Below are 288358 nucleotides of genomic sequence, written 5' to 3'. Positions count from 1 at the left end.
GAGTCACTTGCCAAAAGTCCGATTTTTGATGAAATTGTGACCCCGGGGCTTAGGGATTTTTTCAAAAAAATATTTTTCTGCCGGTTAAGTTGTCGAGGGCTGATTTCTTGTCCTGTGATAAAAAGCCTTCTGTTTCGACCGCCAAACCTTTCAGGGGAGCATTTGCAACCGTTTGGCACCATTTCTGAGTCACTTGACAAAAGTCCGATTTTTGAAGAAATTGTGACCCCGGGGCTTAGGGATTTTTTCAAAAAAATATTTTTCTGCCGGTTAAGTTGTCGAGGGCTGATTTCTTGTCCTGTGATAAAAAGCCTTCTGTTTCGACCGTCAAACCTTTCAGGGGAGCATTTGCAACCGTTTGGCAGCATTTCTGAGTGAAATCCCAAAAGTCTGATTTTTGATGAAATTGTGACCCCGGGGCTTAGGGATTTTTTCAAAAAAATATTTTTCTGCCGGTTAAGTTGTCGAGGGCTGATTTCTTGTCCTGTGATAAAAAGGCTTCTGTTTCGACTGCCAAACCTTTCCGGGGAGTATTTGCAACCGTTTGGCACCATTTTTGAGTGAATTCCCGAAAGTCAGATTTTTGATGAAATTGTGACCCGGGGGCTTAGGGATTTTTTCAAAAAAATATTTTTCTGCCGGTTAAGTTGTCGAGGGCTGATTTCTTTTCCTGTGATAAAAAGGCTTCTGTTTCGACTGCCAAACCTTTCAGGGGAGCATTTGCTACCGTTTGGCACCATTTTTGAATCAGTTGCCGAAAGTCAGAGTTTTGATGAAATTGTTACCCCGGGGCTTAGGGATTTTTTCAAAAAAATATTTTTCTGCCGGTTAAGTTGTCGAGGGCTGATTTCTTGTCCTGTGATAAAAAGCCTTCTGTTTCGACCGCCAAACCTTTCAGGGGAGCATTTGCAACCGTTTGGCACCATTTCTGAGTGAATTCCCAAAAGTCAGATTTTTGATGAAATTGTGACCCCGGGGCTTAGGGATTTTTTCAAAAAAATATTTTTCTGCCGGTTAAGTTGTCGAGGGCTGATTTCTTTTCCTGTGATAAAAAGGATTCTGTTTCGACTGCCAAACCTTTCAGGGGAGCATTTGCAACCGTTTGGCACCATTTTTGAGTGAATTCCCGAAAGTCAGATTTTTGATGAAATTGTGACCCTGGGGCTTAGGGATTTTTTCAAAAAAATATTTTTCTGCCGGTTAAGTTGTCGAGGGCTGATTTCTTTTCCTGTGATAAAAAGGCTTCTGTTTCGACTGCCAAACCTTTCAGGGGAGCATTTGCAACCGTTTGGCACCATTTTTGAGTGAATTCCCAAAAGTCTGATTTTTGATGAAATTGTGACCCCGGGGCTTAGGGATTTTTTCAAAAAAATATTTTTCTGCTGGTTAAGTTGTCGAGGGCTGATTTCTTTTCCTGTGATAAAAAGCCTTCTCTTTCGACCGCCAAACCTTTCAGGGGAGCATTTGCTACCGTTTGGCACCATTTTTGAATCAGTTGCCGAAAGTCAGAGTTTTGATGAAATTGTGACCCCAGGGGTTAGGGATTTTTTCAAAAAAATATTTTTCTGCCGGTTAAGTTGTCGAGGGCTGATTTCTTGTCCTGTGATAAAAAGCCTTCTGTTTCGACCGCCAAACCTTTCAGGGGAGCATTTGCAACCATTTGGCACCATTTCTGAGTCACTTGACAAAAGTCCGATTTTTGAAGAAATTGTGACCCCGGGGCTTAGGGATTTTTTCAAAAAAATATTTTTCTGCCGGTTAAGTTGTCGAGGGCTGATTTCTTGTCCTGTGATAAAAAGGCTTCTGTTTCAACTGCCAAACCTTTCAGGGGAGCATTTGCAACCGTTTGGCACCATTTTCGAGTGAATTCCCAATAGTCCGATTTTTGATGAAATTGTGACCCCGGGGCTTAGGGATTTTTTCAAAAAAATATTTTTCTGCCGGTTAAGTTGTCGAGGGCTGATTTCTTGTCCTGTGATAAAAAGCCTTCTGTTTCGATTGCCAAACCTTTCAGGGGAGCATTTGCAACCGTTTGGCACCATTTTTGAATCAGTTGCCGAAAGTCAGAGTTTTGATGAAATTGTGACCCCGGGGCTTAGGGATTTTTTCAAAAAAATATTTTTCTGCCGGTTAAGTTGTCGAGGGCTGATTTCTTGTCCTGTGATAAAAAGCCTTCTGTTTCGACCACCAAACCTTTCAGGGGAGCATTTGCAACCGTTTGGCACCATTTTCGAGTGAATTCCCAATAGTCCGATTTTTGATGAAATTGTGACCCCGGGGCTTAGGGATTTTTTCAAAAAAATATTTTTCTGCCGGTTAAGTTGTCGAGGGCTGATTTCTTTTCCTGTGATAAAAAGGCTTCTGTTTCGACTGCCAAACCTTTCAGGGGAGCATTTGCAACCGTTTGGCACGATTTTTGAGTGAATTCCCAAAAGTCAGATTTTTGATGAAATTGTGACCCCGGGGCTTAGGGATTTTTTCAAAAAAATATTTTTCTGCCGGTTAAGTTGTCAAGGGCTGATTTCTTTTCCTGTGATAAAAAGGCTTCTGTTTCGACTGCCAAACCTTTCAGGGGAGCATTTGCAACCGCTTGGCACCATTTTTGAGTGAATTCCCAAAAAGTCAGATTTTTGATGAAATTGTGACCCCGGGGCTTAGGGATTTTTTCAAAAAAATATTTTCTGCCTGTTAAGTTGTCGAGGGCTGATTTCTTATCCTGTGATAAAAAGCCTTCTGTTTCGACCGCCAAACCTTTCAGGGGAGCATTTGCTACCGTTTGGCACCATTTTTGAATCAGTTGCCGAAAGTCAGAGTTTTGATGAAATTGTGACCCCGGGGCTTAGGGATTTTTTCAAAAAAATATTTTTCTGCTGGTTAAGTTGTCGAGGGCTGATTTCTTGTCCTGTGATAAAAAGCCTTCTGTTTCGACCACCAAACCTTTCAAGGGAGCATTTGCAACCGTTTGGCACCATTTCTGAGTCACTTGACAAAAGTCCGATTTTTGAAGAAATTGTGACCCCGGGGCTTAGGGATTTTTTCAAAAAAATATTTTTCTGCCGGTTAAGTTGTCGAGGGCTGATTTCTTTTCCTGTGATAAAAAGCCTTCTCTTTCGACAACCAAACCTTTCAGAGGAGCATTTGCAACCGTTTGGCACCATTTCTGAGTCACTTGCCAAAAGTCCGATTTTTGATGAAATTGTGACCCCGGGGCTTAGGGATTTTTTCAAAAAAATATTTTTCTGCCGGTTAAGTTGTCGAGGGCTGATTTCTTGTCCTGTGATAAAAAGCCTTCTGTTTCGACCGCCAAACCTTTCAGGGGAGCATTTGCAACCGTTTGGCACCATTTCTGAGTCACTTGACAAAAGTCCGATTTTTGAAGAAATTGTGACCCCGGGGCTTAGGGATTTTTTCAAAAAAATATTTTTCTGCCGGTTAAGTTGTCGAGGGCTGATTTCTTGTCCTGTGATAAAAAGCCTTCTGTTTCGACCGTCAAACCTTTCAGGGGAGCATTTGCAACCGTTTGGCAGCATTTCTGAGTGAAATCCCAAAAGTCTGATTTTTGATGAAATTGTGACCCCGGGGCTTAGGGATTTTTTCAAAAAAATATTTTTCTGCCGGTTAAGTTGTCGAGGGCTGATTTCTTTTCCTGTGATAAAAAGGCTTCTGTTTCGACTGCCAAACCTTTCAGGGGAGCATTTGCAACCGTTTGGCACCATTTTTGAGTGAATTCCCGAAAGTCAGATTTTTGATGAAATTGTGACCCTGGGGCTTAGGGATTTTTTCAAAAAAAATATTTTTCTGCTGGTTAAGTTGTCGAGGGCTGATTTCTTTTCCTGTGATAAAAAGCCTTCTCTTTCGACCGCCAAACCTTTCAGGGGAGCATTTGCTACCGTTTGGCACCATTTTTGAATCAGTTGACAAAAGTCCGATTTTTGAAGAAATTGTGACCCCGGGGCTTAGGGATTTTTTCAAAAAAATATTTTTCTGCCGGTTAAGTTGTCGAGGGCTGATTTCTTGTCCTGTGATAAAAAGGCTTCTGTTTCAACTGCCAAACCTTTCAGGGGAGCATTTGCAACCGTTTGGCACCATTTTCGAGTGAATTCCCAATAGTCCGATTTTTGATGAAATTGTGACCCCGGGGCTTAGGGATTTTTTCAAAAAAATATTTTTCTGCCGGTTAAGTTGTCGAGGGCTGATTTCTTGTCCTGTGATAAAAAGCCTTCTGTTTCGATTGCCAAACCTTTCAGGGGAGCATTTGCAACCGTTTGGCACCATTTTTGAATCAGTTGCCGAAAGTCAGAGTTTTGATGAAATTGTGACCCCGGGGCTTAGGGATTTTTTCAAAAAAATATTTTTCTGCCGGTTAAGTTGTCGAGGGCTGATTTCTTGTCCTGTGATAAAAAGCCTTCTGTTTCGACCACCAAACCTTTCAGGGGAGCATTTGCAACCGTTTGGCACCATTTCTGAGTCACTTGACAAAAGTCCGATTTTTGAAGAAATTGTGACCCCGGGGCTTAGGGATGTTTTCCAAAAAATATTTTTCTGCCGGTTAAGTTGTCGAGGGCTGATTTCTTTTCCTGTGATAAAAAGCCTTCTCTTTCGACAACCAAACCTTTCAGAGGAGCATTTGCAACCGTTTGGCACCATTTCTGAGTCACTTGCCAAAAGTCCGATTTTTGATGAAATTGTGACCCCGGGGCTTAGGGATTTTTTCAAAAAAATATTTTCTGCCTGTTAAGTTGTCGAGGGCTGATTTCTTATCCTGTGATAAAAAGCCTTCTCTTTCGACTGCCAAACCTTTCAGGGGAGCATTTGCTACCGTTTGGCACCATTTTTGAATTAGTTGCCGAAAGTCAGAGTTTTGATGAAATTGTGACCCCGGGGCTTAGGGATTTTTTCAAAAAAATATTTTTCTGCCGGTTAAGTTGTCGAGGGCTGATTTCTTTTCCTGTGATAAAAACCCTTCTCTTTCGACAACCAAACCTTTCAGAGGAGCATTTGCAACCGTTTGGCGCCATTTCTGAGTAACTTGCCAAAAGTCCGATTTTTGATGAAATTGTGACCCCGGGGCTTAGGGATTTTTTCAAAGAAATATTTTTCTGCCGGTTAAGTTGTCAAGGGCTGATTTCTTTTCCTGTGATAAAAAGGCTTCTGTTTCGACTGCCAAACCTTTCAGGGGAGCATTTGCAACCGTTTGGCACGATTTTTGAGTGAATTCCCAAAAGTCAGATTTTTGATGAAATTGTGACCCCGGGGCTTAGGGATTTTTTCAAAAAAATATTTTTCTGCCGGTTAAGTTGTCAAGGGCTGATTTCTTTTCCTGTGATAAAAAGGCTTCTGTTTCGACTGCCAAACCTTTCAGGGGAGCATTTGCAACCGTTTGGCACCATTTTTGAGTGAATTCCCAAAAAGTCAGATTTTTGATGAAATTGTGACCCCGGGGTTTAGGGATTTTTTCAAAAAAATATTTTTCTGCCGGTTAAGTTGTCGAGGGCTGATTTCTTGTCCTGTGATAAAAAGCCTTCTGTTTCGACCGCCAAACCTTTCAGGGGAGCATTTGCAACCGTTTTGCACCATTTTTGAGTGAATTCCCAAAAGTCAGATTTTTGATGAAATTGTGACCCCGGGGCTTAGGGATTTTTTCAAAAAAATATTTTTCTGCCGGTTAAGTTGTCGAGGGCTGATTTCTTTTCCTGTGATAAAAAGCCTTCTCTTTCGACAACCAAACCTTTCAGAGGAGCATTTGCAACCGTTTGGCACCATTTCTGAGTCACTTGCCAAAAGTCCGATTTTTGATGAAATTGTGACCCCGGGGCTTAGGGATTTTTTCAAAAAAATATTTTTCTGCCGGTTAAGTTGTCGAGGGCTGATTTCTTGTCCTGTGATAAAAAGCCTTCTGTTTCGATTGCCAAACCTTTCAGGGGAGCATTTGCAAGCGTTTGGCACCCTTTTTGAATCAATTTCCGAAAGTCAGATTTTTGACGAAATTGTGACCCCGGGGCTTAGGGATTTTTTCAAAAAAATATTTTTCTGCCGGTTAAGTTGTCGAGGGCTGATTTCTTTTCCTGTGATAAAAAGCCTTCTGTTTCGACCGCCAAACCTTTCAGGGGAGCATTTGCAACTGTTTCGCACCATTTTTGAGTGAATTCCCAAAAGTCAGATTTTTGATGAAATTGTGACCCCGGGGCTTAGGGATTTTTTCAAAAAAATATTTTTCTGCCGGTTAAGTTGTCGAGGGCTGATTTCTTGTCCTGTGATAAAAAGGCTTCTGTTTCGACTGCCAAACCTTTCAGGGGAGCATTTGCAACCGTTTGGCACCATTTTTGAGTGAATTCCCAAAAGTCAGATTTTTGATGAAATTGTGACCCCGGGCCGGCTTAGGGATTTTTTCAAACAAATATTTTTCTGCCGGTTAAGTTGTCGAGGGCTGATTTCTTTTCCTGTGATAAAAAGCCTTCTCTTTCGACCGCCAAACCTTTCAGGGGAGCATTTGCTACCGTTTGGCACCATTTTTGAATCAGCTGCCGAAAGTCAGATTTTTGATGAAATTGTGACCCCGGGGCTTAGGGATTTTTTCAAAAAAATATTTTTCTGCCGGTTAAGTTGTCGAGGGCTGATTTCTTTTCCTGTGATAAAAAGGCTTCTGTTTCGACTGCCAAACCTTTCAGGGGAGCATTTGCAACCGTTTGGCACCATTTTTGAGTGAATTCCCAAAAGTCCGATTTTTGATGAAATTGTGACCCCGGGGCTTAGGGATTTTTTCAAAAAAATATTTTCTGCCTGTTAAGTTGTCGAGGGCTGATTTCTTATCCTGTGATAAAAAGCCTTCTCTTTCGACTGCCAAACCTTTCAGGGGAGCATTTGCTACCGTTTGGCACCATTTTTGAATCAGTTGCCGAAAGTCAGAGTTTTGATGAAATTGTGACCCCGGGGCTTAGGGATTTTTTCAAAAAAATATTTTTCTGCCGGTTAAGTTGTCGAGGGCTGATTTCTTTTCCTGTGATAAAAACCCTTCTCTTTCGACAACCAAACCTTTCAGAGGAGCATTTGCAACCGTTTGGCGCCATTTCTGAGTAACTTGCCAAAAGTCCGATTTTTGATGAAATTGTGACCCCGGGGCTTAGGGATTTTTTCAAAGAAATATTTTTCTGCCGGTTAAGTTGTCAAGGGCTGATTTCTTTTCCTGTGATAAAAAGGCTTCTGTTTCGACTGCCAAACCTTTCAGGGGAGCATTTGCAACCGTTTGGCACGATTTTTGAGTGAATTCCCAAAAGTCAGATTTTTGATGAAATTGTGACCCCGGGGCTTAGGGATTTTTTCAAAAAAATATTTTTCTGCCGGTTAAGTTGTCAAGGGCTGATTTCTTTTCCTGTGATAAAAAGGCTTCTGTTTCGACTGCCAAACCTTTCAGGGGAGCATTTGCAACCGTTTGGCACCATTTTTGAGTGAATTCCCAAAAAGTCAGATTTTTGATGAAATTGTGACCCCGGGGTTTAGGGATTTTTTCAAAAAAATATTTTTCTGCCGGTTAAGTTGTCGAGGGCTGATTTCTTGTCCTGTGATAAAAAGCCTTCTGTTTCGACCGCCAAACCTTTCAGGGGAGCATTTGCAACCGTTTTGCACCATTTTTGAGTGAATTCCCAAAAGTAAGATTTTTGATGAAATTGTGACCCCGGGGCTTAGGGATTTTTTCAAAAAAATATTTTTCTGCCGGTTAAGTTGTCGAGAGCTGATTTCTTGTCCTGTGATAAAAAGCCTTCTGTTTCGACCGCCAAACCTTTCAGGGGAGCATTTGCAACCGTTTGGCACCATTTCTGAGTCACTTGCCAAAAGTCAGATTTTTGATGAAATTGTGACCCCGGGGCTTAGGGATTTTTTCAAAAAAAGATTTTTCTGCCGGTTAAGTTGTCGAGGGCTGATTTCTTCTCCTGTGATAAAAAGCCTTCTGTTTCGATTGCCAAACCTTTCAGGGGAGCATTTGCAACCGTTTGGCGCCATTTCTGAGTAACTTGCCAAAAGTCCGATTTTTGATGAAATTGTGACCCCGGGGCTTAGGGATTTTTTCAAAGAAATATTTTTCTGCCGGTTAAGTTGTCAAGGGCTGATTTCTTTTCCTGTGATAAAAAGGCTTCTGTTTCGACTGCCAAACCTTTCAGGGGAGCATTTGCAACCGTTTGGCACGATTTTTGAGTGAATTCCCAAAAGTCAGATTTTTGATGAAATTGTGACCCCGGGGCTTAGGGATTTTTTCAAAAAAATATTTTTCTGCCGGTTAAGTTGTCAAGGGCTGATTTCTTTTCCTGTGATAAAAAGGCTTCTGTTTCGACTGCCAAACCTTTCAGGGGAGCATTTGCAACCGTTTGGCACCATTTTTGAGTGAATTCCCAAAAAGTCAGATTTTTTATGAAATTGTGACCCCGGGGCTTAGGGATTTTTTCAAAAAAATATTTTCTGCCTGTTAAGTTGTCGAGGGCTGATTTCTTATCCTGTGATAAAAAGCCTTCTCTTTCGACCGCCAAACCTTTCAGGGGAGCATTTGCTACCGTTTGGCACCATTTTTGAATCAGTTGCCGAAAGTCAGAGTTTTGATGAAATTGTGACCCCGGGGCTTAGGGATTTTTTCAAAAAAATATTTTTCTGCTGGTTAAGTTGTCGAGGGCTGATTTCTTGTCCTGTGATAAAAAGCCTTCTGTTTCGACCACCAAACCTTTCAAGGGAGCATTTGCAACCGTTTGGCACCATTTCTGAGTCACTTGACAAAAGTCCGATTTTTGAAGAAATTGTGACCCCGGGGCTTAGGGATTTTTTCAAAAAAATATTTTTCTGCCGGTTAAGTTGTCGAGGGCTGATTTCTTGTCCTGTGATAAAAAGCCTTCTGTTTCGATTGCCAAACCTTTCAGGGGAGCATTTGCAACCGTTTGGCACCCTTTTTGAATCAATTTCCGAAAGTCAGATTTTTGACGAAATTGTGACCCCGGGGCTTAGGGATTTTTTCAAAAAAATATTTTTCTGCCGGTTAAGTTGTCGAGGGCTGATTTCTTTTCCTGTGATAAAAAGCCTTCTGTTTCGACCGCCAAACCTTTCAGGGGAGCATTTGCAACTGTTTCGCACCATTTTTGAGTGAATTCCCAAAAGTCAGATTTTTGATGAAATTGTGACCCCGGGGCTTAGGGATTTTTTCAAAAAAATATTTTTCTGCCGGTTAAGTTGTCGAGGGCTGATTTCTTGTCCTGTGATAAAAAGGCTTCTGTTTCGACTGCCAAACCTTTCAGGGGAGCATTTGCAACCGTTTGGCACCATTTTTGAGTGAATTCCCAAAAGTCAGATTTTTGATGAAATTGTGACCCCGGGCCGGCTTAGGGATTTTTTCAAACAAATATTTTTCTGCCGGTTAAGTTGTCGAGGGCTGATTTCTTTTCCTGTGATAAAAAGCCTTCTCTTTCGACCGCCAAACCTTTCAGGGGAGCATTTGCTACCGTTTGGCACCATTTTTGAATCAGCTGCCGAAAATCAGATTTTTGATGAAATTGTGACCCCGGGCCGGCATAGGGATTTTTTCAAAAAAATATTTTTCTGCCGGTTAAGTTGTCGAGGGCTGATTTCTTGTCCTGTGATAAAAAGGCTTCTGTTTCGACTGCCAAACCTTTCAGGGGAGCATTTGCAACCGTTTGGCACCATTTCTGAGTGAATTCCGAAAAGTCAGATTTTTGATGAAATTGTGACCCCGGGGCTTAGGGATTTTTTCAAAAAAATATTTTTCTGCCGGTTAAGTTGTCGAGGGCTCATTTCTTTTCCTGTGATAAAAAGGCTTCTGTTTCGACTGCCAAACCTTTCAGGGGAGCATTTGCAACCGTTTGGCACCATTTTTGAGTGAATTCCCAAAAGTCAGATTTTTGATGAAATTGTGACCCCGGGGCTTAGGGATTTTTTCAAAAAAATATTTTTCTGCCGGTTAAGTTGTCGAGGGCTGATTTCTTTTCCTGTGATAAAAAGGCTTCTGTTTCGACTGCCAAACCTTTCAGGGGAGCATTTGCAACCGTTTGGCACCATTTTTGAGTGAATTCCCGAAAGTCAGATTTGTGATGAAATTGTGACCCCGGGGCTTAGGGATTTTTTCAAAAAAATATTTTCTGCCTGTTAAGTTGTCGAGGGCTGATTTCTTATCCTGTGATAAAAAGCCTTCTCTTTCGACCGCCAAACCTTTCAGGGGAGCATTTGCTACCGTTTGGCACCATTTTTGAATCAGTTGCCAAAAGTCAGAGTTTTGATGAAATTGTGACCCCGGGGCTTAGGGATTTTTTCAAAAAAATATTTTTCTGCCGGTTAAGTTGTCGAGGGCTGATTTCTTTTCCTGTGATAAAAAGCCTTCTCTTTCGACAACCAAACCTTTCAGAGGAGCATTTGCAACCGTTTGGCGCCATTTCTGAGTCACTAGAAAAAAGTCCGATTTTTGATGAAATTGTGACCCCGGGGCTTAGGGATTTTTTCAAAGAAATATTTTTCTGCCGGTTAAGTTGTCGAGGCCTGATTTCTTTTCCTGTGATAAAAAGCCTTCTGTTTCGATTGCCAAACCTTTCAGGGGAGCATTTACAACCGTTTGGCACCATTTTTGAGTGAATTCCCAAAAGTCCGATTTTTGATGAAATTGTGACCCCGGGGCTTAGGGATATTTTCAAAAAAATATTTTCTGCCTGTTAAGTTGTCGAGGGCTGATTTCTTATCCTGTGATGAAAAGCCTTCTCTTTCGACCGCCAAACCTTTCAGGGGAGCATTTGCTACCGTTTGGCACCATTTTTGAATCAGTTGCCGAAAGTCAGAGTTTTGATGAAATTGTGACCCCGGGGCTTAGTGATTTTTTCAAAAAAATATTTTTCTGCCGGTTAAGTTGTCAAGGGCTGATTTCTTGTCCTGTGATAAAATGGCTTCTGTTTCGACCGCCAAACCTTTCAGGGGAGCATTTGCAACCGTTTGGCACCATTTCTAAGTCACTTGACAAAAGTCCGATTTTTGAAGAAATTGTGACCCCGGGGCTTAGGGATTTTTTCAAAAAAATATTTTTCTGCCGGTTAAGTTGTCGAGGGCTGATTTCTTGTCCTGTGATAAAAAGCCTTCTGTTTCGACCGCCAAACCTTTCAGGGGAGCATTTGCAACCGTTTGGCACCATTTTTGAGTGAATTCCCAAAAGTCCGATTTTTGATGAAATTGTGACCCCGGGGCTTAGGGATTTTTTCAAAAAAATATTTTTCTGCCGGTTAAGTTGTCGAGGGCTGATTTCTTTTCCTGTGATAAAAAGCCTTCTCTTTCGACAACCAAACCTTTCAGAGGAGCATTTGCAACCGTTTGGCGCCATTTCTGAGTCACTAGAAAAAAGTCCGATTTTTGATGAAATTGTGACCCCGGGGCTTAGGGATTTTTTCAAAGAAATATTTTTCTGCCGGTTAAGTTGTCGAGGCCTGATTTCTTTTCCTGTGATAAAAAGCCTTCTGTTTCGATTGCCAAACCTTTCAGGGGAGCATTTACAACCGTTTGGCACCATTTTTGAGTGAATTCCCAAAAGTCCGATTTTTGATGAAATTGTGACCCCGGGGCTTAGGGATTTTTTCAAAAAAATATTTTTCTGCCGGTTAAGTTGTCAAGGGCTGATTTCTTTTCCTGTGATAAAAAGCCTTCTTTTTCGACCGCCAAACCTTTCAGAGGAGCATTTGCAACCGTTTGGCACCATGTTTGAATCAATTGCCGAAAGTCAGATTTTGGATGAAATTGTGACCCCGGGGCTTAGGGATTTTTTCAAAAAAAATATTTTTCTGCCGGTTAAGTTCTTGAGGGCTGATTTCTTTTCCTGTGATAAAAAGCCTTCTTTTTCGACTGCCAAACCTTTCAGGGGAGCATTTGCAACCGTTTGGCACCATTTTTGAGTGAATTCCCAAAAGTCCGATTTTTCATGAAATTGTGACCCCGGGTCTTAGGGATTTTTTCAAAAAAATATTTTTCTGCCGGTTAAGTTGTCGAGGGCTGATTTCTTGTCCTGTGATAAAAAAGCCTTCTGTTTCGACCGCAAAACCTTTCAGGGGAGCATTTGCAACCGTTTGGCACCATTTCTGAGTCACTTGCCAAAAGTCAGATTTGTGATGAAATTTTGACCCCGGGGCTTAGGGATTTTTTCAAAAAAAATATTTTTCTGCCGGTTAAGTTGTCGAGGGCTGATTTCTTGTCCTGTGATAAAAAAGCCTTCTGTTTCGACCGCCAAACCTTTCAGGGGAGCATTTGCAACCGTTTGGCACCATTTTTGAGTGAATTCCCAAAAGTCAGATTTTTGATGAACTTGTGACCCCGGGGCTTAGGGATTTTTTCAAAAAAATATTTTTCTGCCGGTTAAGTTGTCGAGGGCTGATTACTTTTCCTGTGATAAAAAGCTTTCTCTTTCGACTACCAAACCTTTCAGGGGATCATTTGCAACCGTTTGGCACCCTTTTTGAGTCAATTTCCGAAAGTCAGATTTTTGAAGAAATTGTGACCCCAGGGCTTAGGGATTTTTTCAAAAAAATATTTTTCTGCCGGTTAAGTTGTCAAGGGCTGATTTCTTTTCCTGTGATAAAAAGCCTTCTTTTTCGACCGCCAAACCTTTCAGAGGAGCATTTGCAACCGTTTGGCACCATGTTTGAATCAATTGCCGAAAGTCAGATTTTTGAAGAAATTGTGACCACGGGGCTTAGAGATTTTTTCAAAAAAAAAAATTTTCTGCCGGTTAAGTTCTTGAGGGCTGATTTCTTTTCCTGTGATAAAAAGCCTTCTTTTTCGACTGCCAAACCTTTCAGGGGAGCATTTGCAACCGTTTGGCACCATTTTTGAGTGAATTCCCAAAAGTCCGATTTTTGATGAAATTGTGACCCCGGGTCTTAGGGATTTTTTCAAAAAAATATTTTTCTGCCGGTTAAGTTGTCGAGGGCTGATTTCTTGTCCTGTGATAAAAAAGCCTTCTGTTTCGACCGCAAAACCTTTCAGGGGAGCATTTGCAACCGTTTGGCACCATTTCTGAGTCACTTGCCAAAAGTCAGATTTGTGATGAAATTTTGACCCCGGGGCTTAGGGATTTTTTCAAAAAAAATATTTTTCTGCCGGTTAAGTTGTCGAGGGCTGATTTCTTGTCCTGTGATAAAAAAGCCTTCTGTTTCGACCGCCAAACCTTTCAGGGGAGCATTTGCAACCGTTTGGCACCATTTTTGAGTGAATTCCCAAAAGTCAGATTTTTGATGAACTTGTGACCCCGGGGCTTAGGGATTTTTTCAAAAAAATATTTTTCTGCCGGTTAAGTTGTCGAGGGCTGATTACTTTTCCTGTGATAAAAAGCTTTCTCTTTCGACTACCAAACCTTTCAGGGGATCATTTGCAACCGTTTGGCACCCTTTTTGAGTCAATTTCCGAAAGTCAGATTTTTGAAGAAATTGTGACCCCAGGGCTTAGGGATTTTTTCAAAAAAATATTTTTCTGCTGGTTAAGTTGTCGAGGGCTGATTTCTTGTACTGTGATAAAAAGCCTTCTGTTTCAACCGCCAAAACTTTCAGGGGAGCATTTGCAAGCGTTTGGCACATTTTTGAGTGAATTCCCAAAAGTCAGATTTTTGAAGAAATTGTGACCCCGGGGCTTAGGGATTTTTTCAAAAAAATATTTTTCTGCCGGTTAAGTTGTCGAGGGCTGATTACTTTTCCTGTGATAAAAAGCTTTCTCTTTCGACTACCAAACCTTTCAGAGGAGCATTTGCCACCGTTTGGCACCATTTTTGAATCAATTGCCGAAAGTCAGATTTTTGAAGAAATTGTGACCCCGGGGCTTAGGGATTTTTTCAAAAAAATATTTTTCTGCCGGTTAAGTTGTCGAGGGCTCATTTCTTTTCCAATGATAAAAAGGCTTCTCTTTCGACCACCAAACCTTTCGGGGGAGCATTTGCAACCGTTTGGCACCATTTCTGAGTCACCTGCCAAAAGTCAGATTTTTGATGAAATTGTGACCCCGGGGCTTAGGGATTTTTTTAAAAAAATATTTTTCTGCCGGTTAAGTTGTCGAGGGCTGATTTCTTGTCCTGTGATAAAAAGCCTTCTGTTTTGACCGCCAAACCTTTCAGGGGAGCATTTGCAACCGTTTGGCACCATTTTTGAATCAATTGCCGAAAGTCAGATTTTTGAAGAAATTGTGACCCCGGGGCTTAAGGATTTTTTCAAAAAAATATTTTTCTGCCGGTTAAGTTGTCGAGGGCTGATTTCTTGTCCTGTGATAAAAAGCCTTCTGTTTCGACCGCCAAACCTTTCAGGGGGGTATTTGCAACCGTTTGGCACCATTTTTGAGTGAATTCCCAAAAGTCAGATTTTTGATGAATTTGTGACCCCGGGGCTTTGGGATTTTTTCAAAAAAATATTTTTCTGCCGGTTAAGTTGTCGAGGGCTCATTTCTTTTCCAATGATAAAAAGGCTTCTCTTTCGACCACCAAACCTTTCGGGGGAGCATTTGCAACCGTTTGGCACCATTTCTGAGTCACCTGCCAAAAGTCAGATTTTTGATGAAATTGTGACCCCGGGGCTTAGGGATTTTTTTAAAAAAATATTTTTCTGCCGGTTAAGTTGTCGAGGGCTGATTTCTTGTCCTGTGATAAAAAGCCTTCTGTTTTGACCGCCAAACCTTTCAGGGGAGCATTTGCAACCGTTTGGCACCATTTTTGAATCAATTGCCGAAAGTCAGATTTTTGAAGAAATTGTGACCCCGGGGCTTAGGGATTTTTTCAAAAAAATATTTTTCTGCCGGTTAAGTTGTTGAGGGCTGATTTCTTTTCCTGTGATGAAAAGCCTTTGTTTCGACCGCCAAACCTTTCAGGGGATCATTTGCAACCGTTTGGCACCCTTTTTGAGTCAATTTCCGAAAGTCAGATTTTTGAAGAAATTGTGACCCCGGGGCTTAGGGATTTTTTCAAAAAAATATTTTTTCTGCCGGTTAAGTTGTCGAGGGCTGATTTCTTTTCCTGTGATAAAAAGGCTTCTGTTTCGACTGCCAAACGCTTCAGGGGAGCATTTGCAACCGTTTGGCACCATTTTTGAATCAGTTGCCGAAAGTCAGAGTTTTGATGAAATTGTGACCCCGGGGCTTAGGGATTTTTTCAAAAAAATATTTTTCTGCTGGATAAGTTGTCGAGGGCTGATTTCTTGTACTGTGATAAAAAGCCTCTGTTTCAACCGCCAAAACTTTCAGGGGAGCATTTGCAACCGTTTGGCACATTTTTGAGTGAATTCCCAAAAGTCAGATTTTTGAAGAAATTGTGACCCCGGGGCTTAGGGATTTTTTCAAAAAAATATTTTTCTTCCGGTTAAGTTGTCGAGGGCTGATTACTTTTCCTGTGATAAAAAGCTTTCTCTTTCGACTACCAAACCTTTCAGAGGAGCATTTGCAACCGTTTGGCACCATTTTTGAATCAATTGCCGAAAGTCAGATTTTTGAAGAAATTGTGACCCCGGGGCTTAGGGATTTTTTCAAAAAAATATTTTTCTGCCGGTTAAGTTGTCGAGGGCTCATTTCTTTTCCAATGATAAAAAGGCTTCTGTTTCGACCGCCAAACCTTTCAGGGGAGCATTTGCAACCGTTTGGCACCCTTTTTGAATCAATTTCCGAAAGTCAGATTTTTGACGAGATTGTGACCCCGGGGCTTAGGGATTGTTTCAAAAAAATATTTTTCTGCCGGTTAAGTTGTCGAGGGCTGATTTCTTGTCCTGTGATAAGAAGCCTTCTCTTTCGACCACCAAACCTTTCGGGGGAGCATTTGCAACCGTTTGGCACCATTTCTGAGTCACCTGCCAAAAGTCAGATTTTTGATGAAATTGTGACCCCGGGATTTTTTTTAAAAAATATTTTTCTGCCGGTTAAGTTGTCGAGGGCTGATTTCTTGTCCTGTGATAAAAAGCCTTCTGTTTCGACCGCCAAACCTTTCAGGGGAGCATTTGCAACCGTTTGGCACCATTTTTGAATCAATTGCCGAAAGTCAGATTTTCGAAGAAATTGTGACCCCGGGGCTTAGGGATTTTTTCAAAAAAATATTTTTCTGCTGGTTAAGTTGTCAAGGGCTCATTTCTTTTCCAATGATAAAAAGGCTTCTCTTTCGACCACCAAACCTTTCGGGGGAGCATTTGCAACCGTTTGGCACCATTTCTGAGTCACCTGCCAAAAGTCAGATTTTTGATGAAATTGTGACCCCGGGGCTTAGGGATTTTTTTAAAAAAATATTTTTCTGCCGGTTAAGTTGTCGAGGGCTGATTTCTTGTCCTGTTATAAAAAGCCTTCTGTTTTGACCGCCAAACCTTTCAGGGGAGCATTTGCAACCGTTTGGCACCATTTTTAAATCAATTGCCGAAAGTCAGATTTTTGAAGAAATTGTGACCCCGGGGCTCAGGGATTTTTTCAAAAAAATATTTTTCTACCGGTTAAGTTGTCGAGGGCTGATTTCTTGTCCTGTGATAAAAAGCCTTCTGTTTCGACCGCCAAACCTTTCAGGGGAGCATTTGCAACCGTTTGGCACCCTTTTTGAGTCAATTTCCGAAAGTCAGATTTTTGAAGAAATTGTGACCCCGGGGCTTAGGGATTTTTTCAAAAAAATATTTTTTCTGCCGGTTAAGTTGTCGAGGGCTGATTTCTTTTCCTGTAATAAAAAGGCTTCTGTTTCGACTGCCAAACGCTTCAGGGGAGCATTTGCAACCGTTTGGCACCATTTTTGAATCAGTTGCCGAAAGTCAGATTTTTGAAGAAATTGTGACCCCGGGGCTTAGGGATTTTTTCAAAAAAATATTTTTCTGCCGGTTAAGTTGTCGAGGGCTCATTTCTTTTCCAATGATAAAAAGGCTTCTCTTTCGACCACCAAACCTTTCGGGGGAGCATTTGCAACCGTTTGGCACCATTTCTGAGTCACCTGCCAAAAGTCAGATTTTTGATGAAATTGTGACCCCGGGGCTTAGGGATTTTTTTAAAAAAATATTTTTCTGCCGGTTAAGTTGTCGAGGGCTGATTTCTTGTCCTGTGATAAAAAGCCTTCTGTTTTGACCGCCAAACCTTTCAGGGGAGCATTTGCAACCGTTTGGCACCATTTTTGAATCAATTGCCGAAAGTCAGATTTTTGATGAAATTGTGACCCCGGGGCATAGGGATTTTTTCAAAAAAATATTTTTTTGCCGGTTAAGTTGTCGAGGGCTGATTTTTTTGAATGTGATAAGAAGCCTTCTCTTTCGACTGCCAAACCTTTCAGGGGAGCATTTGCAACCGTTTGGCACCATTTCTGAGTCACTTGCCAAAAGTCAGATTTTTGATGAAATTGTGAGCCCGGGGCTTAGGGATTTTTTCAAAAAAATATTTTTCTGCCGGTTAAGTTGTCGAAGGCTGATTTCTTTTCCTGTGATAAAAAGGCTTCTGTTTCGACCGCCAAACCTTTAAGTGGAGCATTTGCAACCGTTTGGCACCATTTCTGAGTCACTTGCCAAAAGTCAGATTTGTGATGAAATTTTGACCGCAGGGCTTAGGGATTTTTTCAAAAAAAATATTTTTCTGCCGGTTAAGTTGTCGAGGGCTGATTTCTTTTCCTGTGATAAAAAGCCTTCTGTTTCGACCGCCAAACCTTTCAGGGGAGTATTTGCAAGCGTTTGGCACCATTTTTGAATCAGTTGCCGAAAGTCAGATTTTTGATGAAATTGTGACCCCGGGGCTTAGGGATTTTTTCAAAAAAATATTTTTTTGCCGGTTAAGTTGTCGAGGGCTGATTTTTTTGAATGTGATAAGAAGCCTTCTCTTTCGACTGCCAAACCTTTCAGGGGAGCATTTGCAACCGTTTGGCACCATTTCTGAGTCACCTGCCAAAAATCAGAGTTTTGATGAAATCGTGACCCCGGGGCTTAGGGATTTTCCCCAAAAAATATTTTTCTGCCGGTTAAGTTGTCGAGGGCTGATTTCTTTACTGTGATAAAAAGCCTTCTGTTTCATCCGCCAAAACTTTCAGGGGAGCATTTGCAACCGTTTGGCACATTTTTGAGTGAATTCCCAAAAGTCAGATTTTTGAAGAAATTGTGACCTCGGGTCTTAGGGATTTTTTCAAAAAAATATTTTTTTGCCGGTTAAGTTGTCGAGGGCTGATTATTTTCAATGTGATAAGAAGCCTTCTCTTTCGACTGCCAAACGCTTCAGGGGAGCATTTGCAACCGTTTGGCACCATTTTTGAATCAGTTGCCGAAAGTCAGATTTTTGAAGAAATTGTGACCCCGGGGCTTAGGGATTTTTTCAAAAAAATATTTTTCTGCCGGTTAATTTGTCGAGGGCTCATTTCTTTTCCAATGATAAAAAGGCTTCTCTTTCGACCACGAAACCTTTCGTGGGAGCATTTGCAACCGTTTGGCACCATTTCTGAGTCACCTGCCAAAAGTCAGATTTTTGATGAAATTGTGACCCCGGGGCTTAGGGATTTTTTTAAAAAAATATTTTTCTGCCGGTCAAGTTGTCGAGGGCTGATTTCTTTTCCAATGATAAAAAGGCTTCTGTTTCGACCGCCAAACCTTTCAGGGGAGCATTTGCAACCGTTTGGCACCATTTTTGAGTGAATTGCCGAAATTCAGATTTTCGAAGAAATTGTGACCCCGGGGTTTAGGGATTTTTTCAAAAAAATATTTTTCTGCCGGTTAAGTTGTCGAGGGCTGATTTCTTTTCCTGTGATAAAAAGGCTTCTGTTTCGACTGCCAAACGCTTCAGGGGAGCATTTGCAACCGTTTGGCACCATTTTTGAATCAGTTGCCGAAAGTCAGAGTTTTGATGAAATTGTGACCCCGGGGCTTAGGGATTTTTTGCAAAAAAAATTTTCTGCCGGTTAAGTTGTCGAGGGCTGATTTCTTTTCCTGTGATAAAAAGCCTTCTCTTTCGACCACCAAACCTCTCAGAGGAGCATTTGCAACCGTTTGGCACCATTTCTGAGTCACTTGCCAAAAGTCTGATTTTTGAAGAAATTGTGACCCAGGGGCTTAGGGATTTTTTCCAAAAAATATTTTTCTGCCGGTTAAGTTGTCGAAGGCTGATTTCTTTACCTGTGATAAAAAGCCATCTCTTTCGACCACCAAACCTTTCAGGGGAGCATTTGCGACCGTTTGGCACCCTTTTTGAGTGAATTGCCGAAATTCAGATTTTTGAAGAAATTGTGACCCCGGGGCTTAGGGATTTTTTCAAAAAAAATTTTTTCTGCCGGTTAAGTTGTCGAGGGCTGATTTCTTGTCCTGTGATAAAAAGCCTTCTGTTTCGACCGCCAAACCTTTCAGAGGAGCATTTGCAACCCTTTGGCACCATTTTTGAATCAATTGCCGAAAGTCAGATTTTTGAAGAAATTGTGACCCCGGGGCTTAGGGATTTTTTCAAAAAAATATTTTTCTGCCGGTTAAGTTGTCGAGGGTTGATTTCTTTTCCTATGATAAAATGGCTTCTGTTTCGACCGCCAAACATTTCAGGGGAGCATTTGCAACCGTTTGGCACCATTTCTGAGTCACTTGCCAAAAATCTGATTTTTGAAGAAATTGTGACCCCGGGGCTTAGGGATTTTTTCAAAAAAATATTTTTCTGCCGGTTAAGTTGTCGGGGGCTGATTTCTTATCCTGTGATAAAAAGCCTTCTGTTTCGACCGCCAAACCTTTCAGGGGAGCATTTGCAACCGTTTGGAACCCTTTTTGAGTGAATTCCCAAAAGTCAGATTTTTGATGAACTTGTGACCCCGGGGCTTAGGGATTTTTTCAAAAAAATATTTTTCTGCCGGTTAAGTTGTCGAGGGCTGATTTCTTATCCTGTGATAAAAAGCCTTCTCTTTCGACCGCCAAACGTTTCAGGGGAGCATTTGCAACCGTTTGGCACCATTTCTGAGTCACCTGCCAAAAGTCAGATTTTTGATGAAATTGTGACCCCGGGGCTTAGGGATTTATTCAAAAACATATTTTTCTGCCGGTTAAGTTGTCGAGGGCTGATTTCTTGCCCTGTGATAAAAAGCCTTCTGTTTCGACCGCCAAACCTTTCAGGGGAGCATTTGCAACCGTTTGGCACCATTTCTGAGTCACTTGCCAAAAGTCCGATTTCTGATGAAATTGTGAACCCGGGGCTTAGGGATTTTTTCAAAAAAATATTTTTCTGCCGGTTAAGTTGTCGAGGGCTGATTTCTTTTCCTGTGATAAAAAGCCTTCTGTTTCGACCGCCAAACCTTTCAGAGGAGCATTTGCAACCCTTTGGCACCATTTTTGAATCAATTGCCGAAAGTCAGATTTTTGAAGAAATTGTGACCCCGGGGCTTAGGGATTTTTTCAAAAAAATATTTTTCTGCCGGTTAAGTTGTCGAGGGCTGATTTCTTGTCCTGTGATAAAAAGCCTTCTGTTTCGACCGCCAAACCTTTCAGGGGAGCATTTGCAACCGTTTGGCAACATTTTGGAGTGAATTCCCAAAAGTCAGATTTTTGAAGAAATTGTGACCCCGGGGCTTAGGGATTTTTTCAAAAAAATATTTTTCTGCCGGTTAAGTTGTCGAGGGTTGATTTCTTTTCCTATGATAAAAAGCCTTCTCTTTCGACCGCCAAACATTTCAGGGGAGCATTTGCAACCGTTTGGCACCATTTCTGAGTCACTTGCCAAAAATCTGATTTTTGAAGAAATTGTGACCCCGGGGCTTAGGGATTTTTTCAAAAAAATATTTTTCTGCCGGTTAAGTTGTCGGGGGCTGATTTCTTATCCTGTGATAAAAAGCCTTCTGTTTCGACCGCCAAACCTTTCAGGGGAGCATTTGCAACCGTTTGGCACCCTTTTTGAGTGAATTCCCAAAAGTCAGATTTTTGATGAACTTGTGACCCCGGGGCTTAGGGATTTTTTCAAAAAAATATTTTTCTGCCGGTTAAGTTGTCGAGGGCTGATTTCTTATCCTGTGATAAAAAGCCTTCTCTTTCGACCGCCAAACGTTTCAGGGGAGCATTTGCAACCGTTTGGCACCATTTCTGAGTCACCTGCCAAAAGTCAGATTTTTGATGAAATTGTGACCCCGGGGCTTAGGGATTTATTCAAAAACATATTTTTCTGCCGGTTAAGTTGTCGAGGGCTGATTTCTTGCCCTGTGATAAAAAGCCTTCTGTTTCGACCGCCAAACCTTTCAGGGGAGCATTTGCAACCGTTTGGCACCATTTCTGAGTCACTTGCCAAAAGTCCGATTTCTGATGAAATTGTGAACCCGGGGCTTAGGGATTTTTTCCAAAAAATATTTTTCTGCCGGTTAAGTTGTCAAGGGCTGATTTCTTGTCCTGTGATAAAAAGCCTTCTCTTTCGACCACCAATCCTTTCAGAGGAGCATTTGCAACCGTTTGGCACCATTTTTGAATCAATTGCCGAAAGTCAGATTTTTGAAGAAATTGTGACCCCGGGGCTTACGGATTTTTTCAAAAAAATATTTTTCTGCCGGTTAATTTGTCGAGGGCTCATTTCTTTTCCAATGATAAAAAGGCTTCTCTTTCGACCACCAAACCTTTCGGGGGAGCATTTGCAACCCTTTGGCATCATTTCTGAGTCACCTGCCAAAAGTCAGATTTTTGATGAAATTGTGACCCCGGGGCTTAGGGATTTTTTTAAAAAAATATTTTTCTGCCGGTTAAGTTGTCGAGGGCTGATATCTTTTCCTGTGATAAAAAGCCTTCTCTTTCGACCGCCAAACCTTTCAGAGGAGCATTTGCAACCCTTTGGCACCATTTTTGAATCAGTTGCCGAAAGTCAGAGTTTTGATGAAATTGTGACCCCGGGGCTTAGGGATTTTTTCAAAAAAATATTTTTCTGCCGGTTAAGTTGTCGAGGGCTGATTTCTTGTACTGTGATAAAAAGCCTTTGTTTCGACCGCCAAAACTTTCAGGGGAGCATTTGCAACCGTTTGGCACATTTTTCAGTGAATTCCCAAAAGTCAGATTTTTGAAGAAATTGTGACCCCGGGGCTTAGGGATTTTTTCAAAAAAATATTTTTCTTCCGGTTAAGTTGTCGAGGCCTGATTACTTTTCCTGTGTTAAAAAGGCTTCTGTTTCGACTGCCAAACGCTTCAGGGGAGCATTTGCAACCGTTTGGCACCATTTTTGAATCAGTTGCCGAAAGTCAGAGTTTTGATGAAATTGTGACCCCGGGGCTTAGGGATTTTTTCAAAAAAATATTTTTCTGCCGGTTAAGTTGTCGAGGGCTCATTTCTTTTCCAATGATAAAAAGGCTTCTCTTTCGACCACCAAACCTTTCGGGGGAGCATTTGCAACCGTTTGGCACCATTTCTGAGTCACCTGCCAAAAGTCAGATTTTTGATGAAATTGTGACCCCGGGGCTTAGGGATTTTTTTAAAAAAATATTTTTCTGCCGGTTAAGTTGTCGAGGGCTGATTTCTTGTCCTGTGATAAAAAGCCTTCTGTTTTGACCGCCAAACCTTTCAGGGGAGCATTTGCAACCGTTTGGCACCATTTTTGAATCAATTGCCGAAAGTCAGATTTTTGATGAAATTGTGACCCCGGGGCTTAGGGATTTTTTCAAAAAAATATTTTTCTGCCGGTTAAGTTGTCGAAGGCTGATTTCTTTTCCTGTGATAAAAAGGCTTCTGTTTCGACCGCCAAACCTTTCAGAGGAGCATTTGCAACCGTTTGGCACCATTTTTGAATCAATTGCCGAAAGTCAGATTTTTGAAGAAATTGTGACCCCGGGGCTTAGGGATTTTTTCAAAAAAATATTTTTCTGCCGGTTAAGTTGTCGAGGGCTGATTTCTTTTCCTGTGATAAAAAGGCTTCTCTTTCGACAACCAAACCCTTCAGGGGAGCATTTGCAACCGTTTGGCACCATTTTTGAATCAGTTGCCGAAAGTCAGATTTTTGATGAAATTGTGACCCCGGGGCTTAGGGATTTTTTGAAAAAAAATATTTTTTTGCCGGTTAAGTTGTCGAGGGCTGATTTTTTTGAATGTGATAAGAAGCCTTCTCTTTCGACTGCCAAACCTTTCAGGGGAGCATTTGCAACCGTTTGGCACCATTTCTGAGTCACCTGCCAAAAGTCAGATTTTTGATGAAATTGTGACCCCGGGGCTTAGGGATTTTTTTAAAAAAATATTTTTCTGCCGGTTAAGTTGTCGAGGGCTGATTTCTTGTCCTGTGATAAAAAGCCTTCTGTTTCGACCGCCCAACCTTTCAGGGGAGCATTTGCAACCGTTTGGCACCATTTTTGAATCAATAGCCGAAAATCAGATTTTTGAAGAAATTGTGACCCCGGGGCTTAGGGATTTTTTCAAAAAAATATTTTTCTGCCGGTTAAGTTGTCGAGGGCTGATTTCTTTTCCTGTGATAAAAAGGCTTCTGTTTTGACTGCCAAACCCTTCAGGGAAGCATTTGCAACCGTTTGGCACCATTTTTGAATCAGTTGCCGAAAGTCAGAGTTTTGATGAAATTGTGACCCCCGGGGCTTAGGGATTTTTTCCAAAAAATATTTTTCTGCCGGTTAAGTTGTCAAGGGCTGATTTCTTGTCCTGTGATAAAAAGCCTTCTCTTTTGACGACCAAACCTTTCAGGGGAGCATTTGCAACCATTTGGCACCATTTTTGAATAAGTTGCCGAAAGTCAATTTTTTGAAGAAATTGTGACCCCGGGGCTTAGGGATATTTTCAAAAAAATATTTTTCTGCCGGTTAAGTTGTCGAGGGCTGATTTATTGTCCTGTGATAAAAAGCCTTCTGTTTTGACCGCCAAACCTTTCAGGGGAGCATTTGCAACCGTTTGGCATCATTTCTGTGTCACTTGCCAAAAGTCAGATTTTTGATGAAATTGTGACCCCGGGGCTTAGGGATTTTTTCAAAATAATATTTTTCTGCCGGTTAAGTTGTCGAGGGCTGATTTCTTTTCCTGTGATAAAAAGCCTTCTCTTTCGACCGCCAAACCTTTCAGGGGAGCATTTGCAACCGTTTGGCATCATTTTTGAGTGAATTCCCAAAAGTCAGATTTTTGATGAACTTGTGACCCCGGGGCTTAGGGATTTTTTCAAAAAAATATTTTTCTGCCGGTTAAGTTGTCGAGGGCTGATTTCTTTTCCTGTGATAAAAAGGCTTCTGTTTTGACTGCCAAACCCTTCAGGGAAGCATTTGCAACCGTTTGGCACCATTTTTGAATCAGTTGCCGAAAGTCAGAGTTTTGATGAAATTGTGACCCCCGGGGCTTAGGGATTTTTTCCAAAAAATATTTTTCTGCCGGTTAAGTTGTCAAGGGCTGATTTCTTGTCCTGTGATAAAAAGCCTTCTCTTTTGACGACCAAACCTTTCAGGGGAGCATTTGCAACCATTTGGCACCATTTTTGAATCAGTTGCCGAAAGTCAATTTTTTGAAGAAATTGTGACCCCGGGGCTTAGGGATATTTTCAAAAAAATATTTTTCTGCCGGTTAAGTTGTCGAGGGCTGATTTATTGTCCTGTGATAAAAAGCCTTCTGTTTCGACCGCCAAACCTTTCAGGGGAGCATTTGCAACCGTTTGGCACCATTTTTGAGTGAATTGCCGAAATTCAGATTTTTGAAGAAATTGTTACCCCGGGGGCTTAGGGATTTTTTCAAAATAAGATTTTTCTGCCGGTTAAGTTGTCGAGGGCTGATTTCTTTCAACGTGATAAGAAGCCTTCTCTTTCGACTGCCAAACCTTTCAGGGGAGCATTTACAACCGTTTGGCACCATTTCTGAGTCACTTGCCAAAAGTCAGATTTTTGATGAAATTGTGACCCCGGGGCTTAGGGATTTTTTCAAAAAAATATTTTTCTGCCGGTTAAGTTGTCGAGGGCTGATTTCTTTTGCTGTGATAAAAAGCCTTCTCTTTCGACCACCAAACCTTTCAGAGGAGCATTTGCAACCGTTTGGCACCATTTTTGAATCAATTGCCGAAAGTCAGATTTTTGAAGAAATTGTGACCCCGGGGCTTAGGGATTTTTTCAAAAAAATATTTTTCTGCCGGTTAAGTTGTCGAGGGCTGATTTCTTATCCTGTGATAAAAAGCCTTCTGTTTCGACCGCCAAACAATTCCGGGGAGCATTTGCAACCGTTTGGCAACATTTTTGAGTGAATTCCCAAAAGTCAGATTTTTGATGAAATTGTGACCCCGGGGCTTAGGGATTTTTTCAAAAAAATATTTTTCTGCCGGTTGAGTTGTTGAGGGCTGATTTCTTTTCCTGTGATAAAAAGGCTTCTGTTTCGACTGCCAAACCCTTCAGGGGAGCATTTGCAACCGTTTGGCACCATTTTTGAATCAGTTGCCGAAAGTCAGAGTTTTGATGAAATTGTGACCCCGGGGCTTAGGGATTTTTTCAAAAAAATATTTTTCTGCCGGTTAAGTTTTCGAGGGCTGATTTCTTGTACTGTGATAAAAAGCCTTCTGTTTCAACCGCCAAACCTTTCAGGGGATCATTTGCAACCGTTTGGCACCATTTTTGAGTGAATTCCCAAAAGTCAGATTTTTGAAGAAATTGTGACCCCGGGGCTTAGGGATTTTTTCAAAAAAATATTTTTCTGCCGGTTAAGTTGTCGAGGGTTGATTTCTTTTCCAATGATAAAATGGCTTCTGTTTCGACCGCCAAACATTTCAGGGGAGCATTTGCAACCGTTTGGCACCATTTTTGAGTGAATTGCCGAAATTCAGATTTTTGAAGAAATTGTTACCCCGGGGGCTTAGGGATTTTTTCAAAATAAGATTTTTCTGCCGGTTAAGTTGTCGAGGGCTGATTTCTTTCAACGTGATAAGAAGCCTTCTCTTTCGACTGCCAAACCTTTCAGGGGAGCATTTACAACCGTTTGGCACCATTTCTGAGTCACTTGCCAAAAGTCAGATTTTTGATGAAATTGTGACCCCGGGGCTTAGGGATTTTTTCAAAAAAATATTTTTCTGCCGGTTAAGTTGTCGAGGGCTGATTTCTTTTGCTGTAATAAAAAGCCTTCTCTTTCGACCACCAAACCTTTCAGAGTAGCATTTGCAACCGTTTGGCACCATTTTTGAATCAATTGCCGAAAGTCAGATTTTTGAAGAAATTGTGACCCCGGGGCTTAGGGATTTTTTCAAAAAAATACTTTTCTGCCGGTTAAGTTGTCGAGGGCTGATTTCTTATCCTGTGATAAAAAGCCTTCTGTTTCGACCGCCAAACCTTTCAGGGGAGCATTTGCAACCGTTTGGCACCCTTTTTGAGTGAATTCCCAAATGTCAGATTTTTTATGAACTTGTGACCCCGGGGCTTAGGGATTTTTTCAAAAAAATATTTTTCTGCCGGTTAAGTTGTCGAGGGCTGATTTCTTATCCTGTGATAAAAAGCCTTCTCTTTCGACCGCCAAACGTTTCAGGGGAGCATTTGCAACCGTTTGGCACCTGAGTCACCTGCCAAAAGTCAGATTTTTGATGAAATTGTGACCCCGGGGCTTAGGGATTTATTCAAAAACATATTTTTCTGCCGGTTAAGTTGTCGAGGGCTGATTTCTTGCCCTGTGATAAAAAGCCTTCTGTTTCGACCGCCAAACCTTTCAGGGGAGCATTTGCAACCGTTTGGCACCATTTCTGAGTCACTTGCCAAAAGTCCGATTTTTGATGAAATTGTGAACCCGGGGCTTAGGGATTTTTTCAAAAAAATATTTTTCTGCCGGTTAAGTTGTCGAGGATTGATTTCTTTTCCTATGATAAAATGGCTTCTGTTTCGACCGCCAAACATTTCAGGGGAGCATTTGCAACCGTTTGGCACCATTTTTGAGTGAATTGCCGAAAGTCAGAGTTTTGATGAAATTGTTACCCCGGGGGCTTAGGGATTTTTTCAAAAAAAATTTTTCTGCCGGTTAAGTTGTCGAGGGCTGATTTCTTTCAACGTGATAAGAAGCCTTCTGTTTCGACTGCCAAACCTTTCAGGGGAGCATTTGCAACCGTTTGGCACCATTTCTGAGTCACTTGCCAAAAGTCAGATTTTTGATGAAATTGTGACCCCGGGGGCTTAGGGATTTTTTCAAAAAAATATTTTTCTGCCGGTTAAGTTGTCGAGGGCTGATTTCTTTTGCTGTGATAAAAAGCCTTCTCTTTCGACCACCAAACCTTTCAGAGGAGCATTTGCAACCGTTTGGCACCATTTTTGAATCAATTGCCGAAAGTCAGATTTTTGAAGAAATTGTGACCCCGGGGCTTAGGGATTTTTTCAAAAAAATATTTTTCTGCCGGTTAAGTTGTCGAGGGCTGATTTCTTGTCCTGTGATAAAAAGCCTTCTGTTTCGACCGCCAAAGCTTTCAGGGGAGCATTTGCAACCGTTTGGCAACATTTTTGAGTGAATTCCCAAAAGTCAGATTTTTGATGAAATTGTGACCCCGGGGCTTAGGGATTTTTTCAAAAAAATATTTTTCTGCCGGTTAAGTTGTTGAGGGCTGATTTCTTTTCCTGTGATAAAAAGGCTTCTGTTTCGACTGCCAAACCCTTCAGGGGAGCATTTGCAACCGTTTGGCACCATTTTTGAATCAGTTGCCGAAAGTGAGAGTTTTGATGAAATTGTGACCCCGGGGCTTAGGGATTTTTTCAAAAAAATATTTTTCTGCCGGTTAAGTTGTCGAGGGCTGATTTCTTGTACTGTGATAAAAAGCCTTCTGTTTCAACCGCCAAACCTTTCAGGGGATCATTTGCAACCGTTTGGCACCATTTTTGAGTGAATTCCCAAAAGTCAGATTTTTGAGGAAATTGTGACCCCGGGGCTTTGGGATTTTTTCAAAAAAAATTTTTTCTGCCGGTTAAGTTGTCGAGGACTGATTTCTTTTCCTGTGATAAAAAGCCTTCTCTTTCGACCGCCAAATCTTTCATAGGAGCATTTGCAACCGTTTGGCACCATTTTTGAATCAATTGCCGAAAGTCAGATTTTTGAAGAAATTGTGACCCCGGGGCTTAGGGATTTTTTCCAAAAAATATTTTTCTGCCGGTTAAGTTGTCAAGGGCTGATTTCTTGTCCTGTGATAAAAAGCCTTCTGTTTCGACCGCCAAACCTTTCAGGGGAGCATTTGCAACCGTTTGGCAACATTTTTGAGTGAATTCCCAAAAGTCAGATTTTTGATGAAATTGTGACCCCGGGGCTTAGGGATTTTTTCAAAAAAATATTTTTCTGCCGGTTAAGTTGTTGAGGGCTGATTTCTTTTCCTGTGATAAAAAGGCTTCTGTTTCGACTGCCAAACCCTTCAGGGGAGCATTTGCAACCGTTTGGCACCATTTTTGAATCAGTTGCCGAAAGTCAGAGTTTTGATGAAATTGTGACCCCGGGGCTTAGGGATTTTTTCAAAAAAATATTTTTCTGCCGGTTAAGTTGTCGAGGGCTGATTTCTTGTACTGTGATAAAAAGCCTTCTGTTTCAACCGCCAAACCTTTCAGGGGATCATTTGCAACCGTTTGGCACCATTTTTGAGTGAATTCCCAAAAGTCAGATTTTTGAAGAAATTGTGACCCCGGGGCTTAGGGATTTTTTCAAAAAAATATTTTTCTGCCGGTTAAGTTGTCGAGGGCTGATTTCTTTTCCAATGATAAAATGGCTTCTGTTTCGACCGCCAAACATTTCAGGGGAGCATTTGCAACCGTTTGGCACCATTTTTGAGTGAATTGCCGAAATTCAGATTTTTGAAGAAATTGTTACCCCGGGCGGGGGCTTAGGGATTTTTTCAAAATAAGATTTTTCTGCCGGTTAAGTTGTCGAGGGCTGATTTCTTTCAACGTGATAAGAAGCCTTCTCTTTCGACTGCCAAACCTTTCAGGGGAGCATTTACAACCGTTTGGCACCATTTCTGAGTCACTTGCCAAAAGTCAGATTTTTGATGAAATTGTGACCCCGGGGCTTAGGGATTTTTTCAAAAAAATATTTTTCTGCCGGTTAAGTTGTCGAGGGCTGATTTCTTTTGCTGTGATAAAAAGCCTTCTCTTTCGACCACCAAACCTTTCAGAGGAGCATTTGCAACCGTTTGGCACCATTTTTGAATCAATTGCCGAAAGTCAGATTTTTGAAGAAATTGTGACCCTGGGGCTTAGGGATTTTTTCAAAAAAATATTTTTCTGCCGGTTAAGTTGTCGAGGGCTGATTTCTTATCCTGTGATAAAAAGCCTTCTGTTTCGACCGCCAAACCTTTCAGGGGAGCATTTGCAACCGTTTGGCACCCTTTTTGAGTGAATTCCCAAAAGTCAGATTTTTGATGAACTTGTGACCCCGGGGCTTACGGATTTTTTCAAAAAAATATTTTTCTGCCGGTTAAGTTGTCGAGGGCTGATTTCTTATCCTGTGATAAAAAGCCTTCTCTTTCGACCGCCAAACGTTTCAGGGGAGCATTTGCAACCGTTTGGCACCTGAGTCACCTGCCAAAAGTCAGATTTTTGATGAAATTGTGACCCCGGGGCTTAGGGATTTATTCAAAAACATATTTTTCTGCCGGTTAAGTTGTCGAGGGCTGATTTCTTGCCCTGTGATAAAAAGCCTTCTGTTTCGACCGCCAAACCTTTCAGGGGAGCATTTGCAACCGTTTGGCACCATTTCTGAGTCACTTGCCAAAAGTCCGATTTTTGATATAATTGTGAACCCGGGGCTTAGGGATTTTTTCTAAAAAATATTTTTCTGCCGGTTAAGTTGTCAAGGGCTGATTTCTTTTCCTGTGATAAAAAGGCTTCTGTTTCAACCGCCAAACCTTTCAGGGGATCATTTGCAACCGTTTGGCACCATTTTTGAGTGAATTCCCAAAAGTCAGATTTTTGAGGAAATTGTGACCCCGGGGCTTAGGGATTTTTTCAAAAAAATTTTTTTCTGCCGGTTAAGTTGTCGAGGACTGATTTCTTTTCCTGTGATAAAAAGCCTTCTCTTTCGACCGCCAAATCTTTCATAGGAGCATTTGCAACCGTTTGGCACCATTTTTGAATCAGTTGCCGAAAGTCAGAGTTTTGATGAAATTGTGACCCCGGGGCTTAGGGATTTTGTCAAAAAAATATTTTTCTGCCGGTTAAGTTGTCGAGGGCTGATTTCTTGTACTGTGATAAAAAGCCTTCTGTTTCAACCGCCAAACCTTTCAGGGGATCATTTGCAACCGTTTGGCACCATTTTTGAGTGAATTCCCAAAAGTCAGATTTTTGAAGAAATTGTGACCCCGGGGCTTAGGGATTTTTTCAAAAAAATATTTTTCTGCCGGTTAAGTTGTCGAGGGCTGATTTCTTTTCCAATGATAAAATGGCTTCTGTTTCGACCGCCAAACATTTCAGGGGAGCATTTGCAACCGTTTGGCACCATTTTTGAGTGAATTGCCGAAATTCAGATTTTTGAAGAAATTGTTACCCCGGGCGGGGGCTTAGGGATTTTTTCAAAATAAGATTTTTCTGCCGGTTAAGTTGTCGAGGGCTGATTTCTTTCAACGTGATAAGAAGCCTTCTCTTTCGACTGCCAAACCTTTCAGGGGAGCATTTACAACCGTTTGGCACCATTTCTGAGTCACTTGCCAAAAGTCAGATTTTTGATGAAATTGTGACCCCGGGGCTTAGGGATTTTTTCAAAAAAATATTTTTCTGCCGGTTAAGTTGTCGAGGGCTGATTTCTTTTGCTGTGATAAAAAGCCTTCTCTTTCGACCACCAAACCTTTCAGAGGAGCATTTGCAACCGTTTGGCACCATTTTTGAATCAATTGCCGAAAGTCAGATTTTTAAAGAAATTGTGACCCCGGGGCTTAGGGATTTTTTCAAAAAAATATTTTTCTGCCGGTTAAGTTGTCGAGGGCTGATTTCTTATCCTGTGATAAAAAGCCTTCTGTTTCGACCGCCAAACCTTTCAGGGGAGCATTTGCAACCGTTTGGCACCCTTTTTGAGTGAATTCCCAAAAGTCAGATTTTTGATGAACTTGTGACCCCGGGGCTTACGGATTTTTTCAAAAAAATATTTTTCTGCCGGTTAAGTTGTTGAGGGCTGATTTCTTATCCTGTGATAAAAAGCCTTCTCTTTCGACCGCCAAACGTTTCAGGGGAGCATTTGCAACCGTTTGGCACCTGAGTCACCTGCCAAAAGTCAGATTTTTGATGAAATTGTGACCCCGGGGCTTAGGGATTTATTCAAAAACATATTTTTCTGCCGGTTAAGTTGTCGAGGGCTGATTTCTTGCCCTGTGATAAAAAGCCTTCTGTTTCGACCGCCAAACCTTTCAGGGGAGCATTTGCAACCGTTTGGCACCATTTCTGAGTCACTTGCCAAAAGTCCGATTTTTGATATAATTGTGAACCCGGGGCTTAGGGATTTTTTCTAAAAAATATTTTTCTGCCGGTTAAGTTGTCGAGGGCTGATTTCTTGTACTGTGATAAAAAGCCTTCTGTTTCAACCGCCAAACCTTTCAGGGGATCATTTGCAACCGTTTGGCACCATTTTTGAGTGAATTCCCAAAAGTCAGATTTTTGAGGAAATTGTGACCCCGGGGCTTAGGGATTTTTTCAAAAAAAAATTTTTCTGCCGGTTAAGTTGTCGAGGACTGATTTCTTTTCCTGTGATAAAAAGCCTTCTCTTTCGACCGCCAAATCTTTCATAGGAGCATTTGCAACCGTTTGGCACCATTTTTGAATCAATTGCCGAAAGTCAGATTTTTGAAGAAATTGTGACCCCGGGGCTTAGGGATTTTTTCCAAAAAATATTTTTCTGCCGGTTAAGTTGTCAAGGGCTGATTTCTTGTCCTGTGATAAAAAGCCTTCTGTTTCGACCGCCAAACCTTTCAGGGGAGCATTTGCAACCGTTTGGCAACATTTTTGAGTGAATTCCCAAAAGTCAGATTTTTGATGAAATTGTGACCCCGGGGGCTTAGGGATTTTTTCAAAAAAATTTTTTTCTGCCGGTTAAGTTGTCGAGGGCTGATTTCTTTTGCTGTGATAAAAAGCCTTCTCTTTCGACCACCAAACCTTTCAGAGGAGCATTTGCAACCGTTTGGCACCATTTTTGAATCAATTGCCGAAAGTCAGATTTTTGATGAAATTGTGACCCCGGGGCTTAGGGATTTTTTCAAAAAAATATTTTTTTGCCGGTTAAGTTGTCGAGGGCTGATTTTTTTGAATGTGATAAGAAGCCTTCTCTTTCGACTGCCAAACCTTTCAGGGGAGCATTTGCAACCGTTTGGCACCATTTCTGAGTCACCTGCAAAAAGTCAGATTTTTGATGAAATTGTGACCCCGGGGCTTAGGGATTTTTTTAAAAAAATATTTTTCTGCCGGTTAAGTTGTCGAGGGCTGATTTCTTGTCCTGTGATAAAAAGCCTTCTGTTTCGACCGCCCAACCTTTCAGGGGAGCATTTGCAAACGTTTGGCACCATTTTGGAATCAATTGCCGAAAATCAGATTTTTGAAGAAATTGTGACCCCGGGGCTTAGGGATTTTTTCAAAAAAATATTTTTCTGCCGGTTAAGTTGTCGAGGGCTGATTTCTTTTCCTGTGATAAAAAGGCTTCTGTTTTGACTGCCAAACCCTTCAGGGAAGCATTTGCAACCGTTTGGCACCATTTTTGAATCAGTTGCCGAAAGTCAGAGTTTTGATGAAATTGTGACCCCCGGGGCTTAGGGATTTTTTCCAAAAAATATTTTTCTGCCGGTTAAGTTGTCAAGGGCTGATTTCTTGTCCTGTGATAAAAAGCCTTCTCTTTTGACGACCAAACCTTTCAGGGGAGCATTTGCAACCATTTGGCACCATTTTTGAATCAGTTGCCGAAAGTCAATTTTTTGAAGAAATTGTGACCCCGGGGCTTAGGGATATTTTCAAAAAAATATTTTTCTGCCGGTTAAGTTGTCGAGGGCTGATTTATTGTCCTGTGATAAAAAGCCTTCTGTTTTGACCGCCAAACCTTTCAGGGGAGCATTTGCAACCGTTTGGCACCATTTTTGAGTGAATTGCCGAAATTCAGATTTTTGAAGAAATTGTTACCCCGGGGGCTTAGGGATTTTTTCAAAATAAGATTTTTCTGCCGGTTAAGTTGTCGAGGGCTGATTTCTTTCAACGTGATAAGAAGCCTTCTCTTTCGACTGCCAAACCTTTCAGGGGAGCATTTACAACCGTTTGGCACCATTTCTGAGTCACTTGCCAAAAGTCAGATTTTTGATGAAATTGTGACCCCGGGGCTTAGGGATTTTTTCAAAAAAATATTTTTCTGCCGGTTAAGTTGTCGAGGGCTGATTTCTTTTGCTGTGATAAAAAGCCTTCTCTTTCGACCTCCAAACCTTTCAGAGGAGCATTTGCAACCGTTTGGCACCATTTTTGAATCAATTGCCGAAAGTCAGATTTTTGAAGAAATTGTGACCCCGGGGCTTAGGGATTTTTTCAAAAAAATATTTTTCTGCCGGTTAAGTTGTCGAGGGCTGATTTCTTATCCTGTGATAAAAAGCCTTCTGTTTCGACCGCCAAACCTTTCAGGGGAGCATTTGCAACCGTTTGGCAACATTTTTGAGTGAATTCCCAAAAGTCAGATTTTTGATGAAATTGTGACCCCGGGGCTTAGGGATTTTTTCAAAAAAATATTTTTCTGCCGGTTGAGTTGTTGAGGGCTGATTTCTTTTCCTGTGATAAAAAGGCTTCTGTTTCGACTGCCAAACCCTTCAGGGGAGCATTTGCAACCGTTTGGCACCATTTTTGAATCAGTTGCCGAAAGTCAGAGTTTTGATGAAATTGTGACCCCGGGGCTTAGGGATTTTTTCAAAAAAATATTTTTCTGCCGGTTAAGTTTTCGAGGGCTGATTTCTTGTACTGTGATAAAAAGCCTTCTGTTTCAACCGCCAAACCTTTCAGGGGATCATTTGCAACCGTTTGGCACCATTTTTGAGTGAATTCCCAAAAGTCAGATTTTTGAAGAAATTGTGACCCCGGGGCTTAGGGATTTTTTCAAAAAAATATTTTTCTGCCGGTTAAGTTGTCGAGGGTTGATTTCTTTTCCAATGATAAAATGGCTTCTGTTTCGACCGCCAAACATTTCAGGGGAGCATTTGCAACCGTTTGGCACCATTTTTGAGTGAATTGCCGAAATTCAGATTTTTGAAGAAATTGTTACCCCGGGGGCTTAGGGATTTTTTCAAAATAAGATTTTTCTGCCGGTTAAGTTGTCGAGGGCTGATTTCTTTCAACGTGATAAGAAGCCTTCTCTTTCGACTGCCAAACCTTTCAGGGGAGCATTTACAACCGTTTGGCACCATTTCTGAGTCACTTGCCAAAAGTCAGATTTTTGATGAAATTGTGACCCCGGGGCTTAGGGATTTTTTCAAAAAAATATTTTTCTGCCGGTTAAGTTGTCGAGGGCTGATTTCTTTTGCTGTGATAAAAAGGCTTCTGTTTCGACTGCCAAACCCGTCAGGGGAGCATTTGCAACCGTTTGGCACCATTTTTGAATCAGTTGCCGAAAGTCAGAGTTTTGATGAAATTGTGACCCCGGGGCTTAGGGATTTTTTCAAAAAAATATTTTTCTGCCGGTTAAGTTGTCGAGGGCTGATTTCTTGTACTGTGATAAAAAGCCTTCTCTTTCGACCGCCAAACGTTTCAGGGGAGCATTTGCAACCGTTTGGCACCTGAGTCACCTGCCAAAAGTCAGATTTTTGATGAAATTGTGACCCCGGGGCTTAGGGATTTATTCAAAAACATATTTTTCTGCCGGTTAAGTTGTCGAGGGCTGATTTCTTGCCCTGTGATAAAAAGCCTTCTGTTTCGACCGCCAAACCTTTCAGGGGAGCATTTGCAACCGTTTGGCACCATTTCTGAGTCACTTGCCAAAAGTCCGATTTTTGATGAAATTGTGAACCCGGGGCTTAGGGATTTTTTCTAAAAAATATTTTTCTGCCGGTTAAGTTGTCGAGGGCTGATTTCTTTTCCTGTGATAAAAAGGCTTCTGTTTCGACTGCCAAACCCTTCAGGGGAGCATTTGCAACCGTTTGGCACCATTTTTGAATCAGTTGCCGAAAGTCAGAGTTTTGATGAAATTGTGACCCCGGGGCTTAGGGATTTTTTCAAAAAAATATTTTTCTGCCGGTTAAGTTGTCGAGGGCTGATTTCTTGTACTGTGATAAAAAGCCTTCTGTTTCAACCGCCAAACCTTTCAGGGGATCATTTGCAACCGTTTGGCACCATTTTTGAGTGAATTCCCAAAAGTCAGATTTTTGAAGAAATTGTGACCCCGGGGCTTAGGGATTTTTTCAAAAAAATATTTTTCTGCCGGTTAAGTTGTCGAGGGTTGATTTCTTTTCCTATGATAAAATGGCTTCTGTTTCGACCGCCAAACATTTCAGGGGAGCATTTGCAACCGTTTGGCACCATTTTTGAGTGAATTGCCGAAATTCAGATTTTTGAAGAAATTGTTACCCCGGGGGCTTAGGGATTTTTTCAAAAAAAATTTTTCTGCCGGTTAAGTTGTCGAGGGCTGATTTCTTTCAACGTGATAAGAAGCCTTCTGTTTCGACTGCCAAACCTTTCAGGGGAGCATTTGCAACCGTTTGGCACCATTTCTGAGTCACTTGCCAAAAATCAGATTTTTGATGAAATTGTGACCCCGGGGGCTTAGGGATTTTTTCAAAAAAATATTTTTCTGCCGGTTAAGTTGTCGAGGGCTGATTTCTTTTCCTATGATAAAAAGGCTTCTGTTTCGACCGCCAAACATTTCAGGGGAGCATTTGCAACCGTTTGGCAGCATTTTTGAGTGAATTGCCGAAATTCAGATTTTTGAAGAAAATGTGACCCCGGGGCTTAGGGATTTTTTCAAAAAAATTTTTTTCTGCCGGCTAAGTTGTCGAGGGCTGATTTCTTTTCCTGTGATAAAAAGCCTTCTCTTTCGACCGCCAAATCTTTCATAGGAGCATTTGCAACCGTTTGGCACCATTTTTGAATCAATTGCCGAAAGTCAGATTTTTGAAGAAATTGTGACCCCGGGGCTTAGGGATTTTTTCCAAAAAATATTTTTCTGCCGGTTAAGTTGTCGAGCGCTGATTTCTTATCCTGTGATAAAAAGGCTTCTGTTTCGACTGCCAAACCCTTCAGGGGAGCATTTGCAACCGTTTGGCACCATTTTTGAATCAGTTGCCGAAAGAGTTTTGAAGAATTTGTGACCCCGGGGCTTAGGGATTTTTTCAAAAAAATATTTTTCTGCCGGTTAAGTTGTCGAGGGCTGATTTCTTTTCCTGTGATAAAAAGGCTTCTGTTTCGACCGCCAAACCTTTCAGGGGATCATTTGCAACCGTTTGGCACCATTTTTGAGTGAATTCCCAAAAGTCAGATTTTTGAAGAAATTGTGACCCCGGGGCTTAGGGATTTTTTCAAAAAAATATTTTTCTGCCGGTTAAGTTGTCGAGGGCTGATTTCTTTTCCTATGATAAAATGGCTTCTGTTTTGACCGCCAAACCTTTCAGGGGAGCATTTGCAACCGTTTGGCACCATTTTTGAGTGAATTGCCGAAATTCAGATTTTTGAAGAAATTGTTACCCCGGGGGCTTAGGGATTTTTTCAAAATAAGATTTTTCTGCCGGTTAAGTTGTCGAGGGCTGATTTCTTTCAACGTGATAAGAAGCCTTCTCTTTCGACTGCCAAACCTTTCAGGGGAGCATTTACAACCGTTTGGCACCATTTCTGAGTCACTTGCCAAAAGTCAGATTTTTGATGAAATTGTGACCCCGGGGCTTAGGGATTTTTTCAAAAAAATATTTTTCTGCCGGTTAAGTTGTCGAGGGCTGATTTCTTATCCTGTGATAAAAAGCCTTCTCTTTCGACCGCCAAACCTTTCAGGGGAGCATTTGCAACCGTTTGGCAACATTTTTGAGTGAATTCCCAAAAGTCAGATTTTTGATGAAATTGTGACCCCGGGGCTTAGGGATTTTTTCAAAAAAATATTTTTCTGCCGGTTGAGTTGTTGAGGGCTGATTTCTTTTCCTGTGATAAAAAGGCTTCTGTTTCGACTGCCAAACCCTTCAGGGGAGCATTTGCAACCGTTTGGCACCATTTTTGAATCAGTTGCCGAAAGTCAGAGTTTTGATGAAATTGTGACCCCGGGGCTTAGGGATTTTTTCAAAAAAATATTTTTCTGCCGGTTAAGTTTTCGAGGGCTGATTTCTTGTACTGTGATAAAAAGCCTTCTGTTTCAACCGCCAAACCTTTCAGGGGATCATTTGCAACCGTTTGGCACCATTTTTGAGTGAATTCCCAAAAGTCAGATTTTTGAAGAAATTGTGACCCCGGGGCTTAGGGATTTTTTCAAAACAATATTTTTCTGCCGGTTAAGTTGTCGAGGGTTGATTTCTTTTCCAATGATAAAATGGCTTCTGTTTCGACCGCCAAACATTTCAGGGGAGCATTTGCAACCGTTTGGCACCATTTTTGAGTGAATTGCCGAAATTCAGATTTTTGAAGAAATTGTTACCCCGGGGGCTTAGGGATTTTTTCAAAATAAGATTTTTCTGCCGGTTAAGTTGTCGAGGGCTGATTTCTTTCAACGTGATAAGAAGCCTTCTCTTTCGACTGCCAAACCTTTCAGGGGAGCATTTACAACCGTTTGGCACCATTTCTGAGTCACTTGCCAAAAGTCAGATTTTTGATGAAATTGTGACCCCGGGGCTTAGGGATTTTTTCAAAAAAATATTTTTCTGCCGGTTAAGTTGTCGAGGGCTGATTTCTTTTGCTGTAATAAAAAGCCTTCTCTTTCGACCACCAAACCTTTCAGAGTAGCATTTGCAACCGTTTGGCACCATTTTTGAATCAATTGCCGAAAGTCAGATTTTTGAAGAAATTGTGACCCCGGGGCTTAGGGATTTTTTCAAAAAAATACTTTTCTGCCGGTTAAGTTGTCGAGGGCTGATTTCTTATCCTGTGATAAAAAGCCTTCTGTTTCGACCGCCAAACCTTTCAGGGGAGCATTTGCAACCGTTTGGCACCCTTTTTGAGTGAATTCCCAAATGTCAGATTTTTTATGAACTTGTGACCCCGGGGCTTAGGGATTTTTTCAAAAAAATATTTTTCTGCCGGTTAAGTTGTCGAGGGCTGATTTCTTATCCTGTGATAAAAAGCCTTCTCTTTCGACCGCCAAACGTTTCAGGGGAGCATTTGCAACCGTTTGGCACCTGAGTCACCTGCCAAAAGTCAGATTTTTGATGAAATTGTGACCCCGGGGCTTAGGGATTTATTCAAAAACATATTTTTCTGCCGGTTAAGTTGTCGAGGGCTGATTTCTTTTCCTGTGATAAAAAGCCTTCTCTTTCGACCGCCAAACCTTTCAGGGGAGCATTTGCAACCGTTTGGCACCATTTCTGAGTCACTTGCCAAAAGTCCGATTTTTGATGAAATTGTGAACCCGGGGCTTAGGGAATTTTTCTAAAAAATATTTTTCTGCCGGTTAAGTTGTCGAGGGCTGATTTCTTTTCCTGTGATAAAAAGGCTTCTGTTTCGACTGCCAAACCCTTCAGGGGAGCATTTGCAACCGTTTGGCACCATTTTTGAATCAGTTGCCGAAAGTCAGAGTTTTGATGAAATTGTGACCCCGGGGCTTAGGGATTTTTTCAAAAAAATATTTTTCTGCCGGTTAAGTTGTCGAGGGCTGATTTCTTGTACTGTGATAAAAAGCCTTCTGTTTCAACCGCCAAACCTTTCAGGGGATCATTTGCAACCGTTTGGCACCATTTTTGAGTGAATTCCCAAAAGTCAGATTTTTGAAGAAATTGTGACCCCGGGGCTTAGGGATTTTTTCAAAAAAATATTTTTCTGCCGGTTAAGTTGTCGAGGGTTGATTTCTTTTCCTATGATAAAATGGCTTCTGTTTCGACCGCCAAACATTTCAGGGGAGCATTTGCAACCGTTTGGCACCATTTTTGAGTGAATTGCCGAAATTCAGATTTTTGAAGAAATTGTTACCCCGGGGGCTTAGGGATTTTTTCAAAAAAATTTTTTCTGCCGGTTAAGTTGTCGAGGGCTGATTTCTTTCAACGTGATAAGAAGCCTTCTGTTTCGACTGCCAAACCTTTCAGGGGAGCATTTGCAACCGTTTGGCACCATTTCTGAGTCACTTGCCAAAAGTCAGATTTTTGATGAAATTGTGACCCCGGGGGCTTAGGGATTTTTTCAAAAAAATATTTTTCTGCCGGTTAAGTTGTCGAGGGCTGATTTCTTTTCCTATGATAAAAAGGCTTCTGTTTCGACCGCCAAACATTTCAGGGGAGCATTTGCAACCGTTTGGCAGCATTTTTGAGTGAATTGCCGAAATTCAGATTTTTGAAGAAAATGTGACCCCGGGGCTTAGGGATTTTTTCAAAAAAAAATTTTTCTGCCGGCTAAGTTGTCGAGGGCTGATTTCTTTTCCTGTGATAAAAAGCCTTCTCTTTCGACCGCCAAATCTTTCATAGGAGCATTTGCAACCGTTTGGCACCATTTTTGAATCAATTGCCGAAAGTCAGATTTTTGAAGAAATTGTGACCCCGGGGCTTAGGGATTTTTTCCAAAAAATATTTTTCTGCCGGTTAAGTTGTCGAGCGCTGATTTCTTATCCTGTGATAAAAAGGCTTCTGTTTCGACTGCCAAACCCTTCAGGGGAGCATTTGCAACCGTTTGGCACCATTTTTGAATCAGTTGCCGAAAGAGTTTTGAAGAATTTGTGACCCCGGGGCTTAGGGATTTTTTCAAAAAAATATTTTTCTGCCGGTTAAGTTGTCGAGGGCTGATTTCTTTTCCTGTGATAAAAAGGCTTCTGTTTCGACCGCCAAACCTTTCAGGGGATCATTTGCAACCGTTTGGCACCATTTTTGAGTGAATTCCCAAAAGTCAGATTTTTGAAGAAATTGTGACCCCGGGGCTTAGGGATTTTTTCAAAAAAATATTTTTCTGCCGGTTAAGTTGTCGAGGGTTGATTTCTTTTCCTATGATAAAATGGCTTCTGTTTCGACCGCCAAACATTTCAGGGGAGCATTTGCAACCGTTTGGCACCATTTTTGAGTGAATTGCCGAAATTCAGATTTTTGAAGAAATTGTTACCCCGGGGGCTTAGGGATTTTTTCAAAAAAAATTTTTCTGCCGGTTAAGTTGTCGAGGGCTGATTTCTTTCAACGTGATAAGAAGCCTTCTGTTTCGACTGCCAAACCTTTCAGGGGAGCATTTGCAACCGTTTGGCACCATTTCTGAGTCACTTGCCAAAAGTCAGATTTTTGATGAAATTGTGACCCCGGGGGCTTAGGGATTTTTTCAAAAAAATATTTTTCTGCCGGTTAAGTTGTCGAGGGCTGATTTCTTTTCCTATGATAAAAAGGCTTCTGTTTCGACCGCCAAACATTTCAGGGGAGCATTTGCAACCGTTTGGCAGCATTTTTGAGTGAATTGCCGAAATTCAGATTTTTGAAGAAAATGTGACCCCGGGGCTTAGGGATTTTTTCAAAAAAATTTTTTTCTGCCGGCTAAGTTGTCGAGGGCTGATTTCTTTTCCTGTGATAAAAAGCCTTCTCTTTCGACCGCCAAATCTTTCATAGGAGCATTTGCAACCGTTTGGCACCATTTTTGAATCAATTGCCGAAAGTCAGATTTTTGAAGAAATTGTGACCCCGGGGCTTAGGGATTTTTTCCAAAAAATATTTTTCTGCCGGTTAAGTTGTCGAGCGCTGATTTCTTATCCTGTGATAAAAAGGCTTCTGTTTCGACTGCCAAACCCTTCAGGGGAGCATTTGCAACCGTTTGGCACCATTTTTGAATCAGTTGCCGAAAGAGTTTTGAAGAATTTGTGACCCCGGGGCTTAGGGATTTTTTCAAAAAAATATTTTTCTGCCGGTTAAGTTGTCGAGGGCTGATTTCTTTTCCTGTGATAAAAAGGCTTCTGTTTCGACCGCCAAACATTTCAGGGGAGCATTTGCAACCGTTTGCACCATTTTGGAGTGAATTGCCGAAATTCAGATTTTTGAAGAAATTTTGACCCTGGGGCTTAGGGATTTTTAAAATTTTTTTTTTTCTGCCGGTTAAGTTGTCAAGGGCTGATTTTTTTCAATGTGACAAGAAGCCTTCTCTTTCGACTGCCAAACCTTTCAGGGGAGCATTTGCAACCGTTTGGCACCATTTCTGAGTCACTTGCCAAAAGTCAGATTTTTGATGAAATTGTGACCCCGGGGCTTAGGGATTTTTTCAAAAAAATATTTTTCTGCCGGTTAAGTTGTCGAGGGCTGATTTCTTTTCCTGTAATAAAAGGCTTCGGTTTTGACTGCCAAACCCTTCAGGGGAGCATTTGCAACCGTTTGGCACCATTTTTGAATCAGTTGCCGAAAGTCAGAGTTTTGATGAAATTGTGACCCCGGGGCTTAGGGATATTTTCAAAAAAATATTTTTCTGCCGGTTAAGTTGTCGAGGGCTGATTTCTTTTCCTGTGATAAAAAGCCTTCTGTTTCGACTGCCAAACCTTTCAGGGGAGCATTTGCAACCGTTTGGCACCATTTTTGAATCAGTTGCCGAAAGTCAGATTTTTGATGAAATTGTGACCCCGAGGCTTAGGGATTTTATCAAAAAAGTATTTTTCTGCCGGTTAAGTTGTCGAGGGCTGATTTCTTTTCCTGTGATAAAAAGGCTTCTGTTTCGACCCCCAAACCTTTCAGGGGAGCATTTGCAACCGTTTGGCACCATTTTTGAGCGAATTGCCGAAATTCAGATTTTTGAAGAAAATGTGACCCCGGGGCTTAGGGATTTTTTCAAAAAAATTTTTTTCTGCCGGCTAAGTTGTCGAGGGCTGATTTCTTTTCCTGTGATAAAAAGCCTTCTCTTTCGACCGCCAAATCTTTCATAGGAGCATTTGCAACCGTTTGGCACCATTTTTGAATCAATTGCCGAAAGTCAGATTTTTGAAGAAATTGTGACCCCGGGGCTTAGGGATTTTTTCCAAAAAATATTTTTCTGCCGGTTAAGTTGTCGAGCGCTGATTTCTTATCCTGTGATAAAAAGGCTTCTGTTTCGACTGCCAAACCCTTCAGGGGAGCATTTGCAACCGTTTGGCACCATTTTTGAATCAGTTGCCGAAAGAGTTTTGAAGAATTTGTGACCCCGGGGCTTAGGGATTTTTTCAAAAAAATATTTTTCTGCCGGTTAAGTTGTCGAGGGCTGATTTCTTTTCCTGTGATAAAAAGGCTTCTGTTTCGACCGCCAAACATTTCAGGGGAGCATTTGCAACCGTTTGCACCATTTTGGAGTGAATTGCCGAAATTCAGATTTTTGAAGAAATTTTGACCCTGGGGCTTAGGGATTTTTAAAATTTTTTTTTTTCTGCCGGTTAAGTTGTCAAGGGCTGATTTTTTTCAATGTGACAAGAAGCCTTCTCTTTCGACTGCCAAACCTTTCAGGGGAGCATTTGCAACCGTTTGGCACCATTTCTGAGTCACTTGCCAAAAGTCAGATTTTTGATGAAATTGTGACCCCGGGGCTTAGGGATTTTTTCAAAAAAATATTTTTCTGCCGGTTAAGTTGTCGAGGGCTGATTTCTTTTCCTGTAATAAAAGGCTTCGGTTTTGACTGCCAAACCCTTCAGGGGAGCATTTGCAACCGTTTGGCACCATTTTTGAATCAGTTGCCGAAAGTCAGAGTTTTGATGAAATTGTGACCCCGGGGCTTAGGGATATTTTCAAAAAAATATTTTTCTGCCGGTTAAGTTGTCGAGGGCTGATTTCTTTTCCTGTGATAAAAAGCCTTCTGTTTCGACTGCCAAACCTTTCAGGGGAGCATTTGCAACCGTTTGGCACCATTTTTGAATCAGTTGCCGAAAGTCAGATTTTTGATGAAATTGTGACCCCGAGGCTTAGGGATTTTATCAAAAAAGTATTTTTCTGCCGGTTAAGTTGTCGAGGGCTGATTTCTTTTCCTGTGATAAAAAGGCTTCTGTTTCGACCCCCAAACCTTTCAGGGGAGCATTTGCAACCGTTTGGCACCATTTTTGAGCGAATTGCCGAAATTCAGATTTTTGAAGAAATTGTGACCCCGGGGCTTAGGGATTTTTTCAAAAAAGATTTTTTCTGCCGGTTAAGTTGTCGAGGACTGATTTCTTTTCCTGTGATAAAAAGCCTTCTCTTTCGACCGCCAAATCTTTCATAGGAGCATTTGCAACCGTTTGGCACCATTTTTGAATCAATTGCCGAAAGTCAGATTTTTGAAGAAATTGTGACCCCGGGGCTTAGGGATTTTTTCCAAAAAATATTTTTCTGCCGGTTAAGTTGTCAAGGGCTGATTTCTTGTCCTGTGATAAAAAGCCTTCTGTTTCGACCGCCAAACCTTTCAGGGGAGCATTTGCAACCGTTTGGCAACATTTTTGAGTGAATTCCCAAAAGTCAGATTTTTGATGAAATTGTGACCCCGGGGCTTAGGGATTTTTTCAAAAAAATATTTTTCTGCCGGTTAAGTTGTTGAGGGCTGATTTCTTTTCCCGTGATAAAAAGGCTTCTGTTTCGACTGCCAAACCCTTCAGGGGAGCATTTGCAACCGTTTGGCACCATTTTTGAATCAGTTGCCGAAAGTCAGAGTTTTGATGAAATTGTGACCCCGGGGCTTAGGGATTTTTTCAAAAAAATATTTTTCTGCCGGTTAAGTTGTCGAGGGCTGATTTCTTTTCCTGTGATAAAAAGGCTTCTGTTTCGACCGCCACACATTTCAGGGGAGCATTTGCAACCGTTTGGCACCATTTTTGAGTGAATTGCCGAAAGTCAGATTTTTGAAGAAATTGTGACTTCTGGGCTTAGGGATTTTTTCAAAAAAATATTTTTCTGCCGGTTAAGTTGTCGAGGGCTGATTTCTTTTCCTATGATAAAAAGGCTTCTGTTTCAACCGCCAAACATTTCAGGGGAGCATTTGCAACCGTTTGGCACCATTTTTGAGTGAATTGCCGAAATTCAGATTTTTGAAGAAAATGTGACCCCGGGGCTTAGGGATTTTTTCAAAAAAAAATTTTTCTGCCGGCTAAGTTGTCGAGGGCTGATTTCTTTTCCTGTGATAAAAAGCCTTCTCTTTCGACCACCAAATCTTTCATAGGAGCATTTGCAACCGTTTGGCACCATTTTTGAATCAATTGCCGAAAGTCAGATTTTTGAAGAAATTGTGACCCCGGGGCTTAGGGATTTTTTCCAAAAAATATTTTTCTGCCGGTTAAGTTGTCGAGCGCTGATTTCTTATCCTGTGATAAAAAGGCTTCTGTTTCGACTGCCAAACCCTTCAGGGGAGCATTTGCAACCGTTTGGCACCATTTTTGAATCAGTTGCCGAAAGAGTTTTGAAGAATTTGTGACCCCGGGGCTTAGGGATTTTTTCAAAAAAATATTTTTCTGCCGGTTAAGTTGTCGAGGGCTGATTTCTTTTCCTGTGATAAAAAGGCTTCTGTTTCGACCGCCAAACATTTCAGGGGAGCATTTGCAACCGTTTGCACCATTTTGGAGTGAATTGCCGAAATTCAGATTTTTGAAGAAATTTTGACCCTGGGGCTTAGGGATTTTTAAAATTTTTTTTTTTCTGCCGGTTAAGTTGTCAAGGGCTGATTTTTTTCAATGTGACAAGAAGCCTTCTCTTTCGACTGCCAAACCTTTCAGGGGAGCATTTGCAACCGTTTGGCACCATTTCTGAGTCACTTGCCAAAAGTCAGATTTTTGATGAAATTGTGACCCCGGGGCTTAGGGATTTTTTCAAAAAAATATTTTTCTGCCGGTTAAGTTGTCGAGGGCTGATTTCTTTTCCTGTGATAAAAAGGCTTCTGTTTCGACTGCCAAACCTTTCAGCGGAGCATTTGCAACCGTTTGGCACCATTTTTGAGCGAATTGCCGAAATTCAGATTTTTGAAGAAATTGTGACCCCGGGACTTAGGGATATTTTCAAAAAAATATTTTTCTGCCGGTTAAGTTGTCGAGGGCTGAATTCTCTTCCTGTGATAAAAAGGCTTCTGTTTCGACTGCCAAACCCTTCAGGGGAGCATTTGCAACCGTTTGGCACCATTTTTGAATCAGTTGCCGAAAGTCAGATTTTTGAAGAAATTGTGACCCCGGGGCTTAGGGATATTTTCAAAAAAATATTTTTCTGCCGGTTAAGTTGTCGAGGGCTGATTTATTGTCCTGTGATAAAAAGCCTTCTGTTTCGACCGCCAAACCTTTCAGGGGAGCATTTGCAACCGTTTGGCATCATTTCTGTGTCACTTGCCAAAAGTCAGATTTTTGATGAAATTGTGATCCCGGGGCTTAGGGATTTTTTCAAAAAAATATTTTTCTGCCGGTTAAGTTGTCGAGTGCGGATTTCTTTTCCTGTGATGAAAAGCTTTCTGTTTCGACCGCCAAACCTTTCAGGGGAGCATTTGCAACCGTTTGGCATCATTTTTGAGTGAATCCCCAAAAGTCAGATTTTTGATGAAATTGTGACCCAGGGCTTAGGGATTTTTTCAAAAAAATATTTTTCTGCCGGTTAAGTTGCCGAGGGCTGATTTCTTGTCCTGTGATAAAAAGCCTTCTGTTTGAACCGCCAAACCTTTCAGGGGAGCATGTGCAACCGTTTGGCACCATTTTTGAGTGAATTGCCGAAAGTCAGATTTTTGAAGAGATTGTGCCCCCGGGGCTTAGGGATTTTTTCAAAAAAATATTTTTCTGCCGGTTAAGTTGTCGAGTGCGGATTTCTTTTCCTGTGATGAAAAGCCTTCTGTTTCGACCGCCAAACCTTTCAGGGGACCATTTGCAACCGTTTGGCACCATTTTTGAGTCAATTGCAGAAAGTCAGAGTTTTGATGAAATTGTGCCCCCGGGCTTAGGGATTTTTTCAAAAAAATATTTTTATGCCGTTTAAGTTGTCGAGGGCTGATTTCTTGTCCTGTGATAAAAAGCCTTCTCTTTCGACCGTCAAACCTTTCAGAAGAGCATTTGCAACCGTTTGGCACCATTTTTGAGTCAATTTCCGAAAGTCGGAGTTTTGATTAAATTGTGACCCCGGGGCTTAGGGATTTTTTCAAAAAAATATTTTTCGGCTGGTTAAGTTGTCGAGGGCTGATTTCTTGTCCTGTGATAAAAAGCCTTCTGTTTCGACCGCCAAACCTTTCAGGGGAGCATTTGCAACCGTTTGGCACCATTTTTGAGTCAATTGCCGAAAGTCAGATTTTTGATGAAATTGTGACCCCGGGGCTTAGGGATTTTTTCAAATAAATATTTTTCTCCCGGTTAAGTTGTCGAGGGCTGATTTCTTGTCCTGTGATAAAAAGCCTTCTGTTTCGACCGCCAAAACTTTCAGGGTAGCATTTGCAACCGTTTGGCACCATTTTTGAGTGAATTGCCAAAAGTCAGATTTTTGATGAAATTGTGACCCTGGGGTTTAGGGATTTTTTTCAAAAAAATATTTTTCTGCCGGTTAAGTTGTTGAGGGCTGATTTCTTGTCCTGTGATAAAAAGCCTTATGTTTCGACCGCCAAACCTTTCAGGGTAGCATTTGCATCCGTTTGGCACCATTTCGTTTGCAGTAACCTTCCCCTGACAAGGAAGGCGTTTAAAATACAAACGTTTGAGTCTAGGGACAGCGGCAAGAGCTGGGGACCCAGTATGGAACCCAGTCTTGTCTCACCTGTGCTGTGAAAGAGACAATGGACTGAGCGAGATCTTGGTTGGAGGAGCCAGTTCTTGAAATAAAAGTGGTCTGGCTAAAGCCTAAATTGTGTCTGAACTGGCAAAGCAAAGTGGCAGTGTCTGGGATATTTTTTTTGCTGACCTGAGTACTATGGATGGTCAAATCTGTCACATTTGGTTTCTTTCTGTTTCTCCTGTTTCCAGTCTCCATACATACATTAGCTCATGAATTCTTCTTTTTAAAAAGTCCTTATTGGGGGGAAAAATTAAGCCTCAAAAGTCTAGGTTAAATTTATCCACGTATACACCATTTCCATGCAAAAGAAACAATTTTGCAAGCCGTATTCACTAATATTGTGCATTATAATTATATTATAATATTTACATTATAATATTGTGTTATCATGAATATATGCCTTTTAATGCAAATTTGTACCTAATGTGTGCATTGTACACATCATGTGAGTGGAGGACTTTATTGCAAAATGGGGAGAAATGCCAATTTTGAAGGACAACCGTGTTCCAGTTCACATAGTGTTTCAGGAAGTGTGGTTTAGGTAGAAATGCCTTTAAATGTGAACTGAACTGAACTTCTTCCCTGGGGTAAATCTGTCTGTTCATTTAAGATGTATAAGTTCAAACAAACAAACAAAATTCGGGAGCATGGGGGGCTGACCTTGGCTCTTATTTTTGTGGCAATTATTGGGCGGCGGGGGGGGGGAGCAAGACAAACACACACACAATGTCCAAAACTTTCCCCCTCTGGTTGCCTAGCAACTGTAGCCCTTGCTTCACCCACTGATTTGAAAATTACTGTTCTTTCCTCCCTTTTCTCCTACTACCAGCTTTGTATGTACCGTATTTTTCCGTGTATAAGACTAGGTTTCCCTCCTAAAAAAGAATGTCAAAAATTTGGGGGCATCTTATACACCTCCCCCCATTTTCTTAAATCGGAGTCTTATACGTTGGGGCATCTTATAGACAGAAAAATACGGTATTTGCACATTACCGTCGTACCTTGATTTGAGGCCTGGATCCGTTTCAGAGCCCCGGCCACTAGCCAGAAAGGATGCAGGGCAAAGCGCCGTGTTTGCGCACGCGCGAAGCATGCTTTAGCGCTTCTGCACATGCGCGAGCGGCAAACCCAGAAGTAACTCATTCCGGTACTTCTGGGTTTGCTGTGGACATTTGCCGGAATCGACGCTAGACAAGGCGGATGTTTGCGGAGGTATTACTGTACTGTATAAGCAGTGCTGAAGGAAACTTATCTGTGGAAGCTGAGACTTCAGTTGCCAACTAGAAGCCCAGCTCTTCAGGCTAAAGTGTGGCTGCACATGGAAAAGTCAAGCAAGTGATGCTGGAGGTGCCGTTTAAGATTCGGTAAAAGGATGGCTGTCCCTGAATCAACTCCTGAGCTCTGCTCTTGTGGAGTCTGCTGTCTGAGCTATGGACAGGGCTCTCCACTCAAGCCATGCCTTGCCTCTGTTCTGCTGAACAAGTCACTCAAAACAGAACAGGGACAACACTCTTCACAGCACCTGAGGGCTGGCCAGCCACTCTAGCAAGCAACAACCTTCTGCCTCTCTGCACTGGGCACCTTATTCTGCCTAATAGTCAGCATCCTTGGCAGTAGTTGTATTGGCACCACACCCATCCCTTGTGCCCTTGACAGGGAGATGTTTGCTGGTCCTGGCTTCTCCACTGGGGAGAGCCTCCTGTGCAACTAGACAGAAGTGAGTTTAGAATTCCTGCTCCGTGATTGCAGTCATGGGATTGTTGTCTATCACATGACGGTGTATGTTTTGACTCCACAGAGTGGGAAGTGACGGAGATGGGATGTTTGTGTTACTGTGTTCCATGAGGTGGGACTATTGTCCTTTGTTCTTTCTCTCTGCTGTCTGATGCTAGAGAGAGAGAGCCATGTTGCAGTGCTCCGTGTATGTTTATATGTAAATAAAGCAGATTAGCCAAAATGCTGAGTTCTCTTACGCAAACTGCGAAGACTGTGTGTGCCGATGTCTGTTGGCATCTGTCGCTGTGATGTTTGGGCAGAAGAAAGCTTTTGAAGCTCCTGAACGATTGACCAGGAGGGAGGGAAGATGCCAGTCGGGCATGTGTCTCTGCCAGGGTCCTACTCGAGAGTAGGACGAGCTCCTGAGTGGGGTGGGGACAAAAGGAATAAATAGGAAATGGGAAAAGTGAAGAAGATTGGGAAATTGCTTCCCTGGGAATCCAGTACATGCTATTGACTTTTGTTTTGTCAGCCTGGCAGGTGACTAGCTTCTAGCTAGTGTGTTTCTGAAATGGAGTTCTTCGCATTAGGAATATATTTCCCATTAGGCGCTCCACGGGCAGATCTATCATTCATTTATCAGTGATAGGGCCTCTGAGTGCAGTGTCTTGGAAACATTTTGTTTGAAATACGTATCTTTTCCCCCTTCCCCTCTCAGCCAGGCTGTTTAATTTAGTGAACAAAGCTGTCACAGAGAAAGGGAGAGAACCAGGGAGAGAGGAATCTGCCATTTCCCCAGCACACCCCAGGCAATGGCTCTGTGTGCAGCTAAACAAATAAATAAATAAAATATGCCCATGGTGTGCGGCTGCAAAGAATTATACAAGAAGCCTGTTATCAGGGTATCATTTTTTTTAGTGCCCACACAACAAAGTGAGGGACCTCAGACCTGACACACCTGGGGGTGGGGTGGGGTGACAAATGATAGTATAACCCCCCCCCCCCGAAATTATACAAAAGTATTTGAAGCACCTCTGTTTTCTGAGATGATGCTTCCCCTGAGGGATAACACTGCCTTTGAATTACTGTGCGCCTTCGGTCTGCTTGCCTGGAATATTGAAAAGGGTATGTTTGCACCGTCCAAGAGAGTTTCTCGAGCTTATCTGGTTAGCAGCTTGTGCTGTCTCCACCTAATACCGTGATCTGTATCACTTAGTGCTGAAATTAATTGATCATCTACTTATGTATTAAAAGGCATTTCAATCCCACTGTCCTATCAGAATAGGTGTTTGAAGCAGCTAACCGTTCAACAAACAAATTGTTAACAGCCACAAACACTTCAGCACCATATACTGTACCTACAGACAATCTGACTTTCTGAAAGGCAATCAAGAGACTGAGTGTGTTCCACACCTAGGTTGCAACCACCAAAAGGGCCTTTTTTGTGGGTCTAAGTATACTCTGGGCAGCTCCCAGTCGAGTGTTAAAAACAAAACAGCATTAAATATTAAAAACTTCCCTCAACAGGGCTTCAGATGTCTTTTAAAAATAGGATAGCTGCTTATTTCCTTGACATCTGATGGGAGGGTGTTCCACAGGGCAGGCGCCACTACCGAGAAGGCCCTCTGTCTGGTTCCCTGTAACCTCACTTCTCGCAATGAGGGAACCGCCAGAAGGCCCTCGGCGCTGGACCTTAATGTCTGGGCTGAACGATGGGGGTGGAGACTTACAGGTATACAGACCGAGGCCATTTAGGGCTTTAAAGGTCAGCACCAACACTTTGAATTGTGCTCGGAAACATACTGGGAGCCAATGCAGATCTCTCAGGACTGGTGTTATGTGGTCCTGGCAGCCACTCCTAGTCACCAGTCTAGCTGCCCCATTCTGGATTAACTGCAGTTTCTGGGTCACCTTCAAAGGTAGCACCACGTAGAGCGCATTGCAGTAGTCCAAGTGGGAGATAACTAGAGCATGCACCACTCTGGCAAGACAGCCTACGGGCAGGTAGGGTCTCAGCCTGCGTACCAGATGGAGCTGATAAACCCTGGACACAGAATTAACCGGCGCCTCCATGGACAGTTGTGAGTCCAAAATGACTCCCAGGCTGCACACCTGGTCCTTCAGGGGCACAATTACCCCATTCAGGATCAGGGAGTCTCCCACACCCTCCTGTCCCCTGTCCCCCCAAAACAGTACTTCTGTCTTGTTAGGATTCAACCTCAATCTGTTAGCCTTCATCCACTCTCCAACCACCTCCAGGCACTCACACAGGACATTCACTGCCTTCACTGGTTCTGATTTAAAAGATAGAGCTGGCTTTAGGCACAGAGAAAGGCTGTTTCATTTTCCCTGCCCTGATTGTCTTTGCTGTGATTGTGGGCTGTATTTTAGGGGCTCTCCAGATTCCCATTTAATCGCACATTTATAATGATTCGGGCTCACGATGCTGTCAGGGCAGTTATACACAATCCTGATTTCAATACTGCCGGTTCCCGCAAAAGTTCTGGGGCAGTCACACGGCTTCATTTTTAAATCAGTGCATATCCTGTAACTTCCTGCTGAAACGTCCTAACTTTTTTTATTGCCGTATACATTCTGATTTACATTTGCCTCATTTTTATTGCACTACAGGCCAGCAATGATGTGGCCGCCTTGGGGAAGAATCACAGAACAGCCAATAAAAGCAGGATAAAATCCACCACTAATATACTCTTCCTGGCTCAAGAGCATGTTGCACAATGCACCTGCAATAAATTACTAGCTTGGAGAGGCCCTTACTGTTTTATTGTGTTTTAATAGTTACTGCAAACTATCCTAGAGCTTGGTCACGTGATTCTGCGGCAGGCTCTGAAAGAGCAGGTCCCTTGAGTGGCCGGCTGTGTTCCTACACGTGAGCATACTCTCTTGTTCTGTAACACAGCATTCCGTCCAGGTGGTTCATATCTAGGTGTCTAGAAAGTTGAGTAACTTTTTTGGATTTCTCCCCGCAACAGGAATGGAAGGTTCAGGCATAGCCGAAGAGGCAGCACTACAACCTCAAACAGTAAACGTTTTAACTTAAGGATCCTAATTCATCACTGATAGCCAGCCCAGGCTTGTTATTCTGGCCACTGAACGGCCATCTATTTTGTGTCCTGCTGTCATTTATACTACTCAAGTTGATGCTGTGTAGTAGTTCATCAGACGCTTGAAAATATTAATTGCTGTGTCCTCTGGCAAGGACTGCAGTTCAGCTACATGTTCTGCCTGATTATGAAGGAACTGCAGTACTGTTTTAGGTTTTTCCTGTTATATACTTTGGCTTGTTGTGTTTCAGAAGTGAGTTTATTAAACAAGTAAAAAAACATTTTTTCTACATATGCCATTGGCTTATCACCTTTGGTTCCCATTGCTAAGTACTCTTACTATTATGCTTAGGGTCTGCATATTTGGGAAACTGCTGAGGATCTAACCAGGAGTGGCCAACTCCCGAGGGACTGCAATGTACTTTCAGAATTAAAATCCGGCAGTGATCTACCACCCTTTTTAGGGGTTCAGGTCAAAGTTGTTGAGCTTTCATTTAGGGAGGGGAAATGCCTCGTTTTATGCCCATTTTGTTGGGGTTCCACTTTGGGGGGAACTTTTAAGGGGGAAGGGCTGTGGAAGCATTTGGCTTCCACCAAAACAGCACTGTGGAAGCATTTTGCATCACAGCAAAAGCTCCGTCTTCTGTTACAGAGATCAGGAGAAATCCAGGCAGCGAAGACGGGGCAAGGCCGGGTGCTCTTATGCAAAAGCAAAGGGAAATGAGCCCGTGATTGACAGCAATCGGCTGCAACCTTCCGGGGATCGACCAGTCGATCCCAAATGACCTGTTGGACATCCCTGATCTACACTATCAGGGGGCTCACTGCCAAGAGTTCTGTAGATCTCTGCTGCTTCTTCACTGTTGCAACTACTTGCTTACTCGACCTCTGTAGGGTTCCAGCCTCATATAACTCTAGCATGTTTGAATCCTATTAGTGCACGAAGGGGTTAAAACCATAGACTAAGCTGTCCTGCCAGGCTTAGCATATGTCATCACTTCCCACCTTGAGAGGAAGTGGGTCACCAAGGTGTTTCTATCTCTCACTATCCATGTGGATTTCAGTAGGTAAGGAGCTCTGTAAGAGAAGGAAAATGGAGTCTGAAACTAGAGTTTTTCTCTATACCAGTAGTTTAGAAACTTTTACATTTTATAGCTAAGCAACATTTTCACTGTCTGTGCATCTTTCCTGGCTGATGACCTTTGAAGAGTTTTGTAAGTAGACCATTTTACGACAAAGTGTGGTCTGTCTCTATGCTAGGGAAATGGGATAGCTTGGGGGTATTTTGGGACTCGGACGAAAGGCACATTTTAAAGGTTTTACAAGCCTTTATTCCCATGCTTTTCTTTCCTGCATGTTTTGTGATGTTAAATCTGTGCTGGGGTTCTCTCACCAAAGAGTACATGCCCTGAACATGTGTCTTGGCTTCCAGGATTCCAGCGCAACCACCTCTTGGTCTGGACCAGTCAACAGTGGTTGAGGAAAAGACCATGGAGCTGCTGGTGGTAGCAATGCTGAGAAGAGAATGAGAATCAAATGGTGATCATGGCAGTGAAGAGGTAGATTCAACAAGGGAGTGGGGACGAGGGGAGGGGACTTGCCTAAGGACCCTCCAAAATTTGGAGTCTGAGCTACAGAGTTAGAATCACATAGCTATAATTTAATGACTTCCCTGTGAAGAACAATTGATAGTTAAACCACTTTGGGAATGACCGCTCCCCACATTAAATGGAGAGCGCCCTTTGCGTGGTCGCGCGCAGCCCCCTGGACCCTATGTGGCACCATTAGCACAGGCTCAGCTTCGCCTTCTACAGGTGGGATGCCTGGAGGTCTCCGCCTACCTCAGCCAGTTGTCCAATCCCGCCTGGGGAGGCGTTGCCAAGGTGATCAGGTCAGGTAGGTCAGGTCCCCACACAATAGGGGGAGGATCTTACCTGGGAATCATCAGTTGGCTCCAGAGCAGAACAGAATAGGTGTCTCTGATGAACTCTCAGCACCCTTAACAAACTACAACTCCCAGAATTCAGTCGGGACTGTTTAGAGGGGTATCATAGTGCTTTGAATGCATGGAATGGATGTAATGTGTCTTTTATCATCCGGCAGACATGAAATAAATATATTCCTTACTGGAATATTTTCGGAGATTAAAAGAGTAATGACCCCACACCGCTAAGCAGTGCTGAAAATGTTCTCCTCTTTTAAACAGCAAATATGTTGATTGCCATGTTGAAAGACTGCTTAATGATGTCAATTTCCAACTCGGCTACATTAAATTTGCTTCTCCAGCAATCTGTCATGCCTTATGTCCTAGTTATGCTGCAGCTCTGTGTCTCAAGGGGAAAGGATAACCTTTGTGCCATTACCATCTTTACACAGCTGGAACTACCACTCTGTGCCCACCAGGATTCTCAAACAGATGTCCACACGAATGTCAACACTCCACGCGTTAGATCCAAACAAGCAGATGGGTTATTTAATTGCAATGCTGGAAAGCAAAATACAGTGTTTTATTGCCATAGCCAGATTCACTGCACATTAAGTGCCCCCACACCCAATGGAAATGGCCCAGCTTGGTCTGGATAGTTGTAAGAGGTTCAGGGGTTTAGCTAAACATGGGGAGACAGTCTTGGGTGTCCAAAAGACCTTGTATACCTGTCTTCTGATTGCTCATTGCTCTTTGGCCCACCAGATTAGTATTGCCTGCTTCCTGTTCCTCTCTCTTTTCCTCTTTTCTTTGAACCATGTAACTAACCGCACGCACAAGGCTGGAGCTCGCTAGCCCAGACTCTGTGTTTGAAGATCCTTTTTGTATTTTGTACTGAAGTGGCTTTTCCCTGTGTTGTTTCTGCTGCCTGAGTGAGACCTCCGATTAGTTTAAGTAGAGCATTTGTGAAGTTTGTGGTTTTTCAGAGAGAGGCAGAGGCAAGGGGAGCACATTGTAAGCACTTAATTCTGGGACATCTAACAGATCTAACAACCTATATTTTCCCTGCATTGCAAATACTGTGTTTTAACCTTTCCTGGGGGTTGTTTTGGCTAAAGACTGAGTCAAGCCCCACACAGTTTTTCTTTAGTTCAGGCAGTCAGCCGTTTGTTTTTTTCTTTGTAGCTCCCCACACATGTGGGACTTCAGGATTAATTGGTATTCACCGGTTATTTCCCAACAATTTAGCCCCCAGAATAGTTAGTGTAGGAGCCAGGAAGTACCTAGCTCAGACCTTGCCTGAGGCTGCTTACATACACCATACCTTTGAAGGACTTCCCCATAGAATCATAGGGACTGTATTTGGTTAAGGATTTTGGAAACTGTGGCTTGCGCAGGGCGCATATGCTTTAAATGTATGCTGTGTACACAGCCTTAGCTATCCCAGGACCAGCCACACAGCAATCTCTTCCTGCATGCATGAAATTATATAGTCATACAACAGACACACACTCTCTCACACTCCAAACATACAATAAAATTCCTCTAAAGCAGGGTTTCCTAAGCTTGGGTCTCCAGCAGTTTTTGGACTACAACTCCCATCATCCCTAGGTAGTCAGGGATGATGGGAATTGTAGCCCCAAAACAGCTGCAGACCAAAGTTTGGGAAAGCTTGTTCTAAAGAAAGAGGAGTCAGAGGTATGTTTTATCTCTGATCTTTGCACTAAGCATCACAGAACTAAGATAATAGAGCTGCAGAGCTGGAAGGGACCCTGAGGACCATTTAGTCCAACCCCCTGCAATACAGGAATATGTAGGTGTCCCATAAGGGGGTCAAACCTGCAACCTTGGTGTTATCAGCACCATGCTCTAACCAACTGAGAAAGCCCATGCCTCCTTCTTAAAAGGCAGCATTTCTACCCACCCAGCAGTGGGGTGAGATGAAATAATGCCTTTTCCTGTTGAGCTGGCAGAGGGCCTATCTCTGGTCTAAGATCAGAGAGGCCTTTGCTGCCTTTTCCTTTCGAAGAGGGCTTGTCTTTGGTTTTATGCTGCAGTGGTTAAATCAGAAACCAAAGATCCCTTTAACTGTTCTGGGCCTGGCATCATTCAGCAGGTGGGTGTGATTAACTTAAAATGGCCTTGCAGGCCCTGGGGAGGCTAATTAGGCTTATGGGCCACAGGTTCCCAAGCACTGGCAAACCATTTTTATTTTCATCACAAATTCTTTAGATTAACGCTGAGTCTCGAAACCTGCAAGAAACAACTCCTTTATGGTAAGATGGAAGTTAACTGATGTTTCCTTTCATGTAAGAGAGTGGCTTGAGTATATCTCTTAACCTCCTTTATCTTTGAAAATACACAGAATTTCAGCAAATCGTTTCTTTCATTGTACTTACCTCTGCAGGGATCATTAATAATGTACAGCAACGCTTCTCCTCTTTTGAATCTGTGACCTTATTACAATGCTGTGGAAGTTAAAAATTGGGAGAAAACAGTAGTGACCTTCAACGAACTATCTTAAGAGAGAATCAAAATTGGCTGTTGGTATATTCAGGCAGAACATGCCCTCTTTATATACGATTACGTAGGCCTGTTCAGTGGGCTAACACCAAAGGCAAAAGCTACATAATCTGCTTTACAAATAGTTTGAAGATGCCATTTTAGATTCAGCATTATTTTGTCGCTTATCAAGGCTGAAGAATTCTCACTATCTTATCTGCCTTTCCCCCTGTTTTGATGAAAATATTTCCTGGATGCTTACATAGCCCCTGCATACAATTGCATGGTGGTTTACAAACAACCACCACCATCAAGGTATGCTAGACCTCTGGCCCAGGGGACTTACAAATTATAATGGAACAACATCCCATTAAATTCTCTCCCTCCACCCTCATCCCAGACAACAGATTTGTCAGAAAATCTAATAGCAAATTATGTAAATAAAGGTAATTTATCTGCATAATTATATTAGTTGCTATTCCCATTGTGGTAAAAATTCCTGCATAATCACTGATGGGAAAAAAAGATAGCAAATAATTTGTCTTGGGTATGTTGCGGAACAATTGCCTTAGATATTGCTTCCTGCAGTTTCATATGGAGTTAAATGGTGGTAGCTAAACTGAATTTAGCTGGCTATGTAAATTACCCGTCTTCTCCTATGTGTAAAATGCTATGCTGGCCTGGCTGTGAGATACGTGTTGGCTCAGAAGTGGTCAGACAACAAAAAAAAAAGACCTTGTAACATCAGATGACTCTTGTATCCCCAAAATACTGTTGTTACATTAAACTGCTTTAGCGATAGAACTGAATACTGTACTCATAAATATTAATATTTTACCTTTAAATAAATCCCTTAAGAAGGACTTGAACCTGGCTTCCGGCTTACAAAGAATTTAATGGATCATTCGCCATCACGTAATCCTTCATGAGGTCAAATGCTTTTTTGGCACCTATCAGATAGGATTGACATTTGAGGGTTGAGTTATAAAGCCTTGATAATGGAGGCATATAATGGGAAAACTGACAGACCTTTAACTATAGCTGGGTGAATAGCACTGCGGTCTTACAGGGAGAGAGAGAATATCCCCCAACACCCCCCCCCCAGGCCAAACTAGATAATATGGCAGCATATAAAGTAATAAATGGCAAATCACTGAAGCAAAAGTCCATTTTTCCCTAAAATGGAGTGTAACAAATCCTCAGCCTGTGGTCGAAAGACTAAGATTTCCAAAATTTCTGGTGAAAATTGATTGCAGCAGAAGTATGTTTTGGATTGTTAGTACAATGCACTTGGGTTGTCACAGTAAAGTATTACTTGGTTAGCCTGGAAGCTCTGGATGTCTTAGAGAAATGATAAGCTGCTTTCATGGGCCGTCTTTCTATTAGAGCTAAGGTAGCCTTTTTTAAAAAAGGAAAACACCTTCTCAGGTTGAGAAGGCAGAGGATATTGCCTGCTTCTGATTGGATTTTGTGAGCACTGTCAACCCTCACCGAATCCATCGTGATTTATGACTCTTTCAACCCCTGCACAGAGGAGGGCTTAAATCAGGAAGCCATTTGAGAGCCTGTGAGCTAAAGTGAAATAAATATTTGGGGTGGAGGAGAGTGAACGAATCCAGATGATTCCAGAACAGGATGGGCAATATGCGTGTATGTACTTGTAAAAACAACAACAACAACCAAACAACCCACTGTTGTGTTAATTTTGAGACTTGATTCTTGAAGGGATTTATGTTCCTCAGATAACAGAGAAATATGTAGCCACACTGTCATGTGGTAACTTCCACCATTATATATTCATGTGACTTGAAAATCGCTTCGGTGGTTGGTGCTGGTTACAGAGCAATTGCTGTGGCGCATGAGAGAGAGACTAGAAAGTTAAAAGAATGACCATTACTGTTGGAGTATCACTGATAGTGCACTTTCTTTTTTAAAAGAAAGTCCTTTTTTTCTTCTGTGCCCGTCGAGAGCCGGCGTGGTGTGGCCAATGTGGTGTGTGGCGTTACAGTGGCTATGACCAGGGTCAAATAAATATGTTTTACTGGTTATTTAGGCAAATGATACTGTGATGCTTATGGGTCCAGCACTATTACCATTGATGTGGTTTCATGTGGCGATGGTAGCATTACTGTGTGGTGGTTTTCTTCTTTTTCTGGATATATTGCTTGGTTTCTCTCTTTTTATTATTGATCTGCTAGCCGCCTTAAATCTTCTCAGAGAATAAGGAGGGCGTTTTTTTTGTTTTTGTTTTTTAAAAAAACGACAATAAAATTTTTAAAAGGGCCTTCTGGTATAATCAGTGTTTATTTTTATTTATTTATTTTTAAACATTTTTTTATTGAATTTTTCCATATTTCATTTTAATTCAATACACATATTCACAACATCTTATTTGCTCAAAGTGAGCTTTGACTTCCTTCTACCTCTCTTTCTGACATCCCTATAGCCTAGAACATATCTTTCGCATTCCCATAATCACTTCTTTATCTATAATCACCTTAAGAAATCACATTCTTATTTATAAATCAGCATCATTACAAAACATTTCACGTTAATGCTACAAATGTATTTAAATGAGTACAGTTTTCTTTCAAATAATAAATAAATTTGCTCCAGTCCTTTTGATATATTTCTTTGGGCCGATTCCTGATTCTCCCCTCTCCTTCGCCAACTCCACAAATTCTACCATTTTTATTCTCCAGTCTTCCAATGTAGGGAGTTCTTGCTGCTTCCACAAATTGCCTATGTTTTTGAGGATGGGTTATTAATTTATTGGCTTTGGAGTCGCCTATTATACTATACTACAACTACAAATTGACTCGAAATGTTATTAATGCTAACCACCTATATACTGTTCATTTCCTAAAATTGGAAGTACTTCAGCCACTTTGAGCACTGATGTTTTCAACCTGCAAGAAAGAGTGTTTTGTTTTGTTTCTAACTCTCAAGTGAACATCCATAATCTCCCCTTAAAATTAACAACTGGTTTATGAAAATCCCAGACCATCTTCTAGTTCCACAGAAATTATCACTGTAATCAGAAATTCTCTTTAGAATGAAATATCAGAGGAGGAGGGGGCTATTTCTCAGACATGCTAAATCAGATACTGCCTATCTCTCAAGCTGCTTGCCTTTGCCCACCAACTTCTAAATTTCAAAAAACCACATCAGGATTCATTTTTAAAGATCAGGTGAAATGCAATAGTTTGCATCCGTCAGCCTTCAGAGACAATGCGGTGCGCCTAAGGGGGGGGGTCAAACAGCTGTGTTAGCAACACCAGATTGACCTTCTCAAGGTGCAAGTCTGGTCAGTGTGGATGGAGGTCCTGAGCTGCCCAGCTGAAGACTCCCCTCTCAGCCTCACTGAAGTCCAAAGGAAAGCAGAGCAATACGTTTGGCACCAGCTTTTGGCTGCAGGAGTTGCTGGAAGGAGTCAAATCCAACCTTCTTAGAGACTCCACATTTCTTTAGGGTTTACTTTTTAGCTTTAGTCTTTTATTCTCATGAAGATTTCCTGCAAGACAGTGGAGGTTTAGGATCAGAGTTTTCCTTCTTTTTTAAAAAAAATATTTTTTTAAATTAATTTTTAAAAATTGTTAAATTCATATGGCCATCCTGACCCAAGCCAAACTGAAAGAAGTGAAAGGTCCCATTCTGAACCAGAATTTGGGACCAACACGTCTCTGCCTCTGAATGTGGCCTTAACCCCTTTATCCTCCTCGGGTAGGTAAAGGTAAAGGGACCCCTGACCATTAGGTCCAGTCATAGGCGCCGACTCCATGGGGCTTGAGGGGGCCCGAGCCCCCTCAAAAATTCGTTTGGGGGGGCTCTGCCCCCCAATAATCTCCGGCGCCCCTCCAGCAGAGCGCCATCGCCGCCCCTCCCCCAGCCCAAAATGCACAGGGAGGGGCGGGCTGCATGCCTCCTGCCCTCCCTCCCGAGCAAAAGCTCCACCCAATTTCCTTTGGAGCTGATTAATAGGCGCAGCACGCTCTCCCCTATTCGCTCACGAGGAGGCGGCGCCACTTTATTTGCCTATTCATGAGCTTATTTATTATTCATGAGCTTTCCCGGGCCCCCCCAATATTTTTTATAAGTCCGCGTCCCTGGGTCCAGTCGTGATCAACTCTCGCTTTATTGGCCAAGGGAGCCAGCATACAGCTTCCGGGTCATGTGGCCAGCATGACTAAGCCGCTTCTGGCGAACCAGAGCAGTGCACGGAAACGGTGTTTACCTTCCCGCCGGAGCGGTACCTATTGATCTACTTGCACTTTGATGTGCTTTCGAACTGCTAGGTTGGCAGGAGCAGGGACTGAGCAACGGGAGCTCACACTGTTGTGGGGATTCGAACCGCCGACCTTCTGATCAGCAAGTCCTCAGCTCTGTGGTTTAACCCACAGCGCCACCTGCATCCCACTCCTCGGTTATTGTACCTCAAATATATCTTCCTTCTCACCACTTCCTCTGCTTCTGATGCCAGTGGAGGGTGAAGAACTGATAGGGGAGCAGCAATAGCAGGCAGTGCCCTCTGGGACTAGAATTGCTCTCCCTCCCCAGCAAGGCAGCGCCTCTGCCCTTAAGAGACCTCAGGGCTCTTGGGTCTTACGCAGCTGTGTAATGAGAAGAGTAAGCACAGTACCAGCTCATGCAGCTGTTGCTTTGAAGCCCTGATGATTCATTACACATCTGACAATTATTCCACATGATGCTTGAAACTGATATATTATTATTTTGCCTCTCTGCATTGCTACTCTTGTCTCCTGATAGCTTCCTGTTTCATTTCCTGAGTGGGACGTTATCAGTTTAATTTCAGCACCGCTTCATCGAAGGGCCCCTTCATGTCTTTTTGGAGTCACTAGAAAACTGATTACTTCCTGCACTATGAAGGCCGTGTCTGAAGGCCTGAACCGGGTAATGGGGTAAAGTGTTTTTCAGTTTGATCTTCCATTTACCGCATAGGAAATAGCCATGCTGTGGCAGCACTGACACCACAGAGTTAATGTGAGAAGGGATTGTACATTTAAGAAGGCCACTGCTGAAAGCTATTATTGAAGGCCTTTCCAAGATGGCTGTGATGCATGCTGGCCACATAAGCTTTGTGCTTCCTTACTATTCTCTGAAATCTATGCTGTCTCCCTGTGGATTCTTAGTGGTCTGTAACTTGGCTTTGGTTATGTACTATCATAGGGTTGCCAGGACACAATTGACCAATTGACTTGCGGCATTTCGGAAATTCCCCCCGGACATCAGTTACGCCTTTGAAATATGGACGTACCTCCCAACATTTCTCTAATGAAAATAGGGACATCGTAGGATTGTATACTGCTGCAGGAAGCCATATTGACTCATTTCCTTTGTATTGTTCCAGCTGAAAGGAATTTTGGTTAGCAGTACATATACAAGACCTACCTGGATTTTTTTTATTATTTAAAAAAGCTTTGGCTAAAATTGGGAAAATGTTGGTATATGTCAGGAAACTGCCATCGGAGAGTCAGGTGGTGGAAGGGCTCAAGGAGGCTAGGAGACCTTCGGATGCTGAGGAAGGAACCAGTAGGGGGAGAGGGAGAGTTCCTGCAGAAACTGAATCGGAGGAATGGCTCCAAGATGTTTCCAGTGAGAACAGCGGGGAAGGCTCGGGACCTCCGCTGGGGACACCCACTCCGCGGAGGAAACTGTCACACAGAGAATCCAAAAGGAGAGTTTCCGTCAAGGAACTCTTATGTTGGCGTAAATTCCGGAAACGCTCACTGACGGATTCTGCCAGCGATTGAGGTGGCCATGCACCCATGGCTCCTCGGACTGGGAAAGTTTAGGAACTGATGGTAAAGCTTGGAGGACTTAAACGCTTACGCACGAGCAGCCCCCTTTTCCCATTACAGTATACTTTTAAAATAAAATTAGACCTGTATGAGTTTTGGTGGCTTTCCTCTCTTTATTTTCATCTCAACATTTGCATATTTAGGGGCTAAGAAACATAGGAGTTTGGTAACTGTTTCTCAAAATAAATGGTGGTTGATTTAAAACTACTTTCTTGACAGCAGTTTCCATCCTTCTTTGTGTTATCAAACCTTTGGTGCGTGCATAGCACATGATCTGGATTCACTGCCGGTTTGCTCACAGGCTAATTAGATACCATGTAGGAAAAGGGATCACACACACGCGCGCGCGCACACACACACACACACACACATTCTGATATCACATAGGGAATAGGAGAACATTGTGTTAACAAGGCACGGAATAATTATTTCAGTAGGCTGAGCATAGAAGTGTTCAATCAAAACTTGTTCTTTAAAAGAATGAAATTTGATTGAACTATTTAAAAGTGTCCTCGAAAGGGGAAGAGTGGACCCCTGTGGGGGGGAAAACTTGGAAAATGTGTAATTTTTACTCATCCCTACTTAAAACTCTGGAAATATCAGATCTTGTGACCTAAACCTCCATATTTAAGTATTACACCTAAACTGTTTTTAAGTCTTATACTGTTTGAATGGACTTGCTTTAGCACACATTTATTTTAATGTTTTGATGGAATTCTTTTATTGTGTATTTTAGGTATGTATATTTGTATTTCTTTAGAACTGGTTTTATACCTGTACACCACTTTGAATCCACCTTGGCAATTAAGCAGGTAATAGTCATAATATGCTTATTATTGTGCTATTTAAGAAACAATGGGATTGACAAAAAAGCATATATCAGTGATACTGCTCTCTCAGCCACTGCAGGCGCTGTAACCATCCAACAGATTCATTTTACCCCTGATGGCACACTCTTCCATTGTCTCTTGAGACAGACGGATGCCAACAACAAATTATATTAATCTAAGATGTAGTCATATTTAGAAAGTTGTGCACAGTTCTGATCACCCCACCTCAGCAAGGTCATAACAGAGTTGGAGAATGTACTGAAAAGGGCAACTAACAGTTCAATCTTCCACATGATTCCTCAGAAGTAAATCTCCAAGACTAACTCCCAGACAAGTTAGTAGAGGAAGGGTACAATTCTAAATGCACTTACTAGTGGGGAATACACCTGAGCACACCTCTGAGTAAACATGAATGGGACTACACTGTAAAATAATAGAGGGACTGAAGTTGCAGAGAACAACTACCAGACTTTTAGAAGACATCTGAAGGCAGCCCTGTTTAGGGGAGCTTTTAATGTTTGATGCATTACTATATTTTAATATTTTGTTGGAAGCCGCCCAGAGTGGCTGGGGAAGCCCAGCCATCTGGGCAGGGTATAAGTAAATTATTATTATTATTATTATTATTATTATTATTATTATTATTATTATTATAGATGACCCTTGGGGTCCCTTCCAACTCTTAATATTGTGGGATTTTATGATGTTTCATTTATATGCAGGTCACATGTTTGGGATCTTTTATTTTAGAAAAGGAGAATGACTACCTGGTAACTGGGGAGGCAATAGGACTAAAGTTGATCAGATTATAAATGGTATGGAGAGAGAGCATAGACTGAAAATTAGGGCCATCCAATGAAACTGGCCAGCACTCATTTCATAATAAACAAAAGGAAATAGTACCAACATACTTAACTTTCAGAATTCATTGCTACTAGATGTGGCAGTGGCTATTAGTTTGGATACTTTAAAGAAGTTATCACACAAATGGAAGACAGGTCTACCAAATGACTTACTAGGTACTATGACAAGCTAAAAGTCGTCTCTATGATTAAAGGGCAGTGTACCTCTGATTGCTGGGGTTCCACACAAGCCCCACCTGCTACGTCAGGGCACACTTCTGGTCTTCCTAAGGCATCTGGATGGCCATTGTTGGAGATGGAATACTGGACCCATTGTCTGATCCACCATCACAATCTTTGTGGTGCTGGGGGGCCTTCCAGATGCTGTTCAAGCTCCACTAATCTCCAGCCAGCCAAGGCAATGGCCGAGCAGCCAAGCAGTCTAGCAACATATTGGGTGGGACACAGATGCCCCATTCCGACAGCGGAGATTCTTGGGAATGGGTTGGCCGATGCTTGGTGAAATTTCTGGAACGGGATTGCAGTACTTTCCTTTCCTTTAGCCACAGCTACCAACAGTATTTACACAAATGCCGATCTGTAGCACATTCTGTAAGGGGACCTTCCCCACGACAAAATGTGATGCAATCCACTATTTACTTTGACTGATCATTCTTAGAAGAACATAAGGAGCATCTCTCTTCTGAATGTCCTGCCTTAGAAAGGGCACTTTTTTCCTTATGCAAAATGTATCTCTTGGGGTTCATTAGTTTTCCTTATTTTCTTTTATCAAATGATCATATCAAATGTTCCTTTACTGCAGTCACAGCTCTTTTCGACATAAGGAAAGCAGTTCTTTAATATGCAAATTTAAGTTGTATAAACCACAGGCATTCATAAAAAAGAAAAGAAATCAAGATCACACAGTTTTGTTTTCAGACTGTTTTCTTAACTGAGAGATAGCTGGGAGCCTGGTTTCTTTACAAAGGGCACCTTCACTTTCATGTAATCTAATAAACATTGCCAAAACACAACTCAGTTATAGGAATATTACAGTGAAATTGCAGGCAGTGTGATGAACGTTGTATCAGCTTCTTATGGTCCCATGAAAATGGTGTTAGCAGAATTAATAGATCACTGGTTAGCCAGCATTACCCTGCATATTCAGTTCTTAGCTTGCCTCTTAAGAAATCTCTGAATGTGCATCAATTTCATCCCACTTGTTGGAGAGACTTTTTTAGCTAAGATCTTCTAAATTATTTGAGCAATTAGTTCAGCCTTGTAAATAACCACTTGCCTATTTCCATTAGTAAATAAGAACAGTCACCAGCTGAGAAGTCAGGGAAGCTTTTGTTGAACTAAAAGAGAGTGGGTTCTTATTTTTCATGAAGGTTGCCAGTGAGCCGCAGAATTAGCAGTGTCCCTGACATTCAGCATTCTCTGCCTCCCAATGTGAATCTCAGCAATTTTTAATCTTTGATTGCAGTTTCTGGCAAGAATTTAAGACCCCAGATTTCTTCTCCAGTCTGGGTTGTAATCTGAACCAGAGAAGTACTTAATTTGCTTTCCTATCCTTAAACTTCCTCATCCAACATTTGCTTTTTTTCTTCCTTGGCTGCAGCAGGTGAGAGGAAACATGGGCCTGCCATTTAATAGATGCCATATTGACACACAATTTGCCTTTGAGCCACTGCTCACATTATGGGGAAACAGGAAGGAAATCCACAGCCCCTAACTCACCCCATTTATATCCAAACAATTTATTCCATAGCCTCCCCAAAAAGCAGTAGGTGTGGTTCCCCGCCCCACAAAAGGTAAAGGTACCAAGTACTGCTTGCCTTTACCCACTGAAATTCAAGAAATACATGCTTATCCTGTGTCATCCGTATCCTGCATCCTACCTTTTTGTTTGATCCTTACCAAGGTCTCTTTAGTTTTCACTAGGGATAGGAAATAAATTAATATTTGTTTTCATTTGCAAGCGAATCTATCAAACCTCCACTTTCTGAAACAATATGAGAACCGAAACAGCTAGCTTTTGAAAATTTCACTTGTCTGAATTTTGCGATGCAGTTCACCAACCAATGTTTATCAAAATGCATATAGTTGGGGAAAATGTGCATAAAAATGAATACATTAGTAAAAAAAACCCGTCATACAAAAATGTGTTGTATTGGGAGGAAATGGCTTGCAAAAATGTGTACTTTAGTCAAAACTGCATACAAAAATGTGTTTATTTGGAGGAGTTTGCACTAAAGCCCATGATGGATAGCTCAGTCAGCCTCTTAAACTGGGTTTGAGCACCACATTGAGTAAAACATTCCTTCATTGCTGGGGCTTGGACCAAATGACCCCCGTTGTGCCTTCTAATTGCATAGTTCTGTGATTCAGAAATGCTGATGAATTTTCATGAGGATTTTTTCAAACGTATTGCTGCAGAACTGATTTTAATATTGGAAAAATGAGAAAGTGGGAGAACCATAATTGACAGCTTCTTTCATCCCTGGTTTTGACTAAGTATCGCTCCTGGTTGTCACAGCTCCTGAATCCTAACTATTCTCTTAAAGCCTTCTGTGATGCTATTAGTTTCCCAGGTTCCCGGTCTGCCAGAGGTGCAAAAAGGTTTTCTCTGTGCATGCAGAGGTAGCTGATGCCTTTCCCTCCCATTGATGGGGTGGCTCATGGGGGCATGCCCACATCATTTTGTTCTATCTGTTTATCTGCTCGTTTAGATACAGCAGTTATTTTGTGTTAAGCCATATCCATTTTGTGTTATGTCACACAATCCATGACACCTATTTTGTGGCTAGAACCCATAGCACTTTTGCAAGTTTGAGAAAGTGCCTACTAGCCCCCAAAGGACCTGTGTTAGGTTTAGCACCCCCACATTTGCTTGCATACTTTCCTTCCTGCAATTTGAGAAAGGCTGGTGGTTTTTGCTCTGCCAGAGTTCCCTTCATTGGCACAGTATATGCCTAAAAGCATATTGTATCTGCGGATAGATGTTCTGCAGCAGGAACATTTCCTGACAGCTTAGGCCATACCTTCACAGTTGTGTTGGGTGGTGGCCAAATGTGCTTCCCTTAGGTCAAATGTGCTTCCCTTAGACCTAAGTAGAGTGAAAATACCTCTTGCCCCTAATTTTTCCATTCCTTTTCTCCTTGCCACAGGCTGGACTGGAAGCAGCTGGCCAGCAACAGCACCAATTCTCGGGATAAAATTTGCTCAGGGAGCATTGCTGTCCATGCTTCGTTTTCAACATCTGCTGGGGAAGAAGTGGCTGGCGTCTTGTGTTCTGCTGTGTGAAACTGGCCTGCAAACACCTTAGCTGGGGGAGAACAGCTTCCCCAAAGGAGCAAGAGGTAGGATAAAAATCAGGGTGGGTGGGGATAACATGTTTGCACTATTATGGCTGCTAGAGAGAACCCTAAAGTAAATGGAACAGTCTTCGTATCATTCTGACATATTCAATATCTTGACCAATGATATGCTAGATTTCTGTAGCATTCTTTAGAACAATGAGAGAAGCATTGGTGTTAATGGACTATTTAATGAGGTTGCATGAATAAGGGGCCAAGAGTTGATTGCCTAAGACAGGGGTAGTCAATATACTTCCCTCCAGATGAATTTAGATTGTTGTCTGTAGCTGATGGGAGTTCAGAAACATAGAGAATGCAGTAAGCTGGGAATCTAGGGCAGTGTTTTTCAACCTTTTTTGGGCAAAGGCACACTTGTTTCATGAAAAAAATCACGAGGCACACCACCATTAGAAAATGTTTAATTTTTTTCCTTTAATGGCAAACAAAAACGTTGCGGACTGTTCTCTGCTCAGTGGGGATCAATCTGCTGATCCCCGCTGAGCCGGCGGATGACAGCTCCGTCTCCGCACTGTGTGTCAGAGATGTCAGAGCCCCGCTGCTCACTATGGGAAATCGGATGAGAGCGGACCGCCTGTCCGCTCTCATCCGATCCCATCTGATCTGATCCCCATCCAGGACGGATGGAAAATAGGGTGGACACAGTCCGGCGCCCGCCTAGTGGGCGAAAATTTGACATTTTTTAAAAAAAATCTTTTGAATTTTTCAATTTTTCCCACGGCACACCAGGCAACATCTCGCGGCACACTAGTGTGCCACGGAACAGTGGTTGAAAAACACTGTTCTAGGGGACCTAGGAAGTTTTGGGGTTTCCTGGATCATACATTTCGCCACTGTCCTACACCAGCATTTTGTGTGTGCATGTGTCCCAAATGTATGGAGAACCGAGGAGGCATGTCTTCTGTATATATTCAACACTGCATATATTCCTTCTTGCTTTTGGCTTTTCACATACTGCACTATGAACAGCAACTCTCCACAATACAGTAGTATTTATTGATAGAAAATCTCAGTTCAAGTTAGCTTTTGTACATGCTACCAACATGTACAATGAAAAAGTATAGTCTGTTGATTCTCATTACTAGTAGTAGTAGTAGTAGTAGTAGTATTTTGCCATTTAACTTGACAACATTTATTTTAACTTTTGGGCGTTTATACATTGCCAAAATGTACTTTCAATATTAATATAGTTTAAATAATATTTTACTCTTGAAATGTCTACTTTTTAAGCTTAATATTGCTCATGGTAGTGCAGTTTTGTTAGTATTATAATAGCTCAACCATTCCTTTCAGACCATAAACAGCATCTTAATAAAACAATGAGCTTTTTATATAGAGATCTACACAGTTGATTAGGAGTCTAAAATGAAGTCTGTGTTTAAATCAAACATTTTTACAGTACAACAAATACATTTTATACATTTTTGGAATCCCTCTTTCTATGTGGGTTATTACATTGCTGGGGTGGGGGGACACAGCCAAGGGTTTGTGGTAACATTTGAAAAACCAACAGACCAACCAACCGACTGACCCACCTACCCATCTGCAAAGCCCCCTAAATACTGGGGAGGTGTGAAGGATTTACGTATGCCTAGCTGGAAAGTGATTTGTTATGTCACTGGAGTTTCAATATTCAAATATTACTCATAAGTATTTGCTACTGCAGGACAAAAAATGGGCAAGGTGGAGGGAAATCTGAAGCCAATGATAATGCAGCTTTTGGCCTTTGGCAAAAAAAAAAAATCAGTCAGGGAAACCAATAAAAAGTTTAGGGATTATCTAATCTACCTTGTGTAAGCTGTCCTTTTCCTATGTATTTCCAACTTCTTTTAAAACGCTGGAGGGAGAGGAAAATCTACCCCTTTCCCTCAATAACTTGTTTAAATGTCCAGCCTTTTTCAGACTTACACATTTTGTCCAACAGCTACATCTGAACCAGTGGCGTAGCGTGGGTTGTCAGCACCCGGGGCAAGGCAAGTAATTTGCGCCCCCTAACCCGGGGCAATGCAAGTAATTTGCGCCCCCTAACCCGGGGCAAGGCAAGTAATTTGCGCCCCCTAACCTGCCGCCGCTGCCAGCTTCTTCTTGCTGTTGCCTGGGCTGGTCTGGTGTGGTTCTCTCCCGCACTCAGCGCTGCGCTGGGCGGCCGCTGCACTGTCCCTCCCCCAGATAGTCCCTCGCTCTCTCTCCGCACCACACGCCTGGCACCCACCCCCTCCACAGTGGGCAACAACCTGGCGGCTCGGCTCGGATTCGCACAGCCAGCACTGCAGTGAGAGAGAGTGAGTGAGCCAGGTAGGGGTAGAGAGCTGCGAGTGCAAGCGTGCCCCCCCCAGATGTTGCGCCCGGTGCAGCCGGCACCCCCCTGCACCCCCCACGCTACGCCACTGATCTGAACTCTTTGGCTTTCTGCCCTTCCTGCACCAAACAGCTGTTCTCCCATCTCCTATTATTTTAGCATTTTAGTTATAAAAAAATCTTATTACCCACCCCCAGCCCCCAGTATTTTATTTAGGGCAGAGGTTCCCCCCGCCCTACATTACTCTCTATTCTGCCTTTATTGTTTTGACTGCAAGGAATGCTTGAACATCTGTTGCACAACAGAACCACTGCATATTGCAGGATTCTGGAACATGTCCTACACTCCTTTTGTGTGGAGTGCTAGCTCAGCTCTTGGGCTCATGCAGACGGTGAGAGCAAACGTCTTAGAACGTGCCCAACACTCCTCTGATGGTGTTATATGACATAGGAATGTGGGCAATAGGCAGGTATGCCATCTTCCAAACCATTTGCCAATGTTGTCACCTAAAAGTCCACACCCGGCTTCCCAGAACCTTCAGGATACATAAACTGGGACAGTTTGAAAGTGACTTCTCTTTAGGCTACATTTGCCACGCTCTGTCAAGCTTGTATTTATGCTATGCATTATTAGTGATGATGGAACGAGACATGATGGCAGCATGCCCATTTGTTCAAATGCAAGCTTGTCCCAATCAAATCTTAAGGGTGAATGTGGAAGTCTAGAGCAAAAAGGTCCTAAATTTTATCTCATGGACCAGCAACCTGCATTCAGGTCCTCCATGTGAGATTGGAGAAGGTCCTCTTATTGGCTAGGGAAACGTCAGAGGTCCCTTTACACCCAGAGCCCAGAAATTCTGTTCTCTTGCCAACAGAAATAGGAAAAGCAGCTGAAATATATAACTGCTGCTGTTCTCGACAGTGTTTTTTTTAAGTCTTTTGTTTATATTACTTAGCTTTTCATTGTAAACCACTTTACTTAATAAGCGTTAAGATCTAAGCTTGTTTGAACTGGATGCCAAGCATAACAGCTTGCTTGCACTATGCACAAAGCAACAGCTCATTGTGGTACATTACTCCTGAAGGGCTTTGGCATGGGAAGCAGCAAGACAGAGGTGGCTGTTGATTCTGGAACAAGTGGGAATCTCATCTTGTTGCACGCATGGCCACCTCAGGCCCTTAGCATTACTGTTTCACATCTGGACATCAACACACACTCACCATCCAAAGCAAATTTCTTTCCTATGTACAATAGACTCAAGTCAAAATGTGATGCTCAGATCGCTGTATGAAATGTTACCAAAGACACTGCTATGCCGGATGCGAAGTAACATTACGTTTGCTTTCTAAAACTGGATAATTTTTGATAACTTACATGCTTAAGTGCATGTTTAATTTCCACCCAGTTAATAATAAAGAAAATAGGAACAACTTGTATCTAAAATCATGGTGTGTGAGAGATATATATATTTCATATACATATGTCCATTGATCCCTTCCTCCAACTAGATTTCCACATCTCACCCCCCCCCCAAGTTTACTACAAAAGGAGAGAGGGTTGCTTATTGTACATTGGAAAGGCGTGCCTGGAAAAGTTAACTGCAGTGCTAGGATCACTGACAAACCATATCTACATTACAATATATAGCTCTGCATCTGTTTATTTCTGCTCTAATACAGGTAGCCATTCTGAAATATTTTCTTATCTCTGGTGATAAAATATCAGGCAAAGATGAAACGATTATCATTGATTAAGAATACCCAACCAGTCACATGCTTCTTAAACCTGACAACTCAACAGGTAACAAACTCAGGAGGACCCCCTCCTGAAAGTCCTATTACATGACCATCACTTATTAGAAACTCAAAATAATCCTGATTAACTTTATATTGGCCATGTAGCTTCATGTTATTGTACGTTGTAGCAAATAGTAATGTAGTGTGTTCACTTCAACATCAGATTCTTCCAACTTTTTTGTGTTTTTAAATCTGCTTCAAGCAATTTGACTCAACAAGGATAACTGTATTCCAGTACTCTGGCCAAAGGCCATTTTCCTTCTGCGTTCAGCATTGCAGCCAGTACACTGCTGGTATTAAATGTTAAATTGCAGTAGTTGCGGTATAATTCCAAAAAAGGCTGTGCATTGCATCACTATGTAAATGATAATGAGTACCATACAATGTAAGGGGATGTGGGTGGCGCTGTGATCTATACCACTGAGCCTCTTGGGGATGTCAATCAGAAGGTCGGCGGTTCGAATCCCCGTGATGGGGTGAGCTCCCGTTGCTCAGTCCCTGCCCCTGTCAACCTAGCAGTTTGAAAGCACACCAACGTGCAAGTAAATAAATAGGTACCACTCCGGCGGGAAGGTAAACAGCGTTTTTGTGCGCTGCTATGGTTTTGCCAGAAGTGGCTTAGTCATGCTGGCCACATGACTTGGAAAAACTGTCTGTGGAAGCGGACAAATGCCGGCTCCCTTGGCCAGTAAAGCGAGATGAGTGCCGCAACCCCAGAGTCGTTCACGACTGGACTTAATTGTCAGGGGTCCCTTTACCTTTACCTTACCATACAATGCAGAACTGCAATATTTTTATACTTACCAACAATTGTCAAATGATGGAGACCCAGTCCCCCCTCTTCCTCTGCTGCACTATTTCAAACATGTTATTTTTCATTAATTATATTACACCAGATTAAACAATGTACAGAAGTGGTCTGTATTTTCCATGGGTTGTGATGGTGGATAGGATACTGTTTAGATACCAATTTACTGTTTGCTCTCTGAAATGTTATATACCTTTATTTCCTTTTCAGCTATGCATTCTGTCATTTTGGTTGTTGCATTCTGACTTCTTCTGGGGTGGGGAATGAACACGGAACCTCACCTAGCAGATGGCCCAAGAGTGTTAACTCACATTTAGGGCAGTTACATTAATCTTGATGCCTCACAGGAGCGGAATCTGCTCTCTTGATTCAAATGCTTGACAAAGAACTGCTCAGTCATTTTCTCACACTGGAGTTTGTGGATGAATGGCTGAGCTTTCCCTTCTTTCCTTGGGGGAAAAGTAAGCAGCGTACTTGGGGCTGGATAACCACGTGAATCCCCAATGATGGTCAGTCAGCTCTCACTGCAAGGAAGGGGCGATACATACTGGAGTTTCCACTGTAGAGAAAAATTTAATATATACATATATAAATAAAAAAAATAACAGAGGCAATAGCAGATGGAACAGTGTGGCCAGATTATCAGTCCACAGTAGCACAGTCTCAAAACTCTTTGTTTTCTTCTTCTTCTTCTTCTTCAAAAAAGGACAGACCACATGTGGTGGGAAGGGAGCGAGGGAGGACTCTCAGCTTGTAGGGGCAGTGATGCCAGACATTGCTCAGAAATTCCTCACCTCTGGCTATTGGGACCTAAGGATATTGGCTGTCCTTCACACCTAACCTAAAGCAAAGGAGGATCGGGATTTCTCCTCCTCTTGTACAATCCCCCAGTCCCTTACAAGTCCTCAGCAGCACTACTAAAGGGAAACAGCACACAATTTATCTGGATAAATGGGGAAGGAATCCCTTTCTGCTGTACTCTGCTGCTATAGCTGCACTAGAGATGAAAATGTTGACCTCTAGCATACTCTCCCACTCATACTGTTGTATGAGATGTTGGGAACTGCTTCTGTGCTAACCTCCCTTTGTTGGTCCGAAGATTACTTCTGCACTTAGCAAGCCTGAAAGTCTATGTATTTGTGTACGAGATTGCATAAAAGGTCTCGTATCTTGTGGAGAGCCTCCCCCACCCCGAGTTTCGTAGGTAGATGAGAATTCTCTCATGTCTGGCAACATTGCAACAGAACACGCTTTATGCTTCACAAACGTACACGCAGAATATTATGCACACATGGGGGGAACATACATACGCACACAGACATACACACACAAGCAAGAATGTGTATTTAGATGGAGGATTCTTGGAAATAGACATTCTTAGCAAATATGGATGACAGATCAATTGTAATTTATTTTCTTTTTAACACTGTATCATCATAAAGAAAACTGGTATAAATGAAAAAATCTATTTCAAATATCTACATCTAAAATTTTAGGCAGTGAAAAAGCACTTCGTTGACAAGGAGTGTGGAATGATGAATGTTAATTGTCAGAAACTGCTGAATGCCTTTTTTTTTTTTTAGTTGCCACAAACAAATTCACATATCAGAACGAACAATACTGCTAAATATTCCGTTGGTTTTTTTTGTTTTTTGTTTTGTTAAAACGCACTGGGGAAAAGAAAAGGAAGAAAGAAAGGAAGAAAGAAAAAAACAACCCCTCTCCCCCCCCCTGGAAATTCATACATATTTCAAAGTTTTGAAATTGAAGCAATATTTAGAACCATAGATGAAGAAACACTGTGGCATTGGTGTAATATACACAATGCGCTTCTCTCTCTCTCGCTCTCTCTCTCTTTTAAATCTGTAATGTACATCAAATACTTTGCAACAATGCATTAACAAAAGGCAAGAAACATCTTGCTGTACAGAGGAAACCTCAAATGCAACTTGAAGCCTAGATTCACAATGGATGAGGAGAGGAAACAAAAGTGTGAGAAGCTGTCCCCCTTAAGGTTTTGTAAACTATTCGTTTTCTTGTGCTTAACTCTGGTCCTACGTCGGCTGTTGCACCTTCCCCTCTTTCCTTCAGCCACATTCAATATACAGCACTATTTGTTTTACACTCTACATACAAGGGCCAACTGCAAAGCTGCCCCCCCTCCCCACAATATATTTCTATATCTATATATATATAGAGAGAGACGGGATTATATAGATACAGAAATACATATACATTTTCCCCCTTTCTAATGACACTCCCGTGCTTAATGTCCAAATCTTTTAGCCATCTAAAAGCATCTTAAAAGTTTTCCACACTTGGTTATCAGGGCCTTCCTATGGAACAGGCTTTTAACAAACTAAATTTGCAGGAAAAGAATGTCTTGTGGTATGCATGCACATGCACAGTTCCCGGAGCCGTTTTGTTTTTGTTTTTTTTTCCTTGCCCAAATCTCAAACCCAGGAATCCGGAGATGCAGGATAGTGGCTTGTTTCGTAATTGAGTTCACTGTAGGGCCGAGCAGCCGAGTAGAAGTCGACGTAGTTCCCGGTGGACTTAAGTCCCAGATGCATATTGTACTCGCTTGCAGGAGGACGGTGATGTACTTGGTCCTCAAAGAAGGACTCGTCATAGTTTCTTGTTGAATTCTGAAATGGCTGATATGGTTCATAATCTTTTCTAGTGGGCTCCTGTGGAACTGGCTGTGTTGAGACCTATCAACAGAACAATAAGCCTCAGCTTGTTAGGTATTAGTGCTGCGATGGGAATCAAGCTATCATTTAGGGAGGAAGATAAGATGCTTCCACTTTAACGATGCTTATTAGGGCTGGCAGTATGAATGCTCCCACATTTCAGCAGCTGCATTCATAATCTCTTAGGCCCCCACCCCCCCGAATTAATTGCACTGTTTTGCTTGATCTTCCTAAATGGACTACTTTGCACTTGCATTGATTACTGCTCCTAACAGATGTTTTGCTTAAAGAGACGGTTAAAGAGCAAAGGGTCTGCTGCAAGGGTCGCCAAGCTTTTTGGGATTGTGGGAACATTTGCAAACCAGAGAAAGAATGGAAGAAAAAGGCTTCGGAAATGTCTCATGGTACATAGCGTAAAGCTGATTCCCTTTCCCAGGCACTTTTCTGCTGTATCTTCCAAGCTCCAGTTAAAGCAGCATGAGAAATAAACTACCAATAGATAATTTTCAAAGTATTAAATTGGAAGAACACCAGAAGCTCAGCAAGATGACAAGGAGCTAACTTCCTACATTGTGCTTCCTGCCTCACATATTCAGGCAGCAAGCTAATTGAAATTACAATGGTACCTCAGGTTACAAACTTAATTCGTTCCGGAAGTCCGTTCTTAACCCGAAGCGTTTTTAACCCGTGGCCCTGGAAGGAGATTATGTTCGTATCCCGGGGCAAAGTTCGCAAGCTGGGAAACCTACTTCCGGGTTTGTGGAGTTCATAACCCGAAGCGTTCGTAAGCAGGACTGTTTGTAACCCGAGGTACCAATGTATTGAGCTTTTCAGTCCTGAGTACTTACTAAAGAACTCTAGAAGCAGGCACACAGGCACACCGACACACAAACATGATCCCTTCTTTTCAGCAGACACAAAAGACACTTCTTTTTTGCTCTGCTTTTAATGACAACAGATGTATCCCCTGATCTCATGATCCTGCTGATCTATACTGCTGGTATGATTGATGGTATTATCTTGTTTTAATGTATTTTTGTGCAGTTGTAATTTAATTCGTTGCCCTTACGTTTGGGGACTTTAGGAACAAAAAGTGCCATACAAATAAATGTCTAATAATAATAGCTATTATTTTTCCCCAGGCTTCAATTTTGAGAAGCTCTTTTGATCTAAGATGTTTAGCAGAGTGCAGTCCAGAGGTAAGGATACTTTTTGGTGTTTGACTGGGGTAAAATATAGCTCATTCCACACAGAATGCCGGAAAAACAAATTGGATTGAAAATGTGCACTCTGCTGTGTAAGATGCTGCGAGTCGGATGCAGAAGTTCAGGCAGGAGGAATCATTGGACTGACCTCTGTTGAACTGCGGTGTCACCCATATAATGGCCAGAGATTGCACTTCAGCCTAGCCAGACCAAGGGCTCTCTCTATATAATTGTTGCACAAGCCTTGCTCCCTCAGTCTGAGCAACTTCTTGCTCAAGTAGCCAAGTAGATACTGCTTTGTCCTACTGTCTTCTCTGGAACCCGACCCTTGACCCTGATCACACCCTCCCTTTGGCCCTTTAAACCATAGTCTTTTGCTCCTGTTCAGACCTTACATGTTTGGATTATCTCCTGCATAATCTACTACCTTCAAACAAGGTTTGCTCAGCAAGGCATGAGGTACCTCACAAACAACTCATAGCTTGCTCCTGCAACTAGTGGTTTGTTTTCCAGTTGCCCTTCTCGTGTCTCTGCCAAATGTCTGGGGTGAGGTGGCCTAGCAAACCATGGTTAAGCAAGGTTGTTGAATTCAAAGATAATGCCAAACCATGGTAAAACAAACCATGATCTGTAAGCTATGGGGCTCACACTGTGGTTTGTTGGCAACAACAACAACAACAAAAACCACCCCAGCTAGTTTTCAAACAAATCATGGCTAATTGTCATGTGTCACCTAGACCACAGCTCCTCCCATTAGCAAAGCCCAGTGAAACAGCAACAGAAGAGAAGCCATCTTCTTTTCCTATATTTTTGTTACAGAAAATGTCAGAACACCATTAACCAGAAATTCTTCAAGTTTTGGCAGGGCATCCTGACATTTACTAATACATCTCAAGACTAAATTATATTGGCCAGATGTAATCCTTTTTCCTTAGCCTTGAGATGACATTTACTTATTGTTTATGATGGCAGATTGGTAAATTTCCAAAACAAGCATCATAACACAGATATTTGTGACATTTACTGATGCTGCTCAAAAAGAACATGGTCTTCAGCAACTGCTGAGTTTTACACTCATTTCCATATTTGACCAGTAAATGTTGGCATTTCCCAGGGCTAGATTGGTCTCAACCAGGGCCAGGGCCCTTCAGTACTGGCCCCGACTTGGTGGAACGCTCTGTCACAAGAGACTAGGGCCCTGTGGGACTTGACATCTTTCCGCAGGGCCTGCAAGACAGAGCTGTTCTGCCTGGCCTTTGGTTTGGACTCAATCTGACCCTTGTGTTTTTCCCTCCCCTTATGGTTTTGATCTATGGGCTACTTTTAAAATGAGGCTGCATTTTAAATTGCATTTTAACCTGTATTTTAAATCCCCCCCATTATGTTTTTATTGTAATTTTACTGGTGTTAGCTGCCCTGAGCCCGGCTCTGGCCGGGGAGGGCAGGGTATAAATAAAATTTATTATTATTAGATGGGAATAGTTAAGAAATGTGAAGCAGAGAACTGTTCTTCATATATTATGAATCCTATAGAATCCTTGCATGCATATTGTTAATACCCCTCCCCGAAAAGCATTAACAATTGCTATCAGATAGTTTTATACAAACTTTGATCGGAAAAAGTGATTATATATTTCCTTCTTGCAGGAACACTGCTGGAGTGGTAGTGATAGAGACAAAGGTAGGAATAATTGAACTTTGCTTTCCTTATCGTTAAAGACTACTACATTATTATGCCCTCATTCCTGTGCTGGAACTAGTATAATACTGTTTATCGCATTGATTCTATATTATTTTCAAATGGCTTTGATTCTATATTTTTGAATTACACTGTGTGAAAATCATGAGCATTTAGGCCATCACTTTAATTTGAAAAATAAATAAATTTAATTTGAAAAATAAGTAAACCAAGAGTTTGGCAACAGTTTCACAAAAATGCCCTCCCCACAATTCGTATTTTCTTTATGTGTTAGATTCTGTTATGGCTCAAAAACCAATAAATTGCTCTGGCCACATACCTGGTTGTGTTTAATATCTTCAGCAGGTGCACCATAAGAATTTCTGTACAAAGTAGAGATTCCAGTGTTCTGAGCTGAAGATGAGAAGGGGGGAGAAAAGGGAATTGTGTTACGAAACAGAAAGCCAGCTAGTAGCAAGTGAAAAGGGTAATTTGTGGTTTAAACAGGCAAGCATCATAATGCATTTCTTAGCAATCAGTTATGCAGGCACATTGAAAACACTGTACACAGTTCTGGTGATGGCCCCATTTCAGTTTAGGTTATTGCAGGACTGGAGCAGACAGAGAAAAGGCGAATTAAGATGATGAAGGTTTTGGAGCATTTTCCTGTGAAGAAAGGCTAAGCATCTTGGGGCTTATTAGTTTAGGAAAAGGGCACTAAAAGGGGAAATGACAGAGATGTATAAAATAATCAATACGCTATGACAGAAGGGATTTTTCTTCCATTGATACACCAGAGCATGGAGTCACTCAATGCATTTGATTGTCAAGAGCTACAGGCCATCTATATTTGTTCACAGAACAGATAATTATAGCATGTGGCATTCATTACCCCCTAATGGCTCATTATCTCCAGTAGGATTGAAACCCAAGAGTCAGGAACATATCATATCATAGTCTAAACTGCAAATTCACCATTTTGCATGTAAACAAACCACTTGTGGCCATATAGAACTTGGCTTTTAAAATAGCATGTGAATCGCTTATAAACACCAAGGTTGCGATTGTTTAGGAAATCATAAGAAGACAGTAGGAAAGAATGCACTCTTGTAGGCAGCCTCGTTCCAAGTGCTTCAGGGCTTTGTAAGTCAAAACCAAAACCTTGAACATAGTTCAGTAGCTGGCAAGCAGTGCAATTTAAAAGTGTTGCAGCATGCATGTAGTAAAGCACCCCGGTGAGTAGCACAGCTATTGTTGCATTTTGCAGCAGCTGCGGTTTCCAGACCAATGTCAAGGGCAGCACATTACAGTAGCCCAAGCTTGAGGTTACCAGTGTGGCCAGACTATCCCTTTGCTGAATGGGTCCTGGTTGTTCCTTGTGGCAAAGTCAGACAAGTGTGACATTAGCTGCTTGCTAGCTTTCTGAGCTCTTTATCTGGAAGTCATTCTGGGTTCATTCTTCCTCCTCCTTTGCGAGGCCACTTTATGTGGGTGCTTAGAAATTTGGAGTGAGGTGGCATCAAGCAGCTCAATCAAAAAACTCTTTTTTAAAAAAAAAATCGGACACGGGTGTTGTAGTTTTGATTTTTGTAAGGAGGGATTGATAATAGAGATTGCCAAGTGAAGCTGAATAATAATAATGATGTCTGGTGACATGGGAGAGGCTGTATATCTGAACACATAATAGATACAGTATTGGAACCAAATCTTGTTACTGGTGGGGATGAAATGGAAAACTCAGGGTTTTTGCCCCACTCTTTAGTCCAGATTCCTTCAAGGGTCAGATCTGGGAGTAATAGGCTCATTCCAACAGGGAATTCTTGCTGCTGCTTTCTTCCATCATCTCCCTTCCCTGCTAGCACTTAAGCACTTATTCAGAGGCAGGATATGTGTTTGATATCTTTATGCTATTGGAAAACATATATCTGTACCTGCAAAGCAATCTTAAAGAAGACCTGTGTACAATATCTGGCCAGGGGGGAGTTAAAAAAAAGAAAAGGCCCACAAAGCTGCAATTTTGTAGTATGTTTTATTGAACTGTTGTTAAGGTTGGCTGAGCCTGTTTTGTTTTCATGCCTGTTGAGGTTCTTTTTCAAGGTGATGTATACATTTCATACACAAAGAGAATATGTTTTTCTTTCATTTATTCTTCCCTTTCTCTTCAGACGAGGCTTCGTTTGATGTGGTAACGACGTGCCCCAAGCTCAGATGAGATAACCTGAAAAAGCAAATAAGACTTGTGATCTCTGTTGTCAATCAGATAATGCAAACTGTTGCAGATCAATTATTTTTGGCTTTGTTGTCTAAGCTTATCGCTGAATATGACAGGGCAGCAATGAGGATATTGCTTGTGTATATTTGTGCCCAATTAAAACAAGCGAGTGTAGAGGAGGCAGAGAGAAAATTTCAGGCAAAATGGGGGGGGGGGAGGGAGAGAAGGGGTTGGTGGTCAAATATGTATGAAAAAGCACTGGTGTATCAGCCAAGATGAAAAAGCCAGAGTAGATAAAGTGCAATAAACTGTTTTTGCCTTTACTAGAGCTTGCTTAATATGTTTTTAATTGCATGAAATTTATACACTGTTTGAGTGTAAAAAAAAAAGCCCTTAAAGCAGTTTACAAGATGTAAATTTTTACTGATGCCATTAATACTTTCAAACAGAGAAAAAGTTGAGATTAAAATTCACAATGGCATTTCTCGCAGGCAGCAAAAAGAATACAGTGACGGCGCCTGGTTGATCATCTGTAGGTAGGGAGTTTCAAATAAGCTTGAATGTGCTGCAACTCCTATAAAGTATTAATATATTTGTATGGCCTTCCGTGTTACCAAATTAGATCGTGACAAGCAACATGTCCTCCAAAATCAAGTTATCAACTTTAGAGACAAATCACAAATGTCAGCTAAGTTCAACATTAGGCCTGCATCACAGGTTAAGTTTTGGGGGAACATTTTAATGTAAAGTGTGAATGTGCAAGAGTTGCATTATACAGATACTGGAATTGGCCATGAATAAATGTGTGAAGTGACGACCCTGGTCTCAAACTCTGCAATCCAACACCAAAAGCACAATACCTTGTTGGAATGTGGAAGCTGGTCACAAATTCTTGATGGATCGGAATCTAGTGAGGAGCGAAGGATCCCACGCTGGCTACGACATAGCTTTTGTCCATTTTGTTTCATCTTTCGGCTCTGTTAGCTGAAATCCTGGTGAAAACCTGAAGGATTTGGCGATCAGTGGTAGCAAATTGTGTTAGATCCTCAATGTAATAGAATTGCTGTTGAATGAGATGTTTAGAATGGCAGCAGATCCCGATTCCTGGTACCATTCTTGAATCTCAGCAAGGAAAGAGTACCACAGTCTAGAGGTTCTGTAGATTTCAAGTCCAATGCTGTGATGGAGGAATTCTTAGAAAATTAAGAAAGAGCCAGATGGGATCCCTACCACTAGGGTTTGGGATCCTTTCTCACCCCTGGGCTCCACTGTCTAGTTCCTTTTCTGTAATGTAGGGTTTCTCGTATCATCCTATGCTATTTTCCATTCTTTCGTAGGTAGATTTCCATTGGGCTTGCCAACCCAGAATTTATTCTTTTCCCTCTGACTTCCCTTGCAGGCCTCCTCACACTCACTAACAATCCTGTCCCCCCTGCCCTTTGGTCTCTTTCTGCATCTGTGCAGCCTCTCCCGCAAATTCCCTTCGAATTTCCCCCCTGACCCTCCAAGCATCCTGACTTTTTGAAGCTGCAGTAATGCCAGGAGGCAAAGGCATCTTCTTTCCTCCAAGCCCAGTGCTGTGATGGAAGGCCATTTAAAACAGCCTAGTGCGCCTGATATGGCCTGTGGTTTACCACCTCTGGAATTAAATATTACGAATACTTATTATTTACTTTTGTTAATATTTAGACATACAATTTCCCACCTGTTCTCTTGGTAGCTGAGCATCCCTCCATCTCACCATGCTTGTATGTTTCACACCCAGGGGGCAAATGTTGCCCCCTTGGAAATGAAGGGGGAGAGAGCTTACTTCGACAGCCATTTCAAGAAAGTGAAAAGTGAACAGCTCTAAGTTTAAACATGTTCTGTGCACAACCAAAAATATCCAGGGAAGCTGCAACAACACATTTCCACCTCTCTGTTGCCTTCTGCTTAAACTTTTGGTTAATATAGGGATTTGCTACAAATATAAAATTGTGCCTGGAGTGGGGAACGGAAGGTGAGCCGCCACCGTGCAAGGTGTCACAACTGGACAGATGCTTCGGCATGATAGCAGCACAAGCCCAGCAAGTGCTTAGCTTGGCAGATGGGTAGGTGCTGAGAGGGGAGATTGTCACCAAGCTGAGGCCAAGGCAGATTAGTCACAGCTACCTTTAGCCACCTGCAGTTGCATGGTTTTAAATCCTCCCAAATTACAGGACTAGTCAACATGCACAAGGCCTCTTAAGATCTCCTCTTCACAAGTGTCCCTGTTCAGGATTCTGTCAAGTCGGCTGATGCCTCCCTCTTGTGTGTGTATTTGGACAATAATTTTTAGCATGTTGTAAGTTTGTTCTCTGTCTAAGCCCAAATCTGAGTTGGATGGGTGGGGTAACCAGAATGAGTGGACAAGCCTACAGTCTCTCTCCCTTTCAAGTTATTTATTTTGCCAACCATTTCCCACAACTGGCAGAGAGGGCCAAATTGAGGCAGCAGTTCCCAACAGCAGGCTTGGGTGAGATAGTTTTCCTCCAAATCCACTAATGCACTTTATTGCCCCCTGCACAGCCCCCTATGGGCCAGAGAGGAGTGGCAGCTCTTTCAGAAAGCAATACAAACATCCAGGTCTTAAATATCCAGTAGCTAACACCAATGAATAATTAAGCTGATTCCTCAAAGCTTTGGAGGAACGAGATATTTTTCACTGAGGTGTGCCTAAAGAGAGTAGGAAAAAAATTATACTCCTTTAGGATAAAACAGATAAAAAGATATAAATGAAGTCCTGGTGATTAGAGTACTCATCTGATGCGTGGTTATTCAAATTTCTGCTAAGCCATGTGATATTCATGCAAAAGCTATAGCTAGAGATCACGACACGTGCTCATCTAGGGTTACACCACAAAGCCAAAATGTGTAGTGCAAGTCACGTCTCTGCCCTTCTGTTTGGGTGGAGGGAATGTTGTTATAAAACCAGATAAAACCTCTTTTCCCCATGGAAGAAAAAATACAATTAGAATGCAAGCTTCTCTCTTATACGAAGCTTTATCACTGAATTAAACATTATGCTGCAGGAACAGAAATCATAATTTCCTATCTAACCCAGCAATGCTTTATTGCTTGCAGCTACAATACAGACCTGTTTAAATGTACGACACATACAAAATATACGGGCTCAATTTATGGCCACTAGTAATATCACAAGTACAAGGAAATGTCAGCTGGAGCTCAGATCGCAGCATAATGATAAACGATACAAATACACAGCTACATTTGGGAAGGACTCTAAAGAGGCTCCACAAACCTTAAAGCCTGCAAATGTGTTGCATACAGGTATATGCAATACTTTTGCTTCAATTGTTTTTGAATGTATAACATGCGACAACATCTGCCTCACCTGTCATTGCGTCTTTCCTAGAAGTGTGCTCTCCTTTATTTCCATAAGTAGCATTTGTTCCGGTTGACTCGTAGTCTGTTTTTCTTTCTTTTAAAGTGATCATTTCCCGAGGTGAGGCTGGGGCACTTGCTAGCAAACAAAAACAAATTTGGATTTTTAACCTCTCTCATCGCACAAGTACATACAAAACCTACCGCTGGCGTAAATACACAAACAGGCACAAATTCTCAGGAATGATGCTACTTCGACCACTTAACAATAACCTTATATGCATCTACATTAAGGGTAATCCGTTTTGACAGAAAGGTTGGAATCGTTTAGCTCATGTGAAGCAACCAGATGTTATTTGAAAACCTGAAGCATCTGGGCAAAAAAAAGCAGTTAAATTTAACAATTGTCGTTCAAGGAGTCTGGAATTCAATGTATTCAAATACCTATACATAAGATACCAAGAAAAAGGCTATCTAGACATCGTACAGAAGTTAGTCTTATGCTAGTGGTATCTGTTTGGGAATACCCCCCCCCCTTTCTGACCCCTCTGAAAAGGGATCACTAATTACACCAAACGGCACATGGCTGAAACTTGTAAATGTAATAATAAACAGAACTGGACAGAGTACATCTTTCTGCACTGTAAATAGACATAGATTGACTGCTTTACAGGAGACAAACCCCAAGTCAGACCATTTAGCATGGCTGGAGACGTCACAGTTTCCTCTGTTACTGAAATTATGAACTCTCTCAGCAATAAAGTAAAGGTAAACAGTTACTGCTTGCTGTAGGAATAAATACTTTTTAAATTTCTTTATGTTTATCAAGTCATGAAAACAAGTAACATCCCAGTGCAGACTCTCTATTATCCTGTCATACGTAGCCCCAAGCCACCCAAATTTCCCAATCTCCAGCTAAATTTGCAAGCTTGCACAAAGCCAATAGTGTAACACAAAACTAATTAAATTATGAGCTTCCCTCTCTCCCTGTCAATCTGGGTCATTTGCTTCACCCATTTGGAAAAGCAATTGTGTTCTTCAATGTTTTATCCATTTTTTTGACAACGGAGGCTTACTTTAGCCCTATTTGGGGTCCCACCACCTCCATGCAGTGCAAATTGTGTGAGGGACAATAGGAGTGCACATCCAAATCCTGCCCCCATAACATTTCCTCCACGTATCTCTCTCTCTCTCTCTCTCTCTCTCTCTCTCTCTCTCTCTCTCTCTCTCTTTCCCTCCCTCCCTCCCTCCCTCCCTCCCTCCCTCCCTCCCTGAGCTGAGAAGTAAATTTCTGCGTGGGGAGCCTCCTAGACACAAATCCAGCCAACGAATGCATGACAATGGGGCATCTCTGTAGCACACACAATGAAAGCACAGCATTCTCATGCCTTCAGTGGCAGAGCCAGCAACAACCCAGGTATTGTCAGTCCTTAGGCATTCCTCTAAACAGGGTTTGGGATTTCCTTATGCTACTCACGAGCACAACAAACAACAGGGAGGGAGGAAAGCCCACACAACACATCCCTTCTGCACCAAGGGCTCAGAAATCCACCCTTGGGTTCAAAAGAAGCAAGCAAGCAAAACCAGCAGAAAGGATTCCAAGCGCACACTAAGGGGGAAATGATGCTTTCACTTACCTTTGGCATCGCTTAAAAATGTGATGTCGGGAGGAAAAGAGAGGATGCTCCTGGGATTCAAACCCACACTGCAAAATGGCACAGAGCTGCTCCCTAACCTCTCAAGCACAGCAGCAAGCAATCCTCCCACCCCAAACCCAGAGGCATCAAAGGGCACATATTTCTGTCCCCTGCCCCAACACCCAGACACAATGAACACAGGTATTGCAGAAGGAGACAGCTCACATTTTACACACAGGGGCTCCAGGTTAAAATTCAGCACCATATTAGGAAAAGCAGAGAGAGGAGAACACGATGGCTTACCTAAACCAATCAGGAAGGAGCACGACATGGGCCAATAGAATGGCTCCTGCATGAGACCAGCCCTCCCACTGGCAACCCATGTGATCAATCTCCCCTTTTCACCACAGTATGTTGCCTCACGTCTTACCTGGCAAGCTAGCCACTCAACAAGATTAAATCTCCCTCCCCCTCCTCACGCCCTCAAATACAGCCTTATACACCCTAATAGCAGCACCAACCCCACCTTGTGCACCCCCTCGCAGTCTAGAGTACCTGAACAAATACAGAGAGGAGAGGCTGCTGAGCTCCTCCAACTCCCAGCTCACTGCCTTCAGAGACCCATCCTGCAGCTTGCTAAAGGCATACCATTAGGCTGGGGTCAGGGAGGAGACCCATCTGCCACTCACTAGCAATGAAGAAGCAATACGTATGGCAGAGTCAAAGTCTTTATTGAGCAGCAGCGCTTGGACGTCAAGAAGAGATCCTGAAACGGAAGGCAGTGTGTAGGGTTGCCACCCGGCCCCTCCAGCAGGGCTCCTGTGCTTTGAATAGTGGCTTTGCAGAGCAGCTGCAGCCGAGTCTCTTAACGGCACTCGAACCACATCAGGAAAGCCACTTGTTGCACTATTGGCTGTCATGGAACCTGCAAGGGTGAAGGTGCCTCCCTGGAGGAAGCAGGTCAGCAGCCCTACAGGAGAAGGGCTGGGAGCATCTTTCTTCCTGCTGTTGGTCAGACTGGGGCTCCCTTTTGGTTCGTGTGGATCAGGGTGCAACCTGTACCTGTGGGAGAGCAGCCTGCAGAGAGGACACCAAAAGAGAGAGTGAACAATGAGCAAGAGGCAGCAGCTGGAGCAGGCAGTCCCTCTGGCTGCATGCGCAGAGAGGATTTATGCATTCACAGTGAGAGAGAAAGGTCAACGGAGTACAGTGCCTGTGGTTATGCATCAGTAGCCCACCTGACAGAGACGGCAGAGACACTGAATCCACTCACTTTTTCTCCTTTTGGTGTCCAATAAAACTTTGTATGTTTGATGACAGCTCTCTCTGCTCCTTGCACCTGGGCTGTGATCCTGTAAGACAAATGTGCCCGTGAGGGTTTGGCCAACTGTGGGAATGGCTGAACTGCACTTTGGGAACTGCACTTTGAAGAATGAGTTTTCCATTTGCTTTGCTTACCTCTGTGGGGTGCTCTGCCCTGGCAGTCTCAGTTGGACTGAAGTTTTCTGTTGGCTGCTTGTTTCTGAAGTCTCAAAGTGAGGTACCTGTTAAGATTCTAGGTAGACAAGTGTTAGCAACATGCTCAAGTTCCTACATGTGTGTTGTGAGACCAGGCTGTTTCATGCAAAGTGTGCACAGTGCCTTTTTCACAAAGCCCCCCTCCTGTAAGCTTCCAGTGTGCACAATATGTGGAGCCAGGGACCCATAGTCCAATGTTGCGTGCCTTGTCATCCAAATTATGAACTCTCTGTGTGTGATTACTTACTACTTGACTGGGAGCCAAGTTGTACAACATCCTGTGCTTGGTCATGTGTCATGGATGGGGTAATCAGCAATGCAAGAGTGGCTATTTTTAAAAATTCCCTCCTCCCTTTGACAGGAGGGAACGGAGGGAAATTATTTGACCTAGGACTGGGGTGGTGTGGAGTTGTGTCATTAAGAATGTATCTTGCAAGACCAAGCATATTTCCCTGCTTGATAGTCTGGTAGATCATGGGAATGAATTTCAACAAACTATCTGACAAGGTCTCCCAAGATATCCTTGTTGATAAAGTGGTAATATGTGGGCTGGATGAATCTTAGGATGCCGGGGGGGGGGGGAGAGAGAAACCTGGCTAATACATATGAAAAGGATCTAGGCATCTTAGTTGAAAATAAATAAAAATAAAAGCTAATGCATTTTTAGGTTGCATCAATAGAAGCACAGTATTCAGATCATGGAAAGTAAATAGCTAAGCTCTATTCCAGGCATAGGCAAACTCTGCCCTCCAGATGTTTTGGGACTACAACTCCCATTATCCCAAGCTAACAGGTCCAGTGGTCAGGGATGATGGGAGTTGTTGTCCCAAAACATCTGGAGGGCCAAGTTTGCCCAGCCTGCTCTATTCCGTATTCATCAGGTCACATTTGGAGTACTGTGTCCAGTTCTGGGCACCATATTTAAAGAGAGACACTAACAAACTGGGTCATGTGATCTGCAAACAAGGTCCTATGAGGAATGGTTGACTGAGCTTGGCATGTTGAACCTGGAGAAGAGAAGATTAAGGCATGACAGTGACCTTCAAATAGCTGAAGGACTGTCATGCAAAAGACAGAACAAACTTGTTCTCTGTTGTTCCAGAGGGAAAGACTAGGAGCTGCAGGGAAGCAGATTTCAACCAAACATTAGGAGACAATTCCTGATGGCAGCAGCTGCCTGACAGTGGAAGAGACAACCTTTGGAGGTGGTGACCTCTCTTTCCCAGGAGGCAGGACAGCCAGCGGTCAGGCTATTGTTGCATCTTGCACTTCAGATCCTACACTGAGCAGGGAGTTGGCCTCCAAGGATCTATGATAATGAACTGCAACTACAAGCAGGAACAGGGTAGTTGTGACCCACCAAATGTTGCTGGGACTACAACCCCCATAATTCCCGATTGTTCTTCCGATAGTAGTTGGAGTAAAAAATGTCTGGAGGTCCGCAGCTTCTCCATTCATGGTGTAAAGAAAAATTAATTGCAATCCTCATTTCTGCACTAGACTGCCCAGGTGATCATACAACTTTCCTGTTAACCTAATTCACTACACTTGGGTTCATTTTCTTTCTTCTCTGGCCAAAACAGCCATTATATTTTGTTCAAATAAGACCCCATTCCTGCTGACACTGCAATAGGACAGCCGTGGTAGCTCAGTGGCCATTATTCACCTTGATATTGTATTGAAGAAATAATGGATGTGTCTGTATTGCTGTATTATGTCTGAAAACTATGGAACCTAACAGAGGAGCAACATAAGCCGTTATCAGTGGCAAAGTGGTTGGTGCTCCAACACTGGAATGATAGAACAGCAGCTTCAATTGTGCAAAATACTGGCACTGTGTAGAAAGGTGACTTTTCATAGGCGACAACAACATGAAGGAGCATATACTGTATTTAGACACTGAGTGCTTATCCACACATCCCCTTGTCCCGCTGCTTTCCCATCCCGGGGAAAACAGCTCTATAGTGCTCAATCAGAGCAAACAGCAATTCAAGTTGCCATTTGTTCCGATTGATTGCTAAAGAGCAGGTTTTCCCTTGGAAAGGAGTGGGGCAAGGGGAAAACAGCTCAGACTCACACCTAGAAAATACAATCAAGTGGAAGGGTAGCCGAGCCCCTATACTCTGTATATGGATGTATTTGTGCAACATGGTGTCTGAATGGGCTGATGTGGAGACAGAACTCAACAGACCTAATGAAAGCTAATTCTCCAGTCTTACTCTGTTCCCACTCCCTACCCCACTCTTCTATAAAGTCCTATACTTTACAATGTGTTGCTTTTGTTATTTAGCTAAGGAAATTGGTAAAAACGTAGTAAGATTTATTAATTTTTATTAATACAAATTAGTATGTTTTGGGACACGGGTGGCGCTGTGGTCCAAACCACTGAGCCTAGGACTTGCTGATCGGAAGGTTGGCGGTTTAAATCCCCGCAATGGGGTGAGCTCCCATTTCTCGGTCCCAGCTCCTGCCAACCTAGCAGTTGTCAAAGTGCAAGTAGATAAATAGGTAGAGCTCCGATGGGACGGTAAATGGCATTTCTGTGAGCTGCTCTGGTTTCGCCAGAAGCAGCTTAGTCATGTTGGCTAAAAAACTCTGCGGACAAACGTCTGCTCCCTCGGCCAGTAAAGCGAGATGAGCGCTGCAACCCCAGAGTCATTTGCGACTGGACTTAACTGTCAGGGGTCCTTTACCTTTTTTATTAGTATGTTTTAAGAGACTCCATTTATTGCAATGTCAACAAACATGAAACCACTCTCTTACTATTAATTAGTAAGAGGCTATAAATTAGATTGTAGTCAAACAGATAGATCAGCAATAGACTGGTTATTTCATTTCCTGTAATTTCTGACAAGATCTCTTAACTCAAGGGATCTGGAATCGTTTCCACAGTTACTGTACCTTCCACTCATCTCTCTAGCTTTGGAAGGACTTTGGGCAATGCATCTGCTTCTCAAATGTGGAGTTCCAATTGTGTGGTTCTCAGAAACATCCCTTCTCTCCCCTAAGCTATGCCCCAGAAGAAGCTAGTATTTAAATCATGCATTTTTTCACTAAGGAAAAACCAGTATTTTCTTTCTCTTACACTGGAAGCTACTTGACAAACAAACACCCTCTAGAAAGAGAAAGGAACATGAATTAAAAAACCCTTTCTATATTAATAAAAACAATGCTTTACCTTGCACAGTATTTCAGGAAGGACTCCCCTCCCCTTAATTGGCATGGATTATAACAAAATTGTCCTTCCTTTCAACAAGGATGTTTTCCTTAAAAATGTCTCTCTCTCTCCCCCCACATCTACTCCCACCCCCTTAGCAGACTCGAGAGAATAAAATTGCCTGGAATGAGTAAATTGTTGTAACAAATGTTCATCACAATGAAAAACATCCTTAAGTGGCACCAAATCTAACCAGAATGTGGTAGATAAAGGAAGGTCTCTCAAGGTTAGGTCCTTTATTAAAGGATGCTAAGAACATTTTTCTCCATTGATTCCACTAACAAGAAAAAAGCTGCCACATTATTGTGGTGGCCTTGGCAATGTCTCTAGTAATAAAAGCCTTTGTGATTGCGAATGAATTCATGGCAAAGATGTCAGCACCACCATCTACATCATTCTTGTTAAAAGTGAATTATTACTGAGCAGAAGACCTTCTGCTGTAATAATAAAACTGAGTATCTATGAAGTGCATAAGTTCTCTCAACCAAGTGACACTCACAAATAGCCCCAACCAGTTCCATACTACTAACATGTTGCTTTTTAAAATTGTTGTTGTTTAGTCGTTTAGTCGTGTCTGACTCTTTGTGACCCCATGGACCAGAGCACGCCAGGAACTCCTGTCTTCCACTGCCTCCCGCAGTTTGGTCAAACTCATGCTGGTAGCTTTGAGAACACTGTCCAACCATCTCGTCCTCTGTCGTCCCTTTTTTCTTGTGCCCTCCATCTTTCCCAACATCAAGGTCTTTTCCAGGGAGTCTTCTCTTCTTATGAGGTGGCCAGAGTATTGGAGCCTCAGCTTCAGGATCTGTCCCTCCAGTGAGCACTCAGGGCTGATTTCCTTAAGAATGGATAGAATGGTTTGATCTTCTTGCAGTCCATGGGACTCTCAAGAGTCTCCTCCAGCACCATAATTCAAAAGCATCAATTGTTCGGCAATCAGCCTTCTTTATGGTCCAGCTCTCACTTCCATACATCACTACTGGGAAAACCATAGCTTTAACTATACAGACCTTTGTTGGCAAGGTGATGTCTCTGCTTTTTAAGATGTTGTCTAGGTTTGTCATTGCTTTTCTCCCAATAAACAGGCGTATTTTAATTTCGTGACTGCTGTCACCATCTGCAGTGATTATGGAACCCAAGAAAGTAAAATCTCTCACTGCCTCCATTTCTTCCCCTTCTATTTGCCAGGAGGTGATGGGACCAGTGGCCATGATCTTTGGGGGTTTTTTATGTTGAGCTTCAAACCATAAGTTTGCACTCTCCTCTTTCACCCTCATTAAAAGGTTCTTTAATTCCTCCTCACTTTCTGCCATCAATGTTGTGTCATCTGCATATCTGAGATTGTTGATATTTCTTCTGGCAATCTTAATTCTGGCTTGGGATTCATCCAGCCCAGCCTTTCGCATGATGAATTCTGCATATAAGTTAAATAAGCAGGGAGACATTATACAGCCTTGCCGTACTCCTTTCCCAATTTTGAACCAATCAGTTGTTCCATATCCAGTTCTAACTGTAGCTTCTTGTCCCACACAGAGATTTCTCAGGAGACAGATGAGGTGATCAGGCACTCCCATTTCTTTAAGAACTTGCCTTGGCTTGCTGTGGTCGATGCAGTCAAAGGCTTTTGCATAGTCAATGAAACAGAAGTAGATGTTTTTCTGGAACTCTCTAGCTTTCTCCATAATCCAGCGCATGTTTGCAATTTGGTCTCTGGTTCCTCTGCCCCTTCAAAATCCAGCTTGCACTTCTGGGAGTTCTCAGTCCACATACTGCTTAAGCCTGCTTCATAGAATTTTAAGCATAACCTTGCTACTGTGTGAAATGAGTTGGAGCATTCTTTGGCACTGCCCTTCTATGGCAGTATTTTTTAAAATTAAGAGTTGGAAAACATTTGAAACTCATACCCCTTTATACCCTGCTGACTATCTATCTCTATGGGCAACCAGAGAGCTCCTGGGGACACCCAGTATTTATCTTTCTTGTGAAGCTGTGGAGAGATGGTGGCTCTTCATTTCCTCTTATCTATCATCTCTCATCTCTCTCTCTCTCTCTCTCTCTCTCTCTCTCTCTCTCTCTCTTCATCTAGCTACACCCAATTATTGACTTTCTTGTTCTGCTCACAATTAGATCCTATTTGCAAGCAAGTCTTTATTCATGAGTAGGACATCCCTTCTGGAGCAGAGCTTGCTCAAAGTCATGGGAATAATTTCAGGCTCCCCACAGTGGTCATATCCAACTCCTGTGATGAGCTGGGTAGGACACAGGTGAAGCTGCCATGCCCATCATTCATAGTCAAGTAACATGGAAAATTGTAATTATTACTGATAATTACATAGACAGAATTTCTTTAAAAGCATGTTGCTTCCGACGTTATTCTGTAGGGTATGGCTTGATTATCAACAATTTACAGTGGTACCTCGGGTTACATACGCTTCAGGTTACAGACTCTGCTAACCCAGAAATATTACCTCGGAACTTTGCTTCAGGATAAGAACAGAAATCGTGCTCCGGTGGCACAGCGGCAGCAGGAGGCCCCATTAGCTAAAGTGGTCTTCAGGTTAAGAACAGGTTCAGGTTAAGAACAAACCTCCAGAATGAATTAAGTTCTTAACCAGAGGTACCACTGTACAAATATCTCACCAAGTACTAAGTAGAGATTTAAAGCAAAGTTACTAAGGTTGAAGTCAAATTATCTATTGGCTCAACTACCTTCCTGTGTTGAATCAAAGCTTAACTGTTCCAGAAGCTCTGCAAATGCCATCTTGGTAGTCAAGATAACCCCACAATTAATTGGTAGTTGTAACAATGAGCTCATATATGTTTATATTCACTCACTCTGATATATGCTAATTGGCTTGTTTTGATGTTATCCTTATCTTTGGGGGCTTGGGGTGCTGGGCTCTGAGCTCAGAAAGGGGAATTACCTGTAAGACTTGGGTATTTGCCACCAATTCCCTCATCTGCTCAGGGAAGTTTCGGCCGAAGTGACACATGCTGCTTTGTATATATATATATATAGAATGCATGAATGCTTGTTCGGATGCGGGCAAGTCGTGATGACCTATCACTGTTGTGATGTCCATCTGGTGTCTGTGTTACAAGTTTATACCGTTCTTTAAGAAAGCACTAGAACTGGCCGTTCTGGAGTTTTTGAAATCCTTCTTTGGTATCCCTGCATCAAACCACTCTCTCAGGCCCTCATTTTGGCCTGTGGTTCAGAACACACAAACCCCCCAAAAGAAAAGAAAGAAAGAAAACCCTCTTAGTACTAATCCTAAAGACAACTGTGACCCATTTTGTGGTTTATCCTGATTGTTTTGCTGTCAGGAGAGATGGAACATCCACGGAAAGTTAACATACATAGACTGGAAATATCTTCCCTTATGATACGATATATGATATATATACGATATACGATATCTTTATTGTCATTGTCCCATGCAGAACAATGAAATTGAAAAACCACATAAAACATTCAAAAACCCCTAAAAACTCTGAAACCCCATTTTAAAATACACTATACTATAGAGACCCCTTACGCTGCGGTTACAACCAGAATTGCATTTGCGTAGAAACTGTTTCTCAGGTGGCTAGTCCTGGCCTTTATAACCCTAGACCTTCTTCCAGAAGGCAGAAGCTGAAAGAGATCATTTCCGGGGTGTGTACTATCCTGTGCTATCTCTGCCGCTTTCTTATGGCACCTGGCAGCATAGATTTGATCTAAGGTGAGAAGAGTGCACCCAATAATTCTCTCTGCAGTCTTTACAACCCTGGACAGCATTTTTTTCCCCTGGCCGTGCAGCTCCCAAACCACACACACAGACCATAAGTTAATACACTCTCCACAGTGCAATGGTAAAATGCCGTCAACAGGTCCTTTGAAATATTGTTTTTCTGGAGGATTCTCAGAAAATATAACCTCTGCTGTACTCTCTTCATCAGGTCTTTGCTGTTTTCTCCCCAGGTTAGGTCGTCTCTCAACTCCATTCCCAGAAATTGAAACACTGAGACCTGTTCCGCGCACTTCCCCTCAATAATAAGTGGCTGAATATTCAATTTACATTTCCTAAAGTCCACAATGATCTCTTTTGTTTTCTTTACGTTAAGGAGTAAGTTGTTTTTCCTGCACCACTCCCCCAACTGCTCAACTTCCTTCCTATAGGCCACCTCCCCCTCTCCAGCCGTGATTAAACCAACCACGGGGTTACTGGGTTACTTCCCAGCTTATTAATAAATTTGGGCTTACCTGAACGGTTGTTGGGAGACATGCGCACAGGAGAGATGGAGGGCGTACGCGATGAGGAGTACGGCCTTTGCCGATCCCTCTCTATCGTTGAAGATGAGGCTACAAAGTGATACTGTGACCATCCATCCTGCACGGAGATAACATATGGGGGGGGGGATGACAAAATCAGCAAAAAAATATATTCACGTTCAATGTTTGAGAATAAAACTTAAGTAAACCAAGTTAGCAATAAATAGTTTAATATGCTATCTTTTACAGACTGGTCTTGCTCCTCATCAACAGACAGATCTCTCGCACGATCCTTTTTAATATATCCTCTTTTTTTTTTTTTAATGTTCAATTTCATGTATTATTTATCACAAAATTCATATCCTGTCTTTCGTTGCCAAGCGATCCCAAAGCAGGTCGCAATGATTAAAAACACATCATAAAGTCAGTCAAAAACCTTGCACCAGAATGACAATTACCATTCAGTTTGTAAGTGTGAGCGCACTATTATGGGATTACCGACAATGCTCGCCCCTCCTGACCAATGTACACACATGCGGTGGTGGAATGAGTGTGTGTCGTAAGGCCTGCCACTCACACTTAGAATGCTGGAAAATATTACTCAGAGATGGGAAAATGTAATCTATCATTAAAAATAGCTTGGTGATCTTTCTTGGATTTTCAGTATATGAATGAGTATGAACAAGATTTTCTGTGTTTCCTATTTTAACTACTGAGTAGTATCCAGCTATGTCACACGCTCAGAAGAGAAATCAATGGACTTAAATGCCTATTATGTTCATTGATTTCAGTGGGTCTACTCTAGGTATGACTTTATTGGATATCACTTGGGACCTTACCACTTTTTTTGTTCTGCCGCTGCTCCAGTATTTTTGTTGAAGGAATATTTACATTCTAAATTGGAACACCTACATCCAATTATGAATAAAAGGTTATGGGATGAAGCTGTCTGAATTTTTAAATTTTTTAGTGGGAGAGTTAAGTACTTTCTTAAATCTCTGCCAATGATATTAATGAGAGTAACAAGTACTTGATTGGATTGTGCACTTATTTTTCTGTACTCAATGTTGATTTTCCTTTCAAGAATAATGATTGCTAACTTGCAAAATATTCACATATATAAGTAGAGCAAAAGTGAAAATCTGTCTTTTCCCTTCACCAAAGTCAAATAGTGTAAATTGACTAGTATAAGAAATAAAAACAAAACTTTATAAGTGAAATCTAACATCCTTAAGGCTCAAGCAACTCAAACAATCTAATCTATATGTCCTTAGACTGTTGAGGGTTAGATAAGAAATTGCAATAAAAGAAAACGGCTAATAGAAAAGCAATAACTAGTAATGACCATTAGTCCTTAATACTACTGATAAGACAAGATTGTTTAAATCCACACATTCTCTCTCAGGAGCCAGATAATTTGTCTAAAATCAGACAAAAGGTAATGCCAAAAATATTATCTTCAGCCACACAACTACTGATGTTTATTAAGTATTAACTGAGGTAAGAACATTCCATGGCCAGCAGAACTAAATACAATACTTCAAAGTCCTTGAAAAACCGTTATTTCTCTCACTTACCCATATTGAAAGCTAGATTCTACATGGCTTTTCAAATCAAACCTCATTCTTAATCCTTCATCAAATATACACTATAGCTCAGATGAATTTGGCAAGCAATAGATTGTCAACATAGTGGGTGGAATTCAACATCACACTAAGACAATAATTCAATCAGTGTGAGCATTCCTGCTTGCCAGATGGAACAACCACTCCTTTCTTCTCCCCCCACCCCAAATGCTGTTCTGGGTGTTCTCCTGACCCCCCCCCAAGAGTGGATGGGGTGGGGAGCCCCATTGGCTAGCACTGGATTATGCTAGACTGGATTTAGCTGAATCCAGCACTCTTTATTCCAAAGTACTCTATTTGACGTATGTATGGCTCCTCGGCAGGGACAATTTTTTGTAAAATCAGGATAACAAACCCATTTTTATTTTTTATAAATAATATATTAAGCAGAGTTCTTTTGATTTTCAGCCACATTCAGGGGGTTTGATTAAACTGCAAAACTCAAGGGGGAATTGAGAAAGATACCTAATTCAGGGCCCTCTAGGGATCTAGACAGAGAACTTCCCCAACTAAAATCCATTTGTCTAGGATGTTGTCCAAAAAGAAAATGATTCCTTGTTCAAAGAAGGATGTTTAGCAATGTCTTATGGTGGAACACAGCCAGATTAACAAGAAGCTTAGGTGTGAAAAGTCAATGTATATCTGATGACTGCAGCTAAAGAAAATAAAACAAGCCCTAAGATAGCCTATTCTCAAATATAATAGAATGAACATGTCTTGAGCATCAACTTACTCCCCAGAGCTTCACATATCAACCTACAAAACCTAGTGACCATATGTCAGCTGCAGAGATTATTCTCCAACTTAGATATGAAATGGCCCTAAAATTTAGATGCAATTAAACAGAGGAATTGAGCTACAACAGCTGGCATTTATACAACTGTTTTTGATAGACACAGCAATTTTACGTGGCTAGATAAGATATAAAACACTAAGTATCAAGTGCTGGAAGTAATTAATAGATTAAAAATTAAAAGGTGTGCATTCCAGCACTGTTTCAGTGCTGGAAGTAATTAATAGATTAAAAATTAAAAGGTGTGCATTTTTAATTACACGCAGTAATATATACCATCTATTTTAAATTAATAAGGCTACAATCCTCGAACTGCCAAGACAGTACAACTGAACTCGGTATGAGTGTTCTTAAATTAATGGCTTGAGGAATGAAAGCTTAACAGCACTCGAATCACCTGATCACTTTGAAGTCAATGGAAGTCAATGGAGTTTCCCCCCCTATGAATCTAGGCTTGTCCCAAAGGGCTCTTAAAAGCTTAGAGTCAGCTGCAAAGCAGCTCACTTTGTTTAATGCTGATCTCAAAATATCTTTGCTCCAAAGCATACACAGCTCTGTGGAAATGGTTGTGCATGATTAGAGTGAAAAAGGCAGACTTTTTCCACTTTGCTTAGAAGATTTCACACAATATTTTGACCTCTCTTTTTAAATGAATTGTTGGAATCCCAGTGGAATGTGAGTCCTACCTCTGACCATCCCTAGATAATCCAACATCTCAGAAACCAGCCAATACAATCAATGCTATAAGGAGCCTGAACCCCAAATGGGAACTTTACATCATACTTGAGACCCCGGAGGCAGCAAGGGATGGGACAGAGCAACTGCACCTTCTCTTTTAACCATTTGCAACTTTGGTGCTCTGACCCAGACTCCAATGCCATTACAAAATGAACTGGAATTTTTGGAAGAACCAGACACATTCAATACATCTGAGAAGTCTCAGGTTGCATGCACACACTTTGTCTGATGAGAGTATGTAAGACCCCACTGTTGCTTCAACTGCTCTGACAGGCACGAACCCGGAAAAGTTAGTGTCAGCTACCTAGATGCTAGAGGTGTGTTTCTGGTGCATCTTAGAAGCTGCTGTAAATGTGTGCATTCATCAATAAAGAATTAACTATCAGCCATTTGCCTTCCTTGGCTAGGTGTGTGCAGGGCAATGCCTTGCCAGAAAGGTCAGCTATGCAGGGTAAAACAAATAATCTACACAAGTTGACTCTTAATATCATAGGAATTTACTGTAGGAATTAATATGTCTACAGCTGGCTTTGATTCCTTGATTATATTATGTTTCAATCTACTCAATATACGGTTGTACCTTGGTTGCCGAACGGCTCAGTTGCTGAACGCTTTGACTCCCAAACGAATGAAAACCAGAAGTGAGTGTTCCGGTTTTCAAACGTTCTTTAGAACCCGAACGTCTGGCGCAACTTCCAATTGGCTGCAGGACCTTCCTGCAGCCAATCAGAAGCCGCGCCTTGGTTCCCTAATGTTTTGGAAGTTGAACAGACTTCCAGAACGGATTCCGTTCCGACTTCCAAGGTATGTCTGTATTCTGTTTTAGCTATAATTTGGTTTTGCCCCATCACCATAATCTCACGTCATGCAAAACAAGTTACCACATAAGCAACAGAAAGTTCTCTTTGGGCCAGTCTGTAGTTTGATTTCACACCACATGTAAATTTGACTCAGCAAGAAATAAGAAATAAATTTCACATTGCAATGATTCTTCATGGGCATGTCCAGTAAGACCATCACAATATTTTCTAATGTGAGTAATCAAAATATAACATTAGCCTGTCTCGGTTCCAAGAAAACAAGCCCATTTTCCATTTTAAAGGTAAACTGTCAGTAACAAATTCATTAGGCCTACTTCATCAACAATTCCAAAAGCTATTAGTGTTAAATATTTAAACTAATTTTTAGAAGCCAAAAGGGAGTATTTCTAATTTAATGCAGAAATAAATACCACCTGATGTGCTGGCTGCTTTCATTAGTTTGTTTCAGCTCTAGTGCTTCTAATGAAATTTAATTAAATTGATTTGGATACTTAAAAGGTACAGTATATAAGGGTCTCCTGCACAGAAAAAGTAATCTCTCCAGAAGCAAGAGATGTACAAGTGCATTTCTGAACTCAATTTACCTGCCTACATCCTACTCTCGTTGAGCAAAATTAAGACAGAAATACTTGATACATTTAGAAAGACGTCACATTATGGGAGTTATGGCATGGTTGGCTACTTGCAGTTAACAGTTAAGAAATGCATAGGTACTTATTTAATTTTGGTAGCATCTCCTGAAACATTTATTCACAAGTATATTATTGGCTACATCTGTTTAATGACTATCTCACCTCCTCCCCCTAAAGCAATTCTATAGAAAGGTCTAAGAGAAATTGGTGGTGGTTGTTTTGCTAGATCATTATGTGCACCTCTCTGATAAGTAGCCAGAGATGAAGTAGGGAATAGATTTTGAGATGGAAAGATATACATGGAGGAGGAAAAGCTAGACTTTCAGGCTCTTAAGACTTCAGCCACTCCTTCTTTGCTCTCCTTAATGCACACATCTCATACCATGTCATGTTTCCTTGAAATACCACAGGAGGTGTGAGCTGGATTTTAGGTGTAAATGTTAAGAAAGCAGTCCTAATAAATCTAAAACTTGTTGCAGTTCTTAAGTATAGATCATTCAGCTGCTGTTAAAAATAAAAAAAGTAAAGCTGAAAGGAATTGGGCTCATTACTTTTGATTAGAGAACTGTGGGTGTCCACTAATATTCTAACATCCCCATCCTGTTATTTATTCATAGTTTTGCTGAACAGTACCTCAAGGACACTGCAAAAGTGATTACTTATTAATTAAGTTACTTATTGTCACGCCTACAAGTACTAATCTCCAAAATTAGGTCATACCAACATGTATTTTGGTAGACATGCTTAGCATTCAATGATGGTTAATAAATATTGTCAAGACTATTTATTTAAAGAACTGTGGTCTTCAAAATCAGTAGTTCGATCCTTTCACCCTTATAGAAGATGCACTGATTATCTGTTAGAGATATTCTGAAAACCAAAATCCAACCCCCAAATTATTGAATAATCTCTCTGCCTGCTTTTCTTGATGAAAAGTATTTCTTAAGAACTACCTTAGAATGTTTTCCAAGTTGAAGATACACTTCTTCTCCCAGGCTTTTTGCTAGTGCTTGATTCCAACCTATGGTACCATGTTTTAAATCACCACCACCACTTTATTTGTTGCTGATGATATAAATTTATCTCAAAGCAACGTAGAATTTTAAAAAACGCATATAATACCCATTTAAAATGCATCAAAAGATTTAAGAAAACATTATTAAGCAAAAACTAAATGTACAATATCTTCCTTGCTTTGTGGACTTCCTCTCCTGATTTGTACTGTTTCAAATGGGTTAATTTGCTACACCTTTGCATATCACCTTGGGTTGCCACATGAAAGGCATCTTACAGGATTTGTTTTACTTTCAAAATCTGCTGATTAGGTGAGTCATAAGGCAAGAGAAACCCTTTTTCACCTATAAGCTTCTTAAACCTCCAGTTTTAGTTTTAAGGAGAAAGAAATTCAGGGCTACTTTGTAGAAAGTTAAGGCATATGTTGAGCTTCTTTAAAAATAAAAATAAAAATTGCCAAGGCTTACAACCTAGTTTCATGTGTTCTTGAGCAAAGTAATTGCATGAGCAGTGTATTATGACAAAGAGCCATAGAACCAATTTGCCACAGATACACATGAATCCCAGCTGTCAGCTCGGACAGAAAAAACTGAGCCCATCACACTTCTATTGATTGTGCGGAATCAACAATCCAACACAAGTCAATCGCAAAGCCAAGCTCCTTAGGATTTAGATGGCTAAGAATGAGCTTGCAAGGTGTGAAGAGAATGGGTTTTGGTTTGCATGCTTGTGTTTTAGGGACAAGGATGAAAGATGAAGACCACATGATTAGAGACCACCTGGTAGGTCAGTGCAATAATAATCCCTGACCAATGGACATGATGGCTGGAGCCGATGGAGCACAGGAACATCTGGGGTAGACCCATAGGTTCTCCACCTGTAGAGACTGTGGTTATGGGCAAGTCAGCACTGACCAATGCAGCAAGCTGTCAAGAGATTGATAGCTGAGATGGGCTGCAGGGCATATACAGAATTCAGGTCAATATAAGATTAGCCTTTAGCCACCAGCTGTTGAGCACAGTACTGTTCAGGATGCCAAGGGGAGACCAGGGCTTGGTGGAGGGCAGCACCCTGCTCTGAATGCAGTTACTTATGGCAAGTCAATTAAGTGAAAACTTCTAGAGAGCAATACCCAATAATTTATTCCTAATGTGTGTCTACGGAGGTCTCAAAAGCAAGTCAGGCATTGCTTTACCTATCCATAATTAATTATTGATTTCCTGTGTTGTGAATGCAAGGATGACAAGACCTAATCTAATGAATAACAGAGCTGTAAGAACAGGGAGCAGTGTGTGAGACAAAGCATGAAGGACAGAACCTCAGACATAACAGGCCTCATTATTCATATTGTTGATGTTATACAGGGAACTAAATAATAGGCCCTGTAAAAGCACCGCCATCAAATCATGTAGGCATTTTTCAAAATAGTTCATTTCATGCAGGTGGCTTGTAAACCCACTCAGAGCGTTGTGGAACCTTGTGACCTGTTTCGAGTCTTTTCTGGGAGAAAATGTGGCTCGGAGGAGTTTGCAAATTTAGTGTAATTGTGGAATTACGATTAGACATAACATGCAAGGGAATTGCATGGTGCAAACTATGCTGTGATATCTTGTTTATGGGGTTGGCATCCAAAGAAATTATTGGGCATGCCAGAAGTATGACTACAGTCATTACAGCAAATTGCCACAGTTTCAGCAAAGTATACCGTGACTAGAAGCTGTTAGGATGTTATGAAAAAGGGGTTACTTCAGGTTTTGAGGAAGGTATACGAGATTTCAGAGTGAGAGGGTTCACTGCGAATGTCAAAGGCTTTTTCTTGGATATACTGAAGGTTAAATGGCAAAAAAGAGCAGTTTTGTGGGGTTTTTTAAAAAAATATCTTAGATGTACAATGGTGCTTCAGGTTACATACGCTTCAGGTTACAGACTCCGCTAACCCAGAAATAGTGCTTCAGGTTAAGAACTTTGCTTCAGAATGAGAACAGAAATCGTTCTCCGGCGGCACGGCGGCAGCAGGAGGCCCCATTAGCTAAAGTGGTGCTTCAGGTTAAGAACAGTTTCAGGTTAAAAACGGACCTCCGGAACGAATTAAGTACTTAACCCGAGGTACCACTGTAGATGTACCTGAGATATAACCACACCTAGTGACTGCCCCCTTCCTGTTTTCCCTACATGGCACCGCAAAGACGAGAGATTGAAGCAAAGAACATGCAGAAACAGGTCTAACCTAGATAACGCTAGTAGGTGGAGGAAATGCAATGAATAGCTTTAGTCAAGGCAAGAGAAATAAAACAAACAAGCATTGAAAAGTGATACAATTATACCTCACTTCCTCCTGCCAAACCACGTGACCGTACACCATCCCCTGCCATTGACCCACACAATCCAAGTTTGAACTAGAACTATAAAACAAGTGACTCCATCCAAGACTGAATTCAAGTTATAATCATGTGGATCTGGTATTTCTGCGCTTAATCTCATGGGCAACAGACCCAGAGAGGAGGAGGAAAGGCTGTAAGTGAGCTTCTCATGGATACAGGGAACAGCCTCAGTCACCTCAATGATAACCTCAGTGATGGACTGTCCAGGATGTAACATAATGTGTTGACTGAGAACTTCATAAACTTTCCTCTTCAAGATTTAGCACTAATTCTAGATAGGTGTAAATATGAAATTATGGCTAGCCACAGCAACTGAGAGAGATCTTGAGAGAGATTTGAGAGAGGCAGCGTGCTGAGAGCAAATTATACTTCCATCACTTTCTGGTCAGCTTATGGTGGTATGATGCTACGTATTTTTACAGGCTCCAGAGGAATGAAATCTATCCCAAAAAATAACTTTCAGTTATCATGTCCTTAGGTGGTCCTGAGAAAGCCTGTATCACTTTGTTCCCCATTGATAAAATGGGAGTAGAAGGGAAATATCTCATAGAAGGACAAGAAAAAGATTATAATGAACCCTGCACAAGAAAAGCACTGTGTAAGTACAATCTCTATGAGGAGTTTAGAACTATGAACAAGAGAGGAAATATAGACATTAGAGGAATGTAAAGACTGTCTTAATAATAATAAAAAAGTGTTACAGCTAAGTGAACTTGTTCCAGTTCTTTTTCAAGGTTCCAAATGTAAGATTATGCTATGTATGGAAGCTATGAATATTAGGCATAGACTGAGAGCAGCTTATCACATATAGAGATGACCAGGGTTGGAATAAAGATTGACCTTCTGTGAATAGAAGGGCTCTTTTCTTTCTAGGAACTTTGATCTAGCAGAGGCTCCAGCTGGAGGAAGAAGGGTTTTCACAGACTCCAACATCCTCCTGCAACCCCTATGTCATTTTCCACAGAGGAATTGAGGGCACCTTGACCTTTCAAGTGTACACTTGGCATTCTGAGCAAGTAGTGAAAGGATTTCATTTAATGGTATTGCAACTGCCACAGATGCAACTAATAAAATTTAAATTCTGTTCTACGTCAGAGGGAACAAAGCAGGGCTGCCAACCAGTTAGATATGTTTTAGTTGACTAACCAATTAAGTAAATTAAAGCTAGAGGGTGAGTTAATGCAAGTTTAATAAGTGTGCATGTTATCCAATGGCACAGGTGCATCTTTTGAGTATCTAGAGAACAAAGACCCATTTCTGTTAAGTGTAAGATAGCCTTTGTTTATTAATCTGATTATCACTCATTTTTGGAAGGAAAGCCCTTTTTATTATTAATATTGGTACACAAAAAAGAGAGAGCGTGTGTTTTTGTGTAGCCTGCTCAGCTGTGTGCAAGTCCACCTCCCCACAGTTTAATTCAAGGGCACAAGTTTAATCTGTGATTAAAATTTTAGTTGATTCACCTCTGATTCAATGAACTAAAGCAGCAGCCATAAAAACAGGATCACAAAAAAACCAAAACCTTCTGTATCTGTATTCAGGTAACAGCAGCCAGCTCCCCCCTCCCCCAAATTGTGAGCAAGAAAACCAATAAGCCATTATTCCCAGAGCTATTTCTTGAACAAGTGAGTAACTAGATTACACTGAATATGAAAGAACTGAAACTAGCAGCTTATCATTGACTCACTCAGATGGTTCTGGCAGAATTCACGTTCTCCAGCTACATGCACTGGTCACTTTGTTTAATTTCCCTTAAGAGCAGGAAATAACTAGGCATTATGCCTGGCTTTATTGTACCGCGGTAGGGGAATATCAGCAAAGGGAGCTGGAAATGATATCATGACAGCAATGCAACTTCACGTCTCTGAGCTTAAGAGTACGACTTGAATGGCAATACAAGATATCTCCTCTGCCCCTACTGTGGGCACAGCCTTCTGGCAGCTAAGGGGCTCTGGCAGCAGTTCTGCTTTCATACCTGGGGCTGGCTCACAGGTCCATTACATGCAAAACCTTTTACAAGGGTCAGTGCATAAGAGCATATTGAGGATTCGCTGGTGTCATCCACTTTCGTGAGATAAAAAGGGGTGAGCACAAGATAGCCCTCTGCTGATCAGCTTTGGGAAATGGCCACAGCTGAGTAGCAGAGCCCTGGTATCTCCTGGCTTTCCAACTCCTGGGAAAGACTCCTGGCTGAAACCTTGGAGAAGTACTGTGAGTCAGTGGAGGCCATACAAAATTCACCATTTGCCCAGAGGGGGAAGCATTGTGGTGCAAGATGTTATTTGTACTGTGAAACCTTTGGAAAGGTTTGAGCTGGTGGGTTATGAAGGAATCATCGTAATTTGATGGTACTGGCTGAAAAACATTAGAAATCTTCTCCAAAGGCACTGTACTTCTGAATGGACTAGAAAGTTAGAGCAGCCTTGACCTACACAAGCCCTTCAGAAACCTCTGACTCTCTCTCTCTCTTGCCTGGAGCAAGTTTTGAGACTTAGTTAAATAACGAACTTCAAAAGGAAGGTTGTCAGTCAATTACTCAGACTGAGGTGCTGTGCTGTACAGAGAATTGTCTGTCTTTCTTTACAGAAAGATCAAAAGCTACACTACTGTCTGCAAAGATAGGACCTTTTAATAAGTAAAGCTGTGAAAAGCTCCCTGAAATTTGTTGTGGTCCTAAATCTGCATGTAAGCAGGCAGAATAAATGATGTGGCTTTCAGTATAGAAGCCACTGGAGATTATGCAAGTGAATTAGAAAATGTTCACTACATCTGGAGGTTTTTAAATAATACAATTTTTGGTATTTTATTTTTTTTAAGCAGCCTTTTAACACACTCGTAGCTTAGATTTACCTTACTTATTTAAATGTTCATTCTGAAGATAATATGCTATGCTGTGTTAAGATAAGAAAAATAAATAGACATAATTATTAGGCTTGAATTTTCCGGAGTTTGTTTGTGAAAGAGCCTTTGATTAGTGATTTTGCATTCAAAGCAGAAAGAAATGTCTATGCAGATCACCCACTCCTTTATACTGTCAACATTTGTGTGTTGACTCACATTTGGGACAATCCATAAAACCTGTCTCCAGGAAAAGGACTTCAATGAGATCTGTATGCCAGTAGCGTTTTGTGGATTCTACCCATAATCACAATGGGAACCTATTCTGTTTTTAAGGGCACCCATACTAAATTGGTATGTGAAAGCAAGACACAGGGCTAATTCACGACAGTATGAGCACCACTTCCTCATCACCCAGCACCTGATGACTCACAACTTAATGTGTGACCCAACTCCACTGGAAAGCACTTGTGTCACAGTGAGGGTATGAAAATCCTGCTTTGGATGTTTCACCTGTGACGGCTCAATGGCATATGTAAGTAAATGGTGCAATTATTAAGCAATGAAGCTGCCCATAGATAATGCAATTCACATGGTTTTTGATAAGTGACAAGTCTAATTAAATGCCACCCTAGTGTGCTGATCTTTACCATATATATGCAGCTCCTTTCTCAACACTGCCGCAACCTAGTTAGGCAGCAGAACAGTGTTGGGAAGGTAGGTGGGACTCTGTAAGCTTGACTCTGTGGCATAAACAGCCCACTCTAGTTGGGCCCCAAGTTTCCACTCTCGGTGAAACTAGGGCAGTCGGCCTGCAGGTTGGCCACCCACAGTATGGCATAACTTTTTAATTCACCTGGTGCAGGTGAAACCAGATTTAGTCCAATAAATGGCATACAGGAGACACAAAGGGAAGTCTCCAGTTTTGCACTGTAAATCTTTTAAGTTGTGATAAATGTTCAAAAAGTGACAGTATAGTGTATCAGTTTTAAAGATTCTTTTGTAGTGTTGTCATCCAGAATAAAAGATTCAAGGAGGCTGGCAGAAATATCACTTGGAAAGACCAACAAGTAATTGCTTATGCTATGTTTTAACATTCAGATAGAAAATTTTAGAGAGATGATCAGCCTAAATCATAATCTAGTTAAACTGAAGTACTGGGATTTAGGCTAACATGGTCTGAGTGAACTGGATTTTCAGAATGCAGACCTACAGAATATTTCCCTTATGTTATCAACTGTGGAGCATTTTTTTAAAAAGGGATCCCAAACAGTGACAGAGTTGGAGCTTTTGAATTTCAGTGGCACCCTGTGTGATGCCAAAATTCAGGTCCCCTCGCCTCTCACTCAAAGTCACTGTTGTAGTGCTCCCTGCAGCAGTCTCTTGGCTTGGAGTCCAGCGTGGGCGAACCAGTTGCTCTCCCCTAAATCGACCTCTGCAAAAACTGAGGTTATCAATTTCTAGATACACTTTTCAAATGTGCAGTCACACAGAGTTGGTATTTGTGTAGTCACCCACACCTGCTATTCTGAATATATTGGTTTCAATCAGTTTTTTGCATTGCAAGCTTTGTGATATTCTGCCTACTGAGCTGTATGTTTAGAGACAAATCAGGGTCTGTTCTGCTTAATGTTGGTGTCACCGTTGCAAAGGCTGATTTACAAGAACACGATGCTGAAGATGAAACCAGGCTAACTACATACTTCTCCCCTGCCGAGTTATGATACAAGATGATTAAAATTGCTGTATTACAATATAGCTCTAGCAAACAAAGAAAATAATTAACTGTCGTGAAATGACGCTAGAAATATAGGGTTCATAGCTCTAAAAATTTAAAAGGCGTATCAATACACAATGAATGCTCTTTTTACTGAAAAATATATATCTTTGCTGCAGCAGAAAAAGTGTTCATAGTGCACTTATGGCATTGTTCCATTCTGAATACATTATGTACACTGTGATGTAGACTTTACATCTGATAATTTAACACAAAACCACTGAGAGCTGTTCTCATTACAGCCAAATCAATGGAAGCATTCTTTGGTGAGGGCTGAATGTGTCTCATAATGAATAAAATAAATCAGACTTGCAACTTCTATTAAAAACAGAGTACTAATTAGCAGGACTAACTGGAAGCAAGAGAATTTAGTTTTTTGGGGGAGGAAACTCAGTGGTTTTACTTTTCGTTAATATTGTGTGTGTTGTTGTTATTTACTATAAGAAATAGTACCTGCAGCTTTTCTGTAAGATGCTAGGAGAGTCTAACCAGGGACTCTGGGAGCAGAATCTGGCCCCTTATTCTTTGCAGTCCTATGGCAGCTCTCTGGCTGCTAGTTGGATCTTTGCTGCATTGTAAAATGTGTCCCTTCCACCTGCATTGAAGCTAATAGCCAAAGTGGAGTACTGTGTCACATCAGCCAGACCAGAGCTAATTAAGGGCTGGCATTAGGTTTGACTCTTGGTTGAGCAACTCAAAGAGAGTAGCCATGGTCTACTTTTGAAACCTGCCTGCCTGCCTGACATTGAAGTGTTCCAGTGCCCAGAATGGACAATGTTCAGGGATGACAGGGAGCCGCAGGTTCCTCAAAACTGACCAAGGTCTTCATGTTTGTAAATATCTATGTACAAGTTAGCTCCTTTCAGACTAGTCCTGATCACATGTTGCTGCCATGCATTCTAACTGAAGGTACAAGAGCACCTGAGGTGACAAATACTACAGTTGCTGGCATCCTGTAGAGCAGTATTTTCCAACCACTAGTGTGCCTCGAGATGTTGCCTGGTGTGCCGTGGGAAAAATTCGAAAGATTTAAAAATAAAGTATTTTATAATTTTTCATATTTCTGTTTACTTACTATTTCATAATAATTATAAAATACTTTCTTTGTGTTTATTTGATTCCTGTTCAAGAGAATCACTTTATATATAGTCAATATAGGCACAGAGTTAAATTTTTAAACATTTTTTAATGGTGGTGTGCCTCGTGATTTTTTTCATGAAACAAGTGTGCCTTTGTCCAAAAAAGGTTGAAAAACACTGCTGTAGAGGGCCTTCTCGGTGGTAGTGCCCGCTCTGTGGAATGCCCTCCCATCAGATATCAAGGAAATAAACAACTCTCTGACTTTTAGAAGGCATCTGAAGGCAGCCCTGTTTAGGGAAGTTTTTAATGTTTTATGTTTTATGGTGTTTTTAATATTCTGTTGGGAACTGCCCAGAGTGACTGGGGACGCCAGGCCAGATGAGCGGGGTATAAGTAATTAATACTAATAATAACCCCCTGTCTGTCTTGAGAAACAAGGGAGTACACTTCCTGCTCTATTGGCCACATTACTGCTAATAGTGTATGCCCACTCACCTTTTTCGGTGGGCAGTGTTGCGGCTGGGCATCCAAGGGGCCTGCAGTGATCCGGCATGGGGGGGGGGAGTTGACACCCCCCTTGTGCCATCCTGGTTGCATGACTGGCACTGGGTGGGGCCATCCACTGTGGCCCCGCTAGCCAATCAGCATTGATAGGGGCCCTCCTCTCTCACCCTTTCGCCGGATCTCCCAACCCACCCACTCTCTCTTCATGCTTTGCTCTGACACAATCTTACTATGGACAAATGTTGGCTGCCATATTGTTGGGGCTGGGTAGACATTTTTTGCACTTGGCAAATTGGCACCAGCCATTCGGTTTTCGCCTTGTAGCTATCGTCACAACTTTGTGAGATTAGGCATTGGGTAAGCCTTCGGAGGGGAGGTTATAGCTTTCGCCTGCCTTTCCTCATTAAGGGTATCCTGCTAAAGGGATCAGGGTGTGTGGATCCTATCTGTCTGGACGTGGGCTGGGGCCATGCCACGACCCCAAAGGGGACCCCTCGGGGTGCCACTATTTGATGTAAGCAATAGGGCTCCCCCTATTGGTGGTTTAATCTTAGATGGACTCCCTGCAGATGGGTGGGAGTTGAGATATAGCCTGGCTTCACCCAATGCCTAAGCCAAACCGCTCACATCTGTAACCAATAAAGTTGTGGCCTATTTGAGCTCATAAACCTAAATACTCCTGTCGGTGTGTTTATTAACCACTGGGGAACTGCGGTTCATGGGGCCTTGGCACGCAAGTCACTGTTTATAACCCTGCCCCATGTTTTAGTCTTTATTGTATGTCTCAAGGATCAGATTAGACAAGGAAACTTTCTACTCATACCATATTATCAAAAGGAAGAAAAATTCTAGTTCACAAAACAAAATGCTTGACTAAAATAATTTTCTCTGCTAACTAACAAAGCATTGAGTTATGAGGAAATTTCAGAATACAGATATACACAAATAACATGGATGGATTTCTTAGAAAAAGGATCTATCCCACCCTCTTTTTGTACTGTCTTCCTTTACATTTGCCTCACTGTCAGTAAACAATAGCATGAGAGTGGAAAATGCCACTGCCCACATGCATGAGGTGCAAAAAAATTGGCCAGTGTTGCAAATGATGTTAAAAAATATTCTACACATTGCTTTCTGCATTTGCACTCAGGTTCATACTAATATTTAAATAAACTCTTCAGTGCTCTTTCAGATGCAAATCTAGGTATGCATTCAACATCATTTAACGTTTTAATTGTGTTAATAATTTATTTGTTAGACACTATGTGAGGCATTGTTGGTGGCATTTAAATTTTAGAATAAATAAGTAAATAAAATAAGTACTTAAATTAAAAAAAAAATCACAATTCAAGACTGGTCAGCTGACAGCCAGAATACCTGGGTTTGGGAATAGATTCTGGTTTCTTGATTCTGGGAGAGGGTTTGCTGAGCGTGCCATGACTCAGAATGATTGGTAGGTGAAAATCCTCTGTCCTCAGCCACTCTGAAGTCTGGGGCCACCCGCTGCCATAAATCAATCAGTCAGTCAATCAATCATTTATTTCAATGAGATTTTTTTTTTTTTTACAGTGATATAGAAATATGGGATCTAGGCCACATTTTTTTCCCTTGCACAATTATAACACTTTTAAATTACAAACAGAAATAGATCCCATTGCTGCAGATGCACTTTTATGGCAGAAAAAAATTCAGTGCAGCCTACTCTAAAACACTATATATTCCAAGGTGCACAATCCAAACAATATATGCCTAAAGAATATTAGTCTTTTATCATAGGAATAAAATAGTTCTTTCTAGGCCTAAAATTGGATTGCTGTCGCCTCTGCTCCTGGTCCACAAGAACAACATGCAAAGCTTTCTTCCCTTGTAGTTCTTCAATGAACATGACTACCATACCAAAGAAGTAATGTATTAGCCAGACATCTCATGGGTAATATTATAAACATGCCCACTGATGAAGTGCCACAGTGATGCAAGTGTGATTTAAAAACCTGTGGGAAACAACTGAGATGATACCTGAGGTAAAATATCCCTGGTGTGTGAATGACGCAATTTTATCCCTACTTTTCAGTGGAACCAGGTGAGGCAACCACGGTTCTGGGGTTAGTGATGGGCTTGATTAGGATAAATAAACTTAAGACCAGTCCAGACTAGAGAGAGATGCTGTTGGTGAGAAGGTCTGATTGACACAGTTGGTGGCTATACTGTTCTAAACAAGTGAGCACTGATCCATGGATCAGCTGAACAGTCCTGGGTTGCTCCTATACCCAGCTGTGCTCCTTAAATCCCAAAAGGGAGCCAGTTAGGAATGCTTTCCCCCAACTTAGCTTGGAACGCTAGCCATGGCTGCTCCTGGAGAATGATGACCTTGCCACTAATGAACGCCATGGTAATGTCCAGGCTGAATTTCTGCAAAATATTCTACAGGACATAGCTTTTTTGAAGGTTGTTTGGAAACTTGAACTGGTTCAGAATGTGACCGCCCACCTATTAGCAGGTAGGACCTGTTGAGGGAGTGCATTACCTCTGAGCTGAAAGAACTGCAGCGTGTGGGGCAAATAAGGCCAAGCACCGTGAGGGGGGGGGGGGATGAGAAGAAAATTGTGCAGAGAAGCAGAAGCCAGGGGAACAAAAGAGCATCGAGCACCTTGAAAATCATATGAATGTTTGGCCAGGTAATTTTTCAGTATTCAATGGCATCAAATGTGCTACTTTTGAAGTGAATGTTCAAATTAGAAAATATTCAGTACATTCCCTTTTTTTAAAAAGAAACTACTAAAAGATCTCTAACTTGGTCAGAGCTGACGACAATTAATGATATGACCCACATGAATAAATGGTATTCATCCAGCCTTACAGTCCAAATTATTTCCAATCCCCACAGAGGTATGCTAAGGGAACTACCCTGCCCCAACCACCCATCCATATCTGAAGATACCAGGCATAACCCTTGGAAACAACTCCTGCTTCATTCTCACTCTGGGAGGCAGGAATTTATTCATTCTTATTTAATGAACTCTTAACAATATAGGGATCAACTTGAAACAAAGGTAGTATTCCAATGCAAAGGGAAAACATTGTCACTTCCAGGAACAACTGACCTGCTGGGTTAAACTTGCAGAACAATCCTGTGCATGCCTACTCAGAAGGAAGTCCCACAGTGTTCAATGGGGCTTACTCCCAGGTGGGTATAGGTAAGGTAAAGGGACGCCTGACCATTAGGTCTAGTCGTGACCGACTCTGGGGTTGCGGCGCTCATCTCGCTTTACTGGCCGAGGGAGCCGACTTACAGCTTCCGGGTCATGTGGCCAGCATGACTGAGCCACTTCTGGCGAACCAGAGCAGCGCACAGAAACACAGTTTACCTTCCCGCCAGAGCGGTACCTATTTATCTACTTGCACTTTGATGTGCTTTCAAACTGCTAGGTTGGCAGAAGCAGGGACCGAGCAACGGGAGCTCACCCCGTCGTGGGGATTCGAACTGCCGACCTTCTGATCGGTAAGTCCTAGGCTCTGTGGTTTAACCCCCAGCGCCACCCATGTCCCAAAGTCAGAATCCTGACCCTGGTGTGATATGAACACACAGCCTTCTGATCAGTGGGTATAGGACTAAAGCCTAAATTTGGAGCCATCCCTTGCTCCTCTCCAGCACCTTACAATTGGAGCTGTCCCATCCCTGAGCATGATGTTTTCTTGTAGCTACCTAGGCTAATAGTGGTACATAAGTCCATTACATTCCCAACCCTTTTAAAAAGCCACCACATATTCTGGCAGTGAATCCCACAAGGTAATTACGCATTGTCTGAATAAATAATTTCTTGAGTTTACCCTGAATGTACTACCTATTTGTTTTGTTCGATGAACCTGTGTTATGGAAAAGCACTAATTTCCCTCTCTTCATTCTCCCCATGCCATTTATAATTTGAAAAGCCTCTATCATATTCTCTCAGTTAGAAATGTTACTTTTCGTTATAAGAATGCTTCACCTCTTGACTATTTTAGCTGCCTTTTCCCGCTTAGGTACGGTATCCTTTTAAAAAAAATATGGGATGACCAATATATTCATTCTACAATGAATGTATGCATCAGCAATAGGTTGCGGTTTTATTTTCAACCCCTTTCATTTTAACTTCTGACATTGTCTTCTCTCCTCCTGCTGCTGCTATAATGCAGTGAGTTTTCGTTGAGGTTTCATCGAAAGCTGCAATTGTGAAGCTGCAGTTGTGTTAACAAGCAAACCTGTAAATGTGCCTTTTGCACTTATTTACATGGAGTCTGCAAGAAGAAGAAGAGGAGTTTGGATTTGATATCCCGCCTTTCACTCGCTTTAAGGAGTCTCAAAGCGGCTAACATTCTCCTTTCCCTTCCTTGCCCACAACAAACACTCTGTGAGGTGAGTGGGGCTGAGAGACTTCAGAGAAGTGTGACTAGCCCAAGGTCACCCAGCAGCTGCATGTGGAGGAGCGGAGACGCGGACCCGGTTCCCCAGATTACGAGACTACCGCTCTTAAGCACTACACCACACTGGCTCTCAATTCTGCTGCTCATTTCCCTGGCTTGCATAAATAATTTTGGCCACTTGGGATGCAATCCTATACCCACTTACATGGGAGTAATTCCCACTGAACTCAATGGAACTTACTTCTGAGTAGTCAGGTATAGGACTGTGCCTTTAAAGTTTTCTTTTGACTGGTTGACTGGTAGGATACCTGTTTTTTTTTTAAAAAAAGCTGGTATCATTGTGCCACTATTATTCCCCTTGCATCGTTTTCTCATCTCTGGTAGTATTGGCCTCTTTGTTCCTAGCTTAATCCAATCTTGCCTTGGGAGAATGGAGGGCATCAGTAAACACAGAGGGTGAGCTTCCTCTCCAGTATATATACATGTACACTGGAGAAAATATTGTACTGATTATGTTACTTTTGTGTTAAAGATCTTCTAAGAAAACTCGTTGTTTGTTTATGCCCTTCTAATAATGCATATTTATGAAACCAGGCAATCTCGCGTTACAGTTCAGCATCTTATAAATGTGCTAATATAGAACAGAAGCAAAGCCCCTTTTCTCTTCAAGTGCAAAAGTAATCCTTTCAAGCTGTGGATAATTGTTTTCAAAATCCCTTTTGTTTACCAACACTACTAGCGCAACACACATTTTATTAAAGAAAAGCTTTACTCTCTTGTGCAGATTATTAGACAACTGCTTGGTCTTATTTAGAGATGGGAAGAATGCTTGGCCCCACTCACCTCTGATGGACTTGGTAAGAAATCGAACTATTAAGAAAAAGCCCTGTAAACAATTCTTACCATTTCCTGAGCCAATCTGAGGCCTGCCGGCAAAACAGTGAGTGGAGACATTTTCAAAGCTTACCTCCTCCCACCCCGTAAACTGCACAGCGCCTCTTGCTCTGATGGCTTCACAGCAAGCGATGGATGGGAGTCATGGCTCCGGCCACGGAGGCATCCCTCAGCTTGTGACTGCAGTGGTAGCTGGGGGATCCCTCTGCCGCCCAGTGCATTCGCTCCATAAGATGCACAGAGGAAAAAAGTGCATCTTACGGAGCAAAAAATATGGCATTTGTCTCTCAGGAGTGCCCACACCTGGCCAACTCACTGGTTGTACAGACTGACAACAGAATCACAGAATTGTAGAGTTGGAAGGGACCCTGAGGGGGGGGGGTCCCATCTACTCCAACCCCCTGCAATGTTTGAATCTTTTGCCCATCGTGGACCCACAACCTTAAGAGTCTCATGCTCTACTGACTGAGCTATCCATGGCTCGGTCCCTGACTGTATGATACTTATTTATTAAATGGGCCTGTGCACTAGGCAGGTACAGCAAAGGCTCTTTCCTCCTTGACCTCTCTTTTCTACAAGAGTGACAGTTCTGTGGTTATAACATTCCTGCAGTTACAGTGGTACCCCGCAAGACGAACGCCTCGCGAGACGAAAAACTCGCAAAACGAAAGGTTTTTTCGTTTTCGAGTTGCCTCGCAAGACGAATTTTCCTATGGGCTTGCTTCGCAAAACGAAGCTTGCCCCGGGGACAGCGGGTCTTCTCTTTTGAAGCAAGGGGCGGCGGGGAGATCGCTTCTCCCCACCGCCCCTTGCTTCAAAAGAGGTCCGGGGGCAGCTCTTCCCGCTGCCCCCGGACCTCTTTTCAAGCAAGCGGCTGCGGGGAGATCGCTTCTCTCCGCAGCCGCTTGCTTCAAAAGAGATCCCGGACCTCTTTTCAAGCAAGCGGCTGCGGGGAGATCGCGTCTCTCCGCAGCCGCTTGCTTCAAAAGAGATCCCGGACCTCTTTTGAAGCAAGCGGCTGCGGGGAGATCGCGTCTCTCCGCAGCCGCTTGCTTCAAAAGAGATCCCGGACCTCTTTTGAAGCAAGCGGCTGCGGGGAGATCGCGTCTCTCCGCAGCCGCTTGCTTCAAAAGAGATCCCGGACACCTGCCCCAGCCGCTGGGCTTCGTAGCGCTGCTGCGAAGCCGGGCGGGGGGCGGGAACACCTGCCCCAGCCACCCCGCTTCGGAACGCTGCTCCGAAGCGGGGTGAGGGGGCGGGAACACCTGCCCCAGCCGCCGGGCTTCGTAGCGCTGCTGCGAAGCCGGGCGGGGGGCGGGAACACCTGCCCCAGCCACCCCGCTTCGGAACGCTGCTCCGAAGCGGGGTGGGGGGGCGGGAACACCTGCCCCAGCCGCCGGGCTTCGTAGCGCTGCTGCGAAGCCGGGCGGGGGGCGGGAACACCTGCCCCAGCCACCCCGCTTCGGAACGCTGCTCCGAAGCAGGGTGGGGGGGGCGGGAACACCTGCCCCAGCCGCCGGGCTTCGTAGCGCTGCTGCGAAGCCGGGCGGGGGGCGGGAACACCTTCTGAAGGCGGGCGGGGGGCGAAAGTCTTTGTCCCCCCTGCCTGCCTTCCCAGGGGCTTTTAAATCGCCCCGGACAGCGGAGAAGTCCTCCGCTGTCCCAGGTTTTTTAAAATGCTGGGGGTGGGAAGAAAAGCCCTTGTCTCCGCCCCCCAGCCTTCAGAAGAGGTCCGGGGACAGACTGTCCCCGGACCTGGTCTGAAGGCGGTTTCCCTAGGAACGCATTAATTGATTTTCAATGCATTCCTATGGGAAACCGTGCATCGCAAGACGAAAAAACCGCAAGACGAAGAGACTTGCGGAACGAATTAATTTCGTCTTGCGAGGCACCACTGTATTATGAACCATAAGAATGTAGGACCATAAGGGCAGCCTAACTGGATCAGACCTAAAATCCCATCTGTAGTGGAATATGTGATTCCCAGAAGCAGGACCTGAATGCAAGGGCACTCTCCCCTCCAAAAGTAGAGGCTGAACACAGCTACTGTGGGTAGTGAAATAAATGATTTAAAGATATACTGCTTCTCATATAACTGATCTTCAAATGTATCCAAGAACCAATCTTCGGACCTTAGCGAAATATCCTTCCCCTACTGGAAATGTTTCGCCCCACATCACCCAGTGAAATTTGAAATGGTGCCTCTTGCATGATCAGTCACACACGGTGTGCAAAAGTAGGCAGAAACTTGTATTTACGCCAACATTTTCAATATTTGGCTCATTGTTGATTTTGCTCTAAAACACACCCCCACCCCACCCCAAGAGATACTAATTTTAAGAATTAAAATAACTCTTACCTTCTTGTAGAGACTTCTCAGGTCTCTGTACTGCCACATGCTATTTAAGACCTGAGATGCTGCCTTCACTACTTTGGGTGAGTGCCTGTTGAAGAAAAAAGAAAGAAAAGGGAAGAGGAAACATACTTAGGAGTAACTGGAATCTCAAGGAAGCAGTTGATAATTGTAAATTCAGTCAGCACTTTATGAGAGGTATGGTGGACTTGGGTCTTTCAAATTTCCTTGGAAAATAACCTACGCTTTCCCATTTCTGGGATTTGTGCCTGACTCCAGTACCTGGCATAACCCTCTTTTCTCTTTTATAATCTATGGTGGGAATGCACTCTTGAGAAACGACAACAACTGCAATTAATTGAGAATGTACTTTCTAAACAATAAATTTGTTCCCATACTAGCAATTATAATCACTTCATGTAATACTAGCAAGTGCAGATATAGGCTAAACTATAAGCTACTCTTGATAAATAACACGCCTCAGATGACAACAGTCAGCTGCTTTGATATGAAATTATCCACCTACTACCCCCCACCCTTTCCTCATCAACTGTCAAGCTTACTAACACATGATAAATGACAGTTCTCCAGGAAATCATTAGTGTAGACAAGCAGTAATTAAATTATAGCTAATAGGCACGAGATGATTTGCAAAACGTACTTGTCTCCTTTACTCTTGGAAATGCCAACAAGCTTCTCGATTCCTCCTGCGTCCCGTAAGGCCTTGGCATTCTCCATGTTTTTCGTGATGACTTCATGCAAGGTGCAACAAATAGCAGTGACGGTATCATCAGACATGGCCTTGCTTCCTGAACTGTTGCTGTTGTTACCTCCTGGAAGCCGGTGAACCAGGTCCCGCATAGCATACTTCCCTTTTGGAAAGAAATTAAATGGAGGGAGGAGTCACATATCGGAAGCAAAGAAAGGAGGGGCAAATAAAGGTAAAGGGACCCCTGACCACTAGGTCCAGTGGTGACTGACTCTGGGGTTGCGGCGCTCATTTCGCTTTATTGGCTGAGAGAGCCGGCGTACAGCTTCCAGGTCATGTGACCAGCATGACTAAGCCGCTTCTGGCAAACCAGAGCAGTGCACGGAAACGCCGTTTACCTTCCCACCGGAGCGGTACCTATTTATCTACTTGCACTTTGACGTGCTTTCGAACTGCTAGGTTGGCAGGAGCAGGGACCGAGCAACGGGAGCTCACCCAGTCGTGGGGATTCGAACCGCCGACCTTCTGATCAGCAAGTCCTAGGCTCTGTAGTTTAACCCACAGCGCCACCCACGTCCTGCAGCACAGGGTAAGGGTTAATAATTCCATGACTTCTCCTGAGCTATGTGCTTTGCCTTGCAAGCTAGCATGAGTTCAGGTGACTGTCCCGTCCCCCCCGTATCTATATTATCAGCTGTTAGCAACCATATTTTAGCCTACATGCTCATTAGTCCTGCAAATCCACACACAATATATTGTCTATATATAAAGGATGGAGGAGGGCTAGACCCCTATGGATAAGGCTACATGAGCCATTTTGTGCAGGAGTCACACACAATATGTCATCAAAGTGTTAAAAACAAACACACAAAATTTTAAAAACCACAAAGTAATAGTAGGGTGAGAGAGAGGGACAATGTAGGTCACATGACAGACAATATCCTCATAACTGTATCTCACACATCACAAAGCGATGAATATGCCATCTGTGGAAAGAATTGCTTTCCCCCAGTTATGAAATACAGATTATCCAGGGTTGGGAAAATGAAATATTTATCTTACTTCAAATATTTATAAGCCACAGATTCCTACTGCAAGTATCAGAAGCAGCGGCATACCAATTTATCCCTGCAGCAGAAGTACACCTTTGAAAGACTACATCTGAAGTGCATGAAACAGAATGTGACTCGTAATAAACTGAACAATATTACTAAAAACAGATAATCCGTTAAACCCCCAATAACTTGCTAATCCCCAGTTTCAAGAAATGCCCCCTACAGTATTCACACATTTATTACAATTATATACTACCTTTCTGCCAATATACTCCTCTTGCCTTACAATTTGAAATGCTAAAGCAATATTTTTTATATATACGGTATTTTTCGCCCTATAGGACGCACCATCCCATAAGGCGCACCTAGTTTTTTTGGGGGGAAATAAAGGGGGGGGGAATTTCCCTCCCAGGCGCGGGGCTGGGGCAGGGGAAGCCCAACCCCCGGAACAGGCAACTCTCTGCAAGCCGTGGGAGCCCAGCGCAGGGCTCCTGCACCTTGCGGAGAGCTGCGCGAAGTCTGGGCGCACTGAGCTCAGTGCACCCAGCCTTCGGCATGCAGGCAACTCTCTGCAAGCCGCGGGAGCCCAGTGCAGGGCTCCCGTGCCTTGCCGAGAGCTGCGCAAAGTCTGGGTGCGCTGAGCTCAAAACAGTAACAAAAAGGAATTATTGAAGGAACTTTCCAGGGGCTATGGTTTATTCTGGGTTTATCCAATATTGCTGTCCCTTTAGAATATGCAATCTGTAGCCCCTAGAAAGGCAAGAATGGATTCCACAGCTGGTAGCTCTCCGTACCACTAGCCTAGCACTTTTTAGTGGTAAAAAAACATTTTAAAAGCTATGGCTTGATCCAGCTCTGGCTATTTGCAATTGGTCTTATGCAACAATAAGCAAGCTCAGATGGAGATACACATCCATTTTAAATATTTATCCCAACAGTTCAATTGGTCTTGAATTATAATTGCAAGGCAGATGTGGTCTGATGTCTGTCTTTATGCTCATCTGCAGTACAAGTGAGAGCCTGCTTCTGCATATGGGTCTTCCTTGCTGGACTGGGGCAGATATGGGAAAGGAGCACAATTGATTTAGCATGTGGGAGATTCCAAACATGTTTTGCTTTGGCTAGTGCAGAGCTTTCCAAATTGTGTGTCGTGACACGCTAGTGTGTGGGCTGCAGTGTGTAGTTGTGTCATGCGAACACTTCCCAAAAGAAGGAATGAAGGGCTGAGGGGTGCGAGAAACTACCTTAGGAGGAAAGCTGGTTTTAGCAGGGACATAGTGCACAGAACATGTGTGTGGTTCTGTCCACAGGAGATATTGTAAAACCTTGATATAGGGAGGATTCCAAGATTAGATGAACTGTAATCTCAGTCCTCATGAGAAGAGAAGACTTGCTGGAAAAGACCCTGATGTTGGGAAAGATGGAGGGCACAAGGAGAAGCGGACGACAGAGATGGTTGGACAGTGTTCTTGAAGCTACCAACATGAGTTTGACCAAGCTGCGGGAGCCAGTGGAAGACAGGAGTGCCTGGCATGCTCTGGTCCATGGGCTCATGAAGAGTCGGACATGACTAAACGACTAAACAACAACATCTCAGTCCTGAGTGCTGAGCTCACCAGGAACATGTGAAGATATAAGAGACTTCTTGCCATTCTGGGGTCCTGGGTGACAAGGTTTAGAAAAGCTCAAAACTGCTTTAAGCAATGACAAAGGAACAGATTTCCTTAAGTTTGTGGAACTGCAGTAGAGTTACATTGGAGAAATTACGTAAGCTAACACATGACCTCTATTCAGTAAGAAGAATTGGGATTAAAAATGGCCACTGCAGAAGAGGGTCACATTGCATCCTAGATGTAAGGATCATACACTGGAACCTTGCACAGCCAATCAAACCACCTGCATTATCAGGTCTGACAACCTGTGGCTGGATGATGACATGACTGGGAGGGAGGGTACTCAGACATCACCTTCATCGTTCTTTCCCCTGATGGACCACATTTTTCCGTCAAGAGCTGACAGCACTGTTTATTATTTTGGCCAGGCAGGGATGGGTATTGAGCACTGCATGAATCAAAGCCATAGTTAATTTTAAGGTAAATATTCCTGTCCTCTGCAAACAAATGCATACTTTCAGCAATTTAGGGCCCGATGACTCAACACATTCCAGAAGGATTTGTTGAAATTTAAGTCTGGGTGACATTCAGGAAAGCTCCTTTATCTGCATAGGTTTAATGGGAAAAAAGCAAGGAGGAATTAGAAATGTAACCCCAGGGTAGCATTTACAGGACAGAATGCAGTTGGAGAGATGGGGATTTCTGATGGTAGAAAATGAAGTTATCCAACACTACCATTATTTCACCGTATTTTAGGGGGGGGGGTCAGCCTTGTATTGTCTCTCAGTTCTTGTTTCTTAAGTCACTAAAATCTGTTGCACTTTGTAGGAAAAGGTGAACCAAAAGTAATTGCATGTATGGATTAGAATCTGCAGTACATTTTCCAGGACACTGTCTCTCCCACGGCTATCGTTCTGCTACCCACTCACTCAGATTATAACTTTTTTTTTTAAAGCAAGAACTGAAGGTGACACTGACTTACAGCTGCCTTTGGGAGAAGAATACTAGAGAAAAGTTCTATTTCCTGTTAAAGAGGTGGGGGGAAACAAGTTGGCAGTTTTTACAAATTATGGTCCAACTAGAAAGTAAGTGACCTTTAGAATATGTGTCTGCTGAACGAGGCCAATGGCCCATCGAGTCCAGCACTCTGATCTCACACTACCAGCCTGCCAGATGTCAATGGGAAGTCCCAGAGCAGCAATTGGGCACAGCGGCTCTCTCACCCCTGGTGATTCACAGGAGCTGGCATTCAGAGGCTTCAGACAGGGAAGGTAGAACCCAGCCACCCTAGTTAGTAGGCATTGATGGTGACATCCTTCATGAATCTGTCCAAATCCTCTTTTTAAAGCTACCCAATGTGGTGGTCATCATTGCCTCCTGATGGAGCCAATTCCATAGTTCGACTATGTTCGGCGTATTTTTCACTCTATAAGACGCACCCGGCCATAAGACACACCTAGTTCTAGAAGAGGAGAACAAGAAGAAAAATGTTCTCTCTCTCTCTGCGCAGAGCCTCTCCAGCAAAGCGGGAGGAGAAATGGAAGGGGCTCCGTTTCTCCTGCGCAGAGGCTCTCCAGAGAAGCGTGGCTTCAGCAAAAGCAACGCAAAGCCTCCTGAGTGCAGCGGGAGCGCTCTCGCTCTGCTCAGGAGGCTTTGGGAGGCTATCCCTGAAGCCAGGAGAGCAAGAGGGATCGGTGCGCAGCCTGCATTCGCTCCATAAGACGCACACACATTTCCCCTTACTTTTTAGGAGGGGAAAAGTGCATCTTACAGAGAGAAAAATACGGTATTTGCTTCATGAAGAAGTACTTTTCATGCATTACATGCAAGGGGAAATAGAGAATGAATGAATGAATGAATGAATAGGAAATATGTAAAAGGGCCATAGATACAGAGAAGCAATTACATACCAACAAACCAAAACCCTGTGCTTTTACAAGGCTCTCTGCTTGCCTTATCAAAGTGCCTACTAGTGTTCTCATAGCTAAGTTGGCTACAATACTGGTAGCATAAATTCTGCAGTATAATTCTTTTTTTCTAAAACCTAGCATCATCTTGCTGGTCGATCCTTGCTTGTGTCTATAGAATGCTTCCTTATTCTAGTTCAAAATAATAATGACATTTCAGAGCCTGATTGGGAATGCACAGTATTTTAAATGGCTTTTGCTTTTAATTATTGGTACGGTCGTAATGTAGGAAAGCCACCCCACCCCCTTAATGGTTCTTGATCAGACAACATTTAATTTCAACTGAAATGTCAGCATAGCAAACAATGTTTTAAATGCACTGTAATTTCCAACCAGCTTCTTCTTTGTTCTATTTTGGCTGGTTAAAAGCCCACAAAAAATACAGTGCAGAAGGCCTTTATTATCTCTCCCGGTACAGATCTCTCTCTTTCTAGATACAATCTGTATTATGGTAACAAATTGAGGCTATGAAGAAAGATCACAGACCTATTTCGGCTCTGCAGATGTGTCAACAGGTGGGAAGAAAAGGTATCGCAAAATCGTTATGTTCGTATCACAGTCGGTGACCTCCAGGCACTAATTAGCTAGTATTGAATGTTTTGTATGGATCAGGGTATACAGGTGATTCCTGATGTGCATTTGAAATACAATAATGCATAAGTTCTAAAGAAATGTGTAAGCAGTTCTTCTGCTATATATGAGGCAACCAGGGAGAAATCACAAAGTTGGCTGAGGTTCTAGGTAAGAGGACAGAGACTGGGAAAGGGTGGGGGGAGAGCAGCAAATAATGTTGCAGAAAAAGTGAAGGGGATTCATAAATGGTCTCAAAGAGCAACTAAGTGGTTTTACTCTTAAAATGTGGACACAGCTCTAATGGATTATATCTCTGGTTTCAGAAGTAAACTTGCTATTCTGGTAATGTGGGATTGATGTGGCTGTTTTTTCTACACTGTGAATAAATGCAGGTAATATTGCAATTTAGAAACATTACTGCCATTCTATTTGTATGGACTTCTGTGAACCTTTTCTTCTCAGTCTGTCGCATTTTCCAATAATATTAACAGAGAATCAATTTGAAAACAAACAACTGGTTGAATGCTACAAGAGCTGATAGCAATATGCTTAGGTAAAATTCCCCAAAGTTTCATGACTTAATATGTTGATCTAGCTTGTCTTGTCATATCCTGACCTTGACACGAGTCCCATGAAAAAGAAAGGCAAGCTGGTAGTTTCAGCACCATGGAAAGCTCTAAGCAAACCACTTGATCTGACAAAGATTGGGGCTGGATTGAAGTCTTTAACTGGATGGAAGATTTGTACATTTCCTTCCCACCAAAGATTGCTTGCTTGAAAGAAACACCTATCATTTTGAATTGCACTTAATTTCCATGCAGGTTAGCTAAGGATTGTGGTCCTTAGACCTACTTGGTGACAAAATACCTTCAGTAAATCTGTCTGGTACAAATCAAAGAGAGCTTTTTTAAAAAATGTGTCAATGGCCACTGGATGATTTCACAAGCATCATTGAGCATCACAATTCCACTGACCAACTTTTTATCAAAAAATAAATGCATTCCCTGAAGTACAGGGAGAAGCTTCAATCTCCAACAGCTTCTGTAGATGTGCCACAGAGAGCCTATTATCTCATGAACTTCTCCGGCAGCTGCAGATTTAAATCAATCCATGCCTATTTTTGGCCACGGTGTGATGCGATGAGCTAGTTGAGGGCATGCTGATGCCACATGCAGTACTCTCTGTGGGCTTTTAGCATGGCACTACTAATTCTCCAGAAACTACTCTTGCGGTAGCATGGAAAAAGCCAATTGGCTTTGAGTTCTGCACATGGCACTGCAACAGCTGCAGCTGGTAGTCGGCACAAACTAAATGAAAATATATCTGTCACAAGCTGAGAAGGGCAAGAGAGGAAGCCTTGCGCCTGCAACATCCACAGACTGATTAAACAGAGCTGAAAAGCTTCAATCTTTGCAGCATTATCTCAGAAGTGGGTAAAAATTTACAAGTGTTTGCCAGTACATGGGCTATTTAGCAGCAGACAGAACGTGGGGCAGTAATGGGACCTCCTTAAACCAAAGAGAATGGCTGGTGGCCTTATGGTCTTTTCGGATGATGGGGATTCTGAAGAAGCAGGGGACATCAAGAACCACTTCAGAAATGAAATGATCTTCCTTGCCTGGGGCAGACTCATCTGAGCCCTGGGTCACGACACAACCCTAATGTTATAGTAAGAGATGAAAAGCTTCCTGCTTTTTGCTTATAAAAGCAAATCTCAATGCAGAAATATCTTTTTAAGCCAAGCCTCTGAAGACTTGGGGAGGGAAGGTGGGAGCGGGTTACAAGATAAGGCCATGGTATAGTGATCATACATTTCTTAATTTGCTTCCATGGAAATTATGCGTGGGACCATTAGCATGATTAATTTGTCTTTGGTGGAAAACAACTGTGCACGGAGACCACGTTGCAGTTTTATGCTGCTTGGCTGTCTTGCATAAATTAAAATCAAAACCATTTAGGGCTTGATACAGTCCTAGTGCAGGTGGTGTGCTCCTGGAGGAGTTCCTTGGGACTCAGTAAAATCTTGCTTTCCTCAGCCCTCTGCTGATGGATTGCATGCTGAATGCCCAGATAACGGAAGGAATGGGAAGCCCGTGTAGACCTCCTCCATCCTGCACAATTTAAAGATTTCATTTAGGTAATCTCCCTGGTATACAGATATCCTGAAAATGGAAAAGGCTTTTGACAGGTTAATGTAATGACACCTACAGTTAGTGTTTTGCTAAAGAATATAGGTTGGTGATTCATTTTCCCTAACGGACCAGCCAACACCGCCTAAGGATCTGTATTAGGACTGGTGCAATTTAACTTACTCATAAAAGAATCTGATGTCAGGGCTGAGCAGTGACATAGCCGTGTTTGTGGATGGCACCTACCGTATTTTTTGCACCATAACACTCACTTTTTTCCTCCTAAAAAGTAAGGGGAAATGTCTGTGCGTGTTATGGAGGGAATGCCTACGGGTGGCATGCCTACAGATTTTCCTCCTCTAAAAACTACGTGCGTGTTATAGAGCGAAAAATACGGTCATTTTCCAGGATGCTGAACACCCAAGCAGGTTGGGAAGGGCCCCCAAACCAACTCTTCAAAGTGGGGGAACGCAGCCAAGGCAGCACAAAACTGAGAAGCTCCATAATTGAGAAGCTCCATTTGGGGGCGCTAAATTTTGGCCTTGCACAGGGCTCCATATGACAAGTCCACCCTTGGGAAATGGCAATCAAGCAAACAGCAATAAAGTAGCAACTGAGAATTAGTGTAAGTGCTATGCTATGCATACATTTTGTGTTTGTGCGCTAACTTCCCATATGCAACTCTGAATGGGTTGTGACTGCCCTGGAAAAATGTCTTAGACTATGGTGGACAACTCCCTGTAAATGCCAACTTGTTATACATGGGGGCGGTGTGTGAGCAAATCCAATGTTAGGAGTTATTTGAAGGGAGATGGGGAGCGAAACAGCCTATCTCATAATGCCAAGTGATGATGAAGCAATATTTGGAATATTGCATACAGGTCTGGAAAAGGTACAGGAAAGCACAACTAAAGCGATTCAATGGGTTGGAGTAACTTCCTTGCAAGGCAGGACTTTTAATTTTTCTTGAAGGGCTATGATAATAGGGCTATAAAATTATGAATCATTTGAGAATGTCAGAGAGATCGCCCTTCTCCAATCAAGCTGATGAGCAGCAGGTTCAGAAAAAAAACAAAAGGAAGGCCTGCATAAAAATTTAACTAAGGGCTTACCCAGACTTCCATAAAAACCCACTCTTTACAGCTGAATTGGAGAAAATAGCAATCTGCCACTTCAGGAAAACCTGAATTGCTGTTTGTTCCGATTCTGTTTTAAAGAGTGGGGTTTCCTGGGGAGAGCAGCGGGGGAAACAAAGAAAGCGCTCAGACGCAGAACTTTAAAGTGCAGAGCTGTGCCTAGAAAGCACAGGGCAAAAGTTAAGCATGGATAAGTCCTGATATTATGGAATTGAGCATGGCCACTAGATTTAGACGCCCTTAAAAAACAAATCCCACAGGGTTTCTAAGTGGACACATCTAAAAATATATTTGGGAACTCCTTACTGATAGTATTTGGACAGTAATTACTTATGACTTGGTACTGAAATAAATGTTATAATAATAAAATAAGGCATGGGGAACAAGAAATGCCTAATTGTAATGTGGAGCAGATCAAAAACTAAGCTAATCTCCCATTCTTAATCAATTTTCTCCCTCTCATTTGAAGTGTGAACTCAAGGTGCAGTTCTTTTTCTCTCTCTCTCTCCCTGTAATCATTTTTCCTTTGCCTTTGAAGTTTATGGAAGCTGAGGGCAGCTTATCAGAGAAGTCCTGGTGAATATGAGATGCTTAGACTGGGGGGTGGATGCGGGGAGTGAATAAGAGGAATTTCAATATCCCTAGGAAGAGGCTGAGCTCTTTAGTTAAAAAAAAAAAAGGAAAGCAAATACCTATTCAGTCCCACAGCAACAGAAAGCATTTCACTACAGTGGATAAAGTACTGAAATCCATCCTTAGAACCATCATCTCAAAAGGCTTTGCTTAAGATGTACTTTGTACTTCGGATTCTTAGTGACTCACAAGAGAGACTGAGATATCCCACCCACCCCTCCTGCCCCCCTTGGAACTCTGTATAACATATGATAATAGCTTTAACACCAGGAGACTTAATACCTATAGAGAGTTTATGCGGTGGCTCAACAACACATTTTATCGTATTGTACTCCTAAGATGGTACATTTAGAATCGCAGGTCACTCGAAGCAGCTGTTCTTGACTATTGGTGCTTATATTTATATTTACCATAAAGGGTTCGCTAGGCTTTAGATGCAATGACATAAGTTAAAATGACATTATTTGCCCAAGGAATTTCGCTTGTGTCAGGGGCTCAGGAGCAGAGGCACAGGGGAGAGAGGAAATGGAGAGCGAAGGGGAAGAATCTGAGGGCAGTGTAGGGGAGTATGACAGTGACCCGAGAGATTCCATGAGCTTCTCCAGCGAATCAGAAGATTCCCAGAGGGGGGCGCCGATGGCCAGGGCAAGGGGGGTCCCAGGGGGGACGCACCAGAAGCAAGGAGCCAGCGGGGACTCCCAAAACAGCAGCGGGAGATCAGGACCAGCTTCCCCACCAGAGCGTAGTGGGGGGGAAGAGTCCCATGTATCAGGGCCAGCGTCTCCTCCAGCAGGGAGAGAAGATGAGTCAGGGCTGACCACTCCTCTATCGGAGAGTGGGGGAACGGAGGGGAAGTCAGGTCCAGCTAGCCTCCCCGAAGGGGGAAGCAGTGACAGGAGCAGTGTAACGGTCAGGAGGAAGGTTGCCAGCTGGGCGCGCGCGCCAAGTTCGAATGTACAGGCGCGCGGGACAGCAGAAAACCCGGATTGGGAACCAGGTCCTAAAGCCCGCCAGAGGCAGGGGGAAGACTCAGGGGACTCAGCGCCAGAAGAGTCTAGAAAGGGCAAGACCCCAGCGGACAGGCGGAACCAGAGGAGGAAAGAGCAAAGGAAGAGGTGGAGCAAGGCTAGAGTCTTAAACTGGTGTCTGGGGGGAGGAGATTCAGACGGAGCTTCAGCGGTCTAGAGTTGGAGACGTAGAGCTGCGCGCTGCGGCTTTGAAAGCGAAACTGAACTTCAATAAAGACTTTTGTATATAACAACAAACTGGCGTTGGTCCTTTGTGAGCTGGGACCTTGGGCAGCTCTGACAGCTTGGTTATACAGCGAAGAAGGTATTTGAATGTGGAACTCCTGTGTCCCAACACACACAAATGCGCATTAAGAGAACACTCTTGAGCTCGCTTTCTCACGCATATGTAGCAATAGCATACCAGTGAATTACATAGTCACTGGCTGGATGTTCTGCTGCTGTTATTGCTGCTCCCACCTCTTCGGGAATAAAGGGACTGAGACAAGGAGGAGCACCGGCTGCTTCCATCTCAGGAAGTTGCGTGTGAGACACTTTCTTTCCTGGAAGCAGTGGTTGGAGCAGAGGTGCAAAGTGATATTAGGAAAGGAAGAAGGGAGCAGTGGCAGTTTGCCCCAGTAAGGGTGGTGGGCCTGTTTGGATGGCCCACTCTTGGAAACCAATGGAACCAGATGTGTTCCTGAATGCTCTGGTTGAGCATTCCAGTGGAGAAAGCTGGTGATCCGGTCAAAGCCCTGCTCTTGCTATCGAATGTCATGATCACTCCTGATCATCTTCTCTGGTGTTTTGGAACTAAATCAGCTCCTTTGTACTCTGAGGAGCTCTGGAGGAAATCATTCAGTGATGTGATTCCCCACCTTTTGTCACAAAATGAGTTGTTCGTGTATATATTAAGGCTGAATGTGTGAACTGCTTCTACTGAAAAGCACTGTGTTTCAAACAATGTGAGGCACTATGCAAGTTCTCTATATGGTGCTTGATCTGTGATGCCTTTTCATGGATAGGTGGGTCTCCACTTGAGGCTGCAAGCCGCTGAGTGATAAAGGGATGATTGACACATAAACGATCAGGTTTCACATCTTAAAAATGTGAGATGGGGAAAGCAGCATCTGAAGCAACTCTGAAAAGCCTTCTGTGAGCTCCTTTACTCTTTAATATTCTCCCCTTTCTAAACTGTAGCCAACATGACTGAAGATGATAGCCCAATGGCCCTCTGAATATATATTTATCCACTGGAGAATTAAAACCAGTCTACTGGCAGTCAAGGCAGCCTTTCATGCCATAAATGTGAGGACAGAGAAACCACCTTTAAAGAATGAGCGGAGAATTTGCTCCCAGAAAACACTTTGCATTTTGTTGTGGTGGCCAGCAAAGAATGCTTCAAAGCAGCCACCTCAAATGATAAAGTTTAGAAAATGGACATGGGCCCAAAGAAAAGTGACTAGAATAAGCATTTTGTATGGCATGGTTAAAAAATAATAATCTCATGTCTCATGTTGAATCAGTTGACTACTGGCTAGGTGGTGAGAGACTTCATGGCCTAGGACCCTCGTACCTACGGGACTGCCTCTCCCCATGGAGAGCCTCAAGGTCCATAAATAGCAACACCTTAGTGGTCCCTGGCCCTAAGGAAGTTAGATTAGCTTCAACCAGAGCCAGGGCCTTTTCAACACTGGTGGAACGCTCAGCCTCATGAGACCAGGGCCCTGCAGGATATGATTTCTTTCCGCAAGGCCTGTAAGACAGAGTTGTTCCGCCTGGCCTTTGGCTTGGAGCCAATTTGATTCCCTCCCCCTCTTTCTTTTTCCTTTTTCCTCTTGTGATGAGGCTGCATTTTAATATTTTAATATTTTAATGTTATATTTTAATCTTGTTTCAAGTTGTATTCATTCAACTTGTTTTTATTATTGCTTGTTAGCACCCTGAGCACCTTGGCTGGGGAGGGCGGGATATAAATAAAAATTATTATTATTATTATTAATGAAGTAAAAATGGCTTTTGGACACGAATGTCATTTCGACTGCCCTGCTACACCTCAAGTCTTTACCAGTCTTTTCCCTGCAGAACATAGCTGGCAGAGGCTGTGACATTCAGCACTGCCTGGTTTTCTTCCACATTACATACTGTGGACAGTACCTAGGAGACGATTTGTACTCCACCTGCACAACCATTTTATCTTGAGTCACACTGCATGAATAAAACCCAAATTGCTACATGTGGTACCTCCTGACAGAGCTAGCATTTGTTTTTGTTTTTCAGACTGTATCTCTTGAATTCTTTGCAGTCCCTTCTCAACTATTGTGAACAGCAGGTGAGCCTAACTCAATGGCTTGTGTAGCACACACTCACCAAACAAAGCAACAGTATGAAAAATTTCAAAGTGAGGTGAATAGGAACAATAGAAGGAATCATACACATGAAATAAATGGTAACCACAGCTGGGATAAAACGTTCCCATTCAAGAGTAAAACTTGCACCGTTTCTATTACCAAAGAGTATAATTAACAAAACTCAACAGGCAGCCAGTGAACGTGGCCATTTTATAAGCAACCAAATTACTGATGAGCTTTTCAGTGCCAATTATCATTCAATAAAAGCAAGAACAGATTTTCAGTATGCTTCCTATATAAAGAATGCTCACTTCCTAATTTTCAGATTATGCTAAAAATAGCATGAGTGGTTCTCTCGTGATATGCTGGAGAGGCAACAGAAGTACGAGGGTTCTTTATTCCAAGTAGAAACACCTCATATTCAGTCTAAATATATTACAACTGCATATGGTTCTTTCTAAGTCAACTCAGTAGCCGTAACAATGCTTTAATTCCTAGTGGCTCAACCGCCTTGGGATTTTGATTTAAAAATAAAAATAAAAATACAGAAATCCACAAAAGGGGCAGGGAATGTACTCTGGTTTTTTTGAAGAGGGGAGAAGAGGCATGCCCTTCTTTCACTTTCTCATACCTTCAAGCTTAACTTTGATAATTTAACCACACTGGATTAAGTCGGGGAGAAGGGGGAAAGTTTGGCTGAGCAAATGACTTATGATCCCAGTCAGAAGAGACACAAGGCAAGAATGATCCTGGGTCAGGTCATGCATTCAGAGCCTTAGGAGATCATGTTAATGCTTTCTGTATTTTTATTTTTAAAGCATAACTGAATATAGAAGAAAATAATATAATATTTTAATGCTAAATAACATCCAGCAGTTATTTCTCAAAGAGTAGCATTTCGGGATCACACACACAAGCAAATTTGACGGCAGCATGCAGAGGTGAAAGGGATAAGAACGATGTTTTCCAACAAGACATAGCACAATATAAGCGCTTACCTATTAACTCTTTATTTCGGACATCTAAGGCCATATTCCGTAAAGCTGTTGCAACCGCACATACTACCCGGTCATTATCTATTCGAAGCAATTCTACCAGTATAGGCAGGCCTTTCTCTTTCCGTACGGCAGCGCGGATATAGACTGACCACTGTAACAAAATATTGTATGAGGCAAAACGAAAAGAAAAGGGAGCTCTACAGATTGCAAGAGCAAGGCATTAATTACCATGACGTCTGCTATTTAGAAGAAGAAAATGAAGTTCATGAACTGCCAGATGTGATTTTAAACGACCCATTCCTGATCACTTTGATTTGAACAGGTAATCCAAAAGTCGAAGTTCCCAATTTAAAAATCATTCAGATAATTTATGCTTCAGATTTATGAAGCCCCAGGTTTCATTATTTTGGACAGAAGCATATTGAGAAATATCTGACATACTTGAATCCTGCAGCAATGCCTCTCCATAACTTTCTTTATTAAACACAAAAAAATTGTTCTAAGGAACGCCGAAGGGATACTGACTTCAGCCAGGATCTCCATCGCTCAGCAATGGAAACCACAACAAAACCTACAACACGTGGACTACTGCAGGGGAAATAACACAAGTAGCCTGTCTCCAAAGGTGTTTCAAACTTGAATGTGGAAAACGCTATTTTGGAAAATTTGGTTGCCATGTTGTATTCCTGTTCAGCAACTGTCTCTTATTCAACAAACTTTGTTTTCTGCCCTGCTCCAGTGATTTTTCTGGCATGGTTTATATGTATTATTTTTTATATTTCAATAAACTCAGAAAAGGCACCCTCCAAAAAACCCCGCCACTGTTGATGTGCCTCTGATCACTTATCCATGGCTAAAGCTTCGGACTGGGCAATGAGATTGTATTCTTCTCAATTGTCTCCCACATTAGGTATTATTTTGGCACTGATTAATGCTAACCAGAATTCTCATCCTAAACCAGGACTGAAGGATGATAATGATATTGGTCTATGTTTCAGGCTGGCTGTAAGGATGACTAATATAAGCAAAGTGTTTGAACCACTTAGGAAAAGTGCTATATAAATACTATTATTATATTATATAACCTAGTCTCTCTCTCTCCCCCCCCCCCAACCCGACCTATTGTCCCCACAACTCTCAATTGTTCCCTAGGAAGAGGGAATGTTTGTTAAATCACTCTGGAAATTGTAGCTCTGTAGGAAACCTGTGACACAAACCCCAGGATCCAAAAGAACCACACAACTAATGGATGTTGTGTTTGTGTTTCTCAGACAGCAGGCTCCATTCTGTATGACAAATGAGTTTTGAAAGTGACATGAGTTTCAAAAGCAGTATGTGACAAGGCATGGAGGTCTGCTGACTAAAGCAGGTGAAGCCGAAAGACTGGACAAAACGTGTAAAACAACAATTCTTTCCCACGTTTTCCCCAGATTGAGCAACAGTTCTTTAGCCCCCCGGAGAGAAGCTACAGAGAGAATCCACAAACTGTCATTGTGATTGAGGCTATAATCTTATTCATGCCTTCAAGTCCTGAACCATACAGGCACCTTTATTAATCATGTGAGATATCTTTGGGTACCTAACCTGTCAATTAGGATATATTTGCAAGCAATTATCCTGAGCGGTCCGCACTGCGGGGACACATTCAGGCTGAGATGCTGAAAGACAGCTTCTTCATCTTTCCCCAAGAATTGAGAAATAGATTCACTCTTGTGTGTCCTGATTATTCTTTCAGTTTGCCTAAAGCCATTGAGAAACATCCTTGCATTTCTAGATTGCGGGTCAATAAGCTTCCACAAATCTACTGAAGGATAATTTAAAAAAAACAAAACCAAAAACCATCATAAAAATGGGAAAAGACAAAAGAGGGTCTTTTGCGCCTTTTAAAATTAGATGGCTTGCCAATATACTTAATCATCCAGTTACTCCATAAATCAGTCTGACATCAGCGTTCAAGTAATTGCTCAGCATGAAAAGGAAGGCAATTCCTATGGGAACAGCTTGCTCCAATTCATAGAGAGGTAAGCCAGAAAGCAAAATCCATTTCTTTTGCTTCCAGTGGCGGCTAAATTGTCAAAGGCATGCATGGAAGTTGCATTAAATTCTACGAGACTACTTAGAGATAATGGAATTTGTGGGGCATAACTAGCAGACACTGCTCTGTAGAAGCGCAGCTCATCATGATATGCCCCTTCTTCATTGGAACTGTCCCTTCTTAGAAGAGTCAAGGTAATTAAAGAGGAAAAGACTGCAACATAACGATACCCCTTAGTTTTTAACTGCTATCCTAAAACCTCAGTTTCTAAGGCTTTATCCTTTGGAGGAATGAGCCTGAGAATCTAAGGTGGGCAACTGCAAACTACATCCACAGCATGGGAAAATTTAAAGAGGCATCCGTTCTGAGAAGGGTGTTATAACCTCTACTCCATCAGCTGTTTGCAACCACTAAATTGTCTTTGGAGGCTTCTCCTGCCCCCTTGCAACACTCCTCCCCATTCTCCATAAACAGTGCAAAATGAGAAATATATTATCATATGGATGCAAATAGCAGAAACATATTGCTGTCTTTTGTAAGAGCATAAGTACATCATTTGGGAGTTTCAACACTTTCCAAATTAAACTTTACTGCTGCAAATTTTCTACTGTGGAATTCTCTTTTTTGGGGTCACAGTAACAAGCTCATGAAACTCAGGTTCTTTGCATAGCTTAGGAATGGCACTTGGGGACACCTGTGCTATTAACAGCTGCAGCGGGGAGAAATTCAACAGGTTAAGTATGATCTAAAATGGAAATACCACGATAGGCAAAGTATCACCTATTGTCATTCTGCGGTCCCTGATGATATTATTATTATTATTATTATTATTATTATTATTATTATTATTAAAGTTCATTTCTATCTATATCGGGGACCCAGCCTTTCTGCAAAAGAGGACATGAACATGATGCATCTGCATATGATATAAAGCATGGAATATAAATTTTACACAAATTTGTGCTATCTTTTGTGGGTAGGGTAGAAGGCCCAATTCTGATAAAGTGTACAGAGCTCAGAAAATCTTGCTAGCACCCCTGATGAGATGACACAGGAAGGTTGTGGGGGTTTTTTTCTTAGCTATCTAGTAGTTCTAGACTCTTCTCCCTGAAAGAGACTCTCAACGTCTCATCTGTGATCTCTTCGGAAACACTGCGGGATTTGTTTTGGCCCTTGAGAGATTGCTTTAGCCTACAGTACTGTTGCATACAACCCAATCTCCCAGGAGGCAAGATTTCAGGGGTCCCAGGTGCTTACCTAGAGTTCATGTTTGCTTTTGGGAATGAAGCACAGTGGACACTGACATATGGGCTATTTACATACATACAGTGGTACCTCGGGTTACATATGCTTCAGGTTACAGACTCCACTAACCCAGAAATAGTACCTTGGGTTAAGAACTTTGCTTCAGGATGAGAACAGAAATTGTGCTCTGGTGGTGCAACGGCAGCAGGAGGCCCCATTAGCTAAAGTCGTGCTTCAGGTTAAGAACAGTTTCAGGTTAAGAACGGATCTCCGGAACGAATTAAGTACAGTGGTGCCCCGCAAGACGAATGCCTTGCAAGACGAAAAACCTGCTAGACGAAAGGGTTTTCCGTTTTTCGATGCGCTTCGCAAGTCGAATTTCCCTATGGGCTTGCTTCGCAAGACGAAAACGTCTTGCAAGTCTTGCGATTTTTTTCGCTCCCCCCCTTTTTTCTAAGCTGCTAAGCCGCTAATAGCCTTTTAGCCGCTAATAGCGCTAAGCCGCTAATAGGGTTGCTTCGCAAGACGAAAAAAAGCTAGATGAAGAGACTCGCGGAATGGATTATTTTCGACTTGCGAGGCACCACTGTACGTAACCCGAGGTACCACTGTATATACAACCTGAGGCTACGAAGGAGGGGTTCACATCGAACTCAGCCTTTGTCCTTCTAACTATCTAAAACATGGGGGAAAGGCCCCATCCATTTGCCATCTGGCACAGAGCCCCCTTTCCTTTGTTCTCTTTATGCCCCACTCACCCAGGTGATTACCTCATCAAGAAGCTAGCTTGGCTTGAGTAGCTTTTAATACTTGTTAGGGTTATAGGTGTCTGGCACACACAATAACTCCTAACAACAATATATTCAAATTCAAAGTGTTGGTGCTGACCTTCAAAGCCCTAAACGGCCTCGGTCCAGTATACCTGAAGGAGCGTCTCCACCCCCATCATTCTGCCCGGACGCTGAGGTCCAGCACCGAGGGCCTTCTGGCGGTTCCCTCATTGCGAGAAGCAAAGCTACAGGGAACCAGGCAGAAGGCCTTCTCGGTGGTGGCCCCCGCCCTGTGGAATTCCCTCACACCAGATGTCAAAGAGATAAACAACTACCGGACATTCAGAAGACATCTTAAGGCAGCCCTGTTCAGGGAAGTTTTCAACGTGTGATATTTTAGTGTATTTTTGGTTTATATGGAAGCCACCCAGAGTGGCTGGGGAGGCCCAGCCAGATTGGCGGGGTATAAATAATAAATAAATAATAATAATAATAATAATTAGTGTGTGTGTGTGTGTGTGTGTGTGTACTTGGGTATTTTCACAAGCATACTGTTTGCTGTATATCACCCAAAAAAAGTGATGTTATTGAGAGGGCATTTGCTGATAAGTATGAAGAAAGCTCTATTTGTAGTCGGGTTTTTGTGAATAAATATTTTCTCCATGATGAAAAGGCACCACCATTGGGCAAGCAGCAGACTAAATGAATTTGCTTAAGCAAAGGATATAGAAGGTGGATTAGGCACTTTTCTTTTCTCTTGGAAACAGTCTCCCTCCAGGGTCAAACACATTTGAGGCAAATTGACAGGGTAGAATGAAGAAGCTTAGAGAGCCACTGTTTATTTTATACAAGTTTTCTAGGTAAGCAGATTATTTCATTCACTGCTCAGCTGTACCAATTTTGTTTGCTGACCTCCCATTTCAAAGAGTGATTGTTTGGTCAAACATACTTACCTTGGACATGACAAACCATGCATCTTATTGATATATGGGTTATTTTTAGCTAGCTCTGGCAGGATAAATCATGTCCTCTACTACCTGGTCCATATAGATTACTACACTGAATTAACGGCTTCGTAGCATAAATAAAACATGTTGGCATAATATGGAAACAAACGTATTAAATCACGTCAGTGTTACAGTACCTAATTAAGTTCCAAGGAAGGATTTTCTGCAGAATCAATCCTTGTCTCACAGTACGTCAATAGAGCAGCTTCGGGTTGTTCTCCAACCTCAGATAAGGAGCCCCGTATCCTATGTATTCTCATTTATCCTTGGTCTTTTGCTAAAGTTGTCAGGAAGGATGTTAATGAGTGCCAAGTGGAACTGGATATCCCTGCAACCAGACTGCTTTGTTCAACTCAAACATGTGAGCAGAGCAAATGAAGGGGGAAAATCATTTCGGCCAGTGCCTATTTTCTAACCGTTAATGTAGAGCAGGGGTAGGCAACCTAAAGCCTGGGGGCCGGATCCAGTCCAATTGCCTTCTAAGTCCGGCCCACGGACGGTCTGGGAATCAGTGTGTTTTTACATGAGTAGAACGTGTGCTTTTATTTAAAATGCATCTCTGGGTTATTTGTAGGGCCTGCCTGGTGTTTTTACAAGAGTAGAATGTGTGCTTTTATTTAAAATGCATCTCTGGGTTATTTGTGGGGCATAGGAATTTGTTCATTTTTTTCTCCAAAATATTGTCTGGCCCCCCCACATGGTCTGAGGGACGGTGGACCAGCCCATGGCTGAGAAAGGTTGCTGACCCTTGATGTAGAGGCATAGAGTTCAGATAGATCTTGGAGCCAAACACATCACTTGTTTGCATTTTTTTTTGTCCTTCTGTCAGTTTGCCACTTTCTTGTCCTGTGTGCCATTCTGGGGGAAAGCCTGAATCCAGAGCCTGACTACTTAGCCGCCTACTGAATCTGTTGAATTTCTGCCTGCATTTTGTGGAAGCAACGTGCAGGGTGGGGCAACCGCTAACTAGGAAGAATAAGTCTTCTGGTGCCCTGGTACAAGGGAGTAGTGGCTGCAGCTACCTTTTTGATGTGTTTTGTCCTGCAAAAAAGTATATGTTGCCAGCCATCATTTCTCTAAGCCTGCTTCCGCTGGATTGCAGGACAGGGAGGGAGGGGTGAGTGGCAGGAGCATTGCTACATGGTTGTTAGCCGCCTGAGCCCGGCTTCGGCTGGGGAGGGCGGGATGTAAATGAAAAATTATTATTATTTTTGACAGTGAGCGTTTCTTTTTTTTAAAAAAAAACTTTTAACGATTCCTGGTTTTGCACCCATCTTTCATGTACTGACTCAATGTACCTGTGGTAGGCTACTTAAGAATTTGACTAAGTAGAGACATAGGTTTCATACCTTCCAACTACCTGCGGCCAGATTTTGTAGTGCGCCAGCTGCTCCTTCCAACGTATCTGGATTTGAGCACTCAGAGAGAAGTGTGAGGTAGGGTTTGACTATGGATGGGTACCACAGCATCTGAATTCCTTTTGGTGGTTCTGCACAGTCGGGGAGCGGACCTACGCCATCCCACTGGAAAGACAAGAGAGAAAAGGCGAAATATCACTGGTTATGGCAATTACAGAAGAGAAGAATACTGAACTGAATATACAGTCATAGAATCAGAATCATGGAGTTGGAAGGGATGAGTCATCGAGTCCAACCCCCTGCAATGCAGGAATCTCAACTAAAGCATCCATGACAGATGGCTGTCCAACCTCTGCTTAAAAACCTCCAAGGAAGGAGAGCCCGCAACCTCTGGAAGGAGACAGTTCCACCATCGAACATCTCTTACTGTCAGAAAGTTCTTCCTGATGTTCCGCCAGAGTCATATTATATACCTTTTATCTTTAACATACACTCCACATTCGTCACTTTCCAACTAAAATTCATCTCAAAGCAGCACACAATCGTAAAAGCAACCCAACAACAACGCTGGTAAAATGAAAGCATGTAAAATTATTTTTAAATTGTCACGAACAAAGTAAGTGTAAGCACTAATTGGTACATCAAAAGGAAATAAAATTCTGGACAAATAAAACCTTTTTAATCCGGCACTAGGATCTGTCTGCAGGAGGGTGTTCCGAGGTGGGGCACTGTCACTGGGTCGGCCCTTTCTCCAATTGCCCCCTGCCTCACCTCTGAAGGCCGGGGGACGGACGGACCCAGGTCAAATTGCAATATAATATGTCAGTGCACTGCACTAGAAGTTTTTGGACCATCAGCAACTGTACTACTGATTAGCAGAAGTCAAAGAATACACCCTGAGACCCATCTGGTAAAAAGGCAGGGTATAAATAGATCAACAATAGTTAACAATAGTTATTGTTATGATTAGCCTAAGTTACACGGAAGAACTATGAATAGAAATTTTATTGTTGTTGTTGTTGTTTAGTCATTTAGTCGTGTCCGACTCTTTGTGACCCCATGGACCAGAGCACGCCAGGCACTCCTGTCTTCCACTGCCTCTCGCACTTTGGTCAGACTCATGTTTGTAGCTTTTATTGGCAACAAGTAACTGGGTTAAACCACAGAGCCTAGGACTTGCCGATCAGAAGGTCGGCAGTTTGAATCCCCGCGACGGGGTGAGCTCCCGTTGCTCGGTCCCTGCTCCTGCCAACCTAGCAGTTTGAAAGCACGTCAAAGTAGAGAAATAGGTACTGCTCTGGCGGGAAGGTAAACGGCGTTTCCGTGCGCTGCTCTGGTTTGCCAGAAGCGGCTTAGTCATGCTGGCCACATGACCCGGAGGTTGTACGCTGGCTCCCTCAGCCAATAAAGCAAGATGAGCGCCGCAACCCCAGAGTCGGTCACGACTGGACCGAATGGTCAGGGGTTCCTTTACCTTTAACTGGAATTATTATCTGACAATTTTCTTCAGGTAAAGTAGACCTTGAGCTCTCCTTCATATGCAGTCAAAGAGGAGGAAGTTGCTTCCCTGTGGTATGGACTCAAATGGCCACACGAGCACTTTCTTGTCTTCGCCAAATTGCTATTGGCCCAGAAGGATGCTCACCACAATGACATGAGGCTGCATCCCTGTCCAACAGAAAACCATTAAAATGTCCTAAAGGAATGGTATCGCTAAAGGGTGTAAAGTGAAACATTATCGGGCATGGAAGCTATTAAAAATAAGGACTGCAGTGAAAGGATGTCTAATGTAGCAGAGTGGCCAGGAGACTTGAGTCCCAGGTTAAGAACTGGGCACTCAATAGATGGCTTCAAGAAAACCACCATCCTTTAGTTTCAGCTGCCATCTAGAATGCTGGGTAGATTACCTGCCTCCTGTATGCGCTAAGAATTACTGAGATAATAATATATGTGAAGCACTTTTTACCCTCGAAAGCTGTATATAATTGTTAATTATGATGATCATTCCTTTAATAAAATTCAGTGCTTAGACTACACAGTGGAGGTGCCAATGTGGTAAATAATGAATGGATTCCTGCTTTATACACACTTTTTAACATCCCTAGGAAACTACTGGGGAAAGCAAAGGTGACAAAAGGAACAAAGTTTGCTCAACCTCTTATTTTCTCTTAATTTAACTAGGTCGTGGTTCCCATTTCTCCAGCCCAGCATGGAAAATAAGAGAAAGGAAAATAGGAGGAGTAGATCACAACGGGGAGGAAATATATTGGGAGATGTAAATACCTTTACGCATAATGGGCTCGTGGAGAATCAATTTGCATTTCTCAAAGATGATTCATACACATGCTGTGCATCACAGTAATTCAACATTTGATGACTCGCATCAGAATGTGTGAACCAAATCCTCTGAAAACAGGGAAGTTCAATCGATGGTGTTCCACCCAGAAAATTATTTGATTTAATTTATTGATTTATAGGATTATATTTGGCCCTTCACCATATGGTTTTAGGATGCTTTTCAATACATAAAACAGCCGTACCTTGGAAGTCGAACAGAACCCGTTCTGGAAGTCCGTTCGACTTCCAAAATGTTCAAAAACCAAATCTCGGCTTCTGATTGGCTGCAGGAAGCTCCTACAGCCAATCGGAAGCCGCGGAACCCCCGTCGGACATTCGGCTTCCAAAAATAGTTCACAAACCGTAACAATCACTTCCGGGTTTGCAGTGTTCAGGAGCCAAAATGTTCGAATTCCAAGGTGCTCCACAACCAAGGTACCACTGTATAAACAACCTCCCCCCCAAAAAAAATTACACAGCTGCAAATGACCCTTTAATGTAAGGATGGGGACGCACTTAATGGGACATCATACAACTGCCACCGTGTTTTGTACTATAGGCTCAGTTTCAGTTATATAACCAGAGGTTATCCTAATTTTACTAGCCAGAAACGTGGGCGGATAAAATACACCAGCTGTGTACAATGGAACAACCCAAGTCTGCTATGCAAGGCTGGCAGCTGGAGGTAACAGGTAAGAGGTTTCATTAGAAAACAACAACCCTGAAGGAAAACCTCTGGAAGAGCTATGCATTCCTGAATCCTTCATGAAATAGATTAGAAGTCTCCAGCCCTCTTTGGGCTGGCAGCATATTAATCAGCACGGCAGAAATCTAAATTGCTGATGGTGCCCTGTTTAAACAAGGTTCAAAAACAAAAGTATCAATGTGCCATGTAAAATGGGCTGCTGTAATATTAAAATTATGAAGGGAGTCAAAGGAAGAGAAGAGAGAGCTGTTATACTTAGAGTTCATGGTGTCACCAGGACTCCCGCACTGTAAATATTAGGGAAATTTAGCCTTCAAAACATCACTAGCAGGCTAAAACCTTTCAAAGAAGTTAAGGGTGAAATCCTCAAAGCTCAAGTAGTGTTTCTATGGCTCAGTTCGTTGTTATCTGGCATATAAAAAAGCCAAGTCTCTCAGAAGGGTGGCACAGCAGAAAACTTCACAAAACCATCATTTGCTTTGAATCCAAGAGGCTGTTTGAAAAACAAAAGTGCTCTTTAGAATGTTTCATAGACTGACAGCGGAATACAAATACACATATTTCTGTTCCTTTGCTTCTTTATTTCTTTTAGATTCATTCTGAAGAAAACTTTCTGATTTCCTTTCTGGATTTGCAGTATTCTCTATATGGAAGGCTCAGCCCTTTTTGGGGGGGAGGGCTTTACTTTAACACATTACTGTGTTAAAGCCAAAAAATTCCCAATGCAATACAGTTCATGCTCTGATCCTAAATATACGGGGGAGGGGGGGGACAACTCAGATTGGCCAAAACACACAATAACTTGCTCCAGGGTGCAAAATTATAGAAGAGGAACTCACCTTTCACTATGAAAGCAAGAGGTGATTTTTTTAAAAAAACCCTCTCTCTCCCTGAGCTTAGGTAAAATAATCTTTAAAAATTTAAGCCAGGATGCAAAGAGCTACTACAAAGGCATACTGAGAGGGATGTTTGACTCGCCTGCTTTTCAGCAACAGACTCTCAGAAACAAACCGTTTCTGAAACCCACCTCAGTTTCAAAAGTGGCCTGAGCCTCTATCCTGAGGCATGCACTCTTGACTTTGCAAAATTTAACCCGCACTGGTGGACCATAAGTTGTATTAAAGTAGCTTATCATACTTGCTTAGAGAATGATGTCCAAAGTTCTTTGCAGCAGGAACTAGTTGTATGATTCTTTGATACTGGATTTGGGAGTGTGCCTATATAATGTGTGAGAGGCAGCTATACATTTCCACATGTACATACCGTATAAAAGGGGTATGTAAACTAGAATCTAGTATCTGCTAATATTTGTCAGAGGCTGGTATCAGTTGCACTTTTAACATGCTTTTGCTCCTATTATAATGCATGAAACCATTATGTGATTTATATATTAAGCTACAATAGGGATGCGGGTCTAAACCACTGAGCCTAGGGCTTGCCGATCAGAAGGTCGGCGGTTTGAATCCCCACAACAGAGTGAGCTCCCATTGCTCGGTCCTTGCTCCTGCAAACCTAGCAGTTTGAAAGCATGTCAAAGTGCAAGTAGATAAATAGGTATCGCTCTGGCGGGAAGGTAAACGGCATTTCTGTGCGCTGCTCTGGTTCGCCAGAAGCGGCTTAGGCCTGCTGGCCACATGACCCGGAAGCTGTACGCCGGCTTCCTCGGCCAATAAAGTGAGATGAGCGCCGCAACCCCAGAGTCGGCCACGACTGGACCTAATGGTCAGAGGTCCCTTTACCTTTTACAATAGGGGCAATAGGTGGCAGAAACAAGGAACTGCATGTCAGTATTGGCTCCGGAGGATTGAGTAGATGAGACCAATAGTGGGTCCAACAATCAAGGTGGTGATTTCTGCACATGCTGTAGAGGGATGTGAGGGGCCGAAGGGGCTTGTCAACCTGGGAAGGCAGCCCATCTAGGAGAAGGAAACCTCTGATCCTAAACCTCCGCTGCCTTGCGGGATGACTTTGGTAGAAGCAAAGGCCAAGGAGTAAATGCTACAGAAATCCAGAGCGGAGTCCCTAAGATGGTTGGTTGCTTGTACGCCTCTTTCCGGCAACTCCTGCAGCCAAGCTGGTGCCAAATGTATTGATCTGCTTTCCTTTGGACCACACCAGCAAGGCCAAGAGGGGAGTCTTATAGTCTGGGCAGCCCAGAAACTCTATTTTCTTCTACGCCTTCTCCCTTTCCCAGAAAAGATTCCTTAGTTTGGGAGTAGGCAGAAGTCAGTCCATGGTCCATCTACTGAACGGAATGCCTTGTCTGACTATAACATACTCAGACTCGTGTTGATCATCTGAGACCCTTCTTCGCGAGCCTCCCTTGACACAGGTTTGGGGGCTGATGACAAGGGCGAAGGCCTTTTCTGTTGTGGCCCATACCCATCTTGTCAGGGAACTGCCATCGGAGCCAGAGCTGGAGGGAAGGCTCCAGAGCGATGCTGGAGAGGGTCCCAGCAGGCAGAGAGGCAGCCCATCTGCTGGGGAAGGAAATCAGCCTAACACCAGTGGAGAAGGGGGGGCAGATGGGGGAATCGGAGAGGAGGCTCCAGGACTCTTCACCGGAGACCAGTGGAGAGAGCACAGGTGCTCCGCTGCCCACACCCTCCCTGCGCAGAAGACTTCCGCGCAGGGAGAGTAGGAGGAGACTTGGCGTCAAAGAACTTCTTTGCTGGAAGAAGTTCAAGAAACGCCCACTGACGGATTCTGCCAGCGACTGAGACAGCCACGAAGTGAAGGGCTGTCCAGACAGAAAGGGTTCAACCAGGTAACCTGGCCAGGAGTGGCGGCAACTTACGCACGAGCAACCCCTATAACCATTACACATCTACAGATTGCTTTCTGTAGCAACACTTGCCCTGCCCCAACATTAGCATCCTTTGGGTGTTTTTCTTCCCCCAGACTTTCAGCGGATTATGATAATCATTTTTACTGCTGTTTCTTGTATGTTTGTGTTTGGAGAGAGAGGGTATGGTTTTAATTTGTGTGTTTTGTGTAAGCTGCTTGGAGAAATCTTGTATTAGGGTACTATTGAATAAAATAATAGGGTGCTCAGCTACATTCAGACGACTATATCGTTATAACTGCATTATAAACATGCGACACCAGATGACGCTGTAGAGTTTGATCCTTCCTCAATGTGATTTTCCATTACGAGCTTTAGAATGCGTTTTCCTGTAACTTTTTTTTTAATGTGTCTAGATCCAGCCAGGTTCTGTGGGTAGCTGAGAAACTTACAAAGAATGCTTGACTAGATTGAGCCTTCTTATGCTCTTAAGCAAACTAAAGTGCATATGCAAGATCACTTAATGCTGATTAATTAAATGTTAAGACAATTCTGAGTATGCACTCTCGCTTTGCAAATTAAACACACATTAGTGGATAATGAGGACTTTAGCTAATATCCATATCTCTATATACTGGTAGACCATGCATGAGTGACACCTCCATCTTAGTTGACCTTTCATGAAAGTAGTTTACATGAGATTGCTTGATGTTGGGCTTCTGCTGCTACAGTAGGGAAACAGAAAAGACAAGGAATCCAGCATTACCCTTCGCCTCACACTGACAGGATAAAAAATAACAAGAGGAAGGGGGAAATAGAGACTGCAGATATGATGCTCAAGCCAGCTTCTCCATTAACATGCCAGAAAGGAGATATTTTCTGAAGCGCTTCTGTAACATACAATTCTTTCCTTAAAGAGTGAAGAGGGCATGTAAAAGTTAAGGCAATTTGAGATTTCTTCCCAGAAAGCTGCTATGATTTTGCAGCAAGAGAAATTCCATCATAAGCATCTATCAGACAGAAAAAGAAATTACTGGAGAGGATGAAAACAATAAATAAACACAATAAGCTGTAATAATATGGAACTATATGGATGGTTGGCAAAATAGTGATAATAGTTGGGTCTAGCCAGCAGCTGTGACCTAGGAACTAGAAAACAGAAAGCAAACAGGGGCATCTTCAGACGAGCCAGCTAGTGTTGGTATAGATCTATGCACATTTTTTAATTATACAGAATTTCTAATCCTACAGAATGGATAAATTAAGCCAGAGTGATATGCGGAGCACAAAGTTAGTTACAGATGAACACGTATACACTAATATTCATAGACAGACGGGACTGCTGTTAAATAACCGCAGATTAAAAAGAACCAACAGGACATTCTACAGATGCCATAAGCTGTTTCACTCATTTCCTCAGACATATATTAAAACCACATTTTAACTGCTTTCCAATTTGCGAGTTTCAGCTTACTCAGTGAGAGATTTTTTCTATGCAACTTGGATCTTAATGCTCTCTAGCACGCTCAAGCATGATTTACCTGTCTATCAGTTGTGAAATGTTGCTGTTGTAGCTCATGATTGATGACAGAAGATAAAACAGAAGGTCACAGTGATTTCAGGTGGGTCACCCAGAATGAAAATTCTATTTTGGATCTGATTCATCTTATGTCTATATTTGAGAGTAATGATAACCATAAACCTGGAGAAAACCAACAGATCCAAAAACCGTTTCCTTAATAGATAGAGCATATGAATAGAATAGGCAAGGGCAAATATTTAAGAAATAATAGCAGTTGCACTGCACGTTGTTAAAACGCACAATTTACTCTGGCATAACTTCCTTCATATTACGTTTTTCCATTTTAATACTGTTGAGTTTATCCATAGGATTTTGGGTTATGATTCTTGTATCATGGATCAAGACCATGATATCAACGAGATCCTGAGGGATCTTCTTCCTTACAGAGTCCTCTGAAAACATAACCCTTGGTGACTTCTCAGTGTCAACTATGACTATTGGGATGAGTGTAAGTGGCACCCTAACAATGACTGGAATGGTGTGGTTTTTTTAGCCTAGTAGTAAAGCTATAGCATCTTAAAAAGCAGAGACATCACCTTGCCAATAAAGTTCCGTATAGTTAATGCTATGATTTTCCCAGTAGTGATGTATGGAAGTGAGAGCTGGACCATAAAGAAGGCTGATCGCCGAAGAATTGATGCTTTTGAATTATGGTGCTGGAGGAGACTCTTGAGAGTCCCATGGACTACAAGAAGATCAAACCTCTCCATTCTGAAGGAAATCAGCCCTGAGTGCTCACTGGAAGGACAGATCGTGAAGCTGAGGCTCCAATACTTTGGCTGCCTCATGAGAAGAGAAGACTCCCTGGAAAAGACCCTGATGTTGGGAAAGATGGAGGGCACAAGGAGAAGGGGACGACAGAGGACGAGATTGTTGGATAGTGTTCTCGAAGCTACCAACATGAGTTTGACCAAACTGCGGGAGGCAGTGGAAGACAGGAGTGCCTGGCGTGCTCTGGTCCATGGGGTCACGAAGAGTCGGACACGACTAAACAACTAAACAACAACCAAGCTATAGCATGGACTGTACCCACCAGACTATAGGTAGAATGGAATCTGATAAGCTTGTTTTTGTATGGCAAGCTATCAATGGAACTATTCACGTCCAGAAATGTTTACGTCTGTGGTTTTGTGAAAATTAGGCCTTTGACACATTCTTTGCATTGTGCATATTGTGAGAGGCATAAGAGAAATCCTTGATTTATTTCACAAATAAACTGCGACGGACTCTTTTGCGGCCTTCTTGGAATGTCAACCATTTAACCATTATTGTTATAAACATTCTGAAAATAGATTGCCATTACAAAATAATTGCTTCTACCCCAAAGACCCCCGGGCAATTGCAAGGGACTCCTCTTGGTGAACAGATGGCAGTTAATGGCATGCAGAGTGGCACTCGTCTTTCTCTGGATCAAATCCAGAGAATTGTCTTTCACTGGCTACAGAGTTAAGACGCTGCATTAGAAAAATGGTTTAGAATGAAATCTATGTCGCTCTGTAACATTTTTAACCAGCAGTTCAGTGATATTTGATATTGTATTCTGATTAAACCAGTAATACAGCTGCCATAGCCAACAGGAATAAAGGAGATTATAGGAGCCGTAGTCACACTTTCTGCACATAGTAATTTCTGATCCTATGTCGCCTGCTGGATTATAATCATACATGGAGGTTTTAGTGCAGGAGTGAATCTGAAGTTGAGAAATATTACCATGGTTAAGAAACCCCAAGAAAAACCCAAGTCACATTATTAGAAATATTAAACATCAATCTAAGAGATTTGGGGGTTTCTATCGCTATACTAATCTAAAGTCTGAAGATAGTGTAATTTATCTTCATGCTGTATAACAGTCCAGTGAACATAAATTTAAAATTACATGCACAGTTCCATGCAAACCTTATTCTAAGAAAAGGATATTAAACCCTTCAGACTGATGGACAAGAAGAGCTTTGCAGAGGCCTTTACCCAGCTCTGACAGAGAATGATTACAGAACTAGAAAAAAGTTGCCTCAGAGTATAATCAGAAGTATATTACAGAGGAATTACGATATCCAATAGGAAAATGTCAGAATGGTTCTGTCTTCAGAAAAAAATATTAGCAGGCTGTACCTGGGAGTAAGCCACACTCAACGCAATGGCACTTCTGAGTAGATTAGAACACTATGTCAAAGATGCATAAAATACTCAGAATTAAAATAATACCATATAACCAAACAGTAGTAGTAGTATATTACTTTCGCAGACTGATAAAATTCAGCACAGAATGAAGGCTATGCTACAACAGTTAAAATATTGCAGCAGATAAAACAAGTACAAATAGTTCTATGTTCTTTTCCTCTGCACTGATATTAAGAAAACGAACACCTGGCAATCCCCTCAGTGACATAGGAGGAAACATCCCTTAAGTACATCACTAGTAAGTTTGCAAGAGATCTTCCAGGAAAATCCATTAGTAGAGGGAGAATTAACTTCCCTCTATAGTGCTGCACTACTATAGTGCAGAAGGACATGTTGAATAGATTTTATTGCTTCTGCTCCAGACACAGCCGTTTATTAACCAGGATCTTATTAAATCAGTCATTTAACAATGCTGAAGGCAGCAAGAGAAAATGAAGCGAGCAAGAGAAAATGCCCTCTTATACTTTGAAATGGTTAATGTCTATAGATACCACAACTGCGGTGATTCCACAGTTTATAGGGATATTAAATAGTGATGGAGAACAAGATTTATTGGCTTTACTTCTTAGATAGCAGAAATCCAAATTTACTAACCTTTGGACCACAATAAGCTGGGCCTTCTTTAACCCACAATCGTTCAAAACCTCAAGAACAAAGCCTAGAGTAAAATCTTCTCCATCTCTCTCAACCAATGACTAACTAAAGAGTCTGAGATCAACAGGGAGAGAGAACTACCATGAGATGCTAAGAAATGCAAATATAGTTAAAAGGTAAAGGGGTAAAGGGACCCCTGACCATTAGGTCCAGTCGTGACCGACTCTGGGGTTGCGGCGCTCATCTCGCTTTATTGGCGAGGGAGCCGGCGTACAGCTTCCGGGCCATGTGGCCAGCATGACTAAGCCGCTTCTGGCAAACCAGAGCAGCGCACGGAAACGCCGTTTACCTTCCCTCCGGAGCGGTACCTAGTTGCACTTTGACGTGCTTTCGAACTGCTAGGTTGGCAGGAGCAGGGACCGAGCAACGGGAGCTCACCCCGTCACGGGGATTCGAACCGCAGACCTTCTGATCGGCAAGTCCTAGGCTCTGTGGTTTAACCCACAGTGCCACCCACACCCCTGTAAATATAGTTACCATTGGATAAATAACCGCCTTTCCCACACAAGGAGGTAACTCCAGTAACTTCCTAAGGAAAACAGACTGAACCCTTTCTACTTGGGAATTAAACCTTAATATACAAATGAGAATGCCATAAGGAAGCTCCCAAGAGAAAATCAAACTGTTAAGAGTGAGGAGGTGGTAACTCCAATCTAGGTTTCCTGAGGAACCACTGAGGGGCTTCCCAATTCAGGAGACTTCTGTGGGGCTCCAATATTTACAAAATGTGAAACTACCAAAAATGATGGCTAAAAAGGTGTCAGTTGGCTTCATTAAAACACACTAGTATTATGTGTCTTTATGGAACACAGATAATGTCTAAATTAGCTGAGGGACTACCTATGTGGGGTTTTTTTTTTACCTCATACAGATTCAAGAGAGTACGTACAGAATCCCACACACAAATTAGCCCTGAATCATTTCCCTAAAGGAATCAGCACAGCATGCCCTAATGTTTCTTTAGGAGCTATTACAGGCAAATGTGTCAGTGACTCACAAATTATGGGTCAAGCAAAGTTTTCTGAACCTTTTGTTTTAGTGCATGCTGTGCAACATGCTTGGGCCTCTAAGCCCTTTTCATTTTATTTTTTTATTAAGTATCCTTAAAGAACCTTCACAAGTTAAAAAAAAAAGACATATGAAGAGTCAGCGTGCCAGAGCATCTTTGTGTCAGGAAAGCACAATTTCTGTAAGCCACAGTGAATAAACTGAAAACATGGAAAGTACTCGGTTGCGCTAGTAAATGTAAACTGAATAAAGCGACAAAATAAAATTAAAGTCCTAACATTTTTAGCATAAAAAGGAAATAGAGCAGGAATACATGTCCCACTAAAATGAATTAAACTATGTCTGCTTCAGTATCACTGGGGTTCTAGCAACACAATCGATTTAGCTGAAAATAACTGAAGGTAGAATTACAGGTGTTTGTTTACTGCATGTAGATTTTTGTTTGGTTGCTTTTCAGTCAGCTGTAAATACTTGCTTATTGTTCTGGTTTTTAGACTTCTATAGTGTTTGATAACTGGATCAAGTTGTATTTATATGTATGTATGTAATATCTGCATACACAAGTATAGCTATGTGAGCATCAGTTCAGCTTTCTTGGGGATTTCTGTTTACCTTTTCATAGATTTTGGTCCCATACGTTTGTGGATTCTGATTTTCAATTGCATAAAAGGGGGAAAATGGAATTTTCTAAACTTCAGATTTATTGCAAGAGGCAAATCAGAAGCTGAGGTAAGCTGAAAGCGAGTTGGCAACTCCCGGCAAGATCAGGAGCTCTAGCCTCAACCTATTTTTCTTCTTGAGAGAAGTAATTGCATATGGATGGTCTTCCTAATTTCAATCAGGTTAACAGTATGAGAAACAGTCAATCTGCCATACAGAGAAATAATTTCAACATCAATTATGGAAGCAACTATTCATTCAGTTAGAAAATAGATCTAGAAACTTATGTTAGACTGTAGCAAATAGAAGAGCTGTACTGCAATACCATACCATATGCTCTTATTTTTGAGGCTATTTGGACAAGTTTTGTTCAGAATAAATTTAATTATCCATGTGGATTAGACACTATTAAAAATCCATGTGGATTTTTGCCTTCATGAGGAAAGAAGCATAAGCCTGAGATCTATCTTTGAAAGTTTTTCTCCCTTGTTTGGAATTGAAAGCAAACTGCTCAATGCATAGTGGAGCTATGTGCTAGAAAATATCCAGAGGTTAATTTAATTATTCCTGAAATCTTAAAGATCTTTTCATCTGGGGTGCATAGTCTTAACGCTGTTTCAAGTAATGTAAGGCTAAATGAAATATTCCCTAAATCACAGCTGGCTAACTCTTTTTTTGGCTTTAGGGTGTATATTAGCAGTTGTTGTTGCCCAAACTGGGTGTGACTACACCACACACATTCGTGCATTCTAACATGCATACACACACACACACACACACGTACACAACTCCTGTCCTTGGCTGACCCACCATATATCCATCTCCATCAGGTCACTGGGCTTTGCCTATTTCCAGCACTGTATCTACTGTTATTCTATTTTCTGTTGCCCCCTCTGTCCTAAATGGACAGAAATTATAGTAGTACCAATATTAAACAATGACACTGGATCAGAACGATTTCCCCAGTTATTCTTGTCTTTATTCACTGCACAGTTTGGCTCTGGCGGAGTACATTAGCACGACCGCTAATCGTTTGCTACTGTAAGTCATTTTCAGTACCTGATCTTGAGATTTCTTTTTCTTCTTCTTCTTGCCCCAGCATCCCGAACTTTCTGCGTCTTTTCCATTGGCATCGCCACAGAGCAAGCCATCTAGTTCATCGGTCCCCATTTGCTGTCCCTGAGATGTTTCTGCAGCGAGTCTGTATGAGAGGTTCCTTAAAATGCACACACAGTTTTCAACGGTCTAAAAAGGAAGATAAAAATGAATGGAATTTTTTTTAAAAAAAAAGTGCGGCTTAAATTCACAACCTTACTAAAACTGGCTTTTACGATATCACTGCTGAAACAGACTTCTGTTTCAATGTATCTGAAGAAGTGTGCATGCACACGAAAGTTCATACCAAGAACTAACTTAGTTGGTCTTTAAGGTGCTACTGGAAGGAATTTTATTGTTTTGACTATGGCAGACCAACACGGCTACCTATCTGTAACTGCTGAAACAGACATATGGTAAAACAGAATGGGTGTGAGTGCCTGCAGAATTTTAAGGGAGTGGCTTATATTCGGGTATTGTCTCTCCCGCTGTATGTTTTATATCTGGGTGCGGCATTTATATTTCGGCCATTACGGTACTTACTTATTTTATCTTCTTTAAACAATTTACATGCCGCTTAACTGCAAAGCAGTGTACAGAAAACTATGGATTTCATTGATCCAAACAGGTTCTGAAGACTCCCTTCTTCCTTATTCTTCTAAATGCTATAAATGAATGTGCCCGGCATGCTGTTCTCTCCTGTGTGCAGCTGGAACTGGGACTCTAGTTTACCTCATTTACAGTTTTATACTATAGAACACTCTTTTTCATTTACCCAAAAAAGGGAATCTTCTTAAGAATAGAAGACTCTGCTAAGGTTTAGAATTCTTTCCTTCTCCTGGGTGCCTGGTAAGGAAATAGCGTGGATTTCACTGATCCAAACGCGTTCAGAAGATCCAGTTCTGAAGCATTTCAACGCCTCATTTTCTGTTTGCCAAGGTGATTCAAGAAGCTTTGATATGCAGCTACCGATTCAGCTTTTATGCAGCTCATGGAGACAGCAGGAAGCAGGAGTTTTTTTGGGGGGGCAGAAATGGCTTTGCATGAATTGCGTTCCAGACTACAATGATAACCTGGCAGATTAGAGTTGTTTTAAAGGTAAAGGTACCCCTGCCCGTACGGGCCAGTCTTGCCAGACTCTAGGGTTTTGCGCTCATCTCACTCTAGAGGCCGGGAGCCAGCGCTGTCCGCAGACACTTCCGGGTCATGTGGCGAGCGTGACAAGCTGCATCTGGTGAGCCAGCGCAGCACACGGAACGCCGTTTACCTTCCCGCTGGTAAGCGGTCCCTATTTATCTACTTGCACCCGGGGGTGCTTTCGAACTGCTAGGTTGGCAGGCGCTGGGACTGAACGACAGGAGCGCACCCCGCCGCGGGGATTCGAACCGCCGACCATGCGATCGGCAAGTCCTAGGCGCTGAGGTTTTACCCACAGCACCACCCGCGTCCCCTAAGAGTTGTTTTACTACTCACTAATTGATTTTAGGCTATTATATGACATACCATAATCTGCACACACATCAATTACTGGGCCATGCATATAAAATTTTGCAGACCAAAGATGCTTCAGCTCAGGAAGTGCTGCTTTTTGCTGCCAAGTGTACTCAAACACAAGGGCCAGTTTTGCATTTTCTAGCAATCTGAAAAGTTCAAAAGGTGAAAAGAAGCAGTCCTTCACACACATGTGAAGTGCAAAATATTCTGGAAAAGGATGCTAGCCACAGCTAGTGCTTTGCTGTCTTCACTCTTCAGCCAGGGTGCTGAAATTTAATATTGGCAGCTTTGCTGTGGGAAAGAAAAGTGTCACACACTTATATTTAAGTTCTTCATACAAATAAACTAAGATAAACTTCATTACTGTAAAACAAGCTCTTCCTTCTTGTCATGCAACCATGATTTAACTATCAGATAACGTGGAACCTCGGTTTTCAAACGTAATCCGGTCCGGAAGACCATTCGACTTCCGAAATGTTCAAAAACTGAAAACTCAATATGGAAGCCTCAATACAATAGGGAAACTCAAAACAGAAGCTGTGTGGCATGTTCGGCTTCTGAAAAGCATTCAAAAACCGAAGCAGTAACTTCAGGTTTTCAGCGTTTGAAAGCTGAAACGTTCAAAAACTGAGGTTCCACTGTACTGCTTAATGCAGAAGTTATTTCAAGTGCTAACTAATGCTTTTACACCTGCCAGCGATACATGCATGGTGGGACTGTACACCATATCAATCTACCCTCCGCTCACATTCATCGTCACATCTACATGTGATGTTTATGAGTACAGTGGTACCTCTAGATGTGAACGGGATCTGTTCCGGAGCCCCGTCCGCATCTAGAAGCAAACGTAACCCGTGTCTGCGCAGGTCACGTTTTGGCGCTTCTGTGCATGCGTGTGACGTCATTTTGAGCGTCTGCGCGTGCGCAAGCTGTGAAACCCGGAAGTAACGCGCTCCGTTACTTCCGGGTTGCCGCGGAGCGCAACTCAAACTCGCTCATCCTAAAGCACATTCAACCCAAGGTACGACTGTCTATTGAAATGAGTTATCCCTCAAAATTTGGGTCCAGGTGAGATATAAAGCTCATGTATTGGGTCATGTAAGTGTAGGGACGTTGAGTGTGCCATACTTAAATACGGAGTCAAGGCAGATTATAACCTAGAGAGGGGGCATGAAGTTATGATGTTGACGAAACAAAGCTGTTAACATTTTCACCAAATTATTCCAATTGAGACTAATGTTCAGCAGGGGCTGCAGTTCATTGGTGGAGCATCTGTTTTGCTTACGAAAGGTCCTTGGTTCATTTGCCAGAATCTCCAAGGAGGGCTGGGAATTCCCCCTGCCTGAAACCCTGGACAGCTGCTGCCACTCTGTGTTGACAATGCCATGCTAGATGGACCAAACTTGGAAGCTTCTGGTGTTCCTGTGGGAGTAAGTATTAGGCTTTGGCAATTTACCTTAGTTTATCTGTATGAAGAATTTAAATAAAGCCCTACAGAAACACTTGCCATTTTACAGGAAAAGGAATATGCAGCATTTTGTTTCAGCTAAGTTACTCCTCCGCCTTCCAACCCACATGGCGATCTTTTAAAAATTACGGGAACAGCCGTAAATATTCAATGTATCAAAAACAGTATCATATCAAAGGTTAAGAAAATATAAACAATGAAAATCAAACAAAGGCAACACTGACACCTGTACCCAGTGATCAGCAGAGTTAATGTCACCACACAGTTTTAACACACATCAACAAAAGGAATGGCCATCTCTATAATTCAAGCTCCGTAGTCATTCATTAATGAAACTCTACATTTAAGTTGTAAAAATCATCAAACAAAATCTCCACAAAAGCGCACAACTCCCCCCATCCCAATATATTAGCTCCTACAGAGACTGCAGTAGGCAGACAAGGTAGCTTACCTTCATTGAGACAATTCAAGGTCCAGCACATCAAGTATATCTTTTTACACTTATTTATTTATTAGATTTATATACCGCTCTTCCTCGAAAGATCTCAGGGCGGTTCACCTTTGTTTCCCAAAGGTTCTCCTTTTATACTCACACTGTGCACGAAGACCCCTTTGGCTTTGCAAGGCCCAAAATCTGAGCCTGTGGGCTTAACTGACTACTATGGCTGAATTTGAGAGAATGACAGACTTATATCTCACATGAGCATACAGTAAGTACAGGCTTTCCTTAAAGGCAAAGGATCCTGAAATTTAATTCTTACAACCTGAAGGGTGTATGACGTGCCTCTGATAATGTGGGTCCCCCCCCCTTCAGAATACTGTTTCTATAAAAACAAAGATGGCAAACCTTGCTATCAATTTCACTGCTCCCTAGAGCAGACTGAATCACGTACAGCAATGCATCCGTAAGTCCATCACACTCTCTCATTCTTCTGCGGGCTTCTTCTCCAGCAGAGCTGACATTCCTAGGATAAAGCAACAGTGGTCACCATCTTCTCATTCCACTACTCGTTCCTGTCAATGGACATGCTACAGTTTGTTGTTTTTTTTAAAAAAAGATTATTGGCTGTGATAAGTTTATATATGTGAATGAATCTCCTCTATGCTCTTTTTAAAAGAAAAACACACACATTATTATCTTTTATCATGATCTCAGAGAACTTTTAAAATTGGGTTAACACACAAAGTAGAGCTTTGGGAAGGGAACACAAGTCTTGTTTAAAATAAAAATGCTTTTACAATTCTTACGTCAAAGCCTTGCCTTCACCAAACCCACCCCTGATGAAAAGCACAATGTGTGACACCTACAAATGTTCAAGAATGGTAGCATTTTCCCTGTATCTTTTCTCATTTCTAGCTTTGGAACAGTTATTCACCTGAAAGTGGTTATGCTCTGAAAACTCCTGGGCGCCATTTAATTGTCTTGAAAGGTATCAGTGTTTACGGGACAAGGATAATTGTGACTTTAAAGATGAATGGGAACCCTTTACAAAGTATTTGAAGACGCAACAAAGCGAACTGGACTCCTTGGCTGGTTTTGAATATACATTCACAAACTTTTTATTGATAATTATCAGCTAAACAGTTGGAGGATCTATACAACTGTGTAACATGCAGAAAACAGCATTTTTAGAGAAATCAAAGACTGGAACAGAGGGAAGTCGGGGGTGGGGTGGGTGGGTTCTGTGTGGGGAGGGAGGGAAAAAGGGGGGAAATAAGGATGATATGTTTTGTTTTAATTTTGAATAAAAAAGTAATAAAAAAAGAAATGTATCAGTGTTTCTATACAGCACCAGCCTTGCTTTTATGTTCAAATACCATCAATAAAACTCAGCCTAGTAGATACCACTTTAAAATCTGAGTGCCAGAATCAAGGAGAAATATGGCACAGCACACTTAAATTAGCACTAAATGACAACAGAGAATATAAGTCTAGGATTCCATTTTTGTGGCTGTTTGTCTCCAACGTTCTCCCTCCAGCTCGCTGACCCAAAGTCCTTGATGGAGGCCCTCCATTGCCCTGAGGTGAGCAAGAGGCTGGGCCCTGGATTCCCTCCCCCTTACCTCCATGGTTTTCATCCCAACCAATGCTCCAGTAGTCAGCAAGTCCTACTCTATGATTCTTCATTAGCAACACGGCAACAGTTGAGATGGCAGATGAATATTGTTCCCAGAGTTGACTTACCTGCCAGCACTAAGAGCAGTTCAGCAGAGATTGTGTCTTGGAATGTACTCCAGAATCTTTGGGACACATTCTAAGATACACATTCGTTTGTTGTAGTGAACTGGCTAAGACACATTGGCCCCGCCCTTCATTTGTTTGAGAACATGGCCCTAGGATTCATGATCCCACAGCCTGGAAGGACCATGAAGCACAGCTATCATGAATGAAGAAGGGTCTGCAGCAAAGAGCTGCAAGTACTGGAAGGGGGAAGGCAAGAAAGAGCAAAGCATTTTACTATACCTTTATGAATGAAAACATTTATGCAATGTGACCTTCAATATTTTGTAGAGAATTAAAACCAGGGTTCTCTCTTTTCTGACACCAGCCCATAATACCATGTCCTCCAGTTTTTAGAGCAACTTTCAGCGTAACTAACCCAGACTACAAGGCTCACATGCAACTGGGTCATTCCATATCAAGTGATCCAACTTTTTTTTACCTCATGTCACCCAAATTTCTTAATATTCTGTACATTTGCTGAATGATCAAAACTAAGTTTGAATCTAAACTTTTTTTAAATCTCATCCTGTTTGTGAGTTATGAGGGTCTGAAATTTCAAAAAAAAAAATATTGACAATTTTGGCCTTGCTGGACTACACAAAAGCTTTAAAAGCTCAGCCCAGAATTGAGATATGTCAAAAATAAAACACCAATCTCTTCAGGACTTCATGGGCTTTAATTTTTAAATTTAAGCTACAAAATTTTAAAAAGTGATTAAAAATTTAATGATTAAAAATTTCAAAAATTTGTATTGATTATGTAATATTTCTAAAAGCTACCTGCAAAATTTCATGTTGGGATCTCAATGGGATCACATATTTTGTACATACAGTTTTGTTTTGCAGCTGTGCAATTTGTATTCATATTGTATTGGTCCATTAGCTGCAATTGCATTAGCCCATTAGCTGCAAACAATAAAATCAATCAAGTCATTCAACAAGTGCACAAAATATTAAGAAAATTGGATGACATGAGGTAGAAAAGTTTGACCACTTGCTATGGAATGACCCAACTTGGTTTTAAAGAAATTGCTTTCTTGATAAATCTCTTGCCCAGTGCTTTATTCAGTGTGAACTTACATCAATGTAACCTCAAAGCAGAAAAATGGTGTTGGATTTTAGAACCAGGAAATATATACAGAAATGACTAACAAGAATGTCTACACCAGGAGTCAAGTTTTCTGTGTTGGAATCTTGAGGATCAGCAATAGGAAAACAAAAGAGTGCAACAAAATTGCATCTTAAGGAAAGTCGGCTGACCAGGAAAATATTTTCATGTGCCACCTGAGCTAGAGCAGTGCTTCCCAACCGGTGTTCCGCGGCACACTAGTGTGCCGCGAGACGTTGCCTGGTGTGCCATGGGAGGGAGGCGGGCGAGTCGGGCGGCCTTTCCCGAGGTGCGCAGGCCGAGTGGCGGCCGGCGAGGGGCGGGCAGGAAGCAGCCGGGCAGCGGAGCTCCTCCCGGGCCGGACGGGGAGGGGCTGCGGGGACTCGCCCCGGCGCCCCGTCCGCGCCTCCAGGTGAGGCGGGTGGCCGGAGGGCTCGGCTGCCCTGACCGACCCAGTCGCCAGTTCCCGCTTGGCCCTTCCCGGAGGAGCGCCTCGCGCGCCCCTCGCGGAAAGACTTCCTCGGGAGTAAGCCCCACCCGCCGCCGCTGGAGTTGCTGCCGGGAGGAGGCGGCTTTCCCCTCGGCAGGGCGGGGCGCGCTTGGCGACGAGGAGGCGGCCCCCCGCTTCTCTTCAGGCGCGCTGCTCTTCGCTCCGGGACCAGAGGAGTGAGGTGCGCGGCTGCGGCGGCGGGCGAGGTTGCGCCGGGTGGAGGCCGGGCGACCCGGGGCTGCTCCGAAGAGGCGGCTCTGCCGGGCGAGGTAACTCTTGGGAGCGGAGCCTGGTGCTTCTCAAGCCACGCTTGCTAATTTATGAGCAGCCACATTAAAATAAATCCCCGGCGCGTCTTTTCGGGTGCCCTCCGCTCTCCATTTTCACTCCCTCGTTGGATTCCCCTCTCCCAGCGCAGAACCAGAAAAGTTGACAGTTCTTCCCTCTCACCCTCGCCTTTTGTGGAAACCTCCCTTAGCGGGGTTGCTGTCTGAACAGACAATTGTTCCGATTTCATTTTGAACAGTAACTTTAAAATTAATGTGCCTTTTCCAAAATCTTTGGCTCCGAGGCGGTTAGTTCATTTTGGCATGCGGAGCCAGCTGCTTATTTATTGGCGGCCGTGAGGGTGAGGATAAACGGGGAAACCTTCCTTCCCCCCATTCCAGCTTTCCCCTGGCAGTGCCCACTTCTTGCACTGAGAATTTGCCCTTGTTTTGGAAACTCTTTGCAGTAGCCGCGCTTGGGCAACAACATTTTCTAATGGTGGTGTGCCTCGAGATTTTTTTCATGAAACAAGTGTGCCTTTGCCCAAAAAAGGTTGGGAAACACTGAGCTAGAGTAATGGGTTATCAAGCAAATAACAGTGCATTTCAGTTTGTGGAAGAAAATATCCCATCGTTCTGTCACTTCAGGTAATTGTTACAGCAGGTTTTCTAACACTAATTGTTGCATAATTACAGAACAAGGGTATGCAAAATAGTTCTATATTTTCAACTGGTTGTAGCCACTTGAGGAGAGGAGAGAAGCCTACGCTCATTTCAAAAGTAAGCATTTTTCCTGTGAGAAAGCGTGGAGGCAGGATCCTACCTAACTGGAGAGGGGGGAAAGAAGCAGCAAACCTCACACTTTCATGAGTGCAGAGATAATAATAATAATAATTTATTATTTATACCCCGCCCGTCTGGCTGGGTTTCCCCAGCCACTCTGGACGGCTTCCAACAGAATATTAAAATACAATAGTCTATTAAATGTTAAAAGCTTCCCTAAGCAGGGCTGCCTTCAGATGTCTTCTCAATGTCTGGTAGTTGTTTATCTCTTTGACATCTGGTGGGAGGGCGTTCCACAGGGTGGGTGCCACTCCTGAGAAGGCCCTCTGCCTGGTTCCCTGTAGCTTGGCTTCTTGCAACGAGGGAACCGCCAGAAGGCCCTCGGCGCTGGACCTCAGTGTCCAGGCAGAAGAATGGGGGTGGAGACGCTCCTTCAGGAGACACGGGTTTAAACTGACAAAAGCACAAGGCATTTGTTTTTAAATGTTTTAAGATTAAATATTATTCCATTAATATCCAGCACAAATAAATAGGGCATTTTAGGTATTTCGCACCAATTCCCCCTCCCCGTGCTGGGTTCACCCTGGGAGTGTTTTCATACAAACTTTCTTACCATGGGTGTGCTTTGAAACAATAGCATTGCACCAGGCAGAACAGGAAGCCAGGAAGCACATTCATTCATTCATTCATTCATACCCAGCCTTCTTGGGGAGAAGTAGCACATTTATCCTGCATTCACACACACACATGAACTTGTCCCAAACATACAGTGTAAATTTTCAGCAACCAATATCTGTGTAAGTAAGAGGAGGGCTTCACATGTTCTAGAAGACCAGGGCATGTAAAGTATGGGGAAGATGAGCTAAAATATAAAGAAAGATGAAAATGGGACAGGGGTGTGCACAGCATTATCTTCCATTTTAAGAAGAAGAAAAAGCAATGAAAAATAAAACAGAACATTTGATTTTGATCAAAAAGAGAAGCATATGCTTAATTTTCCCCTATTTAAATAAATTAGGTTGATGAGTACTTAATTTTGTTTGGCTTTTCAAATAATATAGTTTGTTAAAAAAAGGGGGAGAGTTGCAATTGGTTTCGATTGTTTTGAAGGGGGAAAAGACTGTGACAGCATCAACCAGTTTTTTTAAAAGAGTTGTTACTGTATTATTTTTAGAACACAAACTATAACTAGATATCGATAAATTATGTCTTTGCTTTGTAAAACTGTTAATACTCAAATACATTTTCATCCACCCCATCTCTTTTTCTAGTCATTTGGGTGCTCTATCAAGAAGAAGAAGAAAGTTAATCAGATGTAATCTAAGTAAATCTCTGAAACCGTGTTAATATTTATTACATTTTCTGCTGATTATTTCCAATCAGGTACAATTCAACCATTCTGATTAGCTTTCTCTGCAATAACAGCTTGATTGTCTTTGCATGTGTTATTCATGCTGAAATTCAGTTCTGTAAGTTAATACTGAAATTTCAGTGTTATAAGTAGCAATTATATTTACATAAGATAATCGAGTATAGTACATTGGCTTAGATAAATATTAGACAGGGAACATTCATAGGCTGCACACATTCTGGTTCTTCACACCAACAAGAGTGGGTGGGAAGAAAGAGGGATGGAGGAAATTGACAGAAAGAGAAAGAAAGAGGGATGGAGGAAATTGACAGAAGGCTTTCCTGAATGGCAAGTCATTGCCACCTGCATGGTTTTCAAAATGGAGGCAGCCGCCAGGCAGGATTATTTCACATGCCTGCTATGTTTATTCATCAGCAATCGGCCCCAGTACTGCAAGGCTAAAACTGGAACTTTCTTAATTCTTCAAGTCAAGAGAAGGATACAATGTACATCACAACAATAAATATATATATATGAGTAAAGAAATGTGCAGTTCATTCAACCTACCGTATTTTTCGCTCCATAAGACGCACTTTTCCCTCCTAAAAAGGGGAAATGCGAGTGTGTCTTATGGGGTGAATGGTGCTGCTCAGAGGGAGAGCTGCGTAGCACCCCTTGAGCGAAGTGCCTCTCTTGCGAAGCAGGGCTCTGTTCCTCCTCCCGCTTCGCTGAAGGGGCACTGCGCAGCTCTCCCATTCTGCGCAACGCCCCTTCAGCGAAGTGCCTCTCCTGCAAAGCGGGAGGAAGAACGGAGCCCTGCTTGCTGTCCTGGCTTCTGCCAGGGGGAACCTTCATCCCGCTGCCTGGGAGAGGCTGCGCGTGGCTATCCCAGAAACCAGGACAGCAAGAGGCTATCCCAGAAGCCAGATCCCTCTTGCTGTTCTGGCATTTGGGATTCAGAATATTTATTTCTTGTTTTCCTCCTCCAAAAACTAGGTGTGCTTTATGGCCTGGTGCATCTTATAGAGCGAAAAATATGGTATCTTATGTGACAGAAGACGGAAGTTTATGGAAGATGAAACACAAAGCCAAAACTAGATAGCCAGATGTACTGAAATTAAGACAACAGCTGCATTGACTTGAGGGGTATAGAGCTAGGTTGTCAGTATATTCACTTTCCTCATGCCCATCACCCTTCTCCAATCTGCGCCAGAGGGTTGGGGGAACCCCTATAACAGATGGGGTGAGGTCCAAGGGGGGGGGAGGATTGAGACGGGCATTATGTAGAGCTAGCAGAAATCATTTGTGCTGATGGAATTACTTAAGTAAGTGCTATGTTGAATACAGAGCATCATTTAAAGCTCATTCATAAAACATGACACTTCACCCTTCATTTCAGTTAGAACTCTCAAGGCAGCTTGCAGTTCTGAAAAAATAAATAAATAAAAGAAATACTGGCTTTCTGCTGTGCTGAAGTGAAAACTTACATCATGTTTTTCTTACGGAGCAAATATCTGGGACCTTAATAAATCGCTTGATAAGAAGTACCCTACTTTCCCTTTTTGCGATTATTATTAGAACCTTTAAATACTGGTTTAAGGCATCCTGTCTTTGAAAGACAAGGCTACCTAAAATGTGTCCCTTTGAGCAAATGAAAGCTGGGTCTTAATGAAAAGGCTTAATTCCATTCCAAAGACTTCTACACCAAATGCAATGTTATGGATGTTCCTTTTTCCTAGCTGCATTGTTTTATTGCCCAACCTTTTCTGAGAATTGAACTAAATTTTTAGATCCACTCCTTAAAGGGGAAGCAAACTGCTCTGATATGCAGACAATTTACCTCTTGTTGGCTTCTCATACTACAGCAACTTCTCTGGTCATGGCAAGATTTACTTTGCCAGCTACAGACCTCGAGCCAATTTTTTTACTCATTCATAATGTGATAAAAAAAGGTTTTATGTTATTGTGAATATTATTTTTGCAACCATTGTTAACTGCTTGCCTTCTGTTGTAATCCAGAGTTAAAACACTGAAGTCTTCACTACTGCGTAATATTTTTTTGCACTGCATCCTGGTGCATCCACTGGACTGCATTGAGCAGCAAATAACTGCAAATGAATTAAAAACGCAATAAAGTAAAATAGAATGTTTTGCACAGATGCAGTCCTTAGGGAGATTCCTGACACAGTTCATACAAATTCCAGGAATCTATTGAGGCTTCTTCCCGCCATTGTTACAAATATTCAGCACGACACATTTGATTTATGTTAAAAGTATGCCATAAGAACTTCACATGGCCTCTTAAAATCTTTTCCATCCCAGGCCCAAGTTTTACGGTAAAGGAATATGATGCTAGCAGACATGTCCTAGCTACACAAAATAACATTGTCTCTAGACTAATGCAAAATGACCAGAGCATCAACTAAAATTAGCTGTTAAAACGAAATAGCCAGCATGCGAGGAAAAAACTGCTTGCAGCTGCTCTGCTCTGCTCTGTTGCTTCCTGGTCTTTTTCCTAATCCTGTGGCACACTGAGCTAAGAGAAGGTTTGGCATGGTGTGTTGACTGAACCTTTGCCCATGGTTAAGCTCCCCCCTTGCTAACCATGATCTGTAGCCAAGGTTTCTTCTCTTCATTAAAAAAAAAATCTATTTACAAACTTATGTCATTAGCTTGGTTAATTCACATTAAGTATTTTAGCGTTTGACAACTGAGCCAGTCCTGAAAGTACTAATCTAATCTAATCTAATCTACAACATTTCAGGTCTGTGAAAAGTTTCTGTCTCTGGAAAGAAATGGGAAAAGTTCAGGGCCGGGCAATATCCCATCTGCTCTTACCACTGAACATACTGCTTGAGACGATTTTGTAGTCTACGACACCTGGAGGCTACGACATTGCCTAGCCATCCTCTAGAATGTCTAGAACATTCAGGGATACTTAACATTTGCCTTTTGGTGCAAAAACAATGGAAAGAGCTAGGAGGTTGCTTTCTAAGTAGCAGAAATAGAATACACGTATTAATTAGATCAAATACTGCAAGCTCCATAAACCTCACAAAATGGAGCTTTGGGACTTTTTGCAGGACAGAAGCTATTTGTTATAGCCAATATCCAACCAGTTTGCAGTTCCAAAGTTCAACAAGACTTTAAAAGGACAGTAATCAAGGTTAGGATCTACATTCTGTAAAGTGCCCTGGAATCCAATTGACTGTGATATGGCTATGAGAGGGTCCTGGCCAGTTTCTTTGCAGCACCAGTGAAAATCAAATATTTTTCTTCATGGCAATGAAAGTAATTACATTTGTCATATCCCCTATCACATTTTTTCAAGCAGATAAATACTCTTATCTCATTGTGGAGGCAAAGAATCATATGCAATTTGGTGTTGAAGAAGTAAGTCTGGCAAGCTCAATAACATATTTTGAGTCCTGCCTGGGAGTCTGTTGTGCAGTGAAGACACCTTCCAAATATAATTTGAGAACTCCTACACCATGAAAGCATCCACCATGTTGGATAAGTGAGCCCCTACAAAGTCTGTTGATTACAAAATATCTGACCAGAAATGTATGGACACACAGTCTGCATGTTGTCTTAATATTGTATCGTAATAAGATGGGGTAAGAGAATTCAACACACAATACATCAAACCTTCGCTTTACCACTTGAAAACAATCTGATTCAATTTGGACTTCCAAATGAGTGTAACGTCTTCCAACCAGAACAACAGGAGTGTGACATCTGCAGTACAATTTCAGTATACTGTGTTTCAGTAAACTCCAAATCAACGGCTTGACCTTTATGAGAGCATGATGGCTCTATGCTGGGAAGTAGTAAAGCAAGTAGTTGCTGCTTTGTGAAAAGAGAGCATTGGCGTATTGTACCGACCACCAGTTGGTGATATAGCTGTGGCATTCTGGTTACAAAACAGTTGTCTCCCAAAAAATGACGCTGCAATAGGATGACAGCTGCATAAATTAAGGACCGCAACAGTTCCAGCTCCTTGTACCTGAAATGCATTATCACCCTGAGAACAGGGAGAACGCAGAAGATTCAGAGATGTTTACAACTAGCAAGGAACCTGGTATTTCTAGTAGCTCACAGCCCAATTGTGGCTGATAGACCACTGCCACTTCACCAACTACACCTGCATGTCCTCCAAGCCTATTAAACGAACTTTTTGGTTCAAATAAATTCCTTAAAGGCTGGCTTCAGAATAAATACAACTTTTGAAGACATGTACAGGTTTGTGCTACCATATTGTTACACTGTCTTTCTTGGTGTTCCAAGATCAAACGGCTTTGCAATGTACTACCAAGGATACCACAAATCTGGAAGTTTTTGGTGTGGTTTTAGCTGATCTTCAAACTAGTACGGATATGATAACTTTCTGAACGTTTCTGATATCTGGAAATCAAGCCCATCATGTTATATTTTGGGGCCCATATTGCCTCGTGTACGTGTTTTGATGCTGTTTACAACACTAATCGGGACGCGGGTGGCGCTGTGGGTTAAACCACAGAGCCTAGGACTTGCCAATCAGAAGGTCGGCGGTTCGAATCCCCGTGACGGGGTGAGCTCCAGTTGCTCTGTCCCAGCTCCTGCTAACCTAGCAGTTCGAAAGCACGTCAAAGTGCAAGTACATAAATAGGTACCGCTCCGGCGGGAAGGTAAACGGCGTTTCTGTGCGCTGCTCTGGTTTGCCAGAAGTGGCTTAGTCATGCTGGCCACATGACCCGGAATCTGTACGCCAGCTCCCTCGGCCAATAAAGCGAGATGAGTGCCGCAACCCCAGAGTCGGCCACGACTGGACCTAATGGTCCTAATACTTTACCACACTAATACCTCTTACTTGATCCCTGTCTCAACATCGCTACAGACATTCAAGGCTTGAGTTCATTATTTCCGTCTCATTTTCTGGGACCTGTTAAAACTGATGAAAATATTTCAGGAACCATAAAATTCTCCTTGGTTATTCATATGTTGTCTTTTTTGAGAACAAGACAGGTTAAAAGTTCAGTAAAGTGATATAACATGTCACAGAAATTATTGCTTCTGCAGATTTTCAGAAGCACACTTCACTTGACAACTAGAATAAAAGCATGAGAACAAGAGCAGCTGAGGATAACCACGGCTCAACATATAGCCAAGTAATTAGGTTGATGTCAAGAATATTTAGTTTCAGATGACTTATATATTGCCACAATAAATCTATTCGTCTTTAAGGTACCACCAGGCTCCTCGTTGTTTTTGCTTCAACAGACTAACATGGTCACCCCTGTGGGAATGAATATACTACACTACTGCATCTTACATTACAGATTTTGTATGTAATACACATCTGTTAGAGAGAATGAATATGGATCATTTGGCAGGAGCAGAAGGGGAGAAAGCCCCACATATTGGCTGTTTTTGTTTTCACCTGAAATCCATGACTGAATTCAAGTGCAAATAACCTCATAAGGACAGAACTGCAGTTGCACCTTGTTTTGCAACCGGGATCCATTCCGGAGCCCTGGCCACTAGCTGATAAGGACACAGGGCAAAGTGCCGTGTCTGCACATGTGCACAGAGTAGTTTGCGCTTCTGCGCATGCGCAAAGCACAATTTAGCGCTTCTGTGCATGCATGAGCGGCAAACCCGGAAGTAACCCGTTCTGGTACTTCCGGGTTTGCTGTGGACATTCGCCAGAATGAATGCTGGACGATGTTTGTGCTGTGTTTTAGAGAATGCAGGCACAAATTCTGCAAGCATCTCTGTAGCAACATGGAGAGAAACTCATTTTGTTTTAAGAAAAAAGAAAAGATAAAAGTTTAGTTTCTCTTGCAAAACATTTTCCAATGACCCTAAGTTCAGACCCTGCAGTGAGCTATCAGTGAAGAATCCCAGTTCTTCATTCATTAGTGTCTAGGCTAGTGTTTCCTTTGCTAAGCGCAGAGAAACATAAAATGGTGTCCCATTGAGGCAATGATCACTGTTTGGCTTAGTATGTTGTCTCAACCTCAGTTGGTGGTTTAGCGCTCCCAGACAAACTAAGATCTGTAAAGCATAGGACAAATCTTTGTTACAAATCATGGACTGCCTGCAGAAAGCTAAGCCATGAGCCCAGTTTCATATAATAGAATCATGAACCCAAAGCATGGCTTAATCCAGCATGACAGCAAAGCAATCCAAGGGCAGCAAACAGGCCACACTCTCCTTTCTGGGATACTGTGCATGTTTTCTCACTTGTGCTAAGTCATGCTTTGGCCTAGTATTAGGTAGACAAAAAAATGAAGATCATGGCCACTGGGCCCACCACCTCCTGGCAAATAGAAGGGGAAGAAATGGAGGCAGTGAGAGATTTTACTTTCTTGGGCGCTATGATCACTGCAGATGGTGACAGCAGTCACGAAATTAAAAGATGCCTGCTTCTTGGGAGAAAAGCAATGACAAACCTAGACAGCATCTTAAAAAGCAGAGACATCACCTTGCCAACAAAGGTCCGTATAGTTAAAGCCATGGTTTTCCCAGCAGTGGTGTATGGAAGTGAGAGCTGGACCATAAAGAAGGCTGATTGCCGAAGAATTGATGCTTTTGAATTATGGTGCTGGAGGAGACTCTTGAGAGTCCCATGGACTGCAAGAAGATCAAACGTACCCATTCTTAAAGAAATCAGCCCTGAGTGCTCACTGGAAGGACAGATCATGAAGCTGAGACTCCAATACTTTGGCTACCTCATGAGAAGAGAAGACTCCCTGGAAAAGACTCTGATGCTGGGAAAGATGGAGGGCACAAGGGGAAGGGGACGACAGAGGACGAGATGGTTGGACAGTGTTCTTGAAGCTACCAGCATGAGTTTGACCAAACTGCGGGAGGCAGTGGAAGACAGGAGTGCCTGGCTTGCTCCGGTCTATGGGGTCACAAAGAGTCAGACACGACCAAAAGACTGAACAACAACAGATCAGGGGCAGGTGTGCAGGTGGGATTAGGGAGAAAAGTAACAGCTGATTTTTAAATTTTCCTTCTGGAAATGTTCCATTTGTGCTGCTAATCCTATCTACTTTCCTGCTTCTAAGAAAGCATTGAATTTTAGTTGGCATTTATTAACTTCAGAATAAGAGTGCTAAGTGCATACTATATTTTGCTGCTGGCTTAAAGCCTGTTAGTAAGAAATCCAATATTTTCAGCTATGGATGACAATACTAAAAGAATCTAAATAACTATAATTGAATTTAAAAGCAGTGAGCAGCAGAGATGTAAGGGCAATAAAAATTAAATAACTGAAATTTGCCAGAATATAAGTAATTTCATAATTGGGCCTATTTTAAAGCATTTTATATGGATTTGCCCCTTGGGCTGTGTATAAAGTTGGGGCTTTGGCTGAGAGGTGCTCTATACAATTTTGGAAAACAAATAAAAAGAATAAACATGCAATGAAAATGGTAATTCCATTCACAGCACATCTTAAAATGTAAAGCACTTGTTAAAGTGCATTTGTTTTAGCCACGGTGGTGTTAACATTCATTTATTTTTACTTCTAACATAACCAAAACTCTCTCCCCTTTACCCCTCCTTTCCCCCAACAAAATCTGAGCCCACAATATCATTGGAAGATAAAATACAGTATACAGCAGACCTGAAACTTGCATGCATTTAACTTGCGTTCATTCAGCTTTATTCAGCTGGTAATTTTTTTTTTAAAAAGTGGGTCGGGCGTCTGTGGGGATAACTTTAGCAATCCCACTCACTCTTGTACCCAATGTGTTTTAACTATACAGTCGTACCTTGGTAGCCAAACATAATCCATTCCAGAAGTCCGTTTGACTTCCAAAACGTTTGATAACCAAGGCTCAGCTTCCAATTAGCTGCAGGAGCTTCCTGCAGCCAATTGGAAGCCGCGCTGGACGTTTGGCTTCCGAAATTCATTTGAAAAACGGAGCACTCACTTCTGGTTTTCAATCATTTGGGAGCCGAAATGTTTGGCAACTAAGCTGTGCAAGATCCAAAGTATGACTGTACATGATTTTGGCTTTAGGTGCTATCCTCTGAACATAACCCCAGTGTAAACTGTGAGTATGCTGTACAGTAATCTGTGTGAAGTTATGAGTTGGACCTCCTTTTCTTTTCAGCCACATGATGCTAAAAGTCAGAGGGACAGCTTCACAGAGGTAACTCACAAATATTCAGTGTCTTCACTGATCTAAGCTAAGAAGATGATGGACCTGACACAATGGAAACCAAGTGCCTGTTCATTCATCTCACTCTTAAAAAAGAATCAAGAAAAGGGTAAATCTGGAGACCAGGCAAGAAGAACACAGTTTAAAGGAAGCATCAAGGAGAAGCAGTATGTGACAAAGGGTGGTATCCAACAGTTCTGCTACTGCAAGGACTTTCAGCTGTGCAATGAAACTTCCCTGCCCTCTTTTTTTTTTTCTTGCAGACCCTAAATCTTTTCTGGGCGGTTGGGGGAAGCCCCAGAGCAGTTTTAGGGGTCATGTGGGGAAAGAAGGCAGCGGAATTCCACGGTGCCATTAAAAGTGCTTGCACTAATAGGACTATTTTGTTGGTTTAATAGTCTTTATAAAAGAATACTGATTTAATGTGCTTAGATTCAGTTAAGATACAGTATACCTCTGACTTGAATCCAAAGAACTGCGCATGGAATTCTGTGCATGCAACAGAGCTTTGGGGCTCCCTTCCTGCCATAACCACACACACCCCTCCATAGTATGGGGGGGGGGGCCTTCAGCCAGAGAGGAACTCAGCAGAAACTAGCATCCCTCCTCCCCCTGAATATCAGCAAGCAGAAGTGATATCTGTTCACATTGGGCACTTGGCATACAAATTAAAATGCAGTAATTGCTAATCCTTATGAAAGGCATAACTTTGGGTCACCTTAAAAAAACCAGTAGAATCAAGTAGTACAGCTTTTCCTGGACTGTATTGCTTCAGATTACACTGCACACACCTATTTGTACTTGTGTGTGTGAATAAGGGAGTTCGAATTGCACACACAAATAGTTTTGCCAAACTGGCTGTAGCCATCATTGCCTAACTTAAAGACAGACTGATTTTGAATGAACTATACAGGAAGTTACACCACTATGCAGCTCACTCCATCTTTTCCTGATGGGCAACTTCTGTCGAGCATGCCTGAAAATATTCCTGGTGCAGGCTTTTGAAGATGGTAGCCTAAAGCCATCATCCAGGGAGGTTCAGCTAAGGGCTTGAGCTTGCTCGGCAGGGCTTCAACTATTATGGTCTTTGAGCAGCAGCAGCCCTGTGCATCACAAACTGTTGTCGAATTCTCTGCAGATATAATGCAAATGTTTTGGAATCTGAAAAAGGTATTTACCATATAGAATCGGGGGCTTCTGTTCTTTAAACAAACAAACAAAAAACCCAGAGAAGGGAAAAAACCTTGGTGCTTGTTATTCCTGTGGCTTTCTGGATCGTGGCCTAAATCTTGAAATGCTTTTGAAATCAATGAGCTTAACAACCCACTGAGAAAAAGTCTCTAAAGTGTTTTATTTAGAAGCCACACACAATAGAGATTTGAAAGGGCAAAAAAGGGCCCACAGCATTGGCATTTGCCAAGAATCAAAACCTGCAGACACTGGTTTGCTACAAACAGCCATAGATAGATAGAAAACAAATACAGTTTTTTTACTAGTTTTGGTGAGAACAGAAATGTTTTATGTGTCCCGTAACTTTCCTCTACTTCCCCATTACAAATAAAATATAAAGTTCCACATATGACTGTAACCAGTATTATAGATTACATTTTGTTGCCTTTGCATAAAATTAGATCTGATATTTTTGTAAGGTCTAGGGACGCGGGTGGCACTGTGGGTTAAACCACAGAGCTTAGGACTTGCCGATCAGAAGGTCGGCGGTTCGAATCCCCACGACGGGGTGAGCTCCCGTTGCTCAGTCTCTGCTTCTGCCAACCTAGCAGTTTGAAAGCATGTCAAAGTGCAAGTAGATAAATAGGTACTGCTCCGGTGGAAAGGTAAACTGCGTTTCCGTGCGCTGCTCTGGTTCGCCAGAAGTGGCTTAGTCCTGCTGGCCACATGACCCAGAAGCTGTACGCCGGCTCCCTCGGCCAATAAAGTGAGATGAGCGCCGCAACCCCAAAGTCGGTCATGACTGGATCTAACAGTCAGGGGTCCCTTTACCTTATTATGTAAGGTCTACGTTTTTAAAATGCATCAATACAAAATGTAGCCATTCCCACCAGATCAGGACACATATCCTAGATACCAGGTCTGAAGAAGATATGAACAACCTGAGAGGGAGGAATGAATATAGAAATCTGCCTTACACCAAATCAGAAAATTGATCCATCTGGCTCAGTACTGGCAGCAGTTGATTGGCAGCAGCACTCCAGGGTTTAAGGCAGGGTTATTTCACAGCCCTACCTGGGATTGAACTTGTGACCTTCTGCATGCAAGGCAGATGCTCTACCATTGAGCTGTGGCCCTTCCCCAAGGGAACATGTGAACCCCAGTTAAATTGCCAGGAAAAACCAATAGCATGCAGGTATGTGGAAACCTCAACAATGCTTTTAACTCAATAGCAACATGTTGGATGCAGGATTACAACTGGTTGGAAAGTCATATTTCAACAGAGGACCAATACTCAAGGAACTGAAGTTATTGGCCTGGTTTGCATGCCACATTAAACCATAATTAAAATAGAGTTACGTGTGAACACAAGCCTTTTGCTCCTCCCACCCAACTTCTACACTGCTGGGAAACAGTCTGGTTTACTGTGACATGTGAACCCAGGGCTTGTGGTTTGTTCCTCTCCAAACAAACCATGAGCTGTGCATGAGTGTGAACTAGCATGCTTTGTGTTCCCACTAACCTCCAGTTCATTCTAACCATGGTTCAATGTTATGAGTGAGCCTGGTCACTGTACAGCACCCTGCCTTTGTGATACTTATCTTTTTGCCATACGAACTTCACATTCCTCAATTATTAAAAAACACACACACTAGCACAAGATATATTTGTAATGCTGAGGATGTATTTAAAGTAATCGACTCCTCTGCTGCCCTTCACTCCCAGTCGCCTGCTCACTGGATTAAGTTGCACGGATTATCTAGACAAAATCATGGGGAGGTAGCAATCTAACCGAGGTGTCTCATCCAACCTGTTTGTGAGAACAAGATTAAAGGCTTCACCCTGAATTAAGAAAATTTGCAATCTCAGTTTTGTTATTTATCTACCTGATTCCACTTACAAATCACTACGCATAAAACATATCGACGTGATTACACTAAAATGTCACTCATTCATAATATTTTTACTGCTTATACACCAGATCTTATACACACCTGTTCTTTTCTTGTGCAAACATTGAAGTTGATTTGCACCCGAATTCAGATACATAACAGGAATTTTAAAGCAAGTGACAGTAATTTTAACCCACAGGCCTGTGCAGGTGGTTTTTTTTTTAACCCACTTGGTCAAACACAATCCCACCCATCAACCACGGATGGTGATCTATCAGGCACTTTTGCTGCTGCTCCATTCCATGGCAAGAACGTGGGGAATAGGATTATTAAATTGTTGGGTTTTGTGCTTCGCAAGTTGTACCCACTGTTGTACCCGCAGGTTGTACTCACTGTAGACCCACAGTAGAAAACCATCAGTACCACATACTACAGCTATTGGTTCAGAGCACCTCTAAATACTTGGTTATGGCACGAACTCTACAATTCTACTATGACATTTCAACGAAAGAGTAAAAATGCTACAGACTTTTGTGGAATGGATGGAAGACTGAAGTGATAATATTGATTCTATGGGTGTAGCCGACTAAGTCGTACTCAGACTATGACTAACTTAAGTCCATTAAGTAAGGCGGGTCTACTCTGAGTATGACTTACTTGGATACCACCCAATGTCCCTGGGAGGCTAAGGGAAGAAGAGAGAATTCAGCATAAGAACATATCCAATGCTTAAGTTATCAGAACTCACCTTAGGCACCCAGTGGCATTGCGCAGCACCTGTGATGAATGAAGCTGTATTTTGTGGTCATCCTGGAGTGGGGAGTTTTCCCATCCTGAATGAGGAATGATCACTGCATTGGTCAACACTGCAAGGGCATCCTGGATAATTGGCATTTTTAGTGCATCACAAGATGACAGATTCCAGAGAACTCCTAAAAGCAATTATCAATCAAATAAACAATTGTTGACATTACTTAACAGAAAGAAATGCTACCACACACAAGTAAATCGACACAATCATCCTAAGAACATAAAAGGAACCAGGTGCTTCCAGAAAGCCCACAAGCAGGCCATGTAAACAACAGGCCCACCTCTGCTGTTTGCTCCCCACCCACCAGGAACGGTGGAGGTTCCATTAATGTACTGTGGCTATAAAAAAACCCCCCAGAAGCATCATTAGAATGTAGCTTGTTGTATTCAATGACCTATTCTTCTGCCACAGAAACTGAGGGGAGTGCAGCCAGCGGTCTCCCATTCAGGCAAGGGTACTGCGCTGTATACTGTTTGAGGAGGCTCAACTAATGGAAAATGTGCAGCTGCTACAATAACTTGAACAAGCAGAGGACACAGAGCTTCTTGACGGCACATGATAGTGCAGATTTTTTTTTGCAAGGGTGGACTCTGCTATGGGAAGGGCCAGAACCGGCCACATCAGACCCAAATCCTGCTTACACTGCTTTTGCTATTCCTTTTGCCAACTACTTTTGTAGCTAAATTAATTAATTTTAATTCAATTCATTCTTTTGCTGCCTTTACACCCAGGGAGTGTTCAAGGTGCCTTAGAACTTTAAATTCTGCGATCTCACGTTATCACATGCAAAACAGGGGATAACAATAACGATAAAAGAACACTTAAAGAATATATTTCACACTCAGAAGAATCGGGCAAGGCTGTAAAATGTATTTTGCTACAGGTTATTGTCAAACAGTTGTATTTAGGATCACCAGCTGAGGGAGACTTAAGCAGGAAAGACCCCCTCTGGAGTAAATCTGCTGATGTCATCTTTTCACAGAAATGATGGAGGTCGCCCTTTCTCAAAGAATTAAGATCACACACAACCCTAGGCAGGGGAAAAAAACCATGCACACCCTCAGAAACAGAATTCCAAATTTAAAATGTCAGTTCCAGCTCTCTGTATCTGTTTATCTTTGGAAGAGAGTTCGGGCAAGTTTACTATTCAGTTGCCAATGCCAAAAACATGCACATGATAAGTAAGGAATGCATAAGAATATGTTCCTCATATTCAACTACAAAATTGTGTGCTATAATGCTGAAAGTTTGCTTTTAAAAAAAACACAAGGAAGCAAGCAAGCAAGCAAACAAACAAACCAACCAACATACATGTTTATCTCAGGGTTTTCCAAGTGTTTCAGAATGGAAATTTGTTCACAGGGAGGTTTTTTGCATTCTTAAGTAAACAAAGGTGAACTTTTAAAATTTACAATTTGTCTAGATGAATTCTAATAGAAACTTGGTCATGAATATGGACTTAACAGAAGTCCTGTATCTTTAAATACAGTTTACTTGAATCCAACTTTTCAGAGATGCCTTATACGAAGTCAGATCAATGGTCTATCCAGGCCTGTATGGTCTATTTGGATTGGTGGGGGTTCTCAAGGGTTTCTGACACAGTATTCTTTCCCAGCTATTAACCTGGAGATGATTTTGAATGCAGAACATGTGCTCAGCACATGTGTGTACTGAGAGCTAAAATACAAAGATCATTTTCTTCATGCAGAACGTGTCCCTGAAACCAGGTCCTGCATTCACCAAAGGCAGCTTAAGCCCCCATTCCCAGCCATGCTCTTCCGACTTATTTTTCCCTCATATAAGTGAATACAATCTAGGGAGGAAAATAACATGCTGCACTTAAACGCAGCACTATGTGGTAGTAGTGAGCCTTTCCGCCACTCCTGATGCAAGATGGCCCATTCTTCCCCCAACAAGACTTTGTTCTTTTTCTCTCATATATACACATCTCAGGTGGGTCTGCTGCAATAAATAGGCTCTCCTTCCAAAACACCTTGCTCACCATAATGATAGTAATTTTGCCACTTAAATAATGTCTATGAAAGCAGTAACAGAACATATTGTGGTACCTCCACCCTAAGGATTTGTGTGAGCTCATCTGCCCGATTTGCCGCTGCAGCCTCCCGTGCTATAGTCAGATCACGTTTTCTGACCACCGACGGCATTGTAGTTGCTTACACACTGCCGGTGCTTACGAACAAGTAATGAAACATCTAATGGAGCTATCAGAATTTAAAACAATTCCTCTTACACACTGTGTTCTTTCTGTATGAAAGCCTTTAGGCCCTAAAAGTTTGAGGCTACAATAAATAGCTGTGCTACCATTGATGTTGCAGTAAAAATTACACATCTGTGTTTATGCACTTCAGTAACTAAGCTAATGTCAAGGGCACTTTTGCAGAAACTTATTAAGTTGATTAAGTGATTAAAAATCCGGCATAGGAGATACCCTCCATTCAACCATAATTCTGTTTAAGCGAATCTGAATAACCATCCTACACTAAATGTCAAAATACTTTACGAAAAGGCACTCAGCAAATGGGACTCATGAAAACATTACATCATCTTATCTGCACAAATACCCTCCTTGAGGAATATGCTGCCTTTTATATTCCCCACCCCCACCCTGGTGACCTTTCTTTTCATTCTGAGAGTTTTAACTGAATGAACAATCGGTTTGGATAAGGAAATGCAGCTGTAGCAGTGTGCAGAAATTTCAGCCACATTTGCAATTACCGTATTTTTCGCACCATAGGATGTACCGGACAATAGGACGCACCTTGTTTTAGAGGGGGGAGAACAAGGGAAAAAAATTCTTCTGCTCTCTGCCCAGCGCCCCTTCAGCGAAGCGGCAGGAAGCGCTGCGCAGAGAGTGGGAGAATTTTCCCCCTTTTGTTTTCCCGCTCTAAAACAAGGTGCCGTTTAAGGTGCGTTCAGGAGGCTACCTTGGAAGCCTGGAGAGCGAGAGGGGTCGGTGCGCACCGACCCCTCTCGCTCTCCAGGCTTCAGGTTCCTTTCGACCTGCTCTTTGGGGCTGGCGGGGGAAGCCCACCACCAGCCCCAAAGAGCAGGTCAGGGAGCAGCAGCCATAGGCGCGTGTCGCCTCTCCAGCCAGGAGAGGGTCGCGGGGGGCTGCTTTAGCCCCGTGCATGCTCTCCCGGCTGGAGAGGTGACGCGCGCCTATGGATGGTCCTGCCATATGCGCGCGTAACCTCTCCAGCCGGGAGAGGGTCGCGGGGGGCTGGAGACGCGGGGCTGGGGCGGTGGAAGCCCGAGCTTCCCCCTCCCCCAGAACGGGACCCAGAGCCATGCCGAAGCTGCGCGCAGCTTTGGCATCGCTCTGGGAGCTTGCGGGGCTGGGGGAGGAGGAAGCCCTCCGCCAGCCTCCAAACCATGTCGGGAGACAGCGACATGTCGGGAGACTGTCTCCCGAGTTTGCGGGGCTGGCGATGGGGAGGAGCAGGCTTCTCCCCCCCCCCCCGCCAGCCTTCTAGCCAAGTCGGGAGACAGCGGGAAGGGCACGCTATGCCTCTCCCGCTGTCTCCCGAGTTTGCGGGGCTGGCGATGGGGAGGGGCAGGCTTCTCCCCCCCGCCAGCCTTCTAGCCAAGTCGGGGGGCAGCGGGAAGGGTGCGCTGCGCCTCTCCCGCTGTCCCCCGAGTTTGCGGGGCTGGTGACGGGGAGGAGCAGGCTTCTCCCCCCGCCAGCCTTCTAACCAAGTCGGGGGACAGCGGGATGGCGGCGTTCCGCCTCCCCGCTGTCCCCCGAGCTTGTGGGGCTGGCGGTGGGGCTCTCCTGAAGCCTGGAGAGCGAGAGGGGTCGGTGCGCACCGACCCCTCTCGCTCTCCAGCTTCAGCGAAAGCCTGCATTCGCACCATAGGACGCACACACATTTCCCCTTCATTTTTGGAGGGGAAAAAGTGCGTCCTATGGTGCGAAAAATACGGTACTACAAATGAATTCAGAACTAGGAATTTGGCAAATTCAGCCTCCCTGCCCCCAGTTATGAACTGGGCCCAAGTCTCTTCGAACTCAGGCCTTAGTCCTAACATGGTCTTGCTCTTATTGCTCCCTGCCAGTTTCCCCACCCCTTCAAAGCTAAGCCCCTCGAGGAGATTTGAAGGAGATGGCTCACTGATGGGGCCAAGAGAGCCTTTGAAGGTCTCTGCTCCACCGTAAATGGAGAAATGCTTTATCATTCCTACTGGGTCTCATGGGATTTGTATTTTCCTATGGCTCCCAATTCAACGGATTTTGATTGGAAGGATGTGAAAGAAATGGGCATGGGGGGGAGCAATACTTTCACATTTGGTTTTCCCCTGACATCTCAGAAGATGCATAGGTAGTACTGAATTTTTCACTGAGAAAGCAGAGAAATGAAGAGGGAAAACTTTCCAAGGCGACATTTTCTTCTGCCATGCTCATTTACAATACCTCACAGTTAAAAGCAGTGGCAGTTTCCTCGTTATGGGACAAGAAGTACTACTAGCTGTGTCTCGTATTTAAATTTAGAACACAGTAGTAGGTCATGAGAGAAAGATGATGCCCATTCCCTTTCCTCTATAGCAGGCATGGCCAAACTTGGCCCTCCAGCTGTTTTGGGACTAAAACTCCCATGAACCCTAGCTAACAGGACCAGTGGTCGGGGATGATGGGAATCGTAGTCCCAAAACAGCTGGAGGGCCAAGTTTGGCCATGCCTGCTCTATAGTGTGCTTCTCAAAAAAGTAAAGGAGTTGGCAAACCACACATCACTGATTGCTTATCTGAACTCACCAAAATATCTATCATCCATCTATCTATCATCCATCTATCTATCATCTATCTATCTATCTATCTATCTATCTATCTATCATCTATCTATCTATCTATCTATCTATCTATCTATCTATCTATCTATCTATCATCTATCTATCTATCTATCATCTATCTATCTATCATCTATCTATCTATCTATCTATCTATCTATCTATCTATCTATCTATCTATCTATCTATCATCTATCTATCTATCTATCTATCATCTATCTATCATCTATCTATCTATCTATCTATCTATCTATCTATCTATCTATCTATCTATCATCTATCTATCTATCATCTATCTATCTATCTATCTATCTATCTATCTATCTATCATCTATCTATCTATCATCTATATCCATCTATCTATCATCTATCTATCTATCTATCTATCTATCTATCTATCTATCTATCTATCTATCTATCTATCTATCTATCTATCATCTATCTATCTATCTATCTATCTATCTATCATCTATCTATCTATCATCTATAGATACCTGTCTATCTATCTACTGCACACACAGAACTAGACAATAATGGTGAATATTCCTAGCCTAGCCTTCTACCTAATTGTGTGCTAGTCAGCTACATCTTGTGATTTTTGCTAGTCAGTTATGCATAGGAATGCAAATACAACATGCTATGTCAGCATGCAAAATCCTATGCTATTTAAGATGCTGTGCATTTTATTCCCGTTTGTGGCAAGGGAAGTGTTGAAGCTGAAGAAAATGTGGAATGAGAAACAGCAAGAAAAAAAAACCACTTGATTCACAAGTCACTCTAGATTTCTCGGAGCTTGTTCTCCCCTCCGCCCCACCAATGCCCCCACACGCAATGATTAGCAATCAGCATGCCTTGTTTGAAGAGGATAGATGCTGTCATTTCCCCCTTTCTTAAAAAAACAAAGTTTCAACCATCTTGTAAACAATGACTTCTTAATTTTAAATTTCAGATGCAGAAAGCGTTGTACCCCTAAATCATGTTCCTCAACAATAGTAGGAGCTCTACCTCGACAGCACAACCATTATATGGTGACCTCCCTTCTTTCCGTGTTTGGGTTTTATTCTCCACAAAGGAGTTTTAAAGATTGCTCTGAGCACTTTTCCCCCTTGTGGGTTCCGATATGTTACAGAGTGAAACTGCCTGGAAGGTAGCGTGGGCAGAACAAACTCTTTCAGATTGGATGCTGGACACAGGACTGTGATTAAGTATGCTGGTAGGAAAAAGCAACAACATTGATTAATCCCAGTGAGATTCTGTGTGCCTCCTGTGGGGCAGGCAGTTCTGTAGAATGTCTGCAACAGGAGCAACTGAACATTCAGTCACAGACAATGCAGCAATATGCTGGAATTGCTTTCCCTCAGAGGAGGTTACCCGCTTAACCTCTGCGAGAGTCACTGCTCTGTGTGGGTTTTCTTCCAATCTTCTTGGGTGTTAAAACAAATTTTAAAGTCACATTTTACTCTAACAAAATAACACATTTCTAAATTATTATTATTATTATTATTATTATTATTATTATTATTATTTGGAGAAATGCTAACAAATTACACACAAAACTGCTGCCCTCCCTCACCCCCTACATCCGATTTACAGCTCCCTGTCGAAGCTGCACTTGGAAAACTCTGCAAAGGAAACAGCAACCTGGAAGGAAAAAGTTTGGAACAGAGAAGAAGCCAGTCTCTGCTCCAAATGTAAGATGTCTCTGGTTGTAATGAGTAGATATGGGGTGAGAAATCAAGTAAGGGTACTAACATAAGCTAAGTGTCAGATGGCAATTTCCCCAGTAGAAACGAACACAAAAAGTGTAATTTTCCCAGTAGGGCTGCTTGGACCAGTCCACCTGCAGGAAGAATCAAGTTTACCTGTCAAAGGTAAGCTTTCTTTCCCCCTTGGGAGAGCAGGTATAAACCAGTGAACCCTGCCAGGTCTTTTGTGAGTGTTTGAGCTTTTGCAAGAACTTAACCAAGTGACTGCAAAATACCGTATTTTTCGCCCTATAGGACACATTTTTCCCCTCCAAAAATGAAGGGGAAATGTGTGTGTGTCCTATAGGGCGAATGCAAGCTTTCGCTAAAGCCTGGAGAGCGAGAGGGGTCGGTGCGCACTGACCCCTCTCGCTCTCCAGGCTTCAGGAAGCTATCCCCCCAACCTGGCAAGCTCCCAGAGTGATGCTGAAGCTGCGCGCAGCTTCGCCATCGCTCTGGGACCCGTTCTGGGGGCTGGGGTCGGGGGAAGCTCGGGCTTCCCCCGCCCCCAGCCCCGCACCTGGGAAAAAAAATAAATTTCCCCCCTTTATTTCCCCCCCCCCCAAATCTAGGTACGTCCTATGGGCCGGTGCATCCTATAGGGCAAAAAATACTGTACTTGACCTATTTAGGAAAGAGATAAATGAGTAGCCAAGAAACTCATTGAGTGATATTTTAGGCCACTGCTGTCTCTCAGCTTCAGGGTGTTGTGAGGGAAAGGCAAACTTGAGTTCCATTCTACAAATGGAATAAACCATAATAATAATAATAATAATAATAATAATTTATTTATACCCCACCCATCTGGCTGGGTTTCCCAAGCCACTCTGGGCGGCTTCCAACAGAATATTAAAATACGATAATCTATTAAACAATAAAAGCTTCCCTAAGCAGGCTGTTCTTTATTGAGGCTTCCTAAACCAGTGGCTCTCAAACCACAAGTGTGGCTATAAAGCACACGTGGGATTTGCGTTTGTGTGGCGCCCCCTCCCCCGCTGCCTCCATCAATGACATCTGTGTGCAAACCTTTCCTTATAAGCTAATGGGTGGTGGTCTTCCCAAACATGTCAAATATGATAGGATCAGGGAGCTGAAAAATGGCCAGTCTCTACCAGTGTTTCCCAGCCTTGGGTCTCCAGCTGTTTTTGGACTACAACTCCCATCATCCCTAGCTGGTCAGGGATGGTGGGAATTCTAGTCCGAAAACGGCTGGGGATCCCAAGGTTGGGAAATACTGATCTGGCCTATTATCAGACTAACTATACCATGGACCAAACTATTCTCAAGTGTAAACAGCAACAAAGTCTTTGTCAGGCTCATGGCCTTCAGCAGTTTACGAGCCAAGACACAAGTAATAGAAGTGAGCAGCTGAAGTATTGTGGGATGGGGTGTACCCAAGTATATTGTTGGCTTTCAAAGTTGGGGAAGAAAGGCCATTTGTGCCCAGGCTCACTTGGGAGTATGTCAGTTGGTGTAGTCAGACGTTGGCCCTTCTGTGCTTGTTCAATGCAAAATGAGGATCCTGTTAAAAATTTTCAACAAAGCAAGAGAAGGGCTGTAGATACCAGGTTCAGTCTGTGGCATCTCCAGCTAGGGTTGGGAGAGAACCAGTCTGTAAATCCTAATAATAATAATAATAATGATGATGATGATGATGATAATAATTATTTTTATTTCTACCCTGCCCTCCCCAGCTAAGGCCGGGCTCAGGGCGGCTAACAAGCAATAATAAAAACAAGTTGAATGAAAACAAGATTAAAATACAACATTAAAATATTGAAACATTAAAATATTAAAATGCAGCCTCATCACAGGAGGAGAAAGGAAAAAGGAAAAAAAAAGAGGGGGAGGGAATCAAATTGGCTCCAAGCCAAAGGCCAGGCAGAACAACTCTGTCTTACGGGCCCTGCGGAAAGAAATCAGATCCTGGTCTCATGAGACAGAGCGTTCCACCGGGCCGGAGCCAGTGTTGAAAAGGCCCTGGGCTCTGGTTGAAGCTAATCTAACTTTCTTAGGGCCCAGGACCACTAGGGTGTTGCTATTTATGGACCTTGAGGCTCTCCATGGGGCATACCGGGAGAGGCGGTCCCGTAGGTACGAGGGTCCTAGGCCTTGAAGGGCTTTAAAGGTCAAAACCAGCACCTTAAATCTGACCCTGTACTCCACCGGGAGCCAGTGCAGCTGGAAAAGCACTGGGTGAATATGCTCCCATGGCAGAGACCCTGTGAGGAGCCTCGCTGCAGCATTCTGCACCTGCTGGAGTTTCTGGGACAGCTTCAAGGGCAGCCCCGCGTAGAGCGAATTACAGTAGTCAAGCATGGAGGTGACCATCGCATGGATCACTGTGGCCAGGTCGGGGCAGGAAGACAGAGACCTAGAGAGAGACAGCCGGTCACTGAGCTAGAAAGACCAATGGTCTCTCTTGGCATAAGGCATTTTCTTACAACCCAGATGTAAATAGAATATTAAATGTTGGTGGCCAGATGAATAGGAACTATTTCTCACTATCGGTAAATCAAGGTGGATGAATGCTCACAGAAAGTGGATTTCAAACTGGCTTCTTTAATCTCATAACATTCAAAACCCTAAAATGTGTTTTGCATAATTGACTTTTTATTTCTATTCTTTGCATATCGTATTGTTTTTTTATTGCTATGGCCAAAGGCTGAGGCAAATAAAGATTCATTCATTCATGACATTAAGAGGAGTGACAAGTCTCAGTCATCCATTGCTGCTTTTGCCATTTTCTCTGGTAGCCTCTGCCTGGATTATTCAATTTGCCACTCCCCTCACTCTTTGATCCAAGCGAGGGGAAACGCTGGACAAAGGCCACCTGGCTACAGGTTTGTCAGGGGAGGCCTGATGCTCCACGTCTCAGATGTGCTTTCTATCCGCAATAATTATTCTGAGCCAAATAGGCTTCATGCTTGTTCATGTTAATTAGAAACCTTTTAATGATGGTGTAATTGCCATAACCTTGCTTAGACATGTAAATTCACAGAAAAATCAAAGTTTTGTGGGCTGGAGAGGAAATGGGTAACCTGAGCTCTATAAACTATTTGCTGTATTTTGTGAGGTATTTGTAAAATACTCAAACATTAAGCGGACTGTATTACTTGATTACATGGAGTCACCCATTAAGACACCTCCACAAGCTTGGCCACATGCAAGCAGAGGTGCTCCCTACTTGAGAACAAGACTGAGGAACCTTCACCCCTCCAGATGTTGCTGAACTACAACTCCCATCAGCCCTAGCAAGCACGGTAAGAGCCAGGGGTGATGGGAGTTGTAGGATTGGAAAAACCCTAGCAAGATGCTGGAGGGCCAGAAGTTCTTCACACCTGGCTTAGACCACAGATATGTCACCTACATGGAACTATTTGTTAGTTTGCTTTTTCAAAGGTTAAGCACACCTGAAGCAGAAACGTCATGAAACTATGAGTTATTTTTCTTCTGTGCACCGACTGCTGATTAGGACTGGCCAAAGCAGCTTTTCAACGTTGCCGTGTATTGCCAGCTAAACATTGTGGTTTGGCGATATACCGTGATGTTGGAAAAAAAATTGGCCTCTGCCCACAAGATGCTGGGTGAAATCGCCTCAGCTCTCACCTTGAGAGCTGAGGCGGTTTCACCCAGACTCACAGGCTGGGACAATGAAGCTTGTTTTGCACAGTTTGCTAATATACTTAAAGGGCCATGTTATTTATGCTTCAGCCACTAACTATTGTATACTCTGCCTCATTCTGTGAAAGAATGTCAACGAAAGCATAATACAATTTAAAAGCAACTAGTTTAAAACCTTATTAGCTGGGTTTTTTTTCTGCATTAGTTCAGTATGTTTCAAGAATACAACATATACTGAGAGGGAAGGACTTTTAAAAATGCCCTTTTTTAAAAAAGGAAAAAGGGTAAAGGGAACTCATCTCTCACATCAGCAGATATCCACATTGCAAGTTGGATGTAGTTGATTAAGATGATTAGCAGCTTGCTCCTCATTTGTTCACAGTAAGCTTGCATATTACTCCCTGAAGGCAGGGGGCAGATAACACAACCAAGCACTGAAGCAGTACATTGACAATGAACTACCAGTTTTCACTATACTGGATCTGCCTGTAATTCTGTCACTCATTAGGAACCAGCTCCTGAACACCATGTAGGCACAGCATCCTTATGACAAGAAGAATCTAATTAATTCTGCCCAACAGGTAAGAGATGAAAGGCCGGATGATTAAGACATGGAATTCAATGTACGTATGTTTATAATTCTGCATTTAGAATCCATAACCATGAGTCACATAGCCTGCAGTGAGGAAAAAATGTGAGCAACTCATGATTATTTTCTTGGGACAGAGGTCTTAAAAGAGGCTTAAATCATTTAAAAAAAAGGGTCTTGAAAGTCTTAAAATAGAATGTTAAAAAACAAACAAACCCAACCACCACATAACATGTTTTGAGAGAGTTTAATTCTGTCCCACCCAGCCTGCCTATAGTTTTCAATTCAGTAACTCATTAGAAACAGCAGGAGTGTGGGAAAAAATTGCGGCCGAAACAACGCACCGTTGTACAACTTGCTTTTCCACACATTGCCCAGTACCTGTCCTGCATCTGCCACTGAAATTATACCTGACAAGAAACCTGGCTTCCTAATGAATATATGTATATGATATACATGTTTGCAAGCACAAGATTGCCCTTAGCCATTTCTCACAAGTACATTCTTAAAATAACTTCGCCACAATCCACCAGGAAACTTAGGTCCGCTTAACCTCATTGAAATGTCTCCCTCAGCTAAGCAAATGCAGAAGCGCACTGCTAATCCTTAGCATACAGTACAATAAATGAAAAAATAGTCAAACCTGTGACTAGTTCTCTGATTTCCAAATCTGTAGTCTTGCGCAGTAATCGTACTAGTGCTGGAATACCCCCACAGTTTTTCAAAGCAATTTTGTTGTCGTCGTTGGCTTTCCCATACACCAAATTCCTTAGCGCTCCACAGGCACTACGGTGGACTTCTGTCATTCGATGGTCCAATAGGTCCACCAGTAACTGTATTCCTCCTTGTCTTCTTATCTGCAACATTAATGTTCAAATTAAATTCAAAGTCAGTGGCTGATAGTCAATGAGAGTTTTAAGGTATCAATAGTTTTTAGATAGCAGTTAGAAAGGAGAGAGCACATGTGCATATTAGACCGCTTTATTTGCTTTCAAAGGAACTATGGGAAATAAAAGCTCTTGACATGGGAAGAATAAAATTACAATCAAATGATCTTTCATTAGGATGGCTGAGAGTAGCATATCCCAACATGCCTCTTTCATTTGACAAATGTTTTTGTGTCACTGGGAAGGTGGTAAGTCTGTATTGATTTGCTATGGATGTCTGTATGTGATGCCAATAAAAGGTTTGATGGTGATGATGAAATTCCAATCAAAGCAGCTGGGCAGGTGATGGAAGAGAAATTCCTCCCACCACCACTCGGAGGGAACAAAATAAGCCACCTTCAGGGACATGAGGCACCACCTGCACTTACGAATTGATTTCATGGTGTATGGTGACAGCTGTCATCAGAATTATTGCCCAGAACAATGACTGGAACACCAGTTTCTAACTGCTCACACTAATTATGTATCAACACTGTATAATTCAGCTATAGCACTTTCTAGATTGCCCAGAGAAAGGTATCAATAAATACTCGGTATCTGCAGGAGTTACAAGGAAACTGGCGAGTTGACAATCTACAAGACGTGCTATCATTCCCACTTGCTATGGAACTAGGTAGAAAAATGTGGTCTTTTAAAACGTGTATATCTGGAAACTGATGCGGACATCATTATCAATGTGAGAAAACTTTTAAGAAGACAGCGGACTCTCCGCTGCCAGACAAACAACACCAATTGTATTGCGGTGCAGACTTCAGGGGAGAGAGATGGGTACCACTCCATGGGTACAAGTCCAGGCAGCTGTTCCTCCTCTGGCTGGGTGGATATTTTTTTGTTGTGAGCGAATGGCTTAAAACGGATTAACAACATTAAAAAAAATACTATAAGCCACTTTGATGACTTCAGTAGAAAAGCAGGAAATGAATCCACTAAATGAAACAAGCCCACCATCGAGAAGAAGCGACAAAACACTCTATACTCCTGCACTTAAAGGCAGTGTTAAAAGGGCAAACTTCTACAGAGGACATGTTGGTTGCTGTCAGGTTCCTATCACAGAAGGAAAGGCAGCCAAAGTCCCCAAAGAGGAGCAAAGTTGAGGAAAAGAAAGCAAGTAAGAGAGAACAGGAGAGAACAAACGAAACAAATATAGGCCATGTAGAGTATCTTCGGTACTAGTGCTTCGAACTAGAGGTAGGAGCCCCAGTCAAGGTTTCAGGGTTCATGAGCAAGGCAAGAGATACCTAACCAAGTGGAAGCTGCTACAAAGATGCCCCCCAAAGTTGACTCGCCAGTCATCAAGCTTTTAAAGTTGAGGCAGGGAGGGCTCACTCATGACACTCTCTCACCCGACAAGTTTGCTGCATGTGAAAACCTAAGAAGAAGAAGAAGAGGAGGAGCTTGGATTTGATATCCCTCTTTATCACTACCTGAAGGAGTCTCAAAGCGGCTAACATTCTCCTTCCCTTCCTCCCCCACAACAAACACTCTGTGAGGTGAGTGGGGCTGAGAGACTTCAAAGAAGTGTGACTAGCCCAAGGTCACCCAGCAGCTGCATGTGGAGGAGCGGGGAATCGAACCCAGTTCACCAGATTACGAGCCCACTGCTCTTAACCACTACACTACACTGGGCTCCTTTTTGGTGAGTGCATCTGATCCCACCTCTGAAGGCAATGCTGAGCATGCAGAAACAAGACTATGTCCTGCCCCTCCAACTTCTCTTATTCAACTTCTCCTTCCTCTGGTTGGTCAGAGCCCCCTGCCCAGCTAATGGGTCTCTGTGCTCCACAGGAGAGGGCTTCCACCTCTCTTAATTTCTAGTTCCAAGTGAAGGACCTGCATCCTCGATCCCCAAGTGCCTGCCTTCTATCTGCTCCATCTTCCTTCCTACTCCATCTGTCTGGGGCTGCCATCTCATACCTGAACCTTATGGAACCAAGGGGTCCATGACAGTTGTTTACATTCACCCTGTGTTAAAGAGGAAGATGCAAAAATTATGGAAACATGTAGAGGAGATAGTTATTTTCTTCAAGTCTCCCTATCAATCTGTAAATTGGAGAGAGATAGGGAGGGGGAAGCTATTTGAAATTACTAGGGGAGCAAAGCTTAGGTGCACAGAGGTTTAAGCTGGAACTCCACCCCCACTGTAGCAGATTTTCTGGTTAATACTCCACTGATGTTAATTAGCACTGTGCATCATGGATATGCTTCACTAAGTACTAAAGTCAATTAATAATTAAGATTAACAGTGTAGTGTTCTTATGTAGGCGTTTGTGATAATGTCATAATATTATTATTTTTTTCCACACAGCTGTCCAAATCTGAAGCTTGAAGCACAACTAACAAGCTCAAAGTTGGGACCAAGTTATGTAAAAACAAAACAAGCCAAACAAACAAACAAACACCTGGGTGCTAATCTGACCAGAATGCAACTAGAAGCTCCTTCCTTCCCAGCTACAACCCTACACTTTCTCCCTCTTGCTGGGCTGTAGCTCTTTAGACTGCAATTGGTGGATCACATTTTGAATACTCTCCCAGATTAAACATTCCCATCATACATAAAATGAGCACATCAGGGAAATGGGTTTAGGGTGTTGTTTCCCCTAACCTGCTAGAACTGCTTTTGTGACTAGTTTACAGGTGATTGAATCTTACTTATTGCCAAGTAAATGAGAAGTATTTGGGGCTCATCCACACTCCCATTTCTCCTGTGATTTCCAGGCACAAACCTGAGAAGCTTTTTCTTTTGTGCCACCACTTCCCCCAGGAAAACCCGCTGCTTGCCACTGAATTGGAACAAATGTCAACTGGGTTTTCTACAGATTGCCTAGAAATCTCGGGACATACGGAAGAAAACACAGGGCAAACAGAAACGTGGATGAGCCTCAGACAGCATTAATTAAATGTCCTACACCAAATCTGTAATTCAACAGAGGGGAGATTAGCCTCCAAGCGCAATGAAGCATTTGGAACACAGGATGGAACAAATTTTTTTTTGCCTTAGGAACTTAGATTGAACAGCTTCTGCAGATCCAAGGTGAGTGGCTGTCCAAATCTGAGCCCCATATACCGGTAATAACTGTGTTAGCTTTAAACACTTTAAGTGCTGATGGCATGTGATTGCCACCTTTTGTATGGAAAAAAGTGTGTCAGAATTTCGGCGCTGGCTTTCAGACGCTGTTTCCTTTGCATATTTCTGATGCGCTCCCCATGACCCTCTTGACTGAAAAATAAGGTTGAGATATTTAAAGATTTTAACTTGTTCCAACAACGGATTAGACTGCAATTCAATCCGGAGAAGATGGGGTGGACTGCATGGAGATATTTCTGCTGTGTTCCCCATTGCTGATGGCAGAAGGTCCACTGGTATCCTTACCCCCAAATGAGGTATCCCAAGGAAGGAAGGGAGATGATCTGGCCTGGGATCCACAAGACCTTGAGTTGCTCTCATAGCCAGTCACACCTGACCTGGGTGATTGGCCCTGATCTGCCTGCTCCATCTTCTGCCACCAGGAATGGCCCGGCTCTGGAAGTAGCTCTGCAGAGCTGTGGCTTTGGATTTCAGTCTGGATTATTTTCCTTCTCATCAAGGCACAATTATCTATTGTGTCACTGCTTGCTGTACTGCTGCACTGAGCAGAAACCGGGAAAGGACATAACTGCTGATTGCCCACCATCACTAAGGATTGAAGAGGTGAAGAAGGCCCAGACCCCATGGAGATAGGAAGCAGATGCACAGTCCCACTTGTCTTGGCTGGTACTGCAGTATGAATAGTTAATATGCACACTGTAACTTAGAGTAATAGTTATGCTATTATGCATCATGTAGATCCAGAATGCATAATATGCAAAAGTATGTGTGCCACATTTTGAGGTCTCGTGCTTTGGCAACCTCTTTCAGGCGCACTCTCTCAACCTTTGCTTGGATGACCTTTGCAGATCAGGAAGCTGGATACAAGGAACAATATCCTAGCCACTGTTACAGAAGTGTCACATCCATGCATCTCCAATACTGCAGAGCCAACAATCTTCAGGCAAGAGTTAGACAGAAAGCAGCGTTCATTCTTGCAATTAAACCAAACATTGGCTGACATGTACTGATGGGAGTGAACCACACGCAAAAGCATACTTGAGGCAAGGATCTGATTAAAATAACACATATAACCAGGACATGATCTAACCTACACACATGCAGAGTTATAAAGCAACTTGATATTTTAAAACAATATCTATGCCTGATTCCAGCTCGTGAGTATCTCTCCCACTGCCTGTAAGGAAACTCTAAATAAAAGGATCTACTGAGAAACGTATTGAACAAAAGATAGATGACAGATGAGGGAAAAGAGGGGAGAAAACACTGTTAAGACTAGTATTATGACCTTATTCAAAAGAAATGTCCAATTTCTTCTTAGCAATGCTTCCCCAACGTGGCAGATGCCTATGCAAGCAAAGGAATAATTTCACACTGCAAGTGGTAAACAAATTGCATTCACCTTCTCACTTTCACCTTTTACTGCCTGTGATAAGTACCAGCCAAGGCACTTACTCATCCTAACTGCCTGAGAATGAATTACAGCCAGGTATGTAAGTGGTTGAGCAGCCCGCAAGCCTACTGCCTCCATTAATGCTCAGTTACCTGTCTTTGAGTAAGCTCCAAGGTCACTCGCTCTAGCATTTTCCCCATTTAGAAACTTAAGAGGCCTTGAAAGTCTTTGTAATTCCATGCAACCATTTTAACCACTGCAGTGAAAGGGCAGGAACATATACCACTGTTACAGAGCATTACTTTTGTGCTTCTGATTTATTTATTTTTTAAGTATGAGAAACATAATTTTTTTAAAAATGGCAATTTGGAAAGAGCCAACTTCGGCAAAGAGCCAATTCCAGTGTTAGTGAATGGGAAGCTCATGGGGGAGTCTGCCGCCACACTCCCCACAAGTGTTTATTATCTTTGGTTAGTAAGCAATTTGAAAAGGGCTGCTCCATGATCAAATCACACTCCCAAATACACAAACTTGCTTTAAGTAGCAGCCTGCAAATGGAAAATTGACCTCCATCAGTTAATCAAGACCGAGTTGATTAATCCTAAAAACTGCATTGCTGGCAAGTTTAGCTACAACAAGCCAACTTTTTAACTGCAGTTGCTGCTTGAAACAACAATGTGAATAGCATTTCATCATATGCTCCAACTACCCTTCTTACCAGGGATAGCACCTATTTTATGGACACATCCCTGGCAAATCAGCAGTTCTGTCTTTGTCACAGAATTTTATTATTGTGCCTTTGTCAACATTGTACTCTATGGTTTTTGATTTTGTTTGTAATTGTTCTTAAAAACAATAAAACACACTTTAAATACATACAGTGGTACCTCGAGATGCGAACGGGATCCATTCCGGAGCCCCGTTCGCATCCTGAATGGAACATAAGATGCGATGGCGCATCTGCACATGTCGCATTTTGCCGCTTCTGCAAATGCACATGACATCATTTTGAGCATCTGCACATGTGCGAGTAATGCACTCCGCAACCCGAAAGAGCTCAACCTGAAGCACATTCAACCCGAGGTATGACTGTACTGATATGTAAAAACACATACTGTAGAATTATTTAGATTTCGATCAGCTCACCTTCAAAACTCAATGTTAATTTTTGTGAGTACAGGGACTAATGCGCCTTGATTCTAGCACAAATGGTGACACGCAAAATGCCAGCGCGTTATTTTCCTTCCTCCTCATAATTATTAAAGTATTCCTCAGGCCATTGTCTTTTAAAAAAAGCAAATCCTCTTATGATTTACTAACGTGTCCTGTTTCAGAATGGGGTGTAGCAATTGCTACTGAAGTGTAAATAAACACAGAAAAAAGCCCTTGGTGTCGTACAAGGTGTGCAGCGGAGTTCAGGCATGGATTTTTAATGGGAAAACAAAGTGTTAGAAATCCACATGACTACTCCTTTTTTCGGGATGCGGGTGGCGCTGTGGTCTAAACCACAGAGCCTAGGGCTTGCCAATCAGAAGGTCGGTGGTTCGAATTACCATGACAGGGTGAGCTCCCGTTGCTCGGTCCCTGTTCCCGCCAACCTAGCAGTTCCAAAGCACATCAAAGTGCAAGTAGATAAATAGGTACTGCTTCGGTGGGAAGGTAAACAGTGTTTCCGTGCACTGCTCTGGTTCGGCAAAAGTGGCTTAGTTATGCTGCCCACATGACCCGGAAGCTGTCTGAGGACAAACGCCAGCTCCCTCGGCCTATAGAGAGAGAAGAGCGCTGCAACCCCAGAGTCGTCCACAACTGGACCTAATGGTCAGGGATCCCTTTACCTTTACATTTACTCCTATTTTCATCTGTGAAATAGTCCAAGGCATGTCTTATCAGCACTACTCCTGCCAAAAAGAGGGTAAACTGGGAAAGAAACAAAAGGAACCTCATAGAGTCTTTTTCCAACGCTAAGATGCCTCTCTGGAATGAGACAGTTTGTTAAAACTTCTCCTTTTCCCCACCAACAAGGAAGCTGCCATCTGAAAACACCAATAGTTTACTACTCCATGCTGCTTCCAGAGCCCTCAAGCCCATGGGCAAAACTGTCAAAATGCAGGAAGATCAGGGACAAAAGTGCTATTGTTTAAGATTGGGAGAAGAGCAGGCTTGCTTGTTCTATGAGAAAACGATGTTAGCCACTCTCAGGCAGCCTTTTGTGCTCAGTGTGCCACAAATGGCTAGCCTAGATATGTGAGGAGGTGGCCTTACTTGCGATCCTAGCTGCAACTGTTACACCCTGCTTTGCTTTTTGTGTCGGATTGGAATGGGGTAAGAGGCAACATAATGTTGCATGCCACCCCAATCTTTGAGTAGTGAGAGATTCCAGCAGTTCCAGGCACTTACCCAGGGTTTGCATTTCCTTTCAGAAATGAGACACAGCTGAGACTGTGGTGTCTTTATGATATATGGTTTATTCACACACATATAGAAACTGAACCTACGCTGGAGGGGTTCGCACCATTAACACCCCAAAAGGTGCTTTATTTCTACTTTACATCACAGCCCCCAAACTCTACTCCAAACTCTGGCTTTTGTCTTCCTTTTGTTTTCTTAATGCCCAGCACCCCAACAATTGCTTACCTCACCAGGAAGTGAGCCTGGCTTGATTAGAACAGGGTTTCCCATCTGTTTTTGGACTACAATTCCCATCATTCCTAGCTAACAGGATCAGTGATCAGGAATTGTAGTCCACAGCTGGAGGCCCAAGTTTGGCAAAACCCGGATTAGATTTTAACATTTCCAGGGATTAGAGGAGGCTGGCAACCATAAACTCATAACAATAAAATTGCTGCTGGTCACCACAACAGTCTCTAGGTGAAAATATTTATTTCTGCTATGTGTTGCATGGCAGACAGGAAGAAGTTGTTCTGGGGAATACCAGCAAAGAACAAAAACCTAAGGCAGGAGCCATATTGAAATTAGTTTCGGTACAAGAAGAGTGAAGAGTTAAGTTACCAGTAGCATCAGTTCAGAATGTTTGGAGCAGCAAATATAACACCAGGAGATTTCAGCAGATTCACTTGACCTCTGATGAGGAACCAACAAGAATCAGACATAACAAAATGCAAAAAGGTTCAAATGTGGCAATATACCTTAACATCAGAGTCAAATGAACAATACGGCTCTGCCTAGAGCAGCAATTCTCAACCTGTGGGTCCCCAGATGTTGTTGGGCTACAACTCCCATCATCCCTGAGCTCTGGCCTTGCTAACTAGGGTTGATGGGAGTTGTAGTCCAACAACATCTGGAGACCCACAGGTTGAGAAAGGCTGGCCTAGAGGAAGCCAAATTTCATCGTATGGAATACAGGTGCACATCAAATACGCAAAGAAGAAACAACTAGCTAACCGCAGAATCATACCCTCTACTTCTGGTGTTCAGGCTGTGAGAGCCATTATGCAGCCCAGATGGAACCACTCACCCACCCATGAGAAAGGCACCAACAGGCTCCGGGCAATCCCACCGAGGACAGACAGAACATGCTCCGTAGCCATGGAAGGAGACACGGAGGCAGTGTGCTCTTGTTCTCAGAACGGCAGATAGGCAGAGATCCTGCCTCATGCGAGAAGCCACGGAAAGCCGATTGCTTGTTGTGGAGTAGGACGGAAATCTGGGAGGACGACAATGACTGGAATCTGGAACAGCAGTACTGAGGTGTGCTGAAGGAAATGGGGACTGTGAGCAAAGCACAACTCCCATTCATATCCTAGCTTATTAAATCAAGATATGATCGTACAAACTGGGTTAATGAAGACTGCTTGTATGCCTCCTCCTTTTTTTACAGTTTTAATATTTTGCTACTGTGGCTTTGGCTTTTTCCTGCTCAGCTTTTGCTTATTCTTTTATTTGTGCTTAGTATTTTATCATTTTATGGCAATGTCATGTTCTACACAACTCTGAAGGTGTTGAGAGTAGAGCAGGTAAATATTAATATGTGCATAAATAAATAAATACATAAAACAGTGCAGGCAAAAGATCGGTTATTTTTTTCACTGTATCACAGCAAGCCTATATTGGGGCTAGCAGCTCTAATTAACATTACCTATAGTGGGTATGGTAATTCTGTAAAAGTATCAATCGGAAACATAGAGGCATGGTTTTCTGGAAAATTACTGAGACATTTGTTCACATGCTGCTTACTCTCTCCGTCTCCCAACTCTGATTAAATAAAGTCGCTGAAACTGTGAAAGCTTATCAGTGCGTCCCAAAGACCTTTCATTATAAGTCCGTCAGCATTGTAGCACTTATGAAAAGGGCATAATAATAATTGGCGTTGTCGCTTGCAGAATCTAGAAAATCTTCCTTAATTGCTAACAGCAGACACCACAATATTCCATAATAAGGGTTTGATCTCTGCAATCATGTTTCTAAAGCAAGATAGAAAAGAAGCAACACAAAGATCTGCCGTGAATAAATCTAATATACTGTGTTTTAATCATGGAAACATGAACTGTGCTGCCCCAAACTGGTTACCTCCATTCAGTTCATTTTTGTGTGAAGTGGATCCCTATAAATAGGTATGTGGTAGCACGAAGGAAGGCATCGTTCCTGTTTGTTCGTTTCTGTGCAACTTAACTGGAGACTGAAAGCAAAATGGCACGTCCTCTGCCAAAATAAGAAGGGCTTTAATCCTTCCAAGCAAGAGGACCAGAAGAAGAAGAAACTCGACATATTCCATGTGCTTTTCTTCTTCCTGGATGTCCTTCCTTCATAAATCACACCACATCCTCCTTTTCCTTTGGATATGCCTTTTCAGAGTGAGAGTTACCCCTGTATTCTTGTGGCTGAAACCCTGCACATGGCATCTGGCAGGTACTAAGGGACAAGGAACCGGCCCTTCCTACATGGAATTTCTAATCCCCATTCCCCCCACCCCATTGGATCCTTTGACCCTTATCAGACACTACTTTTTAACACAGTAGCAGCCCGGTGCTATGCATTAATTACTTGGATGCTTCCATTGTTGTGTTCAATGGGGTGTACTCTCAAGTGTGCATACAACTGCAGCCAAAAGAGAAAGACCAAGTCTTGGTCTCATGGTCACCAAACACGCCATGTTTTTGTTACGATAATGAAACAATGCAGCTGCAAAGTCCTAGCTTGAAGTGTAAACATGATGGGAATGTTGGGACTGCTGTGGGAACAGAGGGGCAGACATTTCACAGTGCGCAGCACCGGAATTACCTCACAGTGTAATATGAGCTGTACAGGATGTACAAGGAGTGTTTGTTACAACACTGCTGGAATTTGGAGAGAGCAGTCACGTTTTCTGTAACGCTGCAAAGACAGAAATAAAAGCATGTAAATACGTTTCTGTCTATCTCTTTCCCCTGCCTGGGGGAGGCAGGAAAGAGGGGCGTGTTCTTCTCACGTTTGAGAAGAATCGCCGATCAAGACCTTGCCTGCGTCTGCTGGGGAATGCAGCCAGGGAGGTCAAAAGGGAATCAAGCCGGGTGCCTGGGACTGCTGCCAGCTTCTCATGAGAAGGGCTTGAATTTCCAACAGTTTTATCAATACAGTGGTACCTCGGGTTAAGATCATAATTTGTTCTGGAGGTCCGTTCTTAACCTGAGGTACCACTTCAGCTAATGAGGCCTCCTGCCGCCAGCAATTTCTGTTCTCATCCTGAAGTAAAGTTCTTAACCCGAGGTAATATTTCTGGGTCTGGAACCTGAAGCATCTGTAAGTCAAGGTACCACTGTACTCAGGATCTCCCTCAGCCTGTTCTTTCAAGGGAAGGACAGATGGGAGATTCTGGAATATCCCTAATATTGGTAAAATAATAATAATATAATAATAGTATTTTTTTATTTATATCCCGCCCATCTGGCTGGGTTTCCCCATCCACTTTGGGCGGCTCCCAATCGGTAAAACTCTGCTACCATCTGGGTCAAACAGGACATTCTAAAGGGGAAAGAGCTTTTCTGACCTCAAAACTCTTTTTCTTTCAGAACATTTTTTTAGGCTTCCACGACTACTTTTAAAAAGAAAACCACATAAATGTGTTAGGATAATCCACCAGCCACTCTGATACCAAATGCACAGCTTCAGTCTAATTGTATGTTTTTCTTCCCATGAAACACTACGTGTGTTCTGTTCTTCAATGTTTTCTCTTTGGTTTTTCATGAAAAGCAGCCACAGCTGGCTTGGTGGACTCTTTGCCCAAATGCCCCAGCCCCAACCTGTTTGTTTGCTGAGAGAAGAATCCACACATTTTATTCAACACGTGAGAAAGTAGCTCGGAGGGATTCAGCGTACAAAAGGCTGATGAAGTCAGATATCACCCCGGCCTCCAGCTCTCTTTCTGAAGCAGTACCTTGCACGAGGGGTGAAAATCCAGGAGATGGGTAGCATTATAATCATGGGGCTAGATCTAATATGTAGTTGTGTTCCTACCAAAGCTTACTTTGCCAACCTCCTGGTTTAGATACATGACTAAGCCAAGAGGAACAACAACAAGAAGAAGTGGTAAATTCTGTATTTTAAGAGAAAGCATTAAAAATAATAATACTAGTCTGGCCCCTAGAATTTAAGGAAAACATACCCCAATTCTAGATCTAGAGAAGCATAGATAGGAAAGGGAGAGGGAACGGCACACAATGCGATCTCTTTGAGGAGAAAATGTAGGTGAGATTTATTGGAAACCCATTTATCTGCAACATCATGACTTCATTTAGCTTCATTAGTATAGTAATTTGTTGCAGGTTACAAAAAGTGCTGGATCAATTTAAGCTCAAAATAAGAGGGGAATGGTATGCAAATTACTGCATTAGTTCAAAATGTCTAATTTGTTTAGGAAATCTAAATTGGGATTTGAAACCCAGATCCTATTTAAAAACAGATTTGCAAAACTGTAATTAAGAAGGCATTAGATTAGGTAACTACACTAACACTGAAAACAATTAATGCACATAATTTAAATGAATCCAGCTACTGCTTTATATACAATATTTCAGTGAAGTTTAAAAACAATTGTACTTTGCATGCTGAACCTGTCCAGAAAAATACGATGAACTCTTTGTTCTTTAATATGTAGCCTAGGAAATTTGCATATTCAGGAGCATGAGTTATAACTGATGCTACATATAAGTTATGTCTAGTGACCAAAAGCTGGGTCAAGTAGGACAGTCTTAACATCTCTGTGGAAGAGATGTGGGGAGAGAGACTATTTGGCCTTGTTTGTACAGGCAGCAGTTGTTTTAGGCGTGTCTGATATGTGCATGACCACACACATGCTCCTCAGGCCAAACCCAGATGTGACTCAAAATTGTCACAAAAGAAACACCAAAAGGGGCAGAACAAGGTATTTGCAGGCTTTTGCAATGGGTGTTCCAATTATCCACGATTTCACGTAAGCACATGGTGCCTTGAAATATAGTAAGGTAAAGGTAAAGGGACCCCTGACCATTAGGTCCAGTCATGGCCGACTCTGGGGTTGTGGCGCTCATCTTGCTTTATTGGCCGAGGGAGCCGGCTTACAGCTTCCGGGTCATGTGGCCAGCATGACTAAGCCACTTCTGGCAAACCAGAGCAGCGCACGGAAACGCCGTTTACCTTCCCGCCGGAGCGGTACCTATTTATCTACTTGCACTTTCGAACTGCTAGGTTGGCAGGAGCGGGGACTGAGCAACGGAAGCTCACGCCATCGTGGGGATTCGAACCGCCGACCTTCTGATCAGCAAGTCCTAGGCTCTGTGGTTTAACCCACAGCGCCACCCGCGTCCCGCCTTGAAATATAACCCCATACAAATTGGTCGCTGCTTGTATGCAATACTAATCCCAATCATGGCTAAGCCCTGTGAAGGGCTTGCTTCTCCCAGGGTTTTTAGGTCAGTTCAGGATGCCAGCTAAGGCAAGGTCTGGTTTAGCATGTTGTCCAAACCTGGCCTCTCCTCCTTAATCACAAACTTTATGGGCAATCTTTGGCTACAGATTAAGGAGGGAAGACCTTAACCATGTTCCTAGTTTCAGACAACATACTAAGTCTAAGACATACCTTGGCTTAGTTACCACACCATGCTGACCCAAAAAGCCCAGGAGGTAGCAAAGTGGGCACAAGCCAGCGTTTTTGCATGGCCATACTCTGACTTACCCAGGATAGGCGAATCAAGAAATAAATTTCATAATCCACAAAAGGAAGCTGTCATGGACTAGCTGGACAGAAAGGAATCGTGAGAGGCACCAGCTGAGGAACCCAAGAGAAGAAGGCTGAGCCTGGGGATTGGTGGTGCTACAACAATGAGCGGTCAAAGGGAGAAAAAGGAGACAATTTGGTGGAGGACATGTCTGATGCTGAAGAGGGAACAGCTTTTAGTGCACAGGGAAAGTCTGTGGCAGAGACAAGTCCAGAATCAGAAGCGGAAGCAGGAGAGAAGGGAGGCCAAGAGGCAGACATGAGTCAGACTGGTGAAGAAGTCAGGGTGTCTCCTCCTGCTGCTGCGAAAAGCTCCCTCCCCCTGATCTCCTAGGATCAGGAGAGGTCTGAAGTGGGAAAAGCAAAGGCAGGCATGCCACAGTAGTCTCAGATTGCTTGGGAAGGACCCAGGAGAGGAGGAGACTTAGGTTGTTCAGTCTCCACAACTGTCTCGTTGGGGTAAGACCTACCAAGAAGAGTTGCTGTGCTCATTAGGCCTGGCATTTCTGAGCAGACCTTGTTTCTTCTAATAAAGAGTTACTCCATGTGATTTATTGCTGGCACACTCCTGACAGCAGCCCTGATGCAGAACTCAGTTCCTTCCATTTCTAAAGCCCAAAGTGAAGAGCAGGCATAGGCAAACTCGGCCCTCCAGATGTCTTGGGACTACAACTCCCATCATCCCTAGCTAACAGGACCAGTGGTCAGGGATGATGGGAGCTGTAGTCCCGAAACATCTGGAGGGCCAAGTTTGCTATAGAGTACCCCCACCTATAAGCATTCTAAAACCTGGTTGAATACCTAACTACTCTTTATTCAACTCAGCTATGAAGGAAATAAATTCTAATCGAATACACCTGTTTATTTTTATATTCAGCTCCCATTTTCATCTGTTACTATTTCACTTACATAGATTTATTTGTTCGTATATCTATAACCTTAATATCACTGCCTAATTCCACAAGGATGCTTCATAACTTAAACAAATCACAATCTCAAGTGACAAATGATTTTATAAACGCTTAATTGATAAAATGTTGATCACTGACATGGCACGGAGAATGAAATATATATTCTCTTCAGAGATATAATGTTTAGATTTTGTCTACACTACACTGCACACGATGACATTTATTCGTTCTCAAAGTTGAAGAATGTAAAGGTCACACATGAAATGAAGTATTCACTTTATCATCATCTAAGGAACCAAATGTCACATAATTGTGCTGCATGAACTAATTCACTAAGATAAATGAGGAATTACACTCCAGGCTCTTGGAAGCGTTGCTAAATGGTATGCTCAAGGTGCCTTGTTTCATGATGAAGTCCACAAATAATGGCTTTTCCTTGGAAAAATATTGGCAAATGATGCAGATTAATGCTCTGCAATGTTATAAATATAGTGAATAATTCTAGTGGAATTGCAAGTGCTATTTTGAATTTGAGAATGTATTGGAAAGTGCGGCTTGAGTTGTTAATAAAGTATACATCTAATGCAACTATTGAAGTAGTCCCCTTTGTGTAAGGATTTCTGATTGCATAACAGAACCACCCCTCCCTCTCTTTGTGCCCCCCATTTGCTCCAGAGGGTTGGGCAAAAATCCAGAACAGAGGGGTTCTGTTGCACAGCCAAAAGTCCTTGCACTTGCAGAATGATTTTGTTGGATATCTCCCATAATACATGTGCAATTCATATACAGTTGTGCCTTGGAAGTTGAATAGAATCCGTTCCGGAAGTCTGTTAGACTTCCAAAACGTTCGAAAACCAAATTGCGGCTTCTGATTGGCTGCAGGAAGCTCCTGCAGCCAATCAGAAGCTGCGGAAGCTCCGTCGGACATTCAGGTTCCAAAAGAACATTTGCAACCGGAACAATCACTTCCGGGTTTGCGGCATTTGGGAGCCAAAACGTCTGAGTTCCAGGGCGTTCGAGATCCAAGGTTCAAGTCAGTTTCAAGATCTAATTTATTTTAACCGCTATGAATTGCAAAATTGGTTCTTCCATACCTTTAGAATTCAAATCACACCAGCTAATATAATTCTGGAACAGAGCTACAGCAAATTATCTACACACAGAGAACTAATCTGGCAAAACTGTTATTGATTATAACCAGTGTCTGATCTGGCAGTTGCTAGGTCTGCAAAGAGCTGAGAGCCTCACCAGAACAAACAAGGAGTTTTGGTTCTGGTGATGTAAAAGCTGTTTTGGCACGATGTACAGGTGAGGTAAACAGGAGAAATCACAATTGATTTGCTCTTTCTGTAGGGTGGAGAAGAATGCACAGTTTCAAACTCAGATAACATTGCAAAGCACAGCTAACAGGAACTGCACATCAATAGAGAACGATAAATAATCATTTATTTAACTCTAGTTTTAAGTCTTCCACATACATTATCATAAAAAGCAACCCTCCAGGTTGGTATCGTTATCTGGATTGTAAACCCACTTTGGGTCTCTTTCAGTTATCTGCCAAGCTGAGCTAAGGTAAGGTTTGGCTTAACATGTTGTTTGAACCTGGCTCATGGCTAAGCTCTCCTCACCAGGACTTTATTTGGTGATAGAACTCACCAGTATAGAGTATTGTCACCTCTCTCGTCTCTCTCTTTGCTGCCCTTGACAGCCATTTTGTGCTGGCACCCATGACGTTTTATCAGTATAGAAGTAGTAGCACCTGATCATTCATTCATTCATTCATTCATTCATTCATTCATTCATTCATTCATTTTTTTTACAAAAAACACTGCTCCTTGATAATTTCAAGGTGTGATCAAAATTTGTTCCTATCCAGGGGCCTGTGCAGTCCTGGTACACCACAGTTTTGCATCCCAAGACGTGCAACTGAAGTCCAAGAGAGGCAGAAGTCGAAGACAAAAATATGGCTTAAGAGTTTGAATAGTGTGCTTTCAAAAAACAAGCATAGCTAATTTCTCCACAAGAATCTCATAAAAACAATGGCAAAAAGAAGGTATATGTCAGCCTCAAGAGGCTCCAAGATGACAGCAAAATCCTGGAAGTTAAAACATTTTTTCAATTAAAAGAAAAAAGGGGGGGAATCAACAGAAATAATAATGATTATAATTAAAAATAAGCATGCTCCATGGGCTGACTTTTTAGGACAGTCATTCTGGGGGAATATAAAACAAATGATCTGGAGAATGAGAACCCTGCAAAATCAGCAAATCTTGTAATGAGATTGTTTAACGTTGCAATCGTACCAGAGCATTCAAAGGAACGAATAGTCTCATTCATAAATAAACAAAGAAAATCTGAAGATCGTCAACTTTTATAGATTGTTGTGGGTGGGCAAGTTATAGGAATACACATTTTGTTTACACATTGGGCTACAATCATTTCATTTTTATCACAGAAGACTCGATCTTGCTTATTCCAAGATTTAAGAAGCAGTGGTGGAGAAGTGTCGCACGTAAACTCCTTAGTCAAGTTAGATGGATGAAGGAGGGGAAATCTGTTGCCATGACGATATGGACAATAGCCATGCAACTGACAGGGCAAGGAAACTTGACTGCTCCTACAAGGTCCCTGGAAGCTCTAATGCTGCCCCTTCCTTTGAAGGAAAGGCCTCATTGGGACCCTCACTGGGTTGACAAGGAGGCAAAGGCATTCTCTTCCCCTTCCTCAAACACGGACATCATACATGGTGTACCTTTAAAGCACATTTGAATCACACACCCCCCCCCCAGGAATTCTGGTCGCTATAGTTTATCCTTTACAGGATTACAATTTGAAACAACCTTTAAATAACAAGTACAGTTGTGCCCCACAAGACGAATGCCTCGCAAGACGAAAAACTCGCTAGACGAAAGAGTTTTCCGTTTTTGAGGTGCTTCGCAAGACGAATTTCCCTATGGGCTTGCTTCGCAAGACGAAAACGTCTTGCGAGTTCTTGCGAGTTTTTTCCCTCCCCCCTTTTTCTAAGCCGCTAATAGCGCTAATCCGCTATGCCGCTAATGGCCGTGCTTCGCAAGACGAAAAAACCGCTAGACGAAGAGACTCACGGAACGAATTATTTTCGTCTTGCGAGGCACCACTGTACCCCAAATTCCTCAATGGGAAAAATGTTATTTGTATTTGCCCTAAAGGTACATATGCGGCCTGCACTTCTGATGAGATGTACCCACTAAAGAAAAGTCTCCATATTCCCAGAAAAAGATGTTCAAGGAAGGTAGCTTTTGTATATATCATGGGCCTATGAAACAACTGTTCTCTTTCATACACAACACAGCTTGGGAACCAGACATTTGCCAGAAATCTACGCTCAAATTTGATGGTATGTGTTTGCTGGTTTTCCATGGAAATCCAAAACTGCTTGCAACCCATCTCCAAAATATAGCTAAAACTCATTTTAAAACAATGACTCATTTTAAACACAACATCCCTTCCTAGTTTTACTTGAATCTCTATAGAAGGTCTGAAGAACTCATTGCAAACTTCTTTTTCCTATCTGCATGCAAGTATGAAAAATGGGGATTGAGATGTATCTTGCAGACGCTTCATTGCTAGTGGGCCATGTTTGGCTTTGAGGGCCACAAATTGTGCCAACCTACTAGAGTAAAAATAGCAGAGGCTATATTTTTAACAGAAAATGGCCAGAGGGAAATGTTTCCAGTTTCCATCATGCATTCACTTGATTTTAATGATATTGCTTGCATTTATATTGTATATGACTTACAGATTTTTAAAACATTAAGTAGTTTATAATGAAATAACATGACATGACAACCAAAAAAGCATGAAGTGAATGAAACCACTACTGTCATTTAGAGAGGTGTCTGTTAAGGATGTAAGGAAGCCAAAGAAATGGGATGAAGAGTTCACTGGCTACTGGACCCTTATTCCACATCCTTACCCAAACTGCTGGTACTGCGGCTTTCAAAGGTGGCATTAATTTTCTAGCATACAGGAAGCCAAAACCTTATGTGACCTGCTGTATCATTGCTACCAATGACAGGCTGCCATTTTCTTTCAGAGCAAAATGATATTGGCATGTGAAAACTGAACAATTCAATTCTTTTGTTGGGTGACCTCATACAAAAGACTTACGTGTCTTTAAAACCACAAGGAGTTGCTTCAGAAGAATGGACCTTGTTTTTAACAAGAGTGAAAAAAAGAGTTATGTATTAAGTTTTCTAAAATACATAGTGCCTTTCCAGCACTCCCCATCTCTCCTTGCTTTTCCTTCCTAGTAAGGAAGATTTGAGGCATGACAAGAATTGTTATTAGTTGAAGCAACTTTTCCTGGGCAGCTAACAACCTCCTCAAATAGCCTGTCATTTCACCAAACCAATTCTGTTCGCTTGCAGCCCTTCAGCTGAAAAATCTCTCATCCGTTCCCTTTCAACACTAAACACTGTATAAAGGGGTACCACGTTATATGAAAATCAGTTATTGTTGTTGCTGTTTAGTCGTGTCTGACTCTTCGTGACCCCATGGACCAGAGCATGCCAGGCACTCCTGTCTTCCACTGCCCTCAGTCTTTCCCAACATCAGGGTCTTTTCCAGGGAGTCTTCTCTTCTCATGAGGTGGCCAAAGGATCTGTCAGCTTCAGGATCTGTCCTTCCAGTGAGCACTCAAGGCTGATTTCCTTCAGAATGGAGAGGTTTGATCTTCTTGCTGTCCATGAGACTCTCAAGAGTCTCCTCCAGCACCATAATTCAAAAGCATCAATTCTTCAGTGATCAGCCTTCTTTATGTTCCAGCTTTCACTTCCATACACCACTACTGGGAAAACCATAGCTTTTACTATACGGACCTTTGTTGGCAAGGTGATATCTCTGCTTTTTAAGATGCTGTCTAGGTTTGTCATTGCTCTTCTCACAAGAAGCAGGTGTCTTTTAATTTCGTGACTGCTGTCACCATCTGCAGTGATCACGGAGCCCAAGAAAGTAAAATCTCTCCCTCCCTCCATTTCTTCCGCTTCTATTTGCCAGGAGGTGAGGGGACCAGTGGCCATGATCTTAGTTATTGACTACAGTTTAATTGTGTGTGTGTGTGTGTGTTCAAATAGACACAATATACAAAACTAGGTAAATGATATGTAGTGCTATTTTTCTAGAAAAAGAAGTGCCAGAACTCACCATGTGAGTTGCGGACATATCCGGAATACTGCAGCCTCAAGAGGTGTCCAGGTGAAAATTGGCTAAATGTGCAGGGAAATCCAGACATATGGCAACCAATGTCAGCGGTGTCGTTTTTGCCAATTTTTTAAAAAAGTACTGGCAATATTTAAACGTAGCAAGGGGGGGGGCACCCTGGATCTTCCTAATGCAGTTGATCCTAAAGGTAATCATTTAGTTCACTTAAATTATTCATGCTTCATTGTAAGAGCTGGAAAGGAAAAATTAAAATCCTTCCAGATGAAATCAACAAAAGCAAACATGAGGGGTGTTTTGTGGGTAAGCTAATGGTTTTTGACACCTAAGGAACCCGCTTGAGGCTCCTGCCCAGGAAACAATCATCATCTCTGCCAAGTGTCCTTTTAATATATTGTGATCCAGGAATCTAACCAGACAGCCAAGAAGTCACCCAAACAGGGGCAATGTATTTCAAGCTACACTCTCTTTTCCTTGTGTGTGTGGGGAGGGCGGGGGAAGATTACGAACACAATTTTACCTAAAAGAGAAACCAGCAATTTACAAATTGTACTGAAGTGCAAAGAACTCTTACTGCTTGTTATAGTTGCACGTAACAGCTTGAATCATCGTTACTGATTATAGACAAAAAAAATGATTTTCTACTTATTTCCCCCTCCAATTGTGATTTCAGAATGGTCATTTGCTGCAAACTGCACTAAGCAACTGAGTAGAGAAAAAGCATTTTAAAAATTAGGACGTATAGGTCCAGAGGGGCGGAAAAAAAGAGTCTGCAACCCATATGTGGGTTCAACAAGAATGTTAGGATTAAAGTCATTTTAGTGCCATTGAAATTGATTTCCAGTGGGACTAAAGTGGCCCAAAACCAGGGCATTGTGCATCGGAAGCATAGTACAGGTCTCAAAAAATGACAAAGGGCTCATACATAATGGTGGAAAAGCATGTACAACTGCAGGTTATGGTTAGTGAGAAAGATGTTGTATCAGCACATAAAAAACACATTCCACAATGTTGTGTTTTACTCAATATATGCAAGAAATGGCTTCACAATTACTGGTTCACTGCAGCCAAAGGAAGGAGCAAGTAAAACCACATTTCCTGACCTTGCAGACACAACTCTAATTGCTATGAAGAATCTTGTTTACATATTAAAAAATCCAATAAGCGGAGTGGATGGGTCAGCTCATCAAAAGCTAGGATCCTAAGGGACTTTTTGAAGTTAGTTGACAAATTAACAACTTTCCATCTGTATACTTGCTAGTGCTCAAGGGATTCCATTCTAACTCTATGATGTGAAGACTTTTAAAAAATACAATCCTTTTAGTCTTTTCATCATTTGGTCCACATAGGCAAATGGCTCCGTGCCTAAACACACACAACCATCCTAAATTACAGGGATCAACTGGAGGTCCAGAGACATGTTCCTCCTACAATTCTGGTGATCACAGCAGATGCACAGTGCAATCGGTATGGTCAGGGGCAGAATGCACTTCTATGGAGTCAGAAAGTGATGAAAATCCTCAAGCCATCATTATAAATGAAGCCAGGCTAAAGGCAAAGATGCATCTTTTAGGAAGCGTCTATGCTAAGCAGAAACATTAAATGTTGGCGGAAATGAGGTTGTAACACATTTGACCCTGGTGCAAATCCTTTTTTTAAAAACAAAACAAAACACCAATTTCTTTCAACAGAGATATGAGAGAGCAGGGCATCAGGCTAACTATAACTTTCAATATAACTATATTACGAAAAGTATCACTGATTCAAATAATTTTCTGTGAATGTGACCGTTCCTAGGAGGCATGACTTGTTGTAGTCCAACCAATCAAGGAAACATTACTCTTTAATAACAATACACATGTCTGTAATGAGAGGAAGTACATACATATATGATCAAGAAATTATTATTACAGTGCTCACCTGCCTCCCTATGCTCTGGAAATAGCTATATGAACAATAGTTCTGAAGCTCCCTTTTCCTCTACCTGCCTGTAACTAAAAGCTTTATGTAAGGTGATATCAAAAAAGTTTAAGGTACTTCCACAACAGAGAGAAATCTGAAATTTGGTACACAGCCCAATGACAGAATAACCCCCCCCAAAAAAAAACTCAGTTCATGAAGTGTGCCTCACAAAAAGGCAACAAAGAAGAAGAAGAAGAAGAAGAAGAAGAAGAAGAAGAAGAAGAAGAGGAGGAGGAGGAGGAGGAGGAGGAGGAGGAGGAGGAGGAGGAGGAGGAGGAGGAGGAGGAGGAAGAGTTTGGATTTGATATCCAGCTTTATCACTACCCTAAGGACTCTCAAAGTGGTTAACATTCTCCTTTCCCTTCCTCCCCCACAACAAACACTCTGTGAGGCGAGTGAGGCTGACAGACTTCAGAGAAGTGTGACTGGCCCAAGGTCACCCAGCAGCTGCATGTGGAGGAGCGGGGAAGCGAACCCAGTTCACCAGATTACAAGACTACTGTTCTTAACCACTACACCACACTGGCACGGAGTAAGCCACAGCACAGATAGGAAGTTCTCCTGGAGTTCTCTCCATAAAGAAAAAGGCAGCTCAGAATTTCAACAGTGGTTTAGCATACATATGTTGTACAACACACATACGCACATGTTTTAAACAACTAATTCTCTTACCTCGGCTTTTATTTTATTGTCTCCAAAGCAGAGGTGCTGTAAGTAGGCAGCAGCATTGGATTGTACTGAGGGGAACTGATGCTGTAACATCTGAATGACTTCTGGAAGTTCCGGGTCTCTCCATCCAAACTCTCTGTGCACAAAGAAACGAGAAGGGATTTAGCAGTTGCTCTAATGACGACAGCAGCACCTATACTTGTTCATGCCCATAGTTTTACTGCACCAAGCTCAGGAAATGTGTAGGGTTTTTTGTTGTTGGTATCACTGCCATAACGAAGGTAGACGGTAACCAGTATCATGACTACCCAGAAATTTAAAAACCACTGTGATTAGAGAAAAGTAACTTTGGCTAGATTAGTTTTCTCAAAGTTCTATTATTCAAAAATAATAGAAATGAAATGCACTATAGGAAGCCCTGATAAAGATTAAGAAAACAAAAAAACATACAGAAACACAGCCATTATGCACAACCATGCTTTCTCACTGACGATGAACAGAGCCTATCCCAAGTACCAGAGCTGGGCTGGGAGTTGGGAGAGAAGCATTATCAGAGGACGGGCATTACCTAAAGCGCTCCACAGGACTGCAACGAAGAACTTGGGCTCAACTGTGGGATGCCAGTTCTCCTTAGTTCAGAGCCTTGAGACTGGCACTATGCCTACAAGCATGCAAAATCCTCATGCTCCTTATCTTAAATTAGATTGGACCAATGCAGTGTTCTTACAGGAAAATATCCCAGGGTGGAATCAAGTTTGGAAACGTATCCAAGTTACAAATGTGCTCACTGTTTTCTCATATTATCTACCCGGATGCACCATGAGCACTTGGTACAGTTCATGACTTATTGTGTGCCAACCTATGCTCAATATCCATATTTCTATATCACAAACCACAACCAAACACTTCATCCCCTCCACCATTTGCTTGTTATTTGTGTTATAACCCCACCCCTCACTACCTCTAGAGAGGAGGAAGGGGACACGGACATGGCACTGAGCCACAACGAAGGATGGAGCAATTGTCAATAAGCAGCACAAAATCAAAAGTAGGTAAAGCATCTATCAGAACCTGATCTATCACTAACCTCCAGCTGCACCAAGAAGTGAGAGCTGTCAAAATGTGTCTGATTGAGAAATGGGTTTTTGTGCATGGATATGTGCAAACTCCCAAACTATGAAAACCAGGAAATAAGTTCAGAGAATGATGACTATCTGAGGAAGAGTTGGGCAATTACTGCAACAACTAATTTGAAGATGAGCATGCAAGACCAAAGGTGCTCAGGACAAAGGGCTGGATCCCGACTTAGTCAAAATTAGAACAGAACCCCCTGAAAGCAACTGGACCTAAGTTAGTCAGAACCACCAAATTCTGTGGATTTTAATAAGTCTACTAAGTTTGGACACAGCACAATATAACTAAACATCTATTTCAACAACCCAAATGGACAATCGTTCCCCAGAATTGCTATAAAGGCTGTTAATTTTTGCTTGTGTGGGATGTTGAATGGGAAGTTTAGAACAAGTATATCAAAGCAAACCTATAGGGTCATATTGAGTGTTGGTGTTCCCTTAGTGCAGCAGACTTCTACAACATAGGGGCTTAGATTAGATGATCCTTGTGGTCCCTTCGAACTCATTCCCATTCTCTTCCCTTCCAAGCACCTCATAATCTGCTCCAGAAGGTTGGAGGATGCCTCTGAGCAGTTTTTGAGGGCGTGCGGGGAGAGGAGGGGAAGGGAAGGAGAGGTCCTGTTACATGAACAGAATTCTGCACACAGAGTTGGATGCAACCCAGAACATTTTATTAGTCCCTTAATTAATGCTTAGCCTCTAGAAAAATGTATATGAACAACATGTATCTCTTTTTTGAAGAAATCAAAAGTAGCCGGACTGCAGAAAATTCTTAAATCTCCTTTGCAGAAAAGGATGAGATATGTATTTGACCCATATTAAATTTAATAATTTCTCATGTTCTCTATCACAGAGTTATGTTTGCACTTGTGGTTATCTTCCATCAAACATCCACCTCCCAAACTTTGCAAAATATTTATCAACAGCAATCACACATAAAGAAATCATGACTAAATAAAGCTAATGGGGCGTGTGGTTAAAGTTGTGATTACATACAAAACTGCATGATTGCTGCAAATCTGCTGCCTGTTTTCCTACTCCTGAGGTACAGAACTTTCCAGAAATCATAGTCAACATTATTCACCACAAGGACTAACTGGCCACTCAGGTTGACAACTGTTCTGTTGTTATAATCTTACCAGAGACAAAATTTCAGGCCAAGTTTTCAGTCTGAATATTCCGCTTTGATGCAATTACTTAACTTAGATTTCTCCATGGCTATGTACACATTAGCGACTGAAAACGCAGTGAGGTGGTTCTCCTCCACTGAGTTTCAAGTTGTTGTACACACCAGACCAACGCCTCCAACCCCTTTTCACGATCCTGTCACCTGCACCTGAGCTGTCATCCACACACGTACAATGACTTTCTCAAATGTACACACCTCAGCTTAACTGCAAAGTGAATGTAGCTGAAGTTTTCCTTTCGGATTGAAGTTTAGTTTGAGGGAAAGTGCATCAAAAATAGCAGTATTTCTCAAGAAACTACAGGAGAGCTCTGCATCATCGATTGAAAAGCCAGCAGCGAGAGCACACTGGAGCCAGAGTAAATGGGCATGCGTACACAGCCTGTGTCTCTACTAAACAGTGATTTTAGCAGCTGACAGATTTTGCGTTTCAATACGAGTTTAGTCTAAATGAACTGACAACTTGCAAACTCCAACTGCATGAGTAACTCATACATCTGCATCTCTTCAAATAGAGGAAATGAAGTGGCAGTTTCAACCATGAATGTTTAATTAAAACTGAGTAGTAGAACCACTGTTACATACACATACACAACCATCTTTATTTTCCATTCTATTTTATTTTAAAGCAAAACCTACAATTTAATTTTGTTGTCTTTCCCCACACTGGTGTGTTTTAGCCTCAGAACAACCCTGTGCGGAAGGTTAGCCACGGAGGACTCAAACTGGCAATGTAATATCTGAAAATAACATACTGATGCACTTACAGATAGGTAGCCGTGTTAGTCTGCCATAGTCAAAACAAACAAAAAAAAATTCCTTCCAGTAGCACCTTAAAGACCAACTAAGTCAGTTCTTGGTATGAGCTTTCGTGTGCATGCACACATTCAGGTTTAAAGTACTTGGTAAATTTGCATGAAACTACAGAAGCTTGGCACTTAAACTATTTTTTAAAAATGTGGTTGTACCGATTGGGTTGGGGCCATAGAAATGCATGTATAATATAGGGCTGGTGAAAAGTGCCCATCCCCCCCAAAAAACCCACCCTGGAGAAAGGGACCCTCATGTGTGGGATGGGCTTTGGCATGGTGGAAGACAGGGTTTCTGGAAAATTGGTGGAGGCAACTACCATTAGCAGGAGTCATCAGAAGAGGTTGCCTCTGTCTGATTTTTGGGGGGATGGGACCTTTCCCTCAGACCCCTATTTCAAAGCCTACCCCATTCAGTAGAGCCCCTGAACCTCCTGGCTATTAGCAGTGAAGGCTGTGAAGTGGTCAAATCAGCTTCTAACAGCAGCGTTAGACACTTTCCCCCCTTTGATCCAAAACATTTCGAAGAACCTTCATGCAAGTTACATACAATGTGATTTCTGTTTTAGCTGTTTCCCGGTTACTGAGGGAATAAAAGGAAGCCAACAGCAGGAGTACTTGCACAAGAAGTAGCACAGATAGTCAAATTCACAAATTTCATGTGGAGTCATGAATGCAAGCTAAAGCTTTCCAAATGCATAGGACGTCTATTTGTTTTGAATTTTTAAAGAAGACCTGTAGTATGCATTTCCTCTGTGCTGTTATGAGAAGAATTTCATAGCAAATGTTTATGCTTGCAATAAATCTGTTTTTATTCTAAAACATCAAAGCAGGTAAGAAACTGGTATGTGATTGCCATTTTATAAGCAGATGCTCTGCAAAATTGTTAACATTTGTTTTTAGTCGTTGCTAAATTTGCAGCTAAATGGCTTGATAAATATGTTGAATTAAGCCACTCTAATGACTCCCCCATACCCTAGGCATACCAGATTCTTATAATTTTTAAAAAACAAATGTTTTAAAATAAAGATGGTGAGCATGATCTAATGAGACTTAAGGGAATATATCTTTGGAAAATGACTATTTTCAAGTACTGCAAATATTGATTGCAATGGACTATTCTGGCTTGAATCCAGTGTTTGCATGAGCAGAAGCCATTTGCTCAGCTACGCTTTCCCACCTCTCCAGCCCACTAAAAAACCTCTCTCAGAGGGTGGAAGACTATCAGGAAAGGCCTGGGATATAATATGCTGGGGCTGTAGCAGGAAGGAAAACTGGAGAAGACTGGTTGGAGGCAGTTTGCCTCTCAGTCATTTCCTGAAGGTCTCCTAGTGTTTGGGGAAGGGGGGAGAGCATTTGTGTGTATGTGTATGTGTGTGTTTTCAAGTGGGAGGAGAAGTCTTGCAAATATCCGGTTTCTGGTCATACAAATTCTGGATCAAAGCCTCTGTTTAAACACAATACGCTTCACTTAATTTTGTTAAAGATCTAACAGAGACAGAATTCTATTGAATTATTGCTCAGTCCAGCATCACAGCAATTTTTCACATTTAGTTTTAGTGAATCACGTTCAAGGTATATCTAACATTTGTCACTGACAGTTCTAGATACTGTTTTTTTTTTACTTAATACAAATTTACAGCGTGGGTGGCGCTGTGGTCTAAACCACTAAGCCTAGGGCTTGCTGATCAGAAGGTCGGCGGTGTGAATCCCCGCAACGGGGTGAGCTCCCGTTGCTCGGTCCCTGCTCCTGCCAACCTAGCAGTTTGAAAGCACAAAGTGCAAGTAGATAAATAGGTACCGCTCCGGTGGGAAGGTAAACGGCGTTTCCGTGCGCTGCTCTGGTTCGCCAGAAACAGCTTAGTCATGTTGGCCACACGACCCAGAAGCTGTACACTGGCTCCCTCGGCCAATAAAGTGAGATGAGCGCCACAACCCCAGAGCCATCCGCGACTGGACCTAACGGTCAGTGAAACGCTGTTTACCTTCCTGCTGGAGCAGTACCTATTTATCTACTTGCACTTTGACGTGCTTTCGAACGGCTAGATTGGAAGGAGCTGGGACCGAGCAACGGGAGCTCACCCCGTCGCGGGGATTCGAACCACTGACCTTCTTATTGGCAAGTCCTAGGCTCTGTGGTTTAACCCACAGCGCCACCCGCATCCCTCCGTTACCTTTACAAATTTACTAACATTACTCTCCAAAGCATGAGTTGCTCCCCTGGGCTGAAAAAGGCACCGGGCATTTACAATAGCTGTTTCTTTTCACTTTCCATATTGCATATTACCTCTTCATCATATTACCACACAGTAGCTGGGTTCAGGCTATGGAACAAACAGACCAGAAGACTTAATATTATTTTTTAAAAAACATATTCATGATATCATGATTATTATTTTTTAAACAGCCAGCGGGAGCTCACCCCGTCGCGGGGATTCGAACTGGCAACCTTCTGATCGGCAAGTCCTAGGCTCTGTGGTTTAACCCACAGCGCCACCCGCGTCCCATATATTTATATATCTATATAGATAGATATATATAGATATAATATTCTACAGTTTATAACGGACCTAGGTCGTTCATACACACACACACAGACACACTCTTTCTATAGTTTATCCACACTAGCAAATTGGAGTGGGGAGCTCGGGAACACCAGAGGATCATTCAGAGCTCCTGCTGATACTCCAGATTTTTTTTTTTTGGGGGGGGGGACATTTAACCTGCAACTTCATTTGTGTGGGAAATACCAGCAAATATTATTTGCAAAAACGAACAAACACCCAGGGGCAAGACTGAGTATTCCAGCTGCCAGTAACCTATCCCTAAAAGGTGTGAATGAAGGAGAGACTCACAAAGGGCATCTTGGTAACTAGTTGTGTTTTGCAAAGGGCTTCAGTGTCATAGAGCCCTAAAATGGCAAGCCACCTAAATGGTTTTTGACATTACATGCAGAGCTGTGGAGCCACACAGTGCCGGATTTACGTATAAGCTAAACAAACCATAGCATAGGACCCCACTCTCTTGGGGGCCCCCCAAAAAATTAAAGGGGAAAAAACTTGGATGTACATCTCCAAAATATAAGATAAAAACAAATAAAATAAAACCTACATACAGTAACAGTGTTTTGTGTTTTGTAGGCTCTTATGATAGCATCGCTGATACCAATCCAGCGCATGCACAAAGCGCTGACCTGACTACCCCCCTGTCCAGCCCAATCCATGGCTCTCTCCCTGCCCCGTTCACTGGCCACTGCAGCATCACAAGCGTTAAAATATTACACAGCCAATTGTTATCTCATTTGTTAGAAGCCCACCACCAAAAAGTTGTGAGGCGTCTTACAATTCAAAACGTATGAAAGACGAAAGACACGAAACTCTAAATTAATCACAGTCTAATTCTGAGAGACAGAAGCCGGCCTCAGTTCTGCAACATAACACCATAAACTTGAGCAAGATTCAGATGCTACTATGAACACACATGATGACACTGAGCTAATTGGGAACGAGTACTTAAAACTCCTGTTACTAGGCTATCCTTTTGATGCTAATTCTTATGATATATTTGAGTGTCAGGATGAGTGTTTTTATAATCATCATGACAGAAAGTATCAACCATGCTCTCCAGCTCATGGAAGTATACTTTGATCTAATCTTCTTCACTGGATTCAACCCAATGATTTTTTTTTGGAGGGGGGGAGAGAGAGAAAAATTCAGCTTTCAGGGGGCAAAGTTATTGAACTTTTTTTTAGGTTTGCCCAAAGTTGTGGAGATACTTTTTTTTTTTTTTGCAAATAACTAACATTTAGACATTTAGCCGATTTCTGCAGTATCACATGTATGTCTGGGAAATTCCAGACACGTGGCAAGCCTACGATATAGCTCAGTAGGGGAGCATATGATTTGCACCCAGTTAAAAAGTGATTTGGTAGCTGATGGTGTGGAAGACTTCTGCCTCAGACGCTGAGGAGCCACTCTCAGAGTAAGAAGAACTTAGCTAGATTGACAGAGTAGTCTGATTCAATATTAGGCAGCTTACTATGTTACACTGATTGTATAATGTATTTACACGTATTCTTGCCTCATTCTTCAACCCTGAAGGGTTTCCAGAGTGCCGCACAGTGAATTTGAAACAAGTAATCATCAATATTGAAACTTCAGTGCATTGAATATGGTAAAAGCCACGAAAGAAGTATACATACATATATAATTTTGTTGATATGCGGCCTTTCCATGGTTCAAACCATGCTCAAGGCGGCTTAGGACACAACAAAAATATACACAATTACAACAACAAAAGTAGCCATAAATAAAACATCAAAAAATGCACCAACCAAACAATTTCCACAAAAATCATAATTAAGATCTACAATAAAGATACAAAAAATAATGCCTATAACATCAACAATCCTCAGTTAAACAATACCCCAAAGTACACGAATGGCACTCCAGATTCAACATAAGACTAAGTGAACTACAGCTAAAGCCAAATCTCTCTCTTTATTTCTTTCTTTTGCTAAGGAAGCATTCTCACTGGAGCAACAGCAGCCATCTACCGTATGCCTAGAAACTGAGAAGAAGAATTTGCTCATTTCCCTGCAACTCTCCCCTTTCTGGGTCAAGTGTTATGTGCCAAAACGAGAGAAGACACTTGACAGTCAAAAGCGAGAAAATGAAGTCAGTAAAGTTATGTTTGACGTTCTGCCCCAACTCTTTCCACTGAACGCTGGTCTTAGTAGGGAACTGTTTAAGGAAGGATAACAGACCCAGCATGCCTCATTGTCGGCAAAGGCGAATTACTTTAACAGCATGTTTTTGTAAGTGCCATTGAAGACGTTTCTTTCTGCTAGCAGCACACCTGTGAATACTAGGCAGCCCAAGTGTTGACTGAGTGCGCAGCTCAACTATATGTGTACACAGATTGTGTATTCATTGAATGTAACCTTATGTGGACTCCCCTGTAGTTGGGTGGTCATTGACCATATTGACATAAGTGGCCAACCTGCAATGTGGTAACAGAGCTCTAACTGCTAGCCAAGATAAGAAGATTCCTTCCTTACTGCCGGCTCTTAAGCTAACTTGCTATCTGCTCTAGATTCAAACTATACCTAGACACTGGGTGGGGGCTGTTGGAGGGCTGTGGTGCGCACTGGCTTGACAATAATAACTTCAGAGTGACACCACTGGTATGGACTAAGACCGCAATACTGCAGTACTGCAGCAACTGGAGTGAATATTCCCAATGAAATTGAAATATGATTAGCATGTAAAGCATGCAACTTCCCTTTCGTATTTTGGCAGGTGAGTTGAAAAGAAAGATTAAAACACGAATAAAAACGTGAAAAGCCCCCCACCCCCAGCAAAATTACCAGCAATTTGTTGGTCGCCTGCAGTGCTGTGGGAGAAGCATTTATCTTCATTTGCATAGGATTCTGACGTTTACTGCTTCAGAGAGGAACTGCTATAAACGAACATGTGGTTGTCGATTAAGAGAACACAGGCATTTTAAAGAGCGTATGTCTCACCATTTGGCATCCCAAGGATACTTTTCCAACACCAGTTTTACGCTGAAGCTGTGAGGGCAGTTATGACAAAGGTCCCTTATTTTCCATTCTTGCAAGGGTTAATTTTCAATGTGTTAGTTTCTAGGGCTAATTTACGTTATTAGAGCAGAACATTCGCATCTGATCAAGCAGTTGGCATACAGAAACACAGACACCAACATCTACCCCTTTCCGGGCAATGCTGCCTGCAAGCAACTTTGGAGAGAAGATTTATGTAGGAACCATATGTTGAAAAATGACACCAAACATTTATCATAAAAAGAAAAATGCTTCTAAGTCTGTTGTGACGAATAAATTTTTTTAATGATTTTTTTTAAAAAAACCTGCTTTTTGGTTATTTTGCTTTATTGTTAACGTGGTTTTCGCTAAGATTTATATTTTCGTAAGTTTAATTTTATCACAGAGAAGCAGAGCAAAAATAGGAATGCAGGGCAAAAGTATCAAAACAATTAAAGTCATACCTCAGGTTACGAACGCTGCGGGTTACACGTTTTCGAGTTGCAGACTGCGCCTAACCTGGAAGTACTAGAACAGGTTACTTCCGGGTTTTGGCACTCGCGCATGTGCAGAAACACAAAATGATGTCACATGCATGCACAGAAGCACCGAATCATGTCATGCTTCAGGCTGCGAACTCTGCAGGTTGTGAACGTCCCTCCCGAACGGATTATGTTCGCAACCCAAGGTATGACTGTATTGAAAAGCTTTCCAAACCACAGTTCTTGCAGCTGCTTGATTATCTAGCAAGTTCTTAAAGCATTAAAGCCAATTTTTCCAACTGGCATAGCCTTTGGAAAAAGGAAAAGGAAAAAAAGAAAGAAGAGAAATTAAAAAGATGCTAACCCACCCATGAGTGCTGCCAAAGTAGAAGAGCGTCGCACAAGTTTGCTTGTATTAAGAATGCAAGAAGAGTCCTGGTGGACCGGATCATAAAGCTAATTTGAGTCAGCCGAATATTTCTGGGAAGGCATAAAAGCAACACCCTTCATCTTTTACCTTCGACTACCTGACATTCTTTTGGGACGCAGGTGGCGCTGTGGGTTAAAGCCTCAGCGCCTAGGACTTGCCGATCGAAAGGTCGGCGGTTCGAATCCCTGCGGCGGGGTGCGCTCCCGCTGCTCGGTCCCAGCGCCTGCCAACCTAGCAGTTTGAAAGCACCTCCGGGTGCAAGTAGATAAATAGGGACCGCTTACCAGCGGGAAGGTAAACGGCGTTTCCATGTGCGGCTCTGGCTCGTCAGAGCAGCGATGTCACGCTGGCCACGTGACCCGGAAGTGTCTCCGGACAGCGCTGGCCCCTGGCCTCTTAAGTGAGATGGGCGCACAACCCCAGAGTCTGGCAAGACTGGCCCGTACGGGCAGGGGTACCTTTACCTTTACCTTACCTGACATTCACAGGTATACATGGAGGCTCTGATTACTAGAGCCACCACTGCTCTCTGTCCAGGGGAAGGGAAATACAGTCGTACCTTGGTTTTCGAACAGCTTAGTTCCTGAACGTTTTGCCTCCCGAACATCGCAAACCAGGAAGTGACTGTTCCGGTTTGCGAACTATTTTTGGAAGCTGGCAGGACTTCTGCGGCTTCTGATTGGCTGCAGCCAACCAGAAGCAGTGCTTTGGTATCCGAACGTTTTGGAAGTCGAATGGACTTCTGGAACAGATTCCGTTCGCCTTCCAAGGTACAACTGTACTGGAACGATTACAACTTGCACCCCGCCACATAGTAACCTATGTGCTGTTTGGTCAGTCCTTAGAGCCGTGGAATAACTCTGCATTTATTATTTCTAATTCTTAAACCACTTTGCATCACGGAGTAGCAAAAAGGATTCTTGCTAGGCATAAGTTGAGACTTACCGGTAAACTGCTAAAGCCAATTCATCAAATTAGACTGAAAGCAATTGGCACAGAGTAAGCACGAGACGCAGCATAATGATTAATAGAGTCTGAATCAGGCTTTGTTTTCAGAGCAGTTCCTTGTCCTGCTTTTTATAAAAAAAATAATAATTCTAATTTAGACTGCAAAGTGCGGGCCATTTAATTCCCAGTGGAAAATGAGGCTAGACTTAACGCCTCACAGAATGCAGGATCAATGTTTGAAATCCATGCTTCCGTTCTTTAATCTGCTTCATCAAAATAAGACCTGTGAAATATTATGCGGCCATGAAAACATTAACGAAATATAAGCAGTTAAAGGGCTGTTTTCTCCTCCTTACGTTAAATCTTTCTATTTTTATGTACATACCCTGCATCTTAGTAACCTAAAAATGGCTATTTGAACATGCATGGGATATGGTCTATCTATCCGCAAACTGGAACAGACACTGATGATGTACCAACATTAACATACCAAATCATTTTTATTTTCTCTCCCTGCAAGAGTTTGTCACGATGCATATTGCAGATTTAAAAATGCTTTGAAATACACCGTTCTCCTAAGAGCTTCTTTCTCAAGTCTCAAAATAGGGTGGGATAGAATCCTGGCTGGGGACTACTGTTCATCCTGCAGGAGCTGGCAGAGAGGACAGCTTGCTGAAGAGAAACAACCAGAGCTAAATTCTCTGCAGTTTGTGGCAGCTGGTGATAAAGAGAAGCATCCTTTGCACCTTTCTGCTTAAAGATTCTTTGGCTTGTTGCCTTTGGGGGACTGGTAGAGACATCACCTTGCCAACAAAGGTCCATATAGTAAAAGCTATGGTTTTCCCAGTAGTGATGTATGGAAGTGAGAGCTGGACCATAAAGAAGGCTGATCGCTGAAGAATTGATGCTTTTGAATTATGGTGCTGGAGGAGACTCTTGAGAGTCCCATGGACTCAAGAAGATCAAACCTCTCCATTCTGAAGGAAATCAGCCCTGAGTGCTCACTGGAAGGACAGATCCTGAAGCTGAGGCTCCAATACTTTGGCCACCTCAGGAGAAGAGAAGACTCCCTGGAAAAGACCCTGATGTTGGGAAAGATGGAGGGCACAAGGAGAAGGGGACGACAGAGGACAAGATGGTTGGACAGTGTTCTACCAGCATGAGTTTGAGCAAACTGCGGGAGGCAGTGGAAGACAGGAGTGCCTGGTCCATGGGGTCATGAAGAGTCGGACACGACTCAACGACTAAACAACAACAAGAAGGCAGGAAGGAGCTCAAAAGCCTCAGGCAAGAGAAAGAACAATATCTTGCTTTGTCCACATAACATAAAGGACACCCTCGCATCTTCACAGGATCTCAGTCTCATCCAGTGGCCTCATAGGTCATAAAAGGATGGGGAGCAATTCTACAGCAACAGGAGTCAGTCTCTTTGATTAATAGCCAAGGGAAAGAAGCAGCAGCTCACAACTTTTGTGGGTAAGGAGAGACATTTATGCACTCACTCTGTTGTGTTTTTGGTCTCGTTTTTATGACCTCTATCCACACTGACAACAAGTGGTACCTTGGTACTCGAATGGCTTGGTTCATGAACAAATCGGCTCCCAAACGCCGCAAAGTGTTCTGGTTTGCAAACATTTTTCGGAAGGCGAACATCCAACGCGGCTTCTGCAGCTTCCACTTGAGTGCAGGAAGCTCCTGCAGCCAATCAGAAGCTGCGTCTTGGTTTTCAAACCGTTTCAGGAGTCGACGGACTCCTGGAACGGTTTAATTTCGAGGACCAAGGTAACCAAGGTATTTTACCTTTCCACTCACAGAAGTTGACCCTGAATAACTGATGAACAGCAATGTTAAACATACATAATGGTGAGAAGTCACAGAAATATAACAATTTCTCTGTAACAATCACTACATACATGTTCTCACCCCTAATAGAGACTCCTAAAATCCTAAGGGCTCCCACTTAATCAGATTCACTCTTATTTTGGCTATCTATTGTTTTCCAGCGGTGATCTTCCACTGAGCCAGTTTTGTGGGGAAAAAGAGCCTAGAATGCTAGGTTAGCTTTGGGAAAAGAAATTCCTTGGAGATTGAAAGGAGAGAAGTCGGTGCAATGCATTTATCATGCATGTAAACAATTCTGAGGAGGTATGGGGTGTTAAGGGACATCTGGTGGGGGACATGTTGTGCTCCTTCTGGGATAGTTTGTCCATCTTTGGTCCCCCACCCTGCACTCAGCTCTCACCTATGGCTCCTATAAGCTGTCAGCATGCGAAAGCGGCCACACCTTGGGAATGGTTTTGACTGGTCATCTAAACCAGATGAGGGTAGCCAATGGGTCTCAAACCCTCGAGTTAGAGAGTTCCTTAGCAATGCAGAGAAAGGTTCCAGCCATTTGAGCAGACTAGACAAATAGTTGGTCCCATGACCAAGAAAGTGGTCTTGTTGTAGAGGGAAGTGAGGCGCAGATGGGGCTCGTCAACCTGGGAAGAAGTAAAACTCTGATCCTAAGCCTCTGCTGCTTTGCAGAATACCTTAAACAAATCTAGAGGGCAGTCTTCTCAGGTGGTTGGATGGGACGTTGTACGCTTCCTTACAGAAACCTCTGCAACCAAGCTTGCGGCCAAATATATTGTTCTGCTTTCCTCTAGACCAGGGGTCAGCAAACCTTTTCAGCAGGGGGCTGATCCACTGTCCCTCAGACCTTGTGTGGGGCTGGATATTTTTTTTTGGGGGGGGGATGAACCCAGAGGTGCATTTTAAATAACAGCACACATTCTACTCATGTAAAAACACCAGGCAGCCCCCACAAATAAGCCAGAGATGCATTTTAAGTAAAAGGACACATCCTACTCATGTAAAAAGACGCTGATTCCCGGACCGACCGCAGGCCGGATTGAGAAGGCAATTGTGCAGGATCTGGGCCCTGGGCCTTAGTTTGCCTACCCATGCCCTGGACCACATCAGTGAGACTGAGTCGTTGGGCAGTCCAGGACCTCCATACACACTGCCTAGGCTTGCACCCTGGGGAGATCACTTTGGTGGTGCTAAAGCAGCTTTTTTGACTTCACTCTATTGTCTCTCAAGACAGATGAACATCAACAAAAACAATTCTGAATGCCATTTGTGGCATGGCATAAAACAATCAATATAAAACCCCCATGTATTCCTCCACAGGTTCTTTGATCTGGATAAGGTGACCTGTTCTAGGTACCAATACCAAGAGGGATTCCATATGGGCGCGCACGAGTTAAATTATTGTTTGGAACATTAGACTTCTTCTCCTACGGAGTTTCCCTTAAACGAGTAAGGCTGTTTTGCTTTTAAAAGCATTTCCAGCTGAATGTGGTTAAAACTGATTCTAGCCTTAATGCCGCAGTGTTTACTATTCTTTCTGACTTTACCCATGAATGAAAACAACATACATCTACAACTGTCACCACTGCATTAGATATCACCCTATGCACTCTCCTTGTTGTGATGTGCAGAATTACAGTCAAAAGCTACTCTCGTAAAAGATGCCTCTTCTAAAGTCTGTGCAGCTTGAACCATTTGAAGCAAAGAACCCACCCAACCTGTGTCTTCATAATGGTACCTTCAACCCATTTAAAGGTTGAAAGGAGTGATGCTAATTGCCTCACGTTTATCGCATTCTGCCGGCGCTGTAAGCACCAGCTGCTTTATCAGCCAAGACTGGCACATTAACAGTCCCTCCTTATCTTCAAGGGAAAGAGAAAAAAGGCAAGACGGGGGAGAGAATGGGCTACAATGAACAACCAGAAACGGATTGCAATCTTGATCAAACCAAATCCCGCTGGCAGAAAATATGCGAAGACACTTCTCGATTATTATATACAAAGGAATCCCCGAAAGGCACCGGAAATCAGCTGCTACTATACCAGTCCAATAGAATCACAGAATCCTAGAACTGGATTCAAGGGTCATCTAGACCAACCCCCTGGAATGCAGGAATCTTTTGCCCAATGTGGGGCTTGAAGCCACAACCCTGAGATTAAGAGCCTCATATTATGGATTCTGAGGTGTTTTCAGAAGCAGCAGCTCTTTTACACAGCATGGCTTTTTTTAAAGAGATGAAGGTGGACATTTTAAACCACCTTAGAAAGCTGCATTTTCTTTCTTAGATGTGGAAGAGGAAGAAAATGTGACTTATCAAAGTGGTCAGTGCCTGACAATTGCCGATATGGGCTTCCTTGAAGATAGTGGGATTAAAGTAGCTAGAAGGTTACTAGGAGCAGGGGAAATGTGTTCAAAGCATGGCTATTCCTGAGGCCAAATTGAGGTTTATAGCACAATCCAGTGAAGTTAAAAGGGAAGGTCTGTGTGCGCAGCAAAATCACCCTTCATAAACAGCATCCCAGTGGCATCTTCTGCTGTTTGAGGGAATAAATTCAGTGGATCACAGTTCGGATTTCCACACACAGAAGAGGAGCACAGAATCTCCTTTAGGGGGACACGCTTCTGATTAATATCACAGGACTGAATAAAGTTAGCCATTTGAGTGCTAAGGCATCAGTAGTAATTTTTAAAAATCTGTCTTTAAAAAGTGTACCTTTAGAACCTCTGGGGAGCTAAGTACGAAGACTGTCTTACCTGCCAACAACACAGATTGATTTCTTTTTATTTATTTGATCCTCACTTTCTCTTATTTTATTAACACTCTATTCTTCCTTCCAGAAGCTGGTATAATTGTCTTGGGCAATACATCCCTGTCATGTGCAATGCTATAGTGCTCTCCTTCTGATCATCCTTCTTCCCAAAGGGAAATTAAATTGCTTTGAAATGTGGCCTTTTCAGTAATTGCTCTCCCATTTAGTGAAGATCAATGATCATTCTCACCTTCCTATTTACTGCATTATAGCTTTATGAGAAAAGGAACTGTTCCTAAATGCAAAAGGGAGGTGAACAAAGGTCAAACACCAGGTGAACAGGCTACAAAGTTGGCAAACTAGTGGAGGTTAAGACCCACAAGCTAAGAGTCACAGTATTCATTTTTATCATTCCACTCTAGCCTCTCTTTATCCAGACTAAATATATTTCAACAATTTTTATACCGCGTTACACTTGGGGGTCAGGTGCAACTAAGGAGTCCCACTAGCAGAAGCCTATGCAAGGACTTCCACTAGTGCAATGGGGTCTCTGCCCCTCTCCACCCTACTCCCCAATTTGCTGGGGGACACGACCCCCAGCATGTAGGGAGGAGAGAGTGGAGATTGTTCCATCTGGCAAGCTGAAAGCTTGCACTGATGGAAAGACTGCTATAGTTCTACATCATATTTCCTAAGTCTCTACATGATAAACCGTAAGATTGAAAAGATAAAGGTAAAGGTAAAGGGACCCCTGACCATTAGGTCCAGTCGTGACAGACTCTGGGGTTGCAGTGCTCATCTTGCTTTATTGGCCAAGGGAGCCGGCGTACAGCTTCTGGGTCATGTGGCCAGCATGAAACAGCCGTTTCTGGTGAACCAGAGCAGCACACGAGAACACTGTTTACCTTCCCGCCGGAGGTTTACCTATTTATCTACTTGCACTTTGACGTGCTTTCAAACTGCTAGGTTGGCAGGAGCAGGGACCAAGCAATGGGAGCTCACCTCGTCACGTGGATTCGAACCGCCGACCTTCTGATCGGCAAGTCCTAGTCTCTGTGGTTTAAACCACAGCGCCACCCGTGTCCAAAGATTGAAAAGATAGAATAAAGATAAAATCAGTTTAAACAAACCAGAACTTCAGAAAACCTACTTAGGATGTTTGTTGAAATAACGGTCTTCGTCCTCCCAGCCTTTCTCATCTCAGCTGGGAGGGAGGTTCAAAAGAAATGGTACCACCACACTGAGAAGTAAATATACCTCCAATTTTATTTTGCAGGTCCTTTCCTACTTTTTATCATCGTTACAATGTCTCTACCATATCATTCCCCCTGTCTCCTTCCTATTATTACATCAACATGGAAGAAAATGCTGTTCACCTTAATATTAAGATAAAGGAATCTCACCCACTCTTGGTCTGACAACATCCACTCAACCCAATATTTCTTCGCAGTACTAAATTGAAGGAGGTGAATGGTACAGAGAGAGGTAATAGGGATAAACATTTCTCTCTCTTTCATCCCACCCCCCAACAACTAAAGAGTCAGCCTAAGATATTAACTGGCAATCAGCTCAGGATAAACTTAATTAACTTAATAGGCTAGCTGAATTTAGGTTTCCCCAAACTCAGTGGGACAAGTTAATCATTACCTGTTCCATTGATTTCAAAAGGAACTAAGTTTAATTGCCACAGCATGCAGTGATGATCACTAGCTTTTGGGTTAATAAACTTGTTAGGCAGAAGCACATTTTTTGATACAACAGCTAAGAATGGTCCCCCTGTGCTCCCAGTCAGTAGATCTCTGGGGTTACCAGATGCTAAAGACCAGCAAAGAAGGGTGATATTCATCATGTCCTGCTCACAAACTTCCCAAACACATCTCAGCAGCTACTATTGGAGGCAGAATGCCAAACTAGATAGGTCTTTTGTCTTACCTATGAAGCCAAATTTATATTCACCTGGGTAAAATTATGTCAGGTATTTCAATGAATTTAAACTGTTCTTTTCTTATTACACCTGTGTACGTGTGCTCAAAGGTCTTGGAACAGTCTCTAGAGAAATTGTAGCAAAACGGGACTCTGGCCAGCTCCTAGCACATTTGTCTCCCACTTAACCTCATAGAAAAGAATATTATATATATATATACAGATATATACACAGATAAGCAAAATACAAGGTTATGCATACCAACCAAAGTTGTAAACAAATAAACGCCCTCTATTCCCACACATTATGGCTGCTGATCAACTGCCCAAACTATGAAAGAACATGAGAATTCAGAATGAATATTTGGACGTATCTGAAATTACTGAATTGGCTATATGGGCAACACCTCCTTTTATTGTACTTTGCTTTACAGTGGTACCTCTGGTTACGTACTTAATTCATTCCGGAGGTCCGTTCTTAACCTGAAACTGTTCTTAACCTGAAGCACCACTTTAGCTAATGGGGCCTCCCGCTGCCGCCGCGCGATTTCTGTTCTCATCCTGAAGCAAAGTTCTTAAACCGAGGTACTATTTCTGGGTTAGCGGAGTCTGTAACCTGAAGCATCTGAAGCGTATGTAACCCAAGGTACCACTGTATTGTACTTTGCGGATATTGCTCCTTAAGAGGAGGCGGGTGCAGCTGCAGGCAGCCCAGCCTCTTTCAGCGGAAGCCCCTCACCCCCCCCCCCTTCCCGGTGAAGAGGGCTCTCTTCCATGAGCTAAATTAGTGGCACCTTCTGAAATCTGATGAGTCTCCCCATTTTGTGCATGGGGGGGAGGAGTGTCTGGGCAGCTGCACCATCCATAGCACGAAGATGCTGTGGTTGCTTACACGTTCCTAATTTGCTCACTAAAACACTAAAAAAATAGGAAGTTTATGTATCCCTGAACTCAAGTAGATAAATAGGTACCACTCTGGCGGGAAGTTAAACAGCGTTTCTGTGCTCTGCTCTGGTTCGCCAGAAGCGGCTTAGTCATGCTGGCCACATGACCCTGTCTGTGGACAAACTCCGGCTCTTTCGGCCAATAAAGCGAGATGAGCGCCGCAACCCCAGAGTCTGTCACGACTGGACCTAACGGTCAGGGTCCCTTTACCTTTACCCCATATCATCCAGCTGCACAATCGCAACAATGATGGTTGTTCAAAGTCATCATGCTTCCAAAATACTCATAAATGGCATCACATAGTCGCTCTTTCTCTCTCCCCAACCCCCCCCAGGTTGGTTGTATTTATAGATTTGGGATTTCCCTTGGGCTTCCCTAAATGCAATACATAGTCAAACATTTTTGTGCTTGAAATACTGCAGTTTTGGGTGTTCCCTCTAATAACTTTTGTACTTGACCAAAAGCAAATGATCAAGCAGTGATACTGATGTAGAATAGAACGTCCCTATTTTCATCTGAGGAATGTTGGAGGGTATGAACTAGTATAAGATAAAGTCGTCTGGCTGGTTGGGCAAACAATGTGTGGAACACTTTCTCTGCTTCTGAAGCCATCTGGCACAATGCTCTTTAGGGAAATTTGGGGGAGAATGGCAACTGAAGAGAACTAGGAAGTCTGGTTAGCACATAAAGGTAAAGGACCCCTGGACGGTTAAGTCCAGTCAAAGGTGACTATGGGGTTGCAGCGCTCATCACGCTTTCAGGCCGAGGGAGCCAGTGTTTGTCCATAGACAGTTTTCCGGGTCACGTGGCCAGCATGGCTAAACTGCTTCTGGCACACGGCAGACCGTGATAAGTGCCAGGCGCATAGAAATGCCGTTTACCTTCCCGCTGCAGCGGTACCTATTTATCTACTTGCACTGGTGTGCTTTTGAACTGCTAGGTTGGCAGGAGCTGGGACAGAGCAACGGGAGCTCACCCCGTTGCGGGGATTCGAACCACCGACCTTCTGATCAGCAAGCCCAAGAGGCTCAGTGTTTTAGACCACAACGCCACCTGCGTCCCACATAGGTGTGCATGACACAAGTTGCAGAGATAGGAAGCATGTGACATGCCTTAAAAGAACTAAGGTCCAAGACACTATAGTGAATGAGAACACTAATGTATCTTTAGGATGGAATTCATGTTAGAATACCATTGTGGAAAGAACTTTACAGCAGGCTTCCTCAAACTCAGCCCTCCAGATGTTTTTGGCCTACAACTCCCATGATCCCTAGCTAGCAGGACCAGTGGTCAGGGATGATGGGAACTGTAGTTTCAAAACATCCGGAGGAGCCGAGTTTGAGGAAGCCTGATTTACAGCGTGCTGCTACCAAAACACTGCAAGATTTTCATCACCGTTGCTTCATTTTTTTTTATTATTATTATTATTATTATTATTATTATTATTATTATTAGTCAACTTTATATTTTAATTCCCTCCCTCATACCCTTTCTAAACAAAAAACCACGCTTCTGCACAACAGCTCAGCTAGCTCAATTAGAAGTAATAAATAAAAATACAAAATTCTTCTTTGGTCTTGCACTTCCATTTTAATGAGTAATCAGAGCACACAGACAAAAGACAGACCCAGATGGGAACTTCCACAAGGAAAGCACCTAAGAACAGAGCTATGCTTTACATAGCTTTAATATTTGATTTTGGTGTAGCATTACAGTGGCGTTTCTCGCAGCTATCTGTGAGACACAGATATGCTTCCTTACCCCAGACACACTTAAGGAAGCCACACATCCAATTAGAGCTCTCTGGTTTATGTGGATGGGCGCTTTATGGGTACAAGTAGGAAACAACGGAATAAAGAGAAAACAAGAGTTATATCAGGAGATGCAAACATAAAACAAAATCCAGCTAAAGTTAAAAGGGCTGCTTCACAGATTTCCAAAAGTGTCCACAGTCACCCGATATAATGAAGGCTGTAACAACAGAAACATTTTCAAACAAGTCGAAAACAAACCATATCAGAGTGAACAAACAATGTGGAGAACAGATGAATGCACATTCTATTCGAAAGTTCTGCACTGCCCAGGAGGTTTCATGCAAATCTTCAGATAATTTGACCCCCGCTGTAAATGACTCTGTTCCATTCAAAAACAAGCTAAATACACCAGCATTCATTGCACAAATGGCTTACTGCACATGATTTATAATGTGTAAATATTACTTTAATATGAAGAAGCAGTATTGCGGTGCATGCTTGGAAAGGTCAGTTGGGGAAGAACTGTTAAGAAACGAACACACATGATTTCTGCATACTGAAATCACTGCATGCTTTCCATTGTGTTTGTACGGGAAAATTTAGTCAGTGGCTGATAACTGAGAATGATCAATTTCTGAAGACTGAACAATGGTAACACTGGATGAAAGAGACCTTGCTTTTTAAAATATATTTTTTTCCTATATATTAAACACTAAGATACACGTCTCTAGGCATTGTTGCTCCCCCACCATACACCCTTCCTTCCCATCCTGCAAATATACATTAAGCTGGAATAATACCTCAGAACAATGGAACTAATGAAGTATGAGATGCAAGACAAGAAAAGGTCTTCTCAATTAAGCCATGTTTACCAGACAATGATGTCTGAAATATTTCATATTTAGTCACTTTCCTATCAGCAGGGAGCATGTAAAAGACATACACACATACCTTGTGTATTGTAGATTTCAGCTATTTATCACGGAAAAAAATTACTTTTATTTCTACCAAATTAGGTATGTAATTGCAAATATGCCCTGCTTCTGTAGCACATTTAACTCTCTTGTACAAGAAATGTCATAAATGGAAATAAAGTTAAATGGGTTAATTAGTCACCACTGACCATTTTAATTACAGGATGGGGGGGAATTGGAGACAGATGTCAGGAAAATACTCATTACTGGGATCCTGATAGAATATACTTTCAGTTGACTGAGCAAGCTTTGTATAACTGATTACATCTCCCCCCCTTACCTTCCCTGAGTAAATAGAAAAACTAATTATCTGCACACTATTAAGTTAATGCACATTTATCTACAACAATTCAATTCTGACTGTGAAATAATCTTTCTAGTCTATAATTACACTCCAGATAAATTAGCATAATTTCCGCAGCACATACTTTCATAAAGAAGCTGATACTAGGGTTGTTTTTAAATGCCAAGGATATTTTAAGGCAAAGAGCACAAAGTGTGGTGTGTGTTCAAGACTGTATCTCACTCACGACACTGATGCATCTTTAGGAATGGCTACTGTTGCTCATACCTGAGAGGAAACACTCAGACGCCCGAAGATCGATTGGGAAAAGACTATGCATGAAACAGCTCAGATTCTTCACCTCTTTGGAGACCTGCACACCACTGTCTTTTATGGAGCATCTTGGCTCCCTGCCTTGCAGGCCTTTTCCCACCTGGCCTGGGGCGGCGGGGCCCTGACTGACTCCAGCTACGAAAGCCAAGTCTGCTGGCAAAGCAAGAGACCATCTTGGCTGCCTCCTAGTGAAGAGGCTGCAGCAGCAGCAGATATGTTCTACACTTGATATTTTAATTATGCTGTTTTAAATGTGAAAGTAGGGACCTATGGAACACCGGATGTATCTTCATGCTGTCGGGCAACTCGAGTTTAAATGCCACTGGGTTGACCAGCAGGACTTGTGAGGCTGAAGTAATTCTGTTAAGTGTTGTGAAAGATTAATAGAAATCCAGGTCAGCCCAAATGAAATGTCAGCCTTTAACTTCAAGATTGATTCTGACTGCCTTATAAATACACACAAGTTGACACATTCAAACTGTGTGTCTTCAAGCAGATTAGCAAACAACAATGTTATTTTGGTATATAAAAGGCAGGTGGATATTATGGCCTGTGGACAGATGTACATTAAACATCACAAAGGAGAAAGCTAACTAACTGGACAGAAAGTCAACACAGGGTAAGACAGTTCCCTGTGGAATGTTTTAACCTTCTTTTTAGTTAACAAGGGTCAGGATGCTTAAGTAACTAAAACACAGATGGCCTTACCTTCCATGAGTATCTGAGGACTGCTGAGAAATGTTTTGTGAGAGAGGATGCACAGAAATAAATTGTGGGCAAGAAGTCCCGGCTCCTTCCTATGTCAAAATCAGGCGCAACCCCTTCTTTCCAGAAGAGTTTACTACTGCTGAAATTCTTCACTTTGCTTTCTTTCTGCAGACATGGAGCAGAGCCCTTTAACCAACAGAGCAGGACAGCAGAGGCAGGAGCTATGTTGTCTTAAGCTAGTAGGCTTGCAGCAAAATTGGCTTTCATCCTATTGAGATATGGGTTGGCCCTTATTGTTGATGCTCCTGAATTTCAGGCTCAGCTCAGATCACCAACAAAAAGCAAACAAACAGCACGACAGAGGAAATAAAATCTTTATTCCCTGCACTCCCAGTGTTTGCCGCACAATGCTCACAGTTTCCCTTCAGTATATTATCTTTCAGAATATGTCCTAAAGGATTAAGGCGCTAAATCCCCACAATTTTCAGTTCCACACTAGCTAACAGAGTTGCCACATATACAATCTCTCAATTTCTTTCATTTAAAGTTTTTTGTCACTGCAACTGGCATCGCAAAACAAAAAACCAGGCATCTCTGAATATAAGGTCTTCCTATGTTTTGCAGAGATCCCTGAGTAGGGCCAATATTAGCAATAGTACCAATAACACATTTCAGCCCTTTGAGGGCCAATTGAAATCGTGCTGCAATAAACACATAAAGTCCTACAAAATTACACGAATTTGAATTTTGATATTGAAACAGAGAGGTTCTGTTGCCATTAGAGTTCATCAATATGCACTGTGCTCCTTCTCTGAAGCAAAAGCTGCCCCCCTTCTGTTGTGAATCCCCCTGGGATCTTTGGATGAAGGTCAGTATGCAATTTTAATCAATCAATCAATCAATCAATCAATCAATCATCAATCAATCAATCAATCAATAATAAGAGTCAGTGTTCTTCTATAATAACACTGCTTTGCTGCTGTTCCCCTTGGTCAACCACTATGGAGAAAACCCCCAGGCGAGTCTGTGGTATCTCTCTACCGCTTCCCTTTTTTTAGCCTTATTGGCAGAGCCTGCCAAACCATCTCTTCAACAGCTCAATTACAATCACTGCAACCCTCCTCTACTTGCCATTTGTCCCTTTCCCCCTTTCCTTGCTCTCTGTTCGGCACACTCCCAGTCATCAGCAAATCTCTTCTGCCCCCGCCTTTGTTACGTCACTTTCTCATCTGTATTCTCTTAAAGCTCCAAACACACACAAACAGATCTCCTTCCTGCTTCCCTTATACTCTTGAGTTCACTTTTCCTTCCTTCCCCCTTTCCCGCTCACAGAGTTGCTCCTACGGCTTTCCCCTTGCTCTGTCAGTTCTTCTCCCTCTGTGGTCTCACCCTCTTTTGCCTGCCCGTGACCATAGCTGCCAACTTACAGATTTGAAAATAAGGGACCAGCAGCCTCGAAAATAAAGGATAAGCAGCCAAAATATGGGATTTTAGTCAGCCAGCAGCCAAACGAAGCCTCAAGCGGTGGTTCACACAGTGCAGCAACCCGGCAAAGGGGATGCAGCAAGGAAAACCACCGTCACCTCTCCACTGGGAAGCGCTGAGCAAAGGCGAGTCCCCAGGCAACACGGCCAATTTGATCAGCACAAAGCATGCAAGCTCCACCCCCCAGTTGTTCTTGACTCCTTATTGGGTGAGTAACGCAGCCAAGCAACACAGTTGGAGCCTCCCTCCTCCCTGGCTGGCAGGGAGGGAGGGAGAGGAGCTGATTCCTTTGAAGCCCGGGAAATTTAAAGGACATCCATCAGTAAGGGACAGCAGCGGGACACAGAGCTGGGATAAGGGACTTTCCCGCCAAATAAGAGACGGTTGACAGCTATGCCTGTGACCCTTAACACTCATGCCCTCCCCTGCTGTGTTTGTGCATTCCTTCCATGGCTGTAACCCAGGCACCCCCAACCTGCGGCCCTCCAGATGTTTTGGCCTACAACTCCCATGATCCCTAGCTAACAGGGCCAGTGGTCAAGAATGATGGGAATTGTAGTCCAAAACATCTGGAGGGCCGAAGGTTGGGCCGAAGGTGCCTGCTGTAACCCCATGTCACAACTGCCCCACCACGGTACCCCCAGAGAACAAGCATGTATAAAGTGTTCTCCCACCTGCAATATTTCAGATCCAGGAAGAAAAAAAATCTAATAGTAACGAAACCACTGTCTGACAATATATACAACCAGGTAGTTTTGTAAGACTTGGTGTGCTTATTGCAGCACATTTTCAATTGGGCCTTGAAAGGCTGAAAGGTGTTCATGGTACAGTGGTACCTCCGGTTGCTAATTTAATCCGTTCTAGAGGTCCGTTCGTAACCGGAAACCGCTCGTAACATGAGGCGCGCTTTCCCTAATGGCGCCTCCCGCTGCTGCCATGCCGCCAGAGCACGATTTCCGCTTGCATCCTGGGGCAAAGTTCACAACAAGGGGCATCTACTTCCAGGTTAGCGGAGTGCGTAACCCAAAGAAGTCGTAAGGGGAACTGTTTGCAACACGAGGTACCACTGTACTGTTATTGTTCAGTATTGTGCCATCGAGGCAAAAGCATTACTACCCAAATGTTACACAATTATTTAATTAAACTATCTGCAAGTGACACGATGTCTCAAGAACTACCTATTCCAGAGGAAAGACTATGCAAAGAATCTATCCTTGGGGTGGTTGACCTCTTCTTGTCCAATCAGTCTTAAAAATGAGCTATGAACACCATAAAGCAGTTTGCAGACATGATATTTTTCCAATAGATGGTGCACTTAGATACCACCTTGCAGTGATAAAACTCTTGTCAATAGATATAATTGACAGGCATACTATATTTTCAGCATCCCAAGATGTGTGTCCATAGACATAAGATCTCAAGGAGCCCTTTGGTTATCATTTAGAAGTAGCTTCTTTTCACAGAATGAATGATGGGTTACTGTCAAAGTATTGTTGGAAACAAGCCACACCTATTGCAATTATCACTACACTATGAAAAGGCATAGATGCACATAGTATGATAAAAGCTACTTCTACCTCTCAATGCCATGTGCAGAGACATGCTCTACTCTCTTTTCTTGCTGAAGTAGATGTCTGGCAAGGCCATTTATGTCATGAACCTCAACAACAACAACAACAATTTTATTATTTATACCCTCCCCATCTGGCTGGGTTTCCCCAGCCACTCTGGGCTGCTTAGAGCATATATAAAACATAGTAAAATGGTTCTGGGCTAAATTGATTTGTTTAAATCTGAGACTGCAACGTAAGAACAAAAGTGGAAGAGTTAAATATTTTTTGCTCTATAAGACTCACTTTTTCCCTCCTAAAAAGTAGGGGGAAATGTGTGTGCGTCTTATGGAGTGAATGCAGGCTGCGCAGCTATCCCAGAAGCCAGAACACCAAGAGGGATCGCTGCTTTTGCTGCGCAGCGCTCCCTCTTGTTGTTCTGGCTTCGGAGATTCAGAATCCCCCCCCCTTGTTTTCCTCCTCCAAAAACAAGGTGCATCTTATGGTTGGTGCGTTTTATAGAGCGAAAAATATGGTAGTGCCTTCAATCACCAATGTGTGACATTTAGAGAGAAGCTGGGATAACGGAGCAGCAGCTACATATTTATGCTTGTCCCACAAGAAACCCTTTAAGAAACATTTAAGAGCAGCAATGTTATTTCAAGGCATTTGTTATCGCCTCTCTCCACCATTCCACCTCCCTTTGTTCCTCTGTTCCTCCTGGGCTTTAAAAACAAATATGTAAAGATTCCTTGTACCCCGAAGAGTTAATTAGCCTTCATGCAACTGATGCTACAGAAAACCATGCACATTTCTATTTTAAAACAACTGAAGAGTGTTTACAAGCACCACCGATCAAGCAAGGGTCATTATTGCAAAAGTTAACTGGGGAAAAACAACAACAACAACTCAGCTGTTGAGAAATCTAATATCTAAAGAAACCTGCAACCAAGTCTCATCAACCAAAGCAGGTCACAGGGACAGACGTTGGATCCCTGCTGCTGTGACAAAGGTACAAATGGCGATCTCACGCTGGAATCGGGACCCATCGCCATTCACATGCAATAGCGACAGCAAGCCGTAGTGGCGGCTGCTTTTGTGGGATTAGGGACTATGCATTTTCTGGAATCATATGGCCCTTTCCTATCAGGCAAAAGCTGCCATGAGCAGATTTAAAAATCTTCCCTCCTTTATTTCAATACCAAGACGACTTGCAAGACAGTTGTTATGTGGAAAGAAAAAGTTAATGAGGTTTCCTGAATTCCTGTATGAAGGTATACAAATATCATCTTAATTACAGAACACAATTGCATAGTAAAGTTCCTGTAATATTAGGTGCGGGGACGCGGGTGGCGCTGTGGGTTAATCCACAGAGCCTAGGACTTGCCGATCAGAAGGTTGGCAGTTTGAATCCCCGTGAAGGAGTGAGCTCCCGTTGCTTGGTCCCTGCTCCTGCCAACCTAGCAGTTCAAAAGCATGTCAAAGTGCAAGTAGATAAATAGGTACCGCTCTGGCAGGAAGGTAAACGGCGTTTCCGTGCGCTGCTCTGGTTCACCAGAAGCGGCTTAGTCATGCTGGCCACATGACCCGGAAGGTGTACGCCGGCTCCCTCGGCCAATAAAGCAAGATGAGCACCGCAACCCCCAGAGTTGGTCATGACTGGACCTAATGGTCAGGGGTCCCTTTAGGTGCATTTATCTGAAATGTCCTCATACGTGCATTCATCCTTGCCTGTGTCCCACTCCAAGCATTCCCACCCCCCTTCTGAGCTTGTCTCCATTCTGCTTAGAACCACATTTCAAGTTCAGTTTGAGGCAGGCAGTTTTCGTTTTGTTTTATTAAGTTTATAATGCCTTTATGTTTCTCTGCTGTCACAGGGAGGTCTGCAGAGTAGAGTAGAGTGGGATTCTTTGTTGTTTTTTTATTAGATTTTTTTTACAAATTTCTCTTTTACAAATTATTCAAACATAACCATATTTGCCAAATTACAAATTTTTGACTTCCACCAGCTCCTCCCACAATCCTCATATTTTATATTTATTACGCATTTTCTTTATAATATATTGCCAGTTAATAATATCCTTTCATCTCGTTTTCTTTTACAATACCCTTTCTCATCACAAAGCCTCTTTAAAACCGACTAGCGTTGTCTGTTCATCACAGATATTTTTCCAGATAAATCGTAAACTTTCTCCAGTCCTCAGTGAACTTGTGATCTTTCTGGTATCTAATTTTCCCAGTCATTTTATCTAGTTCTGCAAAGTCCATAAGTTTCATTCTCCACTCTTCCACTGTCGGTAATTCCTCTTGTTTCCATTTTTGGGCTGGGATTCTTGGGATCACTGGCAGCTAACAAGGAAGATCTGCTGGGCCGACAGAATTCAGAACACACAGTTTGTGTACATAATGTAAATAGACTGCACTACTAAGCAATCCTACCGTTATTTTATTTTATTTTTACCCTGATTTACTTTAGGTTAACCTGACATAACTATTTTTCACCCTTGCTGTGAGAGCTACAATGCCTCCCACAACAAAAATGTTCAAATGTAATCTCTGCACATAGCAGAACATGTGAGGCTGGTTTCTAATCGTGGAATTCGGTACTCACAGTCTGAAGGCATTAATGTTTGTCTCTGACTCAAAACACAGCTTGCCTAAGTGTTTGCCATCGGATTGGTACAGCTTTCAAAAGCAACTCAATTGTATTTATAGGGTCTAAGTCTTCCCCCACTCTCCTCACAATATCAATCCTTAGTGAATAATTCAGAGATGAACAGACTATCCTGTTTGAAACTTTGATCTCCTGTAAAGTTACTGTACTGATTTTATTCATTATAAGTGAACAATCGTGCTTTTAAAGGTGGGAACATCCTCAGGAAAAAGCAGGTGAAACCATAGCGCACGTTGAGCCCGTCACCTTTGCAACACAGGAGCATGCTCTGAAAGCAGGTACAGAGTGTTCTTCTTCTTCTTAATTAAATTTATATACTACTCAAGGATGACAGGGAGACTTACAGTGTACAGGTGAAAAAGATTCACAGGGTTTAAGAAGAATAATGGAGCATATTTCTACTGAAATGAATAGAACTATACAGTATTAAATGTCAACTCAACAGAATGAGGGCATAAGGTAGCCCAATCAATTCCGAACCCAATCCAAAGTGCTCAAATGTTTAAATCCCCAAAACTACTTAGGCCCCAAGTACCTAAAAGACCATCTCCTTGGTCCTCTTGATAATGCCTCTGAGTTGTTCTCAGAGGTTCAGGAGTGTTTGACCTGGAAGTGGTATTCTTTGTAGCAGCTCCCAAATTGTGAAACTCCCTCCCCATAGAAGTTTACCTGGCACTATATACGGACGAAGTATCTCTTTAACCTGACCCTTTGACCCGAGGAGTATATTTTTTATGATCCACCCTATTCTCTCGATTGCAATTTGTTTTAAACCATTTTTAGTTTTGCATTTCAAATTGCACTTTGATACTGCTTTACCATGGGACGCGGGTGGCGCTGTGGGTAAAAGCCTCAGTGCCTAGGACTTGCCGATCGAAAGGTTGGCGGTTCGAATCCCTGCGGCGGGGTGCGCTTCCGTTGCTCGGTTCAAGCGCCTGCCAACCTAGCAGTTTGAAAGCACCCCCGGGTGCAAGTAAATAGGGACCGCTTACTGGCGGGAAGGTAAACGGTGTTTCCGTGTGCGGCGCTGGCTCGCCAGATGCAGCTTTGTCACGCTGGCCACGTGACCCGGAAGTGTCTCTGGACAGCGTTGGCCCCCGGCCTCTTAAGTGACATGGGCACACAACCCTAGAGTCGGACACGACTGGCCCATACGGGCAGGGGTACCTTTACCTTTACTGCTTTACCATAATGTTTCAGGACAGTTTACAATGATAACACATACAACAACATTAAATATAATACAAATAATTGTTAGAGTGACTGGCTAAAAAATAAAAATAAATAAATAGTTGCAAAGGCCTGTTGGCATAAAAAAGACTTTCAAGAGGCGCCCGGAAGTCAAAGTGAGGATGCTTACACTTCTTTTAATGAATTTATATTGTTCTGTCCCATTTGTAATCTTTAAAATGCTTGGGGCCTCCAAAAATCTTAGTTTTGCTCTGGGTGAAAGTGAAGCCTGGATCTAATATAGTATCTTTAAAATAGCTGTTTATAATAGATCAGATTTCAAGAGCAACCACCATATGTTTTTCAAGTAAAACTTTATTCACAAAGGGTAAAGGATTTGGAATCCCAAATGCCACTATCTCTTTTGTAGGATTTTTAAGCAACTAGCTTAGTTAATACTTTTCCTCTTCTCATACTTCCATATGGAAGATTGTTAGAGAAATATTGTTAGAGGATGTATATATGGAAAAACCACTTTAAAATATTTTTTAAAAAATACTTTCCCTCTTCTCCATTAACAAGTTTGTTTTCTCTGGAATCTGCAAGTGCATGTTGTGAAGCCAGTTTCATACTAAGTGCATTATCATTATTAAAATTAGGAAGTATCAGGGGGGCAGTGAGGATAAGAAATGCATGCGGCAGTGAGATTCTATGGGGAGTACAGATACCCAAAGATGATATTCTTGTCATTAGGAGATACTGAGCCTCAGATGCGCCAGGCTCATTATAACCTTTGATTCTGGCTCTCTGTTGAGAAGTTTTACTGGAAAGAGAAATGGGAGAAAAACACAGATACATCCTTAAAAAGCTTAAATGGATAGAACTGAACACAGCAATTGAAATGTCAGATCTTTAGTTTCTCATGCTTAAATTGTCTACCCCTGCCTCTTTATCTCTGTATCTGATGACAGTTGTCCAATTCTCGAAAAAAATGTGATGAAAGATTCACACCTGACACCACTAGATATGGATAACAAACAGATTAAGTGAGCAAAAACACCATGGGCCAAATGGGGAGGTTTTATCACACTATATTATGAGGTGTCTTACAGAAACTACAGATAGGTAGATAACACAATCATACAATCACAGAATCATAGAATTGTAGTGTTCAAAGGAACCCCAAGTGTCATCAGAAGCCAGTGTGGTGTAGTGGTTAAGAGCAGTAGGCTCGTAATCTGGTGAACTGGATTTGATTCTCCGCTCCTCCACATGCAGCTGCTGGGTGACCTTGGGCTAGTCACACTTCTTTGAAGTCTCTCACCTCACAGAGTGTTTGTTGTGGGGGAGGAAGGAAAGGAGATTGTTAGCTGCTTTGAGACTCCTTAGGGTAGTGATAAAGTGGGATATCAAATCCAAACTTTATTTTATTTATCAAGTTTAACCCCTTGCAATGCAGGAATACAATGCAATGCACTACCCACCTTATTCTAAGGGAAACAGTTGGGGCAAGACTACTTTCCAGTGGATTGGGCTCATTTTAGTTTCCACTAACACCAAGTTCTGCCCCAATAGCCTGAAGGGCTTTGTAGGACTTGGTAAAATCAATTAACAGGTATTTCTCTGTACAACAATTTTAGGGATTGCATTGATATAGCATGAGGAAAAACTACCTCACAGACACCTTCTCCCTCTCGTGTGTGTGTGTGTGTGTGTGTGTGTGTGTGTGAGAGAGAGAGAGAGAGAGAGAGAGAGAGAGAGAGAGAGAGAGAGGCTGAATTGGACAGCATGAACCTAATTGCTATCCTATATGTGGTAGAGATTGAGAGCAACAATAATAGCGCAACATGCATCCCATCCACGGTATACCTGACTTGTCTCTGACACCACTGGCAATCTCAACAGGTAGACATCTTTCAAAATGGATAGAGGTGTTCATGCACATTTCCCAGGTAAAGTTTCCCAGATACAATTGTGGAATCCACACCCACAAAATCTCGGCTTTTGAACATAAGCTTTGTTTGAGGCTTATATTTGATGTGCTAGAGAAATTGTGGGCATAAGAGAAATACAGTGGTGCCTCTACTTACGTTCACCTCCAGTTACGTATTCTTCGGGATACGTACGTGGCAAACCCGGAAGTATTTTTTCCGGGTTTCGCAGCGTGCGCATGTGCAGAAGCAGTCCCTCCAGTTGCGGAAACCTCAGGATCTGACCGGAGCTCTGGAACGGATCCCACCCACAACCGGAGGTACCACTGTACGGTGTGTATCTGCCAGGTGGGCAGGAAGATAAGGTGCTCACAGGGGAGAGATCCAGCCTTTTATGGTACTTGGACTTACGGCAAGAGATGTTGCCAAATGGCGTAAGTGCAATAAATGGGCATATATTGAACCATGCCACTCATTTAAGTCCTTGGGGTTTCATTTTTGTGAAAATACCCTATGGCACACCCATTTGGAGGCAATTAAAACTTGAATCTGCTTGTTCACTGGGAGTTATAAGACACTTTATTATACTAAAGATCACCTCATCCATTAGAATCAATGTGTTGTTCTTTTATCTTGCTAAAATGTATATTGCTTGTTATTTGCTGCAGCAAGCACAGTTCTGGTAGAGACAACTTAGATATAATCCAAAATAAGGCCCTGTGTTTGCTGCTTGGAGTCCTACAAAGTACACTTAACACAGTACTTTAACTGAAGTGGGGTTTTTTTGTCGAAAAGAACACATTCATAAACTTCAGTTGTGCACTGGGGGGAAACCTCTCACTAATGCCAGTCCAACACTTAGCAAAACTGCCCCCCCCCCGACATGCAAGCTAAACAGAGTGTTGTAGTAGTCTGATATCAATTTATCATATTATTCATGTAATGTCACCTCAGGATATGCCTGACCATAAGAAATTTGACATAACCTTTGCTGAAGATGGCAAATGGACTCTGAATAATTCCAACCCTCAGTTAGCAATGCTAAAATTAAATCTGACCATGAAAGGGTTGCTTATCTGCAGGAATGATTTCGCCCCCCCCCCCCGGTAGATGTGTAGTCACTCAGCTCAGATTTCAAATAAAGCCCAAAGAATATCTAACCAGCAAATTTATTAACAGGACGACAAGTGTGATTCTTCGTGTGCTGTATTATAGGCCAGATCACATATATTGCGCACGGTATTCTTTATTGCCCCTTATGCAATACACCTAGGGATAGATGAATTCCAGAATTTTAAAGACAGTATCTGACTCAGATGATTTCATAATTAGATGGTTTCTGGCTGATGCAAGCAAATTTGCTACAATGGGATAACTATATACATGCTAGCAACCAAAAAGGAACAAATAGTTATAGGTGCAATCAGCACCTATAATGGTGTTTTATGTGTCAGGTAAAAATGTGGCTTTCACCCAAGCATTGCTAAAAATACGGGGATGCCTCTTGCATAGCTGACATTGAACAGTGTTACCATTCGCAAGTGCATCTACAGCATGAGTTTCTTTCTCTTCCATCTAATAAAACAGGACATGCTGAATACAAGTTTCTGACGCAAGACTAGCTATATTGCCAATATTTAAACTCCACAAATCCACCCCTGTCCCTGCTTTTCACATCACAATAACAGCTGCTTTCTTATTAACTTCTAGCTTTTTCTCTTTTACACTGTAGGTCATAGTACCACAGACTGTACTGCAACGAAATTATATTCCATTTTATTGAGAAAAATTATATCACCTTTTTACTCACAGTGAGGTCATTCTTTCCTTATAAGTAACCAAAACAAAAACCAACCAACCAGAAACAGAATTCTATTTTCCTCTAATTCATTGTTTCAAACAAAAATACATAAATTAAATATAGGTAACTATTTTCAAAATGTCTACCAGAGTTAAGCGATTTTTTTTTTGCTATTGAGCAAAAACAGGTTAGCTAGCATAAGACTCATTTTCAAGTCCATTCTTCATCAGTGTATATATGTATTGCTGTAAGGCCAAACACACAAGCCAATAATTAATATGTTATATCAAAAAATACTCCAAAAGCTACTATGGCCATAATATAATCACTTGAGATAATAAAGCATATGACTAGCTATTGCTTACCAATCTTAGGATAATACAAGCCTCACTGGAGAAAAAAACTTTCCTGATGCCCTGATCTTAATGCCAAATCCTACAGTATCTCAGTTGTACTAGCACACAAGGTTAATTGCCTGTACCTGAAATATACCTTAAAGGTATACTGTTGCCATTCATACTAAGCATACTAAGCATGTTGCCAAATAGCCAATATGCAAATATCCATGGAGGGAAATGATTTTAGAATGTGTATCATTTTATTGTTGTTAGCTGCTCTGAGCCCGGCTTCGGCTGGGGAGGGCGGGATATAAATAAAATTTTATTTATTATTATTCTCTTAAACAGAACATTAGCAAAGCAAATTACGATGTACTGTATTGATCTTATGAGACAAACTTTAAAAATAAGAACTCAGGTGAAGGTGTGAATTTAGACCTGAAAGGATAATTGTCTTTAAACGGTAGATGTAAAAAGCTTCCCTTTGCAGCAATCTATGAACAATATCTATAGGGGCATGTGGTGATGATGTAACTAGTTTGATAACACTAAATCTGACATCAGTGTCTTTATGTCCCACGTTTAAAAGATGCTCTACTAAGAGAATCTCTCTGTTCCCCTGTCTAATTCTGGATCTATGTTCGTTAATCCTAATTTTCACAGCTCCAGTTGTTTCTCTCCTATATATTTATTTTTGCAGGGACAACAGATGAGGTATATAACCCTTGCACTAGAACAATTGGGAAAATGTTGAATGTATTGTTTAACCTCTACTTCTGGACAATCAATTTTGTTTGAATACCCAAGGGACACTGTTTTCAGCACTGAAAGGGGGCATGGGCAAAATGGGGCAGACCGGACAGAATGGGACTTTCCCGCACAATGGCTGGGAACAAAACTCCCACGTAAACAGGAATTCCCCCGTATAGTAATACTTTAAACTAACCACACAGAGAAATTGCTCGTACACCTGATCTACTAAAAAAGAAAACCAATGAAAAGGAAATACTATTTAGTAAAGTTTATATTGGTATATTTTAATACCAATTGCCACCAAATAACAATAAAAATAGTGTTTTATTGTCCACTGAAATCAATGGACTTTATAATTGATTTTAAAAAATTACCTGGAGCAAAAAAAGAAACCCTACTCGTAGGAGTAGTCATTCTTTTTTTAACCTCTACACTCAGTCCCATATAACCAAAAGATTACCCAGTAACTTGGGGATTTATGATTACAATAGACTGCTGTGGACATTTTATAAATATACAGGTGGTACTGAATTATACATACATATCCAACACTGAACTGAGCAGAAGTTAATTCCCCCCCCCCCCCCCGCGCGAAAAAACCACCCACGCTTGTGTTATCATTTAGTTATCTTACAAAGTTGTCCTCTGAAATATGGAATTCGTGTTAACACAGTACTTTGATCATGTAAAGCAACCAAGTATTAAATTTTCTCACTTAATACCAAGACTTACAACTCTCAACTCTTATCAGTCTTGTCCTTTTAGCTCTAGGCACCATCTTTCTGTGTCAGCTATGATTTCATTTAAACAAAGATATTGCTTATGGAACTCCAACAGAATTAAATGAGAACTGAGCTAGTAAACAGACTCAACACGCAGCATAATATGGCAGGAATGAAACTGTGGGTAAACAGGACAGGAAAAAAAAAAATAAGTAGCAAGCAGAGGTGTCAGCTTTGTAGAAACCTTGTGAGGAACCAATGATGCGTAGAACGTGTCATATCACTGTCCAAGATTAGGAAATTGCACATCTCATGATGGAGGGAGATGCAAAAACTCCACTTTAGAAATTTTAAAATTAGAACAGACCATGGTAGTTACTTGCACTTCCCCTTCCAATTTGCAAGGAGGGAAGTCCAACGTCATTCCCAGTTATCACTTGATAACTTGAAGAAGACATTAAATTGATAACCCTCTCATGCAATTACCCAACAATGTTATCCAAGGGCCTTCTCGGTAGTGGCGCCCGCCCTGTGGAACGCACCAGATGTCAAAGAGAAAAATAACTACCAAACTTTTAGAAGACATCTAAAGGCAGCCCTCTTCAGGGAAGCTTTTAATGTTTAATAGGTTATTGTATTTTAATGTTTTGTTGGAAGCCGCCCAGACGGGTGGGGTATAAATATTATTATTATTATTATTATTATTATTATTATTATCATCATCATCATCATCATCATCATCATCATCATCATCATCATCATCATCCAAGAGGGGGTATCGCTTATGTTGCATGAGTGAAATGTCCTCTAAGAGTTTATTCTGAAGGTTTAACTTGAGGCCTCTTGTGTTCTGTCTACATGTGAGGGAAAAGCGAGATTAAAGGAAAAACCACTTCTTTTCTCCAGAAGATCGTTTCATCGGTTAAGGGTGTGATCTGAACATCCTCCTTGGGGTTCTTTAATCTGAGAGTCAAGGTTTCAAATCCTGGCTCAGCCATACACTAACAAGCAGAGACACTAGGAAAACCACAACATCTCAGCCTCATATTGCCAGTTAAGAAAGGGAGAAATGGTTGATCTGCCTGGCATGTTTGTTCCTAGGCAGAATAGGTACAGGGTTTTACCAGCCAGTCAGCTGAAATTCTCTTTCCCACCCCCTTGGCCCTAGTTTCCAGGGTTGTTGGGTGGTGTTGGTTGTTTTTTGTCTCAGTTGGTTAGTATTTCATGGCCATGCTCAGTCCTCATTGGGCTGTTTCCTCCCTATTTTTGTGTACAGTGGTACCTCTGGTTGCGAATGGGATCCGTGTGCGTGGGTCACAATTTGCCGCTTCTGCACATGACGTCATTTTGAGTAACCCGTTCTCTTACTTCTAGGTCGCTGTGGGATGCAACCTGAAAAGATTTAACCCGAAGCGTCTTTAACCCGAGGTATGGCTGTACTTGGAGAATAACGTCCTATACAGTGGTACCTCAGGTTACATACGCTTCAGGTTACAGACTCCGCTAACCCAGAAATAGTGCTTCTGGTTAAGAACTTTGCTTCAGGATAAGAACAGAAATCGTGCTCCGGCGGCACGGCAGCAGCAGGAGGCCCCATTAGCTAAAATGGTGCTTCAGGTTAAGAACAGTTTCAGGTTAAGTACGGACCTCCGGAACAAATTAAGTACTTAACCCGAGGTACCACTGTACTGTATGCTAGTAGTGAACCCAAAGCTTAACAACAGCAGCGAATCCATTTGGTAAATCTTCTGAGGTATTAATCATTTATTTTGAGACTTTTTTTTAACCAAAGCAGTTTACCTTTTAATAATATGCTTCTATCATTGCTTATTTTTCTCACAGACTGAGGTGTGGATATAGCAACTGTGCTCAGGATGTCTGTACTATTCTGGCTCACACACAGCAAAAGGAATTGCTGCCAATATTCTATCCCCATAACTGGCAAGTTATACTTGCAGGCAACGAGACTACTTACTAGAGCTGCTAAGCTAGGTAAATAAATGCACCCATCTGAGAGATTCATCGGTCAGCATCTTTACTCTACCTGAGACAAGTAACCCAATTTAAGTCCTGGTTTTCCCCAAAAAAACTGTTACCACGCTGACTTAAATCAATAAGGCTTCCGTGTGTTTAATGTTTTCCTTTCAAAAATATCAGCTAAGTGTAAAGTCAGCTAGGTTCCATAGCTATAGGCTCCATCATCATTTTATGGGAGAATGGAGACCTCTCTCACAGGCAGTTTATATCCTTTGAACTCATATGTTTTACAGCCCGATCTCTTTAATGGAGAATACAATCAGAATTATTTTGAAATAGCATTCCTGACTGAGTAGCATTTGAAAGAACTGGTTTTATAGGTCACATAAATTGCAGAAGAATTGACCCGATCTTCAGTTTTTCTGCAATCAATCTGAGATACCATTTTTCGGAGCTTAACTAGTCACCGAGAGTGTGTTATCGAGTGGAAAGCATTCAATAGTTGTTGATTTTAATTCTCTTAACTTGGGGAAGATAATATTTATTAAGAACCTGGTGTTCATAACTGTGTAATAGAACAAAGAAAGCAAGCAGACTTCTATAAACATGTTTTTCACCTGAGAGGTGCATGAGTGATTCATTATCAGCAGTTTTCCTAACTAGTTATCTGTGCATTCATAACTGAAAGTCCAAGAATTTAAGTTAATCCTTTTCCCTGAAAGCTCATACGGACCATTAAGCACACAGAATATGGTATAAAATGTTGCTCTTTGTCATGTAACCATTAGCTATTCAAACCACGTTTGCAAGATTTGTTTTACGGGGTGGGGGGGACTACGGAAAAGCCTCTCATCTTTAGAATGGTGATTTTGGATTTCTTTATTGCCACAGTAAATGTGGCTTCAGAAAAAAAAGATACCTAGCTAAAATTATGGATTGTTTATAACCTATGCTGCTGGGACAATGGCAGTATCTGCATAAAGTGGATTTCCAAGCACACCAATGACAGAAGTGGCTACAATGTATCCAGATAACGACCTTTTTCTATGTAAGTCCAGAAGTGCTCACTTACATCCAAAACAGCAACAAATATTTTACCCTCCCAGAACATTTCCAAAGTAAACTGCATTTATTGACATAAAAGAGGATCCTTCAGGCATGCAAAAGAGATTTCTTGCATCCCTTCCCACAAGTTCCTTCCATTGTTGTTTGAGAATGTTCCTAAAGCTGTCCAGCTTTCAGAATTAAATTACCAGACAGAAAAAGCTGATGTTATATCAGAATGAGAGAGCTGAAATTCTGGCTCAGCATGCAGCTCCTAAGATTACTGCCTCCTAAAATGCAATTGTGTGGTGAGGTTCAGGTATGATTCTTTGTTTTCAGAAAACTGAAATTTCAGACAACAAGCATTCTACTAGTGGGACGTGGGTTATAATTCTTACTAGAACAGGAAGTACAAAATGAAGTTTCTACAAAATTCAGAGGACGCTGAAATCAAATGGCACCCAAAAATTTAAGAGTGAGATATAATGAATTGTTCATGGTCACTCAGTACACATTTAATTATAAATAGTATTATAAAGCTTAACATATTTTGCTGCTAGACACATGTACTCATAATAAACCGGTGAACTGATAAACCAGTCTTCTATGCTAAAAATTAATAAAATATTCTACCCTGCATTATATGGCCTTTCCTTTTTAAAAAACAAAACAAAAACAAAACCCTACTTTCTAACACTGCAATGGGAGGAAAAAAGTATCATTTATTTTTGTGAATCCTCTCACTTATTGAGAAGGCCATTTTTACAAACTGGTTAATTATTTGAAAAATTCAGGTTAAACACTACCTGAGTCAAATTTACTGGTACCAGCAACTGTTCGATCATAACTTTTTATTGGTACTATTTACAGGATTATAAATCGCTACTGACAATGGCTCTTGACTAGCACATTGTGGATAACTGAATAGCTATGCTAACAAGCAAACCATATAATATAGGGCCATAAGATCATAACGGCAACTGCATCAAGCTGTTTACAAAGACGGTTCTAAATACATTTTTAAAACTCAGTGTATTTCATCTCAGGCTACCCTTCATGAGGAAAAGCATTACTAATTTTGTGTCAGTGATGAAGAAATTAGAATAAATTCTAAACGATTATATGACTTAGTAGTTTGGCTCACAATCAAGGTAGAGACCAGAATAATCTGTCTACTAAATAAATAAAACTATTGGACAACACTGATTGTTAGAATGGTGATTTGATAAGGCCAGCAATTCTTATGTGGAATCTTTTTGACTTCAAGGGCTCTAAAATTATTTGTAATTTAAATTATGAACCAAAAATTCAAATATATAATTAGCCAAGCTTAGAGTCCAAGATGGTGCAATCCGAGACCTGGGAGAAGAAAGGATCGAAGAAGATTGGAAGAAATTTAAGATTTATCTACAGAAACCTTGCGATTTAGTGGAATACTAAGAAGGATGCTTGGTTATAAATAATTGGCCATCACTAAATTGGATTAGAATTTGATGATAAGAGAGATTAAGAGAAACGAAAATTGTAGGAGAATTATTTTATTGTATTTAAATAAGTGGTTATAAAATTGAAAATAAGATGATAATTTGCTTGACAAAAACTTATTAATGATGTAAGTGGGAGCGGGGGATGTGAGGAAGTCTAAAGATGTTATGAAATTCTGTAAAAACAAAGTAACGCTGTTTATTATTTCTGTATTTCTTTTATTAAAAACTTCAATAAATATTTATTAAAAAAAACAAAAAACAAGATGGTGCATACACTTTCCTCTTGTGCAGAATTTCTCCCCCTTTCAAATCTAGTTTGGAGAAGTCACTGTATGTTTCAGTCGTAATACTCAACATCCAAGTAGATACTTGTAAGGTGAAATGCTCCCTTCCTGGGGAAAATAAAATTATTACAGATAGGAAAGTAATATCCCATAGAGGGGGAAAAGCTATAATAAAGCCGGGGGGGGGGAGAGATATCCATTTATGTGAGCTTTCTCCTCACAAACCCAACAAATTTTGAATGCATCAAAATGCACCAAAATTACATTTGGCCAACACCACTCCAAGAGAAAATGAGAAGCTGACTTTAATCAGACTGGTTGAAGTGAATTTATGGATGTACTTAGGTGGCTTGGTGATAATTGCATATAATTGCCCAGCAAGAGTAGGGCAGAGAAATCTGCAAAAGAAAGGGAAAGATGCATGTGATCCTGCAACTTTCTACTACGCCCTAAACTCTGGTTACTATATATGCATGCATGAGGCTAGAATGAGGGATCCAGGACAGTGGACACCAATTTTGGGGGAGCCTAGGGGTACACTGGGAACTTTGAGACGCTGTTGAGGGCACCAGCCAGAAAATGGTTGTCCCTGGGTTTGCAGCCTAACGCAAAATGGCTGCTGCCTCCTAAAAAGAAATGAGACAGAAATGTAAAAAGGGTCAGATATGGAACAATCTAGTCCATATCTCTGTGTGTGTATAGTTTGAAAAATCTTTTTCCCCCCAGAGACTGTTAAGCCTTGGTTGTTACCTTGTCTGGTGATGATGTGCTGTTGTTGATTAGCTAAAGAAAGAAAGATAGCTGAATCCAAGAACAATTCTAAATTGCTACAGCCAGCCATAAAAATGCATAGTCGAAGATAAAAATTAATTCATGATGGCTGGCAAGTTGTTATTATTGTCACCATCTTCATGGAATAGAAATACAAGGAAAATACACATAAAAATACAAAGAAAGCCTTACCAAAGTAGTAGATGAACCCTACTGGCCCAGACTCATGTAGACTTTTGAGACTGAATGCCATCTATCAGCTTCTTAAAATCAGGAGCATGTTGAGGAGATGATATTAATAATGTTTCTCTCTTTGCACTGAACTCTGCCCACCCCAGACAACTTGAGAACAACCTCTGCTGTGTACCAGTCCTGTGATCTTCGGATAAAGGGTGGTGTGTGTGTGTGTGTGTGTGTGTGTGTGTGTGTAGTAAGATAATAATGATGCCATTGAAATGGTTCCCCAACCCCCATGACAAAAAGCAACATGGGAACAATCAAGGAAAAGATGGTAGCAACACTGGCGATGATGCCTCTGCACTGCCCCTCATCGACAGATTGGGAATACGCAAGCAAAAGTGAGCATTATTACCACCAAAATAATTATGATGGCTCTAAATTTGCCTCCCCCCACCGGCAACAACTTTGGAGCAATTGCCACTGTCCGGCACCCAACAGAAACAAGAAAAGGTTGCAATCTCCTCTTTCTCACACACCCATAAACAGCTGAAGCCTCCCTCAGGCAGTTCCTACTCCATGTGCAAAACAAATACAACAGCAACAGGAGGATTCCGTGTTTCTCAAGCAGTTAGTTGCCTGCCAACTGTTCAATGTGTCCAGCAGGCATGTGAGTGGTTTCTGCGCTTCTTCCCCTACCGCAACACACACATTTTTTAAAAGCTTCTTAAGTAGCTGCCTGCCAACTGCTCCATGTGGCTGGCAGGCAGCGAAACAGAAACAAATAGAGCAGCAAATGAGGAGGCGGAAACGGCAGCTCTTTAGGACCCTGGGGATTCCTTCTGCCTAGTGAACAACTCACGTATCAATCACGGCTCTGACTTTACTCATTGGCTAAATACACCGATGGGTGGGAGCAGCCAGGGTGGATCGTTTAAGAGAAATTGCTTAGAAGGGAACCTACATATTTTGCTTCGTAACTGGCATCACGGAGCCAGCCAGTCAGTAAATCGCACAGTCCAAAGATGGGATTGACTCTTTATTAGTGAAGCACAATCTTCACAGACTAGACAAGTGTTTCATGCTTCATGAGCACAGCAGTTCATGCCCTGTAGGTCTTACTCCAGGAAACAAAAGGACCCTGCCTCCCCAGAGCCACCTATATCGCCTCCTCTCCAGGGCTGCTTCAATAATAATAATAATAATAATAATAATAATAATAATAATAATAATAATAATAATAATAATAATATTATTTATACCCCGCCCATCTGGCTGGGCTTCCCCAGCCACTCTGGGCGGCTTCCAAAAGAATATTAAAATACTGTGATACATCAAACATTAAAAGCTTCCCTAAACAGGGCTGCCTTCAGATGTCTTTTGTCTGGTAGTTGTTGTTCTCTTTGACATCTGGTGGGATGTCTCTTCTAAGCAATCAGAGACTGCGCCTGCATGCAGCCTGTCTTTGCTCCTCTCTTTTCATGCCTCTTCTGGTTCTGGGAGACTAGGGCAGAGGGGAGCTTGTTGCAGCAGGAGGAGGTTAACCATGGTTCATCACCAGCTTGACTAATCTCTGCCTCTTGGTGTCCCTCATCCCACTCGCCTGCTTCAGCTTCTGATTCTTGACCCTCTCTGCCACAGACTCTCCCAAGGCACTAAGTCCTGTCAACACTTCAGCTTCTGACACCTTCTCTTCTCAGTCTTCTCCCTCTTCTCTCTGTGGCCACTCACTGATGTTCTACCACCACTGCATGGGCTCTGAGCCTTTTCCCCTTGATTGTTCCCCTGCTGGTTCCTCCCACCATTCCTTTGTGTCTAACCAGTCCAAGATAATTAGATAATTGGTTTGTTTTTTTTATAAAAAAAGAGATGAAAATGAAAGCCCTGCCTGAGGGCATCATTGAAAGCCCGTGGGTACTGGGTTGATGACTCCCAGTTAGGAATTAACACACAAATTCTACTACTTTCAGTTGGTGCCCTGGAAATATATGAATATGTTTATATCCTAGCCAGATATCACACTAAAAATTGAGTTATAGTAGAATACAAACTCCTGTCTCTATCATCTGTCCTTGTTCAACAGCATGTAATATTAATCTGTTCTTCAGTTTGACAGGTCTAAGCAATCACTGATTTTTTTCTCTTTGAATAAGAAACAGTTTTATTATATCACTGTCTTATTGAATTACTCTGTCAAGACAAGTAATTATGTATATCTTAACATACATTACAAATCAGACTAGAAGCAAGAAGGCAGAGATGCTTCAGGGTTGTTTTCTGTTTGGTAAATTTCAGTATTCCCTTTAAAAAAACTAAACCAAACCCACACACCATTTTTTAAAAATGATCTAAAATCTGAAACAAATTCATAATTGAGGCTGAACCGCAAGAACTGAGAGTTCTTAGTAAATGAGATTAATTTGACCTTCATGTGGCTGTGTTGAAATTAATGAAGTTATTAGTTGTGTTACAATCAAAGTACATCCCAAAACAAGGTGACATACGCTATCCTAGTGCAATCAGTACAAGGAAAAGAAACAATCTAGTCGTAAAATATTTCAGAGATGCTGCTACAAAAGTGTACCTGATAAGTGACTTGCAGAAAACTGCCCCCCCTCTACCTATTTATTTCAATCAGAACTGAAAATCAGAGACCACATCTAAATGCATGTTTAGCAAGCTCTAAAACCTTTTTGGGTAAACAACTATGTTGGGCAGATGTTATGTCATTCATGACCCCACTGCTTACCTGTACAGCCAAAGTGGCACTCAGTTTGAGAAAGGTCTCACTGATTGTTCCAGGATAGAATCAACAAACGAAACAAACTCTTATCTCACAGTCCTCCATCTAAGAATCAATCTGCTGAAATTTGCAGCGCTAGATCTTGGATGGATGGGCAACTAGATTTTCTTGCAGATAGGCCCTCAGTAAAGTTTAGCCTACATGAGGTTTTTAAAAGAAAAAAAGTTCTTTATTTGATTTGTGCATCACTTTCCACAAACAAAGAAGTCCAGGAACAAAAGTCGACACTACTTTGTATCTGTGGTGTGGGAGGACTTTAAACATTTGACCCCACCAAGGTCCCAATGTAAAGATTACACCTAAATATCACAGGGTGAAAGTGTCCACAGTCCAGCTTGGCTCACTCTTCTGTATGTGCTGTTTATTACAAAAATAAATAAATTATCACAGAAGCATTTACGGTGTGATCAGTATGAAGTCTAGTGTGGTCCTGAGTAGCACTATTATGTCCATGTACTAGGTGGTATTTGGTTACCACCTCCTCAGTGCCACAACTTGCAGTCCATCGTAAAATGTGCTTTCGATTGCAGATTCACAAATCCATTCCCCCACCCTTTCTCTTTCCATTTCCTTTTCTTTAGGCAATCCAGCTCGGATAGGTTTGTGTCATTTTGGCCTTGTAAGCCATCCTTTCCACAGGAGGTCCTTCTTGTACGTGACTTAGGAGATATTCATCAAAAAACATTTTCCATATACAAATACATTGTATGCAACGGAATTTCTTTCCTCCTCAATCCCAGATTGTCCTCCCTTTTATCCAAACTTATACTATCTGTGTTTTACCTCTGTGAAGTGCCATGCCATTTATACTACTGAATAAATAAAGAAATACTGCCAATCATTCCAGAAGGTTTTTTTTTTTAAAAAAAAAACATTTTTTGTATCACATGTTTTAAAATTTAACATGATAAATGATACTGGACCCTAGAATACAACATACACAGCGTGAAAAGCACAAATGTTGTAATAATTTGCAAGCATACACAAATGAATTCTTAAAAAAAATAAAAATCAGTGCTCCATATAGTGCCAAATGATTATGCCCTTTGAAGAAAAACGTTCTTCAATTACCAAATCCTGCATATATTTATATCCACAGTTTTAAACCTCTAGGGTTTACAAACCAAAACTTTAAAACAAACCAGAATACTTGTTGACATTACAACAGTCCTACATAAATTGCAGGACATTATTACTAAAGCTTCTGCAGACAAGTGAAAAATGCACTGCTTAAACAAGGCTTTTGGTCGTAGCTTGGCAGAGCTTACATTGTCTAATGCTTTTTCCCCTTTCTGTTTGTATAAAATTAGAAAGAAAAGATCAGGTGTTTCAGCACCCAACCCCTAATACTCCAGAGCTGCCACCCCAGATAAGTTCCTGATCTTAAGAAATAAAAATAAAAATAAAAATTGGTGTGTGCATGCAAGGAGTTAGTGTGATGAAAGGGAGCCTGAAAAGCTTCACTGTGTGCAACGCATACAACCCTTTGGGTCTTAGCATTATTTTTAAAGTGTTTTTACCGTGCTTTGAACTACTTGAGGAAGGAGTATATCAGTACAGTTGGGTCAATTAATATGTAGTAAAAAAAAGTAGGCCTACATGCGTACGTCAATTGGGATGTGATGCACTGTGCAGGTGGGATCCTATTGCAACCTGACCTCTTAAAAATGTGTTAGAAATGAATCAATCATTCAAGTACATACACATTTGAATGCGTATTTGAAATCTTATTGGAGGCAACCTTCATCCAGGTAAAAGGGTTCATGAAAGATCTGGAGAGGAACAGAATTGTGGAAGTTAGCAGAAAAAAACAAATACACTGGTTCAATCAGTCATTAAGAGAAGAATGTGCACTTCTAATATAATAGTTGCAATTAAAATTAGTTGTAACGAGTGTTGTTACATTTTACACAAATAAGGCAGTTGAGCTTCTTTGCAGCGTTTTAACTTATTGGGGCAAAAATACATATACAGTATATGTTTTCAAATGAGTGCTCCACGTTTAAGACACTATTCACCTTTCCATTTTTGCAGTGGCTATGAATTTAACTGTACAGGTACTAGAAGCAAACCTGTCATAAGCAGAAATAAAGGTAACATTTGTGATGATTTTATCAATGTGGTTTGTTCAGTGTCAGACCATTGTTTGGACAGTAAGGTTGACAGAAAGAAGGTAATGTTCAAAAGTACAACATATATAGAAAAGAAGTCTTCTGTCCAGTTTTAATAGCTGAAACTAGACACTTAATATTGAGTAAAAACCTGAACACAACAAACTGAATGCACCAGTCCTTTGCTGGAGGAGAAGTCACTTTAAGTAAACCTCTAAATTGACAGAACAGAACAAAGCTCTAGACTGCGATCCCAAGGTCTAAACAAAGTCTAATGTGCGGAGAGTCCAGCAAGCATAGCTTGCCCTTTCCCTGCAATGTTGGATTTAATCCACCACCACCACCACATGTGGGTGTGTACATGCGCGCGCACACACGTGCGCACAGTCAGATCCAGTAATATGCACACAGAACTACCTTAGATGTTGCAGTGATAAAGAAACTCTTTCATGTATTGGAGGACACTGTGCACACATGTCCAAGAAGCCTATACTGTAGATCAGTCTGCTATAATCTGCTTTCCTAGAATGACCAAAGCTCTTCCGTATCCAAGGGATATAAAAATATCTCACTAAATGTCAAACAACAGGTAACGGAAAAGAGACAAAGTGGATATTCAGACAACCAACAAGGTCAAATAAGAAATAATTCTGTACGTTTCCTTTTTTATGTAAGGGAAAGCCAATAAATCCCACCGAACATTTTTTATATCAACCAAACGCAAGATCTCAAAATCCACTTGGTACTGTACAGCGTACCATAATTCATGGTTATGTGAAAATGATACCAGATGAGGCCCATCTTGACTGAAACCCATATTCTGCAGTTTAGTGGTCAGGTCTCCTGCAAACGTTGAGCAAGCCTCATTTTTCTTGGGGTTGTTTAGCTTCAATGATCATGTTCAATTTTAGTTGAATTGCATTTTTTAAAAAAATTAGAAAGTTCCATAAAACACTTTATGGTCCCTTTCCCACCACAAACCTTTCTTCACTAACTAGTATCACTTAGAAATACAGTGGTACCCCGCAAGACGAACGCCTCGCGAGACGAAAAACTCGCAAAACGAAAGGTTTTTTCGTTTTCGAGTTGCCTCGCAAGACGAATTTCCCTATGGGCTTGCTTCGCAAAACGAAGCTTGCCCCGGGGACAGCGGGTCTTCTCTTTTGAAGCAAGGGGCGGCGGGGAGATCGCTTCTCCCCACCGCCCCTTGCTTCAAAAGAGGTCCGGGGGCAGCTCTTCCCGCTGCCCCCGGACCTCTTTTGAAGCAAGTGGCTGCGGGGAGATCGCTTCTCTCCGCAGCCGCTTGCTTCAAAAGAGATCCCGGACCTCTTTTGAAGCAAGCGGCTGCGGGGAGATCGCGTCTCTCCGCAGCCGCTTGCTTCAAAAGAGATCCCGGACCTCTTTTGAAGCAAGCGGCTGCGGGGAGATCGCGTCTCTCCGCAGCCGCTTGCTTCAAAAGAGATCCCGGACACCTGCCCCAGCCGCTGGGCTTCGTAGCGCTGCTGCGAAGCCGGGCGGGGGGCGGGAACACCTGCCCCAGCCACCCCGCTTCGGAACGCTGCTCCGAAGCAGGGGGGGCGGGAACACCTGCCCCAGCCGCCGGGCTTCGTAGCGCTGCTGCGAAGCCCGCGCCCCCCAGCCTTCAGAAGAGGTCCGGGGACAGACTGTCCCTGGACCTGGTCTGAAGGCGGTTTCCCTAGGAACGCATTAATTGATTTTCAATGCATTCCTATGGGAAACCGTGCATCGCAAGACGAAAAAACCGCAAGACGAAGAGACTTGCGGAACGAATTAATTTCGTCTTGCGAGGCACCACTGTAAAACACTTTCATACCAAATAGTGTCCTGGCTCTGACTGCAAGGGTAAAACTACACATTTCATGGCGTTCCCCATATTTTTTTAGGAACTTTTTTTTAATACAGCCTCTAAACTGTTTTACCCCTTGGCGGCAAAAAATGTATGGGTACAGGAATATTAATTTTATCCTGCTGCTGTGGGGTGTGTGACCAAGTGTGTGTGTGGGGTGGTACAAAAATCCTTTAAATGCACTTTCATGATACAAAATTTCCCAGGATATGTGACTGATAGCTGAGAGATTTGGATGTGGTTAGGGACAGAATGACGATTCCCTGCATTAGTCACTACTACAGAGCTACTAAACTGAATCTCAATGTTTCTTTTCCAAACCTAGTCAATATATGACCAAGCATACATATGGTAATCACACATTTCTCTCAAATTATTCAAGAAATGAAAGGGAATATGTCACTTTAAGTTAAAATATTCTGCACTGAAGGTATTTAACCCATTGTTCTCGACTCAAAAAAAGATCCATTTCAAGGTCTGGAAAACTACATAGCAGATAATGGCACTGGGATAAATTATCTGGCACCATCAGAAGGATGGACTTTTAATAGCACCAGTGGCTCTCACCTTAAATCTTGATAACTCTGCATTGCTCTCTCTTGCGTACCAGATAACTTCAGGATTCGCAATGACTTTGAAAGAACTGAGTCCCTTTCTCACATTGCTCTTCCACTCACAGCCAATCTGCATATATCAACCCACTAAAATTTAAATCATCAGACTCATGTAAATTGAATTTGGCTCTGGAACCACTGAAAAGTGGCCAGCTCTTTTTGTGTCTGTTTCGGCTTGCTAAAAGGCAATGTGGCCTTTCCTACAAAGGACTGGGTTTTTTGTTTGTTTTGCATTGCCATTTATGCTTGAATACCTTAAGCTTCCTGTGCCAATTTATGCTTGGAAAGCACCACACACAGTGCTTTGAAGTTTCACAGCAGTTTCTCTTAGTTCTAATTACTAGTAAGTGGCTCAGAAAGATGCACAGAATATCAGCAATTTCATCAATGTATTTTCCATGGAGAAGTTTTTTTGGGGTGTGTGTGTGTGTTTGTTTTAAATACAACAACAAACGGGGAAAACAGTACCTCAAGAGATTTTCCATTAGCATGTGCTCTCTCACTGATACATGTAAATCAGAATTGCACATTTTCTTTGGTTAATGGATGACAGGTTTACTACACTCAATCATTACTAATGGATTAAAAATGAGGAAATGGAATCAAAACTTCATTTAACACCGCAAACGTCTGTGCCTAATCCTGCCTAAGTTTGAGAATATGTGACTACACCATAAATCACTATCTCTTTCATGTAAAGTGATACACCTTCTTCTGAATGCTATAGTGTGCAAGAAAAAGGGAGAAAGGATGCCGATTACACAGAATGCCCCTGCTTTTGTCCATCATTATAGAGGACAATGAAATAGTTGACTTGTCAGCATTGTCTACAACTTCACTATTGATCTCCTCCCCAGGCAGATCTCCACAGTTAATCTGATGGATTCCTGACATTCCTTCTCCAGAGCCTAGCTGGATTTGAAGTCTGGCTACCTGCCATTGTTCTGACTGCCAAAACCACAGAGTGTTAATGAGGCTGCTGATTTGCTAAGCTGTGACAGGGCTCTCAGAAAGGGAGGCTTTTTGGTGGAAAACCAGGACAGTCTTCCACAGGGAGGATGTTGTTGTAGCCACCCAAGGCTGTTCATGGATTCCACTATTTTCCTGCTTCCACTCTTTCCTCTTCTAGAGCAATCCACTGAATGCAAGAAATGTGAATACCCAGGAAAAAATTGCAAAGGTCTGCATGTACAAAAAAAAGGGAAAGGAAAAAAAGAAAACACTCTTATATGGAATATTTTATAATGGAATGGACAGTGAAAATGTGTTTATTCTGATACTAACCAGTAGCATTAGTGGTGCAACTCCATCTTTCAAAATGGCTTCTAAAAACTTTTCCAAAAGTGTTTGCCTCCTGCCTTTCCCCAAATGGTGCTGAAGACAGATAACAATAATAAAACAAGAACAAACACGATTAAAAAAAAATGAAAGTGAAGCTAGTTAAAAAGCAATGGTCTCTGCCTGCTGGTAGGTCGTTAGAGATAGGGCAAGCTGGCAAGCCTTTGGCAAGGAGTTTCGGAGAATGAGATCAGCCACTGAGATGTTTTCTGAAGTTCCTCCCAAATGCACTTCAGATGTTGGTATAAGAGAAAGAAGAGCCTCTTCAGCAGATTAGAAAACCTGGGCTAACCTGTGGTTTTTCAGATGCTGGCCCCAAGTCATGTAGGGTTTTGTATATCCTAATCTTTTGGGTATGCCTAGGCATATAGAAGAAGCTACAGTACAGAATTACAGGGTGCAAAACGGTGCAAGTATTTACCATCGTTAACAGAGATGCAGAGGAGCCCGGCACTCTAAACCACAAGAAGATTTTAAAAGCTGAGTCTTCTGTCTCCTGAGTGGTGCTAGTGAGCAATGATGAGCCTAAAAAGGGTGAACTGCTCTTATCATGCAAAATCAGCACAGCAGCAAGGACCTTCTTCCCCGGGCAAGATGAATAATCATACTTTTCTGTGCCGTGGTCCATATTTAACCTGGTCGTCCCAACTTTTTGTTAGGGCTTTTAATCTATATCAGAACTCCAGTTTCAGCTCCTTAGCTGCTTAAGAGCCGACTGCCTCTTTGGGCCCATAATGAACTTGCCTGCCCTAACACCTAACATAGAAGGTGTTAAGAAAATGTATAGGAAAGTCGTTTCCAAGAGAAAATGGTCATGTGGAAGGCAGGTGGCTGAAACATCCTCTCTCATATTAGGGAACATTTCCACCTACATTTCTCCCATTTGGTTCCAACCAATCTGTGTAGCACCACCTTAAGGGGAGGTGCCAGAAAATCCCCACCCTCCCTCCCCAAAATCTGCTTCCATTCGATACCTGTCTCTTACTCCCAGGAGCTGAATGGTCAGACTTTCCACCTTAGTCCCACCTTCTTAAAGTGGCAAAACTAGCAAACTAACTATAGGGGATGCTCAAGAAGTCATTAGGTTCCTCCCTGGCACTAGTAGCAGGTGCTTGTGATTTTGGATGGGATCGCAGCAAGAGAGAAAAGAGTTAAACTTCTTCTCATTTCATGCTGAGGTCCTAACAAAAACCGATCTGCTACTCTGCTACTTTTTAAGATGGAGGAGTTCCTAATGACTTGTTTACTGTCACATGTAGTTTGGCACTGAGCTTCTTCCAGGCGAACAATCAAATCACACAACAGACACGACAACTCTTATGAGATATGAAAAGTGGAGCTCAGATGCACTGAACGGAGGTAGGTCAAATTCTGTTCCAACCTATCTAGTCATTCTCATGACGAATTTTGCTAAGCATCTTAGCTTCATATGGCCCAATATTCAAAGGAACTGATATACATAATACCTGGCTGTTTTTGACTTTCTCAACCTTGTGTAGTACAATTGACAGATTGGAGCTGGCCAATGGAGATGTTACGAAAGAAGGAATTAACAGTTTTAGGAAACAGCTGGAGTTTGGGACCCTTAAATTGCTATTAAAAATGTAACCAATTCCTACAACTCGCAGATAAACTACCATGATGAATTAATTTAGAGTAGAGCTACATTATCAAATGTATCACATGGTCAAATCCTTCCTAGTCAGCACATTTATTAGATACAGGTGGGAGACAGCATATTTGAATTGCTGCAAGTGTAAAATATTGCTTGAATATTGAATATTGCATGTTAAAGAGAAGAGATCTTAACGGACTGGTTTCTATGTGAATGACTTTTAACACACACATATACAGGTGCACAGAACTGTTATTCCAATTCACTGACTTTAAAACAAGAAGCATGACAAATTATTTGAATTAGCAATTGTAAGGGCTGCTGCATCTATGGATTTGCTGATTTCAATGGGTTTTACACATTGGTTCAAAATTTAAAGTTAAGCTCTTCTATTAACTACATCTCTTCAAAGGTTATGTAAAATAGCAGGTGGAATTTTAAAGATGTTAACGGCAGCATCATGGCAATAAGTGGGTAGCTACTACTGATAAGGAAGCAGCTCATATAACTTGGGTCAACAGCAGACAACCTTAGCTGCAGGAAATTAGAGTGAATATTGAGAAAGTTTGAAATTAAAGCTCAAGAAGCACCGTGCTGCAAATTAAGACCTCGAACATTTGGATAATGTTACTTCATTTGCTGGTGATATTTCCATAAGAGATGTACCGTATTTTTTGCTCTATAGGACACACTTTCCCCCCTCCAAAAATAAAGGGGAAATGTGTGTGCGTCCTATGGAGTGAATGCAGTCTCCTTGGCTTCAGCGATAGCAACGCGAAGCCTCCGAAGCACAGAGGGAGCACTCCGTCCACGCTCCGGAGGCTTCGCATTGCTTTCACTGAAGCCTGGAGAGCGAGAGGGGTCAATGCGCACCAACCCCTCTCGCTCTCCAGGCTTCAGGGATAGCCGCCTGAAGCCTTCGGAGCGCAGCGCAGCGTGAGTTCCCACCGCGCTCTGCAGGCTTCAGGTTCCTTTCACTGAAGCTAGGAGAGCAAGACTCTCCTGGCTTCAGCAGAGAGGGAGAGCTGCGCAGCACCCCTTCAATCAAGCGGGAGGAGAAATGGAAGGGGCTCCGTTTCTCCTGCCACTTCACTGAAGGGGCGCTGAGCAGAGAGGGGGAGAATTTTTTTTTTCTTATTCTCCCCCTCTAAAACAAGGTGCGTCGTATAGAGCGAAAAATACGGTAAGTGCTGAAAATCTAATCAGCGAATACTTGCCATTACTGATATGTATATGCTAACTGAACATTTACTTGCCCAAACTTCATAGAAGTCCAATGTAGGCATTTCTCACTAACAACTGATTCAATATTCAACTTTATTTACTAAAGATAACTTACAGAACAAGGGAGCATACCTGCCTTTACTACAACCAGAGATTCTGTGACAGAGTCAAGAGTGAAGTGATCGCAGGCAACCTAACAGCCAAGTAATAACCTACTGTTAATGCTTCATTCATGTTTCAATAAAAGCAATACTTGCCCTTCACATTTTTTCATAAATATGTTATATGTTCATAAATGCAGAGAAAGTCTCACTTTTGTACATATTCAATATCTTCAAGTTGTAATGAGATCTCTTCCACAAACCAGTAGGCTCACTGAATTTTGAATTCTAATTTGAACAATTAATAGAATTCATTGCCGTAGTCATCTTCACCCAAGAAATCCACTAATACTCATGAAATGCTTCAAAGAATGACTAATTTTCTCACATCTCTTTCCTCTTAGCCTTCACATTTTCTCAGAGACAAAGAAACTGGAAGCAATTAACAACTGGGGTCATATAAGAAGCAGCAATGCTTTTCATCACAAGGAATATAAATTCATATGATCCAAAGACCAAACCTATACAGAAGTCCCAATGAGTTCAATAGGGCTTACTTCCAGGTAGGTGTGTATAGGGTTGCAGGATTTTTATGCTTCATTTTTAAAAGAAATGTATATGCACTTGAGTGGAATGAGAAGTGTACACTGAGGTTTACAATTTCCCTGTCTATACACCAGTTCTAGAAGGGAAAAAAAATGCAGTACCACGCCTGCACAAAGAATATTGCATTAAGTGTGACTTATCTTACATATCAAAAGTTAAAAAAAGACCATACAAAGTCCCTACTAATACAGCCTCCCAGCTGTTCCACAGCTTATTCCACAACATTACTGAGCAAGATTTGGTTACAACATCTGAAGAAATTGGAGTGGGACTCTCTAATCAACAGTTAATAGAAATGTTATGGGGAAATGACAGCACACCGGCTGCCAAAAGCAGAGAAGGAATATGTGACAATAATGTTTTAGGGAATTACTTATTATTGGTGTGGTATTAGAAGCAAAGTTTGGAAATCTATGCTTAAGCTCAGAGTTATGTGTCAAAAAAGATGCTCAAAATGGTGTATAGTCAGCATCTTTGCTTGATCAAGTAATGTAGCTCTGGATCTGGGTACGAAACATGAATGCCACAGATACTGCCTTGAGTTTCATGATGGAAGAAAGGCAGGGTAAGGCATCAAGGTGTGAAACAAAACAAGCCAACAGTTAATAGAAGCTTATTTATTTACATTAAGTGTTGGGTAAAAGAACATTTCCACCCTGACATCACTTAGGGCAACTCACAACCATTAAAATGACCACACCATCGTAAATCCACAATATTACAAAGCCTGTGGCTGTATTCCAACAGCAGTTTATTCAGCCTTTCTGATGTTCTGCACTCATTTCTGTGTTTTTTTGCTTCCGGGGGGGGGGAATCAGTTTGTAGCCCCTTCTTAACTATGTCTTGTGTTGACAAAATTTGGGTACATCCCCCACCATTTAAAAATTAGTGTGACTTGCTGGTGTATCAGTTCAGAAGCCACGGTTCAATATTGCGACAGGTACTGCCATGTGAAAGGAAAGTTAGAAATCAAGAGTAAAACTAATGCAATAAACCCCATGCCACCTTAATGCTCATGTCTGAAGCCTAGCTTGCAATGGGAGCCCAAAAAGAGCAGATCAGTGTGCCTCTCTGAGCAGTGCTGAGCAACCCTTTCTTCCAAGACCCCACACAGCTCTCTATCTACCCCTTCAGTTACTCCCCCCTCCTCATTTTATGCCTCATGGGCTTGCTTCTTCTGCATATGGTGTGCATATGTTAGTTTAGCCTTGGTTAGAATTACTGAACTACACCCCATTGCCACAAAAGATGTGCATATCTCATGGCAGTATTAAACACACATATTTTTTATCATGTGTGCATATTCAGTAAACGTTATCCTCATTTTGAGATCTGTGAGAGCTACTGGATAATTCTGCTAAAATGTACTATTGCCAGTGTCCAAATGCCTTAAAACATCTCTGTTGTCGTCCTAGCGGTGCAGCAATAAAATGACTAGCACATCTGAAAAGCTAAGGAAAGTCTGGTGTGGTTTCAATAGGAGACCGACTGTGTTGAGATTCCTGCATTGTGGGGGGTTAGATCACAGGACCCTCAGGGTACCTTCCAACTCTTGCAGCAAGTTTATTTATTTATTTAAAATAAGGATCCCACTCCCCAGTTTGCATCTGTATTGGAATTATTTTTGGAAGACGTTCTGTATTTTCTGCCCATGGCTCCTTAGGGATGAAGAGCAGAAGAGAACTTAAATAATACACAAGACCCTTCAAACGTATGTGAGTGAAACATGTGTCTGCTAACAGAAGTTTGCTAACAGAAGTTACAAGAATTCCCTGTACTGTATCAAAGAGGCACAAGCTTTTCAGTACTGTTCTTCCCTGAATTTGTGATGGAGGCTAGAGAAGTTGAGATATAAAACTGGAAGCGGACCTTTGTCTGTATATTACAGCTCATCCTGAGACCTCTTGATTTCCACTTTAATTGGTACCAGTGGCCTTCATAAGAGTCTTGCCCCATGCCAGGTGGCCTACTAAATAGCCTCAAAGAGTCAAGACATGACAAGGCAAGGTAAGGTAACAGATATCCAAGAGACTATGAAGTGGGTGCTTCTTCAGTAACAAGATTGCAGCATCTAAACTGCTCCAAGATCTCAAATAAGCTCTTCTATCTCCTCAGCAAGCCTAACAGCCAGAATCTCAGCCTCCAAGCTTTTATTTGCTTAAACATTTATAAAACAAAATGAATTCAAAGGGACTTCAAAGCTGAAGGAGTATCAGGAATGTAAAGATGCAGCTTTCAGTCTTGGGACTACTCATTGGACGGCCTCTGCTTGTGTCTCTTCAGTCAGTGACCTCTAAGGGAACTAACAGGCTCAGGCGATTGTAAGACCATTTAGCAGGCATTTCAGAATTCTTACCCGAAAAAATGTGAACAACCAGTATCTGGCTCAGTTCGTTCAAACACAGAGAATCTAAAATCTTCCAGATGTGTAGAGACACAAAGGCTGGCTCCCTATATCCCCTAGAACCACTGTGGATAATAAATCGGGTCCTCCCTTAAAGAGGGCACATATTGTGGTGAGACCTGGAAAACCGACACCCTGTGTTGTGGGTGGGTACGATTGGTCAGCCACAACACCTGATTGGTAGGCCCCTCGTAGCTGGGTGCAATCTGGCCAATGGGATGCAGTCCAAACGGTTCGAGGGACCTATTTATGCCCATGCACATGACTCAGAGCTTCCTCTTTTGCCGCATGCATTCAGAACACACACACACCTCTCCCTACTTTTAGGGCTTTGTGCTTGACCTTGCTATACCATTGTCTGTCATTGTGACGGGCACGGCAGAAATTTTCCCCACTTGGCTGATTGGCTGTTGTCATTTGGGTTTCGCCTGCCGCGTAGCAAATCATCACAACTTGTAAGGTTGCAAATAGGCTCTGGTTCAGGTGAAGGGTATGTGAAGGATATTCCGTTAAAGGAATCCAGGGACTTGATGGTTTGGTCAACCCCTGAGAGGGGGTTGTGCCCGTGCCTGAGTCCAAGGGGACATTTGGGTGCCAGAGTTAGCCTGTTCCCGGCTTTTCGCTTATCCAGGTGTTTACCCTTGGCTGACCTATGCTGGAACCCTGGGCCAGTGCTACCTGCATGGCAGGGAGCTAGTCAAACCAGAGCCTATGCAACCAGTCACTTTCTGTAATCAATAAAGTTGTGGCCTAAATTCTGCCAAAAACCAAACCAAAAATTTGAGTCAAGTGTGAATTTATTTAGGGGGGAGGTTTCTGGGTCTGAACAAGCAATTGCCACTGCTTTAGATGCTGAATGCAAATAGCGAAGGATGTACAAATGGCCTTACACACACATCTCTTTCATGTGAGAATGGTCCATTGCACAGCTAGCAAGCTAACTTGTGTTACTTTTAGAGATGCCTTCAGACAAATACCTGCTTGTATTCATCTCAAAAAATATACATGCATGTATACAAATTTGTGTGGGACGCGGGTGGCACTGTGGGTTAAACCACAGAGCCTAGGACTTGCCGAACAGAAGGTCGGTGGTTCAAATCCCTGCGACAGGGTGAGCTCCCATTGCTCGGTCCCTGCTCCTGCCAACCTAGCAGTTCGAAAGCACGTCAAAGTGCAAGTAGATAAATAGGTACCGCTCCGGCGGGAAGGTAAACGGCATTTCCGTGTGCTGCTCTGGTTCACCAGAAGCGGCTTAGTCATGCTGGCCACATGACCTGGAAGCTGTACGCTGTACGCTGGCTCCCTCGGCCAATAAAGCGAGATGAGCGCCGCAACCCCAGAGTCGGCCACGACTGGACCTAATGGTCAGGGATCCCTTTATCTTTATACAAATTTGTGCGCAGGAGTGGGAAAGGAATGGCTGTTTCTTTTCTATGGAGTATTTCAGCCAAATTCTCTCGGAACACACACCTAAACATTGTTATTATGCTGAGAACGTAAATTGCCCAATACTCGAAAAAAAACTTTGAATAACGTATGTCGGGGGGGCGGGGGCGGGGCAGGGGGGGAATTCAATGAAACATTTGTATATTTGAAGTCACCAGCAGTCTTGCAATTTTGTTCAATGCTGTGTGTGCTGGAAATGGAGGCTGCACATCTCCGTTTTTATTTCTGGCAGGCCCTTGTTATTCTTTCACATACAAGTTTCCTTTGCAAGACATTCAAAGTTAATGAGACATTAGATTTTATATAACCTGAAGCAAGCACCTCAAGTGACAAGCCAATCTGAATTCTGAAAACATCCATTAACCTTCTGTGCTAGCAGAACATTTCAGAAGCATGTTTTCTCCCATGCTATTCTATAGCAAGCAGAGCTAGAAAAATGAGTGAAATAAAAGGGTATCGACCCATACTGTACTTGCCTAAATTTAATCTTGCTCTCTCTCTTTTTTTCTTTTTTCTTTTCTTTTTCAAACTAACAGCTACCCTGTTAGTAACTTGGAAAGAACATTTTGTTATAGGTAGTGAGTTCTGTAGCTGTCGGGCAAAAATAGTTCCCATTTCTCACAGGGGAGGTTACAGAATCCACTTAACACTAGTCTAATCTTAATGCGTATATGCTGAAGTATACCATGGGATTCTCCACCCTGCCTTTTATTTGCAATTCTTTCATCTTGGCTTGTCTCCTTTTTTGAAGGGACAATCCCTGAAGCCTATTGCACACAAAACTGCATTGGTAAGGAGGGATTAGGTCCTGGTTAACATTGGGTTATTTGTGGTATGTATAAACCAAAAGCATGCCTTAAAATTATACAAATTAACAGATGCAGTGAGGAAAATTCATTTAAAAACCCTACACAGAACCTGGATTTTTTATTTTACATGGAAAAAGAAACGTAACAGAACTCTAGAAGCACAGCTTATCTGTACTGTTTTTGTATGGCTTTACTGTATTCATTGACATTATGATTATTTATCATTGTTCTGTTCTTTTTTTTAATTGCTATTTTTACTATTGGTCATTTGGTATGTTGTGAGCCACTTTGAACACTATTACAGGCAAGTGGCATACAAATAAACTGGTGATTATTGTGATTAGGGCTTTTGTTCAGCTGGAACCTGGCACCTTTCAGGTGAGCGCCATTGCCAGACAAGGTGTTCACGGTGAGTTCCGGCACTTCTATTTCTAGAAAAACAGCACTGATTGTGACGATGATTTAGCAACTGACAGATGTACTTCCTGGGGAGTTCACAATAAATCTAGATCACTACTAGAGTCCAAAATTGCAAACGCTGAGGTCTGCTTTTAACAATTTTCTGCACAGGATTAAGTAATCTTTCATCTTCCTTTTTTTAAAAAAAAAAAAAATAATTTTTATTAAGTTTCCATTTACCAAATTAAACATATCATACCAATTAGTCCAAATTATATCAATACACATCATAGAGTCCAAATGTTTTCCAAATTAAAAAATTTTGTGGGGGGAACCCATGCTTCGCAATCGTCAGGAGTCCAATCATCCATATTTCTGCTGCTTTCCTATTTACAATGATGTTTTCAAGTCCCATCGTCTCAACTCTTGTCGTTACTCATTTTCCTTTTCAGTCACCTCCGAGTTCTCTCCACAAGTAGACTGAAAGAAACAGTCTTATTTATATCTCTGTGTGGGCTTTGTAATGCTCACTCGTAATGCTCTCTTGTAGATCTCTCACAGAAATCCAATAGTCCAGGCTTTCGTTTTGAGAAGAAGTCCTTCTCCTCCACCAAAGCCAAAACAGGTTTGGTTCTCAGGGCATAGTAAGCTAAACTATGGTTTACTGGTACTGAATGAACATGCAGACTCCCAGAGAAGAACCTCACAGCTGAAGGACCATTAGCCATGTACGGAGATTAATAAATATTCCTGCTTTTGCTGCCTGTTTGAGAATGGGGGGGGGAGTGTAGGAGAAAGCGGTGGGGGCAGGGTAACTAACAGGCCAGAACAGACGCTCAGCAGTTTTTAGCTTGTTGGATCTTAACTTATGCTGTGGGCATGACATGCATGGAATAGCTGTAGCTCATACAGGTGTATTTAGTCTGCAACCCAGGACCGGAAAAGCTTCATCGCATTTCATACAACTCAACACCCTTGCAAATCATTCCAAAGAAATTACTGTGACATATATCTAGTCTTCTTTCCCTGCTATACTTAGTGGATAAGGCACATGCCTTCTATTATCCAGAAGTTTTCTTTATTAAATCCTGTCTGGTAGGAAAATATTAAATTATACCTGGTGGGAAGGTCAAGAAATCCTGGCAAAGCTTATCACCAGGTAGCCAGTATTAAAAACTCAAATATACAAGGTAGGTGCCAAAGGACACTTTAAATCCAGGTTACGGTCACCATAATGGATTGGACTGGATGACCCTTGGGGTCTCTTTCAAACCTACAATTCTACACGTCTATGATCTCAACTACATTGTCTGACTGTACCTTGCTCTTACAATAATTCATTTGTCCCAGTATGCAAGGAGGAGAAACATACACAGTGGAAATGAAAATGGTACTAGCTATGTACTAAGGAAGAGGTTTTTAAACTGTGGTCACCAAACTGGCACCAATAATAATAATAATAATAATAATAATAATAATAATAATAATTTATTTGTACCCCGTCCATCTGGCTGGGCTTCCCCAGCCACTCTGGGCGGCTTCCAACAAAGCTCAAAAATACATTAAAATGTCACACATTAAAAAACCTCCCTGAACAGGGCTGCCTTCAGATGTCTTCTAAATGTCAGGTAGTTGTTTATCTCTTTGACTTCTGATGGGAGGGCATTCCACAGGGCGGGCACCACTACCAAGAAGGCCCTCTGCCTGTAGCTTTGCTTCTCGCAGTGAGGGAACCGCCAGAAGGCCCTCGGCACTGGACCTCAGCATCTGGGCAGAATGATGGGGGTGGAGATGCTCCTTCAGGTATACTGGGCCGAGGCTGTTTAGGGCTTTAAATGTCAACACCAACACTTTGAATTGTGCTCGGAAATGTACTCAGCCTACAAATCTCTGCCTAGTCACAACTGGACCCATGTCAGTAGCAAAACACGCCTGGCTAATTTCTAAAACTGCAGATAGCTGCACTTTTTTGGATCTGAGAAGGGGCTATCTTCCCGCACCATTGAAAGCTGTTAAGAGTATGCTGAATAGCGCCAACTGTCATTCAGCAACCATGTGGGTCCTGAACCCTTAAATATGGACTACAGTCCACATTTTATGTCCAACAATATGGATTAGTGTAATCTCCTTGGCTCTGGGTGCATTCTACCTGTTTGAAAAGGTGGAATTTCACAGGGGAAAAGAGCAGGCGGTGCTGAACCCCAGGGTGAGGGAGACAGCTGGATGCTAGCCGTGTCTTTCCTGTTAAATTGAGAAGGATTTGACCAACAAATGCAGGACATCCTGTCTCGGAGCCCCCTTATAAGCAATTGTTTTGACCTACCAGAATTTCCTCCCATTTGGGACTGCAGGTATTAAGAGGGGAAGACGGTAGCCACAACACGGGATAGTCTTTGGGCATGACTGGCCTACCTCACAAGACAGTTGTTCAAGGAAAGTCATAAGCAGGCTCTCCGAGCTTTCTCCTTCCACAACAGTTACTAACCTACACATATATTTTATTGTTCACTTGCTTACACACAGCTGTGCTAATTTGCATGGCCTGGAAAGGGCTGGGGTATATGTGCAGGTTGGAGAGAGACATTTCTCAGCCTGGTTGCCTGGAGGCAATTATTCCTTGCCAGAAGCATCTGGCTATTCAGAAACCTACACTTACAACATAAATAGTGCTACCCTCAAAGCGTGTTAATCTCTAGGGGGGCAATTGTAACATTTGAAGAATGTCTGTTATAAAGGTATGTACACTGAGGGCGAGGGCAAATGCTTAAACTGAGAAACGCTTCAGAGGGTGAAATCAAAACTTCTAACAGGCCGGAGGGTAATTTTAACTTCCAAGACACCTAATATCAAATTAAATAATGCAAACTAGGAAGCAATTAACGTTCTTGCAAATTAAAGCTATGTGTAAAATTTAGTGGACCTTTTCCCTTCCTTCCCTTTCCCTTGTGGCTCTTATCTTTCTAGTTTGCAAACCTGATGGCAGGGCCTGTCTCTCACTCTTTTATTACTGACGTGCGGCACTTTGGGAGACAATTGTCTGAAAAGCAGGGTAAAAAAAGTAAACAAGTAAGGAAATTTGCTCAGGAACGTACTGACATTCTTCTACAGTGAAATGTTTGTCTCTTTGTTTAGATGTACTTGAGATGAAATGTTCCATGTCACCGTCTCAATCACTTTATGACTACAGTTTGAATACCGATGTCATTCTAACTATATCATGTTAACACTTAAAGCAAATGAAACCATATACTGTACAGTTAAACCTTAAACAGATCTCTGTCCAGAAGCAAGTCATACACACCCACAGCCTTGCATCTAGGGAACAGGGTGACTGATGGTTTTCAAAAAAAATTGCACCAATGACTGGGCCGGAACTGGACTTTTGGGGCTTTTTATCACTTTCATCTCCTTCCCCTCCTACATCTACATGAACTGACACTCCCCCCCCCCTAGAACAACACATGAAATATGACTCTCAAATAATCTCAAGGGGATTCCACCAAGGCAACTTCAACATTACCCAGTTAGCTTGATAGAAGATTGCTGGCTGAATGCTGACATCTGTGGCAAAAAAGGGGGTCTCCTAAGATTTCAGCACCAGTCCCATAATTGCATTCAAGTACATATACAACGGGATGCGGGTGGCGCTGTGGGTTAAACCACAGAGCCTAGGACTTGCTGATCAGAAGGTTGGCGGTTCGAATCCCCGCGACGGGATGAGCTCCTGTTGCTCGTCCCTGCTCCTGCCAACCTAGCAGTTCGAAAGCACATCAAAGTGCAAGTAGATAAATAGGTACCGCTCCAGCGGGAAGGTAAACGGTACCATTTCTGTGCGCTGCTCTGGTTCGCCAGAAGCGGCTTAGTCATGCTGGCCACAACCTGGAAGCTGTATGCCAGCTCCCTCAGCCAATAAAGCGAGATGAGCGTCGCAACCCCAGAGTCGGCCACGACTGGACCTAATGGTCAGGGGTCCCTTTACCTTTACCTTACATATATATAACAGGTAGATGAGGAAGAACCTTTACTGTTGCAATTTTCAAGAAAATGAACAGCATAGATTGAACAGCCCACTCCCTTCGGCTGTTCAGCCCCATTCAGACAAGCAATAAACAACACAGCAGTGTTGAGAAGGCAGCTCTGCCTTACCAAGCACAGTGTTACTGGTATTCACTAGTATGGAAAACTAATTGCTACACATCTTCTCCCCTTACTTAATTTCCCTTTTGAGTGAAAGAGAATTTACACCAAGGCCTTCCCAATTTAAAAAACAGAAAAAGTCCCGGAGACTTTTTAACCTCATCTATTTGATTCCATCAACACAGTTAAAGAACAAGAATCTATTACTCAATATGTCAACACTTACCCAACCTCAATTAAAGGGCTGACCCTACAAATCACCCCCTAGATGGAATTTTAAAAATGGCTGCAAAGGCAACGCCAACAGCTTTATGTTTCTGTATTCCATTGTCCAATTGTTCACCACTACAATTTTCTTAGAAACAGACGCATATATGCTTCTCAAATGTTTCCAACTACAAGGTTTACCCTTTCCCCAGTGTGACGCTCATACTCAGTTCCCTACACCTCCCATCAAATGACCTACAAAAGCTACCATCTGGCTAGTTAAGAAACAGCAGCACCTGAGTTTTACACACCCACAAATTTATCCACTTAGTGTGCTAAGTGAATGGGAGTATTAATTTAACCTTGTTTTTTTTTTAGAACTCTGAAATCCCTTGCTAGTAAATTTGCAGGGTGAATATATAATGAAAAGCCAAAACGGTAAAAAGTCTTAAAGTGGTTACTACCAGGTAAATAACATGAAAATAAACAAGGCCCTTAGTGCAGGCATCCCCAAACTCGGCCCTCCAGATGTTTTGGGACTACAATTCCCATCATCCCTGACCACTAGTCCTGTTAGCTAGGGATGATGGGAGTTGTAGTCCCAAAACATCTGGAGAGCCGAGTTTGGGGGTGCCTGACTTAGCGCATCAAGGAAGTCTATTTAATTTAGTTTAAACAAGAAAACATATTCATTTTCCTCCAATGTTTTTACTGTGAGGAACTCTTGTTACGCTGTGAACCAACAGACAGATGTCAAATGGACATATGAAGACTGGTTACCAAACTCTCATCATGTCTTTATTAGTGGCTTTCTTCATCTATAAATGTGATCAACAAATTGTTTGAAATATGTTGTGAGGACAAAATTTAAAAACACACACACACACACACACACACATTTAAAAGCACTTTGAAAGTTAAAACATTATAAATTGCGTTGTACTATTCAGTGGACTTTTGTACCCTTGGTTTATCAATATGAAAACTTTCTAGCTAAGGCAAGCCTATGTTCTCTATTTACAAGAGACACTGGAGGACCCTGAACACTGCTTGTGCCAGCTGGTAAGGAGAGGAAAATGGGTGGCTTGTCATGCATTTTCCTCAGCTTTCAAACATGAAGGGGAAAAATGGGTGATTTTATTTCAACAAATTCAGGAGGCAAACCAGGAACCCAGCATATGAAGAGTGAGTTTACTTAGTGCTGGGTTTGGATCTTTAGAGTCTAAAAGTTCAGGGGACTTTGAAGCAGACAATATCTCCAAGTACCAAACAAATGATGAATGAACAGACGAATGTAAATAAATGGGTTTGGGATTTTGTTTGTGTGTGTATGTGTGTGTGTGTGTGTGTATCTTCTGCAACCAATGTCTCAGAAGTAGTTAACCATCTATACAAACCACCTATACCACCATTTTCAAGGCAACTCTTGTCACAACAAGCCTTGTACATCTGAAACTATACTTGACAATCAGATAACGCTAATATTCTTTACTTGGGACTTTTGTTCTTTTAACCCGTGTGCACCTATACTCATTCTACACACCCATTTATAGTTTTGGTTTTCATTTTAAATTTTCATCTGCCATTAACCATTCTCTCAGCTTTATAGACATCATAAAATGAATTTAAAAGACTTTGCTAAAAAGAAAAAAGAAAGCAGCAGTACAGTTAGCCAGGCAGCTAGTTAGAGTGCTATTTTCTCCTAATGCAAATATACAGAAACAGATAAAAATACCTGAAGCTGCAAAGTCTGCTATCTACACTATAGATTTGAAACAGCATAACAGGCATTCCCTCTCCCCGGGAAAAAACTATTAATTGGATGATTTGGCATCTAACTTTAATTGTTAATGGACAAGTGGCAAACCAGAAGGAGGAGGGAGGTGAGCAAATTATTTGGGCACAGTGTAGCTTGGGAAAACTTTGATGTAGACCAGTATTTTTTACAGCGCAGTCCAAAAATATGGATCTGCCAGCAATGCTGTAGTGATATTAATATAATGCTGGCATGATTTCATGTTCCGTGATGCTGCAATTAGACAAGTCAATACACTCCAGTCTAAACACACGTTTAGATTAGACATTAACTCATTGGTCATATGAAGAAAAGGTCACATAACTTTAATAACTGCAGTGGCCCTGTAATGGGCTGATGGTTGCATGAGAAGAGGTCCTCTAATGGAATAGGACCTTCCCAACCCTGATCCCCAGAGCAGCCTTCAGTGCCCTCCAGCTTGTGCAAGCACTCCACCCAATTTTCACTGATTCCATCATTCCCTGAATATCATTTGTCCCAATCAAGAAGTAATGAAGTGCTACTAACAGGTGACCCAGGAAGTGAATGTGAATTTCCAGAAGAATCAAAAGAGGCATCCAGAGAGTTCAATAGGGCTCAAAGGAGTGTCATAAAGCAGTTAAGGAAGTGTGTCTAGATCAGCACTGTTGGAAGAGGCTGCTTATGCCCATTTGCTACTTGGGGGGGTGATAAGACTATTCAATGAACACTACAGGAGAAGACTTCAAATTTCCATGATTAAATTCAGTAGACTATTAAAGGGCTTCCAAGGATAGCACAATGTTTGCTTTACAGGGTTATAGGATTCAATCTAAGAAAGTAGCCTACAATGAAATGGTGCACAAATGTGCGTTTTTAAAATAAAAATAACAATAAATCACAGCTGCTACTTACCACATATTCCCTGCACTAAACAGATTTCTGAGTTCCCCTCAAAAATTCAGACCAGATTTACTCTTTTTAGTTTTTGGTCATCAAAAGGGCATAATAAAGGAGAAGTGGGAAGCCTCCTTTAGAGAAAGTACGAGGCTGATATGCAGGGAAAGGCAAGGCTTGTCTAAAAGGGTGGGGCTCTCCCAAAGCCTGCTTTGTGCAGCTCCCAAAGTAGCCAACAACCAGCCTTTGAAGGTCTGAGCAAAGCAGGAACCCAGTGCTAAGCCGATACAAAGGAAGAGCGAGTTTGCTTAGCTTTGGGTTTGGATCTTTAGAGTCTAAAGAAAGCAGGCTGTGAACAAGAAATCAAAAGGCTCGGCAAATAAAGTAATGCCGCTACAACTGAGGACTTAAGGAAGTAACTGATCTGTTCACCGTAGTACCTCTGAGAAAGTTCAGGCTTAAGGGAAGGAGAACCTTCAGAAGTTACAGGATTCTTTCTATAGGCTTTAGAAAAGCTATGACCCCAAAATTTAGATCCTACAGAAAATCCTAATGAAATCTTCTGGCAAGGGGGAAAAAATTCATAGCACTGCACTTGATTAAAACATATAACAATCACATGGAAGGTGAACACCTACCCACAATGTTACTTTTTAATTAGTGTTCCTGGCCTCTTAAATGTTTATCTTTCTAGCATATTATTTTCTAAATTACTTTGAAAGTCATTATATTGGGAGCTTTGGTTTTCCTTTATTGGCTTTGCAAATACAACACTGATTAAGATTAATTCATCATATGTTGGTTACTGCACAAGCCAAGTTAAGACTATAGAGTATGGCAGGCAATGCACATTCTCTTTTACAGAAGATGGAGAAATGTTTCCTAATTTGCACATTAGGCATTTCCTGCTTATTTATTGTGATTTTCATTGGTGAAGAAGTTCACCTGGGAGCGCTCCTTAAATCATCAAATTTACTTTCCTGGCATCCCAACTTGTGACATATTTTGAATGCTATCATGAATTCTGCATATTGTTAATATTTAAAATTCTATTTCGTTATAAAAGAATGACACGGTTGTTGTTAGTAATGAGCCCACCTTTGCTACATTTACAGGTTTAAAACTCTCTAGAACTCATTGTTAGCACCTTTGTAAATTACACTGGGCAACAATTTTTTACTTTTGTCTAGATTTCTACAACTGATTTAGGGTATTTTTGCACCGCTGAATCAGGAAATGGCATCCGTTTCTCTCCATCAGGTCAGGTTTACTGTAAACTGAATGGTGGGCATTGATAAAGGTAAGTACACGTAAATTGCATGTTGCTTCACCATTTTTCAAACTTCAGGGCTTAGAATCATAGAGTTGGAAGAGACCACAAGGGCCATCGAGTCCAACCCCCTGCCAAGCTTGAACTTCCATTTCTTGGAACTCCTGGAATGCTCAGCGGCAGGGAGGTCTCTCTTCAGAGTCCAACAGTAGTCAGCCATCATGACTGCGTCCCGGCGATCCTGATACCTGGTCTCCATCTCTTTCATGTCCTGATGGAATCTCTTCCCCTGCTCGTTACTCATTGAACCCAGGTTCTCAGGAAACCGGTCCATATGTGAAAATAGGTAGTGCATCTTGACGCTCATGTTGCAGCCCAGGTTTCTGAAAGCAGTCAGCATGTTGTTAACAAGTTCTGCGTAGTTTCTGGCCTTATTGTTGCCAAGAAAGCTCTTCACTACCAGAACAAATGCCTTCCACGCTTCCAGTTCCACTTCATTCACTGAGTTTCCGAATTCTGGATCTCTGATGAGCTGACGGATCTGAGGACTGTCAAAGATGCCAGCTTTCAACTTCTCCATGGTCAATCCTGGAAAAGCCTGGCACAAGTAAGTGAAGCAGTCACCATCCTTGCCCAGAGCCTTGGTGAACTGCTTGATTAAGCCGAGCTTGATGTGCAGCGGTGGGAAGAGTATTCTGTCTCTGTCCACCAGAGGGTTGTTCTTCAGTGTAGTCGAGTAAGCCAGGGGTATAGAGGCAAACTGGTTGCCGTTGTGTAGCAGAACACATTTCAGTGATCGCTTGCTGCTGTCAATGAACAGTCTCCAATCTTTGGGTTCGTACTGTGGCACTCCAAGCTTGAGCAGAAGCTGCACAATATCTGCACAGTACACCAAGTCCTTCTCTTCCGAGAAAAAACGGATGTTTTATGACTTCAAACTGATCCCTTTTCGACATAATCACCCAGAACTATTGGACCTGAATACTTCTTGTCATTAAAATAATCATTTCCAATCAAAACAATTATTTGACATGGCATTTTACCCCCACCAACTTCTTCTAAAATGCTCCACACAAGCTTACATGTGAACAAAAACGTAAAAAAAAGACGTGGCCATAGCTTAAAAACTTGACCTGATTGAGCAAAACCAATGTGATTTTTGGATTCAGTGCATCAGATTCGTCCTAAATCAACTGAAAAAACGCAGACAACAAATGTGTTGTTGACCAGTGTTATTATCTCTGTCATTTTTAAAATAAAATGCTTTTGGAGGAAAAATCTTTCTAAAGATAGTTTTCTATTTAGGTTACATTTTAGTCCAATGGCTATTCATCAGGAAATAAGGATTTGTTTTAAGTTTTTCATGTGTGCTAAAACTCAGTCTAAGTTTTTTCTTCTTTTAAGTTTGACCACGTCAGTTAACAATCATGGATACATATGCTATAATGTTATTGCTTTAGTTAAATAAATTGTTTAAATTGTTAATAAGGAAATGATTATTTTTCTCCTTCCAATAAAGTAAAGCAGAAAGGTTTTCCAAATATAAACAGTTAACTTATTAAACCTCACAATAATTTCATAATCCATCTATGTATTTCTAATAGTATAACCAAATCAGTAATTTTTGATATAACTGTAAAAACTACTCTGAAAAATTATTATTCCAAAAATGAAACCTTCATCTAGTTGTAAATATTAAGATGATACCAGCAAGAATAAGTTTTTCTGTTAAAATAAATCAAGTCTTACTAACTAGTGATTTAAATCAAGTCTTACTGACTACTGATTTAAATTGATTTGATTTACATCAAATCCACCCTGATTTTTGACAATGTCTGCTACTCCCCATGTAAGTATGATCTAGCCAAAAGATACACGTAGCAGAATTGAAGGAGGGAATATACATAGGAGAGAATTGGACAAGTTGTCAGGAAACTCTACTGTTGTTTTCACAGCTATATATTTAAATTGGTTTGTTTTCCCTCCCAGCCTTCCTTCATAATTATGCCACCAAATAAGTGTTTTGGCTGGGATACACAACTGCTGCTTCAATGCAATGGGGCAAAACAGGATATTACATGTTGTTGAGCTGTTGCCTTGGCACAAACGGTAGGAATACAGTGCCAAATTCCTTCTAGCATTCAGTGACTGGATAAGTACTGATAGGTGCCTGTAAAGCTGTGCAGACTCTACAGCATTAAGAACAAGTGACAGCATAAGAAATATCTACCCTGAGGGAAGAAAGAAAGATGCAGCAAATAGCTGTTAATTGCAAAAAGGCTATTTTAAGGCTGGTGCAGCCTTGATCTGCCAAATCTGTCAGTCTCCGAAGGACATGATGGGCAACAGCAGAAAAGTAGGGGGGACCCAAAAGCCACAGAAGAAAACCACCTCCTCCCACGATGACCTGTTTCGCCATTATTTATGTCTATCTGAATCCTCCTAGAATACTGTTTTAAAATTAAGCAAGTAGGAGACATTATGTTCTAATTGATCTCAGAATGGTCTCCCATATTATTTCCCTATAAACCAAAATGAACATAAAACAGATATATTTTAAGGGCTCCCCCGGAACATCTCGGTTTATCTTAAAAAGCAAATATTTTAATCTCTTTAATATCTTTAATATTTTAATCGCTTCATATTTTAATCTCACGTCACAGTCATGGCAATAAAGGTGTTAATTGCTGCTTATCCATTTTTTCTATGAAAAATAATGAAGTGGTGGATAATATACACTGCTTTTTTTTTTAGATAGCAGCAATACAAATGTAAGATTTAATGGTCCGCAGAGAATATAGGATATTTATCTCCTTTCCCCTTAGAGACGTAACAAAACAGAACACAGCAAGGACTGAATTTTATACATGAAGCGTTGGTCACACAAATACTTCTCAACATAAAAACTATAAAGTGATCACGTAAGGGTTTCACGTCAACAAATGAACCAGCCTTTAAAATAATAGAAGAGACAAGAACTATCTGAATTAATACCAAACCTCTCTTAGCTGTTAATGTAGGTAAAACTTTACCAAAGCACAAAACAGAACAAGGATCTTTCAAAGTGGTGTTACAAATATGAGTTAGCCGCAACCATTTTTCAAAAGGTCATGTGTATCTACGCAGGTGTGCAAATTAATTTTCATAAACTTTAGCACACTGTATTATTACTTACAAGAAGTCGTTCTTTATGGAAAGAGTCTTATGCGCAACATTAAAAAGTTACCAGGAAAATAAGAACTATGCAAAAATTAAGAGAAATATGCAAAATATCAAGGAACACTGTAAAATAAAACAAGGAAAATAGTACAGAGACACTGACCTTTTCTATTTAACAATGCCCTAAGACAATGTTGGACGGAAATAGGAATGCGCATTGTAACTTGACAGTTCTCTTTATGCATTGCAGCTATTATTATTCTCTCTCTAGTATCCAAAATATTTTCATTTTTCACTTTTAATTTGTATACCATCTTTCTATATTACTATACGCAAGGCAGTTTACAATTTTCTAACAATACAGGCAAGCTGTTAATTGTCAAGAAGATTTCTCCTGCATGCAAAGATGCATTTTAAACAATACTGAGCCCAAAGCTGTGTTCAGGCCACATGGAAATGAGGACAGGATAGGGGCATACATGAAAACTCCACCTCAAACTCGGAGGTTTCTAAGTGTGCTCAATTGAATGTGGTTAAAAAAATCGCCTTCAGACCTTCGCACTAACCATGCAAAATTCAGAAAAGAAACATGGGGTACTAGGGACTGGCTTGCATGAGCACCCTTACTCCACCTACAGTTTCATTCTACCCACATTCAACTGAATCCCGAAACACGGCTAATAATTATGCGTCTGAACTGTTAAACACTGATCCATTCACAAACCGAACATGAGAGACATCAAGAGCAAACAGAGGTGAAATATCATCATAAGCTATGAAACCCAACTTTTTCAGATTCGAAGTAGAAACACAAGCTACTAGTCTACTGAATTTGCCATCAAAGTTTAAAACTTTGAATGCATCAGGGGTTTTTTAATAGTGAATGAACCTTTTTGTGTGCTTTTTTACCCCTGCATGTTGAGCTTTTGAAGATTTGTTCCGCATAAAAACCATGAAAATCACACCAACTGCCAATGGAAGTAAATCAGTCACATTCTTTTTGAATAAGGGTCTTTTGCACATACTTCGGTAATTCCAGCTCCAACATTTATACACTGAATTAAATGTCCCTATGATAATAGAAACATTCTCACTCTCTTTACTCCAGCTAAACAGATAGCTTTTTTAAAAAACCAAACTATTAATCTTTACAGACAACCAAACAGTAATTTTCCTTGTTAATGGGTAATCATTAAAATAATCCAAAAATAGTAATACAATCTCCTTTAATTATTAGATCAAATGCATGCAATGTGTTTGTAAAAAAGCATTTTCACAGAAGATTTCACAGAGGAGCACCAAAACACTTTTCCAATTTTTGTTGTTAGAGAGGCGACTCCGTTGCAAAAGTGCTAACCAAACAGCAGTCAAAGCAAGAACCTCAAGCGACCGGTTGGTTTATCCGATTAAATAAGACAACACAACACACTTGTAAAATATGAAACCGGTTGCCACTGCAAACCTCTTTATGACTTCATACAGCTGTAGATAGAAGTAAGGTTTTACCCACCTGGGATCTTTCTGAATGCTATCAATTGAAGGTGACCTAGCCAAGGTTCCCTCAGGTGGGATGGCTGGTCCAGATTTGCTGTATGGTGATTCAACAGAAGGACAATACTGCAGCTGTCGGTAGGGGTCTGCGTAATTGGAGGCCGGGCCGGCTGCATAGCTGGCCCTCTGGAAGGTCGCTGTTGCGTTCTGTGAGCCGTGTTGACTGCCTGTGCGCTGTAAGGGTACGGAGTCGACACCAGGGGAAGATGGGGCTACGACAGGAAAGTAGGGACAAAGTAAAAAATTGAGGACCTGTTCACAGAAATGGTTAACCAGGTCTAGGCAGAGGAAAAAAATACACACATATAAACAGGGGTTTGAAAAGAACGAGAAAAAAAGAACATTGTCATTCCTGAAATCATCATGAAACACAGTTCAAATGAAAAGCTTTAAATGAAGCGTCACATTTATTTGCCAGAAGAGTAACTGCTTTATAGCATGTTCAAGAATACTAGCCACAGGTAAGTACGTACACAAACAAAACCCCTAGGCATCACAGTGCTACTTTATCAGTTGCCAAACTTGGAACACTTTAAAAAAAGGCAAAACTGCTACCTAGGAACTGTAGCCCCATGCAGATCACCTGCCATTTCTTCTTGATGCTAAGATTACACAGGAATAATGAAGACAATGCATATAAATTGCATTAACAGCGTTTTTCCATATCAAACCTTCAAATGTCCCAACACCGTATTCAGATTATCTGCCTGCATTAGAAGTGAAATGTAACCCATTGGTGGCTATTAATAACCACAATGAAATCAAGGAGCTGCTTATTTTTCAAATTAGTGAAATAACACTCGGTCTTTTATTTTCCAAGTGAAGATGTTTGAGGCAAGATCAAAATTTATTCAAAATAAGGGCCAAATCCTAGGCATTTCTTTTCTGTCTATAGTGGCCAGATTTTTGTCACTACAGTACGATCGTGTCTTATGCGCCATTAACTAGTGCAATTTCAACCTTGCATGGTTGAAAGCTGGCAAGCTGAAACTGCAGATTTAATGAACGTAGAGAGGAGACAATAGAAGCTATTTTTGCACTCGGTGCAAGCTCTCCTCCTTGCTTACTGGGCAAGTCCCTCTCAGAGTGCAGACTCCGGGATGATCTCCCAAGATCTTGCGGGAACTTGGGTGGTCCCACAAGATCTCATAAGAGCACTTCAAATCCTGCACACTGAAAGGGACCTGCTTGGTGTTTTTGCATATATGTGCCATGCCTGGACTGTAAACTCCATGCAAAATGCAATTGTACTTTATAGAGTAACAACATTTGTGATTAAGAAAGGCCATCGTTGACAGAAAAAAGCCCAATTATATTGGTTCTGGGTGGGTTTGATATGGTGGTCTTAAAATAACAGGCTAGCATACATTCTGTACTGTTTAAAACTTCTTAAACTTTTTTAAAAACTGCAATTAACCAAGACTGAAATTCTGTGCATTCTGACTTTAAAAAAAAAAACAACCCCATTCAATGCATGAGGCTTATTTCAAAGGAAATATTCGCAGGATTGTAGTTCTTGCCACTCACCCTGCCATTGACCTACCACTGCACAACAAGCTCTCCGGGAGGCCAAACCACAAGTACAACAAAGGGGAGAGAAGGGAAAGAATGACGTCTGATCAAATATCTTAGAGGTTTCCCAGTAATTTCCTCCCTTCTGTTCATATTAACCTTACAAACAGACTGAACCTTTGGCGAAGGAGCCAGGATTAGGAACCCAAGTCCCTGACAAATGCAAACTGTAATGAAATGAGGCCGTTGGTTTGGAAGGATGAAGGAAGGCTGATTAAACCTTTCCCTGCCAAACACCTTTCCCTTAAACTCACCTCCTTCAGCAACTTTTCTTCCAACAGAGAAGTGTTGCTGGCAGTAGAGAGGAAAAACAGTTGGGGAGCAAGCGTACAAGGGAGATGCAGCAAGCAAGGAAAATTAAGGTTTTTTACTTCTGCCCTCCTCACCAATTATTTTTAAATATTCAGCAGCGATTCAGGTCCACTGAACTAGTTTTGCCCTTAATGAATAGTCATCCCAAATTGGGAAATCAAGGTAACATCAATGGGCTTTTTTCTTCTTTCCAAGTTACAGAGAAAATCATACGACCTTCAAACCGGCACAACTTCCATTTTATTAGGACAAACATTTCATAATTACAAGGTAAGTAAAATGGGTAAGCAAAAGTATATGTATTGCCTTGTTACTGTCAGCATCAACAGAACATTGGGGATGACATTTCTCATTGTTCAACTTTATACAGTAACTGTGTTTGCCATTTCTCTTGAAAATATGCATTTAGGAGATGCATATCAATCCAATCAAATGACAACTGCTATTTCATTAAAGAGCTGGAATGGACTGAGAGAGCACTAAAATAGTTTACAAGTACACTTCATGTCAATGTTTCCTGAATATTCCATGTGACTTTTAGAAATACCATATACCAATTAGGATTCAAGCACATTTTAAACATCTTCACCTTGAAATTAAGAACAGCATTTCAATCTATTCTAGTTTGGATTTGATATTCCTTTTCTTCATGCAATTTTCATTTGGGTGTATATGGAACAGCAAGCTGAACTACAGAATGTAGTTGTTAATTATGACAATGGTTATGATGGTGCAGTACCAAAAATTTGTTGGTTAGTAGACATTCAAAAAGAATGCAATGATGTAAAGTAATATTAGCCCACATGGGTGATATCAGGTATTTAATCTTAAAAAACATCATACACACTAACAGCAGCCTTGTGTACCTCCCCTCCCCTTTCAACAGTTCTACGTTTTGATTCGTATTTCAATTATTTTCACATTTATTGTAAGCTGTAAGAACTTTTATGTTTCAGGCAATATACAAATGTCATTAAGAAATAAATAATGTAAATAATAACTGGCGATCCATGACTATCATTAGAGCACCCACCCACAGAGATTTCTGCACTAGGGTAGTCTACAGGTACACTGAAAACTATGTGTTTGCAAACACACACACACACACACACACACACACACACACACAGAGGAATGGTTTGACAAGTCTTTCGCCAACTGTGAATCACAGCTGAACATCAGCTGGGGAGAAGAGAAAAGCGGGGTGGGGGGGATGGAGAAAGGGATAGCACTACACACAGGAATGGTTTGACAAGTCCTTCACCAATTGTGAATCACAGCTGAGCATCAGCTGGGGAGAAGAAAAAAAGGAGGGGAAGGAGAAAGGGATTGCACTGGTCAAAACCCTAGTAACCAACAGTATTGGGGAGAGGCGACTGGGGTTGTGGGGTGTCTGCTATGAAGCTAAAAGAGCCTGGGGGAGAGGGGTTGGATAGGAGGGAAAGACTGATTACCCTTTCTTTGTGGAGGGGACAGTTGTGGCACGGCCCATCTCCCTGGACAGAGGATAAGGCAGACCCTGCCTCCTTCGTAGCTGGCCATGTAGAATGACAGGATACCCCACCTAAACTTTGAATGCAAATTAGCCAATTAGCCAATGAGGGCCCCTCTGAGAGGCAGGGTTTCAGCAGCAGACCAGAAGGAGCAAGACTTCATTCTGGTCTGCCTTTGGGATAGTTAAACTGGCTGTGCAGGGCACCCGCAAGGCAGTCAGTGGGAGATCAGCTCTGCCTGCCCACCCTATACACCCTTTGCTCTTGAGCTCAGGGGGCACTGTATCTTGAAAACCTTGCTGCAGGGATAATCAATCGCCAAGAAGGAATTTGCCTGCAAACAAACTGAGCTCGTTAATACCCTCTAGGACTCTTTCATCTGCAGAGGGAACCTAGCTCGTAAAAGCTTAAAATTTAAAATTAAGAGTCTCATGCTCCAAAGACTGAGCTATTGTGCCATTATGAATGGCCTCTGTGCCTACTTTGCCTACATTTAAGCATTAATTAAATTTGAAGACTATCCTTTGCCATTTTGACACAATTGTTCATTTGATAAAATTTCTAGCCCACCCTTCATAGTTACTGATCCCGGGGTGGGTTACAATAACCTAAACCTCAAAACAGCAACACTCATCAAATTCTTTTTTCAGAACAAATAGGAACAGATTTTAAGGATACCATAATTAAAACAGCAATTATTCAACAATCGCTAAAACTATATTTGACACCACAGAGAGGCCAGCTTCTTCCTATATGTGGCTGACTAAATCAACATTCAACAGATGTTTCAGAGAACAATTATGTTTTACGTTATCACTGAAAATGAACGAATGCCAGCCATACCTCAGAGGTACTGTATTTCATTCTACACCCATGTGTATGTACACCTGTCAACTTCAAACTTCTTGCAAAGTTAATTCTAATCCACAGAAGCTTATGTTACAAAAAAAACCGTTAAGTCTTTAAGGCGCTAAAAGATTCTTCATTGTTTCTTTGACTCACATTAGCAAACTACATTCAACAGCCTATGGGACAAAATTTGAACCATTACGCAAACTGTCAAGCAGCTTTTATAGGAGAAACAATAATATTTTGGCACCTGGATTCATTGGAAAATATAGTAAATGTAGAAATTAGTCAACAGGTTTAAAGCTCTAAGTACATCTATCATGGAGCGGGGAGATCTCCATTCATGCATTAATACACATTAGATTGTGTGTGCCACCACACAATCTAATGAGAGTAACAAACTTTATTTCTTAACATGTTAAAATTTGGCAAAGGGATATGAAATCTGCTCTGTAGCAGCAACCATAAGTATGAAGTGGGTGGAAACATTGTTGCGTGCTCCTCTCCTTATAGCAACCAGGCATTTAGCTAGACTACAGCTGTGTTCACACTCAGGTTTACTCACTGCTTTTCCAGTGTTAGACTTTTAATCTGTGTGTTGACACTGCATTATCCAAAATGTGCATGCATTCTGTAATTTGTTAGAAGATGCTATTGTTTGATGCGCTGTTTCACATGGCTGTGGAGTCCCTTAAGCCATTCTTAATGTGGAACTAGCCAAGGGGTGAACATCATTGCTTAGGGTAAAGACACCCACACCCTAAATACCCCCTGGTTTGTACACATAGAGAAAGGAATGAGGGCACATGGGAAAAGAATCAGCTTCACTGCTCTCTAAAGGCAGCAATGTGAACCCACCCTTAAAGAAAAGAAGCTGAATTTACTTTTATGATTATCTTTGTAGGCCAGCTAAGTGGATAAAAGATGCATGCCATCTTTTTAAGACACACGAGGATGCTCACAAAATCAAGTTTTAATTAAATGCGCTAATAAAACAAAAGCTGCAGAACAGACTATAACACCCACACAATTCCCACAAGTTGTGGAAATTATGGTAAACGGTGGCATTGAAATTTCAAAAACCTCAAAAAGAACAAATTATGCCAGTAATTAATTTGTACAATGAGTTTCTTCTGCATCATTCTAGCACATCTCATTCGAAAGAACCCTTAACAAAAACGTATGTCCATCATAAACAATGCATCAACACCTAAATCACCCCTCCTCCCATCCCCGCTGCCTCCGGTTTATTTAATTTGCATTGGAATATTCCATTTTATGTCTTTAAAAGAAACCTGACTTGAAATAACCAATGGCCAACTAAGGGCACAATACAATTCAAGCTGTTTTACTATTTCCAGTTCCTTCCCCTATCACCCTGTCTCTTCCTTTTGACAGATCATTTTGTCCTTCTCTTGAAAGAGCTACTCCCATGTTCCTCAACATCTCAGCTGTGGATTTTTCCAGTTTCAAAAACCTGCAAGAAGCAGAGACATGCTGCCTGTCATTTTATTCCCTCTAAGATTTCAATTACAATGCATTACCTTATATTTCCTTTTATTTCCTTTAAAGCTATTCTTTGTCATCTTATCCCACCAAAGAAGAGGAGCAAGGAAGATGGAGGACAAACCTAACTTGGCTTTTATCTTTCACAGAAACAGGAGACACGTCTGACAACCCGAGGCCTCGTTTTCATGGGATTACTGGGATATTACCTATTTATCTGATTGGTATATTCATCAAGTATTTCAAAATTTAATCAAACATCTTCTTTCAATTTCACAAAAAATTGTGTTTAAAAGATATCTGACTGAAACTAGGGTAGCAATCTGCATTCAATTACCGTATTTTTCGCTCCATAAGACACACCAGTCCATAAGATGCACCTAGTTTTTGGAGGAGAACAAGAAAAAAAATATTCTGAATTCTAGAAGCCAGAACAGCAAGAGGGATCGCTGCACAGCGATCCCTCTCGCTGTTCTGGCTTCTGGGATAGCTGCGCAGCCTGCATTTGCTCCATAAGACGCACACACATTTCCCCTTACTTTTTAGGAGGGAAAAAGTGAGTCTTATAGAGCAAAAAATACGGTAATCAGTTAACAGAGCTAGGCTGCAACCCTAAACATGCTTTTCTGGGAGTAAGTTCCACTGAACTCAGTTGGGCTCCCTTCCAAGTAGACACAAGAAGTGAAGCTGGCTCAAAAAGCAGATTCCCAGCTCAGCTGGATACCATCGGTTACCCAACCCTGGCTCAGCTAAATATACAGGGGTGCAACTCCATCATCCTGGCTCAGCCAGCTGAGTCAAGACTGGTGAGCTTACACTGGTGCAAACTATGATAAATGGGTGTTATGGGAGGAGCATGCTGTGGGAGGGGATTGAACTAGGCAGGGGTCACTTACACTGGATCCTAACTCTGTACAGCTTGTTCATATGTCCTGGCAAACTAAAGCCAATTAAAAGGGTGAGGCAAGTCAAAATCTATTTTAAAGGCTTGCTTTCCTCCCACCAGGCTTAAGTTGACTCAGTCAACAGTAGCCCCCCTGCTGAATGGAGTTTGGCTGAACTTAAACTGGCACAAATTATGCAGACTTTACCCATTCTCAGGGTTGCTCCCTGAGATTGCAATCCAAATGCCACTTCGCTGGGAGTAAGCCAATTGAATCCAATGGGATTTACTTCTGAGTAGACACTGTTAAAGACTGCAGTCTTACAAAACCTTTGGGTGGGAGTAACAGTGTTAGAAAAGGCACCCCCTGCTACTCTCCTCAATAAAATGGAACACGTCTTCTAAGACATGGCATGATCCAATGTGTGTAGCACTGAATGAGCTCCCCAAGGATTAATAATCTACAATTAATAATTTAATATTCCCTTAATCACGTGATGGCCCCAGCTAAAATATATACATCTTGGGCTCAATAATTTACTCCCGATGTACCAATTCAGAATGCGTTATTTATAGCCCACTTTTCAAAGTAAAATCTTTGACAAGTATTAAAACATACTTTGCAAAGGAGACCAACAACATTCCGTGTCCAGAAAGAGAAAGCATCTAGCTAATTATCAAAAGAGCAGGACTGATTATTGTCTGAACAAAACAAAAAAACCAACAACCAAAAAAACCCATATGCCCTTGGTCAGCAACTGGTTTTGTCAGAGGACCGCTTTATAACAGACCGAGGATCAGAGGGACAACTGTCCAATTTACACACACGCACTCAACACACCATACCTCCATAACCAGACTTCTGTCATATTGACACAGGTGATACTAATCCACACGCCTCTGCTTCTGGAGAGAAAAAATGGAACCACCTGCATGCAGATTTGGCAGCACTGAACATCAGTGTCCATCAATCTATTAAAGCCAGGTCTAAAGTTCAAAGTGATTGAAAGGCAGAGTAACACATGGGAAACAAGGAGACTAGGCATATAAAGACCCTCTTCTGTGGATGTTCTAAGGTGAGAGATATAGGACAACACAAGAGGCCACAATACTAAGAACTGGTGCCTGAGTTTGCTTTCCTTCCTCTTCCCTCTCCACACCCTTTCCTTTTGTAGTATGTCTTTTAGACTAAGACTGTGGGCAAACACTGTTTTGTTTGAATGGGTCTTGGGACTGTTCTTGGGACTCTCTTTTGGCTGAAGTGCAGGGTAAAAATGCTTGCTTTAACTAATTAAATAAATGCTATTGTGTAGTGGTTTTTAGCTCCAGACACTTAACTTTACACCCTAGCTCAAGCATAGTGATATATTGGTTGCTGCAAGAACCTGTATGAATGTGCACCTGAGAATGCTCATTTTAAAAAAAGAGGCCAACATGGAACAACTCATCCAGAGAACATGCTGACACTAAGCACTGATAATAATAAAAAAGTTGTTAGCCCAAACTTGCTCATGGCTAAGGATGAGCAAATATACTAATGTTTGCCCATTATACATCTGTGATCAGGAGTGATACTCCTTGAGCGAAAAACAATGCTATACTTTCTCAGCTTGATAGCTTCTTGTGGTACTTTCACCGATGCAGCTTTTTATTTGATGTTCTGCCGTGTTTCCAGGAAGCAGCCTCAAGTATTTCCCTTTCTCCGATGACGCTCTGGACCTTTAGGGCACTGATTTAGCTTTAACATAGAAAAGACGTTTGAAAGTGGCATTTTTCTGCATCTCCGTCTCTGACTTTTCTTAGTTTGGTTCAGACTTTTGCTTATGCATTGATACTGCTAAAATGAGTCTTGATAGATAAATGTTCCAAAATTTGATACCCTGATGGTGTGGTTGCAGTTGTTTCTCAGCTTGCAGGTGCAAAGATCCTGCTTTTTTGAGAATTCATACAGTTGAGAACTAACTTTATGTGTGCTTAAACAACAACAACAAATTATGTACTACAGAATTAAGTATCCACAAGGAATTTCAAGTATTTCATAGCAAACAAAAATGAATACTTGAAAATGTCAGATCAAGTAATAGGGAGAGATGCATAAACAGGTCCAATGACTGACGTTTTCTGTCCCTAAGTGATGCTTTCCTTTTAGAAGAGTTTGGATTTGATATCCTGCCTTTCACTCCCCTTCAGGAGTCTCAAAGCGGCTAACATTCTCCTATCCCTTCCTCCTCCACAACAAACACTCTGTGAGGTGAGTGGGGCTGAGAGACTTCAGAGAAGTGTGACTAGCCCAAGGTCACCCAGCAGCTGCATGTGGAGGAGCGGAGACCCGAACCCGGTTCCCCAGATTACTAGTCTATTGCTCTTAACCACTACACCACACTGGCTCTAACTGAATTTCGTTTGAAAATGTCTTCTTTTTGATTTCTTCAAAATTTGTTTCAGAAATGTCCACGTCCAGAATTTTCCAGCCAGGCACTGCCTCTTCAACAAAAATCCTGTGTGGCTTATATCATCCACAACATTTTGTTTTTTAAAGAAGGAACGCTGCTGCTGCTGCTAACAATTATTCTTAGTTTCTTCCGGTTCTAAAAGTTTGTAGAAATTGGATAGCCTTTCAACACAAAGCTCATTGGAACATGTAGAAATAGAAATTCCTAATACTTAAGTGTGTTTAAACACCATAATAAGGCAACTGATAAAATGGGTAAATCAGCTCTACTGTGGGTAGATTACACCCATATTCTCTGGGACTTGAGAAAAACTGACAGTATTCTAGAGGCTCTTGTGTTCCTGAGCACAGAAGGAAATCTCAGTTTATGTATGAAATCAATACTATAAAACTGGCAGAATGCTGGAAGTCGTATTTATTTGAAAGTATTTATGCCACCTGTTTTAGAGGATATCCCCACAAGGTGGTGTACAACGAGATGAGATACAGTTCGGTACATTTTCTGAAGCATTAAAAACCAATGTAGGGAAGCCTAGAGTCTCAGAAAACAATGACAAGACACTGCTAAGGAATGGCAGAGTGGCTTTTAAGACATGCTTAAAGGCCTGCAGTGTAGAGGCCATGTACAGGGAGTTCACAATTCCAGAACCATGACCGAAAAGAGGCCCTCTCTCTCATGCTTGCCTCCTCTCTTACTGGTGGGAAGGAGAGGAGGGCCTGCCAATGTATATCTTAACAACTAGGCATGGTCATTGGGTGAAAATGGTCCTTCAGATACCTAGCTTTTCTGTGTTCAAAAAGACCACACCAAATTTGTTGGCTAAGGGACTTTTTAAAACAAAAAGTCTGGAGTCTACCACCACTGTTTCCCTGATGACTGCACCTCTCAACAATGCTTGCACTCAACAAAACCATCAGCTAGGCCAACAACAAACTAGAAGTATGCATACGTACAACTCTAAGTAGGGCAGAAAAGGCAGGAAAATATACTTTAAATGCCTTCTGTCCAGCAAAGTCAATATATGAAACCCGGAAATAGAGCCACCACCTTCAAGGAGACAAAAACCTGGCTTCCCTTTGGGCACACTATTTCTCTGTGCAGACCAGGTGACTGCTATGAGAGGCACTGACAGAAAGAAGAGAACCGCAAGCTGCTCTCTTTCAAGGAATCTATTTGAAACAAGATTGTGAGTATAAAGTTTTGCCGAGCTCAACCACAAAATTAAGCAATTTCATTCATAATAATGCAACATTATTATTTGCTGCTTAGTGAAGACAATCTAAGCACAAAGGCACCATTAGAGAGGTACTGATAAAGAAAGAAAAAGAAAATGAAAACCAGTGGCAACTCCTAAATTCCTAATTGCAATACCACACCTTGCTTTTAATAGTGGTTTTTTTTAAAAAAATGGCTGCAGTAGGGTGGTGTGGCTGGTTCCCTCAATCCTGGGGTAATCTCGGTCACTGAATTCAAACAAGATAACCAACCTGGGGAACCAGGGAGTTACGAAAGACAAGGGAAGTCAGCAAAGAGCCAGGAAAACCAAATGCCCTGGGAGCCTCAGGAACCATGGAGAACAAAAAGAGACAGACAACTCCAGAAACAAATGATTAAACAGCCTCCTCAGCAGCCTTTTCCTGCTTCCTTTGATTAGGGCTTTTGCAAAGGAAGGGCCAATACAAACAGGCTGTGCATAACTGATGTCAGCAGAGCACAATCAAGGGCTAATTTTTGACACAGCATCATTCACAGCACAAGCTACATACAGGACACAGCTATCTTGACTAGAAGTGTGTACCACTATAGAACAGATCCTTCACTTCTCTCTCTCTCTCTCTCTCTCTCTCTCTCTCTCTCTCTCTCTCTCTCTCTCTCTCTCTCTTCCCGCTGCCTTTAGTGGACATAAGTGATCTGCGTTTATGGATATGCTTAAAGCATTTGCTCGGGCAGTTTAACAAAAACAAGTATATGTTGCGTTCGTTGGCTCATTGGCAGGAGTGAAGTCAGGACTGCTGCTTAATTTGGTATTAACAGTATCTACAGCGCAGAATTGAAAATGTGGATGGCAAATTTCTCATAAAGGGATTTGATTCGATAGGAGAGGAACATCTTGCATCTGTACCACAGGCTATAACCTCCCCTACTTCCAAAAATTACAGTAATAAATTGAAAAATGAATGCAACGTTGGCCAGGTTTAGGCAAACAGTTCCCTCCTTTATTGTATCCTTTTTAAAAAATGCTTCTGCATAAAGGACACCACCCAATGCAGATCTACAGATTATAAATTGACTTTAGGCCTGCAAACACAAGGCCATCCTTACTCCTCTCATTAACTACTTACTCACTTTGCAATCTAATTAGCACAACTCCTTTCCAAGTCTTGTTCTTTCCTGATACTCTGTTGGCAGTCATTAGTACCAGCACCTGAGTGCTTCTTTACTGACCCTCTTGTTTATATCAAATTAAGCAGCTAGCTCCTTCATATTTGGTTGACTCTGACATATCTGGGTGCACAGAGAATGCAAAATTAAATTAAAGAAAGCAGGCAATCTCCACAATTCAAAATATGACTATAAAAAGACATAAAGCAAAATCAAACCAGTCTTCTGGCAATGCAAATGGTCTTTTTTTGATTTCAGGAAATTCTAACTCCTTCTCTGTACAAGATCAACAATGCAAATAAAACATCCCATAAATATGAATAACGCTGCAGTAATGTCTACTCTTTGTTCTCGATGTGTCTGTCTGAAGGGTATTTTGGTTGTGAACATGCTGGGTGCGGGTTCCTTCATAAATTAATTGCCAGTACTGACTTGGTTGCTGTTCACAGGTTTCCAAATATAGAGCTATTTCACACAGCTGAAACAACCTCCCCACAACTAAAAATTGTACACCAACACATTTGATGTATGGTCATGCGCTCTTACCATTACAGATGAATCAATGGAGCTGATTGGTTGAAATGCAGCCACAGACATTGCTACTTTAACATGGAGTGACATACAGTGTTAATGAATGAATGAGAATGTGCATACACATACGAAGCGAGAATGGAACGTATGTTCCATGTCTAATTAATTCCCCCTTGGCCATCCCACCTGTATTAAGCTACCCAGTTGTAAATGGCCTATTCGTCATAGGAGAAAGTCTCCCCGTCCCTTTTTTAGTAATATACATCCTGAGCGAACAAAGGAAGTACAGCAGCCAGCGGTGATTTCTGAGCGCCGTCATATGATATTTTAGCTCAAAAATGAAGAAGTAAGTGTGCAAGAAAGAAACTATGAGAAAGGGTGGGGTGGGGAATAAAGACGTTATTTATTTATTTAGTAGCATGCACAAATTTCTGACCGCAGATTCAGTCACTGTGTTTCTAACAGAATACAAAAACGCAGAAATTTATGAATTAAAGCATCATACCTACCCAGACAGGAAGGGGAGGGAGGGTGGAAAGAGAATGTAGGTTGTTTTCACCTACCTGTGCTAGTGCGATATGTGCCTGTATGTGCTGGTTGAAGAGGGTCCCCTTGGCTCTGGCTGAGACTCCTCATAGGGGGCTTCTGATATACTCTGTCTTCATAAATAGGATCTATGTGGTGCTCTGGAGACTGTAGTGCCCTTAGCTCGGAGCCCAGGTGGCTATGCTGGCTGGTGTAAGAAGCCCGGGATCCAGCTGTAACATAAATTGATATGGGAACATTAGGGGGAACACCAAAACCACTTGTGAGGAAACAGCACTCCAAAAGGTACATCGAAAAACAGAAACGCAATAATTTATATATCCCGATTATATAAGCAAGCAAAAGAAAGCAGCTAACAAATTGGGGGGGGGGGAGACCTTAAACAAACCAAAACTATTGAAAAAATTACAAAGAAAGAATAAACATGACAAGGCAGCAGTGGCTCAAGTTAGTCACACTCTCTGTCTTCATCCAGCCATCTGTTGCTGCTGCACAATCTGATTTTCTCAAACGTGAGGGAGATTCTTCAGCAATGCCAGAAAACACACACACACACACACACGTTTCCAAATATATTTGCTTTATCTCGGAGAAGCCTGTCGGCAGATGGGGGAGTAAACATTCAAACGAGTACCATAATTTGTGCCCACATCTTCAATATTAGACTGAAACCAAGTTACGAATATCAATTATTCTTCAGGATGAACACCAGAGTTGACCCAGTACATCCTCCGTTTGAACAGGGCAGGATTTTGTGGTTTGTCAGCTGTTTTGTCATGTGCTATATAGACACCAGATTGCGAGGTTTCGTAAAACCGAAATCCCCCAGGGCACATATATTAAAGCTATCATTAGGAGATAATGCGCATACTCATGAAAAAAATTGGGTTGTATCCAGAATAGAAGAGATTGCAGTATAATAAAGGCTCCTGCTAGAGAACAGAAGAGGGAGAAGGTGGTTTTCTCAAATTTCCCCTTACCCACACAACCACCCATGCAGATACCTTACTTACATGTTTTAACTTAAAGCGTGTTCAGTGCAATTTTTGTATCTTATGTATCTATTCTGGTAACCAAACGTAAGAGTTATTTTCTGTTGACTGAAAAGAAAACTAGGAGTCTCTGTAGTTATGTTGCTACTCCACATTTTAGTCAGCTGAATATACATTGTTTTCCACATGTTACATTATGTCAAAAAGGGAGATAAAGTCCTCTCCCAATAGAGCTACCACAATATCCATATTATAGCCAGGCATAAATAAAAGACCAAAGACAAGGATTAAAGCTGTGAGGTGCTTGTATTAATCGCCATATCAGTTAAGGAGATCTCACCACTTAACCTCTACCACACAGAACTACTTCATTGCTATAATTTCTTGATATCGTTTTGCAAGCAGATGATGGAATAACGTTCGCAATATGTTGACACCCTGGGGAGCTAAAACATGAGGAAAAATCCGTACTAGCCCAAGCAAGCAAAAATGTATTTGTAAACATTATGTAGCAGATGGCTAAATTAAGCTTTAAGATGTAACAGGCCATATGGCAAAAACTGGTACACACCTTAAACGCCGTCACCTCTTAGACTCAAACCAACCCAAGATCTGTGCTTGTTAAATGTTAATCACATGGTCCTGTGGTATCTTGTTAAAAATACTGCATTTCAAATGCAGAAGAGATGTATCTTCTGAACACACACTCACAAATTATGGGAATATATTCCTGATTTTGAAAAGGAACCACTGAAACACCGCTTGTACAGTGAATATTCCACTGGCTTAATGATTTCATCACAAGCAGTGCTACAGGACAGTCCTGTTCTATCCCCTTTCCAGAGCTGCTACGCTATATCAGATGTGTATTATTTGATACTAGAAGTAAGGGGATGCTCTCATATTACAACTCGCAGACGGAACAGAAGAAGGCCAAGTGAAGGAACTCTGCAGTTGCATTCCTTAAAGGTAAGGTACCCCTGACCGTTAGGTCCAGTCACGGACGACTCTGGGGTTGCGGTGCTCATCTCACTCTATAGGCCGAGGGAGCCGGCATTTGCCTGCAGACAGCTTCCGGGTCATGTGGCGAGCATAACTAAGCCACTTCTGGTGAACCTGAGCAACAGACGGAAACACCGCTTACT

General features: G+C 42.1%; 1 protein-coding gene and 3 long non-coding RNA genes across 14 annotated transcripts; 2 read left to right on the top strand and 2 right to left on the bottom strand.

Annotated features, from left to right (window-relative positions):
* The first annotated feature begins 52054 nt into the window (after positions 1-52054).
* Positions 52055-81822, top strand: LOC309374299. Of its 4 annotated transcripts, none has more exons than XR_014170491.1 (5): positions 52055-52594; positions 66468-66659; positions 75413-75469; positions 77123-77156; positions 79319-81822. It is a non-coding gene; the product is annotated as an uncharacterized lncRNA (long non-coding RNA). The 4 variants fall into 4 exon arrangements; XR_014170492.1 differs by lacking the exon at positions 52055-52594 and adding an exon at positions 55283-55420; XR_014170494.1 differs by lacking the exon at positions 52055-52594 and adding an exon at positions 55427-55580 and having other exon boundaries at positions 79319-79781.
* On the bottom strand, positions 52689-57374 carry LOC309374304. Of its 2 annotated transcripts, none has more exons than XR_014170504.1 (5): positions 57298-57374; positions 56645-56756; positions 55704-55772; positions 53744-53865; positions 52689-52894 (listed from the first exon to the last, which is right to left on the bottom strand). It is a non-coding gene; the product is annotated as an uncharacterized lncRNA (long non-coding RNA). The 2 variants fall into 2 exon arrangements; XR_014170505.1 differs by lacking the exon at positions 57298-57374 and adding an exon at positions 57122-57267.
* Positions 72969-286430, bottom strand: LOC309374286 (catenin delta-2). 6 transcript variants are annotated; one of them, XM_081919111.1, is made up of 17 exons: positions 286239-286430; positions 273654-273972; positions 247869-247937; positions 203130-203262; positions 181416-181629; positions 169947-170130; positions 152607-152724; positions 148762-148947; positions 135784-135957; positions 129378-129528; positions 115868-116078; positions 115213-115297; positions 108936-109061; positions 93347-93473; positions 82739-82867; positions 77494-77567; positions 72969-74291 (listed from the first exon to the last, which is right to left on the bottom strand). In XM_081919111.1, the coding sequence occupies exons 1-17, from the start codon at positions 286309-286311 to the stop codon at positions 74031-74033; spliced, it is 2634 nt and encodes an 877-aa protein (XP_081775237.1). In that variant the 5' UTR covers positions 286312-286430; the 3' UTR covers positions 72969-74030. The 6 variants fall into 6 exon arrangements, with proteins under 6 accessions (XP_081775237.1, XP_081775238.1, XP_081775240.1 ...); XM_081919112.1 differs by having other exon boundaries at positions 273654-273906; XM_081919114.1 differs by lacking the exon at positions 108936-109061.
* LOC309374309 lies at positions 102100-129370 on the top strand. 2 transcript variants are annotated; one of them, XR_014170510.1, is made up of 4 exons: positions 102100-102399; positions 104534-104732; positions 120985-121078; positions 128309-129370. It is a non-coding gene; the product is annotated as an uncharacterized lncRNA (long non-coding RNA). The 2 variants fall into 2 exon arrangements; XR_014170511.1 differs by lacking the exon at positions 120985-121078 and having other exon boundaries at positions 102103-102399.
* Positions 286431-288358: the final 1928 nt, after the last annotated feature.

The sequence above is a fragment of the Podarcis melisellensis genome, assembly GCF_964234715.1.
Source record: "Podarcis melisellensis genome assembly, chromosome: 7".
Taxonomy (NCBI): Eukaryota; Metazoa; Chordata; class Lepidosauria; order Squamata; family Lacertidae; genus Podarcis; species Podarcis melisellensis.
Note: the sequence above shows the minus strand (reverse complement) of the source record. Positions and strands in the feature narration are given on the sequence as shown.

Coding starts and splice junctions, on each gene's coding strand:
- LOC309374286 (XM_081919111.1), bottom strand. CDS start 286,311: ATGAGGAGTCTCAGCCAGAGCCAAGGGGACCCTCTTCAACCAGCACAT. Junction 135,958..148,761: donor AAAAGAAATCTCAAGATCAG/GTACTGAAAATG, acceptor TTGTCTTTCCAG/TGGGATGGCGTAGGTCCGCT. Junction 115,298..115,867: donor TCCAAGAGTAAAGGAGACAA/GTACGTTTTGCA, acceptor TTTCTTCAACAG/GCACTCACCCAAAGTAGTGA.